Source organism: Aptenodytes patagonicus, chromosome 13 (assembly GCF_965638725.1).
Source record: "Aptenodytes patagonicus chromosome 13, bAptPat1.pri.cur, whole genome shotgun sequence".
NCBI classification, from domain to species: Eukaryota; Metazoa; Chordata; class Aves; order Sphenisciformes; family Spheniscidae; genus Aptenodytes; species Aptenodytes patagonicus.
The window spans coordinates 12,986,397-13,272,122 of record NC_134961.1 but is presented as its reverse complement, the minus strand read 5'-3'; the positions used below and the strand labels follow the sequence as shown (position 1 = coordinate 13,272,122).

General features: G+C 42.3%; 10 protein-coding genes and 1 pseudogene across 24 annotated transcripts; 6 read left to right on the top strand and 5 right to left on the bottom strand.

Annotated features, from left to right (window-relative positions):
- Positions 1-7,488: 7,488 nt before the first annotated feature.
- GPR139 (G protein-coupled receptor 139) lies at positions 7,489-22,182 on the bottom strand. The gene is made up of 2 exons (XM_076351263.1): positions 22,062-22,182; positions 7,489-9,093 (listed from the first exon to the last, which is right to left on the bottom strand). The coding sequence occupies exons 1-2, from the start codon at positions 22,180-22,182 to the stop codon at positions 8,159-8,161; spliced, it is 1,056 nt and encodes a 351-aa protein (XP_076207378.1). The 3' UTR covers positions 7,489-8,158.
- A 94,978-nt stretch (positions 22,183-117,160) lies between these two features.
- Positions 117,161-144,612, bottom strand: PDILT (protein disulfide isomerase like, testis expressed). The gene is given in 15 exon segments (XM_076351286.1): positions 117,161-117,324; positions 119,109-119,198; positions 123,073-123,254; positions 124,622-124,742; positions 126,068-126,221; positions 126,223-126,263; positions 126,929-126,931; positions 127,237-127,362; positions 128,344-128,446; positions 129,162-129,326; positions 131,630-131,759; positions 138,895-138,983; positions 144,051-144,254; positions 144,344-144,398; positions 144,486-144,612. Coding segments are annotated over 15 exon segments (1,662 nt in total). The 3' UTR covers positions 117,161-117,252.
- Positions 144,613-147,255: 2,643 nt separating this feature from the next.
- On the top strand, positions 147,256-159,731 carry LOC143166694 (acyl-coenzyme A synthetase ACSM3, mitochondrial-like; annotated as a pseudogene). The gene is made up of 15 exons (XR_012996431.1): positions 147,256-147,288; positions 148,734-148,901; positions 149,153-149,355; positions 150,652-150,859; positions 151,725-151,868; positions 152,750-152,906; positions 153,184-153,230; positions 153,780-153,858; positions 154,843-154,966; positions 155,718-155,798; positions 155,944-156,053; positions 157,540-157,664; positions 157,773-157,872; positions 158,524-158,635; positions 159,279-159,731. The product of XR_012996431.1 is annotated as an acyl-coenzyme A synthetase ACSM3, mitochondrial-like (transcript).
- Positions 159,732-161,290: 1,559 nt separating this feature from the next.
- On the top strand, positions 161,291-173,791 carry LOC143166796 (acyl-coenzyme A synthetase ACSM3, mitochondrial-like). Of its 3 annotated transcripts, XM_076351571.1 has the most exons (15): positions 161,437-161,476; positions 161,575-161,623; positions 163,618-163,883; positions 164,755-164,965; positions 165,383-165,590; positions 165,968-166,111; positions 166,862-167,018; positions 167,657-167,736; positions 168,530-168,653; positions 169,172-169,252; positions 169,362-169,463; positions 169,840-169,967; positions 170,648-170,747; positions 171,472-171,591; positions 172,435-173,791. In XM_076351571.1, the coding sequence occupies exons 3-15, from the start codon at positions 163,686-163,688 to the stop codon at positions 172,519-172,521; spliced, it is 1,740 nt and encodes a 579-aa protein (XP_076207686.1). In that variant the 5' UTR covers positions 161,437-161,476; positions 161,575-161,623; positions 163,618-163,685; the 3' UTR covers positions 172,522-173,791. The 3 variants fall into 3 exon arrangements, with proteins under 3 accessions (XP_076207688.1, XP_076207685.1, XP_076207686.1); XM_076351570.1 differs by lacking the exon at positions 161,575-161,623 and having other exon boundaries at positions 161,416-161,476; XM_076351573.1 differs by lacking the exons at positions 161,575-161,623; positions 163,618-163,883 and having other exon boundaries at positions 161,291-161,476.
- A 10,696-nt stretch (positions 173,792-184,487) lies between these two features.
- LOC143166797 (acyl-coenzyme A synthetase ACSM4, mitochondrial-like) lies at positions 184,488-197,717 on the top strand. Its single transcript, XM_076351574.1, is given in 18 exon segments — positions 184,488-184,656; positions 186,892-187,116; positions 188,501-188,775; positions 189,230-189,286; positions 189,289-189,445; positions 189,963-190,170; positions 192,074-192,217; positions 192,654-192,810; positions 194,352-194,394; positions 194,397-194,424; positions 194,922-195,045; positions 195,432-195,512; positions 195,721-195,822; positions 196,184-196,311; positions 196,401-196,427; positions 196,429-196,498; positions 197,092-197,211; positions 197,539-197,717. Coding segments are annotated over 16 exon segments (1,734 nt in total). The 5' UTR covers positions 184,488-184,656; positions 186,892-187,116; positions 188,501-188,574; the 3' UTR covers positions 197,626-197,717.
- Positions 197,718-198,507: 790 nt separating this feature from the next.
- THUMPD1 (THUMP domain 1 NAT10 acetyltransferase adaptor) lies at positions 198,508-202,255 on the bottom strand. The gene is made up of 4 exons (XM_076351575.1): positions 202,040-202,255; positions 201,465-201,645; positions 200,845-201,093; positions 198,508-200,248 (listed from the first exon to the last, which is right to left on the bottom strand). Exons 1-4 carry the CDS (start codon positions 202,253-202,255, stop codon positions 199,917-199,919), a joined length of 978 nt encoding a protein of 325 aa, XP_076207690.1. The 3' UTR covers positions 198,508-199,916.
- A 598-nt stretch (positions 202,256-202,853) lies between these two features.
- Positions 202,854-217,815, top strand: LOC143166794 (acyl-coenzyme A synthetase ACSM3, mitochondrial-like). 5 transcript variants are annotated; one of them, XM_076351567.1, is made up of 15 exons: positions 202,854-203,033; positions 206,070-206,150; positions 206,705-206,965; positions 208,958-209,168; positions 210,786-210,993; positions 211,232-211,375; positions 212,219-212,375; positions 213,337-213,416; positions 213,783-213,906; positions 214,430-214,510; positions 215,201-215,302; positions 216,366-216,493; positions 216,612-216,711; positions 217,179-217,298; positions 217,457-217,815. In XM_076351567.1, the coding sequence occupies exons 3-15, from the start codon at positions 206,753-206,755 to the stop codon at positions 217,541-217,543; spliced, it is 1,755 nt and encodes a 584-aa protein (XP_076207682.1). In that variant the 5' UTR covers positions 202,854-203,033; positions 206,070-206,150; positions 206,705-206,752; the 3' UTR covers positions 217,544-217,815. The 5 variants fall into 5 exon arrangements, with proteins under 5 accessions (XP_076207682.1, XP_076207680.1, XP_076207679.1 ...); XM_076351565.1 differs by lacking the exon at positions 206,070-206,150; XM_076351564.1 differs by lacking the exons at positions 202,854-203,033; positions 206,070-206,150 and having other exon boundaries at positions 206,621-206,965.
- Positions 217,816-218,321: 506 nt separating this feature from the next.
- ERI2 (ERI1 exoribonuclease family member 2) lies at positions 218,322-224,727 on the bottom strand. Its single transcript, XM_076351576.1, has 8 exons — positions 224,705-224,727; positions 224,313-224,452; positions 222,777-222,904; positions 222,468-222,624; positions 221,802-221,902; positions 220,595-220,676; positions 219,870-219,958; positions 218,322-219,659 (listed from the first exon to the last, which is right to left on the bottom strand). The coding sequence occupies exons 1-8, from the start codon at positions 224,725-224,727 to the stop codon at positions 218,322-218,324; spliced, it is 2,058 nt and encodes a 685-aa protein (XP_076207691.1).
- A 172-nt stretch (positions 224,728-224,899) lies between these two features.
- On the top strand, positions 224,900-241,029 carry REXO5 (RNA exonuclease 5). Of its 3 annotated transcripts, XM_076350772.1 has the most exons (20): positions 224,900-224,942; positions 225,197-225,319; positions 226,993-227,114; positions 227,992-228,118; positions 228,987-229,071; positions 230,481-230,630; positions 230,778-230,866; positions 231,724-231,839; positions 232,666-232,804; positions 233,371-233,465; positions 234,308-234,410; positions 235,021-235,157; positions 235,475-235,583; positions 235,928-236,038; positions 236,163-236,300; positions 236,807-236,899; positions 237,417-237,636; positions 238,175-238,368; positions 238,551-238,660; positions 240,812-241,029. In XM_076350772.1, the coding sequence occupies exons 2-20, from the start codon at positions 225,200-225,202 to the stop codon at positions 240,879-240,881; spliced, it is 2,328 nt and encodes a 775-aa protein (XP_076206887.1). In that variant the 5' UTR covers positions 224,900-224,942; positions 225,197-225,199; the 3' UTR covers positions 240,882-241,029. The 3 variants fall into 3 exon arrangements, with proteins under 3 accessions (XP_076206887.1, XP_076206886.1, XP_076206888.1); XM_076350771.1 differs by lacking the exon at positions 224,900-224,942 and having other exon boundaries at positions 225,091-225,319; XM_076350773.1 differs by lacking the exons at positions 224,900-224,942; positions 225,197-225,319; positions 226,993-227,114; positions 227,992-228,118; positions 228,987-229,071 and adding an exon at positions 229,581-229,715.
- Positions 241,030-243,042: 2,013 nt separating this feature from the next.
- On the bottom strand, positions 243,043-269,092 carry DCUN1D3 (defective in cullin neddylation 1 domain containing 3). Of its 5 annotated transcripts, XM_076350648.1 has the most exons (5): positions 269,045-269,092; positions 260,602-260,790; positions 258,116-258,191; positions 252,773-253,305; positions 243,043-250,743 (listed from the first exon to the last, which is right to left on the bottom strand). In XM_076350648.1, the coding sequence occupies exons 4-5, from the start codon at positions 253,201-253,203 to the stop codon at positions 250,260-250,262; spliced, it is 915 nt and encodes a 304-aa protein (XP_076206763.1). In that variant the 5' UTR covers positions 253,204-253,305; positions 258,116-258,191; positions 260,602-260,790; positions 269,045-269,092; the 3' UTR covers positions 243,043-250,259. The 5 variants fall into 5 exon arrangements, with proteins under 5 accessions (XP_076206763.1, XP_076206764.1, XP_076206765.1 ...); XM_076350649.1 differs by lacking the exon at positions 260,602-260,790 and having other exon boundaries at positions 269,045-269,081; XM_076350650.1 differs by lacking the exons at positions 260,602-260,790; positions 269,045-269,092 and adding an exon at positions 268,358-268,513.
- LYRM1 (LYR motif containing 1) lies at positions 267,729-279,897 on the top strand. Of its 2 annotated transcripts, none has more exons than XM_076350654.1 (4): positions 267,729-267,815; positions 276,603-276,761; positions 277,808-277,900; positions 279,557-279,897. In XM_076350654.1, exons 1-4 carry the CDS (start codon positions 267,765-267,767, stop codon positions 279,671-279,673), a joined length of 420 nt encoding a protein of 139 aa, XP_076206769.1. In that variant the 5' UTR covers positions 267,729-267,764; the 3' UTR covers positions 279,674-279,897. The 2 variants fall into 2 exon arrangements, with proteins under 2 accessions (XP_076206769.1, XP_076206771.1); XM_076350656.1 differs by lacking the exon at positions 267,729-267,815 and adding an exon at positions 269,189-269,298.
- Positions 279,898-285,726: the final 5,829 nt, after the last annotated feature.

Genomic DNA, 285,726 nt, shown 5'->3' with positions numbered 1-285,726 from the left:
TGGTGTGTACAAGCCCAGCAGCTCTGCACCAACGGAGCAGCCCTGCCTGGCTCTGAGCGGGGCGACGGCGTGAGAAGGGAAAGGGGGTGCAAGTGGGGGTGCTGGGGCTGTGCAGGCGAGGGGAAGAGGAGGAAGACTGGAGAGCAGGCGGCTGTGGATGAGCCCAAGGGCCAGCCCCGGGGCAGGAGCAGGGCTGGTAGCTCAAAGAGCAGGAGCTGCTGGGGGAGCCGGAGCATTTTGCACGTTATAATTCAACATCACCAATGCAGACTTCTTGTCTTAAACACAAGCAAAGCGTTTATCTAACATTGGTTGACCCCTGTTCAATAGGGCCTGTTTAGGATTCATAGCATGACACGGGGGGTTGGGTTGTTTCTGTTTAAATTGAGCCCCCCAGCAATAGAGCTAAAAGATGAGGTAATACGAATGATCCCTCTGCTACTGCTCCTGTGTTATTGGGCTTAATTATCCCTTCCTTGAAACTGCCTGCAGTTTAATTAGGTAGCTTTTTGTGAAACTCCTAAGTAGACAAAAGGAGGAAAAACTCCACAGTGTGTGCTCTTTTTCTTCATTAAAGGATTTGGGGGAGGGGGGGGTCCCCTAAAAACATATAGAAGAAAATCAGGGAAAGGGATCTCTGCTAAAGGCCATTTTCAGCAGTGTTTGCTAAAATGCATGATTTGGTTTAATTGCATCCCTGTGTGATTTTAGTGTCATGTGTGGTCCCAAGTTACGCCAATACCTGAGATGTTTGGTAGTCAGCCAGAGGCTCCGACGGATTTTCTCATGAACACAACATCTCAGATTTGGACTTTTATTTTGCATTTTTATCCCAGAAACATAGCAATGCTGAAGGTCTGTACCTGCAGGACAGAAACCTGTGAGAGCTCAGTCCAGCAGAATCATTTATAAAGATGACTGTGACAAATGAATAGAAGGTGCTGCTGGAAACCACTGCCCATCACCAGGTTCATAGTGATACTTAATTCACAAGGTTGAATGTCTCTAATTCTGTTGCTGGAAAGCCTGGCTGTCCTGAGGCTGGGCTGCAAACTCTGTTATAAAATCTAGCAGGGAGAAGTCTCAACTCATTTAAATTCTGTACCCTTTTTCTAAGCCTTTTTCCAAGTGGGCAGCATGGCTGGCAGAAGCAGGGCTTGTTTGCCCTCGCTCGTGAAACAAAGGCAGTGCCTTGGCGTCATGGCACGTGGCACTCCTCTGCTGCACTTTGGGCACTTCCAGCGGCCGAGATGAATTTCTCTCTGTTGGTCAGGATAAGTGGCTGATGGGGAGCTATCTACACAACAGGCATCTCCATCTTGCGAGGTGAACCCTACCTGCGAGGTAGATCTGCAGGGATGACGAGGAGACTGGGCACTTGTCCCATGGCTGGACTGCCTCGCTGTGCTGTGACACTGTGAGGGTGGGAGCCACTGATGTTTTAAACCACCAGAAGCTGATCCATCCTGTGACACTAACCCTTCGCTGCTTTTTGTTTGGGGACGTGAAGGCCATCGTTCATCTGCAGTGCTATGCCTGTACCTGGTGGTCACTGCCCCATTAGGAGTCTGGCTCTGGTGGCAGGACCCGTCCTGGGGTCTCCCTCCTTGCTATGGCGAGGACAGCATCACAGGGTGCCTCTCTGTCTGTTCCATGTTATTTTATTGTCTTTCCCATGACCCATTTCCAAGGCTAACCTGTACCTGATGGACCTCCTGGAGCACTAGGCTGTCTGCCTGGATGCTTGTAAGTCCCTGCAAAGTCCTCAGGCCGGGGGCTGTTCATTATGCTGCTGTATAGCCCCAGCCAGCGTGAGGTGCTATGCTCAGCTGAAGGTCTTTGGTACTACTGTGTTACAGCAAATTAATCTTCTGACTATAATATTCAATATCATACTTTTGCCTGCAGTTCATCTTTTCCATTTAGTCTGCTAAAAGAAGGTGCCGAGTGAGAAATAGGTGGAGCAGGGTTTCTAGCCTGTTGGTAAAGCAGGAAAGCATGAGCCTTTAATCTTTTTTTGACACAATTTTGTAATTGTAATAAATATTTGTCTTGGGTCCACTGTAGCAAGCTAATAGTAAATTCATTTATGATGCCTATTTAAGGCTGGAGCCTTTCAACCCCCTTGTTGTGTCTGGCAACTCCTGGGAATTAATTGCATGCTGTCAGAAAGGCAGATCTTGCAAATCCAGCCCCAGCCTGCTAATAGTGGGATTATTATTTAACAGTTCAAGGCTGTGTGAGGCTGCTTTTTGTTCTACTCTGCTTGGTGGGTTTAAAGAGGTTTTTAAAGAACTGAACGGCTGAGGCAGAAGTCAGTGCGAGTTCAATGGGGAATGCATTAGCAGTGGTCCCCCTCTGTAGCATCCTCAGTGGTGCTGCTGAGTTAATTGTGGCAGCATGCAGGAATCGCTTTGAACCGCTGGCGGCTCTCATGGCTGTCGTGCTGGCCATCTCCCTCGAAGCAGCCCCAGTGGGGTGAGCGGACTCGGGGGCCACATCTGCTGTCCTTTGAGCTCAGTTAGGGACCTGCCAAGCTGCCTAGGAGGTGCAGGGGGCCGGTGCGGGTTAGGGTTGTGGGACTGCCAGCTGCAAGGATGCACGGTCCCAGTCCATCCTGCTGCCTTGCCTGCTTTGTCTCATAATCCTGTCCGTGAACCCACCGAGCTCCATTTAAAACCAGTGGGGAGATCTGGGCTGCTGGAAAGGCTTTCACAAAGCCTCCCTGCTTTGGTAGTTAGAGACTCTCTTCTAACTTCCAAGGTAAATTTATCCAAGGAAAGTTCATAACCACTTACTCTTGTTCCAGCTCTGTTTCTTTATGAAGTTCTTCTCTCACTACTGCTATTTATCGCTTGATATATATATATATATATATATATATGTGCATATGGCACACGAAGTCTTGCAAAATGCAATTAATACTATGCTGTATCTTTAGAAATGCCTGTGATTGAGATTTTCCTCAGCTGCTTTCTGTTGGTGACTCATCATCATTCAAGCCCAGCTGGCACAACTGGGTTCTCAGTTGTTTCTGACTACTGAGGTTTTATAGCAAATGTGTTGTTACAGGCAGACAAGTGGAAAGCCTTGTGTTTATTACAATTGAATTCATCCCATTTTTATCACTTGAATCTTCAAGGTCATTTGGTTCCTACATGAAATACCTTTCCTTCAGTCCTCTGCCAGCAGTACAATGCCTTTTTTAATAATCTGTACATTTCATCGGTACTTTTCATGCTGCAGCTGTTAATGAAAGTACTGAGACAGGCAGATCCCAGGCTCCCTCTGTAAGGAAAAACTCTGATAAGCTCCATCAAATCTGACACTGCCCCTTTCAGCAGTGCCCCTTTCCCCCTCGTTTCTCTCTCTGATGCCGTCCTTTAAAATCTGTTCCCAAGCCTTTCACACCAGGGAGATCTGAGAAGTGCGGGTCTGGCATTACCTGGGTCGCCCTCTCCTCTTGCGCGTTTAACTCTGCATTTCTTGATGTCTAAGACACTGGACTCTTCTGATCAGTTCCTTCTCTACTCCACACTCTGCTTATGTTTAATATTTTTTTAATATTCTTTTAATGTCCTATTACTTTTCCAGAGAAGATAAGAGCTTGATCCCACAAAGTTTTACATTTGACTGGGGTATGAATTCTGCATAGCGTTAGTATTTTTCATTTGAAGAAACGTTGGGCTTCTTCCACATGCAGTCCCCCGAGGTCCTGAATCCACTTTCTATCTCTAGTATTTTGTATTTTCTCATCATAGTTTTTTTTTTTTGTACTTTCTGTTTCTGGCAACAGGTACAATATATTTATGTTCAGATATTTAACAACATAGAGATCTGTAAGTGCAGTGTTGCATTGAGGGATCCTTATCTCTGCAACAAACTGCAATGCCCTACAGGAATGTATGAAATCCAAAATATTTGGGACCAGCTGATGGAGCAGGGGCTCTGGATGCTCATCTCCAGATGAGCATTCTGTCAGAATTCTGGTCCCATTCTGTCTTTGCGAAATGAGAGGACTTGCAAAGACAGAAGAGGACCAGCCTGTAAAACGTGGACCCTGCGCATCCACAGGGAGAGTGGATTGGGAGGATTTCCTTTTTAATGCCCCATTTTTTTCCTCAAATTGGAATCAAACTGCCATTTGTCCCATTTGCCCCAGCTCCTGTGACTGAGTAGAGCCTATCTGCAGGGAAGCTTATGCCATTGTCATTGATCGGTGGTGGGAATTAGGGTTATGCGTTTTGCTCTCCTGGGCCTGACTGTCTGGGTGTCTCATCACTTGCAATGACCAGGGGCAGCAGCCTGATTTCCTGGCACCACACTCGCTTTGGACAGGTGTAAGTTGTCTCAGGTCCAACTTCCCACTGGTATTAGGTATAGGGATTCATTGACTTTAACAGCTAAACTTAACTTACAACAGCTGGGACTTTGGTTCAAAATGAAGAATTGAGCCAATAATAATTTATACATCTTACAGTTCAGATTTCCTTTTTCAACAAATGAATGAACACCCATAATCCAAGGCCATGTTTTACTGAGTAATGGTTGCCAAGGACTGTATTTGTAGTGTATCATAAGTACCTATAAATCAAAAGTATATCATAAGAATCTATAAATCAAACGGTAGCTCCAAACACAGTAGTAAGTTATGCACCATCTCATAATTTATTATAATACAAACAGGTTTGTCAAACACAATATATTGTCTACTTATGAAAATATCAATATTCACAATTTAAATAGGTGATAGGTCCCATAATTTTATATACCAGCAACTCATCTAAAAAGTATTTTGTTCCTAGCTGTGGTCTTCAAGGACATACACCTATAAGTAATTGTAAAACTGTCCATTCACAGCTTATTTTTTCTAACTGTAGATATTTGAAATATAAATTATTTAAATAGAGTACAAAAGACCACCTCCACAACAAAGATGGTTTTGTCTCCAGGATACTTTTTCCCTAAATAATGACGCTATATGTGCTTGGTTAAGTTTTTACTATTGGAAAATTAGGAGGTACGAATAATACAGCAAGACATTGGCTAGTTAGCAACAGTCATTGCAAGATGCTTCACACAACCAAAAATAAGGCAAGTATTATCAACAGCAGCTCCCATATGGCAGACTAGAAAGTCAAGGCTTTATCCAAACTGGACTCTAAGAAGGCTTCAAATGTCTGTTAACAAGATACGGCTTAATCCAAAGCCCTCCTAAACTGATGGGGGTTGGAAAAACCAACCACAAAACCCACAAGCAACTTTCTCTTTGACTTCAAGGGGCTTTGGAAGTAAGCTCTTAAAGCCCTAAATTATCAGAAATTAAATGACCCATTCACTGTACATGTAAATTGCACCTTGTCATTTCTAAAATGATATGGAAAAGGGTTGCGAGTTTTTCTTCAAATGAAGTTATAACAGTTTAATGGGTTTTTAGTGGGAAATAAAATATTCAGGCAGAAAGATTTTGGTTTTAAATATGGTAATTTACAAAAATACATCATCAGGACAGGAAAAATCAGATGACACTGCTAGTTTGCAGGATAAACATTGTTACAAAAACTAATAAATCACACCATGTGAATGGCAGCATATGCCATGCACTTAATTGAAAATTTTTAATAAATAAAAGCCCTAAACATTCACTATTTTCTGTAAGGTTACTAGTATATTAAGTAGAATAGTGAATTTCTTGTATAAATAATTTTTTCAATAGATACATTCTCAAAAATGAACCACTTATCTATATAGATATTGCACTTCAGACTCATTCACATGTAACTCAGACAAGCATTCCTCATAACAAATTTAGAATAAAAATAAGTTATAAATACAGCGTTTTCCCAAAATGAAACATACAGTACCTTTTTCATAAGGTAACTTTGGTTACTATCAACTGACAAAGACCAGAGAGAGGTTTCTGAGAGGAGGGTAGAAGGCATGGCCACAAAACTTAATTTCTGTAAAACACTGGTAAAGGGAGCAGTAATTTTAACCTTGCTGTGACAAATACAGCAAGGCTGAGCATCCCTTTTACGCTTCATTATTGCAAGTAAGTGTGAAGTTTTGTTGAGATCATAGGGACAAACAGCCTACAGGATGAGGGGGCTCCTCATTCCCTTTGAATCTGGGGAGATTTAGGTGGGTAGCATCCCCTCGGTGGGCTCCCCCCTTCCCCAGACGTGCCCCTCTCCTTGCTCTAACCAGCGTGGTCCATGGGGTGCTCCAGCACCTCGTAGAGAAGTGCCCAGCAGCTCTTGCTGCCGGCTAGATGTCGCAGCCCAACGGCTCTGCTGGTGGGAGAGGACCAGGTGGTGCGTGCTCACTGGGCATCCTGCCCCTGCTGCTCCTGACCTACCTGAGCAGCCTCTATCTCTCCTGAGAAAGCTCCTCCACGCATGAACCAGCCTTTGCCTGCGGTCCTGATCTTCATGGCTTGTGCCTTCTGCTGCTCTTCCCTCCTGGGGAAGGCGTGCTCAGATTTGGCGTGGGTTTTGCTCTTGCAGGACACCAGTACGAGTCGGTGCGCAAATGCAACCTTTGTGGCAGAAGGGAACCAGGCTGTTGTCCTCAGCAGGACTCGTGCAGACTTGGTGTTTCTTAGGGGAAATGCACCAAAGCTGAGCCATCCATGAGTTTGAGATGTTTTCAGCCGTCAGATGCCACCAAAGTGGGATTGACTGGATCCCTTCTCAGGGGACCTTGCTATGTTAAGTCACTACGAGCTCCCCGCTGGCAATAGAGATGGACACAGGCGCAAACGCAGTGCTAGCACCGGGCTGCTCTTTATTTGCAGTTACTGTGAAGCTGCTGTGTCCACTGACCACATTGTGCTTGTGTTCGTGTTCACCATGCAAGGAAGTCTGCTCTCACGTTCAGTAAGGCTGCATTAAGTGCCCAATATAGAAGTAAAAAGGTTGTGGTATGTGGCTCAGAGACCACATGCCAAGGTCTGAAAAGGAGAGAAATTAAAAGAAATGCATTTTCAGCCTTCCTGTAAATCTCTTCTCTCCTCATTTTCTACACTCAGCATTGCTGGGATGCTGGTTTTTGAGTGTGAAGGAAGAGAAGTTAAGCTACTTTAAATAAGGTAAATATTTAAAAGCCTCAGTCCAAGCTGATCTATGTTTTTACTGCTGTTGGGTATTTAATGGATTTAATGGATTTCTTTCACAAATAGTTTTTTAACAATTAAATGGCAAATCTGCAATAGGATGGCATAATCTGTCAGGAGAAAATCTTAGGTTGAGGTTTTATATGTTAATCCTTAAAGGCCTGAACACAGGGGATAACTGAGAATCTTTAACAATTAAGAAGGAATCTGAAGGCTGTAATCACTCCAGACCTCGCAGGAGCAGCTTTGGTGGGAGCTCTGCATCAGGCAGGACTTGGCCTCGCACTTGAAAGTCTTTAGACACCATAACTGAAATAGCTGGGAAAAGATGCTGCTTTTGTTCTTGGCTCTAGAAACCTCCCTCCCTCCCTCCCTCCAGCTCCCCTGTCTCGGTCGCATTCTTAAATAACAACTTAACGTATGACTACTGGCAGCTTGCAGGATTGCTTTCCATGCCGAGGCTGCAACATCGGTCCTCGAGGCTTGTTCAAATGAGCCAAAAAGGGCTTGCCACAGTTCGTGTCTCATGGGCTGCCGCCTGCAACAAGGTCTTGACAGCAAGACTAGGGTGGTGTTTCATGTCAGAAACAACATGTCATTTTTGGCAAGTGCACACACCAGAAATGGCACCTTCCACAGTACATAAAAGCATCCGTTTGCTCTGTCGATAGTGAACTGCATGGTCAAGTAAGGTTTTGTTGTGTTTTAAAAGGTTGTAATTAAACACTGTTGTGGCTTACCCCCTCCAATGACTTTGGAGTGCACTGGTGCTGGGATGCAAAACGTTTTGAGTGTGAACACTAAGACTTGAACTCTGAAGCATATTCAAAATGCTATGTAAGAGATGGAGGCATTTGCCTTCTCACTTTTGCTCCTAAAATCGAGTGCTCCTGTTTCCCTCCTAACAGTCTGATTTGCCCTCGGTCTCCCAAGGAAATGAAATCAAATGACCACTCTTCAAAACAGCAATTTCAGCAAATTACATCTTGAAGATGTAACCACTTGAAAAGAACTTGCACCCAGAAACTCCAACTATTGCCCTTTTCACGGTGATATTTTTATAGGCTTTCCATTCTTATCGTACTGGTAAACTAGCATTTTGATGCAGTGAGAGTTGGCCGGGGAAATCCAAGGGCTGCTTGTTATGGAAAAGTTATGGTTTGTATAGAATTGCACAGGTTGCTTCTGACACTTAAAGAAGGCTTTCAGCGTGGCAGCTGCCATTGTGCGAAATCTTTTGCTAATAAAACAGTAAAGGAAGAAATTAATTGCAGTGTTCAGTAGTGCTAGCATATTGGCAATGTCCGACACAATATGTACCACCCAGCTGTTGTTTATGGGTGATACGTAGAGGTGATACAGTATCATGATTATTCTTGGTGCCCAAAGTATGGCAAAAATAGAAGTTATAGTAAACAAAATGGCTGTTGTTTTCCCTGTGGAGTACCCTCGCAGTCGGAAATTGCTCTTCCGTCGCAGCTTGTACACAATGATGGAATTCAGGATGAAGAAGATGGAGCAGGGCACTAAGTAAACAGTAAAGCAGTGGATCCAGATGAGGACGTGATGCATTGATGTGCTTATGTAGTCTTCAATCCAAATGTTGGGCCACCAGTAGTAGGGGATGCTGGTCAAAAAGCAGGTGATATAGACACTTACAATGACTTTTCGAGTACGAGCAGGGTAGGAGACTGTGTGATACTTCAGCGGATGGCACACAGCTATATACCTATCGATCGTTAGTGGAACCGTAATCCAAATGGAGGTGTGGATGGAAGAAAATTCCAAGACCTCAATTATTTTGTCCAGTACCTGAGGCATCTGTTTATTTAAGATGAAGTCTTCCATGAGGAAGTCAACAAAGACGATGAAGAAGAGAACCAGGATGTCAGCGGCAGCTAGAGCTAGAAGATAGTTATAGGAGGACTTCTGCCTGCGAGCCACGAGCTGAGAAAGGATGATGACTGTCAAGATGTTTGCTGTGGAGACAGAAACACAGTCAGGCTATTAAGATGTAACACTAGCTTTTCTGAGCACTTGCTTAGAGCAGTAGCTCTGTTCAAGCACTTAGCAACATGACCGCCTTTATTAAAGACCAAGAAACCAAAAGGAAAACGCTACAGTTGGGTCCCTCAGAGAGAAGCTGTTGCAACGAGAGGAACGTGTGGCCCTGCTCCCAACTGTGGGATATGCTGTCACTCAGTGTCCTGGTGGACCGGGATGAGGGACAGGGAGAGAGTCCGGACCTTCACTCCAGATACAGGGTTAGGTGGTGTCCAGCAGCCCTTTGCTGACTCCTTGGAGCAGGTGTAGAGGTAGAGTTATGGCCTTGGCTCTGTCATTGTTGCTCTCTGGTTGGCTCTGCTGCCACTGCAGGCACAGCAGGAGCATCCTGGCCGGGGTTGTTGGGACCCCTGCCCACGTGCGGGGAGGCAGGGGTAGCAGGAGGGAGCAGCAGTAGAAAAAACTAGTATCTCACACATGCACTCTTACTTCCCCCCTTGCTTTTTTCACATTTTTTTTTACAAGTGACAAATGAGAAGGGCAAGGTGGGCATTGGAGAGAGACGTTTTGTTCCGTGTCCCAGCTTGTGGTGCCTCCCTGTTTTTAGTTTTGAACTCCAGCTAAAAAGAGCTGAAATCAAAGCCTCCTGGATTAGGTAATTTTCTCTGGCCTGAGTGGGATCCCAATTGAGAGAAGGACTTCCAGGGAAACACGTGTCCTCAGCTCTTCCTGAGAGCTGGAGGTGCTTCACAGCACTTGAAGTTTTCAGCTCTGCCCGGGATGAGTCTCCTGTAATTCAGTCCTGCCTGTCTGACTTGATCACCTACAGATAGGCTCTGGGGAAGTGCCTCTCTTCCCACCACTGAAATGACCTGCTCCACAAAGACCTGCTCGCTTATCCAGAGCTGCTCTTTAGAAGTCCTTCTCCAACTATGAGGCATTTTTCCTCTGGAGTGATACAGTTGAGCCTTTAAGGAAACCCTGCTGGTCACATCAGACATGGATGTTCTGATTCAGCCCAAGTATAAACATGCCCGAGTTTCCTGAAAAAGCATCTGCTTGCAACTCTTTGGCCACAATACAGACCCATCACCTAAACCACGCCTAGATGTATTGCATGACACTTAAATAATACTGTGGTGAAGTGCTTAAGTGTCATCTCTGCTGTTTCACTGTCTGGTTTGCTTCAGTCTTTTAAAGCTGTGATTCAATTTAAAGAATACACTTTAGTAGCTGCTTGAACCAGTGCTATAACAGATGCTCTTAAGGGCTCAGTCCTACAGCCCCTGGCCAGGCAGAGCTCCCCACCATGGATACAAACAGCCCTTGCAGTCCTTGAGAGCTTTCCTGGAGCACTAAGGCATAGCCAAAATTTAACTACTTGCTCGTGTTTACTAGAACTTACTGTGTAGTCTTGAATTGGAAAAAAAAAAAAATCCTATTATTTCTACTAGCGGTATGGCTGGAATGAGACAGGCAAGATTGTTCCCATCAGAAGTTTATATCACTTGGCTAGAATACCTGAAGTAGTACTTAAAAATCCGAGATCTGGTTTACTGTATAAGAGATTGGCAAATGTTTGTATTTGACATTTGCATAAGTGTTCTATAAATCACCTCTTCTGTGCATTCAGTGCTTCAAACATTTCTGCCAGCTTTGATGGATTTCCCAAAACAAATCAACAATAATTGTAAGGATTCCTTTAAATCAGAGAGGAAGGAAGTTGCTGACATTAAGGTAACGATGACCTAGGACATATGTCCTATAACTGAAAATGCTCATTTTTTTTAACTGTTTTACTTGGCGCTGGAGAAGACTTCCTCCTTCATAAATGCCTTAAAAGCCTGCTGTCTGGGAGCAGATTTCTGCCGCTAGGGAAATGAACTGCAGCAGAGTGAATGATCTTGAGTAATAGCCCTCATAAGTGTCACCTATTTTTGTATTAACTTAATATATTAATTTTGTACCTTGGAACAAAACTAAACCGAACATGACAATCAACCGACTCCTTCCTTAAATAAAAAAAAGTATGATCTTTTCAACAGTATTGTCTCAAATCACCTTCAGGGGAATTTTCCCAGTTCTGCCCTCTGTTAACATGGGTGCAACTGCATTGATTTCAGCTCAGAGCAGATGTGGGGGATGGGGGATGATATAGTCAGAACTGCTGTGTCATTTTTCACTTACTTGCTTATGAAATGCCTCCGTGGTGCCTGCTGATGAGCCTTAGAGGTACAGTGAGTGATGTACTGTCAAGGAAATCCTCGAGCTGGAGTGTTTATCATGACTGTGCAGCCACACTGTTGGTTTTGGCCAGCCAGGCCGAGTGGCTCGGCTTTGCAGATATTGGATGTGTGACCCATGGGGTTCATCTTCTCTTTAAATCCTCTGAATTTGACTCACTCCAGCAGCTGGAGCCAGCATGCAGCAAGGGGGGATGCTTGAGGACGTTGGTCCCTGCTGGTAACTGGCCTGTCAGAGGAGCTCCTGCAGGGATGCTGAAGCCATGCCATGTCCGGGCACAGCAGCCCTGCTCCCCACCCCTTCTGCCCATTGTGGGGGTCCTGCTGTTTGGTTCTAACCCCACTCCCATTTTCCTACAGGAGCAGATTTACGAGCAGTGCTTTCCTCTGTACCCTCTCCCCCACCTTTCTCAGGGTTCCCAGCAACGGCGGTAACAGCATGTACTGAAATGCAAGTTATTTGTCTAACGCCAGCGCACTTTGCTTGGTGAGCCGGATTAGAAAATTGATCTGACAAAGTACATGCAAGCTCTATCCAATTTTTCTGCAAGGGTTACAGTATCTTGTATTGGAAATACTTTCCCTGGGATCACATTAGGGCTTTTTCTGGCTGGATGATATGAAATATAGTAATATCATTTATTTGTGAAAACAGATATATACTGGGGTGCAGCAGAAAGTTGCCAGTATGACAGTGTCTTAGCACAGGGTTTGGGAGTATTTTTCCTGCTGCGTGCTGTATAAGGAAAGCGAAGATGAGCTCATCCTTCGCCCATTTCCTAGCCAGTGTTAAGTTGGTCCTTGGTGTGTCCTCAAACAGTACCAAAAGCTCAGTGAAATGGGTAGGAACATTGCTCTGTGTGAACAACCGTGCCCTTGTGCCAGCATCTCAGTGGCTCCTGGGTGCCTACTCAGTGCCCCACAAGCTCTCCTGTGGGCAAAAATTAACCTACTGTGTGTGAAAGGTGATGGAAGAGCATTTGCAACCACATTTTAACCTCGTTTATCCTAATTCTTGCACTAATATTGTAGTCAGTGATGAGGACTATGGCAGACATGATGATGGAGATATAAAAATGTTTCTACTGTAACGTACATGGAGCTACAGCTGCTGGATAGGTCAGTGCCCCTAAATTGTCCTGGATGGTATACTGTCCATTTCTTGCAGTGTTTTTTTTAGATACTAAGTAGTTAAGATCATCTGAACTTGAAAGAGATTGATTACTGTGCTGGGAGTTGATTAGGGGATGACAGATGGGAATTTATGCCAGTGTCGCTTGCTGCAGTGCAGTATTCTGAATTTATAAATATCTGGTTGAGAACCGGGGCTTGATTAGAGACTAGCTGGCTGAAGCCTTGAGATGCTACTAGCAGATGATGAGAAGCAACTGTAAGAAATGGCAGTCTCAATTCTTTCCCTTCAGTCATGAGGATGCCTTTGAGACACAGCATCTGAAGGTCTCTGACACCCAAACACCATTGGTCCACGCTGCTCAAACATACGGCAACCTTCTAACTCAGACAGGCTTCATCATGGGACACTTATTGACATCTCCTCTGACTTTATCAGCTTCTGAGTACAAACTGTAGCACTGAAATTCATGCCATTGGAGGTCCTACGTATCTGAGAGGGATCATCCTTTAGGAGTAACCTTGGTTCTCATGTGGATTTGGGTTTGCTTCCCGTACCAAAGCCATGCTGCCTTGCCTGCAGAGCCTGTGCAGTCTTCTGTGCCTCCTCAAAGCACTGCCTGTGACCTAAAGGCACAGTTTTTTCCCCAGCTTTTTGTTTTGTCGATTATAGTCATAGCTCAAATAGTGTCTAACCACCATCTTTGCGGGGGATTCACAGAGCTCCTTCCACTGGCTGTTATCACCGTGTGTGAGATTAAGCAGGAGCAATTGTATCTGTCTGAAGAAGAAACAGGTATGTTTCTGGGCTTTGGTTTTGTTGGGGGGTTTTTTTGTTTTGTTTGTTTGAGAGCATTTTGCATGTACACAGCAGCCTGTGCAGTGAAATAGCCTTTACAACACAAGTGGTAGCGCTGCGGTGTTGGGAATAAGGCCCGCTGTGTCGTTCAGTAGTTCAGCATCATAAACTACCTAAATGAAGTAGCCATGAGTGTCGCTTACTGAGCGTGATAAACATTAGGTCACTGAATATAATAGACACCTTTTACCGAACACAGTTGTTGCTAGGATCCCTACAAATTATTGTGCAATGTATGAAACTACTCTGCAGGCCTTGCATTAGTAACCTGACGGGCACAGAGAGAGACGGTTTACAAATGGGAAATTTTAAATTGCCTTAAAAAAAAAAAATGTAAGTAACACCTCCTTCTTAGATTTGGCAACTCTGAGACTGTAAGTACAATATGCTAAAAATATATGGTGAAAAAAAGTGGTGTTTTGGCTTAATGGGAATAGATGATTTCCTCTAAGCTAGGAGGCAATATTAAAATGTAAACAGGTACCACGTCCAGCAGCCAGATCTGACCGCAATTACTAACAGGTTTTTGCCAACAGTTACCAGATCGGAGATGAGGATGGCATTCAGCCCTTACTTCGTGTGGGAGCTCTCTGGAGAAGATGGTGACAATGGGTGATTTCTGATGGAGGCTACCTAACAGGAATTATTTAAAAAAAAAAAAAAAAAAGCTGTGGCAAAGTAAACGTGTTTATGACTGATGTTGCCTATAGCTGGTTATGTGGTCTTTTAAAATGACCCCTGGATTTGCCCTTAAAAGAAGATAGGCAGTTCCATGTTTTCCTCTTACAGCCGGTACGGGTCGAACTCAACACTACAGCAGATGGGAACAACCTCTGTGAACAGTGCCTGCTCATGGCTAATGTAATTTGTTCTTCTCTTTTATTATCGTATCCTGAGATCCTTCCTTAAACCGTTGTGAAGCGTAAAATTATATTTATAGAATATAGTTAGTGCAATACAAGTTCTTCCTTCCCCAAGAGTTCCTGTGAGGATTGATTTTTAAAATAAATTCATTTATTTATTGTTCAATTGTCTGAGCACTGCCAAACGGCACGTACCCACTCACCCTCGGGGGGAAGAACTGTCAGCCCCTTCTGCCAGTGCCTGCATCATCTTCCAGGGGATGGAGAGGGATCTAAGCCAAAAAATGAGTCTCACAAAAGCTACGGCAGGCACAGATGCAGGACTGCCACTGGAGGAGGTTTCACACCTTGTAGGAAGACTCTTGTGTGGTTTGTGCGTAGAAATCCCATGTGCAGGGACAGACCACGCTAGCTCTGAGGGCGAAAGTGAACCTGGAGGCAGAGGATGATCAAGCTCCTGCCCAGGACAACCCAAACTCCCCTCCATATGCGGGAGACCGGGTTAGTGACTGCCAGAGAAAACGCGGCATGGCCTTGTGCTTGCAAGTCACAGGTGAATTAATGAGTTGGTGTCAGAGGCCAGATTCTGATGGTGAAATCTGACCTCCAGGGCTGTTTTTTACCCTGACTGCATTTTTACTAGCTGAGGCAGCTCTGGGGAAGGATGCCATGAATGGGGTACTCTGCCCTGCGGCTGGCACTAGCCGTCAGTGGGTCATAGAGGCCAGAGAAGGATTTTAATCCAGCCAAAAGCACTTCCTTGCCATTGGAGGGCACAGACACGGTAATGGCGTGGAGATGCCAATGGCCAGTATTCACTGAGTCTTGCCAACCACTCAGGCTTAAGTGCAGTAACTTGTCTGGCAGACGTGCAATTACATTGCATTGCTTTTGACTTTCCTAGACTGCTGGAGTAGGCTTTTTTCCCTAGTTCCCTAGGGCTATGTCTGCAATATGAGAATGGCTCAGAAGGAACGCTAGGCTAAGATGCGGGGACGCCCGGTATGCACTCACCGGTGACACGTGTGTAAATGCGATAGGGATCTGGTTCTTCTCTTGCTGTCTTCACCCTCCTCGTCCACCTTTCCTGAGCAGTGCAGAAAGCCTCTAATGACTCTTGGACATTTTTCCCCCCGAAGTCTTTCTTAGAGGCATCCACACAAGGGTAAAAATGCCTAAAACTCACATCTCAACACCTAGCCTTGCATCTTGCTACCAGAGCAGTAAAGCTTTCTAATGGAAAATTGGCGCTGGAAGGAGAAAAAGCAATCTGCAAAATAATGCAGAAATCATAAAAGGAATTTGGTTATTCATGCAACGTATCTGGACAGACAGAGGTTTTTCAAGGCAATTCAGGTGTCTCATTTGGCAGGTGTCTGTGGCTTCTAAATGCAGGCTGTCAGTGAAGTTTAAGAGGTCTCAAGCTGAGTAACTTGAGCTTGAGGATGACAAAACCATTCTACCCTTTTGATATCAAATGCCAAAGCACTGAGGCAGGTGCCAAAGGTATTTGATGGGATGACTAGGATGGAGGGAGGACGTGACTTCATAAGGGCACTGGCATGAATTCTTTACTGAACATGAATAATTAAGAGGATTTTACCTTTGATTGTGGTTTTACAAAAAAAACCAAACACAAAGTCTTTATGCCTTCCTAAAGCATTAGCTAATGCAATAGGAGCCTCATGCTTGCAAACCCCATGGCCAAGCTTTCTCAGAGACTATGCCAATTTTATACAATATGCAGGAAATTACGGACTATGCAAAACCATCGCAGTTTGGCTTTATTTCCCCCCTGGAGAATATACTGCATCCACATTAGATATATCACTCTTTGGTGTGCTAGTCTGGACATTGAAGAAAACACACCTGGAATGAACAAATGTTTGTGAAATATCCTAGTCTGATGTAACTGACTGACAGGTAATTTGTCTTGAAACCAAAAACAATCTCTAGTGCACCTATCCGCGCAGTCAATGCACCATATGATTGAAAAGATGGAGAAGTTAAATGACTGTACATTCCAGGGACTCTGTTTCAGGTGGTAGAAGAGAACAATTTCAGTAAAAAAAAAAAAATGTGTTTAGTGTTTCAGTAGGCACGCTTCTCTCCTCTTCCATGGATAAAGGGATAAAACTCCTCGTGGTCATCTTCTGTACTGCTAATTCTGGTCCTACTTGGTTGCCTCTACTTCATTCCCTCTGCACAACCACGCTGGTGTCCTGGGGGGCAACCCAACACCATCTTCTCCCATCAAGTCACTCCCAGAACAGCACCAACAGCATGCCAGGCATTGGGGTTTAGGATCCTTACATACGTATATCTTTATTCTGCAGAATGAAAATGGAATTGTGTGCAGGGTCTCCTGTGCTCAGGGGTTTATTTTTGGCTTTGTTTCCTTTTCTGGTGTCTCAAAATTAATGGTAAAAGAGATTAAAGGCTCAGAAAGACCACCTGAAACAGAAGGTGAAAGCTTTTGCGGCCAGAGATTGCTTTGCACTTGGCACGTGAAAGCAGAGAGTGCACTGGGTCAGGACATCTCCGTGTTGTTTGTTTGCCTACAGCAAATTGTTTTGACGTATGTGGATGAAGGCCTTCTCCTGCTGGCTTGTTTCTGCTGATTCACCCCCATTTTACGGAGGGGAGCAGAAAGAGGAGGAGGAGGAGAGAACTAAGGGGATGGATGAAGAACAGCGGGATATTAGACTGCCTAGTGCTTCTGAATGGCTTGACTTCTTAACAACTGGGGGCTCTGCATTACCCACCTACCGTGAAAACTGGCTGTGCTCTCTCTTTTGTGTCACTGTCATTTCAAGGAAAAATCTCCTTTGGAGTTTTTCCTTCCCAATCCGTTTCAGCAGCCTGCCATGCAAGGTTGTGCACTTCATAGTCTACTGAGCCACCCAAATATTGCACCTCGTTACCATTACAGCCCTGACAGTTTTGTTTCCTACTGATGTCGCAGAAGTTAGCAGTTGTACTCTGTAGTGGCATTCAGAGATGTGCAATCAAGTCCTCTCCTGCATTAGCATGGATTCAGCCACATGCTGCCTTTCAGGCTGCGAGGCTTTAGTGACCACAGTCTCCAGACTTACTGACCGAACTAAATCGCTCCCATCTGCACGCCTTGCTGTCACCGTTTCTGTGCGGGAACACTGTAATGAATCTATTCTTTTTCATGATGATTATTCTTTCCCTAAAGAAAAAGCATTCATTTTACAATAGGAAGTGACTCATTTTAAGCATGTAAGCAGCAGTTTTGTTCCTCTCTGTCCAGTAGTGCTACTGTAATGTGCTGCAGTGCCCTTCGGTTGCTCTGATAGCTGAGCTAAAGTTCTGCCAATTTATTTGTCCTTCTTTAAACAGGATGCAATGTACTGGCTTTACATCCAATTCAGATTTTAAGTCAGAGAAAGTATGGTCTTTGAATAAAAGGGGGGTTGAATCAAGCCTCAGGAGGGTTCAGTTCTTACTCATTGCGTGAACTCTTGTCTAATGAGTGACAGCTGAAGAGTGCTGTTTTTTCAAGGTCATAACTCTGCATGTAACAATTCTCCCACTCGTATTTTCAGATCTTCCTCTAGCACTTCTATTGTTCAGGTGTGCTGTTATGAGAGAGGCTATTTATTCAGGTGCTGGAAATGCTCTCTTTAATCAGAAGCCTGTGCTGTGATTGCAGAAGAATATACTAGGCAGTAGATGGCAGGAATCCAAAACGGGTCAGACACATTTCTGCACTGCTGTGTGCTGTATGTACACCTACCTTCTGCCTGCTTTGGTATTTACTAGATATTACATGCCATGTGAGTCATCAGCAAACATTGCTACCTGTCCCCCTTCCTACTCGTGGTACTAACCAGGTCATGGCTGTAAGCATAGAGATGACAACGCTCTTCAGGTCTCGTTCCCTGTACACGGCCGGAGAGTGAAGGTAGCACAACTAGGCTGTTGCATGGTGGTGATCTCTTAGATCAGGGATGCTCAGCCCACCGGTAATATCTGCCTTCCCAGGACGATGACTCTGGCTTGCACGCCTCCTGAATAGCCTCCTTATTCCAAGATGCATACGGGCAGAAGGCTCCAGGAGGACCAATTCTCCATCATTTCTGTTTGTCTGTGACTGTATTGCAGTTTGCACAGGCGCAGTGCAAATGTTACACACCTGCATGTCAATCCTACACCCTAGGAAGGAGCTGACTTGCTGTGTGAGGACAGCTGGTCTGTCACCTGTTAGGGGAAGGTCCATAATGTGTAGCCCTCCCTTGACAGTGTGTTAAAAAGGCTAGGCATCCCTGCTGAGCTTACACGTTCCTCTAGGTCAGGACTACAGCTTCTCTCCCTCTACATGGAGCCTGCTGAGTGCACTCTGTTCATGGCTGGGCTTTGAATGACCTGGGTTGTCCCCATCTCCCTGATACCTTGTTCAGCAGCAGGTCTGACACGAAAGCTACCTGTTTGTACCCTCCAGCTGAGAGCACCCAAGTGTGTCCAGGCTGCTTTCCCAAGTTTGCAAGGTCCTGAATCTGTGTTTACATCAGCATGATGGGTTTTAAGCAGAAGCCTAAAGCATGAACAGAAGAAACATTTGTAGACTAGGCGCTCAAAGTTTGCAGTGGCACTTCCCTGGTGCATCGGTGTGAGTCTGTTACCTCCTGAGGATGCTGTAAGGGTGCTGGGTATGTGCCTGTACTTTGTGTCACTGGGATGTGATGACCCCTGAAGCCAAGTCATTCCCTAGGTAGGCGACTGACTGGGGAGCAAAGTGGAACCAGCGATCACAAGGTAAGAAAGCCAGATTGTACTCTGCCTCTCCGCACTGTCAGGAGGAGGAGACCCCTGGAAGCATGGATCAGGCCAGGCCCCAGTCTAGGAAGCGCTGCCACTTTGTCCTTTCAGCAGCAGTACGCTATACACCCGACGGAGAAGGGAGTTCGCTTTGCTCTCGTCTCTGCCTTTTTCAGACTTTCTGCTGTCTGGTTGAACAGGGAGGGAGAAAGAGCCGCTGCTGAGAACGGTATCTGCCTGGGTTATACAAGGGAGGGGAAAGGATGCTTTCTCTGCGTGCATGATCAGGCCTGGCATTGCTTGGCCTCAAAGTAGAGTTGTTGAGTTAGTGAAATTTCCTTCAGACGCTAGAGCGGGAAAGGCAGAAACAGTTAACTGGCTTCCCCTCTCATCAGTCTTTCTCCAAGATTTGTGGCAAGGAGTTAACTGTTTCCATTTCAGCAAAACACTGCACTAGTGCTGTATTTGAGGACAGATCCTAGATGATGTTTCTCTTAAATTCTTGGCACCATGCAAAGCTAATTACTCAGATCCCACGGACTTCAGGTTCTTTTTCTAACAGGTAATAAGTGTGCTACCTTTACAACTTTCTAATGTTAGAAAACTGAAGAGCAGCTTCAAATTAAAACATGAAAAGGTCTCTTTAGCACTGCTCTCGCCTCATACCACATCCTCAATGAAGCTTGGTCATGTGAGTCTTCTCCTAAACATACCCAGCTTGTTCTCATCTCTGTGCAGTCTCAGGGTGAGAATCATAAATTTCTCATGCACTCAGCATACTGTACATGTGCAGTGTTTTCAGGTGTTAGTGCCAATGTTATCCTCAGATAACGTGAACAAGCTGACACATTCCTGATGTAAGTCCACTGAACTCAGCAGTGTTGTACTACCAAATGCTTTGGCTAGTTCTGTTAAGCGCTATCACTGGTGCCATTGCTCTAATCAACCGATGTCTGATCCCTTGAGAAATGTCACCATTGCTAATTTGGATCATGCACCAATTTTAACCATGTTCTTAGAATGACAGCGTTAGGTCTGTAATTACAGTGCAGTATCCTTAGGGAGCTGGTGCAAGTATGTGCAGAACACTCATTAAGTGATTTTTCTTGTCTGCGCACGTAAGACTTTCCCCCGTTTCAGAGACATACAAAGTCAAGCTTAGCCACGGACTGCTTCATGACAACTTCTTCACCTGATCTTGAGAGGGTCTTCGTCAGTTCCTAGGGGACAGGTGTTGAAATCAGAGCTTGTCATTACTGTGGAGATCTAAGCAGCCCCCTAAGGGATTAATGAAGAGGAAACTACCTCCTCATCCCTGCTGGCTGGGTCTCTTCAGGTCAGGGCTGAGACTCAGCAATGCTGTGGAGCAGAGACACTTGCCTGTGCCCTGCATCCTCTGTGGGTAAATACAAGGCTTAACTTTCCAGTTCTCTGAACTATTAGTCTGAACTATTAGCCGATCTTCAAATTTTAATTATAAGCTAGGGAGGGGAAAAAAAAAACCAAACCACAAAGAACATCAATTCATATGCAGAGTGGTAATTGCATGTGTGCTGTTCAGAGGCAGGCTTCTCTTCATGTCTGATTAAAAATTTTTCTATGAATTAATTGTTTGAAGAAGGAATTAAGGTGAACAAAATATTTAGAAATTGTAGACTATTAACTATCATTGCTGCTTGCCATTTTACATGGTACTTTAAATGTGTAGCTGTACATAGACACAACCAAACTCTTGTATTGCACCCTTAAAATACCGATTCACCTTGGTGCATCAGATTGCTCTAACTTTTCCCTGACTTGTTCTGCCTGTCCTTGGGGTTGCTGTAAGTTGCTCTGAGGCTGGAGGTGTTAAGCCAGGGAGCAAGCAGTGCTGTTTGCCCACCCAGGCTGTGCTGGGATGGCAGCTCTGCCTGCTGAAGCCCAGTCTGTAACTGCAGACATGGTGCTGCACGAGCAGCTCCCTGCGGTCCTGCGTGCCAAGGCGTCTCGCTGACAGGCTCAGACAGTCCCCTCTGGGAGGAGAAACCTGCTCAGTCCTCTGTCTTGGCTGAGACAGTAATGCCGATGTGATGCTCATGTGGCATCTGTGCGTTTTGAGCTGTGGCTACCGGCGTGCTGGCAATGGTGCCTCACAGGTGTTCACACCCAAGCCTGAAACATCCTTTCCTTCCCCATGGGGTCTCCCTTGCTTTTCTCATCCCCAGCATCTCTATATTGTCTTCATCCCCTTTTTTAAGTAGGAATTTTCACTGAGGGTTATACAGTCTGGAGGCTGGTGCCTGTGAGCTGGGACTTTCTTCCGAGCCCTGTACCTGCACTCAGGGATCTCGGTGTCAGCATTGCCATTGCCTTTGCAGGACGCTGACCCTAAGACTGGGCTTTCTAGATACTATCCTGCTCCATCAGCTGCGGGGACAGGCTCCTGAGTACAACTGTCTGCTAACCTTGTGATAGCATGCTCCTTCCCCAGCCAAGTTCCTTACCAGCGGCACGTTGCTCCTAGAGCCAACCCTGCCCCAGGGAGCCAGGCAGAGATTCGCACCAGAAAAACTCAACAGCTACGCTTCGGATTATTGCCAGCCCAGCATGCGATCGATACGGGACAGACCCGATGCCCTCCCGTCCTCAGCATCGCTTTGTCTTCAAATGGCCAAATTGATTATGGCAGAAACTTCACGACGGGCTGAGACTTTGCATGTCAAGTTCAAAGTCGGAGCGCCCGAGTCCGGGTGGGAAAGCGACCGCAGCAGTGCGAGGGCAAGCAGGGACAAACCCCGGCGAGAGAGGAAACGCAGGGACAGCAACGTGTCAGGCAGTGAAGATGCTGTCCAAGAAACGCCCGTGCTCATCCCCACCAAGCAAGCGAAAGAACACATTCCCGGTGCCTGCCGCAGCGCGCTCACCCCGCACCGCAGGCAGCCGGGCAGGAGACGCTCCGGCGGGCGCTGCCGGCAGCTCTGCGGGAACCCCGCAGCCTCGCCCCGCCGCGGCAGCTCCCGGGGCAGCCCGGGCGCGGCGCCCCGTCCCCGCCGGCTCCCCGCCGGCCGGGGCGCGGCACTCACCCGGCAGCCCGAGGCAGAGCAGCAGGCTGTAGTAGACGACAGGTGCGTATCCCAAGCCGCAGCCATAGCGGTGGTGCGCCAGGAGGGAGCCGTTGTGGAGGTGGAGGTGGTTGTGCTCCATGGACCCGCTCTCCCCGCGGCCGCGCTGCTGGCGCTCGCTCCGCCGCACGGGCCGCCCCGGCCGCGCCGCCCGCCCCTCGCACGCTCAGCGGCGGCGGCGAGCGCGGCGCGGCCCCCGCGGCGAGCAGCGGCACATGGCGCGGCCCCCGGCGGTGCGGGGCCGGGCGGGGCGGGACCAGCCCGGCTCCCGCCGGTGGGGCGGGGCAGCCCCCGCCTCGGGCCGCCCCGGCTGGCGGCACCCGCCGCCCCTCCGCCGCCGTCCGCGCGATGGTGCCTGCCCTGGGACCCCCCTGGTCGGCGGAGGCGGGTCTGGGACCGCGAGGAGGAGGGGAAGCCCGGCGGAGAAGGGCCTGAGGAGACCCTGCCTCGGGGCGGCTCCTCGGCGGCCCTCAGGCCCCTCTTCCCTGCCCCCAGCCCGGCCCCGGGGCAGCACGGCGGTGCCCGACTCCTACCCCCCCGCCGACGCCCCGGCCGCCGAGCTGGGCCGGGTGGCGGTGAGGGCGAGTCCCACGCGTGAAGCCCCGCCCTCCCGGCGGGCAGGGGGCTCTGTCTACAGCGAGGGGCAGGAAAAGGGAATTTTTCTCCAAGTTGGCACCCAAGTCGATAGGGTAACAAAAGAGCACCGGCAGGGTTTATTAGCGGTGTACCTGCCCGTCAGCCCTGGCTTACGCTTTGAAACAGGCCGGGAAGAAAGTAAATCCAGAAATGAGGGGTTACATCTGCAAAACTGAAACGCAAACCCGGTTAATTACACTGTCAGTCTTCTCCCCACAGCGCTGCGGGGCGAGAGACCGGGGTGGCCAGCAGTGAAATACACCGTGCTCCCCCCCACGAATGACAGGTGTGCGTGTAATTCCCACGAGGCAAAGCAGAAGGGAAATCGGGGTTTCAGAAATTTTCTCAACCCGTTCCTTAACGTTTGTGTGTTTCAGTATGTAGTCTCGGGTGTAACTAATAAATGATTTAAGAATTGTGCTTGTTACCTTAAGGTGGTGGAGCCCTGTGCTTTGTGCTACCGATCAGTGGGCTGGACAGATGGCAGCATATTGATATGTTCAGGAGGGGCACGGTTTAGTGATAAAATAGATGATTGATTACCGTGCACTTCCACTGAGCAGAAAACAAGACTTCGTTTCACCAGAAGCGTGTAGGGTTGAGCCCACAGCCCGTCACTGTGCATGGGAAGAGCCCCCTGGATTTCTGTGGCTGCCAGAGCAGGCCGAGGAGGACGTACAGGTGCAATACACGCGAGGTTGGTCAATGAGAAATGTCTGTTGGGATACATACAAGAATATAGCAGGTGGGTTACAAAACTAAATAAAGATGTGGTCCTTGCTCTCCAAAAACACCCGACCGCTTAGTGTGGATAATAATACAGTATAAAAACTGTATTACAGGTGGGAAGGCACCAGTAGGGCAAGTACTGTAACAGACCATCAGGTTACTAAGCAAGGACATCCATATCTTTGGGTTTTCATGATCTTGTTTGAAAAATAGTTTAGCTTCTGTTTGGAAACACAACAAGGAGCAAGCAAGGCTCTGGTCCTGCAAGGGCTTGAGTAGGTTACTTTGCTGGGAGACTCAGTGAGATTATTCACACGCTTAAATGTTTAACGGAAGAGGTCTTTTTGAACTGTACTGAAACTGCTGTCAAGCTTCCCAGGTTAAACATGCTGGAAAAAAACATTTTTCCTTTGCTTTTTCAACTGATGTTTTTGTGAATGTAGCCTTAAAGATGGTTAGAGTCTTTAAGTGGATGTGTTCCTTTAAAAAGAAATCTTTTGAAACCATTCATTCAAATAACCAACAGAATTGCATAAAGCAGTGGGGTGTGTGCGATTATACAGTACAAAGCCCTGTGAATTCAACTCTGCCTGTTTTTTTCCAGCTATTCAACCTATAGGGTTTTCTTCTTGTTATTTTAAAAAGTGTAATTTCTTCTCGTGTTCCTGCAACAGAGCTGATAGGTGCGAAAGAGAGATTTTATTGCCTCCCAAAAGAGAAGTGGTGATTCCTGGAACCTTTTCTTGGGCAGAGTAAATGCATCAGCAGGGCTGAAAGCATGACTCGCTGTTTCTATGCTAAGTGAAGTTTATCAGCAAAGCAACACACAAAAGAAGGAGACGGCAGTGGAGCAGTGGCTTGGCAAGGGATGGTTAAAAAGCCTCACATCCAGTTTGCAGCGCCGTGGGTCTCTCAACTTCCCAATTAACAACAGTGAAATCCCGCAGAAGCTGGAGGCTAAGGAAGTGCCTTTGCCATCCATTTTCTGTTGCGCTGCTGCCACTGTTCTGTCTGGCCTAGTTTTAAGCATCCTGAGCAATAGGACTTCCCTGGAGAGGTTTCCGTAATAGTAGCACTCGTTTCCTCGGAGTTAGAGTTGTCTCCAGGGTGCAGTTCAGGTAGCTGTTCATGTGCTGAGAAGAGCTTTTGGTCGTAAGAGAAAGAGTCTTTTCCCATCTTCCCACCTGGAGCTCTTACTAGAGCCTCACGGCTGCAAGAGGCTCTGCTGCATCTGATGCGTTCCTGTGGTAGGAGGGGAAAAACTGGAAAATTTGGTCACGTTCACTAACGTTTCCTCTGGCCTGCCCTGCAAATGGAGAGGCCAGGGAAAATGAATCTGCTCCTGGTTACCTCTGTTAGCTTGTTTAAAGCTTGTTGAGGAACTTTTCTGCCTCACTGCATGCAACTCTACGCAGAAACAGATGCGTTACGTAGTGAGCCAAGAGCTTCTAATGCAGAATGGACCAGGTTTCCATGTCTGATTTGCTTTTGCTTCACTGAAGTCAAATTAATGAAATACTTGGTTATATATCAGAATTAAAGGCTCAAAGTAAATGTGAAGATTGCTCGTGTTCAGTGTGCAAAAGATGTTTTGAGGGGGTTTTGTCCTTCAAACAACTTCAAACGAGTTTTTGGCCTAAATGAAATTAATTTGGTTATTCTGCTTTCTGAATTGTGCAGTAACAGAACTTTAGACATAAAGAAATTTCAATAAAGCCAATTCAAAACTAACCACAATGTTTGCTTCTACTTAAAGCTGTTTATTTTTAAACTTCTCGCTATTTTCTAGCTACTTTCTAAAGGGATGACATTTACATGTAACATCAGGCCCGCAGCGAGAAGAGCACTGGTCTGCTCCTGAATTAACAGTGAAGGCAGAATGCCTCTGGAGCTTTGAGGAGGATGGTTTCTGAATCTCGTCTCATAAATGGCCACATGCTCAGACAATGAATGACATTTATTCTTTTCCGAAGAGCAGTTTATTCTTTGTGTGACACGCTACATAAGAGGTGGATATACTTTGCTTTTAAAATTCCAGAGCCACTTGAACTTGGTTAGCTTTCTGTTTTGCAGAGGAACCGAGCCTTCCTATAAACTGCTAGGCAGTGATCCTGGGGAAAGAAGATCGAGCGACATGTTAGTCACATACACCCCCCATCCACTCGGGCCGTGGAGCAAAGCAGCAGTGACTTCAAGAGAAAAGAGTCATTGACTCAAGGAGTCTGGAAGAACTAGATGTTGTGTTGTCGCAAGACACTGGCATGAGTAACATGGCTGGAAGATAGCAAAGAAACTGGAAGACTAATGCGTGGAGTGTGTATGAGGGATTAGGAGAGGCAGTGTGAAAGGTGGAGAAGTCTCTCAAAGGAAGAGATATGGTTTGGCCAAAAAAAGAGGGTTAACAGTTACAAGAGGCAAGGGACATTGGCAAGAAAACTGTTTTATGGCCTGATCAAGGTTGTCTTACCTGTGTAGCAGAGCTGGAGGTATTCATCTCAGAGCTGCTGCAGAGAAAATGATACCTGTAAGAATGACAAGTCTTAGATTATACTTTATTAGATGCTTGTATATAATTCTGCTGCAATGAAATCCTTCTCTTCAAAGCACTATTTTTATCTTTCCTTACTGTTAGCCTGCAGAAAAATTGAGTCAAATTCTACTCCTGAGTTAAAGGACTGTCTTTGTCAATACTATTCTGCAGGTTTCTCCAGGCTTGCAAGGGGAGGGAGACCTTTCTGCATTCTCATAAAAGCTGTTAGGAAAAAAATGTGATTATGAACGTTGTTCACTGGAGCCTCCTCAGTGCCTCTGAATAGGCAGGCTCCAGTTTTACAAGAGAACAGTGAAGATTTCTTCATTTTTAAGGTGAGAAGTTTTTCTTGTGCTGGTGGTGGTTGCTGGGGAAGGCTGCAGGGCCAGAATGCCGATGTGTCATGGCTCCTCCAGCTTGTGCTGCAGGTTCATAGCCTGCACCCTCAGGCTCCACACCACTGTAGACTTCTCTTCATCTCTTCTTCCTTTGGCCTCGTATCTCCTTGAAGATCTCATGAAGGTTATGATAGGTCTCAACCGGTGGCCGTAATAGAGCTTTGTCTATTTGAACCATCTGAAAACATCTTCAAAGCTTTTAAACACCTTTTTTTCCTCCTCCTAAAATTAAATGTTTATTCCCTGAACTCCCTTTTAGGTTTCAACTGACAAATCTCATTGTAATTCATTTGAGCACTATTGTGAGTATACTTTCCAAGGGAACAGAAAACAGATGTGATAAATGTCTGAACGTGAGATTTAACCTGGCATCTGTTGTTTTAAAGAAGCGTTACAAAACAAAGGAGGGTAACCGTGTTTTGTTTGCATTTAACTGGTAGGTGATACACTTGATTTTCCATAGTACTCTTTTCAGGTTACGTTGAAAACGTGGCAGAAATGTGCATTGAGATAAACTCATTTGACCTGTCCAGTTTGCAGTGGTTATGACAATTTTGTACTATTGTTGCAAGAGTCAGCATATAGGTGGTGTTTCAGATAAAATTAATCCAATACTCACAACAGAAATTAAACTCTTTCTGCAAGATGAGCAATTGAAGAGAATCCATCAGAGCGTGTATGATGCTTAACTGTAGAGTTAATGGGCTAATTCATATGTTTAGCATAAGCATATGCTTAAGTGCTTTGCTGGATTCAAGCATAAATAAATTAGGATTAAAATGTAACTACTTGACAAATAATTCTAAAGATGGAGGCTAATTTATCTTCTCCCCAAAGTGAAAAGAAAGCACGTGAGATTCATGTCACAGAGATTCTCCGCGTTTCCTCTATTGGGATTTTTAAAAGTTGAATAATAAAGTACTTAAATATTTAAGTTTTCACTTGGGCTGGAAATTCCACGTGGTTTAACTGTAGAAAAGGTAGGGTGTGCATAGACCTCGCGGTGGAATGCTGACAAAGGGAGGTGAAACTTTCTTACCCCATCACTGAGCAGAAATCAAGTCCAGCCTATGAATGCCAAGAAAAAGGGTGAAAACAGATTAGTTTATCTCGTATTTTAAAATCATTGTACCAATTATTTGTACTAATTATTGCAAAAATTATTATTATTACAACATAACAACGGATTCATATTCGTCATGCTAAACCTCGTTAGACCTCATCTGAGGATCAAGTCACAAAGTTGCGTGCTTTGTTCTCTAGTTTAGGGTTTCCCATGCAAATGCCATGTTTAGCTGGTTTGGTTAAATTCTCCCTGCGTATCTCAAGATGAAGCTACATGATTTTCATTTAGATTTGGAGCTTTTCTTCACTTTAAGAAAATATATAATCCTTCCCCATATTTCCTTGTTGATGCCTTTGCGTTACTGGGACGTAACGAGTGCCAGCAAAATCAATGCGCCTCTTCATGAGAGCTGGGAATGGTTTCTGTACGGAGCAGCCGTCACTGGCTGGTAACGAGGCGCCTACAGAGAGCGTCTTGTCAGGAGTCATGGCTCTGCCATTGGCGTGCTTGTCACGGGCATGCACAGTGGCGATCCCTGCAGCTGCGCGAGCCTGAACGCTGAAGGCAGCTTTTCCACCGACTTGTATGCGGCTTACTTCTGACAGCCTGGTAGAACTGAAGGAAGGTCTTGCAGCATCACCTTCATTTTCCGTGGGGAGGGACAGGAGGCATAAAAGAGCGTGGCTCGAAAGACTGGTGCAGACTCTGATCTTGTGGCCAATTAAATAGATTGCAAGGCCCCTTGTTAACTTCTGCCCATCTACCAAATGAGCAGCCAGCCTGAGCAGAAGAAGATTACTTTCTCATTTTACGTAACGCTTTCACATGCTATCCCCCCTATTAATTAACTAGATTAAAGGTTCTGGCTTCCTTGAACTTCTCTTTTCTTGTCTGATACACTTTGAATTAGATGTAACCATTATAAAACGTATCAGAAGCAAAAGACTAATTTTTTCTCACTTAAGTATTGTGAGTATTTTTAGGTACCACACTTAGCAGATACAGCAAAAATACCTTCCTGCAGGTGGATGTTTTAGGTGCCATAAAACCCACTGTCCCTCTGGCTTTATTTCCTTGATGTAAATATTCTTACTTTGAATTTTCAGCAAGAGTAATTTGTCTGTCAGTGGACATGTATTTTCCTGCTTTGGGCTTGTCTTTCTTGTTGTTATTGTTCTAGATAAAAAGAGTTAGTGCTTATTCAAAAAGTAGTGCCATTAAAAATGTTAATGAGCCTTGTACCCAGTCTTACTCTCATGTAGTTCCACTGACCGTGCCACAATTTCTCTTGATTTACCTTGGCGTAAGTGAGGCATAAGCAGGATCCGGCTCAGGTTAGCCACAGCTTTACTGTAATCCATAAGGCCAATGAGAGCACAAGAAAAAGGAAGCTCTACATAATCAGAAATCAAATAATGCAGTCTCCCTACATCTCCACTTAGTCGCTTGCTGGTGATATCAAACATATGTCCAAGCCTACACTAGAGGCACAACAAGCAGTTGCCTAGGGAAAGAGCAACAGGATCAGTCGTGTGTCTGAGCCCCGAGACTAGCAATGGTTTTGATTAAATTCATGTCATTTTACAGGCAGGTGCAGCGCTCTGATACCCTTATGTTTATTCCGCAGCTCACCTAGCTCTCTGTATGGCAAAAGGAAAAGATGTTGGAACACATCACTGAAGAAAGAAAAAAACCCAACAAAAAAGAAAGAAAACAAACTGAAAATTGAACTTGTCAGTATTAGCAGGGAGAGGGATGTAACTGCAAACTGACTGATGCAGTTCAATTCAACAGAGACAATTGAGCAATTCTCGGTGCAGCGGCAGAGCTGCAGTAAGCCTGTCTTCTAGGTGGGGACCAGTTTCATTAACTTCAGTAAGATTGCTTCACTGAGTAGGATGAGCAGGATTTGGCTTTTAGAAGACTGCAGAGAATATTATTGCAGGGTCCTCAGATTTTTTTCCCTGTTTAAATTGGCTCAGCAGGCCTTGCAAAATTCCCTGTGGGTCTGAACAAAAAATGATTTGCAGTTTCCTAGAGGCTGACAACTGTTTCTCCTCTAATCAGATATTGCCCTGAAGGAAGCTTTGGTCCCCCTGTGGATCAGGCAGCGGTAATCTAAAGTTACTTAAATGGGGCCAAATCCTGCTTGCTGGCACGTTTTAAAGAGGGCTAGTAGTTTATTTTACACCTAAGTCTACAAAGGCTCTGGATGATATAGAGAGTGTGCTAAGATTACATGGCAAAAGCGGCTGTCCTTGATGATATTAGTGCTTGGGCATGCTTTTGACAAAGACATACGGCTGTGATTTTCCTACCTTGAACTTGAAAGAGAAGTCAGGATTTAATTTTATGTCAGCACCCGGAGGCTCTTTATTTCTTGCCTTTGCTCTTTATTGCTCCCACACTGCAAAAACATACACCAAACTGAAGTCTCTAATAATACAGTCTATGGAAATCACAAACGCAAGGTCACACAGTGCTTGCTATTGGCCCCTGAAGTCCAACTTGGGCACTGCTATAAAAGCAGAGACTCTGCTGCCATTGACTCTTCTTTTCCACTGCTGTTGGCCTGGGAACACTAGAGCACTTACTAGACTACAGAGCTTTTCTTCCAGATACGTCACGAACGGAACGGTATTTTCCAAAGGGGCCACTGACCTTCACCTGGAGTCAGGGGAAGCTCTCAGTGGTCAACATTTCCAGTATGAGGCCTGAAGTTAATAGTCGAGCGCCTGCTCCTGACGGTTGATATGCAAGGGCTTTGTCAGATCAATGGCAGAATTGAGTTCCAGGGTCAGACTTGACTTTAATTTTTTTCAGTAGATTTGGGTTTATGTGAGAGGGGAAAGGCAAGCCATCAGGAGGACTTCATCGCTTTCCTTTTCCTCTCTTTGTACTGGCCAGTGCTTCCTGGGCCAGATGACGCAGGTGACTCCCCTGTTAATTTTGTTGAGTTCCTGTGGATGCATGCAAGCATTGATGGAGTACTGTGCTAGCAACGAGTTGCCTGCAGCTGTGGATTGGATAATCTCCTTTTAGTCTTTGAATGAACCTGCGTATTTCTGAACTTTACTTCTCTTGCACGATACTGGTGATAGATCTTAAAATACGCCTCGGATCAGACAGCTGAGTGTTTCCTCATTTTCAGGGGTTTGTTCTGTTTTGTGATGGTTGTACAATGACCGATGAAATAAGCATTTGTTTTTCAGTTTGAGGTAGCTAATGGATTTCAAAGCTATTTGCTATTGTAATTTTTTGCCTAATTGTTTTCTCTCTGTAACTGTATGCCTTCACTTCCAGGATTTACTCTTACATTCCCATGTAGTTAGATTGATGCAGATTCTGTGCACTTCCACAAAATGACACTCTTCAATAGCAATCAGGGATGCAGACAGAGGAGACAAAGGCTGAAAGAAGATTATTTTCATCTGCAACTTGAAATGTAATTTCTAACTTGCTTTTGGAAAAAATGACACCCCAATCTCAGAAAGTGGGTAACATATCATTTTACATGGCAATCATTGAAAACTGCTGGGCAGCTGACTAATGAAAGAGACAAACAAGCTGTACATGAGTCAAATTTCTGACTTGGTTTTACAAAGGTGGTTTTTGCACAGGCACCGATTTCTAACCAATGTGCTTTTTGAAATCTTTGATTTGGTATGGCATGTGGGAAGGTTCCTGTAGGTCGGCACCACATCTAACATTAGGGTGGTATCTAGTTTCTGTAAATATTGATTTCTCTTTAAACAGGTTGACTTTTAACTTGTTTTTAATTAGTAATGGTAGATGTTCAGCTGGAAGAACATCTAGGGATCATTATTCTAATAATGTCCTATTAGCTTTTAAACCTTCTTCTTAATGTAAATCTGTAATTAGAGTGCTCTATCTGCTGCCTCCTACTACAAACTCTATCTGTAAGCCAATACACTGGGATGCCAAAAAGCTGCAGGGATTGTAAACTGTGTCTTATGACTCTGTGTTTCGGGTAACTGCACTCTGAGGACAAAGCAGAGTAACACAGCAGAGCTGCAGCAGCAGCCTCTGCCTTCTCCCAGTCCATAGGAAGGATATTCCCTTGGGTGGAGGATGCTTTGACCGCAAGGGAGGACTAGAGAGGTGGAGCAGTGATGGTAGTCATTGTGTCCCATGGGCACAAACAGAATCCAGGTGCAGAACAGCCCTTGGGGTCGATGCCGGTGTGTCCCGCAGCCCTGCCCGCTCCTCCCTTGTGAGGGCAAGCTTGGTGATGGTCTGTCCCAGCAGGGCAGGGCAAAGGAATGCCTCTGGCCCCGGTGGGGAGACCGTTGTCCTCCGAGTTTGGCCAAGGATCTGTGAGAATGAAGACTGCTTCACATGGGTCCCTGGCTACATGACTGAGATAACGTGTGGTGGGTATCTGAGGAGGCTTTCCCTCTGCTGGAAGCTTTTGGCTTTGTGTGTATTTAGATGAAGGTTTCTCCCCAAGGTTATTGCTTGACTGCCTCACACATGTTCAGTTCCTAACACAATGGCACTGACTAGGCACTTCCTTAAAGCGATTTTATATCAGTGCAGCTCCGCTGATTCTCACCAAGCCATTCCAGCACCAAACTGATATAAACCGTCAGTGAATCAGGCCATGAGGTGTGTCTGTAAGCACACGTGTGTAGAATTTAGCTGGTTTAGTTGTTTTATCCTTGTGACTTGTCTCTTACAAACAAAACCCAACCCATTTCATTCACTGCCCTCTGGTGGCATATTCACTTTTCCTCATATTAATCCTTCTCACGTACAAATATATCATCCATTTCACCTGTGGATCCCAAAGGAGAAATTAATGTCATTATTTGCACATGGCACAAACCAGATATGCAGAGACTTTGTTAGTTGCCTACAGTAACGTCGGTAACGTCCAGACCTTTGGTGGCCCCTAGGGGTTCAGGAGTAGATCTGCTGTCCCCTGGCTCCCACCCTGCCTACCGTGAGAGGTGCTCTTCAATGTATTACTCACAAAACACTAATCCCATTCACACTTTCTATTGCAATAGAAAATGCTAGTTCTTGCTATCAGATAGGAGGGCATATGTGACTGTGTCTATATATTTAATGTTTCCCTTGAGAATATAGTGTCATTAAACTCCTTCGGTGTTGAGTCTTAGCCGTGTACCCACATTGAAATAAAATGACATTCTAAAAAAGCACACTCCAACTTTCCAGCCTCCTGGAGTCAAGCCTAGAGTGGCATAAATCTGCTGTGCTGTCTGTGAGAGACTTACTTCTAGTCCTGCAGTGACACCATCTTTTTGACTTATCTGCAAAGATTTCCTTCCTTGCTCTCTTCCCATTCTGCTCACCGTATCTTTCTTTTCTCTTCCTGTGGGCACAGTGCTTAGCTACTGGCTTAATTTAAAATAAATAAATAATGCTCTAAGGTATCCATTAGACTTTCGTCTGGATCACTCTTGAAAGGTCACTCCATGCTCACATGGCATGTTGAAGTTACCACAGGCTGCTGACCTGTTTCTCTTATTTATCCTACAGGCTTCACACCGGCAGTATCTGCCTTTAGTAATTAGATAATCTGCACAAATGGAGTCAACAGGCAGCAGATTTTACTCTGATGTAGGACAAGAACCAGATTCTATATCTTTCTTTGCATTTCTTTTACAAGATGAAGATACCTGATACTCTTGAAAGCCAGAAGGCCTGTTGGTAGTGATAGCTTACAAACTGCCATCCTGATGTACATGCTGATATGTCCGGTTTGTTTCCTTCAAATCCATACCCTGCTCCCTCCCAGTATGCCGTGCAGTCTTACTTGAAGACTATCCTGTATGTTACCTCTTGCTGTTTTAGGGAAGAAACTATTAGGGATCTTTTTTTAATTACCTTGTATTTCTCAGTGTTTAACTTCATTCTTTCATTCAGGCTGTGCTTGAAGCATATCCTGCCTGATGTGACTAAGCTGTTAACTCACTTCTTTTATGGCTGTAATAAAACTAGATCTAATGACCAATGTCTGGATATCAACCACCAACAGCATTTGTAAAAAAAATCCAGATTGTTCCTTCTCAAGGTTGTGTGTCCTGGTATAACATTCACTTAATTTAAAATACCAAGTGAGCACGGCCCAGCTGTAATCACAATGTTGTTTTTTTCTTTTCTAGAGATTATCTGCTTGGCTTTAGCATTATCCCAAACCCTCCAGTTCTGAAAGTTTTAAATAGCGTTCTTTGGATTCTGTCCCTGCAACCATTAGCGCTAGTAATTGCACTCAAAGACTTACTGTAGACGATTAGCCTTGCACTGGGATTTCATAACTTTATGAATTTGCAGCTCGCCTCAATTTTGCCATCCGTCTGGTGTAATTTGAGGGCCTCTCAGCCCCTGCTGTCATCTCAGGTGGGCTGTTGCCTGTGATTCCGTGTCTGTGCCGCACAGGGATGGGGAAGGGCAAGCGTCTAATTTTTGTTTGCAGGTTGACCCCAGCAGGTTTCCGCAATGTAAGGAAGGCTGCGGTGAGCATCTGCATGAGAATGTGGCTCTTGCACTTCTGCTCATGTCTTTGCTGAGTATAAGGTGAATTTCATGCACGGGAACGTGGCATGAGAGAACCCGTTTCTCTCTGCATATCCTTGGTAGTTTCCTTGCCAGTGGCAAAAGAGTGGACTATTAAATGTAGTACCGGGCATGGGTAGGAAGGAGAATCAGGGACCTGGAACTGATTCCCTAGAGCCTCCACCATCTGCTGTTCTGAGGAAAGCCCACAGTAATTCTACACATTCAATCCAGGCTCAGGGAAATGATGGGGTTTAGCCCTAAGACATCTACAATTGCAAGTCTTCCAAATTGAGATTGTATCACAATATTTGATGCTGGAGTCATTCAATTACATAAGATTCTCAGTTTCATTTAAAAGAAAAAATAAGTTTCTGTACTGCAGAGCAGCAAAGATTAGCTTGCACAGATGAGCTGTGGGACTAGGAAAGGCTCACAGTCCAGTGGACTAAAGAGTCCAATGTTTGTTGTTTAACAACTCATGATTTTAGAATCCATCTCATAATAGAGCCAATTTCATAATGGGAAGTTGCTTTCAGTGAATGCTAATTTTTATTATTCAAAAAAAGCCCCAAACCCAACAACAGCAGTTTCAGCAGGACCGAAGCTTTCTGTGAATTCAGATGATAATCAGCAAATACTTTGGGAGGGAAATGGGAGACATTTGCTTTAAAGAAGCTACATTATTTTTCTCAAGCATTCTAGTTTTTGCTTTGACACGGTGTTTACATTCCAGAATTGAGCTGTTATTAAAAAAGTAAATTAAACAAAGAACATAAACAGAACAATAGGGGATGACTAAAAAAATATGGAAAATGCGGACATCTTGATTTGACAAATTATACACCCATTATATGCACAACTCTTAATTTGGAGATCTGCCTGGTAAGCTTTTGGTCTGTTGGGGATGAATGCTGCAGGGAATGCTGTCCTGGGAAGATAAATTGAGGCTGGACCTTAAACATGTTGCACTAGTTTGTGCCCTTAGTAGCAATGGAGAAAAATCCAGCGCTCCTCAGAATCTGGCCTCCTGTTTCCTAAAGGCAGCAGAAGATTTTTTGGCATGTGTACAAGTATTACGGACTTCCTTTCCTTCGGCTTTCTCATCTTGCTACAAATTGAGTTCACCTGAATGCCTCACCTTCCTGGGTGTAATCAGCAGGGCATTAAAACACACATCTAAGCCTTGGTTCAGAAGAAGTTTTGAGGTTATATTGAATCACTTTGTCAAGCCCAGCGACGCTGACTTGGAATCCAGCTCTTCTTCCAACTGCTGCTTCTCATGTGCTTTCCTGTGGGCTGTCAGCCCCTGCTGGCTTTAGCCAGGGTTATATTTAGAGGGGGGGGACTGGAGCAGGGAACAGGACTGTGCCCCCGCTTCCTGCAGCACAGCCGGTGCTCCTCGGTGTGTGGCAGGGAAGAGACCACGGCACTGTGCGGCTCTGCCAGCACCACCATGATGGCATCCACCTTGCCTAATCCAGCCAGCTAGTAGAAGAGGGGACATCTATGGTATTAGTTGTGTGTGAAAAGCTTTTCTTCTCTTTTTTGCCATGATTTTATAGAGTGGAAGGTCTTTGGGGCAGGGATGGTCAGTTTTCTTTTTGTACAGTGCCCAGCACGAGCTGAGGACTTCAGACCTCATAGGCGTCGACTGGTAGCATCATTTGTATTAACGAGATAACGGGTATGCTTCCAGTGCCAATACTGGTACGTGTTGTTTTAACTGTTACCCCAGGCTTTCTGGAAACACCTGACCCCAGAGAAAATGATCCGTATACTAAACCTGTTTGGGGAAGGACACCTATCCTTTATCTGCGTTATTTCATGCAAAGTTCAGCCTCTGAGATTCCCTAAAGGAACAAAATGGCCTCTTGAAAGTTTGGGAGAGGGCATAGCTCCTGCTTTCCTCTGATAAAAGCAAGCAATGATCCCAAGGAGACATCTGAGAATCTGATCCCACTTAGGGAATTCTGCCTGGGAAACCTCAGGGTCTGGGCTGACCGTTGTATTACTGCAGCTCTCACAGGGTCCAGGATTCCTAAAAAAATATGGACTTTTCAGTGGAGCTGAGTGAGAAGGTTTTATGCTCGGCTCTAAGAGCAGCACTGGCTTTTGATAAGTGGTTGAGTGGTTTTAAACAATGAAAAATTAAAACAATCATTCAATTAAATGTGAGCAGGTGCCCTGAAGTGAACTGGCGTGGCTAACTTTACAGTTTTATTGATGATAAGGCTTGGAAGTATTTGATCATTCTTATTTCATGACTCTCTCTAGCTTAATATTATCCTTTTTTATAGCTGAGGTGGTTTTAAAACCTGAGATAAATTTTTGCAGCAGCAGTACATTTTCTAAAAAAAAAATGCAAATCTCCAGGAACAGCTTATTTAGAGTATACTGAGCCAGAGGGGGTCTTACTCAATTTTTAGTTAGAGCAAAATTTTGAAAGATATTTAGGTGTCTATAGAGGAGACTGACAACTGGGATTTTCAGAATCACTTAGGCAATAGCCCCCCATGAATACTTTTTGAAAATGGGCCCTGGAGACATATGGAGACAAAAATCCCTATTAATAAAGCAGCCACGGTCTCTTTGCTCCCCTGAGGGCAGGAGCTGCTCCATCTTGGCACCTGCAGGGACTAGCATTGCGTGAAAGCGGGATCTAAACCACTTTGAAAGAAAAATGCTCCCTTTTTAAAAATAAATATTTTATTTGCCTATTCTTTTGTAAAAACTGAAAACCGCCCCCTTAGCAGACTTCATCGCTAACTCCCTTGAATGTCCTATATCAACTGAAACTCAAATATTTTTTGAAGGTCTGAGTTTATTATTTTATTTTGTTTTTAAACTCTGTAAGCTTTCTGAGTTAAGGGAAAGCAATGGGGAGAAGCCCCAGCCTGGGGATCCTTCATGTTATTGCATTCAGAAGAGGGAAAAGGGAACGTATTGCTGTACTCTGGATCCTAGCATAAAAACAGCTTGGGGGAGAATTCCCAGGTATGAGAAACTGCCTTGTTTCATTCCCTTGCGAAGTGGAAACAACTTCAAAGTCCACATTTTTGTTAATTTAATTTTCACCAGCTCTACTGTAGACCCATTTCACTCTTCCTTCCAGCCCGGCTGCGTTCCTCCCAGGCCAGTAGAGCTGTGGTGTTAAGCAGGTCCTGTCCTCCTGAGTTGTCCCTGGAGTACTGCAGCCTTACACCATAGTGCTAGATGAGCTCTGCCCCAGGAACATCCCCCACCAGCCTCTCTGCATGGTGCAGAGCTCACTATGCCCTGGCTTGTGTCGCACGTGCTGGAAATGGTTATGTCAAGTTCAATATGCAAAGTGCATCAGGGACACAGGAGGCTACGGCTGAAGGATCGGAGGGCAGCTGACTGGCCTTTTCACTGCTAAAGCTGGACACTAATGAGGTGACATGTCTTAAAAGCAGTTTGTCTTGGCACTGGATTTGACCCTTTGCTTACCTCTGGTCCATCGTGTCATTTTCAGGAGCATTTCCTCGTCGTTTCTGTATATACTGCTTCTGCTGCATTTCTGAATAAACCAGGCAGTTGCTGCACCCCCATTGCAAATTGAGAAGGTGGTGCAAGTACTGAAAGGCAGGAAGAGTGCAAATAATGACTTCCTTGGAAAGGTGAAACGTGGTTTGCCTCATTACAGTAAACTAATTAAAGCCGGACTCAAATCTTATCCTTTGGGCTTACGCATTGACACCTGGTGATAATACGGCTAAGTACACATAAGTCAATGGGAAATAAAAGTCCCTATTCGTATTAATATAGCAGAATGAGCTTTATGCCTTCCTTTTGGGTTTCTAAGACTGACTATTAACAATTTGTGGGAAAACGATGCTCTAATGCTTCTACCTGACCTTTCAGAGTAGCACATGGCAGCATTGGGTCAGGAAGGAAATACACAGTTCTGGATGAGAATTTAATTTTCTGGAGGCAAAGCCTGTAAAGATACTGCCTGCTAAAGGCCCGCTCAGGCTTTACTTCTCTCTGAGGCTACCTCACACCCCAAAATGCTCTGCACTGCTTCCTCAAACCAGGTTGTCCTCAAGAGGTTCACATTTTCCTTCACCATCAGATGAGATGATGACTGTAGAGGTCCTGGTTGAGAGCTGTATAGATTTCCCAATCTCTTCCTCGGTTTTGTGCCTTCTTTTCCCAAATCCAATACCACAAATGCTTTACAGGCGCTTCAACAAGTTCCCTGCAGAAGTTGCACCTGTATTCCTGGGCAGCAATTACTCATTATACCTCCTCCTCTCTTGTCTCTTGATTTCAGTGGATTTTGCATTGAACCAGTCTCTAATTACCTGTATGTCCATACTGCAGCATTTGTGGCTTTGGATCCCAAAGGGATTTTCTAATCTGGGATGCAATTGCTCATTATTTACTGGTAATAAGCTAGAAATAACTCACCTGTCTGTGTGAGTGTAGAAAAATAACTGGGATGAAGAATGCCGACGAAGCCAGCCAGCAGGTTGCATTTTTGAGAATTGCAGGGAGTGTGAAACTCAGTTCTATCTGAGCAGAAAGAGCAGCATGAGAAGCTCTTATGTGCCCAGAAGTGTCATTTTAAAGGTACCGCTGATATTACTGGCTTCTTAGCCATGCTACTGCTTAGCAACTGCACATTAAAATGTCCAAAAACTCAGTGTTAAGTTGAAAGAGGAGAAACAAAGATGATAACTTCAAAGTGGGAGGCATGAGTGCCTTAGGCATCAGTTTGAAAACCCAACGAGAAGGCCCATATGCGATACTCCAGTCATCTAGGGCCAGATGATCAACCCAGCAGCCACCTCTCACACCTAAACTGGATTCTTAGCAGGTGGAAGAGACAAATCCACCTTCTCATCAGGCTAGAAAACATTTGCAGGGCTAGTCCACGGCAGCTGTGATGCTGTTGTAGTCCTTGGTGTGGTGTCAGCTGGGGCTCTGAAAAACTGGCTTCAGTGATGGCAGACCCTGACCAGCTCTGATCCATGCCAAGCCAGGAGAAAATTAACCTAGGAAAACGAGGAGCTACAAAGCCAGCGCAAGGGGGCTGGCTGCTGCAGGCTTGCAGGAGGGATTGCTTAGGCTTTGTGCTGCTCCTCTGAGGGCTACTGAGTTATAGGTGAACTGGAAATCCCTTGCTCTGTTCACTAGATGTTCTCCCAAGAGATCTGTTCTGCATAGGTAATTCTTTGGTTACCATTTCTCATAGAAATGTAATAACATCATAGAGGACAGGAATAACGTCATACTGAGTGGCTGTGTTTGGGGAATTATAGGGGAACATTTCTTAACATCACTTGGGATCTGATCCTGTAAGGAACTGAAGCACTCCTCTAAGGCAAAATGAAAAATTCAGCATGAGATGTGGAGTCTGAAATTAACTATTCTGATTTGGTTTTGAACTCTTAAACAAATCCTTTGAAAACATCAATCAGAATTTTGATTTTGACAGACCATTATTCAGTATAAAACTGTTGAACAAATTCAAGTAGGAGTGTTTTGTTTAAAGAATTCCTTTCAGAGATGCCTGAAGCGGAGGAATACCTACAACCTCTGCTAAGCGGTACAGTATGATGTTCATGATAGGACTAAGAGATGATGTATTATATATTTCAAGCTATTTTCTCAAAGGCTTTTAAAATGAAGGACTATATGTTAAAGAAGAAAAGTCCGTGGAACTTGTTCAATGAAAAAAGCAACATCTGTAAAGTGGAAATGTGCCTTCATCACAGCAAAGATTAATTATCAAAAAGGGTGGTAGTTATGAATTACATCATGGTAAATTGGAAATGTCTGAAAATACTGTGTGAGGAGGTTGGGTGGTAAAAAACCTGCCAAATGGCAGACAGGGAAAATTTAAGGTGAAGAGGTGGTGAGCGTCGCAGAGTACACAAAGTGTAAACCAGCACTTTTTCTGATTAGAAATACACCAGCTAAATAAAATTAAGAAACGTCACTTCTCTGAGTCAGAATATGAAAAAGGTTATAAGAAAAATATCTTTTCAAAATGTTTACAAACCACAGGGGAATGTAAATCCCACTGGAGTTTTACAAGCTCAGAGACACTGGTTTGGGCTCATATTTTTGTGAATATCTTTGTACATATTTTCATAGTGTCCCGTGTTTTTTTTCCCCTTCTTTGGAATGGTAGCACTGATTTCTGTGTTCAGCAGAACAGATTTTAAAGAATCTTTCAGTGAATGAGAAGCTATAAACATCTACTTGTTGCCACAAAGTTTTTAGTTACTAAAAATGAATCCACATGAGAAGACATTCTCTGGCTTAAACATATGGGAATTTTGCACAGATCTGGATGAATAGAGGTTTTTTAGTTCAATTTTGACCATGCTGAAGATCAACCTGTGTCCATAAGTGATTGCGGCTATTCTGAAAAAAGTTCTTTATCAATAAAAGACACCTTACTACAGAAGGGAACGCTGTGGTGGCTTGTGAGGAGTCAGAGGACAACTTAAGTCCCAAACCTTTCTCATCTCTGTGATGCATTGCATATAATCAACAGGAATGATGAAGAGACTGGAGGCAGAATCCTCCTGAGCAGAGTGTAAGGTGAAATGGTCTCTGTGTACTTATCGAATCTAATAATTTACATCTCATTGAATCCAATCAAGTTAGCAGTTTATCACATTAAGATTGCATTAAGTTGGCTGTCTCCAGCGAGGCTGAATTATTGCTGGAGGGGACCCTGCAGCTCTGTGCTTGGGGCTTTTATATTCCCCAAGTAAAAGGTCCAACTTCGGCTGGGACGTGCAGCAAGAAGAAAAAAAGCCTTCGCAGAGGTCACCTTGCCTGATGTAGCTCCATGTCTTACTTGCTAGCGATGGAAGCAAGCTGTGGGCCACCAAAAGGAGACGGCTCCACACTCGCATCTTGTTTACGCTCAGTCACTGAAATGTCACTGAAATCAGAAGGTGTGTTTTGAATTTTCTTCCTTGCAGCTGAGGTCTGATCAAGTCCTTTAAATGTGGTTTTATGATAGAAGGCTCTTGTTAGCCAGGTGTGCAGGTGGATGACCGCAATAGTAGTTGTATAATGCCACTTTATCTTCACCTACTGAGAATATGGAGTGATATGTTTGTTACTGGAATATTTTGAAATTCAGAACCTTAAGTTGATCCGGTGTGATGAGAAAGAAAAAACCCCAAAGTGTCCAGTTTCCAGCTGATTCAGAAATGGCCCACTGGCCACAGAAACGTACAGCAAGAGTGAGAGACAGAGTTAATCTTAATGCTGAGAAATGGAAGTTACAAAATGAGATATTTTGTGTAGCACAGTTACAATATCCCAGATTGTACTAAAAATACCAAGTATTTTTGTAACTAACTCTTGCTTATGAGGCAAAACCAAATTACTTTGCTCTTTTTTTTTTTTCTGTAAGTACCCAGCCTGTAAACTGAAATGAGCTTGGAGAGAAGAGGGGTCCGTAGAGATGACTTGGATGCCATAGAGATTTTTAGGGAGAATTTTGTCTCTGTGGTGGAACGCTGCTGGATGGTTTTACAGTTCTGGGGAAAGATTATTGTTATTTCTTCAAGAGCTTCGTATAAACGCCTGGGTCCTGCTGGTGCTGCCTGCCGTGGCGCGTGCATAGGGCAGAGCTAGGAGCCCTGCCTGTGGGAGGCAGCACCCCGAGGGGTAGGTGGAGGCTGGCCACACTGGGTGGGTGCAGCTGAGACTTGGCGCAGTGTCTCTTGACCTTCTGGGGTTTTTTGTCTTGTGCAAGGATTGTCTCCTATGCAATTGATAGTGTCCGACCTTGTGGACCTACTGGTGCTGTCTTGACCTAATCACTGCAGGTATGGTTATTGCCACAAAGGGAGGCTGAGCCGTGCCATTCAGAGTCCACTTCAGGGCCACTTTTCCCACACTGTGTCCTATTTTACTTAGGAAGAACTGGATTGAAGGGAGACGTGTTCCTGCAAAACTGAAACCTGAACATTTCAGCCAGAAAAGAAAAAAACAAAGGAAGAGTATAGCGGGAGAAAGCTAGTTACTGTGTATAGCTTACAGGTGTAAAGACAATGTTTTCATTGGAAGTAGACTTTTAAATAGCTTTTTCTTCTGGATTGCAGCTGCTGATTGCACAATGTCATAAAGCCTGTTGGTCTGATTCTCCATTTTCTTCCTGCTCTGCAGTTTTCCCGCTGCTCTGCAGCCCATTCACATTCTGCTGAGTAGTGTGCAGAGAAGGGTTTTAATATTTTTTTAAACACCTTGTGGGCAATTGATCTAAGATTACCAGTATCCTGCAAATTGGTTGTCATTATTTAAACATCAGATAGAGAATTTTTGCCTTAGGGCCTGGGCCAAATAAATATGGTTTTGCTGGAAAATGGTTTTATAATAATAAGGAGAGGGGAAGGCCTTCATCTCACTGCCCGTATCTCATTACAACTTACCCCAGTGCAGTAATATGGGAATCATCGGGAAAGGCAGCTCAATTTCTATCAAAGACTGGGTGTTATTTTTCTTGGGGCTTACAGTAGCTGTGAACTGATTAGGTTTGTTTCGGAATAAGCTGGATGAAATAGGATTCCAGAGAGGCTAAATAAAAATCCAGGTATTCCTAAATGATAATTCTGGGATTACTGGAAAGGCATTTAAATATGTACTGCATTTTCAGAAAGGGATGCAGGTTTTTAGTAATTCCCTATTTCACTTCTGGAGCTATTAAAAGTCGGTGGAGTTGCCTTTTAATAGTGACCCAGTGCTCATGTCTGTATTTAGCCCTGTGTGAGTAATTATGCACCGTGCTGTATCTGACCTCATTTTCTAGAGCCCTCTGGACAACTGGACTGCCTTTCAGGTCCTACAGTCCGTAAATTAGCTTGCTTTTTTTCTCAACTGCCATCTTACTTGTGATCAAGTAACTCTTTTAGTCCTTGCAAAGACCTTTCAAGTTTTCGGAAGGGTTTACACCTATTTTAATTCAGCCAGATGTTGGCGCAGAACCGGGGCTGCAGGGGCACACGTATACTGAAGCTTGGCTGGTTTAACAAAGGTGACTTTGAACTACCACTGCGCTCCAGTAATTGTGAGATTGGTGAGCTCTGAAGGAAACCTGGAAAGGAAACTAGATTATATCTGGGCATGATATCTTTTCTTTGCCATCATTTACGTGTTTCTCAGACAGGCACCATTAACACTTCCAGCTGATTTTATGTAAAGACTCATCAGGTCACTGCATTAGTCTTGCTATTTTTAAGTCTGACTTTTACCATCACAAAAGAGATTTAATGCACTAACGAATGGAGTCACTATGCTTAAGATTTGGCCAATGAGCAGCTGGGCAGAAAAGACTTTAAGTAAAGTCATCACATAGGTAAAGATGGTTTTACTCTGCTGTTTTTGCTCTTTCACAAGGTTTATACAACAACGAACACAATTTAGTGGCTGTATTCCAAATCATCTACGCGTTACTCTCAGTGAAATAATACAAAATACTCAAAAGCTTTGTTTCAGTGATTTTCAGTGAGGAGTTTAAAATGGCTCTTGCATTTGGACTAGATGGAAAATCCAATTTCCAAGGCCAGGAAAATACTTTATTTTTTAAAATCGGGCATGCTTATTAAACTCATAAAAGTTAATGGAAACAACAAAAAGCCAATAAGATCCAGGGAAGAAATAACAAGGTTTCTTTCCTTAATAAAACTACCTTTGCCTGGGAGGGCATTTTCTGTTCTTCTCTGCAGGGAGCCGGCCAGTCCCTGGCACCGGGGGGAGGATGGCTGAGTCAGCGGCAGGACTCGCGGGTATCCATCAGGACAGAATAACCCTGAAAAACCTCTCAGAAGCCATGAACAGCTGCTTGCCCTCCAAGTCAGGAATTTGCAGAGGAGCTTGGGAAAGCAGCCTCTTCCCAGGAGGGCACGTAGGCCCACCTCTTAGCCAGATAGGTCCTGAACCTGGGCTTTCCGGTGGGATTTTCAGCAGTGATGGAGCTGCCTTGACTCTGGTCCCAGACAAATCTCTGCAGCTTCGAAGGGAACGGAGTGAGGCCGGCGTGTCCCACCCTGGGGACCTGCTTCCCTGGCCAGGCAGCGCGGGAGCGGTGGGAGCAGGGACCCAGACCCCCTCCTTTGAGGCCACCTCTGCAGAGATGCTTCCTAGTGTCACCTTTGCTGGAGTCCCTAGCTAAGGACGGGATTAACCCAATGACAGAGCGCAGACCAAAGTTTTAGCCTGTTTCCAAGACTGAAATTGTATTTTATGCAAGCAGACTCTATGATCCTGCTGAAGCACTGGCCTTCAGGAAAGATTATCCAGTACAATTCCCACTTATTTTTGAACCGCAGTAGAGGGAACAGTTTGCTGGTTATTTACTCTACTCTGCTCGGGTTTAGGGTTTTCTTTCCAGCAGTCAGTATCTACCACAAACTTGGCAAATGACCCAGAAAACAAAACACATGGAGCCGCTCTCTGGTAGTAATGGATATGGCAGAGGGAAGGCTCAAACAACCAGACCGGAGCCAGGTTATGTTACAGAAACAAGGACTCCTGTAAAGCAGGGGAAGGGCTCTCTTATTTCTCTGCAGGGTAAACATTAGTCTGAATTACAAGGAGGAAACCCATCTTCTCTTAGGCTTATAAAGAGGACAACATTAACCATTTGGGTCACAAGAAGCAAGGAAAGGGATGCATTTAATGACTCTGCATTAGAGCTGTAGAAGATTAATAGATTCCTTGGAAATAGCTGGCATTCGGGTTAGAGCATCCTTCAACAAAGAGCCCAGCTGTGACCCCGTTTCTCTGTAGGGCTATTCTCATTGCCAGGTGCCTGCCCCTGACGAGAGAGCAGTGACTGCTGGGCTGTCAGTCGGGCTGGACAGCGAGATGCTGAGCGAGCCCCAGTTGTTAGGAGAATGTACAGCTTTATTCTTTTTCAATTAACGTCATCATGTATAAATCTGCTGAGGGACTCCAGTGATAAAGAAAACTGACGTGCACCACTCCAGCGCAATAAATCTTCGGGCTCTGGCTGTGAGGATGCCAAATCCACTCGTCAGCTTGTTATTCTTGAGCCTGTCAATTGTGTGGCAGTTGTTGCTGCAGTCTGAACACTATTGTTTTGTGCAGAGGCTGAGCTCTGCTTGGGCAACTGAAAAAATCCTTTAAGTGTGAGGCTCAGGTTTTGCTTTTCTACATATTCTCAGTTTTTTATAATAGAACATGTCCCTGTAATCATTTTAAGAGCCTGTAATTCACTTCCCTGCCCCATCTACAGTATCGACAATTTTAGATTTTGGTTTTCAACAGGTGCTTGTGTATCTATGTGCACAGTGCATATATGTGTGGGGGACTTTATGGATGCAATCAGACAACTTCCCAGCCTAAACAATTAATTTCTACTGGGATGGTTTTGCACCAGCTTTTCTGTTTTTGGGGTGAATCCAGGCAGAACGGACTCAGATGTCTCTGCGCTCTGTGTATTTCTGTAGGACCTACTGCACAAAGGATTTGTTCATGGCTGGGGCTCCTGAGTATGCCCAGGCTACACGTAAGAGCAATTTGAATTCATCCGCTCACAGACCAAGGTGTAGATCGTAGTGGTGAAGTCTCTCAGCCTTGGGTTCAAAGAGGTCCTCTGCTCTGAAGCTTTCTGACATTAGAGAAGATGAACATTATCTTTCTTTAAATAAATCACATTATTTTGCCTGAGACCTCAGTATTTTGTCCAGCTGGTGTCAGGTTTAATCCAGCACATCAGGCTGGCTGACTGAAGTATTTGCAAAAGCCATGCAGTTCCTACTGATGGATCATTTGGGGCTTATTCTCATCACAAGCTTTTTTATCATTATTCTTAAAGTAGAAGCCTGCCACAAATAATGTATGTAGTGTCTGGCATGAGCTAACTAATGGCCTGCTGGCAGGGCGGCTATTTTGCTGCCTACAGTACTTTGTACTTGAATATTCTAGTGGGATGGGAACTGTGTAACGCTAACTGTAGTAATGATGGGCTACCTGTACAAGCCTATATATATGTCCCAGAAAACTGCTCCCTTTGGTACTCATTTGTTCTTTAAGCACTGTATAGTACATAGGCCATGGTAACAGCACAATTTAATGTTAGAAAAATTAGGGTGAAATGCAAAAAAAAAAAAATCCGATACATAAAATTGTACATAAATCATATTACTCCATTTTTCAGAACAACCTTTATTTCTTGAAGAGCAGATGAGGGTCTGTGAGAGTTGAAATTTCCTTTCTGAGCAATCCTTATAACTATTTATATCACATCATGATAGCAGTCCCACTAAGGGATGCTGTCTTTACGGTGATTGTATAGCGGCATGAAAGGTGATGTACCACTACAGGAGAGCTGCGACAATGTATTATAGTACCTGGAGAGCCAGGGAAGTGAATTGGGTTTTGGGAAGCTTGTGAAAATGGTGTGGAAGGGAAAAGACCCAGGGAAAAATGATTTTAAAAGTGGATTTTTTGCATTTCTTTACTGGCTATTTAGATTTTTTTTTAAATAAGTTGGTTGCTCAAAATTTCAACCAACTCCATGGCCGAGCAAGCAACTCCAAAATGTTCGGTACAATTTGTCATTACAATGTTGGATCTGCACCTTTTCCTCCCTTACTTCTCCATTAGCTATAAAAATGAAAAAACCCTGTAAATTTGCTCTTAAAACTTGACAAAATTCGAGCAGCTGCAGGGAAAGAGTTTTGCTGAAATCACCCATTGCTATTTCTATATGAGTATCATTAGGTTACAGAAACTATTTCTATATGTAAAAGGGAAAAGTTACGTGATTTTTGAGCGAGGGTGTATGATTGTAACATAATCATATGTTTATGATTATGTTTATGTTCTGACCTGCATTATAATTCACATATTTTCATTTTTTGTGTTCATGAGACAACTGAACAACTGAATAGCAAGTTATCAGTGCTGATTATGTCTTCCTTCTCCCATCTATCAGAGAATAATCTTTCTTTTTCCTTCTATATACTCCAAAGTAAATACGATTGAAGAATTCATATAATATATTTGGACACGGAATTGAATCTGCTCAAGCTCATGATGCACAAGCAATGCAGGATCAGGTTCATAAACTTTCTGAAATTTTCTACTACTTTCTGCATGTATTTAGCCCACTTAACTTGGAATCCACATTAAAAGCTAAATGCTTCAGAAGCTACCACCACTATGTAATGTGTCAGAAGGCTGGGGTTGTTAATGCTCTTGCTGTATTAAGATAAAATTGAGCCAACACAGAATTTTCCAATTTTTGTTTAATTACCCGAGTCACTTTTTAATAAATTAGGAAGTTGTTTCACTTCTTGTAAACATGTCTATTTGCATGAAGCTACTTTTAACTCAAGGAAACCTGTCAAACCATCTTTCTTGCCTGAATTTTGGGTGTCACTTTTTATCACTGTCAAGATGATGGAATTTAAATTGGTGATTAAAAATGACACCGTTAAGGATCTCATTGGCTTTTAAGAACCCTGAAAATACAAGTGGTTCAAGTCAGACCTGCCAGTTAAGACAAAGTCGTTACAGTTTCTGGAAATGCGAGTGACACCACTAATGAGAATAACGTGTTCGCTCTCTGATATCATGGAGGTGGGTTTAGCTCTTTGGAAATGCCCTGAAAACACTCTCTTTTTAAGATAGTTGGCAGGCAGGAGAGGGAGAGAAAGAGCAGACACCATTTCAGACACATTTTGTTTCCAGTCTTATTTTTGCTTCTTTTCAGTTGCTATTTATTCTCAGCTATTATAATAATTCCATACTTAATAAGCACCTAGATAACCAAATACATACATAAACAGAGATAAATAAAATATTGATGTTATCTGGACATGCTGTGCTCCTGCAGCAATAAAGTAAACTATTTATACTGCTCTGAATAACAGTGTAAATTATAGATCAGATAATTATACCATGTGACTGTGGGAAATAATAGGATGAAACTTAACCAAAACAAACCAGATGTGTAAAGGAAGTAGCCTTATGCTCTGCACTAGCTTTACATGGCATGAACTGTGAGCTAAAGGAAAAGGTTCAGGTTTTGTTGATGCCACGCTACGGAAACATGCCTGGGCTGCATCTAATCGTAGCTGGTGATGAGAGCCTGTGGTTTGAAAGCTACATGGACTAACAGATTTAAAGAGGGATTTTGGTGAAGGAATTTTAATTCATCCTCCTCCAGATTTCTAGAAAATTTGAAAAAGGCATGTTAGTTTTACATTTGAGATGTAGAGATTTCACTAACAATTCTGCATCGTTTTTTTTTTTTAAATGGATATGATCTTTTAAAAGAATGAATTGTGTTTGGCAATATTTTAATGAAAACTTTCTTGTATTTGGTTGGACTGTTGGCAGGTTTTAAATGAAGGTGAGCTTCAGAGCCTTGCCAAAGTAGCACATTACTGATTTTTCCTCCTTGTCCTTAAATGACCAACTCTCCAAAATGCCTGAGAGAAAAGACGGGAGTTACAGCGTGCCAAGAAAATCTGGCAGAAAAAGGAGGAAAGCATTCTCCATAGGTGAAGTGTTTTCACTGGTAATTCCTTATCACTGAATATTCTCAGTTACATCAAAGCAACTCCCATATGGATCTCGACTGCAGCGATGTAGGTGTGCTTTGGTGGCTCCTGAAAGCTGAGTCCTTCTACTGACTTCGTTGGGTCACAGCTGAGCTGCTCTGGAGGAAGGGCCATCTCTCCGCTACCCAGGTCCCAAACCATCGTCAGTTCAGAGCGTTGGGGTGGCTGTTACCTGCAGATGGGAAGGATCCAGCACCTCAGCTACTCTGATAGAATGTTTACACTAATTTGTACTTCATGCTCACAACCAGCATTTGGTAACTGATAATAATGATCTTGTCTGCAAGATGCCGAGGGAGCCGAGGAGCCTGAAAGAGTGAAGCTCTTTGAAGTGGTAACCCAGACGCTCATTAAACGCTCTTTTTGGGTTTTCATCCTTCCTCTGGACCTCTGTCTGCAACTGCTCAATTGTTTCCATTTCTTCCAGACACACTATTTCATTACGATGCCTCCTGGATTAGATAGAAGGGCAATAATAAGTTTAATTGTTTAATCATTGATGAGGTTAGGCTAAATTAGACATGAATTCAGTTATGTAATTCTGAATATAATATTTTGAGATTGAACTGAGAACAGAGCTGGTCCAAAGCTCGGGCAAAGGAGGCAGGAGCCGGACCTAGCAGGCTGCAGGGGACACCTTGTCCAGGGCTGCAAGGAATGGGCCGTAGGGAGGGATGGGAAGAGCTCAGCCCTGCTCCCAGATCCCACAGCCCTCTGCCAGGGGAGGAGGGAGGAGTGGGAGGCTCTCACCACTGCTGCCAGTGCTGGCTTCATCTTTTTCCCCATCTTCCCTGGCAGCAGGAACAGAAATCTCTGGTTTTTTGTCCCCTCCTGGCTGTGTCCTTTCCCCCAGCCTCACCACAGAGGGTGCCAGCAGGCAGTGCCTGGCCAGGGGTAGGACTATGACAGCATGAAACGTCCCATGCCTGGGACAATGGGGAAGGAAGAGAGAATCTGGAAACAGGGAAGGGCTATGCCTCACTTGTTTCCAAACCCTCCAGCAGCCCCCCTCAAAAATCCCACTCACCCCTCCCAGCCCTCCTTTCCCAACAGCTTCCTAAACCCCCTGGCATCTCCCCTCCTGCTCTCGCCACCAACATTTGCTTCCCTTGCTCATCCCCGCCGTCACATCCCAACTTCTCTCCAACCAGACTGAAAATCGTGGATCTCCCAGCGAGAAATCTCACCCCACCCACCCCCTGCCATTCTCTTCCTGCCACCAACACAAAGCTGAATTTTGCCTCCATTGCTGGGACGTTTGGAGGTGGCATCGATCATGACGTCCAATGGGTGAGTGCTGTGGTAACGAGAGATTGTTGGGGCAGGAGTTCAAAATGAAGCCTGTGCTCCAGAGTAACTAGATGGGAGCATCACTGCAGCTGCCTGTGTTTAGACTGCAACACTTACCCAAGCAAATCAATAATGCCTGGTGGGGGATGATACCCTAGTGTGGTTGCCAATAAGTAACTTGGTGGCACCGTAAATGAACAAAAGAAATCTGCATACATCAGCATAACAATGTAGGCATAGATTTACATTAATTTATTAATTTGATTCATAAGAGCCTCCTGTATTCTGCTCCCCATTTTTATTGCCTCTTGTATATACTCATATGCTTGAGTTTGCTTTGCTATGAAGGAAAGATAATAAAAGATGAACCCGCAGGTATTATCATTGTTTATAGCTCTCATACATCTTTGCAAAGCAAAACTGGTTATTAGAAAGCCTAGCTACAGAGCAACATTACCTGCAGCATATAAGATGCTTTTCCAAACAGTGTAGTAAATACACAGGGTAGTCACACCCCAGCTGTTCCCTGGCATTAATGAACTAACACAAAGCTAAGAATCTGCTCAGTCTAAAATCCAGTGTAGCTCACCTTGTTGATTTACAGTGCTACTTTTGAAATAATTGAGTAATGTGCTGGGACATTTTTCTCTGGAGCCTTTTATTCAGCAGCTTTACAACCATAAGTAACTGCAGTGAGTTGATGCATCAGCTGGTGCAGCTCAGGACAGCTCCACTGAAATCACTGAAACAATTCCTGTATTAGAGTTGCCCGGTTATTTGTAGGAATTAATTCTCGATTAATTCTATGCAGATCTAAGTGTAAGTTAAGGGTCTTCATGCACCATGAGAATACTCTGTAGTTGGTAGGTTAGCACTGACCTAATAACAGAGATTCTTATAGGCATGTTTATGTGTCTATAAGTTGATATATTTACCTTTTCAGTTAGATGGGTGGTGTTAGCTGGATGCTAAATATTATTTCAGGAGATCAAGAGGTAAATTGTGTTACCAAATCTTCATGAGAATGAGTAAACCAACCTGTAAATATGGATCTATTCTTCTACCACTAGCTAGCAATGGAGTCTAATTTTAATCAGAAAACCTATCTAGACGGAGAACCCCAATGTGCAATGATGTGAACTGTGATGATTTGCTGGATTAAGGTAGCACCAGAGATTAAATTCAATATCACTTTGTGCTATACAACAAAGGTGGCTGTGTTTTTTGGAGTTACCTATATCCGTAGCTCTCAGGTATAGTTGTATATACAGCATTAAGAAAAAATGAGAATCACGTATAAAGAAGAACTCTTAGACTCTTAGACCATTCTTTGGTGGGGCTTACGGGGTTGTAGCCTCCCCCCTGGGCACAGAGCGCTTTGAAGCATACTGCGTGTGGTGTTACGGGGAAGGCTGCACTGTGTGCTGTCCCGACTGGGATCACAGCTCTATCGGAGTTGGTCCTATTCCCATCAGTAACAGTTATGAAGACCTTTGCAAATTTGAATTCACTCGTCCTTGCATCACCCCTGAAGTAATATTATATCCATTTTACAAATGGGAAGCTGAAGCACAGAGAAACTAGATGACTGTCTCTAGCCTCATCCTCAATCAATGTGTATCAAATTAGCTTAATGTTCATCCGAGTGCTCAGATTTGTCTAGAAAAAAGTGTGATCATCACCAGATAATGTCATTCACTTGTCATTATGGTCAAAACGACTAGACAGCATAAAGATATGTTGCTGCTTGTCCTGAGAGCCAAGTCACTCAAGTTGTGTGTTTCGATGATAAAGTTTCACCCTACGAGTGGTCGGGTTGCAGTCAGGTTCAGCTCCCCAGCTTTCAGCTGAGGACATCATCTGCTATCTCTGTTCCCCCCATTAGGTGCTATTAACATTGTTTAATATAAGTATAAGACGACTCTCTTTTGAATGATGAATACTATTTTCTGTAAAACAGCAGGCAGGCTCCACAGTTCTTATATCCTGTACAACAGATAGATAAGTAAATGCGGTCACTCCCAGAAGGTCACCTCTGGTGAATGCATGACTTTGCCTGCTGGGACAAGGAGTAGTGTGTGTCCTAATAAAAGGAACGATGAAATGAGAAGAAAAACTCATTTTCAAATCGGAGATTCTGGCTACAAAGCAATTATTCTACATGCTTATAGAAAAGTAACTCCCTGAAGGCTATGATTTTTTGCAGGACTTTGGACCATAGGGGCACTGCATACTTCCATGGCCCTGTGCTTGTAGAGAAAATATATGTTAGCTAATCTCATTCTAATTAGCTAATTAGTTAATCTCATTCTGTGATTTACATGGGCCCTAGCACCACAGACACACCAAAAAGCACCTGAAGGTACCTACAGCTGCTTTCAACACTGACAAAGTGCTTTTGGAAATGTTTGGATGGGTAGTGATTTCCTTTCACCTCTTCCATGGACTTTCCCAAAGATGACATTTTGAACACTGGACATCAAGAATGGTGGGTCAGGTATGTATTTGTGCTAGACTATAAGCTTTTAGAGACTTAATGAGGTTTGTGGAGCTGCCTGTAATACGGCACATTCTGCCTGTAGATTTGTTACCAGGCTCTTTTTATAATGACAGCCACACTGTTTGCACGTTATGCTGAAGACGGAATAGGCAAATCCCCTGTTCAGCAGTGAAAGGTGTTTGTTCCTCTGCAAGGGTTAGCTCTGACTAAGCCATATTTTGTTGTTGAGCTCGTACTTGCAAATGGGAGAGTTTAGGTGAGGGGGAAAAAAGGGAACAACGAGTATCTAAGAAACTGCCGCAGCAGACAGCGAGACAAAAATTCATCCAGAACCTACTAGGAAGCAGGCTGAAACCTAGTTGCCAGTGTGTAGGGGGTTGGATGGCTGCTGGAAAGACAGGCATTCGCTTAGGCTGGCTACAGCAGTCATGATCGTTTGTTCTATGTTGTTTCCACTATTGCATTTAAACCAGGTTGTTGTTCTTTTTAATTCTGTTTTGAGTCCTCAAAATGTCAAATGTCATGGTTCCAAACAGGAAAATGCTGGGGAGGACAAACCCAACCTGATTTATTTGTGTAGCAAGAGTCACAGGTAAAGGCTAACGAAGAGATCGGAGAGGGGAAGGATATTGCTATCCTCGAAATGTAGACTATGAGTATCTTTTTTTAGAGCGTATTTTAGGACTTGTTCTGGTTGAGGGCTCTGTTCTTTGATATCCGTGTATGTTACCATCTCTTCACGAAGCTGCATGCTCAATGATCCTTTCATCAACATCAAGGCATGCCCTACAGTAGATTTGTGATCCCAGTGAAATGAGTGGAAGGCAACCTAACCTATTCACCTCTCTCTTGATGGATCATTTTAAGTTAAATTCTGATAAGGCCCCTTCTCAATGCTACCTGATGGCTCTGAAATCCAAACTCCTTGGTCAGATTAAATGTAGGTGCAGAAGCCTACATCTTCTTACCGCTTGTGTTATGTTTCTCTGTAATTAGATTCTCCCCAGCATCCATCTAGGGCAGACAGGTCTCAATTTACTTTGTTCAGGAATATTTTATGTTCTCAATTAAGCCCTTGTTGTGGTGAAAAGTTCATATCCTGTTTTGGAGTATAGTGAATAGACTGTGCAGTAGTCTATTGAAGGAAGAGGAATTTGTGTCTTTCATTAACTTCACCACTGGAGTGCTACCTCCACTACTTGATGTCTGAAGCCAGATCCAGTGTAGTTCTCCATCTCCTGAACTCCGTTGCCTTCTTTCTAGCCTGTTGCTGTATGATTTGCTTCTACCCCAGCAAACAGTGTAAACAGTATTCAGTAACAGTTAGTGTGCACAGGCACACTGATAGCTGACTGTGCTAGGTTGGTGTAGGATGGATGAGTGGGCTGTGTTTACGCTGTTGTTCTCGCTGGGTTTCGGATGGCTGTGAAACTCCAGCACGTGGGGAGCATCACTTCAGCGCTGCAAGCTGTCCCCTGGGAGGCTGTGGGATATCACAGCTATCTCCCGGCTCCGCAGGAGGGGACTATGTACTGCTCTGGATCTTTGACCCAAAGGATTGCTTCGATATGTGTTCTGGGAGTATGAACGAGATTCAAATCTACAGCATAAGTCTGAATACATATGGAAGGAGTCCCTCTCTCCTGAGAAAAGCCCTAGTGATTATGTGCAGAAGGAATAAGTAACTTCACCATCAGCCTTCTCCTGGGGAGGAGCATTTTGTACTTCTCAGATGTCAGCCTAATACATATGACAAGCACGAGGAGACTGTGCTGCTGAGATTAGAGAATCTTTTAACTCTGGGATTCCTGATCAAGGACAGAAGAAATAAAGATCAATACCAAGATGAGAAGTACAGGATTTGAATGAATACCACAAACACTCACTAACACGGAAATGAAATCCAACGAAGCAGGGAGCAATATATACCTTCAAATAAATAAAAGTGCATTTCAACAAAGAGTGTCGTTCTGATCTCTGATTGTATTTGTTTTGCCAAATCATGTTTAAAGAACACAAATAAACCCGAGACAGAATAGCTGAAGAATCTTCAAATGGAATAAGGAGTGCTGCAGATGTGTCTTGCAATTGCTGTTGTGTATTCAGCTTGGGTTTCTCTGCATTGAGACATATGTATAAAGATCTGAAAGGGCTGCAATAATATCTAGATGGTGTTTTGGTGGCATAATGTGCTGGAAAATAATGTTATTGAAAGTGAGGAATGATGCTCTGCATATTAGGGGTTTTTTCTGTGGTTTCAGTCCAGCAGTAGCTTTCAAACAGTGTTAAAACGAAGATGCCTGATTAATGATCCATCCAGGCTCTTGTATCAGATTTGCAGTGAGGTTCTCAAGGGTAAAATTCATTAATAACTAATACTGGTTCTATAAAGTTTCCTAAACTAAAGTCTGACTGACCTGGTGGAATCCTAAATCCCGGGCAAGAGTACTGCTACTCTTCAAAGGGATTTTAGAGCCTTGATGATATATTGCTAGCTGTAAGGGAGAATTTCAAAGCTAGAAAAACCAGAGAAGCAAAAAAAAGTGGAGGCATCCACTTTATGTAAAGCTGTCCAGTACTAACAAGGAGACAACAAGATCAGTCATCACTAGCCTGGTGTTTGGAAATATAAGGTGGGGATTCCAATGAGCACCTATCCTGACTTCTATAGCCAGTGCTCCAGTGGTGTAAACCAGTAGTTTCCACTGCAGCCAGTGGAGTTGTACCAGTTTACAGTAGATGAGAGCTGGATCTTGTACTTCAGCATACTGTAAATGTCAGATCTTACTTGCAGAAACAGAAAATATGGAGCACTGCTGTAAGGCACTGCATGATCTTCAGCCCTTAATCTACTTCATCAAGCAGAAATAATAGAAACTGGCTAATTCTGACACATTCACTGTTCCTTTCTTGGGGACAGTGTTGACTTTCTCGGAGATCCCTGTACTAATGAATTTTTAGTAATATGACTAAAGGGGAAAAAGCAAATGACAGTGAGTTTATTATTTGCATCCGTTTTCCTATCACATAACATGAAGCTAATTCCAGCTATTGATATAAAGGTACACTCTTGTCTCCAAATACTTCACTGCATCATTTTATTAGCATTCCGCTGAGACACATTTCCTATGTAATCCAGGATTACTTTATAGTTACTGACAGTGAAAGGGCTTTTTTAAAAAAAAAACAACAAAACCAAAACAAACAAAAAAATTAAAACTAGATACAAGAACAGTACCATAATCTATTTAGAAAGCAGTGAGTTAAATCTAGCCTTGAATAAAATAAAGGAAACTCCACAAGCTCAAGTTAATTTCTTCTGTATGTATTTTCTTCTATTCATTATACCACTGCAAAGCAAAGGCCAGTGTTCCTCTCTCTTATAGAGAAGATAGACCTTAACTCTGATATAATTAGTTTTCTGCACTAGCTCAAACTCCAACCGAGAGCCAAACACCGCAGTTGAGATCCTCCAAATGGAGCTTTGAAGAGATTTTTTTTTTTTCTTAATTTTTATTTACTCTCCTTGAAGACATTGACATTGAGGCAAAGGGAAGAGCAGCTCTTTCAGATACTGCAAAGTGTGGGCACAGCCTGTGCAGTGAACCTGCAAAACTTTTCAGAACATGTCTTTGGTCTATGGAGGGAACTGTGCCTGCAGTATTTGCAGGGAGCTTTGGTTAAGACAAACCTACAAAAATCATCCTAACTGATGATGCTGTCACTGAGCTCTTAAAGGGGAAATGGTCAGAGGAGGGTGGAGAGCTTCCCAGGATGAAGGAACAGACTGCTGCTTCAGCAGGAACATTCTTTTGACCCAGACAGTCCCACGAAAACCTCACATTTTTTAACAAGTTGTATATATCCTATCCTAGAGGTCCTAGCGAAATGTTTCTAAATATGGGTGTTGAGGTTGCATATTCTGATTCGAATGCAGAAGCAGATACAATCAGTGGAAAGTCAGAGTGCACGTCATTAGGGAGCCAATCAGGTAGATTTTATGCAAACACAATTAGGGCTTGCATGACTCAGTTGCTGGTGCTCTTGCTATCTCCTTCCCACGTTTACTCAGAACCCCCTTTTAGTGCAGCTGAGCACATACCAGATACTGAGGCATGCAAACATTGACTTTGTTTGTATAAAGTCACTTTTTGGCAAATTGGCTTTATAAGCCGTGATTATGCATTGATAGTGTTGATGTGTATAGTCAAGCTAATCCTAAAATATAGAGACAATCCATTTTGAATTAAAAGATTGCTGAGAGAGCTGACATCGTTATGGGTAAGCATAGGGACATTTCATTAAGAAGGCTTAGATTTTCTTGAAGCTATAAAATGCTGATGTAGCTGCTCTGAAACTGGTAGTAATGAATGATTTCTAATATCAGTTTCAGGACTACAGCATGTTAGGGAGAGAGAAACTTTTTTGGCATGTACCCTGGCAGCATTTAAGAGTTGAGACTTTCTGGAAAGGCAAATGGCTAAAGGATCAAGAATGGCTCTACTTTGGTAACAAATTGCTGTGCTTAAAGGTTTCTTAAAGTGTATTGTTGATCACGGTACATTTCTGGTCCAATGGCACTGCTGCCACGCCGCAGCTCGGGAGAAACGGTACATTTCTGGTCCAATGGCACTGCTGCCACGCCGCAGCTCGGGAGAAGCAGCAGTGCCGTGTCTGTGTGACTTGGCAATACCCCCTCCCACCTTCATTGCATCTCCAGGCACAAGTGGCATACCCAGCCCTTTCGCAGCAGTAAAAGTTTAGTTTAGGTCTTGCCCCCCTGTATGGATGTCCATGTCCTTCCTGTACCACAGTGGATGCCTTCTGGAGAGCTTGCCTCTCATCTCTGCTCCCCGTTCCTGCGTTTGCTGCCCTGGTGCATGTACAGATGTCAGGAGAAGAGCTGGGAGAGCCTCGGTGCTCCTGGTGCTCCTCGGCTGTGTTACTCAGGAGCTTGTCTGGCTTTGTGGGCTGGGAGGAACTCCTGCTTAGAGCCTGGTATAGCCAGAGTTATCATGTTAATCCTGTGCAAAATGAAGACTTAAGTTCCTTCAGGAAGCATCGATGTAGATGAGCAAGTCTTTATGGTTTCAATATATATAATTCATGATTCTTCCAGACACTTATCTTCCTTGTAGATAAACAGGCTTTGTCTTGTTTGAGCTGTTTTTATTGCCTCATGGGTGTTTGGGTTGCTGTATATTGCCTCTGTTAACCAGGAGACTGGAAAATCCTTGTAATTCTGAAGAGGAGGACAGGACAAGAGAAAACATTGATCTTTGTGATTCTCCTGCTAAAATCCTACTGCCCTGGAAACAGGTTATCAACCTGAACTCAGCAGGAGCATTTTAGTTGTTTGGTACTTCTAGGGGGTCAGAGTTGCACCAGTATTTCATTTTGAAGAGCAAACCAGGTTTGAGAGTGTTTGTACCGTACTAACAGCAACAACAGAGAAAGCAGTGTTAGCAAGGTGTTACGGCAGTGCAGGAGGACTTGGCAGCTCTGGTTTCAGGTGCCAAATATGCTCCTGACTCACTGGGGAATTTTAGGCAAATTATCTACTCTCTGGGGACTTTGGGTCTGTCTTGAGAACAGTGACTAAAATGATGTTTGCTGCCTCACTTGGAGGGATTTTCAGAAAAAGTGATTTTAAAGTTATCTTCAGATAAACATGTCACAGGACTTTGTGTCCATTAAAGTGTTAAAAACCAGCAAGTTCTGGCCTAGGTGAGCTGGCCAGAGGTGCGAGGGTTTGGATGAGCGTGAGAATTTATGAGTGCTTGGAAAAACACCGAATGTACACAGGGGGTGGGGAGAAGCAAGGGGAGCAGTGGCAAGTATGAGACAGTCTATTGGGATTCTCCTGTCTTTGCGACCTTTGGAGAACGTTAAGTGGGGAGCAGGTGTGCAAGCAGACTGGGGCGTGCCAAGCCCAACAGCTTGTGCACTTTCTGTTCCCGGTTTGCCTTTACGTCTGGGCTTAGGAAGAGCTGAGGCTGGGATGTAGCATACACATCTCTGTGCCTGCTCCTAGATTACAAGGGTGAGTGCTTGAGCCTACCAGAGATGATCAGACTGATCCCTCCAGAAAGCTCAGGCTGAGTTTGTGTCTCAGTGCATGCTGGTATGTAAAGTGTGGCTGGTAAGTGACTCTAGGTTTGAGAGCAGGCTTAGGCTTGAGCTAAATGGCAGTGAATTCATCTTATAGATGCTAGCAAAGGATTGGGGTATAGCTAGACATCCATTCCCTCCTTTGGGATGTCTATATAATGTCTATAATGATACTGGACATCCAGGAGCATTTTGGAGCAAGAATCACACCAGACTCAGCAAGGTTTCTTTGGTTTGACACAGCCCTTGTCGAATTATAAAAATGTGCTTAAAACTGAAGATGATACTGGAGGAGGCAATAGATCAGGAAGCAGGATTTGCATATTCTCGTGAAGTATTTTGCAAACTATTTTGCAAGGTGTAGGTGGGACTGCAGAAAGCCTGGCGTATCCTTCCGTCAGGTTGGGCTCCTGGGTAACCAGCGCGCTTTTGCTGTTCTGAGCATTGCAGTCTTAAATCTTCAAGTGGGAACGTTAAGTGAGGGATGATGTAAATAGACTGCACTAGATATAAATTAGGTTTTAAGAATATGAAATATTCTAACTTTATTTAACTAATGTTTTGAAATATGGTATTCCCTGTAAAGGAAGACTCTTAAATTGTATGTACCTAGGGGGCACGCATTGACACTCGGCTAACTTTTGCTTTTTTTTTTCCCCCCAGAGTATCATTAGTATGGTATGATATTATTTATACAAAGTGTGCTTGGGCTTTGTGTTTTTCCATTTCCAAACTCTTGGTTTTATATTCAGTAGCAGGGAAACTGCATCAAATGTATTTACAGCTCGTACAATATGAGTCTTAACATTGTAATGCTTCAAGAAGCGAAGAGATAAGTGGCATAATATGTGACGAATGAATGAATGAATGCAGCTGGAATGGTTAAACAGCTCCATAGCAATAGGTCTTCACAGAGAGACACAGGAACCATGCCTGAGGTAAAGCATTCATTTTTGCTGGCATTTAGATGGCAAGACTGAGACGAGATGATCAGATCATGGAATGGACTTTTTAACAGTCTGTTTCTCTAACCCTAGTTTAAGGTCAAAGAGACTTTACGTGTCTTGGCACTGTCAGTGGCTGGTGATGCCAGCTGAAATATCTTTTAACACTGGCAGAGTTGGTGCTGGCAGTGGTAACTAAGGAATGGAGTAAAGTGAGGGATGAATGGTAAACACTGGGGTCCTTTCCAAAGGAGGCATGAGGATGTGTCCCAGGCGTTAGCACCTGCGTCCCACAAGACGGCCGTAGTGTCAGAGACTACAGGGACTTCTGCTACAAGCTGCAGACTTAGCAGCTGGAGACAGTAAACTTGAGTACATTGGTCAATTGTAAAATAACGATGAGCTGCCAAAGTGTCCAGTCTGAAAACAGCTGACATGATTCTCAATTGCGTCAATTAAAATATTCTTGGTGATGATGGGGAAGTGTTTATATTATAGTATAAAAGATTGGCACCTTCTCACTTAGAATAATCACAAAAACAAGAAAAACTATAAATTAGCTCAAATTTAAAACCATCAATGTTTTAAATAAACTAAGAAAGTGTCAAGTCTGTTAGGCTCTTCAAGGACAAGGTCCGTTCCCAGTCAGTGGGGTTCTGTCCAAAAATCCACAGTTCTCATTTATTACGGGACATTTCTGAGTTCCAGTGAATTAGCCTCTAATTAGAGGTCAAGCTTTTATAAACTAAACATACTTAGGAAAATAAAAAAGGCAACCTACAGTAAGTCATCTTGAAAGACAAACTTGGAGGAAAAAAATAAATGTTTCCCTATGTGCAGAAAATATTACAACAATTTATCTTTTTATGTCATGGTGAACCTCTAGGAAGGATGTAAAGCAATGAAAAATAATGGTGATGCCAGATATTAAGTTTAGAATTGTAGCACTTCATTTATTAGACAGCAGAAATCAAAATGTTCCAAAATGTCTATTTTGTCTGGAGGCAAATGACTTAAAACAATCCCTGTAATGGTTTATTGCACTGGTAAACACTTTGGGAAGCTCTGTATGGAGACTTTTATAAGGAAATTAGTTAAATTTTGTGTAAAAAAAAAAACCAAAAACCTCATCACTTGACTCTTTAGAGAGCCTGCGCACTGTGGAATTTTAATAAATATGAAAAATAGATTTTTTTTAAATTTCCACTTAAAACCTAGGACCTGATTATTACCTCGCTACTAAGGAAAAGCTATGAAAATGGGAGACCTGCCATTTCAGGTAAACAGAATAGGCCATAGAGTCCACTTTTCCTAGGCATGTATTACCAGGGAGAGACACAGGATGACTGAACCCATACAGCATGTCCCCAGATCTCTTACTGTTTACGTTAAACCTTTGCATATATTGTTTGTGCCTGTCAGTTTATGATTGTTTACAACCGTTTGCATGCATCTTTAAAAGTGAGCACAAAGCTGCATTGTCAAACTCTGAATTTGCTCGCATACAGAGATTTGCCTGCATGGGAAATCCCCAGTTTTGCATCTGTGTGTGTGAATGCTCCTGGGTGTGAATGTAGAGTATATTAAGTAAAATATATAGACTCTCCATCTATCAGGTCAAGATGAACCAATAGTCACATGATATCACGTCCAGTATGACACAGGCTGTTAAACCTCATTTACTGGGGAGGGAAATATTTTTCTGTGCCTCTTAAAAGAGCGCAGTTTGCGTGCAACTGAGAACGTATTTTTTGCATTCATATTAGTACAGTTGCATTTATAAAGATCAGCTTGACGGGCTCGACTTGTTGCGTATGTCCAGTCCTTTGAGCACCAGAACCGTTATCAGCCTCAAGTCAAGAAAGTGTACTAGAGAAAGTTTCCTATTCTCAGGCCTAATCATCAACTGGAGCAGATGCAACAAAAATACCATTAAAAAGTCATTTTACATCAAGAGCTGTAAAAGAAATCTGTATACATGCAATTTCATGGATTCTTCTAATAAAAAGATGAGGAGAAAGAAGCAGCCAACCAAAACTATTGTAATGGTATAATATCCTGTTACCACAGTTCATGGAAATGGCATCGTACACAGTATTGAAACAGAGTAAAGGCATGAGCCATTAAGCTGTACTCAGAGCTATAATTGCAACCTCCCAGTTTAAAACATATCGGGTCTTATCTTCTGCAGGTGTAAATCAGTCTTGCTGTACCGTTGTCAATGGAGCTGTACCCGCTTACAGCCGCCAAGGATCCGTCTCATTAGGTTCATCTGACACGCTGTGCTGGAAACCATGTCTTTTGCAAGCTCTACAGTTACTGCTGCCAAAAACTTTTCAACCTTGAGAAAGTGAAAGAAATGTGTGACAAAACAATTGCGCTTTGGGGATAAAGCATCTCCTAAAAAAATCTGGTTTTCTCTGTCCGGTTGCCAAATGCTTCCTCCCACATAAGCAATTGAAAAGTCTCATCTGAGCAACTTCTCATGAATAGTAGAACTATTGCAAAAAATGTATGGTCTGAAAGCCCATCATAAGTATTTAAAACAATCTTTTCTTAGACCCAAGGGGAATAGCTGCCGACCTTCTCTCACAAGCAAGTTCTGGCTGAATGTAAGGTTGCCGGTAAGGCAGGCAGCCACTTGGAATGTGACCTTTTGTCCTTTCTCTTCCTGAAAACACCTGCCACACCTGAGTTCTCAGACCAACCACTGATCACCTGCCCATTTCCTTTCTGTGGTCAGTCACGGGATATTCCCAACAACCCAGAGTGTTTCTCTAGGTCACTAGCACAATTTCATAAATAAAAAAAATACTCGTTTAATTCATATTGATACAAAAAATGCCTGAGAGGTAGCGCTATCCTTGTTTAGTGATCTGAGACAAGGAGACATTTAAAGCTACCAGGCCAAAATCTCCAAAAAACGTGGGGTAAGGTCAGAGTAGCAGCCGTGTCTCCTGCTCCCCGGGAAATCATACTCTCCTATTACCTCTAGCCCAACTCAGCCAGACATCGCAAAGATAAAATAATCGGAGAGAAATGCAGGAGGACAACTTGATCAAGCAAGGAGCTATGCTAGGAACTTGCTGGAATCGCTGAAAAAGAAGAAGGGAAAAACAAGAAGGGAACAGGTGTAATATGGGTCCAGGAGTAGCAAAGATGTTATTGAAGGACAATGTCTCATGCACCCTGGCGGGAAAAAGTAAATAAGGACATATCATCCCACAAGTGGCATCTAATTTAGCAAAAAGACCCAGAACAGAGTTATCCCATCGCTAAACCACAGTGGTGAACAACGCTCGGTGAGAAGCTCCGTCAGGAGGGCTGAGTCCTGGGCGGTGACACCTTCCACCCTCTTCAGAGGTGTCTGTATGTGCAGGATGTGGCTCTGGAGTTTGGGCTAATGGCTTACAGGCAGGTGGAAAGCGTTTGGAGTGGCCACAAAACAGCTTATAAAGTTTGTCAGACCGGTGTTTCTCTGTGCTGCTGGGACAAGAGTGTCTCTCCCAAGAAGGAGCTGCGCGGTCCTATGTCGGTACAGCAGAGGCTGAGTGCAATCGTGTGAGGATGACGAGCATCGGTAGGACTCTTGGTACTCTAGAAGAACAATATCTCTGGAAAAGAATATCGCTGGAAAAATAATATACTCTACTGTTCAAAATTTAGAGCAGCAGGTAATTGATGTTTTACCTAGCCTTTTAAAATTGAAGTAAAAAGTAAATTTAAACTATTTTTGTCATCTGATGTACAGGATATTTATGCATTAAAGGCTCTGTTATTGTAACACTTGCATAGCTGGAGAAGTCCTAATTTATCCCTATTGATTTTAACTTTGACTTACTTTTACACCATGGGCAAGCTTCTTCAAAAATCAGTATTTTTACATTTTGACAGATCTGCTGCAAATGCATTGTTTTGCGTATCAATCCTTGACTTTTGAGTAGGAATAAAATATATGAGGGGGAAAAAAAAAAGAAAAGCTAGTCAGCATAAAACCTTCCCTATCTTACTTAATGTTGCTCACAGTAAGCCTCAATGAGTATATGTGGTATATGCTCTCAGCTAAGTCATCAGGGTTTGAATTTAAGGTCTCACTCGAAATTATGGCATTGTGGGATAACTTATACCTCAAACTGGGTAATTTAATAACAATGCTAGGGAGAAACTTTCCAAGTGTATTAAACTTGAAAAGCACATTAGAAGTACAGATGACCACTAGCATCCTTATTTTGCAGGCAGAGAAAAAAAAGGTCTGTCAAGGTGATAGGAAGGCCGTGTAGCAGATAAGGAATTTTCTCCAAGTGGATGTGGAGCACATCTGACTATATAGGACCAAAATTCCTCCCAGTGTAAGTCCCCAAAACTGCAGTGTTGCACAGGGCACTTGTTGTAGACAGTCTCCAAAAGTTCTGCTTTGTTGCTTCACTGAAAGCTATGGGATTTTGCCGGTGACTTCAACAGCCACAAAGACAGCTCCAAAATATTTTTATACTATATTTTTTTTAAAAAATGGGCTGCTTCCGTTAAAACTTCCCTTAAGCAACATTAACTTTTGTGACCGGCACTTAGCAGGTCATCTTGGGTCCCACTGACATTGGCAGGATTAAGTGGGGTCTTAATTTTAATAATGAGAAGCTGTCAGACAAATAATTTCTACTGCTGTTTATTCACAAATGTAAATTCCTTTAACAGTCATTGAGTGCTCTGAAGGACACCTGTTGTTGTTTAATTTCTTCCAGCAAATGCATTTATTATGATTATGTGGCTTTCAGAGTCAGGAGCACCTCAGCCTTTTACAGGGAGCTGAGGAGGAATGATGATGGGCACCTCAAGTCCAGTTAAATCTGCCCAGGGGGCAAATATCCGAGAGTGCTGCACATATTTCTCCTCAGGACGGGTTCACTGGCCTTTTTAAGGAGAGGTAGAGACCAGGAGCCACTATCGTAGCTCTCACTGATTTCAGCTGAAAAATGGCCTTTAGCTCACAGTGTTCCTCAGACACATGGTTCCTCACAGCCCACTCCTGCATCCCACCTGGGTGAGGACAAGGTTGAGGAAAGCTCCTGCTGCAGTCCCCAAAGGTGCTTTCGACTGGCCCTCTTCCCCTCCGCGCTGCAATACACAGTGGCTGCAGCCCAGGAGCTGCTGCACCCCAGCCAAGCAGGAGTGCCTTCTTATCTTCAAAGCAAGGGAGAGGGTGTCCCCCTCAATGAAACAGCCTTCCTACGTTTAGCAGGAAACTGTTCTCCTAACAAAGTGTTAATGTCAGGTGAAGTCTCCCATGCCTTCCTCCCGTAGCCCTGCTGGCAGGCTTCTTGCAGGAGTGCACATAAGGAGCGCGCAAAGGCAGAAACTGCCTTTCAAACAGAATGAATGCTGATGGCACATAATGCTTATTGCTAAATCCATGCTGCGACTGATAGCATCACACTAGATAGTTACACTTAGTTGTCCATTATTCCTGATCCTTAACCAGCAGGAAGAGCAGTGTTCAAGAACGTCATACAGGGTAGCACAAGGTAAGGTACAGGCTTGTTATAAGGAGAGAGTGAATCAAGAGCACGAAATGAGAGGTCTGGAGCCCTGCAAAATGATGCTCTGAAATACATATTGCTATTATTTAATGATAGTATTAATCCAGCCAGACAGTTTATTGCTTCCTGCTCTTACCCCACCCTGTAAGCCATCATCCATCTACAGCACAGAGTTGGTTGCTTTGGAAAAGTTTCTCTGTCCAACAGAGAAAACGGGAAAAACAGCTAGAGACTGCTCTGCAGTTCCTCAAACACGTTGCAGTGTCAGTCACTCCACTGATCTGTCCCTGGGGATTCAGGGTCTTACTCTGTAACTGCGGAAGATGCAGTCCAGGAGCCCTTCCTCCTGGTACCGCTGGAGATAGTGCTGGCTCTGAAGTCACTGGGCTGCTAAAATACATGTATTTCCCTTTCAGTTTTGAGATGCTCTCAATGGTATAGTGACTTTCTAATAAAGATCCCATTTTTCTTTTGAGATTACAGGCCAGTGGCTTGATTTCTTGCTTGAGAAGGGTGCCCAGGGTGCCCCCAGCCCAGTTTTCAATGCTGTAATCACAGAGGTCTTGTTTTGACAAGTAAGAACGGGGAGAGCTTTCCCAGTTTCTAGAGGCCAAGGACACCCCCAGGCATGAGTTATGCATGAAAATCCTGTTTTGTTGTTCCTTGTTGTCATTTCTCCTAATCAGTTGCCTCCGTGAGCTGGGTATCAACTCCCTCTCCGATTTAGGGGATGGGGATCAATTGTCTAATGGTGTAATATTACCTGTCTGATAGTTGCTAGTGTTAGCTATATATAAAATGATAACAAGACAGCGACTGGACTGCCTTAGTGTGAGTTATTTGTATGTTATTGCTTGTATCCATCTCATTGCTATTTTGTAGGATTTTCTGGACCCTCTTGAAAGCTGTGAACAGTCCTACAGTTTCACATCAAGCTGTGAAGTGCTATACTGCTGAGACTATGTTGAAAAATCAAAAATGCTCAGGGCATGAGCACCTTAGTGCTGAACTATGACATCAGGAGTTAAAATCTGGAGATAGTTAAGAAAGGCATAACCCCACTTTTGGGTTTATTTCCCACTCCAAGGACAGGATGCCATTCGCACTCTTGCCCTTTTTGTTTTTAGATACAAGCCTGAATGAAGCCAAAGAGATCTTGTTTTGCTGCGATGTTAAGCAACTTTTTTTATTTTTAAATAAAAGGATTCAGCTAAGTAATTCTGACCATTTAATTGGAAAATACTCTGTACTGTTCTTGCTGACCCCTCTGAACAAGGCAACATTATCACCAGCATGCAGAAAAGTCCCTGACAGAAAGCACACATTCAGAGTATCTTTAATACGGTACAAATAAGGGGGTGGGACTGAACTTTGGGGTGCTCTTGCAGTCATGCCATCTATTCCTCTGAAAGTGCATGCCCTCTGCCTGCTTCCAAGGAAACACCAAATTGCATTATCAGCTGCTCTGAATGCACAGAACTGGTGCAGAGATTAGAGCATCTGACAGCATCAACTGTTTGTTCTGCATTCAAGAATATCGTTCTCCACAGATGTCCCTTATCTGTAATATTGTATATTGGGTCAGTACATTCAAGTAATGCACAGAAGTGGAATACCTGGGGTGGAATCCAGACTGGGAAGCACTTGGCACAGACTGAATCACAACAGTGCTGTAAAAAGCCCTTTTCAGCAATGTTGGACAGTAAAGCCAGAAAGAATACAATTAGCGTGATCTAAAATTCACCAGTTTCTGCTCAGTGGTTGGAAACTTACTGCATGCTTTCTTTGGGTTTGCTTGCTATCTCTTTCCCCAGGACCAAAAGCTGTTTTCCTCTCCATTTGGGTCAAGTGACTGTTAGTACCTGCAGCCAGCTGAGGAGGGAGAGCGGTGGTGGCACTTCGCTGGTGTCACCTGGACGTGTGGCATGTGGGCACCCCTCTCCCCCAGCCCTCACTGCCCCTACAGTGCTCCAGCCAGGCCAAGACCACATCAGCCGACATCCTCAATGCAAACGTCGCCATTGCTTTAAAAAATGGTGCAGTACTGAAACATATGCATTCCCACGGGAAAAGGTCTTGCCTTTTTTGTCAAAATACTGATTATTGCTTTTAGGTTAACATCTTTCATGAAAAGGGTTTTAATTCCAGAATGTAGAAAACACCTTGAAGGTTGATAGCTTTGCTTTTTGTTATGAATGTCGTACTTGATTGTTAACACTATAGGCTCTTGCTCTTCTGTCCCCACCGGGGTACGAGGCATCACTTTTGTCATAAATAGGAAACACACAGTCATTTTCTATGCATAGGGGAAGCACTTTGTTCTCAGAGAAAGATGAATTATGTAGTCCAAACAGGTGACACATAGTAGATGTTGTTGCTTTCCATAACCTGAGATGTAACCCAGCTGTGCCCTTTGCTTTTGCAGATGTCAGCCGTACCATCTGCTGATGAAAAAAAAAATACATGCATCGCTGTGGAAACACTGAGCAGTTCTGTGGTCTTTTCTGCACTCTGCTCAGGCTGTGCATTTTTAAATAGCATGACCTTTCTCGATTCTTACAAAAATGAACTGTGCAAGATGGAAAACCTGAAAAGTGTACTGTCAGAGTTTCCTTTTAGGACAAAGAATACAATTATATTACAGAAGTGTTAAAACTAAAAGAGATGAAATCAGTTAATTTCCTCTGAAAACGTTTGGAAGAGCTTCAGAAAAATAGAATGGATGACAACAGGAAACAGAGATCTGATCGAAGAGACAGTGGGATGGGAAAAATACTTGCTCCATTGAAGTCAGAGGTAGCTTTGGCATTGCCTTCAGTGGAACGAGGATTATCATCAACTATAATGTTTAATACACCACAATGTTATAGCCTTGTGCCTAAGGAGGACGCTGTGTCCTGAAATCCTTCTCTTTGCCGCAGGTGTTCGCTGGCTCCTGGCAGCTAGCTGCTGTCAGGTGCTGGCTGGGAAGTGGTGCAAACAGCCTGGGAAGGGGAAATCTGTGTAGCAGTGTGAGCCTTACTGCCTTGCATTCCTCCTGTTTTCTGCATCTGGGCCAGCTGTTTTCTTCCTCCTCTGATGAAAGCTACAGAGATGTTTTCTTTCTGTACCTGAGGTCCTCCACTCCATTTTCTCCAAGGATCCCTAGGGCAGCTTCTCTCAGCTGGCTCTCTTGAGGGATAGCTAATTCCTAGACCTGCCAAATCAGCTTTTCTTCCCCTCTTCGCTCCACGTCACTGTCCCCATGCTCTTTTAACAGTGAGAAGATACACCAGAAAACATGAGCCCTTTTGCAGCCTCCATCCTTATTCATACCTGCTCCTTGCCCCAGCTGGATAGCATAAGGTCTTCAGTTGTAGTCTTTATTACTAGGCTCCAGTGAGAGACAACCCTGAGTAAAACACTGAAGGAATTGCTTTGTACTGTAAAGGACTTATCAATGGTTTTGTTTCCTCTTCTTCAATTGATCGAATTCTAGATGGCTCTAGTAGGAACACAAGTGTCGTGGTTTAGCAGATAACCAAATAGTTACAGTGTGCTGGAGAGCACTGCAAGTAGTTTTAACTCCGCAATCTTGTGCTGTTCTTGGCTACTGCCAGCATGAAGAACCAAAAAAAGCATGTAAGTACTCAAATGAAATCACTCAAACGTAACTGGAAAATATAACTGTTATTCCTGGGTTTCAGATTTTCGATGTCTACATTATTCTGGGACTAACAGCAGCAAACTTTGTTTCTGTTCTTGCATAGCTTTTAGGTGCAAACTCCATTTGAATTAAGTACCCAAAAATCTAGTCTTAACAAACCAGCTTTCCTAATTCAAAGGGGATGGAAGACAAATTTAAGAAGTACTGTGCTGCTTTGTGTCACTGCGAAACAGCAGGTATTCTTCAAACAGCCACAAACAATGTCAGGTGGCCCAGACTCCCTGAAGAAAGACAAAAACAGGAAGATCCTACTAAAAACAGGAAAACGGGGACTTGTGCTATTCAATCATTAGTCTGGCTGGTCTGAGAAGGGCTATCTAGCGGAGGGGCTGGCTGCTGTGTTACTCATCAGCACTGCCTGCAGCCTGCACATTCCTTAAGGCTGACAAAGAACCAGGACAATTTCCTACGTCTGGTTAGGTGAAGGCTGTTCATGGAAGTTATGACAAATTTGTGAGGAATATTTCTAAGACTGTTTCTGGGAGATGATTTACCATAATAGCAGGTGAAACTGCAGACTCCTCCAGAAAAGAACATTTGATGTCTAACACAGACAGCTGCTGATGTAAATGTTTATGAAGAGTTTAAGTATGTGACATTGCCTGTATGGTAATGCAGAAATTATACTGCTAGTGAAAGATATGTTATGATATAAAAATCAGTAGATGAGGAATGGATGAGAATGGTGCCAAAACAGGACCACTGCTATGACAAATGTAGTGCCAAGCAAGTGCAGCAAGAAAAATCTATTAACTACATATATTCACTGTTAGTGGCCTATCTTGAATTTGTCATTTTAAGATGCTATTAAAATTAATGCTGTCCTGAGAGGTACTCTTGGAACTATGTATAAAATTGCCTAATTAGTTAAAAAAAAAGAATTCCAATGAGATGCTAGATTTTGGGGGAGAAACAGTGAGCAGTTAAGTACGCCACCGGGCACTCATAAAATGGACTCTCCTTGGAGAAGAACGCTTTGTCTCTGATTTCTGAGAACTGCCTTGCAGCAGGAACTGAAGTAGGAACTGAAGATCACATCCGCAAATCTTTCAATTTTGAAAGGTATTCTTTTACTTATTAAAAGGGCATTTTACTGAATGGATTCATACTGCAAATCAGTGGGTTTAATTAAGTGAAATAAATTACCCTCTTATTGAAACTCTCTTTCATTTACAGATGCAGACCCTGAAATAACTGGTCACTAGTTTCCATGTCCATGATTTAATCTGACAGTGAAACAGAGGGAATCCCTGATATGCACCTCTGGCAAAACAAATGCAAACATTTTTCAGATCTCTTTCTCTTCTTCCCATCCAGTCCACTGTAGGACCCAGAAATATATTTAATGACCTGGCTGTGTGCTGTGGGATCTGTAAAATAATCAGAATAGCTAAACCTTTGGTCCTACTGGGCTAACAGCTGATAGGAGAGACCAACATATTTTAGAAGGCAGAATGGTGTCAGAAATAAAGAAAAAAGCACAGGCAGGCGCGGGAGCTGGCACAGAGCATTCTGTGTGCATAGGGAGGGAAGTGTTAGAAATGCCAGAGGACACCGGCAGAGGGATGCACGGGAGCGAACAGAGACCTCCCCAGGTCCAAGCTGTGATAACCAGGCCTTTTTCAGGTGGGGTCGTTCTCTGAGCTGCACCGGTTAGGAGTGCTGAGCGTGGTTAGTGTGGGGAGGGACTTAGCTGAGCATTTCTGCAACCCAGACAGAGCCTCTGGTGCCCCTGCACCTCAGCGCTCTGCACATGGATTTATCCTCCCCGCCATCGGTGGTTCTGAGTGTTCATATTTTCTGGCTGCAAGCACCACAGCAGGGCCTATAGGTATAATCTTCTCTACCGTGGCAGTACCCAAGTCAGTAAGTGAAATCACAGCCTTGTATTGATTTTATGTTCTGCTGGTAATGAATTTGGGAATCCTCTGGGATTAGGTATATGTGCTGACACAGAGCTATGGGGAGGGCTCCTGTATTCCTGTTTTACAGCAGCTGGCCACTATTGACACATGCATTTTTGTTACAATGATGCATTAAAATTCAATATGTGTGTCTCGTCTTATTTAAAACAAGACGGGGGGAGATGTGGGGAGGAGGGATGGGATTGGCCTGCTAATCCTAATAAAAGAAAACCCATTCAAATGAGTAATTTTATAAACTACCGAGCACTTGTGCTGAATAAGAAGTGAAGCCTACTGCTATTGGCTTTGGCAATAACAGGCTGCTTTGATTATTAAAGCCACCATGAGGGAATACCTAGCAGCAGATGCTGCCAGTGAACCACATAGACTTTGGGCAGGAGATCCTTTCAATATCTAAATGCAGGGAAAAATTTCCTTTAGTAAAAAAGAAAACCAAATTCCCACTACATTCAAAGCAAAACTATTCTGCAAAAAAAATAATGGTACTGTCCATGCTCTAACTATATAAATGATCCTTTTTCTATGCTAGGAGGTATCCATTGCATTGTATGAACACACCATTGCACCATCCACTGCTGTGTAATGCTTAAAACGCATGCAGCAGACAGAGATACAAAAGGAGGGGGACGTGCAGCAGGAAACCTGGAGGCAGCTCCCAGAGTGTCAGACCCTGCCTCAAGCAGACACCATTACAGCCCTCTCCCTGTGAGTACAGGGAGACACAGAACAGGAACCCCACATGAACAGCTGCAGTAAATATTAGAAACCATTTGAGAACTAACTTTAATAGTTAAAATTTAATTTTGGTACTTTGGTGATTTCTGTATTAATATTTCCTGATTCTTGCTTATGGAAGGCAGTGCTTGTAACATTTACAAAGTTCCCACAATCCTCAGAATTTGCTTAGATAGTGATTTTGAAGGCATGTGCTACTAATCAATGTGTTAATGATTTCTTCCATGCTGTAATCCATCATTTTATCACAGCACACAATTTAGCAATTTGCTTATGCTAATTACTACAACAGCCAGAGCAGTTCTGAGCACAGCTCCAGGCTATGGCTAGAGAAATGTTTGCCCTGTTATTTACATTTCCTCCGTTTACCATGGGGAAGGCCCAGAATCCAAAAAACACCAGGAAAAATTTACTTAGATACCAAAGAGATGTTTCTTGCAATCAGCAAGTTTCCCTCAGTGTTCACTGCAAAGGAGGCTTATGGAAAGCTGCTCTCATCTCCAGAACGCACTGCACTCCCGGGTGCAGATGCGCACATGAGACAGCCAGGAATTAGAGGTAAAAGGGGCTTCTTGCACTGCTGCTTGTGCTACAGTATATGTCTTCAGGGGTCTGTTAATCACAAGAGCAAAGCAGTCCGAGAGACAGCAGTTTGGCAGATAGAGCACCAGGCAGGTATCGCATTCAGGCTTTATTTTCTAGCTTTTGTTGTATTGCCTGTTTAGGCTGCTTTGACCTTTCTGAGGGCCCGAAGCATTGCCAGGGTATCCTGCTCAGGTGAATGTGTTCCTAACTGAAGGTATTTTGCCAGTGCAGTCAGCAGAGCATGTGCATGTGCCCCTGATGTAGTCTGTCCACATGTTCACTGGGGTAAACAGAGCTCCTCTCCTTCCTATCTGTGCTGTGGAAATTTTACCCACCTCTTAAGAATAAGGGGGAGATTCACTATATCTAACCACTAGTGCAGCCTCCCCATACAGTCAGCTGATGGCAGCTGCCAGTGAGGAGGAGCCTTCAGGGTGTCCTGATACCGGATCTTAGTCAGCAAGGGTCGATGGTCTGGCGTGTCTGAGGGAGCTGCCAGCTGGGATACGGGCACCGAGACACTCTTCTCCCTTCCATCCTGGGGGAACCCAGCAAATATCCGCGTTGGCTTGGGAAGTGTCAGATGCTCTCCTGGATGGAGCTCTGCATCTTGGGGGGCACAAAAGAGTCAGTCACCCAAGAGAGTGAGCACTGGACGGGTGTTTCAGAGGGCAGATGTGGCTGGAGGGCATTTGAACCTACTGCCATGCCCCTGGCCTTGCTGGGAACCTGAAGACAATATTGAAATTGCAGCCTGTCACAGAACAATGGTTTTCAACCTCTGTCATAATTCCCCTCTTAGAAGTAGCACAGAAGACTTTTCCTGACAAGGCCATTACTGTTGAAAGGACAAAGGGAAAGTAGTTAGTTGGCTGTGTTCAGAACTGGGTTATCAAATTAGCTTCAGCCACTTTCAATTACAGAATCTCATGGTTTTGAAATGAGCTCTAAATGAGGGACTATAATTCTTTGTCGGCAGTGAGCAAAAAGAACATAATCATCATTATTTAACAGGGGCCTACAGTCTAGCTAGCTCCAGGATACGTTCATCCAAGAGAAGAAAAGATTCAATTGGCATGAGCAAGGCAAAAGATTATCAGCTTGCCAGGCTTCAGTGCATTTCTCCGTCCTGCAGCTATGGAAGTGACCTTGGGACTCGTCCAGGAGGGATTTACTCCCAGAGACATTCTGAACCACTAGCTAATGAAACATAAATACCAGAAAAATTAGAGCAGTAGAGGTTGTCCCAGGCATGCATCATTCCACCTTAAGCTGGGGCTTTGTTCTGACTTCCACTCTGCCTGAAGACTGTTCTTGTTATAATGGCGGTGTTAAATCCTACCTGTCTGGTGGCTGTTGGGTGTTACTGCTGCTTTGTATCACAGTAACTAGGAGAGAGAAGAGCTGGGCTCGTGCCAATAGAAAGAAGGTTCCTTTGTAGGATCAGGCAGCCTTCTGGAATGAGCCAGTGCCTGTCCTACTGCATCTCGTTTTCCTGGATGCAGCAGAGACGGAGTAGCCTTTTGCTATGCTGTGCTGCTACAGCCACTCTGCCCCAGTCAGCCAGAGGGTCTGGGTGCAGTAGAGAAGCTTGGCTGGGGACCGCTGGACCACCAGCAGTGGATGCAAAACTTCTAGAAAAGCAAGGGCACGATATAGGGTCTGTGGGAAACTGATGCCATGTGTCGTGGTTTAACCCCAGCCAGCAACAAAGCACCACCCAGCCACTCGCTCATGCCCCCCGGTGGGATGGGGGAGAGAATCAGGAGAGTAAAAATGAGAAAACTCGTGGGTTGAGATAAAGACAGTTTAATAGGTAAAGCAAAAGCCGCACACGCAAGCAAAGCAAAACAAGGAATTCATTCACTGCTTCCCATCGGCAGGCAGGTGTTCAGCCATCCCCAGGAAAGCAGGGCTCCATCACGTGTAATGGTTACCTGGGAAGACAAACGCCATCACTCCGAATGTCCCCCCCTTCCTCCTCCTTCCCCCAGCTTTGTATGCTGAGCATGACGTCGTATGGTATGGAATGTCCCTTTGGCCAGTTGGGGTCAGCTGTCCCGGCTGTGTCCCCTCCCAACTTCTTGTGTGCCCCCAGCACTCGCTGGTGGGGTGGGGTGAGAAGCCGAAGCCAAAACCAGGACACCATGCCATCGCCATCCTCACAGGACACTTCAGGAACCCATACCCAGGTTCAAGAGAATGGCTGTCCCTACACAGCCTCGCAGCCTCCCACCCCAGTCAGTCTGTGGTTAGGTTGCTTGGGGTGGTCAAGTCCTTAGAGTGAAGGCAGTGACTGAGACCTCTGAGGCCATCTTCCAAACACAATTCTTTAACAATACGCACAGGCGACATCAATGAAATTGTCCAGGCTTCTTGGTCTCCGAGGGAGCTGCTGATGACATCCAGATTGTTTTTCAGTGCGTGGCCCAGAGCAGCTACAGTGACAGAAATTGCAAGGACAGCATTGTCATGCAGGCGTTGGTGGGCCACCAAGGGAGATCAACAGATATCTTGGCAGGCTTCATTGCACACTTCATGACATCTATGTTCTCTGTAACTCAGGCTCTGAAACCAGTTTAAATACATTAAAGAAGTTGAGTTGTGGTCCCTCATTTTCTCAGTGCCTCCATCTGGAAATGAGAGATGGTGGTTCTTCTCTATATGTCAGGATGGCAGCTGCAAGGGTAAGTGTGAGAAGATGAGAAACTTCGGGGATGGAGTCGCGGTAACCAGCATAGGCTTGTCTCCACATGGAAGTGGGTAAGCAGTACATGGTGCCACAAAGTATACCACATGAGCTAGTCTGCACTGATCCCACCACTGCACACTCCTAATGCAAAGTAAGTGTGAAGTCATCTGTCACATCTTGAAAGTAAATTCTGATCTGGCCTGTCTCGCATGAAAGTGTGCATTTACCCCACCCAACTCCAGACTGACACATCTACTTAAGGAGCTTACACTACCTCTGAGGTAGTGGAGAAAAAGGGGTCACCAGATTATGATGAGGTGGGGGTAGGGAAGCAAGTTTTGAGCATTGTCTGATACATTTTCAGGAAAATTTTACAGAACAGATGGACAATCCAAAGACCATTTTTCTCCTCCCTTTCACTGGATTTCAAAGGTCAATTTTACTACCTTCTGACTGTTGATAAGTTTGGCCCAAATATCTGGGGCAATATTCTGTCTCTGCTGAAATCAAGGGAGTTTTGCCATTTATTTCAACAGGTCATTGATTCTTTAATTTTTGTTCTGCGTTTCTGAATCAACATTGCCCTGAGGCTTGGGAATGTATTTAGATTTACGCACAGTCATGAATACACACACAAATGAAAGCGACAGAGAAAGAAACCATTTCTTTTCAAGTCCCACAGCTTTTATTAATTTGTTCAGTCTTTGTTCTGTACATTAATTTTATTTTCAACAAGATTTCTATTCTATACAAGTTACAAAAAGGATATCTGGGGAAAACTCATGCCATTTCACACTAGATTTGTTGTTACTGATGCTGTCAGGAATTTAGACACTGACTTTCTTGTTTTCCTTGACAGTTTTGTGGGGTTTATTCCGTTCTTCACCATAAATGGAGTTTTGCTGACAATGCCTAATAGCTGCTGAAATTGTTTTTAAGTTTTCCTTGGGAAACATATATATGTGAGAGTTAAATGATTGTAAACAGTGGAAATATGGAGATCAGTCAGTTGTGTAGTATAAGATTGTATCATGAAAAGGTGCAAAATGTCTCCTTAATGGATGCATTGCTTGACTAAGGGTAATAGCATTTACCCTCAACTTGCTGGTCAGAATGGCAAGGAAGTCTCATTGTAAAAAACTAAAGTTGACAGAAAACCAATGTTCCGATTAGCCCTGGAGTGGAAGGATCTCTTTTCTCATCAGAGAGATGGACATTGAGAAGAACAGCATGTAGTTTGGGCACACTGGGGTAGGACCCTGTGAGGACTATCAGAAAAGGAGTTTCATTCGGGTGTTGAATGGACAAGCAAGGTTCGGGTTCACTCCTGTGTTTGTCGCCAGGGTCACGTGCTGCTTTCATGCCTTGGTTTCACTTCCATGAAATGGAGCTTGATCTTTCGCCTTCCTTGTGTTTTTTTTCTGTGTTGACGCTTAGGTTTTAGACACTTTACAGGAAACAGAGAGAATCTGGGGGCCTTGATTTTGTCAGGTCCACTTAGTCCTGCTACAAATCAAAGTGTTATTAGTTATAGACAGTTCTGGATACATCTGTGATGCTCTTGGAGAACCTGTTGACAACAGTGTTAGTGCAAGGAAGGTAGTTCCAATTTTGAACTCTAAACACACTGGAGACCATTAGCAAGTCAAAACCTTCTCTCAAGGGATCTGTGAAATTCCCTGCAGTTTCTCTTTGGCTTTCAGCAAAGAGAATCCCACTACCTCCTCTTGCCTCCACGACCACGGTACATGCATGCCCTCGTGTATGGAGTGCAGTACATGTGCACTCACAGTCTGTAAGAGGAATTAGCACTTCAGCATGCAAAACAAAGGGGCAGCTGGTGTGGCTGTGTTGTGTTTACACACCTCATTCGCCCAAACCTCTGTTAAATGGTCTAATGAAACAAGGTGCTCTGAGGGAAAAGCCCATTTAACAGAATAACAAATCCCATTAAGCTCAGTGGAGCTGGAAATCTACTGCATAATAAATTAACTCTGAATTCATAGCTTTGAACATAAATTTCCAGGTCTAAACTGATACATTTTTAAGCTTGCATGCAACTTGGCTAATAAGCTCAGCATTGTTTTTCCTTTGGATACATTTTGCTGATAGCTTTTCTCTCTTTCAGTTTCTGTAAGAGTTTTATTGCTCTGCCCTCCTGCTACAGAAGTAAGAGCTGTCATTACTCAAACTGCAGGACCACTTGTGCATTTGTGTTCAAGAGTGAGACCACAAGATGGAAGGCATCACCCAGACCTGTAAGCAAAGGACTGTCCCTGTCCCAAAGGCCTGGCAATCTAAGGCACTCTAATACAGTCCATGTATCCATAGATTAGGGAGAGGAGAAATGCTGTCTCCGAGTGACACAGTCAGCTGCACACAAGCCATTTTAGGCTGGGAAACAGTATGGCTGTATATGACTTGGTACAGGGCCCACAATAATAAGCCAGGAGACAGGTTTTACTGATCTGGATGTAATTCAGCATGAGTGTGGCTATGAAACTTCCAGGCCAGATCTGGCGTGCCCACTGCACTGTGGGAACCTGCTTGGGGCCTGTCCAATATCTCAGCTTTGGGCTCTGTCATGCGGTGTAAGCGTATGTCGTCTCCAGTGCAGCATGCATCAACTCTTGTCTTGAAATGGTCTCGCTGGCATGCTACCCAAGAGATACAGAATAGTCAACACAGTAAAATCCTGGTAGAATTAATTTGAGCAACCTGCCTTTCAGTTATTGCTTCTGACTGATCACAGTGGCTACATGGATTAAACAGTGAAGTCACCAAACTACTTGAATAACAGCTGAATTTCCATCCTGTGAAGCCAGAATGCATCCTGCGACGCTCTTCACTGGCAAGGCAGCTCAGTCAGGTTATATAATTGGCACCCTCACAAGCTTTTCATCTTTGTCTGAGTGGTACTCGAAAGGAGTGAAGTTCTCTCCTACACTTGAAAATATCGATGAAACTCAAAGAGAGTGCCTACTGCTGAATGTCCCACTGATCACAAGAAGCCAAGGGCACACTGCCTTACCGTCAACAAAAAAATAACTTCTGGAAAGTCAATCTCCCTCCTCTTTTAAAAAAAAAAAAAAATCAGTGATTCTCAGGAAGATTTCCACCAAAATTATTTGGATCCTTTGGGTCAGTAATTCCTACTCTATGTGATATAAGAGCTCCAGATCTAATCCAGAGGCTATTTCTTTACAGCTCATATTCAGGAATAGCTGAAATGCACTTTCTGCCTTTCTATGGCAGGCTGGAGGCTTTGCCCAGCCTGTCTGGACATGCCATGGTGGTGTACTGAGCCCCTCAACACAGTATTTACAACCTCCCAAGGCACCAGGTGAACTTGGGCATGTGGGCCTGCTCTGCCTGACTGCGGGAGCACATTTTGGGGCTTGAGTTTGAGCGAGCAATGAATCTGTCCTTGTGGGCTGACTGTGCACACTCTTTTGAAGGGCAACAGGGATGCAGACAGTGAGCTAAAGTCTAACTTACTGGGGTGAATCAATTCTGATGTAACTTCATGCATGTCAGTAAAATTACACTTGGTTCAGGATCTGTACATGCCGAGTACGTCACTGAATTTATTGCTGTCTCCTATAAAGCAACCGAGACGATTCTGTGAGGAGAACCGTCAAGGGCAGAACACCAGCGTCCCCCAGGTATATCGGAAAGGTCAGCTGGATGGTGTCATTAAATCTCCATTAGTATTCGGGGTCAGCAAACCTTCTGCAGAGTGCCAGTCTGTAAGTAGCAGGTAAGTAGGTGAAGGAGACCTCTCTGAGCAGAGCTGTAGTTGCTGGGATTTTCTCATCCTTCCGAGAAAATGACAAGTGCATTGGGGCCTGGAGTTTAGATCAATACATACCTGTTTCTGCTCCCTTTTTGGTCTGGTTTGGGGGCCAGGGCTATTCATTCCATGACAGGTAAGGGTCAGGGCTGCCTGCCGCAGCTGCGTAGCACCTATCAGCAGTGGTGCTTGGGGGACAGTTGAAAGTCAGGAACACAGAAATCAGGAAAGCGGCCAGAACTCTGGGAGTTAAGAGGAAATGGCTATTATCGCTATATTTGGTACCTTGGGAGGGTTTTTTAACCTTCGGGACAGTCTGACCAGGCTCTTTGCTTGCTCTTTTTCTCAATTCCCTGCAGCTTGCTGCTTTTTCTGGGCTGCTTGAAACCAAAAAGGTGTCGACAGGGTGAAGGAAACGTGGTAAGAGGAGGACAACAGAGCCCATTAAGGGCTGAAAGGGGGATGTAAAGAAATCGCTGGGCGGAGGACAGGATCCGCAATCACCGGTCGTCGCCGGCGGCGCCCCCTCCCCGCCGCCTGCCGCGGCCCCACGCTCTGCCTCGGCGGGACGTACAGGCGCGGGGGCCGCAGCCGCTGGTGCGGTGGCACCGCGGGCAGGGCGGTGACAGGGGACCCGGTGCTCGCGGCGGCCCCGCCGAGGCCCGCGCCGGCAGCCGTCGCCGCAGCGGCCGCACCCGCGGCTCGCGGGACGGAGGGGTGGGGCGAGCCGAGGGGCCACGCCGCCAGCGGTGGTGCATGCCGGGAGGGCCCGGCCATAGAGGCGCTGCCCAGGCTGAGGGAGGGCGGCTCGGCGGCGGTGGAGCGGCGGTTCTGGTGTGGCCTTCTGCCGGGCGGGAGGTGCGAGGCCTCGTGTGGAGGGCGGCAGCCTGTTCCGGCTGCTGAACCGAGGGCTCCTCGGCGTGGCGGAGGTAAGGCGGCCTCGCTCGCATCGGTGGGCGTTGGTGGTGTGTCGTGTCGCGGGCAGTGCCTTACGGAAGGCAAGCGCTGTACGTGAGCACAGCCACCCTGAAATCGGCATTCTGCGCAAGTTGTTTTCCCTTTTGGCTGTTTATCTCACGTGAGAGGAAAAGCCAAGTGCAGTTTGCACAGCAAATTAACAAGCTTCCCCTGGCACGTGCTCCCCGGAGGACTTCTGTCAGCGGCGAGATCCTTATCGTGGCATCCGTGGGATGTTTGCTGGGGACAGCCCCGTCGTCGCGGCTCTCCCCCGCGGCAGAGCCCTGCGTGGCGGCTGGGCGGGCGGCCGGGGTGCCAGTGGGGTGAGCCGCACGCAGCTGTTGGGCAGAGCTCGGCTGTGCCTGGTGGCCCGTGTCCGCCCCCCGTCGCCCTGGCGGAGTCCGAAGCTGTTTCTTGTTCTAATGTGCGTTTTCAGTATGTCGATGTTTGAGGGTAATGTCGTTTAGCTCCTGCTTTATTTCCTGGACTTAGCTGGAGCAAACCAAGAAGCTAGAGTTAGAGCAGCTTGTGGGGAAGGGAGGAGTTGCTGGTGGAGCATTTTTGCAGGTCTGTGTGGCAGAAAAAAGGAATTAATTATTAAATACTGGGGGGAAAAAAAAATCCATGAACAATATTTCTGCTGTGATGCAATTCAACTTGGTCAAATAACCTGCTGAAGAGGAGAAACGCCCTGTGATACTTTAGTGTGTCCCTGGACCTGTGCATTTGCTTATGTTGCAGATCCCAATACCGCATTGGGTGAGTTGCCGTCAGAGACGGGAAGCAGAGGGGAGCGGGACTCCAGAAGTCTGTTTTGTGAATTTAAAATGGTCATTAAATAAAGAGAGTTTATCTTCTTCTACTAGCGCTTTAGTTTGGGATGATTCCTGAATATCAGAGCTGAGTATGAGCAACTTCTGTCCTTGAGTCACATGAACAGGGTATGATGAACTGGGGTTAACCTTCTGTATTGTCATCTTTAGCAAGACCTAGTTCATTTTTCTAGCTAGCCTCAAAGTCACAGCAGAGCACTGATGCTTGTGAAATTTAATATTCCTAAAAATGACAATCGCCATCGCCCATAAAGTTCACTGCACCCTGTTGTCTAGTCTCTGCACTTCTGCCACTTGGCAATTTCCACATTGCTGTTTTTAAACAGTAAGTATTATCAATCTCCAAAACAATTAAGGTGCATTTTATTGCTTATTGAAGAGATGGAAGATTCATGGAGACTATTTCTTGTTGTGCATGAGAGATTCACAGACTTCTTTGACCATGGGTATTAAAATTGGAATTGAACTCATCCGTATTTCTGAATGTATAAAGCAAAGATGAGCTCTCATGGGTTGTACTTACAGCTTTACAGTAAGAGACTCAGCAGCTCTTCATAAGTTTCATAGGGGCATCAGTTGATTATTTTGGGTTTTTAAAAGTATGAAAGCATTTAAATGTGTGGGTATGCTTTAAGAGTTGTTGGCGCTCTGACTTTTTTTTATAAATAGCACACAGCATTTTTTCTGTTAAGGCAAAGTTCAAATAGAGAAAACCATCTTGCTTTCTTTTGTGTGCATTTTTGTGTAGTAGCTTCTCAAAGGACAACTCCTAAAATAAAACTGTTTACAATAACATCCTCAGATAAAAACATTTCAATTCTAAGATTGAGCATAAAATTTTTCATGTCTTGCACTTCAGCTCTGATGTGCCTTGCTCTCATACTTTGCCCAGAGGCTTGATTATTGTTCCATTACTAATACAAATGGAGGAGCTTTTGTTTCGATTCAAGCTCTTCAAGTAAACTCTCTTCAAGTCATCAAGGTCTAGCCACTGTACTCTCTCAATCTCTAGCTGTAACTTTGTTGCTTTTTCCACTTACAGTTTAAAATTTTTATAACTTTTATAACTTGAATGTAATGGTATTTTTCCTCTTTTCATCATTGTTCTCCTTGCTTGCCATGCTTCTTGCTTTGCCATACCCTTATGATGGTGTATATTGCCTGAATTCTCTGCAGTCCAACTTGAACCCTGGAGACTACACAGGTGTGTTTGAAGAAAGATGTAAGAGGATAGCATTTCCCAATACCAAAGAGGACAGCATTATTTACAATACTGGTTAGATTTATTGCTAGATACTACAAACTAATGTATGCATTGAATGAGTCCGGTTCCTTGCCTGTCAACTTTGTAATTAATGAAAGCAATTGTTATTGTGATTCGTCTGCTTGTTCATTGTTTCGGTACTGCAAGTTCATTGTTCCACAAGTTGCCTCAGTGGTCTCCTAAATAAAATGAAGAAATGTCTGTTTCCCTGCAGTGGATGCAAATGAAGAAAGTGCTTCTTCTGACAGGAATTTCATAACAGTAGCAAAGATGAAATAGTGTCACATCTTTACTGTAGACTTAGACTTTCTCCTTGGCATTTCTGTACAATTTTACTGTAGCATACACATACAAATTACAGCTCTGATGAACAATCACTGAGGGCATTCACAACTCAGTGCTGTTGCAGTATCTTCTTGTTTTTACTTAGAATATAAGAGTCAGATTAACTACATTGGTATACGTCTGAGTCTACTGAAGTGAAAGTGTAATTTTCCTAATAGAGTTTTGTTCTATGACTGCATTGCTAATGGCCTGTTCACCCTGCTTCCTAGGAACGGCCTAATTAAAGGTTTGACATTGAAAAAGTGATTAAAATTTACATGAAGAGGTATTGAAGGAAGTAAATTTTTTTTTCTGGTGACTTGATAAGTAATAACCTGCATTTTGGTAAATATTAGAGCTCTGATCCAATGGACTTACTGGACAGAAGCATCTATTCAAAGGGTGGCATTTAGTTCTCAATAATTTCTGAGACTTAAGCATGTGTTTAAAGTTAAGTAGATATTACAAATGATATATCCTGAACAGGGAGTGAAACCTGTATGCCAGTATTTGGCAGGATTATACCCATAACTCTGCATATGTATTTACTTTTGAATATACATTTGGTAGTTTAAAGGATGGCCTTTCACAAAATTTAATGGGTTAATAGCTAATATAGGGTTAGGTTCTTGGTAGCCTTACTTGTACTGAGTAGTACACACTTCATGCAATAGCATTGAAGTAATAGACTATCAAAAACATATCAGTAACGCTATTGGAATCTGTCCCATTATTGTTGACTGGCTGAGAATATCAATATTCCTCATGCCTAATCTGAATTCTCCAATATATATATATATATATATGTTTAAAAGGCACTTGTTTTTGCAACAAGCAGGGAATAGGCCTTTGTACAGACACAATGGCATAATCTTTCCTCCCAATGTGACTGTATTGGCCTAAGTGAGGTTATAGTAGTCCAAATTAGTCATTGATGTATGGAATACAAGCTGCAGAACTACTGGAGGGAACTTTCTTCCCGCTGTTATGTTGTCAGAGAACTGTTTCATCTACCTCCCCTGCCATGTTAAACAATGTTTTCAAAAGGATTCAAACCTGCAGGCAACTTCTGCGCTCATCTCTAGTGCTTAAAATGTGACATGTAAATCAACTAAGGGCAATTACAGGTATTGCCAGGAGTGCGGCAAGCACATGACTGAATGCTTGTAGGCAAGAACATACTGTGCATTGAAGGTCCACGGAGTTCAATAGTACAAGTATGTCTTTCCTGCTTTAAAGCTGTGTGTGTACCTGTGCAAATTTCTTTATTAGTTATCTCTCCTCAGTGAGGAAGGAAAGACTCACTGGTCATCACAAGCTCTGTATCAGGGCCCCTCATGAGCAAAATAAAACAGAAAGTATCTCATCGTAGTGGGTCGTACAATTCTGTGTTAACTGGCTTCGTTCTGTTCTTTTGAAGTAATGCCTGCAACACATGGCTGTAAGTATCTGTAACAAGAATATATGCTCTAACATATCAGGCTTAAGTAGAGAAGGCTCTTGTTGCTGCCTCACAAATACATTCCATGTTCTGGGGAGATGGCATATTTTGGAGACTTGAATACCAGATTTCTAGGAATACAAAATTCAAATGTTTGAGGAGCCGCTAGACAGATGAGGCAAGCTGCCAAAAGAAGGGCAAGGGCTCCTTTTATTATAGAATCAGCAAGGGAAAATCTGAGTGTACTGTAATTCTGTTGAGAATCCAAACTTCTGCTGAGTAATTCCCTGTAGAAACATAAAACCTTCTGTGTGAATATCTGACCCACTTCAAGCAGTGAAACCTTATATCAGAGTTTCACAAAAGGCAAGTAACCAGACTGTTAACAAGAATCATTTGGGAATTAGGTAATTTAAATCTTATAAACCCAGCGGGGAGAAAGTCATCTCGAGTGAGCTAGGGGGATCTCTAGCAATTCCCTGCATTTCCTGGAAACGTCTGTCCTGTTACTGGCCACCTCACAGTCTGACCTCCCTGTTGCTCAGTTTTACCCGCAATTATCCTAAATATACTGATCTGAACAAAAGAGAGGGCTCTGCATCAAAGTAGGCACAGGTCTGTACTAATTTATTCCTGTGCCTGTGGCCCAAGAGGTCTTTACTTCAGTTGCAGATAGCCAGAGCCATGAGAATGTTGTGTTGGACCCTGAGCATGGATTTCTGGTGGGTATGTGGCAGAAAAGCCACTAAGTATATTTTTCGCTGTAGCTATGAAGCCACCCTTTTTGTGGGGTCGATTATCCTAAGTTGCTTCTCTGCATCCATCTCTGAAAAGAAATGGCCCCTAGCGGTGTCCTTCCTCCTGCAGCAGGGACCTTGCATGCCAGTGTATCTGAGCAGAAAACTGGACCTATGCGTTCCTACTGGGAAGCTGTTGTACCATATGTTTATAAGCTACTCAAATAGCCTACCCGCCTGCCTTCTACTCCCCCCTTTATGTGCTTTAAAGCAAAAAGCAAATGTTACTTTGTTTGGTGGTGGTTTTTTGTTTTTTTTTTTTTTTTTTTGCACTGGGCTTTCTTTTTCTATGGACTGACATCAGGGTTTTTGATTTGTGCGTGCAAAGTACATGGAGGAAAGTAATTCCTGAACATAATAAGCTTTTTTTCCAAACCAAAGATTAAAAAAACCAGTAAAAACTTCCCTGTGAGATTGGATTATGAGCTCACTGGCTGGAGATGCTCTTCTTGATCTGTTTGGATACAAAGGCATTGCTTAGTCAATGACAGAGCTTTTAGGACTGTTACAATGCAAATGAATGATGCCACAAACTTTTTTCCCTGTGCTCAAATAGAGGTAGGAGTATATCTGCATAGGCAAGGTGCTAGAGTGAATTAATTCAACCCTTGGGGGGAAAAAAAAAAAACAACAAACCAAACAAACCCCTGACTTCATTACTCCCAGATGCAACTGAACAGGAATGCTCATTTTTTTCAGAAGCTTATTAAACTATGAAAAAGCATAGTATACAATAGAAGGAGGATGTGCTGTGCATATGTAATTATTGGCCTTAAATGCTCTCTCTGGGCACAGCTGAGGAAAAGGAAGAAACCTGCACAGCAGAACTACAGTGAGGTGAAACACATAAAACAACAAAGCCTGTCCCAAAGACTCTCACAAAACCAAGTATTGTGGAAAGTGTGGAGCCTTTGCAGATTTTGGGATAAGCAGCGGTTGCAACAATTGAAAACTTGGCAAACAAGCTTTTTAGCCTGGGAATTAAATTTGTTTTAGTGGCATGTAGGCTTATATTCTACTTGGCTGTATTCAGTAGCCATCTTTGCCTGAAAACAATGACAGCTTGAAATTCAGGATGAGCTGCTTGGCTTTGGTACCTCTCTTGCATATCACAGCGCTGTTTCCCCCAGCCTGCTCCTCAGTGCTGCCGTCCACCCAGTCCTCTGTGAGACGCAAGTCAAACACATGCTTTGGATTGATGTTTGCTGGCTTAACACAGTCTCCCCAATGCTCATAGTAAATGAGTAGACATGGGACTTACTGAGCAAAGGCAACTCATCTGAAATGAATAATGGTAAATGTGTAAATAATTCACAGCCTTTATGCAGCTCTCTGCACATACCACACTATACACATGTGAAACCTACCATGTCCAGTAATTTCAAACATGAATATGGGAGCTGACCTTGTTCAGTGTTATTCTAGCAGGCAAATGTTGTACGTATTTTACAAACAAAAAATGGTGGTTTTAATGATGCTGCTGAGAACCCATCACTGCTGGTCAGGGCCCAGTGTGCTAGGCACCGTTCGGGAGAAAACAGCCTTGCCTGGAGGAGCTTCCAATCAAACCATGGATGCCAAATGGATATAGGCAATGAGAAGAAATGCTATGGTGATAGTTACACTGGGTGCCCCAGCAGCCTGCCTGTTAGATAAATCTTGTAGATGTCCCAGGAAAAGAGGGATCTGAAGAAGAGCAAAGCTGATGTTTGCACATGCCAAGTCTCTTTTTGCACAGTTACTGTTAGGCAGAAATGCCTGTGCAGGAGGAGGAAATGGCTCTGCTTCTCACTGACATGATGTTCTCTCTGTAAACCTATATATATATGTGTGTGTGTGTGTATTTTTTTATAAAATATATATATTAGTGGTAGTAATTACACTGCAAAAGAAGAATCATAAATAATGAAGGAAGAATGAGCTTTAGGCGACCTAATTAAAAACCTGTTCTCTTTATTAGTTAGCAAGGTAATCTAAGTCAACCTCTGGCTCTAAAGATTTTCACTGTACCGCAAAGGAAATTAATCATCTGTTAAAGAGTATTTTCTTTAACTCTTCACCTTAGCAAAAGAGTATTGGCTTGAAGTGGGTTTTGGAAGAAAATGAATAGGTGCAGCTGGGTTTGTTTCTTTTATGTTTTTTAATTTGGTGGTACATTCTTTATTGGAACGAAACACCCTGCATGTTGCTTCCTGTATGGGTACCTGCTAGTCTGGAGTGCTTCACACTGAATAACTTGCATCCAGGGCAAACTCTTCACATGTATACTTCCCCTCATGAGTCCAGTGCTTCTGATAAAGCCTTTTCTCAATTTTAATCTTCTCTTAACTGATGAATTGTTTTTCTGTCAGTCTAAGATGCTGTTACAGGTTTTAAATAGTTAATTTATACTTGTGTTTTGATAATAGCCCTGACTGGGAAATGTGGGGAAAAAGAGCAGTAATTTTCTAGAAATATTCATGCTTTTAAACATCCCTCTGCTGAATGAAGTAGATCTTTGTTAAAAGTTACTGCGTGCCAACACACATGAACCAAATAGTACAGATATTGCCATATTTGAAGTCTCTGCTGCAGTGTAGCTGATGACTTGGATTTAGTAAGATCTGTCTAAGGTAGCTTTTTGGGTCCTGTTTCTGTGATGAGAGGACATATAAGAAAATAAATCTCCTGTATGACTAAGCTGACTCCTTGTGAAAACAGGCATTCTCTTTTAAAGTCTGTAGGATTTTAGTCAAGTTTGCATCAGCTGTAAATCTGTTCCAGGGTGTTTTCTGTGTGTTGAAAGGGAGTTGCCGTTGTGATTTTTTTTTTTTCTTAATGTATTTACATTTTATGAAGTTTCCAGAATATTTTTTTTTTGGGGGGGGAGAGATTTGGAAGAGAAGGGGAAAGATAATTAGCATTTATGTAGCAATCAGGCGTGCCAGGTTCTCTTGAATTATTAAACTTAATTAGTTTCATTTATTATTCCTGCAGGCTACAAATATCTGTATTAAATGCCGATCTAAAGTGTGGTATGTTTGATCTGGTGGGAACATGGATTTGGTAATATACTGCAATGCCACTAAACTTCTGAATAAACCCATGATTCTGCTGCGCTCTCATTTTATGAATAGCGCATGTATTTTCATACAATGCTGGTAGAAAATAAGAGCATCTTAAAATGTACTCAGCATTGTGTGACACATCAGTAGTCCAGTGGATGTTTCCATCTGTATTTCTGAAGTTATTTAGGTCCTGATTTCACAAAAGCTTGTATGTATACAGAACATTATTCACTGATTGCAAGTACCTGTATAAGACCTTGCTATAGATGGCACTTCTGGCAAAACCTGGCTTCTGAAAAGTGACGTTTTTCTTTGGCTTATAGTTAGTAACCTCTCAGGGTGTTGGTTATGTCTCGGTAAATAATATAGCTATGGCCGCATGTTGAGAAAATACTTCCTCTCATTTTTATTATGTAGATGATGATTTGATCCCTGCCCCATGTTAACTATGCTCCTGAAACAGACAAAGGAGAAAACACTTTTAGCTATGGTGGGCAAGGAATAGCCTGTACAGAGAGCAAAAGACTGGCTCAGAGCTTGTCAGTTAGTGCAATGAAGAATTTTTATCTGTAAGAAGCTGGTCTTGATAAGTGGGGAGATGTCAGGTAGCAATGGAAATCAAAACCTGGCTACAGTGCCTCCAGTCATTACCATGCTACTGGCTGCCAGCTGCAGATTTCTTGTAGACAGGTGATCATGGACACCAGGTCTAACATACCATCACTAGCTTGTTAGTCTGCAACTCCTATGTAAGTCCAAGAGCATCCTTCCTGCTCTTGAGAGCTAATGACTCTCTGAAATGAAGCTTTCATTTGGGCAAGATAGAAGAGGGTGTGGCAATAATTTGGTGTATAGTAGGAGTAGATTTGTTGCATAGGATGTTTTTTTACATATTCACTTTTTCAGAGAAGACCTTCCAGAATTCTAGGTACTTTTTGCAAGCACTAACTTCCCAGATGGCCATAAAACACTTCCAAAGTGGGAGGAGGAACAGTTAAGTACAGGAGTGCAGACTAGAAAGGCAGAACTGTATTGAAGTAGGCCCAACTTAGTTGCTTAAAAATTCATTGAAGCCTACAGTTATTTAATTTTGCAAAGAACAGAATCTCCCAGTCCAGCTGACATTTCAGTACTTTATCTTCGTTTTGTGGCTCAGGTGAGATTTTTCTAACCTTCACAAAACAGTGATGTGATTCAACTTCTTACTACTGACCAAATCCAGATTAAAATAATGTACCTTTGTAGAGCTCTTGGATCCATTTTACATATTAATCGGTAGTCATGATTGATTAACAAAGGAAGGGTAATAAAAATTACTCTAAATAGTGGGCATGTCCCTGGCCATGTAAACTGATCATCATCTTTACTGTTAACTTCTCTTTTTGGCAAGATGGCATGCACTGTATCTTTGTTGTAGTCTAGTTGCAAATTAATCTGTTGCAAAATAGTTAATTAGTCTTGTATACTATTAAAGGCAGTGAAAAACAAGAAGGCAATTCTCATACCAAAGGGTTAGTGCTAGCTAGAAGAGAATAGTCCATTTACGTGGAAAAGGACATGGATTTTGCCAGAAATTTGATGGAAAATCAAATTGGGAAGAAGGAGAGATGGAAGGGCAAAGAAGATAATGAAATGAATGATGGAGTTTTGCCACTCTCCAGTTTTTCAGCACAATTCATACCTTCAGCCCCACTCACTGAGTGATGATTTACAGTCATATCAACTGGCTTTTAAATTCTTCTCACATTCCAGCGATTTCAGTATTCCCATACAGTACTAATGCAGTACAATCGTAATAATGTTGCAGTTTGCTATTAATTACCCTCTTGTACTATTTCAGTCATGTTATAGATTTAGTTTTAGACTTTAACTGGTCATCCTTTTTAATTATCAATTAGTAATGGTGTATATTTCCCTATTGGTTTTGTTTTCTGATCCCATATTGGAATATGCCAAAAGGTTATCAACAGGCTGCTTAGTGAGAGATTTTGTCTCTTAAACAGAGAGGGTGAAAGGATGAATGGGCAACAGTAGCATCCTAAAGCAGTAAGAGCTGTGTAATTTATTCATGTTTCTCTCTCCTGAGAGATAGGTTCCATATTACAAGCAAAGACTGTCTGTCCAGGACAGAATTTTGAAGACCAGGGCTTTGGAGAAATAATGCTTTTCCAAGATCTGCACACAAACCAAGATCTGCCCTGCCAGTATGTCATAAGTAGACTCAATTATGATACTGAATGTGTTTTAAATAGTTGCTGGCATTTTTAGGTCAACAAGAACCTAGTTAGCAATAATAATGCTTTAAATTGTCAATTAACTTTGGTATTGGCACCATGCAAACAGCACGGTTAGCATAGTGCTTTGATCTGGAGCACCAGCCTGTCTGTACATTCACCTGTGCATTGCAGAGTTGATCATCTTTAAAGATTATCTCTGTTCCTTCCTGCTTTTAAGAACTAATGATCTTCTGAAATTAAAGCTTTCATATTTACACCTTTTTGAATAACTGTCTTGTCCTTGGGAACCTGGTCTTTACAAAGAATGGTTCTTGCATGGACTATTGTAGGTCCCATAGGTATAAAATATATATTGCCATAAAGGTCTATTTAGCAATGGATCATCTGTACTAAAAAAATGTTCCCTTAAATGATCTTCTAAGCCCCATTCATACATGGATTTGTGCTACTATCTTTTATAAGGCATGTCAGGATACTTCTCCTGTGGAGGTAAGAGAGAGGAAGAGAAGAATATGTGCAGTGTCAGAGTCCCCTTAATGACTTAAGTGGCCCAGGTAGGAGGGTGTCCTTAATATACAGCATAAAGCACAAAGATGATTTTGCAAGGGATTTGTTGATACAAACTGTGGAGAGGAGAGATGACAGGAAAGTCTCAAGCAATAGCGAAAATTTCAAAGTCAACATAGAAGGCTTTATGGAAAGTGACTTCTAATGAATCACAGAGCTAAAACACTGAGAATTGTACGAAAAACTTACCTGAGAACTTAATTTGTGTCTTTACAGGGAAGTAAATTCTGTTATGAAAACAGCTGCATTTAATAGTAATTACCATACTTTTTTGATCTATTTATGGTATGGGATACTGTAAAATATCCTGAGTCCTTCATCAAAACTGAGCACGATACAGGTTATTGCTAACAGGCAGCTCCTGCTTTCTCTGAAGTAGTCCCAAACTCCTTAGTGCTAATGCTATACCGGTGTTAAGACTTGTGGAAAAGCTGCTTACAGCAGTTAACTCTGAATGTCTTTAGTATTATCTTTATGTTAAAGTTAAATATAAATGCCTATTCCTGAATGGTTCTGAGTGCCTGTAATACAAATTGATTTAATTTAGGGTTTGATTTTTATTTATTTATTTCCCAGTGGAAACTGGATCTGCGTGCTCAGCAGATGCTCAGCTTCTGTCAGGAACTGAACCCTAATTAATTCATATTCCCTTTTTTGTATGTATTCTCTGAACGTTTTTCCAGTGTGGCTGAAGCTCTTGAATTTAAAAACACTTGTAAGATCAAAACATCTGAAAATGTGCTTTTTAAAATTCAGTTACTATGTGAATCAGCACTAATCTCTGAAAATAAAATTAGAATTTTCAAGAAAAATGGGTCTGCAATCATTTGCCAGATTTATGTTCCTTCACACATCCAGACAGAAAGTCAGACATTGGTAGATTGGGTTTAACACTACCCAAATCTAGTATGGAGTTAGATATGCAGTAAACACATATAAACTGTTGACAGCAAACATGTTAATCTTCTGTTTTGACCTCAGATTTAAAAAAATGTCTCAATTGCTTCAAACCATCAGGCAAACTTACTGGAGAAAATTAATACAGGAAACATCCTGGAATATCTCACTGTATTCTTGGGGCCAAATTCTGTCATCCAGCATAGCTGTGTCCTAGCTGTTATTCCTCTGAGATCAGCTTAGTATAAATGACTGTAAAGAGTTTTGATCCATGGCCCAGATGCCCTTACTTAATTTGAAGTCTAAACAGAACAAAAAGGCTATCCAAGCCCCCAAAGCACTCTGCCGTCAAAGTGCTCAGTGCTACACTAGTGTAGATTTGAGGTCTCCTGTTCCTGTTTTCTTAACAGAGATCATTCAAAAGAGTGAGGTTCTGTTTTGGATTGATCAGTGTGTCCTGGCTAGGTGAAATACAGACTTTACAAAATATTTAGCCATGGAAGGTGTAACACTTGGCACCTCTTCCTAACTTAATGACACATGAAGTCAGGTAAAACGTGGAGGTGGAAGGGGCTTGTACTATACTTGTGAATAAAAGCACAAGCGTAGTGGGAATGAACTGAACTTGTGAAAGCAGACCCTCTTAAAAATAGTCATCCAATAGTGTCAAAACAAAAAAAAATCCAGGGGTTGCTGTTCTTCTGATGGACTTGATTTGCTGTCCTTTACTGGGGGAAAAACAACCAAATGAGGACAGGCTGTGGGGAAAACAGGCTGGCAAATCTTCACACTGTGGTCTAATAATGTTGTTTCTGTCTTATTAAAGGTAATGAGCTTCTATGAGAGATGAACAACTGCCAGAGAAGATTTTTGGCAGTGGATAGAGAGGAGAGTCCCCAGCCTGCCCTCCTGCTGCAGAGCTGGGGGAAATACGGAATACTACCTGCATACTGAATTCAGAAGTCAACACATGCCTCATCTTTTTATTGAAGTGCTAAACAGATCTCCACCATTTCTTATTTGACAAAGCACATTAATACATTGCTTCATTTCAGATGATGCAAATGGAATAATAAAGGGTAGATTCAGTGAGAGAGGAGAGTGGCTGTATTATTCTCCAGTGCTGTGCAGTGATTTTCTGTGTTCCTGTAAAACAGGTCCCCTGTATAATCCCCCACTAGTAATTAATTTGTCTTCTTTCTTCATTTTAAAAGCAGATTGAAATAGCAAGGAAAGTGTGTATTCTGGACCATATAAAATAAGTCAGGCAAGAGCTTTTATAGCCACTGTATTGGCAGTCATATTTTGAAGAGGTGCTACTGTTAGCGGTGGAGCTGTTCTTTTTTTACAGGACTTAGCAGTTAACAAATGAAGCCAGCTTTCAGTGACTGGCAGCAGTGAGGCCTCTAGAAATGAGTCTGACAGGTGGCTACCTACAGCTGGTACTGTTTAGGATGGGGGGGGGAAATGCCATTAGGAAAATGGTAACAAAGAGAGAGCAAAATTCCCACCTAACTTCACTCTGTGTATTCCAGTCTTTGCTAAATATATTAGGTACCAGTCCTGCACTTGTGGAGGGGTTAGGCTTTGCGAACAATGAGCAGATAAGTTCCTTTGACTCACAAATCCAAAGTCAAAATAACCTGTGAACAACACTTGCAGTAGTGGTAAATACTAAATCAGATATGGGAGCATTACAGCATCTGAGCTTCATGTAGACCTTCAAACTGACCTTTTAGCTTGGAAAGCTTACTTACATCACACTTCTTGTACTGAAATAATGAAAGCAGGAAATGTTTAGCATTTCATAGGAAGTCTATCTGTTTACTTACAGAGAAAGTGATTTGCTCTAATGACTTCTTAGAGAAAAGCCTCTTAGAATATTTCAGTAAACTTAGTTTATTCACAACAGGCTAAGGACTTAACTGGTTTTGATACAAAATTAAAAGCCTGAGCTTACCCAGCAAAGAAAGGTTTGATCAGTCAGTTGGAAAGATGTTCTTAAAGTTCACAATTCAATACAGTATAAGCAGGGTTGGGGACAGGGAAGCCACTTCCCGTAATGCCATTGACTGCCCTAAGGATTAAAATCAGAAGAGAGGGTTTAAAGCAGTGCAGACATTAATGGACCATTGAAGAGCAGCAGTGATGCAGAGCACATCCCAACTTGTTGGTGTGGTCTGATCAGTACCAGATGCTGCAGCAGTGCAGGCAATGTCTTCCTCTCCCACTTAGTTGGGTGTTGGCTGACAACCTGCAGGATGGCAGTAAGTATCCAGCTGTTAAGAGCACGGATGGCATTAAACACTGAAAAGAAATGTAGGTGTTAATTTAGGAAAAAAAAAAAAAAACAGTATTTAAACTGGCCCCAATTTCCCTGAAATCGGCAGAAGTGTACCCCTTAAACTAAAAGCTTAGGCTAAATCCATAAAGGTACAAACAAGACAAAGAATGCCCTCCCCCCTCCTTTCAATTTCTCCCAGTGGTGTCTGGAAAGATGCTGTATGTGGCAAACGTGCCTGGAAGAGAGGGCATGCTTTCTGCATCCAGAAAGCATGGAGGTGCTGGCATATGAGGAAGACGGTGCCATGAAGCTTGCAGTGCTGGAGGTGAGGTGAGCCTCCCCTGTGCCCTGGCAGGACCATGTGATGTTTTATCCATTGATAAAGTCTCCACTTCACTACTGTGACTTGTGGCTCATGTATTGTTTTCCTGGAGCTGTTCTGGGTGTGTTAAAAAGCTTTCTGTGGACTTGGCAGTGTGGCAAAACAGCTGTCACCTGCAAGAATCTGTCAGTCCTGAATACTAGAAGTATCTTTTGAAATTGCTTTTGTAATTGCCCTGTTGTTGCATTGAACAGATGTGCAGATTAGAGCTACTGAAAAGTCTCTTAAATAAAGTCAATAAATGCACGACTAAAGAAACAGGTTTAAAACCACTGGGACAATCTTTAAAAACATGACAAAATTAGTTCTGATTCTAATTCTTCACTGGTGTAGAGAGGCAGTGTTCTACTGCTTTCTATGGAGCTGACCCAGTTTTCACTCATGCAAAACCAGAACTTCATGTTTTAATGTAGCTTTGCTCTGAACCTTTCAGTAGCATGTCTGTGTGTGCGTTTGCAGCAAGCGATGCAACGGAGCTGTGCTGGGAGACTGTAGTTGCACTGACAGTCCAGGCTCTGCGCGTTCAGGCAGGATCAGGTCTGTGTGCCTTCATGAGAGAGTTGCTTATTTGAGGATTTGGGGTGGAATTTCCATTGCTCTGAAGAGATCTCTTACTTTTGAAGTAGGGAAGGAGGTGGTTAGTGAAGCACTTCTAGAAGTGAGTAAGGTTGGTTATTAGGACGATGTTCTGCCTCCACCCTGCGTGGAAATAGAGTCCATAGTAGTGGTGATGGGAATGAGTCAGCTGCGTTGCATCAGATCATCCAGCTGCTCAGAGAAAGAAAAAACATGAAAAGGTTTTATATATATGAGTTTCAGTATATGCTTGCAGCATTGCACATTTTATAGCGTTTTCCTTCCTCTAAACATATCCTCTAAAGATATTTATCTTCTACATGGGAAAATTACCACACAATCTGTTATAAGACTATACATCTTTAAAGTGTCATAGTGCAATATCTTGGGGTATAATACTGTCTTTTTTCTTTGGAACACCCTTTGCTATCCAAAAGAGACAAGTTAGCAGCTTGACAAAGAGAAGCTTTGGGATTTTGGTTTTACGAACTCGCTGCCTGACACCTCACATGAAGCTGTTAATTTCTTTGGTCATAAAGCAAAGACTGAGGTGCAAAATGGCTTCTGGGCAGATGTTGTGTATAATGAAATCTTAGTTTAGGGATTCATTCTCAGCTCAATATTCGAGGCTTGAGTCTGATTCCTCAGATGTGGAAAATGTTCAGTGTTTCTCTTAAGACCAGTGAAAGGGAACTTTCACATGACAGAGGATGTGTTGGCTGTCTACTTGCCCCATTCACAGTTTTGTTATTTTGCAAACACATTCTTTTTTCTAATTCCTGTTCCCCCAAAATCTATAGCATGAAATACATGACCTATTGTTTTTGATGCCTACTGTGCTCTGTAAACAGTGGTGGGAGGCAGAGTAGATGTGACCTTTTCAGGCTGCTAAATAACTCTGCATGTTGCAGTATCCTGGAAACTTTAAAATGCTACTTAATGTGAAGATCACAGCTCATTCACATCTCTAATGAGAGTGGGAGGTTTTCTGTCTTATTGTAATCATTTTGGTCCTCAGCCTGCAAGCTGGGTTACAGCATGTAGCTGAAACACAAGGAAACAGCCTGTGAAAATAAGCAGTGATCAGTGGTTCTCCTGGTAGATCTTGGCCTGTTACGACACCGCTGGACCAAAGCTCCTTCAAGTCACGCCGCGCTGTATTTGTGTTTTCTTAGGCTACCCTTAGTTTGAGTGGGCTACAGCACTGCCTTTCCTTGGAGCCTCTAGCATGTTTCTGAGCCCAATGTCAGTCTGTTGTCTTCTCCACGTGGAAGTGGCTCCCAGGATGAATGCCTCTTAGACTGTCTTTGTAGATGCTCCTTCTCCCAGCGCACATTTTCCAATCCCATTGGGTTTACAGTTCACGCTCAAAGAGCAGAAGATGATCAAATCATGCAGGGTTTTTAAGGCATTATCCTAAACTCCTCTATCGGAGCAAACGAGTGGCACCCTTTTGGCACCCTTTGCTATCAGTGCATCAGCTGCAGTCTTGTCTTCTTGTGAGACTTTTATCTTGATGTGGAGACCAAAGGGGACAGCAGATAACCAAACTCCATGTAGTGTCAAAGTGCAAATTCTGTATTCAGAGAGTCCCCACATGTTCACAGGCTACATGGGCAGATCCACAGTTGGAAATCTGCCAAAAGGTACACTCAAGGTGCCCTTTGGATCTTTCGGTGGTCTGGAATTTGCTGTGCATCCAGCACCATATACAGAGGGCTTTGGAAGGAAAAGAGGTAAAATGAAGATGCTTTCAGAGACCCATTGCTAGGATCTGCTGTGGGTCTGGCTCAGGTATCAAACACTACTTTTACTTCTACTAACCAGGAGCCATTTGAGCACAGAAATTGGTGCTGTCCTGAATTCAGAATCAGTTTCCCTTCCCTGCCCAGTCTTCCTTATCACTTTAAATCGTGCATAAATGCAGTGTGCTATCAGTGTTCCAGACCAAGCAAAACCTCTGTGGGGAACTCTGGATCAGCAAGAGTCCCATGTCTATGGAGACATCTGAATTTCTGGTTACCTTCCAGTGCATTTCTGCAAATGGCTGATATTCAGCTTCAGAGCACATAAAAAATTTAAAGAATCACTGAACGCTAAGTAAAAAAAAAAAATACAATGGAGTTCTCTGCACTCAGTGAAATTATTGAAGCAATAAAGAATAATGCTTTTGCAGATGAGGCTCCAGACCAAGCAGTGCAGAGCAAATCAATAATGTCATACTTCTTGCCAGGATCAAAATACTTGTGGAAATAGCTGTGGAGTGAAAGGGGAAAAGGTTTGTTTCGATCAGTTGTTCTTGCTGTATAATGCAGCATCACAGACCAAACTAACTCGCTTGCTAGGGACTTTAAGAGCTTGAAAAGCATTTAATCAAAAATGTTGAGGCATTGTTTATCCTGAAGGCTCATTATAAAGGTAGTTTGTGGTGGATACAGGGGAGGCAGGCTGAACCAGCAAGGTTGCATCAGATCCTGGACATTTTCCTTGCATGTCCTCATGCAAAAAGCAGGTTCCTAAAGCTGCAAGCCTGACTTTTTGTTCAGCGCATCGCACTGCATGTTCAGCCTGTGACTGTCAGTAGACAGTGGGAGAAATGCCAAGTTGGGGTGCACTGGCTGGGAGGAGCTTGCTTAGTATCTTAATGTTTGTAATGCAAACATTGCACTGGAGTCCAGCTGCGACTTGTTCTGCACTCTCTGCCAGCTGTTAACGGTACACAGTGTTAGGTGGTCCTGCTCTTGGGTAATTTACAGTTTAAGCAGTTAGTGTATGCTTAGAGTAGGTGAAAGCTCTAATGAAATTAAATGACCTGCTCAGGAAACTTGTAGTGGAACTGAGAGTTGAAAACAGATCTCGTGAATCCTAGTCCCATACCTTTATAGCCAAGCTGTCCTTTATAGACAGCACCAAGCTAATGCAGGCAAACAAATTTTGGATTAGAATTGCTCCCTGAACCTTGCTGTGGTTGAGAGCAGCTCAAGTTAATGTGTCTAGGGTGAGAAGGCTGTTACAAAGTGATAATTCATGATACAATTAACGCAGAGAAATACCATGACCATCCCAATAGTATAGCCCAGGGTATGGTTCAGGAGAGACCTTGCAGCTGCACAGGAGCTCTTCAGATGTAGAGCATCAGAAAACGCTATGAACTTGGGGCTGGTTTGTTTAAATGATACCTATGTATCATTTGAATGTGCCTATGGAAACTCAATTCACCAGGTGTGAGGTAAAACTATCTTTTGTAGTTTTGCTGTTCTTTTAAAAAATTCTTCATTTTTTTAAAAAAAGAAGAACATAATCTTTGGCTTCTACTGGACAGAATGATGCAACAGAAATTATTTTTTCTGTAGTACACACACTCTGAAGCAACCTGTATTGATCAAGAAGATGTGACAATTTCCCTATTTTTTGATGTCAGTATTTTATTGATGAAAGGACAGTAATTCCAATTTCAGCAGCTTTTCAGGTTTTGAAATGCATGTTAATTCTGCTGTGGAGCAATATGAACCCCTCTTTTTATGTGAATGTGGAGTTGCCATAACTTATATTTTCAGGATGAATGTCCAGTTTTGTGTGGGACACCAAGATGCATGTGCTCTTTAACTCGCACACAGAGGTTCATGAGCTTAGATCATTTTTCATCCCAGATATCCCTGACTTGGTCAGAACAGGGAATTGAACTGATGTTTCCCTTCATCCTATGATACGGCCATCTCACTCTATTTTTTTTTTTAAAAGAAAAGTTAAAACTAATTCATCACCACAAAATATTTGATAAAATAGCACACTTCCACAAGATCCAATTGAACCAGAAAAGTTTTGATGACTATAGTCAGACTGTCTTGCAGTTCTCTTGAAGGTCATCTAAAGGCTTGAAGCACTTTGGGGTTTTGGAATGAAAGCTGTCGTTTTCATTCATTTTGAGTAATAGTGGAAGGAACTAGAATTATAAATTGAGATTCAGTTCTTCATCCTTCAGCTACTGAATCAAAAAAAAGTTGTATAAAATAAGATCCATCTTCTGATTACTCAGAACAGGATTTTCAGCCTCTCATAAGGCAGGTCAAACAATGCCCAGAAAGTTTCCCCTCCTTTCCTTAGGCCATTAGAGAATTAAATTGATTGCATCATTTTCAGCATCATTTCACAACAGTCAATAGTCCATCTTCCAAATTGTATCAGTGCCTCGTACCGTAATACCCATCTGGAAGAAGGAGCAGCTGCCCCTTCCTGATACAGAAGGCATTTAAAATTCTCCTACAGAAAATTATTCAAACAAAACAGTAAAATGGCAGCAATTTACCAGCTCTTTTCTCCTGCAGATAGTTTCTTCTGTAAGAGTAAAATTATTTGCTGTTCTCTTTTCTTCCCCCATCAAATAGCCTAAATTCACCATTATGTAAAGAAGTTTAGATCAAAAGAGAATACACATAGTAACTGTGCTGTAATAGTCAGAGGCACTAACTGAATAAAGCAAAGTCAAGAAGTCAGCCTGAAGGCTGGGAGGAATCAGTTCTGACAGCGTGCTGCTCTGTTGCGCTGTTGTGTCTTCTTACCTGGAGGCTTATTTAATGGGGAAAGGACTGCCAGTCTGGCTGGTGTGTGCCTTGGGAATGAACAGGAAAGGCGGTAGGAACTGGAATATAGTTTCACGCTTCTGGAGGGTTTTTTTTTCCTCCCAAGCTACGGTGCATTTTTCATAACTGCTTCATGAAAAATACTCTGTCCCTGGCTGACTCCTTTACAGATGATCCTCCTCCTTAACTTAGTGGTGTAAAAAAAGAACTACTTGCAGCCTTCCCAAGATTACCCTGTAAATGTATTCTGCATCAGTAATAGGGCTCAGGTGTGGTCCAGAGCAAATATTAATGTTAACCTTCCTGCCCTTGATTTCCAGATATGAACCAAAACAATTTATGTGTATGTCTTTGTTGATGGATCAGCCCGGGAGGAGAAGACATGCCAATAGGCTTGCACCAGTCTTCCTATCAGCTCCCACCCGAGTGTTTTCCCAGTCTCCTGTTGCCAGCCGCTGCCTGTGGCCATAGGAAGCTGCTGCTGATGCCGCTGCCTACATTAAAAGGGAGAGAAAGCATGTTGTTGTGGGCAGCAACAGTTCATCAGTTACTGGCTCAGTACTACTGCCCATGGGCCAGCAAAGATTGGACATCACACTCTTAAATTGAATAATTTCTGTTTTCTTCCTGAGGCCTAGAGTTCCCAGAATATTAGAGTGGGTTGAAGGCCATGAGATGGAAAGCACATCTCTCTGCTGGCCTGCCCTTTGTGTTAACTGAACAAGCTGGAATCTGGACCATAGGGCATTTCAGTTGCTCAGCCCAAACTTCTGTTCTGCAGCCCTGAAAGTGTTGCTGCAGCACTTGGTGCAAACAGCTCAGAGTGAGCCCCTTCTGCTGAGGCTTTTCTGCTTGCTTACGGCTTGAGGGACCCCTGAGCTGGAGATTTTCCTTTCCCAGTAGATCTACAGATCTATGGAATTTTCCAAAGCACTGCAAAAGCAAAACATTTGGTCACCTCTGTTGGCTCAAGATGGAGATGATCGCTATGGTAAGGTGAAGCTGCTAGCAGTGTGTTTGTCTGCTGAGGTGTGATTGATAGTATTTTAAGACAAATTGAAAGAAAATGCTGAAATTCACAATTTGTGATTCTGCTTTCAGTAAGGTATTTGTTCCACATTAAGCCCCAAAAGTTTTGAAGATTGTATGGCAGAGTTTGCCTGTATCTGTTCTGTTTGGTTCCTTTCACTCCGTTGTATTTTTCCCCCAAACAGAAATGCTGGTGTTTGTTTCTTTTTCTGTAGCAAGACAGAGGGTGATAGTTGCATGAAAGAGCTCAGCAACTATAGTTTATATTTTACTTTGATTTGCTGTCATGATATCATTTGGAACAGCTAGTGAGGCATTTAAGAAATGTATTCAACATCACTAGTTTTGCTTGGAAATGTGACTCAGTGGTAGCCTGGATAAGTGAGAAACAGTTCTCCTTTCTTTTTCATCCCAGCTGAAGAGGTATTGAAGCATCTGGGAACCACCTGTTTGTTCAGGTCCGAGGTATTCAGATGTCCAACTCACCTTAGGCAATGGCTTGATCAGGTTGCTGCCTGGAGGATAGTCTCCTGGTGCCTTGTGGTCAGTGTTTGTAATTGCCACGTGGATAGAAGTTAGGAATGGAGTTCAGGTTCAAAACTAGAGCTGATGAACTTTTCCCCGCTTCTATCCATCTGTCCATCCTCTTTGTCCTGCAAACCAGTCTTCAGAAAGTGCTTTCTGGACCTCTTTGCTGCCCCCCGCCCTTACCATAATCCCTCATCTAAAACTTCTGCATTCTGCTTGCATTTTGCCATTGTAACACCTTGTAGTCCCCAAGGGCTCCCTAGGAGTTTGCTTCTTGGACACTTTCCAAACAGTAAAGGGACTGCTTCCCCATCTTGCTGTGCTGAGGACAGTTGTTGTAGGGCTGCTTCTGTAGCATGGACATTACAAGGGCATCTTTGGTCCAGTGATCCTAAATGGGAGGAAAGCCATACCAGCAGTAATACCCAGTGCTGTGTCCTGGAGACATCAGTTCTAAGCTGTAGGGAAAAAGTCTAGCAAGCATTAATCTTCAGCATGGTCTTGCTGCAGGGAAGCCTTCGGCAGGAACAATTCTCGCCTCCTGGGAAGCCTGGTGTCCACTGCAGTGCTGCCAAGCAGTCTAGCTTGAAGTGAGGAACCGATCCATCAGTGCCCCCACCTTGCAAACTAGACTAACTCACAGTGGCTTGAAACATGGGGGAACCAGGGTGGATTGCAGTGCCATGTCCCCTTGCACTGGTTTGGTTAAAATCAGCAGCAATCAGCAGGGCTTAATGATTTCAGGCCCGGCACCATGGTAATGCCATTATTTGGCTTCTGATTTTGGCCCTTGGGTGGTGGCTACTTGTTCAGACATCACTGCAGTGTACTTGGTTTGGGGTGTAGATGTGCCCTAAGTGTAACAGAGCTGGAGAGAAACCGATGCTAATAGTGCTGCTGGCCAACACTAATCTATAGTGTTTTGTTTTGTTTTGTTCTTGATGTCAGCCAATGCATCCTACCCGAAATGCATACATTTAGACAGCACAGTAACATTCCCTCCTGTGATTGCAATGTGTAAGTGAAGTCTTCGCTGCACAGAAACTGCTGGGTATGCTGTTTGAAATCCTCCTGCCAGACCATCTGGCTGCAGTCACCACATTATTTTGATCCAGACCACTGTTAACAGGCTGGTAACAGAAAATCCCCTTTGGGACTGAGATTTGAATAAGGAAAAGTGAAATCTTGATTTAGAAAGGTCTGATAGTGTATTAACCTGCCAGTTTAGGAGGTACCCACCCCACTGTGAATATAAACATGCTCTTAATGAGGGTGCAGGAACTGTCAGGGACCATTTTATAAGTGAAAACAGCTGCTTCTGCAAGTGCTATCATCTGTTAAATTGTAGGATTACCATTTGAGGTGATACAGGAAGGGGAGAGGAGTCCTGCTTGTCTAAGAAAGTCATCATTTCAGGTATGATGGGAGTTATTTCTGATAAGGTTGCTTGTAACAGTTCAATCCATGTAATTTCAGTCTTCCTGGGAGTTAATACAGAGCCAGAAAACAGCTCTCTGGGGTTTAAGTGGGAGATACAAAGCTAGTGATCATATCCGTTTGCCTACAGCTGCTCCACTTGTGCCCTCTCATTTTCTCGGAGGCACATCTAGGCTCACATAGAAGACGTGTCTCCATATCATCTGACTGAGACAAATCTGTCATTCCAGATTTTCCCCCACTTTAGATCAGTGGATGATGTTGTGTCCTCTCAGGAAACATCAGACTTTTTCCTGCATATTTGGCTGAAGCTGACAGTAGCCATTCCCCTGGCTGTATTACATGTTTACCAGCAAGTGGAATATATCAAAGGCCAGATATGGGAAATGAGAGGTTAAACATAAATCTTTTCTCCCAGAGCCTGCAGTAGTCTGATGTATAAGGTGCCTGAGAAGGTACTGTGTGCCTCTGATAACAGAGCTTCTCTGAGTACGTGATGTTAATAGGGCACTTGGATCTATAGAGTTTGCTCCAAAGACCTGCAGGGACTCCCATCATAGGCTTTGCACAGTTGAGAGCAGTTGGGGGGGCAAACAAAACAGGCAGGGGCTGGTGGTGGTGCATTTGCTGTACTTGTTTAAGGGACGGCTTGGAGGGAGCATCCTTTGCTCCTAGCAAACCTGGAGATCACAGCTGTGTTCACTGTCAGTGGGTGAAGGGATCAATTCAGTCCTTTAATGCTCCCCATCCCACAAGTGCAAAGTACTATATGGCTACAGGTTTGGAGGGATTTGTTTTTTCCTGCCCGTGGTGAGTTGTGGGCCAGAGGCAGGCCGTGTTTGGATTGGAATAGCATAGCTGTATCTGTAGGCTTCTGTTTGATGTGACCAGTAGCCTGCATGCCTCACTGAGCACTACTGATGGTGGGTTAGTACTACGAGCCTCCTGATCCTAGGCTGTTTTATATTTAAAAGCAATCTGGACTGTATTCTGAGTGCTGCTGAGGTCTGGTTGCGGAGGGAGTCAGAAACAAATTGGAAAGTGCAAATGACTGCAGCTGTGATGTGATGTTCTGCAAAAACTGCTGTGACCTCAACAAGGGTCTTCATGGCTCACCAGGTGAATTTATCTGCTCCTCCAAAAAACAGTGCGAGATTATCTGTCACGTTCAGCTTCCCTAAGAAGCAGGGGTGGGATTATATCATATATCACTGTCAGCTGTATCATGCCCCTCAGAAGGTGAAAGATTTGCATCTTCTTGCTGTTATTATCAGCCTTTACTTTGACATTAGAACTACCATTATTTCCTCCAAAATGTGTTTGTATTGACCGGCAGAGACATCTACCATCAGCAGACCTACATATTCAAATATAATTTCTTGCATTTTATTCCTTTACTCCAAATGACACTTCCCTCTAATAGCACTCCCACGGTCTCTTTCAGAAATTGTAACTGCTGTAGACTGTATGCCCCAGGAGGTGATCTCTGTAAATTGGCAGCTTTGCCTCTCTGTAAATCTTCTGCCAACTTGCAGAGTTCATGTGGTTCATCCTTTAGGCTAACAACTTCTTCATATTTAAGCACACACATACACTCACCCTCGCAGTGAGTTTTTCATGTTAACTCAGAAAAGCATTGCAGCCTTCTTGCTATTTCATTATAGATTTAGATGAAAATTGGTGCTCCCTTTTACAGTATAGCCACATTAGCTGGTCAGCCATTGTGTTTGATCTTTTGGTAACTTCAGTGGGGAAAATGGGGTTCTAATTTTGGCCTTCTCTGTGCTTATGCTGGGCTCTTCAGGAGCAACAGTTAATGTAAATGGTAGCTGGTGTGAGTAACATATAATCAGTTATGTCTGTTAAAGATAGAGAATATGTGCTACTCAAACTATACTGTGCCATAATAGCATGTGTGTAGCTTGTCTGCGCGTGCCACACCCTATACCGTTCTTCTGAAAAACCTATACCAACCAGAAGGGGCAAAGCTATTACTGTTAGAGGACCATCAATAGGTGTGCTTAATTAGTCCCAGACCTGTTGTATTCCTTGCTTTAATGCAGTTCTTCCATGGCTATAGTCATGTATTGCTCTTGCTTCTTGGAGTCAGTTTTGGCAAGGAAATACACACCGTACAGTGCCTACATGACGTATATGGCAAATATAGCCAGTGCTTGGGATTGTGATATTAAACATTTTGTTTCAGAAAAGAACAGGAATGAGATTTTTATAATTTCTTCTGAACCATAATGGATTTATGGATCCACTGCAAAATTCAGTAGCATGAATTTATGCTGAAGGCGTTGACCTGAACACCAGTTTGGATTTCTTCATTATTTGCTCAGCTGCTCTTTATCCTTTACCCTTTGCCATAATGTAACAGCTTCCTGGGGCCAAATGCTGTTTTAACTCTCGCCCCCCACCCCAAAGTCACAAGGGCTGCTCAGGGTGAAACTGAAGCTGGGCGTTTTGAGCGTGATGAAAAATTTGCTTGCTTTTCCAAACCTGGAAAGCTCTCTGTCCCCCTGTTGCCATGGTAACACCTCCCATCCACATTCCTTCGTCACTGCTCACTATTACCTTGCTCTGCCGCTGTCTTGAAGCAATCATCGTTTTTTCCTATTGCTGTGCTGAAGCAAGGAGAGAAATTACGTAGAAACTGAAGGAATGGCCATAAGCACACAAGGGCAGGTTCATTCTAGATATAAAACCACCAAAGTGATTAGCCCTGAGGACAGGCTAGTCAGAGAATGAAGAACGAATTCTTGATTGGAAAGTACAGCTCTGGTTCTCATCAAGTAATTCACTGCATAACTCTTATGTTGACAGTCGCATGGATCATTCCCTGGCATAGCTGCTTTCACTCGTGCCCCTGAAATCTGGGATTGTTTAGGAAAGTGATTGCCTGGGATTTCTCTGTCTGGGTTATGGTTGGCCACAAAGCCAAGCTAAAGGGCATCTGGTGAAGAGTTTGTCACAGAAGGCAGGCTGGCTGGAGACCGTAGAAACTATTGTGAAGGGGGTTAAGATGAAATGCCTGTACTGCCAGTTCCCAGAGGCTCTATTCCTCAAAGTGATGCCCTATAAATTTCTTGAAATAGGCTTGACCCATGTGGTTGAAGCTTCAATTGTGTAGCTGGTGATCTTTGTAGAGTCTCTACATCTTTCTACTAGAAAATGCTTGATGGCAACCAGCCTGGCAAACTCTCCTTGTAGATGCTACTTATGTCACCCAAATTAACGTTATGTGTGCTAGTTCCCTGAGTGAAATAAGTTTTACAGGGGGTATGATCCTCTTCATATAGATCTGTATCTCTGCTTTTGGTATAGCTGGCTAGAGGTGAAATGTTTTTGGTATGCTCTGAACCTATGTGGCTATGCAACACAAATGAGGAAGTGTGGGCCACGTCTTATTTTGATGCAAAGGTTACCTCACGTAATTACAAAGTCCTATACGGTTACCTATCTTTAATTAGAAACACTGATAATTATTGCAAAGTGGATAATTACAGTACTTCTAACTAAAACTCGGTGTCTTCTAGAATGTGAATGAGGGCTGTTTTCCCGCTCCTGAAATGTACATTTTACCTGTCATGGCTTGAGACAAGGCGAGTGCCGTCATGGGATGTCCTAATCTCTCAGCTGTACTTGGTCTTTTTCCTGACAACATGGTAACTGATGTACTTGCAAAAAAAACCCAGCACAGCCTGGTGTAACATATCCACCATGCATACTGCACAATTTTAGTGGAAACCTCACGATCACAAAAATTTCAGGGAACTGGTTTTATATCATATTGACAGTTTTCACTTGAGGTTTAGCTGGAATGTTCTCCACTCTGGCACTCTTCTGGGGTTCAATAAAACTGCACTAAAACTGTTTCCCCAAAGTAGAGGCTTTGTAAATCAAACCCAAATAATTCCATAGTGGAAACCAAAGGCGCTTCTCAGAAATGGGGCGGGGAGACTTTCACTGGTCTTCTGTGTATGAGGTGTCTTAGGTACGATATGGCTGTGTATTTAGGACTGTATGCAGGAGTAGTCAGCAGCAGAGCTTCTTCCCTCTTATAAAACCAGTTCTTTCTTTTCTTCTTCAGTTCTTCATGCTTATATGTATCTCCTCTCATGACCTTTCCTTGGCCTGTCCTACTTACCATTTTTAGGTTTTCTTCCTTTGGGAGTCTTGTATTTAGTCAGTGGCTTGCTCTCCCACCAGTCCCATGGTATCCCTTCATTTCACAAATCTGCCTCGCCTTTCTTACACTCTGCCCTTCTGTCTGTATTTTTTGTGACACTAGAACAACAGGGGAGGGAAGGAGGGATACAACATGATGAAGGTAGGAGATTGTGTCATTTGTTATCTGCTTGAGTATGGTGTAGTATATGTAGAAAAGTAGTATCTGCAGAAGGAATAGCATGCACAGAACACAAGTCTTTCGTGTTGTCCTCTAAAAGATTCCTGCTGAGAACCCATAAGATTGAAAGGATGGCAGAAATTTTAATCAAATTCATTCTCTTCTTTCTATAAGCAAATGGAGTGATAGCATTTGAGAAATGCCGGATTCTCTTGAAGATATTCATTGTGTCTTGCTCTGAAGCCTTATCCTACTCCTAATGTTATATTCAGTCTGCTAAATATAGATAATTTTTCTGATATTCAGACATGAAGAGAAGGTAATTAGTGGTGTTTGTGTACAGAAAAAGCTGATTTGTGCAGGGAAAACACAAACACTGCCTCCCTCATTTCCATGACAGAGCGAGTGTAAAACTGTAACATACCCTTTTTCCCTCTTGCCTCCTCAGAGAGAGGGGGAAAGAGAAGAAAACTGTCTCTTTGGTTAAAAATGTACTCAGAGAAATTGGAAAAGTTGATCCAATACAGTAACTTGAGCAACTTTTGACTGAGTATGTTTAGCAGCTGGTCACATTCATGAGCGAATGAAAATTAGAATTAGGACATTATCAGTCAAATTAACTTTAAGTAATTATTTGATCCTCAACGTGTATCAGTCAACTTACTCCATTAGTTGAAGAGCACGCATCTGACCCTGTTGCTGTTGTCATCAAAGCTCTTCTACGGTGGGAACATTAAAACCAACAAATCAATAAGATGGAAAAGAACCAGCAGCAGGAACCCCTGTTGCTCCTGAAAGCTGCAAAAAGTCTTATGCAGTAGCGCATCCATATTTGTATAACAGAGGTAGCTCTGAAATGAGTAAACAGATGATCCAGTAATGTATAAAGAGCTCACAAGTCAGTGCCTGAAAGTACATAAAGGTACCATGTGCATATAAAAATGTCTTTCAGTGTGAGCGGAATCCATGTCAGGTCTATTGACTTGTGATAGGAAATAGCCCTCTGTTGACTTTCATCAGGTGTAGGTGTTGCAGGTATGTGTTGAGGACTGGTGGTGTGGTCAGGGGCAGAAATGTAAATGTAGCCATGAAAAGCCAGGCAGTTCAAAGTGATTACCATGCTGTGGGCTGTGCCGCGCTTCACTCTCCGCCAACCTCAGTTTTGGCTTCCAACTTTCTAAGGCAATGAGGAACTCTGGAGGGATTCTTCTTCATGGAAGGTGAGTTGAGATCCACTGGGAAAATATCTGTCTTTTAAAGAAACTCTTTAATTCTTGGAGCTTCCCTAGCAATGTTAGCTACATGCAAAAAGTTGCTCATAAATAACAAAGCTAATATTGGCGGCCTGCCGAGTGCTGATGCATACCCTCCAAATAAGAAGCGTTACTCATTTGAGCTTGATAGAAAGGTACCGCCTCTGCTCAGAGGGTCACTGAAATGGTATGTCATTGAAAATACAGACGTTAGAAGGAATAGATAGCATTTTAAATGCATGGCATTTTCCTTGTACTTTCAGTCATTATTCGTCATAGTTCATATTTTACTGTGTCGTGTCACTTTTCATTTGACTGTATTTTTAGGGGATTTTGAAATTACTGCTTAAAAAACTGTCTCCGTTCCTTTTAGTTACAAAATGTAGATCTCGTAAAATACGAGACTGTGAAGACACTTTTCCATGCTTTAAAATTCTCTTGGAATTGGCTTAGGTCGGGAATTCCCTGCAATTCTACAGCTGTGGTGCAGCAGCTGTGGTGGCCAGAAAGTGAAATGCCTGAGAAACTGTCATAGTGCAAGCTAAGGAAAATACAAACGGTGAACATACAACAGGCTTAGTAGTGTTTACGTAAACTTGTAAAGGGTTGTTTTTTTTTTTAATCAGTTCAAGCAAGTGTTAATTCAAATACTTGTTATGTTGATGGTAGAATGGCTGTGTGTCAGCCTCCTTGACAAATGTATCAATGTGCGTTTGGGTGTGACGTTAAAATGACAGTGGTGGCGACAGGAAGTCCCCAACCTGATACTGAATGCAGATGGTGTTTCAACACTGTCAGTCAATCAGTTAATCAATTGGGAACAAATTCTCACGTTTTTGACCTAGCTTTGAAAAGTGCAGAGAGATCAAAATCAACTGTTACTTTGCTGCCTGGATTTGATTTTTCTCCACCTACAAAGAGTTCATTTTGTACAGCAGTGATCTTTGGTCACCTGTAACGTACTTTACACTTGGGGCAGTATGTCACTGTCTCTGAAGATCACCTTTCTGTGAGCACTAGTGCATAGTCCTTCAGAGACAACAGTTTTAGCCCCAGAAAGAAAGGAGAGGATAAAGCCTTGAGTGATCTGTATGAATAGAGAGAATTGAAGAAACTAGAGCCAGGATGCTAAAGACGTATTAGAGGAAATAATGGTAATGAAGATATGGTAAAGAAGAACTGGGCAGATCTTGGAAGTCATCCAAAACAGGAACATCTTGGAGGAATAAGCCAGTGGGATATTAAAACGAGCGAAAATCAAGACCATGCATAATGGCTGGTTTAGTAGGATGAGGAAGCTATCTTGGGATATTACCCTTGCTGTGAACTTGTTTTGTCGGGACCGTGGTTCAGTATAGATGGCTGAACTCTATCTTTTCTGTAACCATCACTAACCCACTTTGTTGTATTTCCAGGGAGATGTTCTTTAAATTGCAGTCTGGTCTCATGATAGACGTAGCAATGCTGTGTTTGCAGTGTCTCAATGCATATTAATGTGGTAGCTCTGTTGTAGTGGTGTGTTTTCATGTGAGGAGTTCAATTCAACCAATGTTAGAATTAGTTGGCACGTCCCATATAACGTATTTTGATGTGTTCAGTTTCAGTCACTTGTTTCAAATTTGTAGAATTGGGCAAAATATTTTGATACTCTAGAAAAAGACATTGCTGTGATTTTATGCATTGACATACAGTGATAACTTTGACATAGTAAGGCTTTGGACAGAGGTCAAGATATTTTCATTTTAACTTTCTAGGTTGAGCGTTTTTCTTGGTTTCAGAAATTTTGTACTTTTTTTTTTTCCCCTTGATGTTTTGTTTTGCAAAAAAAGTCTGATCTGTCAGGCCAGTTCAACAGGCGAAAGTTACTCCTGTTCTGAGTAGCTTGATGTCAGCATTAATTAACTGGAAGTCCCTGGTTAATTACATTTATTCAAAAATGCACTAGCACTCACTGATCTTTCTAGCAGCCCTAGAGCTTGATGAGTGTGTTACAGGTATGAAGGATCTAGTACATCTTCACTCAACTGTTCTCTTTCATGAGGATATGTGGATAGGTCTGTGATCCTTAGGGTCCCCATAGGCATTGCCCATGAGGTCTTTTCTCTCCCAAATATGATGTTCTTTGGCCTTGTTGGTGCTCCATGTTCTGTCCCTGAGGTCAGTAAGTCCTCCAAGGAGGCAACACTGCGAATAAGATCTTTCGATTTACCAGCAGGTGGCATTAATGGAGCAGACAGAGATGTGCTGTGGGCATTGCTACTGAAGAAATTAGCAGTACTGGCTTCCTGGGCAGCTTGGCTTATTCTTGTTACCTTTTACTTGCCAGCTCATCCCCTTAGACTGCGCCTGGGTAGCTTTTCTGACACTTTCAAATCTTGTGCAGAATGATTGCTTTAAGTTTCTATTGTTTACCACTCAGTGTGATTTTCCTAAGTTATATGGCCTTATTTCTCATCTCTGACCATATGATTGAAATATGTTGTCATACTAGGCTTGGATAAATTACTAGGAACAAGATTGTAGAAGAATGAACGTATTTGGAAAGGTATTTTGCATGCTCCCAATATAAATGAGAATTTGTTCACTTCAAAACCACGGTGGCTGTCGGTTAGAAGAGAAGATTTGGGGTTGCAAAATGATATTAATTTCAAAGTGAAGGCATTCATTTATCCAAATGGGTGTTCTTTTCATGTATCGCAAATTATGGTTCACTTTCACCTATGACTGCTCAATAGACGGCCATCTTCCTTGTCCTGTATGAGGTCCTCTGGTTGCTGAGGGAGCACATCCTTCACATTACCACATCAGTGTGCTCTCTGAGGAAATCGTCCAAGTGGGAAAATACACAGATGAATTTACAGCAAAGGTTGTCAATTAAGTTCACGCTAAAAAGTGTCCAGTCTCTTCTTTCAATGAGTCTTAATAATTTCCCATGTAATCCTTTAGTAAGGACTAGAACAAAAATAGTTTAGACTAGAGGCATGTGTTTAACGCCAGTGGGAAGGTTCTTAAATCCCACACTTAGCTCTTACAGAGGCTGTAACTGCCACCCATAAACCAAGTATTCCTACAGGCACCTGATGCTGTGCAGCCAGTGTAAAACAGGGATACAGATTTTGGCAGTGTGCTCGGAGTCTTCCAAGCAAATGTGATTTCTGGGCAAATGCCTTGGTCTGTTGAAGTTACTAGACTTTGGCAAATTGCGATTTAAGAAAAGGCTCGGGGCATGGTGGAAGAGGGTGGATTTTTTCCTGACTCGGCAAATAGCCGAGGAGGAAAAGAGAGTGAGGCAGGCAGAGACCTGTCAGTGTCAAACTAAGTAAAGGGAAATGATAGTTAACCAATATTTATGAACCGTTTCATCCATTACTGGTCTTAAAGAACTATTTTTTTGACAACCATAGATGACGTGACCTGGGATGTAGAGGCTGGAGGGAATGCTTTCCCAGAGTGCTGGTTTAGCTCGGGAGCAGTGTCTGAGTCTGTTAGCATGTAGTGTGCATGCTAAGAAATAACCAGCACCTGCTCAAAAATGACAAGGCCAGAGAAGGGAAGCTTAGGCAGAATTCCCCAATTATTTCAGTCTATTAAATACATGCTTTGAAAAGCTGAGGCTTCAGCAGTGATGTTTATACATGTATGGTCCTTAGCCTCTGCTGACTAATTATGATTCTACCTATGTTGTACTTGGCAAGCAGACAGCATTTGTTCAAGGGGGCTCTTGCCAGCTGTGCTGGTGAAAGTGCTTTACAGTAAGATTCTAATTAAATGCTTTATTAATATTTATTATTCACTGGTTGCAGTTGTTGGTAACATGCATTTGCCCAGGAGAGCTTGAATGAAATGCAACAAGGTGTTACTTGCTGGGGAGGGGGAGAAAATTATTCTTTCTTTGTGTTCACTGCATGGTGTGTAAGTGCTGATACAGATCCAGTGTGCGAATGGTGAGGGTCCCCATTCAGTAAATTCCCCACCCAGGACCTGGTGTAGCGTGGCTGGCAGGCTCTGGTGAAAAGGCAGTGTCCTGGTTTTGGCAGGGATAGAGTTAATTTTCTTCCTAGTAGCTGGTACAGTGCTGTGTTTTGGATTTAGGATGAGAATAATGTTGGTAACACACCGATGTTTTAGTCATTGCTAAGCAGTGCTTACACTAGTCAAGGACTTTTCAGCTTCCCATGCTCCACTGACTGAGAAGGCTGGAGGTGCACAAGAAGCCGGGAGGGGGCACAGCCAGGACAGCTGACCCAAACTGGCCAGAGGGACGTTCCATACCATGGGACGTCATGCTCAGTACATAAACTGGGGGGAGCTGGCCGGGGGCGGTGACCACTGCTCAGGGACTGGCTGGGCATCGGTCGGCAGGTGGTGAGCAATTGTATTGTGCATCACTTATTCTGTATATTCTTTTATTGTCATCATTATTATTTTCCCTTCCTTTTCTGTCCTATTAAACTGTCTTTATCTCAACCCACGAATTTTACTTTTTATTCCATACCATACGACGTCATGCTCAGTATATAAATATAAACTGGTGGGAGTTGGCTGGGGGGGCCGCTGCCTGGGGACTGACTGGGCATCGGTCAGCGGGTGGTGAGCAATTGCTTCATGCATCACTTGCTTTGTATAATTTTTTTATTATTATTATTATTACTCTTCATTTTATTTCAATTATTAAATTGCTCTTATCTTAACCCACGATTTTTCTCACTTTTGCTCTTCCGATTCTCTCCCCCATCCCACGGGGTGGGGGGGGGAGTGAGCGAGCGGCTGTGTGGTGCTCAGTTGCCGACTGAGGTTAAACCACGACAGGCAGCCACTGCATGTATGTTCAGCAGCGAGAGGGGTGGGCAGCAGGGCTGGCATGGCTTTAGGTCTGTCAATGTTTTACATAAAGCAAATATTTCCAAAGGTGATTCTCAGAAACTGGAAACTGAGGGCACGCTGGGCAACGCGTGTTCCTCTTGGTCCAGTACTGCACCATGAGAAACAGCAGCCTCCTCTGAGACTAATGAAAAAGCTGAATTTGGCTTGGCCTTTCAGTCACGGTAGTTCCCAAATATAGTGAATCGAGTATGAAACATGAGCAGTGAAATCCTCCTGGAAGCCCTCTGAATTGGCAACGAACTTGAGTGAATGACTGTCAGCCTGTGTGGGACTCTTGATGCACAGACGCAATAGCGTGGCCACAAGCCCAGGGGACAGATGAGTTTAAAGCATTTCCCAAATCAAAGTTTTAAATGAACACAACCTCCTTCCTCCATCACAGTTGATTATACCAAGCATAGTTTTCAAACATCTGAGCTGAGTAATTTCCATCAGTCAAAATCCACTTGAGTTAACACAATAGTATGTTTTTATTAAAGTGTGAATTCTTCCTTTTCATTAATATTTCTGTATAAATGGAGCAAACTCCTTTATCTTTGCTATCAGGAGTGACTGAGGGAAAGGTAAGACAGAGTTAAAGGCTTCCTAATGTGAGGTTTGACAATCCAAGTCTTTGAATTAAATGCCTGAAATGCTGGATTTAGATACCTCCCTCTGGCCATCCCCTCAGTCTTCAAGCATGTAGCGCATACATATATATCTACTAAAACCAAACTTCTGACCTGCAAGCGAGACCTTTTGATTTATACCAATTATGCCATTTCCGCACATCAGGGTTTTTTGAACAGTTAATGCATTTGTTGTGCATTTTTATTAATCTCTTTTAATGTATTGTGGTTCTGTTTCTGTTATGCTGATGCCAGCTGAGAGTAATTCCAGGGGAGTTAAGCTAGGATGAAGCTGTTATAAAGACGAAAAGAATTACTGCATTTCTCTTTAGGATTGATTATTTTTCCTGTGCATCTGAGTGTTTATGAATGATTGTCAGTTCTGAACCATGTTTTTCTTCCCCAGAATTTAAGAAAAGAACTTAATGAGATGAATTGCTATCTGCAAGGTTGCTCAAAGCTTTTATTTCAAGGCAGAATAGGCTGCCATTTAGTAAAAAAACAAGTTAGCATTTCTTGGGGATGGTTCAGGTTTACCCCCTTTTTTGTATTAAACTTTGCTATGCTTCACATTTTGTTTGTGAGTTCTTTTATAAATAAGATTCCTAGCTGGGAGTGTTGCTTCCACTGCTCCATATTGATAACCAGACCATCTTGACACTGCAGATTAAACCAGCTCCGCAGTTGGTGCACATTGATAATTCTTTACTTAGTCCTGTCAGTCTTATTGATAGGGCTTATTTATGTGCACGGGGAGATTTTTCATATGATTAAAACCCAGTGATATTGGTGCATTCAAAATATTGGTATTCATTTACAGGAACAAATTTGACTAATAAACATTGGTGGGAGGTTTTTTGCATGGATTTAAGTAATTTTTAGAATGTCTGAGCACAGTTATAATGATATACTCTTTAAAATTAAACAGATTCACTTCGTGTTTAGACTAAAATAAAAGAAGTAGCGTTTGACTTAGCAAAGCTTGAGGAAGTGATTCCATTTCAGACATTTAGGGCTCAATTCTGCTTGTGAGAGTTGAGGAGTCACTACAGAGCGTTACGAGTTTTGTTTTTTAAACTGACAGAAGTTGGCAGTATAGGGGAAGTGAGTTGCTGGTGGGTTTTCTGAATCTGGTTAAAACACTTAAATTTTTGTTCTAGCAAAATATTCTGGAATTAACTTGGGTCAGAGGGAGAATGAGGCAATGTGCAAGGCCACTTGCCTGGCACGGAGTGCATGTCCTGCCATGGTCGAGGGTTGGAGGAACCCAACCCAGCCAGTAATGAGGCAGAATTTCGCCTACAGGAAGACTTGCCTTTCAGGCAGTCTTTTACCAGATGCTTTTTAAAGTAGATTTGCAACTCTGGTCGTGCATCAGGGCATGGCATGTGAGTCTGCACTGGCCCCTTGTCTTGACACAACATCTGAGAGTGGCTGGAATAGAAATGAGAACATCATTTGCCGAGATGGCACATGTTTTCATTAATATGTAATCTTGCACCTTATAATAGGATAGATAGCAGTTTCAGGATTAAGCCTCGTATACAGTGGGTAGGCGCAGTGAAAATTAATTTTTTTTCATTATCTTGAATGGTAAACCCATCTGCCAGATACAGAGTGGTGCTGAACATTGCTTGCTCCATTTTTCTGTGAGGAAACTAATTAAAAGATTATAGCTTCTGTGTTTAATAGTTGTTCAAAATACATTGGTGGCACTGCTTGCCATTCAAATTTCATCATGTTGCAAGCAGCAAAGGGAAAGCATGCTGACACTTCCCTCTCTTTGGGATTCAGTTCATTTCATTCACTTTCTAATCTGATCTCCCAGGATATCAAATGAGGGTTTCTGTTTGTTAATGAATGCCCAATGTTAAATGAAAGTTAAATTAAACCCAATATCTAGCAGTGATCAGGTTTACTTTGTGCAAGGCCCTTCTGGCAGTGTCCCAAAGAACTCGTGTTTGATGTCCAAAGGAGAATTGACTTCTTTTGTTGTGTATAAGAGAAACAGTTTTGGCATACTTCAGTGGTTGAATTGACAAGTCATTGTTTCTGTGTGATATTTGTAAATAAAGTCCTCTTAACAAGGGTGCTGAGAAACACTTACTGTTAGCTGTATCCCACGCTGTCTGGCTGGAGTGGGAGTTTCCACCCACCGCAAACTTAGGTTGATCTCTTTAAAACCAGCACCCTGGTATCTGGGATCCCATGTTTTCCTCTTGCTGCTAAGTGAGACTTTGATTTGCACTGTATTGCAGTTCTATCAAAAATTTGCTTTGTCCTAAAAACATGAGAATTAAACTTTACTTGGCATCTTCAAAGAAGAATTTTGCTTTAAATAATAATAGCTCAGCTGTGGTTCACAATTACAAGTGAAGGAGTGGGCTGCATCTCTCAGATCTACCATCCTGACTTTTAAGCTACAGTTTCCTTATGTAGCTTTAAGCTGCTTTTCCTTTTGTAGGTGATGTTGCTAGGACAGAGGAGGGAGCTGCAGCTGGCAGAAACCTGAATGTGTGGAGCCCGTCTGATCAGTGGTCTTCACCAATTTCAGATAGCCTAAGGAAACCTCTCGAGAAACTAGGTCCAAGACCTACAAAACCCAGGCGGACCTGTGGCAGGTGCACCCGCCCTGATAAAGACTGGGGGCATTAAGACTGCTGCGTCCATACTTTTCGCGCCTTTAAGGTGGTGAGTGCTGACCATCACATACATACTTTGGGCCAGTAATTATGGTCATGTATACACCTCGGGCGAGGAGTAAGAAAGTTAAGGCCCTCAGCCGATTAGAACTGACCAGAGATCAGATTTGACTAGGGTATAAATGGAGCCCCGCCGGAGGGCAAGGGGAGCTGGTCCTCCTCGGAGCAGCAGGTCTGCAGTCGGGGACTCTCCCCTTGGGCTGGGACGCTGCCCAAGGAAACTCCTCGAGGTTGAAAGCCCTCATCGTATAGGTGAGTGATTGTGCACGTTTTGGATCCTCATTTCTAAAGCCGGCTGTGCAGTATTAATCCCTCGCACACCATCCTGAACCTGTGGTTTACTGATGTTGTCGGGGTGTTGACACCTCATTTCTAGTTAGTTTTCTGCTAGACATTTTTGGTTTAAATAAAATTTATTTTTGAATCTGTCACCTGCCTAATTTGATTTCATGAGCCTCCGCAACAGGACCGTATTGGGAATGGTGATCTGGCACTGAACAAGCTTCCACAAGAATCCTCTTCCATTAAGAGAATTTAATTGCAGTCCCAATGAACGTTAGCCCCAGCAGAGATTAAACTGTGCCCATGAAGTACCAACATAAACTGTTTTACTTTCTGTGTCGTCTTGTTTACTCCTCATCAGTGAAGGCCAACTGATGGCCTTGTGAGATTAGTGTGTTGCATGTTGAGTGCTATTTATCTGCAAGAACTGTGAAGTAGAGAAGTTAATATTTCATCTTAAATCTCTAAGTGCAGGTACTTAATTACACATTGCAGCCTGAATAGCAAACAAGCCATCTGTCATGAACTGCACTTTTTAGCAAATAATTGTAAAATGTAAGAGGTCAAATACTTTAAAATTGTCCATCTCTTGTTGACTTGCGTGACAGGTGAGAGCTAGGAGATCTCTACTGTTCTTTCAGTGCTGTATTCTTCACTGCAGTGATTAATCCTCCTTCCATTCAAATGGGTGTTCCTTCATTTTGTAAGTTTTCACCTTTTTTCCGCTGCTTACATAGGAAAGTAACTTATTAACAAGTTGGGAACAAAGACTTCAGAAATCTGCTTTTGAAATGAAATATTAATAAATTATCTTCCTTCTCTAATTCTGTAAGAAAAGGTTTCAAATTTTCAGAATTATTTCTGCTTTATCTGGCCCTTGCAGGAGGAAATTACTATTGTCCCACAGTTTCACAGCACTTTTATAACCTGTGTGGGGTGGTTAGGGGACCTAACGTAACTAAAATGCAATCATACCTGTGATTCTGTGTATTAGGTATGATATTTTTCTTACTGGAATTAAATTAGATCTTGATTTCTGTGTTTTCTACTGCTTGATAATAAAAAAATCACGAACTGCCCCTTGGTGGCCCTTTGGGCATAGCCCCTAGCTTCAATTACTTCTTTTGAAGATCACTATAGAAATGCTCTTTGCAATGTTTTTCCTATCCTTCTGGGAGCAGTTAATCTCCCTTGAAAACATAGGGCTGTCTTAGGGTAAACTGGAGAGCAACTGGTTGCAAACCTGTTGCAGATTTTGTTCAGAAAGAATAGTTTTATATCTTGATCCATTTGCCATGGCACATAAACCTTTCTAAATGAGAGCAGTTTTACTGATAATAAAGGCATTATTTAAGCAAAATTGACAATATTTTAAGAACCCATGACAACTGATCCCAGTAAAACTAGGAGTTAAATTGGATTCAGAAGAGGTGTCACACATAATGAGCTGTGGATGCCGAATTCTTTACTTTTATTTTTTCATCCAGCTCTGTGTTCACTTGAGATGATTCATTCTTCCAGTGAGTTCCTTCCAGGAAGGATTCCCCACAATCCTCAGAATTTTGCTCTTTCTCTGTACTATTACAGTTCTTCTTTCTCTGTTATTACAGTCTCTTTTTGGCTGAGATCCTCCTTGATTCCTCCTGAAGGATCCTTTTTAAAAAAGGAAATGCAAGAGCAAAGCTGATTATTACTGATGTTCACAAAGAGAATTGCTCTAGTAATTCTTTACTTCAAACATTTTTTTTAAGATTATATGAAATGCAGATTTTCGTCTTTTCAACCAAGGAACTTGAGGGCTTGTTAATGAGGTCAGAAGTAGTGCAGCTGTTGCTAAAATGTGTTTTGTTTTCAAACCTTTACACTGGTTTATGGCAAAGCTTAGATGAGGCTTTGTGTGAAGGTTTAACAAGAACTTGGTTTAACAAGAACTGTCATCTTACCAAAACTGCGTTTGGTAAGATGACAGAAGACAGTCTTTCCTAGGCAATCTGAAAAGAAACTATCTTCTTATTTATCTTGTTTGTGTGTTTGTGAATGCCCTGAGGTGAGGATGAAGAGTTACTCCAACAGGGGACTTCACATCAAGCACTGTACTGCAAATGGTCTAATACTACAGTCTTCTGGGAAAATTTGGTGGGTGTCAGGTAAGGATGGAGAATGTGAACAGATGAGCAAATGCCAATTACTTACCCCTTTTGCTACACAGAGCATGTTTTTTGAATGGTGTGTTTCCTAAACTGGCTTTTTTACTTGTTCTTTAATGTGAAATAAAGCATGAAGAAGAGATGACAGAATACACACAGCTCTATCATTGTATGTAAAAGACTGCGTGTAGGACTCAACAGATCTGCTTCAAACACATCACTAAAGAACATGCGACAGAGGCATACACCAAACGTAGGCTTTGGTATTGGAAAACAGAATTGTACAATGCCTGGGCAGAGCTGGGTGTCTGATCCTTCATTGCAGACTTCTGTGTCCCAATATTAGTTCAGTCATCTCTCTCCACCTGTAACCACCTATTTGAGCAGTGAGTGAATTCAGGAGCAAATCAAAACCTCTGGTGGAAGTAAGTCTGAAAACAGTTTCCCTACTAGTTGAAAAGAGCATTAATGACAACTCTTGCTACCCTGTGGATCTACTTCACTTCCAGGTAGAATGGGCCTATGATTCTTATACTGGGTGGACAGTGTCTCCATCTCTCTCATTTTTTTTCTTTTGCTTAGAGCTGTCTGCGTGGAGCTTGATCACATTGTTCACTTACAGTATGTCTTTTTGCAGTGAAGTGTCTGGGATTAAGTAACAGGCTAATCTGGGACAGCTAGTGCTTATCTGGTCTGATTTACAGTGGAGGAAAAAGGGTTGAGGAATCAGACAATAATCAGACCAGGTGGCCAAGAGAGGGGACAATGTCTGATCTCAGTTGTGCTCTTGCTTTATGAAGAAGAGAAGCCACACTGAATGTGGCAGGGATGAGGTGGGCAATGGATATTTGAACCACTCCAGCTATAGCTGAAACTAACTTAGCTGGGGCTTCTTTTTTCCAGCTAAAATCCTGACAAAGTTTTGCTTACGCCTGTCAAGGTGCAGGTTCCTTTCTGCCATGCGGTACTCACTACCAGAGTGTTAATGTAGTGACTTGGTGATAACGTGAGCAGTAGGAGAAGAGTTTTTTGTGTGATGAAAACAAGGATGCGAGTGGGCATGTGCCTGCCAGGCAGTGGTATATGACTGCAGCTAGCGTGGTCATGCCAAGCCTTGTCAGCTTGAAACGAGCTAAGAGCTGATAAGAACCACCCAAGTATTGACAGGAGCAGTGGCTGAAGCCCATGCGTGTGGCTATGCTATAACCAGTTCAGGTATGCTATACAAGCTGTGAACATGCCTTGGATGATTACACAGCAGATCAGTCAGTGTCTGGATCAAATGTCTACCTTCTCTCCTGGTTCTGCTTTTGTCTTGCTTTGTTCTTCTAAGAATTCAGAGAATGCCTCCAAGGTATGCTCCCTGGCATAGGCCACCTCCTGAAAAGAGTTTACGGTTAAGTATTTAATTCTGTACACAAAATGCTGGAAAAAACAGCATAATCAGCTGGAGGATTTCAGTTCTTTACACTGACCAAACTCTAGTCTTTTGTGTGCAGTTTAGAAAGTGAGGGCAGAGGCACAGCAGGTTCTAATGTCACCTGAAACTCAAGTGTAATACAGAAACGGATGTATATCCCTAAGAAGAAAAGGATTTGTGTTTAAAAAAAAAAAAAAAAACAAAAACGAAACCATACACACAAAACAAAACAAAACAAAAAAAACCCATAACCATTATTGTATAATACCAGTCTGGGATCCTGCCAACTAGTGACATCAGTGTCTTTTCTGTGTTTAACAATAAACACTTGCAAGATACTTCGAAGAGCAGAGTCTTTGAAGTGTCCAGCCATGATATTCAAAGCTGTCTAAAGATTTTGATGGAAATTCAAATTCTGAAAAAGTTTTGAAATACACAGTCCAGAAGTACCAGCTGTTGCACAGCTTGAAAGAACATGAGGAAGATGAGCAGTGTCATTAATTTTCTTATACTTCACCTTAAGCTGGGGTTTACTGAGGATTTTCTTCTGAGGAAGTTTAATGGAAGAAGCATTTTCAGTTTAGAGCTTTAAATTCTGAGTAGGTCTAGGCACCATACTGTATATTAAAGATCCTCCCCCCGATACCTTTGCTCTCTGGAAGTATAAAAGGATCTTGCACAAGTCTTAACAAAAAGTTGTAGAAGCTCGTTTGCATGACATTGGGAGTTGTCTGCTGTTACCTGAATGTATTTAGAAATAGGCAGATGCCTATTCTCACTTGGGTTAAGCTCACTTACTCCCACTGAGACCAATAATGCTGTGTTACTAGTTACTCTTATGCCTGATTTGAGTTCAAAGGACTGTAAACAGAACACCTCCATTCTCTGGTGAGTTCACTAAAAGTATACACAGGTTTGATATTTCCGTTCAGTAAGGTATTCTCATGTAATAAAAAATGAGACTTCAGCCTTGAAGTTATTTTTTTATGTTTGCAAGCTTAAGTTTCTTGAGAAAGATTATTTGATTCCTCCAGAGGTAACTAATATTCTCAGATGAGTCTTGATTTTTATTGACTCTGATGATGGCTGGAACAGCAATTTCTCAGAGCCTGAAGACCTATAAAGCCAGAGAAGCAGCTGATCCCTGAACTGGTTACTGAGGATATGTTTCAACACTTCTCATTAGAGTAATCAGGGTGTAAGAGTATGTAAATGTTATTTTTCTCACATAATCCATAGAAACAAATAGAATCATCTTAAGTCCACCTGAAAGACTGCATGTTTTGCTTTTAAATTTGGAGTGGATGACGCAGCGGATGAGTTGTTCATCAGCTTCACAGATGGAGCTCAGATGATGCCTGGTCACTCCGTCCTCCATGTAATTCATCAGATTCACTCTCTTGTTCCTTCAGCTCTGGCTCTGACTGTTCCCCAGCATAGAAACACTCGGTGCTTTGGAAAACTGGGCACATGCTTAAACACCCACCTATAGATCTAGGTCTCTTAGCTTATCCAACTCCGCTTAACTCCAGTTAACCTGAAGTGGCTCCTGATTTAAAAATGTTGTCATGCATCTAGTTTTGCATCCAATGAAAGTAAGAGGGTGACTTGTCGTTAACTTCAGGAAAAGCTGAACCTGTTCTTAAACAGGCTAAAGAGTGACAGTCCACTGTAAAGAAGGCAGTTCATAGCCTTGAGACCTAGCAGGTACTTCTTTTCAGAGGCGGGTAGTATCTAATATGATCTCATCAGGTGAAAGTGCTTGGAAGGGACTGCATAGTAATGTGTTCTGCCCATGGCTTTGCCTTTAAGGAGCTGTAAGAGTGTCTGTGATGGCCAGAGAACATAACCCAGTTCTAGAAAACAGCTTTGGGTCGTGTTATGTTAGCCACATTTCCCTTGGTTTATCAGGAGCAGGTTCAGACTTCTTTATATGCATTTCGATGCATATATATGCATATATATGCATTTATATGCATTCGAGACTTTCTAGAGTCTCCTTTACGTGCATTTTGATGTGCTTTCTAGAGTCTTATGATAGTTATTTCATCTTTAGAGTTCCTTCTGCTTCTGCACTAGTGTTCAATTCACCCTTAGTCCTTAAACAATGCGAAGGATCGGTAGAGGTAATTGGAAAGCTCATGTGTTTGTTTCTAACACTGGCAAAATACTGAAGGCTAGAAAAGATGTCTGTGTGAAATCAAGGTTGCATCAGGTGTTGTTGGACTGTATGTATTTCCTGTTCCTCTTTTTCTTCATTCTGAACATACCAGTTTCTCTTTGGCTCCAAGCCCCTTCTATCGCTCTTTTCATGGCCAGAATAAGGTAGTAGGGATCATAATTTTGGGGCAATGCCTGTACAGTGAAAAACACAGCAGATACTCTGAGCCTTGGCACGTTGTGTTATTACATTTGTATCCTGTGCTCTGACTTTGGTTAACTTCTAGAAAAGGACAAATATACATGGGAGAATTCCTGGTATAACTGCTGGTTGGGTAGGAAATGACTGAGAGCTGTTGCTGTTAATGGCTTGAGTGTCTCTCGGATCATTTATGATTGTCTGTAGTGAGTAAAGATGTCTGTGGCCAGCTGTTCGTATAGTGCTATAAGAAAGAAAGCCAGAACACTTGGGTCTGCAAGACTGCAGATGTCTACAGGACACCTGCACTGTAGTCAAGTACAAGTTAAAATCTCTGAAGTTGAGGGAACTAATATAAAACCATGGTGCACAAGGAAGAACTTGAGATTTCAAATACTCTTTAATTTCAGGGTATTTGTAAGTATGAAACAATCCCTTAATAGTTAATGAAAGTTGTTACTGATATTTTTTGACAAACTGACATTTGTTATGAGCATTTAATGGGTTTCTGCTTTCCTGCATAAAGACTAAACACGGTGTGAGTGTGCAGGACTGCAGTTCAATTCATTAGAAGCTGTGCATGCACATCCAAGAGGAAAATCTCTCCCTCAAAGATTAAATGAGGACATGGGCAAATGCCTTAGAACTTAATTTAAGTTTAGGACTAAGAAGAAAAATGAAAAGCTTAGTAATGTCTTAATTATAACAGTATCTTAGAATTTAATTTTTTTTTGCTTCAGAGATTTTTTTTTTTTAATTAGATTATCTATGTAGATGGAGGAATGTAACTATTTAATATTTTTCTTTGCCTCCTCTTTCAGCAGCATTTTCTGATTATTGTGTAACATAGCTGAAGCATTAGGGAGCATATTGTAAAGATCATTGGTTTTGACAACAAATATTTATTCCCAATTGAGGCTGTGATACTGGAATGAGGTAAAATTACTGGCATAAGTATATAGAAGAAAGTTCTGGAATTTGGGTTTTGTGAAAATGTAGAGGATATAACACAAGTAGTACCAGCATTTTAGAGGCTGTGGTCATACCTGCTCCAGAAACAACTAGCACAGGGTAGTTCTGTGACAGTACATCTCTTGTCATGGTTTGAAGTAAAGAGGCACTGCAATGATGTGGAGGTATCTGTAAGTTCACTCTGAGTTGAGACTGTTGCTAGAACCCAACAGGCAGATTGGAGGTTGTTAAACAGCAGAATGTAAGGCTGTAATGACTTGTAGGTCCAAGACAGTAAATGCGCTCTTGCCACAGCCTCACACATCGGAGAGGAGAAACCCTTCTATCGTCTTCTAATTCAGGTTCTTGACAGCAATGAATGCAATGTTGAGTAGATAAGGACCAAAGCTTTCTTGCTTAAAGGGCTCCTTCTCACCGTGACACATGCATGTGTGCAAACACACACACACATCCCTGCTTGGTGTGCAGCTGTGTCTCCACATTCTTCCCCGACAGTTTCTCACCTGGTAATCTGGTCCAGCAGGAAAGAGTGTGAAGAACGGATAGCAATCTAATCCAACGGACAGGATGTCGTTTGCTGTGACATCTGTCTTCGCAATGATTATGTCTTTGCAACCTTCGTATTGCTCTCCTAGCTTATCCCAGATTGGCAGGAGTTTTCTGCAGTCATAGGACCAAGGGGCATCTGCAAATTTAAAAATAAAAGTAGAAGGATACAGTCTGGCAGAAGAGCATGTGCTGGTGCAATCACTGGGACCCATTTAGCCCTTAAAGTTAATAGGGTTTCAGTTGTGGTCAGTCTCTACTTGAAACCATTCATCCTTCATGAATTTCATGAGTTTTCATGTAGTGATAACTAGCTACTCACTAATGCATTTCTGATAGCAGTGCTGCTTTAGCTCTGTTTAGCCTTTTACGACTATAACAAACACACACCACTTCTCATGTGACTTTGCTGGAGAGGCGTGCCAGATAACCAATGCAACCCAAGTAAGTCTTGCATCATTCCCATGGTGAAATACTTGCCAGAAGCACAAAATGCTTTCTGCATACTAAAATTAACTGTGTTCATAAACTATGCTATGCTTACACTAAAAGGAGGAGTTTGAGGTATGGTGGTGTTTTGACTCTGAGCACTGCACTCATGCAGGTTAACAAAAAGGCAAACTGCTGAGAACCCAGTATCCTCTTAAAGAGTATACAATACGGTTGCAATCCTTCAGTCATGAGAAAAATGCTCATACTCAGTTTAGATGGAATTGAAATTTCTAGGGCACTTTCCTGAATACGCTATATCCCATTTACTATCCTTTCATTTCTAAAGGACTTGGTTCAATTCCTGCTTAGATCAGTTTGTTCATGATACTGAAATGTAAAAATGACTTGCGTGAATGAAATGGCTGCAGCCAACAAGGAGGATTGCAGGAATGTACCTTTAAGAATTTCTGGAATGCAGAAATTAATGCAGTTAATGCTGCATGTTTGCTCTACTGATGTAACTAAGGCACAAACTAATCCCTGCTGGCTGGTGCAGGGATAGGGCAGTGGTTTCTTGCTGGGAAGAGTCAAGCAGGAAAGCCACTTCCCTTGCAGACAGAGGAGGATAAAAGGAGTTACGATTTGCTAACCACAACTCCTCTCTGGGATTTAATCCTGGAGCATTATAACCAGACAACCTCACTTAACTCTCCCTCTGTCCTTGGAAGACAGCCTGACTCATACTGTACAGCACGCTGTAATGTTCCATTGTACAACATGATGTTCTAGTGTCATTTTGTCTTTCAACACAGATTTGATACGGCCTTTACAAATATTAACTTAAGGGATCCAGTGTTACTCAGTGCGACTCTAAGTCAGCAAAGGTATCACAGTGTTTCCATAGATATGACACAAATTTTTCTTCAATGCTTTCATCGGACAACAAAAATTCATTAAGCTCAGCTTCTGTAAAGTGCAAAGACCAGTTTGGTATGTAAGCATAAGCTTTTGTTTTTCACTTCCAATTGATCATGTTAAAGCAACTTAAAATCTGAATACAACAATAACACTTACAAAACATGACAAACACAGTCATGGTCTTATTGAAGACAAACCTGTTGAAATTCTTCCCAACAAGCACGTTGACAGGCATCTTGTTCCTGTCCTCTGGAATTTCTTCACTAGATAGATATAGCTAGGCAGAAACAGAAACACTGCTGTGAAAGTGCAGGGAGCATTGAGAAACTGTACTCCAGCTCAAGTTAGTGTCAGACCGATGGGATGTTTCTCTAGCCAATGTGCACTGTTACTGTATGTTATTTTTTATATCTCTACATCCTAGCCAGCCTTCACGTGCTACCACCTTCTCTCCCTTCAGCAGGGAGCTGGGCTCTCGCACCCCTGCATAGTTGGTAGTTGGAATTACTTGTCCCTCTCTTCAACACAGACTCCATAGTAGATTGTCTGAAAATGACCCTTTGGAACACATTTGCATTCATTGTCCTGAATTCTTGTTGCCCAATGTTCAGAAGCTAGACTACTGAAAAGCTTGCCTGTTGTGGGCTCTCAACAGTGATATAAAACACACAAGTAAGTGTGCATTGCTGCTTAAATCTCTGCCTTCACCACCGATCACAGTCCCCACATGACTTCTACAATTTACAGTATTAGCGGGCAATTTCTTTTCTTTTACACCACAGTGCAGTAGTAGAGAGGCACACATTCCCCATGGAAGCTCTTCGCTGGTGGGAGTGTGCCACTCAAGCAGATATTAGTGGAGAAAAGGAGACATCCCCACCTCTTCTGTCCTTCTGCCCCCCCCTCCAATGTTGATTGAAATCAAGATCTACTACTCAAATCTCTTAAATTCTGCATGCTGTTAGACTGACTACTTCATCTTTTCTCCTCGTGATGGAAACAAAAAAAAATCACCCTGCAGAGCACAGAATAAGCAAAACATTTTAAAGTATTTTTCATGTGAGTGTGGAGGATGATGCCTCATTATGACAATACTGTATTTACCACTGGGAATGATCCCCCCTGTGAAAAGTCACTCTGCTAAACTCTCTTACAACAAATATGAAATCTTACTCCACTCTGAAACTGTTGATTTTCTATTTACTAGACTTCTCTGTAACCTCAAAATCTGTTGCAATCGTTGTTTGCATCTCTTCCAACTAAGGGAGTGAAATATCTCCATTATAGTATTGGAAAGATTGAGACTTAAGGAGTTTTTAAACCACTAAAATACATCAGCTGAAATCAACTAAAATATTGGGCCATAAATGATTTACCCAGTTTCTACATAGGATGACTGGAGAACTTTGTAACAGTCTACCTCAGTTGTTAAATACAGAGGAATGCTCTGTCAACAACTGTAGATGAATGCATCAGAGTGAGAGTAAATTAGTAAACGGGTGATCGGAACAGCACACTGTTCTAATAAAAAAAGGGATGTTTTGCAAATTTGTTAGGTTTAGCTGGTGTAGTAGAGGGGCGTCTCATTAGTAATGGACATACCTTTTGTTTTTTCCATTTAGGGTAGCTCTGGCAAAATTCTTTTAGGTTCTCCACAGTCACCTCGTCTGCAGGCATTTTGTACTTTGCATGGTTTGTCAGATTTACGATTCTCACGGCGGGAACGTCAGCCTCCCTCATGAGAAAATACTCAAACTCGTCCATTCCTTGTTTCATTAGTATCCACCAAGATAAACATCTGATAATAAAGAGAGAGTCATGCGTCTGGTTGAGTCTTCCAGCTTTGGTTTAGTGATTTTAGAGAAACGGACCATGGAGTTTGGCAGTGGGTTAGGATCTAACCTTAAATGCAAGAAATTGCGTGGAACCATTTTTTGGTCTCAGTCCAACAACCAGCAGTGGACTTTATTATACCTCGATCCTAGTTAATAACAAATGCTAAAGCAGCTAAAAGGAATGGAGCTTTTCCCTCTGTCCTTTCACAATAGTTTGCTATCACCTGTTTTAGTAACACTTCTAAATTACCCCTCAAAGCTTTTGTTGCTCTTCCTAATAAATCTTAACAGTACAAAAGAGCTGAAACACCTGTAATCCGTATGTCTTTACCAATACTAACGTGTGATATTTTACTACAAAATGACTTGCCATTCCTCAGTGTCTCACATACTTGGAGCAGGAGTAGCACCACAGTGATTGACAATGGAAAACTGAAATAATTCTGTGTAAGGCTGCCTATACCTGTTTATACACATGCAAACACTTGTGCTGCAAGCAAGGCTATGCAGATGCCTTGCAATATTTCTCAGGTTTTGTAGCTGGTTCCAGCTCTTGGTTCAGGCAATATCCTGTGATCCTCATGGCATTTCCTGGTGGCGGCAGAAATTGCCAGAACCTTGCTAAAACTATCTTTGGTTGGAAGTTGCTCCTAGAAAGTCTATTTGTGAAATCAGAAACAAGTTTATTTGGAGCAGGTGGAATTAATGTTGGTTTGTGTGATCTTTGCATTTTAAAGAATCATTTTCAAGTGAAGTTTATTTTTCAGTTTGTGTCCTTAACAAATTCAAAGAATAGTTACTGAAACTGTTTTTAAATGGTTTGGTAGACTTAAAGATGGACTGACAGCAGTGTACTTTTACCAGTAACATTGGTGCGTGTTTTTCCATTGATCTTTTGGCATTCATATTTGCAAAGCAGGATTCAGCACTACAAACCTTTCCTCTAAATTCCGCAGCAGCAGACTTGTAGTTTTCATAAATTGCACTGAATGTCTCCGAGTTTTTTGGGGTGAACAGCAGGATGTGATTTTCAACAGGGACATCAAAAATCTTCACAGATGTCTGGGAAACAAAAGACTCGACATCTGTTCCACTCTTTGTAAGCAGAACAGTGAATCAGAGGCTCAGAGTATCAGTATCATTCAGTTCTGCTATTGCAAATTTTACTTTTAAGACTGAGTTCCCAATCATTTCCATAACCATTGGCTTTTTTTCATTGTTTTAAAGAAGATAGTGAGAAGAATCAGCAGCTGCTGAGTGTTTTCTCTGTTCCAGGAAAAACCTCATTGTTATTCATAGATTTTTACAGTCAGAAGGGACTGTTATGATCTTCTAGTCTGACCTCCTGGATAACACACACTGAAGAATTAATGCTAAAGATGTGCTGAAAGCAAAAGGCAGCGTTACCCAAGGAGGCCCAACTGCAGCAGCTGTAGGAGCTAGACCTGGTTGGGGTACTTCCTTCATTTCTGGGTGGCATCAGCAGCTTACGTCTCCTTCCTTGCACAAAGCTGCCCTTTTTCTCATGTCACCCCATGATTGAAGGCAATGGGCTGTCCCCCAGGCAAGCAGGTATTTCCATGTCTTTCCCTTCCTACCTGCACTACCAACAGTTATTGCTGGTTTCTTTCTTCCTTGTCTTGGCCCAGAGGACCTGGTTGCTGCATGGGAGTGGAAGGGTTGGAGCCAGGATAGGGACTGACCTTCCAACCTCCCACCCTATCTAGTTTGCTGCAGAAGCAGCCCAGGCCTTTGTGTTGGCTCCACAGGAGGGAGGTGTTTGCAAGTTCAGGCAAGTTCACTGTTTGGCCAGCCATTCCCCGTCTCCTCTAAGAAACAGCATCTTGCCAGAGGGAAGCATCCTTTGGCCTGGATTAGACCAAGAGCTGCCTGTTGGGTTCTGCTGGTGTTTCTAGATGTGTTTAGGGTTGGCCTAGTCAAACGCTAAGGAGCAGAATAGCTCCCTAGGTCTCTTTCTGCATGGATTCCTGTCTTTTCTGTCTTTCTCCTGTGACTTTTGTTAATACAGTGAAATACACGTACCTCAAGATCATACTCAGTGACCAAATCCAAGGTAAAGGTTTTGATTAGCCTCGTTAGATCCAGTTTGTTCTGTCTGCCATCTTCAAGCACTTCATTATTATCCCTTGGACAAATAGTGAACTTTATGAGGTTGTTGGCCTTATCAACTATAGGAGCAAAGAGACTGTCTTTACTCTAAAATGTTGTTCTCAGTTTTGCTATTTTATGATCCTCAGTAACTGAAATTACATAACTTGTAAAATGAATGTCACAGCTAGATTACAGAACAAGATTATAGCTAAAATTCAAGGTAGAGCTGACAGTTTTAATTTGCTCAGTAATCTTAACATACTGAAAGATCTTTTCTATATACACGCTGTCTGTGACATACTCTCACTCAGGACATCCTTGGTCTGACTACTTCATAGCCTAAATGTTGGTGCTACTTCTGTGTAGTTTTGTTCTTGTTGTTGGCCACTTCTTCTGTTGTGGATTGGAAGAAAAGAAGATTCCTGGCCAAAAGCAACACAAAGGAAAAGAACTGAACGTCTGCAAAACTCACTGAACCTGGCAGCACATGTTGATTAGAATGGTGGGTTGGAAACTAAAACCATTTTATCCAGATACTTAACTATAAATTAGGAACCTGAATGTAGGCAGCCAGATTGAAAATATCAGTTGTCCAAAGGTTACTGTTTGCCTCCTGCTTGTCTCTCTTGTCTGTAAATGCAATATTTTTTGTGTTAAGCTGTTTGAATTTCAGCTAGGAAATTATTCAACCTGAAAAATTCCCAAACTGCCTTTCCGTAGCCCAAAGCTGCCACGGCAGCTCACTGCACCTTGCCTGCTAGACTTGCATTCCTACCTTCTTAAACACAAGAGTGTTCTTTTGGATGCCGTAGTTAGCGCAGATGTCCTCGCTGGCTGTCATCTCGAAAGGCATCTCTGGCACTTCTCTTGCCATCTCACAGAAGAGTTCCACACTGTCATTGTGAAGTTCCTAGTCCCAGAAAGAGTATTTAAGACTGTGTCCTGTATCCTGCTAGGATGTGTAGGAGTGAGAGCTACAGGTGAGACAGGCCCCTAAAGGCTTGTGAGGTGGAGAAGAGAGTGTAATTGTAAAGTGGGTATAGCTTGCCATGATTACCTCCAAGGGGAGATCTTCACAATAGGGGAGATCCTAGGAGTGCTGTGACACCACTAGTGTGTTCGCTTTTCCAGCTAGTGTTGGCTGGGCTGGGTCAATATGGATGGTGTATGGTCCCCTGTGTCTTTCCTGCGCTAATGTCATCTGCCCTGCGCTCCCCTGGCATTTCCACACTCTGCAAAGACTTCTGCAGATGGGGAAGGATCATGCCAACAGCTGCTCCCCTGCCGCAGCTCGTCTGCAGAGCCAGCAGGATGTGATGGATTAGAGAGGAGGGCTCTCCGCTTGAAAGAGGACCTGACTGCTGTGTTTGGTGCTTTGACTGAGTGCTCTTCAAGGCAGGGACCTTGACTCCTACATCTGTCAAATAGTCACTGTGCTGTCCACCCTCAAATTAATAGTAAATAAGCGTGATGAAAGGCAACAGCGCTTCTAGATGTGATTTAATCAGACAAGTATTTCATGCTAGATGAATAGTAATTTATATGTTGAGACCTCCCAACACATCCTGGCACTCACATTTGTGAGCAATCTGTGACTAATAGAAGGCCAAATACAGCTCTTGATTTACTTGGACACTATTTTGTTGGCTTCCACCCATTAAATTTCTGACATGCCCTAGCTCATGCTCATCTATTGTCATTTCAGCCCCCGAGTGAAGTCACAGAGTCCAGTCAAACACTTCTGCAGGCAATATCTGCTATCAGCATGGTTCAGGGGACTCTCCAGCATCACTGCGATAGCAAGGGCTTCTCAATCTGGCCCAGCACTGGAAAACTGCCTTCCTTCATAAATGGCTGCAAGCAGATTGCTGCAAAGCAAAATTCTGGGTGCTCTGAGCATTTTCACAGTTTGTCCTATTACGCTGTAGGTGTTCACCAGCTCTGTTACTATGGGGCATTTTGGTAATGAATCCTGTTTTCCACATCCATAAAACTTGGACTATCTGCTGTAGCCAGCACATTTGGGACCTTATCAGTTCACGTATGAGTCCAGACACTGTGCTTTTAACTGAGCAGAGAGATACCAGAATAAAAGTCTCTTTATTTAGAAAGAAATCCTTGATTGAATGTTTCAGATATTAAAGATTTCAAGGACACATTGAAAAAGCAGGAAAAAACTATTCCTAGTTTACTGACTTCTGCATGCCTTGACAGCTGAAATTTATTTTGCACTATTTATTTGACTATTTATATTTACTTGACTATTGTTCTGTATCATTCAGCCCCAAATCCTAAGAACCTCATTCAGCTCGGGAAACTAGTAGGAATTTGCTTGAGAAAAGACTACATGAGTTGAATCATATACAGTGTAATATTTTATGAATTCTTATCCATGCAGATTTCTTAGCTGGCAGGAGCTAAAAAACACAGTTAGCATGATATTCATGGAGCTGTGCTCTTCCCCCCTAAGTTTCACTGAAGATGTTTAAATCATCAGATGGAAAGATGAAGAAAAGGCACTCCAGTATATTAGACAATATTTACTGCTTTTTTTTATGGACTTAAGCAGGAAGGGAACATTCCTTCACCAGAACAGCCTGCAACTATTCATGTCTATGATTTTACACCATGTTTGAATGGAAATGCAGTGATCAGGTAACCCTAGATTTTTAGATCAGTTACAACTCTGGGCAGGGATTACAACTTTTTGTATTTGGAGACTCCAGTAGCAGTATAACCCACACCAGCAATGGGTTAAGTCTCTCCAAAGAAAAGGATGGACTTAAGTGAGGATAGGTAGGTCAATAGTTCTGCCCTCTTCCCACCAGCCACCAAATTTGGGATGGTTTGGCAGAAGCCTTTTCTCTGAGGATACAGGAAAGTCTGCTGTGCCCAGGGCTGTGCAAACAAGCTTGTAGCATCATGCTCTCAGAAGCTGCTCTCGGAGTGGTAGGTCTCTGTGCCTGGGTACCTATTCAGGAAAGGTGCTATGGTGTGAAATGTTCTTATCTCTGCCTGGGCTGCTTATCTAGAAGTATGAAAACGTAGATAGAAACAATTAAATAAAAAAAAAAAAAGCAGAGAAAACTGAGGGCCTGGGTTTTTCAGGCGAGTTCTAGGTCTTTTGGATGTGTGGGATTTGGTGGCGATGGCAAGTGGTATATCCCAAAGTCGGAACAGAAACCAGCCTTTTGAGTTTTCCAGTGAATTACCTTAAAAAAAGCCAATCACTGCCAAATTGTCAGCACGTATGATGGCTTCAGCCTGATCAGTAGAGTTGATTAAAACAGTGCTAGGTCCTGTTCTTCTTTTCACCCATGTAATAAAGGCTGAGGCCTGTCTGACTCCTGTGGAAGGAAAAGAGAGTTAAAATGAGCATCAAAATGAATGACAGAAACTTGTGTGCAATCAAGATAGAGGCAGTGGAGGTGCAGAAGGATGCTGAATACAAATGGACTTGGGCTCCTTAGGACTGAGGTCAAAGCTGATTCAAAGTGGGCTTGGGGCATCCAAATTCAACCTCAGGTTCTAGTCACCATTTAAACTGTTGCTGACTCTAGAAGATCAACGATGGATCGGTACTGTATTTTCTGAGACCTCTGCAAATAGCTGTGTGTCCAATTAACTGCTTAATCACAGGTGGAGAATAGAGATGAGGAAATTCAGACAAGTAGAAAACCTGTTCTGCGAGATTTCATGTGTCCCAAAACTATGGTAAGCTATAAAGAGGTATCGACCTGACGTTTAATCCAAAATGACTTCAAACCAATTGCAGATTTTATTGAACTGTCTGTTCAATTAAATTAGGTGTCAAAATTGTTCCTTTGGTGCTGCAGAAGGGATCTGATAGGCACAGAGACAAGTTAAAATTCCTGTGTGGTGCTGCAGCTTTGCTTTTTAGTTTAGACATGAGAAACAAAGCTGAAGTGTCAAAGTTGTCCTTTAATTCTGGATTGTTCCATCTTTTGAGTTCCAAGCTACTGCTATCAGTTTTACTGAGATTACAGTCAGTCTGTTTATTTGGTAAATTCTTTTCAAGCTTTCAGGAGTTTTAGGAATCTTGAGTCTCTTTAAAAAATACATTTTCTAGCTATCATGTTTTCAGAGGAATTGGAGCCACAAATTGAGGCTCAGGAGATGAAAATCTCAAGCTGTAAAGTAGGCCTTTCATCTCCGAGTATGACATCCTTGTTGGACCAGAGCAAGAGTCCAGCAAAGGGTTAATGAAAATTTTATATGAAAAAGAAAAATCTGTATGTTGTGAAGTGTTAGAGTCAAGATGTACAGTACAAGTGGATTACCAAAGATGCAAGTCCTGGTACTGTGCATTTTAGCAATATGACAAGATCAAAATTGAGTCACACCATTTTACTGCCATCAAGTCATTTTGCAGCAGCCTGCACTGCAACTAGTTTAAAATACTATTTTTTTTTTTAAGGTCAAGCAAGCAGGCATCTGCTCTGGAGTGTATAGGCTGCAGAGCAAAGCACAGAGCAGTATCTAGTGGCCACATAGTGCTTGACTTCTGCTGTCTAAATTAAGAATTGAGCTCTTGCAGCTTATATCAGCAATATAACCCCTCAGCATATTTTTCATGTGGTTAATTCTCTCTATTGGGTTGCTTTAAACAGCCTGTGTAGCTTGTTTCTACTGGCCAAATTCTGGCCTTGGAGTTGTAAATGATGATTTTACAAAGCCTAGGATTTGGCTTTCATGCTATGTCCATTGCCAGGACAACCATTCAAAACTTCCCTCTTCCATAAAATATTTGAGTTAATTTCTTGATTTAAGCGAGGTCTGCAGTTTCTTTTGTGGTATGAAGTATGCCAAGTTCTGTATGAGAAGTCATTGGGTGGTCGCTGCACATTTTCAGTTGCCAATTCTCAATGGTTTAAAAGTCATATGCGATAGGTGAGATTTTACTAGTTGTTGTACATAAGCATTTACCAGTCAACAAAATGTAATTTAAGTCACTATCGGTGGTATATGTGCTCTGAACAGTTGGTGCTCTCTTGTACAAATCACAGAGGAGCAGAAGCCAGTTTCCGAACTTCTTGCATCTTGCTAATAAGTGTGTCAAATAGCAGCTCTCTGCTGAAGGGTGACTGTGCGTGTTGTGTTATGAGACTCTATTCACCGGTTCTCACAAGCATACCTGTCAAATCGGTTTACCAGTTTAAAATAGGTTTTCTTGTCAATGCTATAGATTTAATCAGAGACTGAAGGTAGGTGCTTTCACTCATGTATGAGCACCTCTAATAAAAGTTCGGTATGGCAAATCACGCTTTCAGTGGCATTTGTGCAGAAGCTGCTGTTTGCACAAGTCTAGATGACAGGAACTTGTTAAGAAATTCAATAGCAAGGAAGAGCAAGTTACTAAAAATACTGAAGATCAGCTTTCAGCAGCAGCAGCCACAGGGGGCTCAGCAGTTAAAGAAGTCAGAGCACTCGCTTGTGTACAGACTCAGGAGGCAAACTTTAGGTTCCCTTTTTTGTTGGTTGTATTAAACTTGTGACTCCACTGTATCTGCTTAGAGTACACTAACAGATGCTTTGCCAAGTCATGCAATTTTTGTTAACTCTGTAATAGTTCATCATTTTAGGCAAAAAAATATTTAAATATCTTTCTTGTACATACATTCAGTGAAGGAAAAACTCTAATAAGGCCTGGATTTCTCATGATTGCTCAAGTCAGTCCTGTTCCAATATTGTTGTCTTTGCTTAATGACTTTCCATCAAAGATTTCAAATTATTCCATGTTTTTTGTGAGCCACATAGGAACTCCCTCTGATGGCTAAATTGCAAAATTCTTTTCCTTGGTTTAGGAAGTATACCGTATACTTAGTGTGAACTTAGTGAATTCACAATTCATTGTTAGATGCACAGAGTATTGCTCCGGCCTACTTCTGTGGGCATGCTACCCGCGGGAATTGCAGTGAACTAGAAGTGCAAATGGCGCAGGTTTGGGACCAAATTCTTGTCTGGCGTAACTCATTTATTTATGTTTATTTTAGTAAATGGGAGTAAGTTGTCTTGTTGGGGTGATTCTCTGTACTCGGTGGAATTACACCAGCAATGAATTCGGCTGCGTGAACTAAACATGCAGTTCAGTTATACACTTGGAAGATGAATTCAAATCCAGGTTCTTGTATTGGCACAGAGGTAATTGTATGTTTAAAACCATGGCAAAACCAGTTTGCTACCTTGCATATTCTTTATCTGAGCATCTACATTTTTCTTCTCAGCAGCATAATAGATCGGTACATCCTTTCTTTACATGTTAACCTTGGTTTCACACATTTATGTGTGTTCATGTGTGTGTATATATGTGTGTGTATACATACATTCAGATCTATACTTACACAAGCACACACACATATGCGCCAAAGCACAAATCTAACAAAGTAACTGTCTTTTTTTCTTTCACAAAATTACAAATGTACTTCTCTGCAGCCTACCTGGTGAAGACGTTGCCCAACATAATTACAACCAAAAAGTGAATGAACATTTCTGTATGAGTTGTAATAAATGAAAGATAAAACCACTAATCTAACTCAGTGCTCAGTTACATTTCTTGCATTATTCATCATTATCCTTGCTCTGAATCCCAGCCATCAATCATTTTCTTCCACCTAACTGCTACAGCGAGTGGTGTGAAGGGTAGCATTAAATAGTGTTATTTTCTCAAAATATTAGCCTGATAGGCCTTCCAAATTCTTCCACATATAAACCCATCTTGGCTTAGGCTTACAGAAATCCCGTCACTGGAACAGCTGCTCCAGCTGCTAACATGCCAAAGCGGGTTCTTGTTAGTAGAACAAAACTTAGTGTCTGTTCAGGGGGCCCTCAGATACAATGGTGATGAATAGAAGGTACTTCTCTAAATAAAGTAAATGAGTCTTACAGCATCAGTCCAAAGCAAATTGTGTTCTAATTGCCTATAAAATTACTGTTTCATCAAATAAATTTATTTTGATTTTACAGAGATTTGATCCTAACTTCAATTTCCTTTTTCCTAATTAAAAAATAGTCTTACGAACCTTTTCCCCAACAAATTTGTGATGTGTTATCTCCCAGCACAAGAAAAATCAGAGTAGTATCTCCAATTGTATCTCGATATGCTCTAGACATAACTGCAGAAAACCACGGTATCTATTAGAAGTTCTGACCTGCCAACATAAGAAATAGCATGTCTACCCTATGAAAATACTGCTGCTTCTAGGGACAGTGTGTCTTGAGCCTTTGTGAACATCCTTGCTTAAAATGATTGCAAAGATATGTGGACTTTTAAATAAAACATGGGGTACCTGCTATGCAATTTAAGAGTGCTGATACACAATGACTGCATGTGGCAGGGTTAGCCCAGAACAGTTAGACCGAGTTATAGGGCTTTCCAAGAGGAAGGCTGTATTGCTCTGGACAGAGTGCTGTTGGAATAAGGAGCAGGAAGCCACAAAGTAATTAGGGATCCAGCACCTTCTAGCTAATTCCAAGGCAATGTTTTACACCAGAGGCAATTTCAGCATAATGACTTTTGCCTAATAACCTAAGGTTGCATAGCTTTTTTTTTACCATAACTGGGAATTTGGAAGATCAAATGCTTATTGCACAGTGAAAAGGGACTCTCTCGGGAAAGGGCAGAAGAAATTGTTGAAGTCCAGACACAGAAGCTGAAGCCACTTAGAGGCTTCCCGAATATACAGGGAATAATAAGCTTTATGGACATTAGACATGTATGTAGATTGTCGGGGGGTGGGGGTTAGGATCCATTTTTCTCTGAAATATTTCAATTCCAAACAGATACTTTAAGAATGATCTCTTATCACTGAATGACCTGAATAAGCAGACTTGCAGGTAATTAGTAATGTAACTAGCATGCTTAGATAATGAGAGTTGGTAGAGTTGTTAGCTCCTGGCTGGAGCTGGGAAAAGTGCAAGACTCCATCCTGCAAAAAGTAATCACTGCACTCGGAGACCAGGAGAAATCCGAGTACCGTTAACCTGATAACTGCGAGACAGAAGTTCAGTGAGTGAACAGCCTTAGTCATCAGACAGATAAAAACTGTTTCCTTGACTACCAAGAAAGTATGTGGAAACATCCATCATGCACCTTTCCCCTGGTTTCCTGAGTGATTAGACTCCTCTTCAGCTTTCCATCAATTCCTTTTCATTCCGCTCATTCTCTGTTTGCCTCCCAGGTGCTTTATTTTTTCAAGTCACTTGAGTGTTGCAGGAAATCATCACTACTTTTATTTGGAGCCTTTTCTTGAGTTTTGTTTCGCTTCCTCTGTTTTAGATTTTTATTGACACCGATTGCTTCAGGCATTGGGGTGAGGAAGCAGCTGCTGAGGCTAACACAGCATCACAGGCTCCAGACTTGAGGAGAGCTGAGCGCCAGTGGAGTACGAGGGCAGACACAGATGAGAGGTAACAGAGTTGGTGGCAAGGTCACCAGGGAAGACATGCGTGGGTGATGGGACGCCCTTGTAAACCAGTGTGCTGTGCCACAGCTGCCAGAAGCAAGAGACCCTTCAGAGGCTGTCAGCTCAGGAACAGCATTGTATTAACAATGGGAGAATGTCTTCATTATCAGTAGGTTTAGTGTGTTGTAAATAAAAAGAAAGATAATTTAAGGGTTTGAGATTTTTATGGTTTTTTTCCTAGATAGTGTTTTTGACCTGTCTTTTGGAAGTATCACTGAATTCCCTCCCACCCTGTGTCTTTGCTGTTTTGTGAAGCGTCCTTTTCAAATGATGTGAACCTCCAAAGGAGCATCTTAACAGACTGCCACCATTTGATCATGGGTACAGAAGATCCTGAAAATAAATTATCCAGAATCTGAGAACAACTCAAGCTCTTTGGCTCAGATATGGGAAGAATTAAAAGGGCCACAGAACTATGAGAGTTAAAAGCACCTGTGTGGTATCCTCTTGAATTTCTACTCTTTCTTTTCTTTTTGGTAACAATTGAGCTGCAACCAGTCACGTTTTTAAATCACTTGCAGGTGGCAGACTCTAGCATCATTTCTGCAGCCACTTCTCTCAGACAGTATTGGCATGTTGTCTTTGTGAGGAGAGGGCCCCACACTGAAGAACAGCACTGCATTTATTGGCACCTTCCCTGATGAAAAAGAATGTCTGTAAGAATGCCTCCCTCCAAAGGTCATGTAGAGCAAATCTTATACACACCCTCATTTCCCAAAGGAAGGGTGTTGGCTGTGGGAGGATTGCCACATTTTCCATTTCATGAGCTATAATAAAGTTTATGTATTTGAGGATTTAAATGCATTTTTGTATTTTACCTGTCTCTCATGTCAGCAACTCAAATTTTGTCAGTTTTGTTTTCCATGGACAACCAGCGAACTAGGTTAATGCGAAATCGTGTGTACATTGAAAGCAAAGCCTGACAAACTGAAAGGGAATAAAGATTTTTTAATCAGACTGTCAAAAATGCTGATTTTTACAGCTCAAGCCACTAGCAGTCTTGTTCTAGGCAACGTAAAACATTTTGTGAGAAACCAGTCCTGCCTCTCTGAAGAACTTACAGTGTGACTGCGTAAGGATCAAGAACAAGGTGGGTATCATCACATGTCATCATCTCTGTCTTAGAGAGTCAGAGTATATTTTGCCCAAAGGCACACCAAATGGATATGGCAAAAGTGGGAGGAGAACCAGAATTCTCGTACTTTGAGAGACTCTTTCTCTTGAGCACATCAATAATCTGAGTAAGCTGCTACTTTTTTTTCATAGTGCAGCTTACTGAACTAAAATGTATTGAAATGTGGACAGAGAAAATTTTGGCTAATAGATAATGTATTTAATGACCCTAAAGCATTCTTGAAGTGAGTATATATGAAACCATGATGAGTTCCTCCTTCTTTAGCTAATTGCTGGTGGCCTCCAGTTTCATTCTGCAGTCTATATTGATGGTCTAGTGATTGCTGAAGTCATTGTGAATGTGCCTGTTGTCATGCTAAATACCGATTTCCTTGCTGTTAGTTTCTGGCATGGTCAAAGTCATTTTAGCAGTCCCACTTTTCATCTTCTGCGTAGGCTGCTTTTACAGTTTCACTACAGATACATAATTTTCTCTGTAGAAGACTCTTGAGATGAAGGATGGATTCACGTTTAACATATCAGAGTGGAAGGATGTTAATCTTGCTGCAGTTGCAAACTTTGTTGTGTGACCTTGAATTCTCCCATTCTCTTCTACAGTGAGATACAGCCCATAATCTCCTGTGCTGACCTCTGTACTTTTAAACTGAGCTAATCTAATGTTTGCAGTTCACTTGAGATCTTCTGCTATGCAAACATTGAGGATTATTCTACAGTTTGGATCCTTGAGGATTATTCTACAGTTTGGATCCTTATTCAAAGCATTCAATAAAATAAGCATGTGTAAGAGACGCCTACACAAGGGACCCATGCTAATCAGTAAGTCTCTGCAGCAGGCAACTAGAACATCATCTAGCGACTCCTGTACCTGTCTGGACATGTGTTTCCACTGTCCTGCTCATTTTTATACGCATATTTTGCAAACAGTTTAAGTGACTCTCTTCAGAAGATTTATTCCTAAAAGACAGACACAGATTTCTGATGAAGCCTACAGCAATGAGGCACCCACATTCCACTATCTTTCACCGTGCTCTAGGTTCCTATAGGAAGCTTAGTTGTAAGAAATACCTGTTCTGGGTGGTTTTGAACTGTTTGCATTCACCTCCTGTGGTGAGGAGACTGCTGTATGCTGAAATCAGTTCTTAGCACAGGAGTGAGTATGCTTTGGACGTTCGCTTTATGAGTGAGCTGACCATTTGATCTATATAATCGATTTTAAATCAGTCATGCCTCCCCTGCTTCTTAGAAATCCCCCTTTTTATGAACTATATGTATACATAGGCAGCAATTTCTTGGTTTTTTTTCAATAACATCACCTTCAGCTTTTGTGCCTTAAAAAGGAGATGTTTGTCTTTAAAAGTAATCCCCATCTTGCCTATTAAATGCCATTATCTCAGCATATATTGTCATTCACAGGCTGCAGGAATCCTATGGCTGACCCAGTGCCTCACTGGATATACAAATGTTCTGCTAGAAAAGGTAAACATCACTTTTTCATAAATGAGAGTGCACTTGGCACACAAAGCGGCAGCACAAAGTCTGCACTGCTGTCATGGCTTAACCCCAGCCGGCAACTAAGCACCACACAGCCACTTGCTTATTCCCTCCAGGTGGGATGGGGGAGAGAATCGGAAGGGTAAAAGTGAGAAAACTCACTTTTTGGATTGAGATAAAGACAGTTTACTAGGTAAAGCAAAAGCCACACACACAAGCAAAGCAAAACCAAGGCATTCATTCACTCCTTCCCATGGGCAGGCAGGTGTTCAGCCGTCTCCAGGAAAGCAGGGCTCCATCACGCGTAACAGTGACTTGGAGAGACAAATGCCAGCACTCCAAAAGTCCTCCCTTCCTTCTTCTTCCCCCAGCTTTATATGCTGAGCATGACACCATATGGTGTGGGATATCCCTGTGGTCAGTTGGGGTCAGCTGTCCTGGCTGTGTCCCCTCCCAACTTCTTGTGCACCCCCAGCACTCGCTGGTGGGGTGGGGTGAGAGGCAGAAAAGGCCTTGACTCAGTGTCAGCACTGCTCAGCAACAACTAAAACATCCCTGTGTTATCAACACTGTTTCTAGCACAAATCCAAAACATAGCCCCATACTAGCTACTCTGAAGAAAATTAACTCTATCACAGCCAAAACCAGCACAACTGCTTATGTGCTTGTCCTTTTATCCCAATGTTTATCTAGGAACTGAAAACTTTTCACTGGAAAGGACAGGAGCAAGCATTCTCAGAGATCTGGGGATTCATTAGGGTCTGGGCCTTTTCCTGGATTCTTCTGATAGGTGTGAGAAAGTGGTGTTAGCATGTGCTCTGCACCCATTTTGTGTTTCCCAAAATATGCCACTAGCCAAGTTAAAGGATTACAGAACTAGAGCCGCAAGGGACTTGGAGAGGTCATTGGTCTGGCCTAAGGCAAGTTAAACCATGTCTGAACCAATCCTGACAGCTATTTGACTAATCTGGCTTTAAATATTGCCGTGAATGGAGATACTAGAGCTACCTTAGGCATGTTCATCCAGTGCATCATTAGCCTTCCAACTAAATGGTGGACATTATCCCTAACTGTAATGTGTCTGCTGTGTTTAAACCCATTATATTGCCAGTGAAAATAAAGAACAGTTTAATACCTGCTTCTTTGCAGAAGCAGTGTACTTGGGTACATTTAACATGTCTCAGTCGCAAGATGGTGAGTTGCTGGTGTGGGCTGATGCACTATATTTTACCCCTGGGCTGGAGCATGTTGTGGGCTGTTTCTGCCTCTCTGGCCTGGGAAAGCCTCAAACATGAATGGTCTTCACTGTACCATTTGGGGGATCTGAGGGCTATTCTTGCATGGGGAAATATGGGACAGTTGCAAAGTCCTGTGAAAACCATTCTGGCGACAGAAAGTTGGAAAGGTTTATGAAAGGCTTTTGAAGAGAAATTAAGTAGGAGATGCATTTTACTGTGTTCAGGCAGTTTACTGTGTTGAGACAGTTGCCGTCCTTGGGAAAACTAGAGTAAGCTAATATATGACTTCAGCTGGTTCCAGTCTGCAGTGGTATGCAGCAGTGCTTGTAGTGTTTGTGCTTATAGTGTTTGTGCTTATAAGTGTACAAAGTTTATCCTCCCCGTGGTGAGGATTTTTGTCAGAGTGCTTGGGATTTTTTTTTTTTCCCTAAAGCAACAATATTCTGCAATGAAAGTTAACACAGGGACTTATATTCAGCTGACATACAGTGTAAACAGTAAAACTCTTCCACATAGGCCACACTAGTGTAAGATGTACCTTCTGCTGGTGGAAAGTGCTTTATATACCCTGTGCTCGTAGGCATTTGAGTGATATTTAGATCAGTTTAACGTGGATGGGGAAATGCCACGGACTGCACCAGAAGAGCCCTTTCACATGAGCTTTGAGATCAGGTGCTCCCAGCGCGTACAGAGCACGTAATTCAGCTGGGCAGGCAGCAGGGCTTGCATCCACGGGAGAGTAGGCGCATTGCTGCGTGCTGCTCAACGATGTTTTCAGACACTGTTCTCAGTGCCTTCCCCAAAAACCAGAGAGAGGCGGGAACCTCTGTTCCTGCGTCCTTCCTCACCCTGGTTGTGCTGCCCCTTCAGTTACTTTCTTGTTGCACAACGCAGTTGGAATGAGGGCAGAAGAGTGCCGGATTTCTGGGTCATTACTTTGTTTCCATGCTGGGTACTTGCCCTGTGTACTTTGCTCAGCTCGCAAGGGTAGCCTGATACTGCTTGGCAGAAAGTCAGCGTATGTTTTTATTGTAAGCCTTGCCTGAAAGAAGGCAGACCTGGGACACGGTGAGAGTGGAACTGAAGGGCATTAGGAGGACTTGGGAGTCACTGGGCAGAAGACATCAAAGCAGGCCTCTCCTGATAAATGTTGTGGGACTGGTAAGTAGATAATGGTATGGAACAGGGAAAGCGTTGGGGTTTTCTCATAATAGATAAGCCAAAGGCAGATCCTAGAGTGTTGAATCAAAGTTTGGAGCTCAGCCTTTTTCCCATGTTGGTACAGCAACAGAACAAATCCTACTTTCTGGGGAGCATGGGATTCCTCCCCATTCTCTGACTGTCTCCATGGTTGAGAGTGGGTCAAGAAGAGAAAGGTCTCAGGTCTTGCATTTGTTTTGGATTTCTGAAGCTAATTCCTGGCAGCCCCACAGGTTTCCTGTGTGATCTGGGGAATATTGCTTTGTCTCTCATTATACAAGTTCCCTTAATAGTTCCATGTTCACATAGATTGTTTATTTCGATAGCCTGTTTTAAGGAGTAGGACATAAAATATTAGGGCTTTATGGCCTCTCTGTGCAGGTGCATGTGCATGTCCCATCTTTAGCCTCTTTGTGCTGTGGCAATGCAAATGGTTACGGCAAATGAACCAGCTGGTTCAGCACTGTGGACTCAGGTTTCCTACATCCCGGGGCAGTGCCTTGCTGCAGGGTGGTTTGTCAGTGCCCCAGAGGCTGCTTGGTGGCATGTCTCCAAAGGGAGCTGTCGAGATTGAGGCCAGTGATTTCCAGATAATGTATCTGTGCTTTGAATCAGCTCTTACAAAGCTGAGAATAGAGCTTGACTAAGGTTTTTCTGATAAATTATTTTTTCACCAAAATAATGCATCTTCAGAGAGATTAAAACAGTTCACAACCGTAGACTGAATTTGGCAAATAGCTTTAGACACTCTATCTTGCCAAATTTCAACACTTTCAAAAGTGTTTAAAAGTCTTAAGCATTACGTTTTAAAGAAATTTCTAACAGGATTGTTCTGAAAGTTTTAAAAATATTTAAAGTTTCATAACATTGTTTCAGGATTAATGAAATCTTTGGTATGATCCAAACATATTTTTAGTTTCATTAATCTGTTAGTGTATTGTAGTTTTTGTTGTTGGAAAAATACAAGTGTTTTCATTTCAGATTGACCTACACTACCACTGCTTATTATTATTATATCATCATCATCCAGGTTTGGTAGTGAGGCAAAAGAACAAATAACACGCACTTCTGCAAAGTTAGGATATTGCCTTAATTTCAAATATCCCTTCCAAATATGGAACAGGTTGGGGTTTTCAGCTTGTGCCTGTCTCTAATGCCTGCCTCCAAAGGAGGGCTAGCTTGCAAAGTGTTTGTATAATTTAAGGCTAAATGGATGCGTGCACTGAGGTCAGTGAGTATGGCACAATGAAGCAAGGTCAAGCCCAAGCAACAGAGACAAAGCTTTTGCTGTCTTATGCAGATTGAAGAGTTTCTGCTACCAGCAAGCTGCTAGGAAATACAGCTCCATGTTTGTGGAGTGGGAAGTTACGCAGCGTCTGAACTTTTAGATGGGTAACATCACAAGAATATACTGTTTGGCTTTTGCTTTTGTGATTTACTTTCTGTAAGGCTTAGATGGCCAGTCCTTCTAACAAAGTTAGTTACTCAAAAGGTCCCACTAGTTTCCTCCCCATGAGGAATGAACATGGACCTAATGAAAAACCACAAGCCAGCCTCCACCTAACAAAGTGCTAATTTCAGGGAGAGAGTCTTGCAGTCCTATATAATGCAATTACAGACACCAAAATGTTGTAAAAAGCCATTCCCTGAAGCCCAAATGCTCACAGAGAAGACATGCCATCCGGCAAAAACCTCATACAAAGCGCTGATGAAAATAGAGAAAGATAGAGTAAGATAAAGAAAAGCCCTCTCTGATTCTTTTTTTAATTCCTAGAGTTTCACTCATCGCTGCTGTGAAACACGTATTTGCAAAATCAGGCAGCGGAAGCAGAGGACGCCAACTCAGCACTGTGCATGCGAGGACCCATCTGACTGTCAGTATCCGTCTTATGTAGCAGACTGGTATTTAACCACACCAAAAAGGAATAAATTACTGTAGTCATGGTCAGAAATAGATACATGGAGAAAAACAAAACAAACAAGGACTACTGGAGGACAAAGCAACAGTAAAACAGGCATACCTGAGTGCCCCAGCATCAGTCATGCTCTGCAGAGCCATCAGGGTAAGAGACAGCGGAAATTGATACAGAACTCCACCAGCAGGTACTTAGTTTCCTTCAATGCTCTGTCAAAGTTGCTCTTTTTCAGCAGGAGTACGTTGTTCTCCTTTTTTATTTTGGGGAGTTTGGCTTTCTTTGGCTTTGTTTCATTTGGGCTTATGCTGTCTGCTGCCGGGAAGCCTGTGAGAAACGATAATGGCAGAGAGAAAAACTGATGTGTCTTCATCTTGCCCTGCCTTTATCCAGTTACTGAGAAAGAAAGAAGCAAAGGAGCACTAAGCAGTAGGGTTTGCTGCCTAAATGGCTGCTGTTGTAGCAGCCAAACTTAAGAGGCTGATAAGGTTGATAATGGAGTCTACCACCAGTGGAGCCAACTGCATCTTTCCACAGGAAGATTAACATAGTTAATTACTTCCTCATCTTTAGCAGCATTTAGAAAAAAAGTATCTGTGGGAAGGTGAATTTACTGTTTCTGTAAATAATCAGAACCCTGGGGAGAGGGTGAGAAAGCACAGGAGGAAAACACTTGCCTGCAGAAACACCAGTTGATTCATAGTGCGCTTCTCTAACTACACAACCTCCTCTTGTCACCATTACCCAGCGCAGAGCTGCAGACAAAACAGTAAGTGAGGTGGTGTGGTTTAACCCGGCAGGCAGCTGAACACCACCCAGCCGTTTGCTCACTCCCCTCCCCCGCCGCAGTGGGATGGGGGAGAGAATGGGAAGAAAAAAAGTAAAATTCGTGGGCTGAGAGAAAGACAGTTTAATAGGACAGAAGAGGAAGGGAAAATAATAATAATAATGATGACAGTAAAAGAATATACAAAAATAAGTGATGCACAATACAATTGCTCACCACCTGCCAACCGATGCCCAGCCAGTCCCTGCGCAGCGGTCACCACCCCCCGGCCAACTCCCCCCAGTTTATGTACTGACCATGACGTCCCATGGTATGGAATGTCCCTTTGGCCAGTTGGGGTCAGCTGTCCTGGCTGTGCCCCCTCCCGGCTTCTTGTGCACCTCCAGCCTTCTCAGTCGGTGGAGCATGGGAAGCTGAAAAGTCCTTGACTAGTGTAAGCACTGCGTAGCAACAACTAAAACATCGGTGTGTTATCAACTTTATTCTCATCCTAAACCCAAAACACAGCACTGTACCAGCTACTAGGGAGAAAATTAACTCTATCCCAGCTGAAACCAGGACATGAGGTACCTGGGAAAGTATTTGAGGGCTGCTCCTCTGCTTATATTTGGTTGTCTGTTGCACTTACAGAGCTACTTATTATGGATCTGATTCAGAACATGCTGAAGTCAGGAAAAACTCTCATTGCTTAGCCAATGTATTTTTAATGTCTGTATTTCTTCAGTGCCTTCTCTGTGAGGCTCCCATCTCTGCCTAAGTGCCAAGTTGTAGCTCACGTAAAATACTACTTTGTGGGTTAAACTAGAATATTTTGCCATTGATTTTCAGTGGTAGCACAATTTCATGCAGCTAATATCCGTACAGTAAACTGAAGGTACCAAATGTACTATTTCATCCTTAGGACAGCTATCAACTGTGTCTGTGAACTATCAGGCCTCCCTAGCTAGTCTTTTCAGAACATGTTAAGAAATATCTTACAAAAATATTAAGAAGGCACCATTTACTAAGAAATGGTTATTTCTGTAAATATCTGCCAGTCTGTAATTGTAGCAGAAACATCTTTGACCCTTAAACTGTGCTGAAATTTGTGAACTGTACACCCAAAGCTTTGGCCTCTAGAGGGGACCAGGTGTTCTGGTGGTTGTTTCATTGGCACAGGCAAGGACAGAGCTGACTTGAGGACAGATGGGTCCAGATTAGTAGAACCAAACTGATAGCTAAAGAAATTGCCTCCAATAATGACTCTTCCTTCCTCTTGAGGAGCGGTAAGTGCTGCTTCGCTTCTTCACGCCCTTAGACTAAAGGAAGAAAGATTTGGTATCTTTCTGGGTACTGCTAAAAGGAAGGAGTGTTCGTAAAGGTGGTTGATGTGGTAGCCTCCATTTTCCTGGGGGTGAAGGATCTTGGGTGGCAGATTGCTTCAATTTAGGTTTTTTTCATGCCTGGTGTGAGTGGGGCTGGGTTTCAAGTGAACTCTTTCCTATCAATCGCAAAGGCTTTGGGTTGTAATGCACCTTGAGACGTGTTCTATTAGCACTTGTACAGGGTGCCTAAGGAAAGCAGAGGGAGCTGTGTATTCAGGCTGCTTGCAAGGTAAGATCACACGTAAATACAGATGCAGCAATCAGGTACTAAAGAAGAAAAAAAAAAAGCAGAAAGATAAGTCTCCTGTTTGACTTTATGGTCTTTTTCTCTTTGTAACAGGCTCTTTTCCAAAGATGTCTTTCAACTAACATCCTAGGAGGGTTAAAGAGCACCTTTCAGAAGAACAGGTGTCCTGGTTTCAGCTGGGATAGAGTTAATTTTCTTCCTAGTAGCTGGTACAGTGCTGAGTTTTGGATTTAGGATGAGAATAATGTTGATAACACACTGATGTTTTAGTTGTTGCTGAGCAGTGCTTACACTAGTCAAGGACTTTTCAGCTTCCCATGCCCTGCCAGCGAGAAGCTGGGAGGGGGCACAGCCAGGACAGCTGACCCAAACTGGCCAAAGGGACATTCCATACCATGGGACGTCATGCTCAGTACATAAACTGGGGAAAGCTGGTCGGGGGGGCCGCTGCTCGGGGGCTGGCTGGGCATCGGTCAGCGGGTGGTGAGCAATTGCATTGTGCATCACTTGCTTTGTGTATTGTTGTTGTTGTTGTTTTCCCTTCCTTTTCTGTCCTATTAAGCTGTCTTTATCTCAACCCATGAATTTTACTCTTCTCCCCCCACCCCAATTCTGTCCGCATCCCACTCGGCGGAGGGAGTGAGCGAACGGCTGTGTGGTGTTCAGCTGCCTACCGAGTTAAACCACAACAGGGAAAAACTAACAAGGCCTGTTTGATCTGAACAGGCCATGTTGTAAGCTCAGAACACAGCCTAAAGCTACCAGAGCACAGGTAGGATGACAAAACCATTTGCTTAGAGAGCTGGTTTTCCCCTGTCTGCCACTGAAACAAATAGCAGTCAACTCACAATCCTCCTGGAAACCTCCTGCCAGAGAATAGGCACCATTTTGGAAAGGGCTTCTAACCTCTATGTCCTAGAAGGAAACTGGAGCAAGAGGAGGATCATACAGCAGTCAGTCCCGCCAGGACAGATTTGCAATGAGAAATGGAGTGGGATTTAGCAGAACTGAACAGAAAAGTGAAACTGATGGAGTACAGTGTTTTCTCTTAGACATACAGCAGATTAGGTCACATTTCTGCACATTTCTTCATCAGTGCTAACTAGTTCTGGCTCTTTCATTTTGTGCTTTACAGTTTGAGAGCTACAGAAACTCTGCCTTCCGCAGAAGTCACAGGCCAGTCAGCAGGAAACGTTGGATGCAGGACAAATACAATTCTTGGGTCTTCTGCTTTGTTACCGCTCGCACCCTGGAAATTGTGTGGTCGAGAGCCATTGACACGTGCCTCACATGTGAGCACCTTCTGTTTGCATTTCTCTGTTTTGCCTCACAAATACAGTGATTTTAGAGTGATGTCACTTACTGTTATTTATTGGCATTGAACACTTCAAGCTGTCACTTGCAATACATAATGCAAAGGTGAAAGTTACTGCGTAGTATCCCTGTGAGAGAGGTACGTACTGTTGGCTGTTAAACAAGGAGAAGGTCATGGCACAGAAAGATTTAAAAGCAAAGCTGGCTCCATTGAATTGAGGGAAAAGATTCCTTAGATTTCATGTGGTGGGTAGATTCTTAAAGACTTGATTACGCTCAAAACAAGTTTATCAGAAGATTCTGCATCTATGAGTAAAGATCCAGTTTTCTTGACTTCCAAGGCTGGGCTTTAAATAACTGCAGTATCATCCATTCTGTCTCTTCCACATCTACCTGTATGTTGTGTAGGAAAGACTAGGAGAAACTGAAAGTCCTGGAATTTTCTTTGCAAGTTTGTTTTACAATATGTATCTTTTTCAAAGTTGCACACTTCAGCTGAAGTGCAAAGCAATTGGAATTCTTTGGCATGTCACCTTTGCTTGCCTAGTGTTTATTTTGTGTTTATTCCATGCCCTCAGTGCAAATAGAACTCACAAGGAAATAAATCAGAGATTCATCAGTTTTACTGGTGTGTAAGTTCAGTGTGAATCGCCATCTAGTGTATATTTAAGACATAGCATAATTACAGAGACCGTTTTAAATCAAGGGGATAAACAGTGTCCTAAGTGGCATTTTATTTCTGTAAGCAGGCAAAGTAAAATATAAAATTTACAGGAATCAAGAGATAGATATTTAGAAAAGGACTGGCAAGTGAAAGTTTAGAGAGGAGATATGAGATTCATACATCAGCTGACAAAGTAGAGGACAAAGATTATCATGAAAAAACAGTGCACAATCTCTTTGCCCAAAAAGGAGGAACACCTACTTTAAGAATCACATAAAATAATAAACAACCTATTTATTCAAGCTGGTTTGCATTAATTTATCCAACATCACAAACTAGACAGCATCCAATACCTGGTTGTTTTTAACTGTATTTTCTTTCATTTCAGATGACTGATTCCTGTTGGTGTGCATCTGATTTTTTTCCCCACTGTCTGATAAAACATCATTTATTAGGAGAACATTTATTAAATCATGGATTCCTTAGTGTTTGCGGATTCTCAGGTCACCTTGCAGATTATTCCATGGATGCAACAGGCGGCTTACATCTCGGATTATTTCGTATTATGGCTCTATAAACCAGTGTAAAAAGGAACTGCCAGAATATTTCAACTTTGCAAGTGATGTCTTAGATGAGTGGTTGCAGCTGGAAAAGGTAGTATTTTTCTTTTACTTCATAGACATTGGAACAAATCTTAGATTATACAAATCAATTTTCCTGATGAATACTGGATAATATTAGCTGCAGAGCAGAATGCACTATTTTGTTTTCTTTGTCAGAAATATAGGCATCACTTTAAGAGACTAGTTGCCAGGGATTATTTGCTTAGTCTGGAGTTATTTTGGATTGAAATTAAACCTTTTAAGGATTGTCTTCTTATTTTAATGTCTTCTGTTGCATTCTAGGATGGAAGACAAGCAGCAAATCCAGCTTTTTGGTGGGTAGATGATGAAGGAGAGGAGGTGAAGTGGAGCTTTGAAGAGTTGGGATTTCTGTCTAGGAAAGCAGCTAATACACTTTGTGAGGCATGTGGTTTGCAGAGAGGAGGCAGAGTTATAGCCTTGTGTTCCTGAATGGTGGTTACTGAATGTAGCCTGTATCCAAACAGGTGAGTAACCTTACTGATCTCTTGGATGCAGAAAGAAAATAAATAGAAGATACGAAAAATATGCTAAATTAATTTGAAAAAAATGTAAACAGGAATATGCTGCTGTGCCCTGTACAATTCAGCTTTTGCATAGAAGGAAAATTGGCAGCACTCACACAGGAACCAAAGCAACGTTGTACTAGGTGCTGAACAGACACGGCCCAGTTAAACGGCATCCTCAGCTGAAGCCAGTGAAGGTTGAATGGTTACACTCTAAGGCCAGATTTGACCAGATACATTATCAGTGTGGACAGTTTTAATACAATAAGTTATATGACTAGACTGGTTAATAATTCAATACAATATTTTTTTGCTCTGCTGTTACAGTTTTGTAAACTCTTAGGAAGAATTTGACCCATTGCATTTTTAGACTGCTAAACATCCATGATGGAACAATTCAGCATCAACAGGGACATGATCAAGTATTTTTGTCCCAGTTTTAAGCTCTGTGATTCTTGCAGGCTAAGACTCAGGGAATCCAATTCTATCGTATCCAAGATTTTCTGGACTATGGCATGGGAATATCATTCAGTATCTCAGTGCCTCAGTATCCCAATTGTAAAATTTGGTAGACACCTCTGAAGGTGCAAGAAGACTGAAATCAATCTGTAGGTCAAGTCTATTGAAATCCTTGGGAAAAGGAGGTACAGAAATGCACTAAATTGATCCCCCCCCCAATGTGATTTCAGTCACATTGTACTCAGTATCCAAACTTATGTTTGTTCACATTACAAAATGAATCCAAGCTTGAGGGATATGTTGACTGGGCAAGCAATGTGTGTAAGCTACCTGACCTCAATCTATTTATCCCATATCAGAGGTATTAATTCCTTACTGAAATGAATAACGGCTTTATTCCAGATGTAAACATAATCCAAATGCTGGCCTTATTCATATATTTAAGGGGATGATAATCTCAACATTTCCTTCCTGAGTTACGAATCATGAAGGCAGTGCTCAAAAACACTTTAAATCTAGATTGTACTCATGATCTAGATACCTTGAATATGGATGACACAAAACTCAACATCAGCGTTGCTGGGTTTGGAGGGCTTTCAGAGCCAGGTGATCCCCGGTCATTCCTAGGCTACAAATTCACCCAAGCTCTGCCTTCAAACATGAGTTATACTTGACTGCTGTTTCTCAAAGAATAAGTTTTTGGCAAGTAGCTCAGCTTTTCTATGGCTGGGGTCATGTCCTGTGAACATAATAAAGAGAAATGGTCAATTTTCTAAATTGCTTGTTGCTTTTTTCCAGGAATTGTCTTTATTCCAGGAACATCCCAATTAACAGCCAAAGAAATCTTACACCGATTCCAGGCTTCGAAGGCCAAGTGCATCATTACCAATGATACACTGGCACCTGCAGTGGAATCTGTCATGCCTAACTGCCAGTTTCTGAAAAGTAAACTAATTGTAGCCAAAGGGAGCAGAGATGGGTGGCTGAACCTCAAAGAACTCTTTGTGTGAGTATCCAGCTGTTTTACCATCATCCCTGTGAGGTGAAGGAAGCTGTATCAGTCAGGTGACATTCCTGAGTTTTGGGATTAATTTCCAAAATACAAATGAGTTGCATTTTTGCATCCCTCTGCCGCCAACTCACTATAATCACTGCATTAAGTACAAATCCCTCCAACATGCTTTTTGGGAGCTGTATTCAGGTCTTTCAGCTTCTCCTTACTCAGCAGCTTGACAGCTTCTAAAAGCTCTCAGCTTCTACTGTGATCACAAGACAAGCACACAGACTACTAATCTTGTAGTTGTTTTGTGCTTGTCTTCTAGAGCGCAGCCTAATGCCTCTTGAATTCAATGAGAAGATACCCATTGCCAGCTCTCGGTGCTCAACTAACATGGCATCAGTTATTTCTTCCCTTGACTATCTTGATAGCCCAGACAATCTGAATTGTTCATCAGTCTCTTGAACCTAAATGGTATAATACGTGTCTAAGACCACCTTACCCTGGCATAATAGCCTGAATATGGCCCCCATTGACTTCAGATTGGGAGATGGTACGTGTCAAGGCAGAAGTTGTTTTTGAACCTGCTGTTCCATAACAAGCACCTTGAGTGCCCTTGCCAAATAGTTGTAGACAAAGTCACTGAAATATGCTGTAGGTGCTCACATCTTGAAAGTTATGGCATACAGAGCACACTTCTGACTAGCAAAATGTGCTCGCTAACTCTTACCTGTGGTATGCGATGCATCTGTTTATTTAGTGAGATCGTATAGTTTTGGGCCATTTTCCTGTTTATCTCCTAAACCTTAAAAAAATACTGCTTCCTTTGTGAAAAACTACATGTAGTAACTGTCATATACTATTCCTTCTGAAGGGTGAAATCTGCTGACCATAAAAGTGTCAAGACAAGGAGCCAAGACCCAATGCTGATCTATTTTACTAGTGGAAGTACAGGCTCTCCAAAAATGGTGGTGGAGTCCCACAGCAGTTATGGCATCGGATTTGTAACCAGTGGCAGGTACACCCTGCTGTTGCTCCCAGTGTCCTGATTAAGTGACATGATCACAATTAAATTGAAAATGTGACCGTAAAAACTCCAGTAAATGTAGGCATTTCATGAGTGTAGGATCTTGCTTCTTCCTCACCTTTCCCTTCTCACGGTGAAACCCTCGTTATTAAAAGCTTCTTGAAGACTTAGTTGAGATCATCAAACACAGTGTTCTGTTGCTCAGAGGGCTGACTGCGGAGTAGCAATAAGGATAGCGTCCTTCTAGCAAAACCAGATAAAGTCAAGTGCTTTAGTATTATGTAAACCTTCCTTGAGAACCAAAGCAACCTTGGACCATAGCATTATACCTTAAAAGTTACAGTTCAGTTTGAATCTGTAGCTTGGCACTGATTTGCTTTCATTGAACATCTTTCTTTTATTTATGCTTCCCAAGGAGTGAGAAATCTGAATGAAAATCAAAGGATACATTTCCCAAGGCATTCTGAGTTGGAAGTTGGCGGTATAGAGTCCGTAGAAGTAATTTGGTTAGTTTCCTAGAGAAATAAGCTGTGATTTAGCTGATGTCTCTAATCCACAAGGTGGGGAAAGCCTACTCCAGATGATCTGTTTGGTTTTTGATCTAGATTCAGATTCTACAACTCAAGCCAAGGATGTTTTGCACTGTTCAGGAGAAAAGCAAACGCTGGAAATGTTAAACAGGAGGGAATGAAGGGAAATAAGAGAATGTTTAAGATTCTCTTCAACTCTTAAAAACTTTCTAAAAAGCTGCACTTGTTGACACCACATCTTCTAATGGAAGCCTCCTGCCCTTTCCTTTAATTATGCTGTGACCTGTGCCTGAGTCTCTCGCACTGTATGAAGCATTTTTTTCATCTCTGCTTTATCATCAGGTACTGGATGAACTTGCCTTCTTCAGATGTAATGTGGAATACCTCTGATACTGGCTGGGTAAAGTCAGCTCGGAGCAGTGTTTTTGCACCATGGATCTGTGGATCATGTGTCTTTGTACACAATATGCCACAGTTTAAATCAGCCATTATTGCAGAGGTAAGCGTAACAGTTTATACTGTAAGTTTTATTTCCATTTTGCATAAATGAAGCAAACAAGTTGGGCCCCAGTGCATAGGTACCCACTGCTCTGTAGCAGCAGTACTTCCCACATCCCAAGCAATCATCCCTCCCTTTGGTGCCCAGCAAGCTAGAGGAATAAGTGTTTTCCCTCCTGGTTAGGCCATGTGACCATGGCTACAGTGTTAGAGGAGATGTGGTGAAAGATGCAGGATAAAAAGAACTCAGGATCACTGCTGACTTGTCCCATACTTAGCCTAAAGCTCACTTTGGTTATGGACTTCCAGCTACTTTGGGCTCAGGGTGAGCATGGGCCAGTAATCAGAGTATGGCATAGACCTGAATCAGGGCCCTGTTGTCCTGACTTTTCAGTGAGTTGCCAGAATGCTTATTCCTCCTCTCTGCCATTTCACAAAACCAGTCAGCTGGCCTATTCTCCTCAACATTGGCCTCTTGTGTGGAGAGGAGACCCAGACTTCCCCAAGAATAAAATTGGAAAAGTTTTGGTCTTATCCATTGTCACTTAGCCTTGAGCCTGGGACACAATTGCCTTGGGAAGCAGAAAACAATCTTAATTGGAACTACTACTCTCAGTGGTCATTCATTTACATGAGTGATTTTTGTTGGACAGAAAGTACTGTATTTTCTACAGCAGTGGGACTGACTGGTACAGCCACTCTGCAGTCAGGACTCATAGTCACCAATCCATAGTCATTCTCTGTGTTGAATGTGTTGCATTTTTAGGGTTTTCATTTTGCAGACATTGAGCGCATAAGTTGTGTTAATCACCTGCACATTTACAAGGTCAGACCCACCATTACATCTTCTTTTCAACAAAATAACTTTTTCTAGACTCTCAAGATACCCCATCACTGCCTTTTGCAGTGCTCCCACTGCCTGACTGCATGCTGATCCAACATGATTTGAGCAGGTACTGCACATCTGTCTGTTGCAAGGGTAGCAGAGAGAGGCTGGGATATAACGCTGTGACAGCTCTGGCTGTTTAGTTCCTTATGTTACTTAATTTTTATCAATTAAAGGAAAACTAATTAGCAAAATTTGCTGTCAGAAAAGAAAGCTATGTTCTGAAATATGAGAATATGAGAATAACATCTTAGGCCATTCAGGCTTCAGGAATAAGTCTTTGAAAAGACAGCACAGAGGCAACAAGTGAGATTTTTTTGAGTTGTTACTTCCTCTGAACTTATGGTTCACAGTTAAATTTAAGTCAAGGTTTCAGGCAGCACTGGATCAGGGAATTACTGGAGTACAGTGGAGTTGTTTCCATATACTTGAGAATGAAGTGAGCAGTTAGAAGCCTTTCACATGCTGAAAGTTACTTGGCAGCTGTTCCCGCCAGTTGGTTACACTGTAAAATACTCAGCTTATGACAAGTAGTCAGTGTGATTTGTAAGGAGTTTTCACATCTTCAGTAAGGTACTTACTCTTCCTACACAGGTCTTTCATCCTGACAAAAGCCAACCCTGGTTTAGCAGAGAGCTCAGGCTCTGTGTTCCTATTCAGCCTTCCTTTTGCTCTAGAAAATTCTCAGTGTCTTATTTGATCTCGGATGTCGGCACATAACTCAGCGTTCCACAAACATCTGATGTGCTTGTTCAGATTTCTCCTTTCTTGTCAGCTCTTCCAAGAAAACACCTTTGCTCACTCGTTTTTCCAGCAAAAAAACCCTACTTCCAGTGACACAGAGATAAACCACATTATCCTCAGTGGTAACACGAGCAATCTAGGAGTCCAATCCAGGACTATGTAACAGGATGATTATTGTCATTTCCAAAGTAGCTTGTTAAGCTTTAGGCGTACTTACTTTGAAAGTTGAGGGAGGCTGCCCAGTTAAGACCATTCACTGCTCTTTTCAGAAGTTAAGAAAATTATTTCATTTGCTATTCCTCTCAAGCTACAAGTTCACGAGTCTGAAACACTGTGTATCTGGAGGAGAACTGCTCAATCCTGAAGTGATGGCGAAGTGGAAAATCCAGACAGGGCTGGATATCTATGAAGGTTATGGCCAGACTGAAACAGTATATTTGCATTAATTCTTGCAGTATGCCCTTTCAAAGGTAATATCAGAGGCACAATGTGCTTGATAAATCAATGGAAAAGGTGAGAATCGTTTAAATGAACTTTTTTAAAAAGAGGCTATATATAATTATATAGTTCCAAAATCAACTAGCTGCATATTTTAACATTTATAGGAAATACTATGACTACAGAGTTCAGCCCCCAGCAAAAACCATGCTAGAGATTACCTCAGATCAAATAACTTGTAGTAGATCCCTTCATCATCTTTACTTAAAAGGCAAAACTAAAAAAAAAAAAAAAAATTTGCTCTGGGTATCAATTTGGCCTGTCCAAGGTTTTAATGAAAAATATTAAATCAGTTCACATCTCAGACTTCTCTGTAAGTGAATGTTAACGAACCTATTAAGAGTCAGATTTCAGGCATTCTCTCCTCTTACCCTTGATACGGTCCCAAGTTAATTGTCCCATATTGAAATAAGATCTGTAATAATTTCACATCTGCTGTCTTGCAAATTCAAGTGTTTGCAGAAGAACCCACTGGCTCAGACTGAGCACAAGCAATCTCATTCCTCAGGGCTGACCTGAAATGCCTGTCAACCCCTCTCTGATGTGTTGGAGAACCACAGTGCTTTAGTCCTGATTCAGCCCTTGTCACGACAAAGTCATGAAGAGGTGTTGTGCCTAATGCAAACAATAATGAAGTCTACAAGTTGTTGCAAAAATTAAAAAAAAAAAAAATCTATTATGCAGGTGACAATATATGCCAATATGAAAGGAATGGAAATGAAACCTGGCTCTTTGGGAAAAGCTGTTCCCCCTTAAGATGTGCAGGTATGTTGATATGTCACATGTGAGCTCAGCTGCAGTTGTGGGTACAAGAGTAAGGGAATGCTGTCTGTATCCCTTCTCTGTCCTGCACTGTGCTATAACAGATAATTCACTGAGCAATAGTAATAATGATACGTCCTTTCTGCAGATCATAGATGACTCTGGGGCTCTTCTGCCTGCAGGAGAAGGCAGCAACATTGCTGTCCGAGTTCAACCAACTCGGACAACCAACCATTCTGTCTATTCTCTGACTACTTGGTAAGTCTGAGTTGGTCTGTCTGTGCCTGTTGAGAAGCTCAAGAGAGACCCAGGGCAAAGTTCTGTTGACTTACCCAAGGAGCCGAATTTCATCCAGGATCTTCACAAGGTCTCACTAGGTGGCTTGAGGGCTTTGAGCCTGATCAGTACATTGTTCTGCTATTCCAGGAACAGACTGACTGGCAGAGTATAGCTTCAAGATGCAACGTGAACTAGTGGGTACCTTGTTCCAGACCAATGCCTGGCAGTCGCCATGGGCTTCGTGTTCAGTGCATCACTCCTTTCCCTTCCATTCCACTCCTATCCTTGGTTAAAGATTAATGAAGGAAGCCCATAAAGGCTACTCTAATACATCGGAAGCTCAGGGAGGTTTCCAAAGAGCACAAGTATCTTATTCCCTCATACCACTGTCAGAGGTACCCACAGATTGATCTTTTAAATCTGTAAAAGTTACACATTCTAGCATGCACGTATCTCTGGTGTCAGAGAAACCCTTTGTACAGCTGCCTGTCACGCAGACGATGGTGCACAAGATCAACAGCACAAAGACAAGCTACAGCACAAAACCCTCAAGTGTAGATGATCACATGGTTTTGTGGAAGTGGCATACCTAATCTAGCATTACTATTTGAATGGGAATGCTCTACCCACTGAAAGCAGAACAGGCTTAAAAAAGCATGTCAGAAGAATGGCCGTTTTGGTTCAGGTCAAAGGTCCATCTAAGCTAGTATTCCGTCTGTGGTGGTGCTGAGTTGTAGTACATACTTAAGAAAACACTAGAATAGGGCAAATATAAAGATATTCTCCACTGCATTTGAACTATCATGTTGAATAAGCTTTGGGGAACCTATCTATGTGCTTAATCCTCTTCTGAACCCCCATAATATTTGGATATTTGTAGCATCCTCAAACAACAACTTGCACAAAGTAATTGCTCATTATGTGATAAAAAACTTCTTTTGGTTCAGTACTATTACTTCGATTTTTTGTTATGTCTTCTGTTGTCAAGGTGTTTTTCCTGTGTAATCTAGACCTGATAGATCAATGTAGATAATGAAATTTTTCCTGTAGGTCACCTCATTTGTGTTTTGGTCTTGAAGGTTGGGGTAAAAAGTTTCCATTGACAGGAGGTTGTTGTGGCAACCCCCTGCAATGATAAGTTGTTTCTCTGAAGAGAGTGGGTTATACATTTTAGTAATTTGCTGTGACGGATGGGCATTCTGATAGAGCAGGCCTTTTTTCCCTAGAACATGTATCCATATATACACAAAAGCTCTTTTCTACCTCTCACATATTTCCACCACAAAACTGCTAATTAATACAGCTCTGTTTTTTTTAATTGAAGACATAAAATAGTATTGAACATACTCATTTTGAGAACAACTTAAAAAATTGTCTTGATCATTTTTAGCACGACTGCAAAGTAAATGCATTACATTTCTCTAACAGTCGGATATATTTTTTTTAAATGCTTGATTGTTGTCAGGATAATCCAGAGAAAACTGCCTCTGTGCGTGGAAATTTTTATGTCGCTGGGGACAGAGGGATTATGGATGAAGAAGGATACGTCTGGTTTGTTGGAAGAGCTGACGATATAATTAATTCTTCTGGGTAAGTCAGTTGGTTTTAGATTTGCTCATTTGCCTGTTAAAATTCAATCTGGAAAGACCAACTGAATGGCTAGCTCGCTACGGCTGTCATATCTGCTTTTTCTCCTAGGTATAGCATTGGCCCATTTGAAGTCGAAAGTGCATTAATACAACTCCCTGCAGTCTCAGAGTCAGCTGTTGTCAGCAGTCCTGATCCAATTTGAGGGGAGGTAAAAAGAAAAAAAAAAAAAAGACATAGAAAGAAATGCACTTTATTCTAAGCATCAAGTTCCCTATATGTACTAGGCTTCCTTGGAATTAAATATGTTGCAGATTTTTGAAATTAAAATGGGTTAAAAAATTTTAAAACCATACCTTGACAGATCTTAGAATTTCAGAATTATTTCCTTGTTTGCAGGGTTTGATGTGGAAAAAAAGTTTGGCTCTTCAGACTTATTGTGGCATCTTTTTGTCTAAGAAATAGAATTCAGATTATTTATCTTTTTGTTACTAAGCCCAGGGTGGCAATGATACCCAGAGTGTTTAATTTTTCTTTTTATATTTTTCAACTTTGCAACATTTCTTTGAGCCCTGGGGTGAGATTTCCAGCTGGGTTTTTTTCTGTTCTACAACTTTTTGAAAGTTTAGTAATGTATAAAGTTAAGAAGAAAAAAAAGTGGAAAAACAGCAAAAAATCCTATGCTGCAGAATATGTCCTTCATAACATCGCATTCTGTAATAAACAGCCAATGAAAAGGGAAATTGAAGAAAAAACTCAAATTTTTGCATTTCTGATTTTTGATACTCAGTTTTGGCAACAAATTTATCCCTTTATTCCCACATCTGGAAGTTGATGGAGTGCCTTAACTTTTGTGGCACAGGTAGTCAAAGCCGCCATTGTTTTAGCTCCTGCTTTTGTATCGCATTATCCAGAAAAATTAACTCATGAGCTTCAGCAAGAAGGTGACTGCACCTTACAAGTATCCGAGGAAGGTAAGTACACCACAAAACGAGAGGTCTTCTAGCTGTATCAAAAATTGAACAGTTTTTGTCCTGCCTCGGCTTCTTTTCAACTGCATTCTGACAAACACTCCAACCTTAGTTAAATAAAATAACATAAAAGTAAATTACAGGGTCTGTTGCAGCGGTAGCCTTGGGTTCACTGTATGTGCTGGAAAGGCCCCAAAGGGAGGAACTGGTAATGTAACTTATCTTTATCAGGGTCCAGTCTTCCTTTCATGAAATACTAGGGTTTTCACGGCGACTCAGATGGGCAAGGCGTTCAGCTCTTACCAGTTCCTCCCTTGAGCTCTGTTCAGACTCTCAGCCAAAGCAAAGGGGAAATTCCTGCTGGCATCAGAGGGGTTGGAATCCATCCCTTACAACCAGGAAAGACACCAGTAACTCCCTGTCCTGACAGCTGAAGCACCCATCTCTTCAGGATTGTGGTACTTGTCCCTGCAAGTACTGCCCGTGCAGTCAGCTAAGATGTGTTGTAAGGAATTTCACCATCCCAGCCCCAAGCTGTGCAGCTTCCCATCTTTTTACCCCAGCCATAATAAAAGTGTGTCTTCCCTTGCACCTGGGAGATTAATCAGAATGTATTTGGCTGAAAGTGAGCATTTTTGCCTTTCAGGTGGAGTTTGTTCAGGATCTGCCAAAGACAGCTACTGGGAAAATCCAGAGAAAGGTTCTAAGGAACAAAGAGCAGGGAAGAGTATAATGTGATCTGGAAACTGAGGAGAGAAAATTTCCATCATCCGTACCAGCCTTAGCACATCACACTTGGCATGTGGTCATGACCCATAGGAGAACATATGGAAAAACAAGCTATGGAAAAAAAAGGAGATAACACTCATATGGCTTGAGGACGTGTGGTATTAGAACCACTTTTGCCATCGACCTACAAATTTTCAGAACGGAGAAGGTGCAAGTAATTAAGAATGAGGAATGGGGGAGAGAAGGGACACATCCGGGAGCTTACAAAGGTTTAATTTTTTTACTGGAATTAGTATAAACAGCTTCCTTTAAAATAAAAAAAAAGTGTAACTACAACATTTTGATAATTACAAATAAATGAGAAATTAATAAAAATAATCTTTGTCCTGTAGTGGGTATCAGCAGCGAAGTGATATTCTCTCTTCAAAAACTATCACTGTAATATTCCCACATTCTTTCTGAGTGGAATCATAGAATCATAGAATAGTTTGGGTTGGAAGGGACCTCTAAAGGTCATCTAGTCCAACCCCCCTGCTGTGGGCAGGGACATCTTCCACTACATCAGGTTGCTCAGAGCCCCGTCCCACCTGACCTGGAATGTTTCCAGGGATGGGGCATCCACCACCTCTCTGGGCAACCTGGGCCAGTGTTTCACCACCCTCAGCGTAAAAAATTTCTTCCTTAGATCTAGTCTAAATCTGCCCCCCTTTAGTTTAAAGCCATTCCCCCTTGTCCTGTTGCAACAGGCCCTGCTAAAAAGTCTGCCGCCATCTTTTTTATAAGCCCCCTTGAAGTACTGACAGGCTGCAATAAGGTCTCCCCGAAGCCTTCTCTTCTCCAGGCTGAACAACCCCAACTCTCTCAAACTTTCTTCATAGGAGAGGTGTTCCATCCCCCTGATCATTTTTGTGGCCCTCCTCTGGACCCGCTCCAGCAGGTCCGTGTCTTTCTTATGCTGAGGGCTCCAGAGCTGGACGCAGTACTGCAGGTGGGGTCTCACCAGAGCAGAGTAGAGGGGCAGAATCCCCTCCCTCGACCTGCTGGCCACGCTGCTTTTGATGCAGCCTGGGATACGACTGGCCTTCTGGGCTGCGAGCGCACATTGCTGGCTCATGTCCAGCTTTTCATCCACCAGTACCCCCGAGTCCTTCTCGGCAGGGCTGCTCTCCATCCCTTCATCCCCCAGCCTGTATTGATACTGGGGGTTGCCCCGACCCAGGTGCAGGACCTTCCACTTGGCCTTGTTAAACCTCATGAGGTTCACACGGGCCCACTTCTTGAGCTTGTCCAGGTCCCTCTGGATGGCATCCCGTCCCTCTGGTGTGTCGACCGCACCACTCAGCTTGGTGTCATCTGCAAACTTGCTGAGGGTGCACTCGATCCCACTGTCTGTGTCATTGATGAAGATATTAAACAGTACTGGTCCCAATACGGACCCCTGCGGGACACCACTCATCACCAATCTCCATCTGGACATTGAGCCATTGACCACTGTCCTCTGGATGCGACCATCTGACTAATTCCTCACCCACCGGAGAGTCCACCCATGAAATCCATAGCTCTCCAGTTTAGAGAGAAGGATGTTGTGGGGGACCGTGTCAAAGGCCTTACAGAGGTCCAGATAGACGACATCTGTAGCCCTTCCCATGTCCACTGATGTAGTCACTCCATCGTAGAAGGCCACTAGGTTAGTCAGGCAGGAAGGAGAAAGACATATTCTTTAACTACTTCTCTTCATCTTGATGAATTTGTGATCTACTTAAATCTGTCAATCTACTTCAATGGTTAAAGTGGGGGAAAAGAGAAGATACAAGGTGCTTTAGGTTAAGGTGCAAATTACGTACAATTAACAACGGTGTAAATCATTACAAGAAAAAGGTTACTCCACAGAAAAAATTGTGCTGCCTGGTCTGTTTTGTGCTATGTTCTGTTCTCATTACTTCAAAAGAAGGAAATTATAAAGTAGAAAGGGTTTCACTCCAAATCTTTTTTGACAGAGTGTCCAGGTTAAGGCTAATCTTTACAGTGCCTCGTTTGGGAAACACATGTCGTGAAAGCCGAATGAAGAGGATCTACCCCAGCCAGCTCTCAATCTATACTGTCCACAGCAAACAGGTCAGGAAAACGTTGTTTGTCTGAATTCCAATTTTTCCTGGTCATTGAGAAGAAGCAGATGGTACTAAATCAGGAAAAATAATTTCTGATTCTTGCAGCAGTTCAGAGGACTTCGCCATTACTGGGTCTTTTCCTCAATTGTCTTTTGTAAGTTTGCAGGTGAAAAAGTGCTAAAAGCTGTCGAAGGCTCTCACAGCAAAACTTTGCAGACGTTTCTGTAGACCACTAGGGAATCCTGGATTTAAAATGTTTTTCATCTTGCCAGTCTTGAATACTATTTCCAATCTTGAATACTGTTCCTGAATGTTCTTTCTCTCCTCTTTTCTTTACAGGCTATTCTGTAGATTTTGTCATTGTAATGCTCTGAAATCTGTAGATTATAGCTAAATCATAGAATTAGAGCAGACTAAGAAATGAGAAGTATCTTACTATGTTATTAAAAAGAATAATCAAAATGATTAGGCTTTTCTGTTAAAGGAATGAAGTTTTGATTTCAAATGTAAGTACCATCTAAATAAGTTTCTGCTGTATAATCCTGATTCTGAAGTGGGTGGCACTTAAGGACATAACGGCACTTAATTTTATATCCATGTCCTATGATTCTTTCTCAGGAGCAAATGATATCCTATAGGATTACTTACAGCTGATCAGTATTTCTTTACCACAATCTCCATGTAGCATAGAGAACACTGTGAATTACTGTTGGTCTTGACAAAGTATCTGTTCTGGGGGAAAATCTGCATCCAGATTTTTTATGCTGTCAGATATCGCTGAAAAGACTAAGTTGTGCAAGTTCTAGGTATTTGAGTTCATTTGCCTGATAGGCAGATTAAATATTACTGTAAAAGCTCCTGCTAAGGAATAAGGAAATAATGCCATTGTTAAATAAGTTACTTTTTCTTGGGGAGTAAAATTTGACCAAAACTGAGATCCACGCATCAGAGATGTGAGGATAAGTGGTTACGGTTGAAGACACGGGAAAAGAGGTAAATGAATACAAAATGAACTTAAAAACCTGGGACAAAGGGCAAAACTTTGCAACTTCGCTCAGGCCACAGAAATTCCACGTGGAAAAGAATTTAATCAAGAGTTTACCTATAATTTTGTTCTTAATTTGTGGATAGCTTCATCCTTTGTAAGAACAGAAGAGGAAATTAACCTGTATGTCAACAGTCACTCGCCTAACCTTGTATTGAGTTTAGTAACTTGTGTTTAGTGGTTGAAAAAGGAAAATCAATAGATGGACCCAGGTTTGAGAATCATCATAGGCCTCCAGGACTCCACTGGCTCCTGCTCTGACTGTGGGCTCTTCCAGACACGAGCCAGTATTTTTTTTCTACGTTTGATAATCTTCATGTGCACTTACGAGAAGCCTCTAAATACCATTAAAATTTTTAGAGTTGAGCACAGTTCTGAAGCAATCTTCTAGACTGCTGAAAGTAATAATAATAATAGTAATATAAAAAGAGAGAAAGAAAGAAAAAAGAAGACTAGCAATGGAAAGGAAGAAAGTAATTGGACTTCAGAGCTTTTAGGATCATTATGGTGAGTACAGATGGAAGAGGGCATTTACAGCGAGCAAAGGTAAAGTGTCTAAATCAAATTTGGGGACCTATGTAAGGGATTACTGAAGTGAAGGTTCTTGGAATATATGTGGTGAATGGATATATCGGTCAGCACCTGTTCAAGCTAAAGCAGTGAGAATTTTGATGGAAGTAGTCTGGAAACATCCTTCGGCTCCAGGTGAAGGAAAAGGAATACAGAATCAGCTACTGAATGCTTTGGTGTAAGAACCAGTAACCTTCTTATAATGTAAACAATAACATCTTATGTTGTGTTTGACTAAGGAGGGTTGTGGGCAGTTAGCAGCCCCAAAGAACACATCAAGAATCTATAAGGATCAGCTGAGCTACAGACAAGATGCCAGATCAGTACAGTACATTAAGTCCTTAAAAAGCTGGTGGTAAAAAATATAAGAAAGCAGGATGGGGAACTCCACATTTAATTGAACTGTTAAAAACATCAGTTTGGCTGTGACTAGCCTAAGTGACTTCAATTAATTAACTCATCAATTCATATCTGAATTGTCTTTGGATAATCTCAAGATTATTTTCTTTTTTTTTTTTTTGTTGTTGTTGCAGGATTCATAGCAACAATTCTGCAAATTTTCTTATATAGTCTACAGCATCTACGTACATCATCTTCTGCCATGAAGTTGTTTAAATTACAGACTCTAAAATCCTTGTGGGCTCTGAAGCTTCCTAATAGGACTTTCCGTGGACACCCCAGGCTGCTTGCCTCTGATGTATATTCACAGTACAAGTCAGTCAGGCGGGGCGAACAGGAAATACCAAAGTACTTTAACTTTGCAAGTGATGTACTGGACAAATGGTCTGAGATTGAAAAGGTAGATGATCTTTTGTTGTGCAGATGAGATACTTCAATTTGAAATTTCATTTGAAATAAGTTGGGGTTTTTTCATTATCAAAAAAATCAGTTGCCAAAACCAATTAGCATTAGGAAATTGTACAAAATCTCATTCTTTCTTGCTTTATTTTAAAAGTGTCTCTGACCCTTGGTGCTCCCTATGTAGGTAGAAAAAGCAATGGTAAGTCCTTTTTGCCTTTGATTTAACCTCAGAATGGCTGTGTTTATTCCTTCTGCATATTATAATATTAGATATTCACATCATAAAAATAGAGGTAACATCACAATAACATTTCATGCTAGGGAAAATTCTCCCACAAATGTTTAATTGCCTTGCTCCAAAGTGCATTCTGCATTTGTCCAGATGCCCTGTAGTTAGAGACCACTTAACTCCCTTCTTCCTGAACAATCAGACTAGAAAGAGTCCTGAGATACCGTGTTGTCCTGTTGTTTTATTTTGTCCTCTGCCTGTGCTGCGTCTGTTTAATAGCATTCCACAACTCCATCCAGAATATCAGGAGTATTATGTGAAGTATTTCACGTTATCTGTTACTTTGTAGGAGCATTAATGCTGAGCATAAGACTTAAACTGAAATAGGATCCAGACTAGGACTTGAGTCTGGACACAACTGGGCTGGTAAAAATTTCAGGTTCAGAAAAGGAGAATTTATTGAGAATATCTGAGCTTGATCCATAGCAAATCTTGATCCATTAAGGACAAGGGAAAAATAATAACTTACATGCCAGTTGTGAAATACTCAGATCTTCCATAATTTGCAGATATTTGTACATTATAATTTCATGGTCTTTCAGAAGAAAATGTTTTGGGTTTGAATCCCTGTGTTTTGTAGGCTGGAAAGAGACCATCAAACCCTGCCTTTTGGTGGGTAAATGGAAAAGGAGAAGAAGTGAAGTGGAGCTTTGAGGAGCTGGGGTTCCTGTCTCGAAAAGTGGCCAATGTGCTGACTAAAGTATGTGGACTGCAGAAGGGGGACAGAATTGTTGTGATCCTGCCGCGAGTCCCAGAATGGTGGCTGGTGAATGTGGCTTGCATGCGAGCAGGTCAGTGAGCATATCTGAGACTGATAAAACTGGTTAATGCAAATCAGTTGAGAGGATCAAGAATTTATATGGTTTATAAAGGAAAAGGTTGTAATAATCTAGTGAGTGGCCTAGCTACCAATTTCGCCGGCAGTCCTGAAGGATTTGCACTAGGTGCCGTAGGACAGGTGGCCTGTGCGGTAGGCATGGAGATGACAGAATGCAGGGAAGAGCCATGGAAGTCACCAGACAGGTCCACATTTCATTCCTTACAGGAGAGCACAAGCAGCTGCATTACCCCACTGTAACTGTTTGGCTTGGGAACGCCAAGGCAAATCCATCTCAGAGGTCAGTTTGGGAATAGTTAATAGTTTAGGTTCTTAGAAAAGAATCAGATGTAAAAAATGCCATCCCAAACTAACGTTATTGCTCTTCCAGGAATTGTCTTAATTCCAGGAATATCCCAATTATCAGCCAAAGACATATTGTATCGACTCCAGGCATCAAAGGCCACGTGCATCATTACGGATGACACACTGGCTCCTGCCGTGGACTCAGTGGCATCTGAGTGTCAGTTTCTGAAGACCAAGCTAATCGTGTCCAAAGGCAGGAGGGAGGGATGGCTGAACTTCACTGACCTGTACAAGTGAGTATGAGTTAGTGACACTGCAGTCATGATGCAGAAAGCAGACCTGTTCTCCACAAGTCCTCATTTACAAGTATTCACTGACTACAAATACTCATCAAATGCCAACATTAAGGTGTTAATCACGACTGATTGCTGACCCACATCAGAGTTGTTTACTAACAGTGGTCTTATTCTGGGAAGTTTCTATCCTGTTCATCTTAAGGGGAAGTCTGTCTTTGAGGAAGTGTAATTCCACATTATTTTAGTCTAATTTGGTGAAAACTTTCTGTGAAGCTTATTTGGGGTGGGAGTTCTGCAATATGCAATACTTCATTACATTCTGAAGCCTGTGTAAAGTAACCACTGAGGTCATGATTGCATTCTCTGTTTTAAAGAAACCAATCTGCTGACCATTCCTGTATCAAAACAAGGATTCAAGACACAATGATTATCTTCTTTACCAGTGGAACCACAGGATTTCCAAAGATGACTGAACATTCCCAGGGTAGCCTTGGTTTCAGACCCCTTTTAAGTGAAAGGTATGAAAGGTTTGAGCCTGGTTGAACATGGGATAATTGAAGCTGCATAGTAGAACTGATGAAAAATTACTGAATAAGAAATACCAATGTACGGCCCCAGTCCTTCTGCCTCTGGAATTGGACTAGAAACTCCAGCAGATTTCTAGGGGAGTAGGATCACCATTTTTTTCCATTGTGTTTCCATTTTTCAATGAATATCTCTTACCCTTTCTTTAGAGTGGTTCAAAGGACAGCCATCAGCTGGGAATACTTTACTGCAAAGAACCAAGAGGTACCATGCTGTTTGGGCTGCAGAAAGCTTTGTGACATGTAGATGAGCAGAGGCAGAGTTTACGTTGGTTGCACAGATCACCCTGGTCCCTCAGCAGCCTTAGAAGTGAAATACCTGGTGTCCAACACAGCATCCATGAATGCTGCTGCTTCAGCCCTATCTTCCTACCTAGTGGAAAGTCACTTTATTGAAATTCAGACTCCTCTCTTTCCCTTACTCTGTCCTGTGTTATGACTGACATCATATATGCATGATATACATGTATGTGTGTATATTTATGCAAACATATAGTTAGGTGCCCTTTTATCCTAGAGCTAGCTCATAAAATAAACTTATTCAGAGTACCTAGTGCCCACGTATCTTGTCAGAAATCTTGGGCTTGTTGGTTTTTTCAGTTTTCTTTGTGGTTTGGGGTTTTTTTTTTATTTTAAGCAAAAATTTTTCATTATCTTTTTGTTCATTTTTTTCTGCTCTATCAGGTACTGGTTGGATTTGACTCCCTCAGACGTGATATGGAGCACAGCAGACACAGGATGGATAGTAGCTTCACTGGCATCTGTTTTTGATCCCTGGGTTTTTGGATCATGCATCTTTATACATAAGCTACCACAGATTGAATCAGCAGCCATCCTAAATGTAAGGAAAAACTCATGGAGATGTGTTAATCTGCAGAAAGGGGGCAAAAAGAACATTCTTAACAGCATCCATAGATTTCATGAGGGTTGTGTCCATAGTTGTGTTCGAGATGCTGTATCCGTTGCGTAAAGCTACTATTTGCATTTTTAATGTACACAGAAGGGGCCAAACCTGCAGTTCATTCATACATTTTGCTCATAGCTGGTGAGCACATGAATGAAAATCACCCAAAAGCAGCACTAATTGCTTGCCTTTTGTTCTAGCGACTGTGGAAGTACTATCAGCTGGTATTAATGCAGGCTGAAACGGAAGGATTTCTCTGCCAGCACCGGCCAAGATGAAAGCGAAAACCTCCCTATAACGTAGACAGAGACGGGCTTATTCTGCCCATGCTCCAAGCTGTGTGGTCTGGGTGTCATGTAGACATGTTAGCATGGAATTTTGTCCAACCAAATATGCTGTGAATCTCTGCATATTACACCGACTGGAGGAGGGTTTCTTACCCAACAGAGAGCATATGGTGCTTTTACATAGAAAGGAGAGCTACATTTGCCCCCTATGTCATCTGTTTATTCTACATCCACAAGACAGTTTTTCGTCTGAGCTTCATATGTCCATCTTGTTGTTTAACTCACTAGACTCTCTGCAGATTCCCCATTGACGCGCTGGTTGGTGCTCCAACATTGTTCCGCATGCTGGTGCAAAATGATCTCTCCAAGTACGTCAAGAAATTATTTACTAATGTTTAATTTACCCTAACTAAACTTCAGTGGTCTCCCAGATCTAGCTGCTTCACCCAAAATAGGGTAGTAATTTAGTTTAAAATATCCTTCATGAAAAGACCGTCATACAAAATTTGTGAGTTTTGCTGAGTTTTATGATCAAACATAGAGAAACTTGATGTTTTCCCTCAGAAATTTGAGACTTCCACTACTGAACTTGTGAGCAAGTCCCTGAGGGTATGAAACTGAGCGCCTGTTAAATTCTTTATCATAATTTTCAATTACCACATTAATTGTCCATGCTTTGGGAAGGACTGTCATCCTAGAAAGTCAGTGTCAACATGACTGTGGGGGAGTGATTTGTTGTGGCAGTTGTACATCATCCCCTGCTCCAGTTCTCACTGCCTGCCACCGTTCCTTCCTCCCCTCTTGCACTTTCTCACTTGGGCTGTTGCAGAGGGTCAGCAATCAGGGCCCTGGCTCAGCAAATCATTCTGTGGTTAGTTATAGGCATGTCCTTAAATCTTAGCTGACTTCAGCAAAAATTTTACTTTATTTTTCATGTGTGTTTAACTCTTGACTACTACTACTCATATGCATAGTGTTGAGCACAGACTGAGATCCTTGCTGTATCAGGAGCCAAAGGATCAGGAATCCTCTGATTTCCCCACTTCATGGGACTAACTCTCCCAGTAAACAGCTCTCCAGTATTACTTGTTTACAGTTGCATGCTCCTTGTCTTGCCCAACAGATTTAATTATGCCTCTTGTTTTTTAACTCCATGTGAAGCTACAAATTCATGAACCTGAAGCACTGCATGAGTGGAGGGGAGCCACTCAACCCAGAAGTCATGGAGCAGTGGAAAAGCAAGACTGGGCTGGACATCTATGAAATATATGGCCAGACTGAAACGGTACATCTGTAGGGTCTATATTCTATTAAATCTTTGCAATTCCTTTTTGCTTTACGATGTTTTAATGTTTGTTTTCAAAGAACACAGCCTGTTTCTTCCTTCACGTTTCTGTGAATGTTTCAGTAATCTCCTCCCCTGATAACCTCTGAAAGAGCACCCTTTCATGGCTCTCCTCACAGAACCTGCCAGAAACATGGATTGTTGGGAGATGTGCTCTAATGTTTCCATAAACGTCCTTAAGCAAATTCCAAGTGACAGTGACAGGCAAGAGGGCAGAGTTTGAGTCTAAGGAAGAAGACTGGTTAGCAGAGGGCATGAATTCTTTGCAGATAATGGAACAGGATTCCTTCAGGGAGTTTCTTGATTTTGCTTATCTGTACCATACAGCACTGACATATAGGATCCTATGAATCTTAATTCCTTACTTTGGAATTATTCTAGAAAATGCATTTAATGAATTGAATGTGAATGTAGCAGTTTTCTATTGCAAAACTTTGTTTTGATTTTGATTTTTACAGGGAATAATCTGCTCTGCTTTTAAAGGAATGAAGATAAAACCTGGATCAATGGGGAAGGCAGCTCCCCTTTATGATGTGCAGGTTTGTTGGCTGCTCTTTAGATTCTTTCACAGGGGTTTTTTGTTTGGTTGGTTTTGGCTTTGTTTTTTTTTTCCCATTGGACTAAAATACGTGTTGTTTTTCATTCTAGATCATAGACAAAAATGCTAATGTTCTGCCTCCAGGACAACAGGGGGAAATTGCTATCAGAAGCAAACCTATAAGACCACTTGGTTTATTCTCTGAATATGTAGTAAGGACTTTATTTTATTCCTCACCACCACCAATATCCCCAAAATCTCTCCAGTTGCATAGTGGTTCAAAAGGCTGAGTATTTTTCACCAGTTTATTATTTATTACCAGAGTAATTTGTTTGTTTGGATTGGTGGATGTTAGAAAAGGGAAGAGAAGAATTTGCTCAAGATTGAGTTAAATTTTTTTTAAAAGAATCAAAATGGTTTTGTTTTTTAAACCTATTCTATTGTATTTTATAGCAATGTCAGTAAAATTCCTGAACATCCTTGACTCAAAAATTAAGTTCCAGTGCATTTAACGTTATGTGTGTTATAGCATTATGTATAGCTAATGCATGCTCAAAATCTAAACTACTGTTTGTAAACCGCTTTGAGGATAACCCTAAGAAAACCGCAGAAAGTGAACGTGGGGATTTTTATGTCACTGGAGACAGAGGGACTATGGATGAAGATGGATATTTTCAGTTTGTTGGAAGAGACGATGACATCATCATTTCTTCAGGGTCAGTTTGCATGCTTCCTTTCTAAGTCTGCCATTGTATAATCTTACACGTTGTGTTCCTGGTGAGCTTCTGACATGATAGTCCTCTGATGAATGTATTGACCTCTTGACTTAGGAATACTTGCTTTTATTATTAGCTTTTCATAGATCTGCAGTATCATCTTGGTGATGTCGGTGGCATCTCTGTATCCATTTCCACTGCGACATCTCATCTGTTTCAACAAGGAGCGAAAACTTCCATTGGCAGGATTTTAATCTAGTTTGTTTTTTGACTAAAATTGAAGGACATCTCTATCAGACTCAAAGAGCACTGAAACATTTTATTTTTAACATGTTGAAATGAAACAATTTGATATTGTATGATGTGATACCATAACGTGGCATCAGCTGATACTGCAGACCCCAGCTATCAGGGTGGGATGGAGCTCTAGCTTAGGAGCCACAAGGAAAGGGGAGAGATGGAGAGGTATCCACAGCCCCCAGCAGTCCTCTACCACATGACCACCATTAAATGCTCCTACCTTCTAACACAGCCAACTTTCCCATTCTGCCTAAAGTTTCTATAGTTGGTTGTTGGTTTGTTTTGTTTTTTTTTTTTCTTCAATATGACAACTAAAAAACATTTGGTACTGGTTTTCCAGCTCATAAAACCAAATCCTACATTTTTCTTTCCTTACCTAGATATCGCATCGGGCCATTTGAAGTAGAGAGTGCCCTGATAGAGCACCCAGCAGTAGCAGAGACAGCTGTTGTCAGCAGCCCGGATCCCCTCAGAGGAGAGGTAATAATGCTGAACAGTGGTGGGGGAAGCAATATGTTTGTTCAAATATGTAACTATATAAAGCAGTTCCTACTTTACTGAATAATGTACAGCTCTAAGGCAGTCATGTCATCATGGATAGTCCTACTTGGGGTGACAGGCAAAATCCCTTCCCATTTACATGCCTTTGCTCTTCTTAGTTTCTTTTCATGCCAAGAAGGTCTTCTCTGTGGAGAACATTACAGTGATGTTTACTTTCCCCTTGTTGTAAGCACTTGTCTATACATTGAAATTGTCTTTTCTGGCTGTCTTGGTGTAGCCAAAGTTATACTATAACTGCCTAGCATTAGACTTGGGCTACAGATATGGAGAAAGCACAGTCCTGTGCTGGGATGATATGGGCCTGCTGTCCTCAGTGTGAACTTCGGAGAGAAACAAAATGTCCCTCAGCTTCAGGGAGAACTCTGCAGAGATACCTCTTATTACTCCTCCTTCTTGATCCCTGCTGAGAGGATAGAGCAAATACTCTTGCTTTGTAGTGAGGGCAGGAAAACTCTGCTTTCAACTTTCCCTTCTGCACATACCTGTGCAAAAGCTGGGCACAAACTTTTCTTATATTGTGCTGGTTTCTCTGTTCCTCCCTTTTGCACGTCATGACTCTGAGTAGTACTGCTCCCTGGTAACCTGTATATCAGTGCTTAAAAATGGATGATGTCAGATCACTTTTGTTGACCTTACCTTACAGGTTGTGAAAGCATTTGTGGTCCTGTCCCCAACCTTTTCATGCAGTGACCTGGAGAGCTTAACCTGTGACTTGCAGGAGCATGTCAAGAAAACTACTGCGCCATATAAATACCCTAGAAAGGTAAATGCTTCTGAGGAGAAACTTTAAACCAGGGCACCCTTCCATAAATCTCAGGAGAATTGCTACTTGGATTTTCATGATTCACCAGAAAGAGACAGTGGTAAAGATTCAGCTAGAGCAGTGGCTCCAGAAAATCTTTCCTAAATAACATTAGTTTACATTGCTTTTCATGCATTTGAGTAAAGCGTTTGTTTAAACCTCTCAAAAATTTCTAGGCTTCATACGATACCCTAGTTAGATCTGCATGTTCTAAGTCAGGCTGACAATCATAATTCTCCATTTTGTATTTAATCTTCAACCAAGCACTCTCTGGTGACTTTAGGGTAGTACCTGACTGAATCTGAGTAAGTTTTTATCTAGTGGTCCTCATGGTTAATAAATAAGAGGAAAGCCCAGGAGGATACACTTGGTGTTTCTCAGTAATCCCAGCATGACAGGAAAAGAGCTACTAGCAGTGCCTTAGTTCACTTGTGCAGAACTCTTAGGAACTAAGGGCCACTAAAGACTTCGTGCCATTAACATTCCTTTTTTCTTCTTTTTGTCATTAATCTCTGACCTCTGATACCATTTAGGTATTCATCCTTCTGTTACAGTACTCATGTTACAGTACTCGGTTTGGTTAGCTGGGAGGCAGCTACGCAGATGTTTGGCCATCTAGGCAGCCAAAGAAATTGTGTCACAAGTGGCACAATGTGCTGCCTTGATTTGGCTTGGACTTGATCCTTTAGGCAAGCGGTTCTTACTGATGGGAATCCTCCTAGTTTTCCACATATGCTGAGAGCCAGTCTTGGAAGACCAATTCTGTAGAACATGCTACATTGTTTTCTGTCTTTTTTTATTTAGGTGGAATTTGTCCAAGAGCTGCCAAAGACAGTCACTGGGAAGATCAAGAGGAACGAATTAAGAAACAAAGAGTGGGGACGGATGTAGCATTGTCTGGAATTTAACAGAACTTCTTTCATTCCATTAACACTATATAAATTTCTCTGATACAAGTGCCCTCCTTCTGATCTATTTTTGTTAAATGCCTGAGCATCAAAAACTATAGATAACACCAAGATGTGATGTTTGCGCCTGCTTGCAAAGCTTCTGATGTCAGTACCACGGTTTCAGTTCCTGAAGCTGGGAAAGGGACCAAACCATATAACTTCATTCTAGTCCTGAATATCCACAGGTTCACCAGAATTTGGCTGGTGACCCATCTCTTTTAGATAGTATCCAAAATCAGTGAAGAGATATTGCTGATATCGATTGTCTAGCTCCAAGCTGCAGAAAAGGCAGGCATGGATTTGAGTGGTTCAAATGCTCTGTCCTTAAATGCAGCATGTTTAAACTGAATGCAGCCCTCCTATCGTTTACTGAAGATGGAAAGACTCCTCTTTATTGATACCACCATATGACCTTCATAAACCTTTCTTGTTTAATACATGTATTGATGACAAGCAATGCCAGCTTCTCCTATGCTTTATCCACAAATACTCTCATACAGAAGTAGCTTTGTTGCTTGCCCTCTGTTCTGATCTTCGCACACAATAGACAAAACTCCTGTACCACTTCTGGTGGTCTTTAAAATGAAGTTTGCTGTTGGGCACGTGACCCAATTTGTAGAACAGAGCATGGTTCTTTGCCATACTAGACACTTGCTACAGAACCAGTCTGTTTCTGCAGCCACTTAGACGTGAAACCTGTGAAAAACCTCCCTTGATCTGGTTTGGATGGTCACATCTCTGTTTAACATTTAGCTCTTAACTTTATGAAGAAGCATGTACCGTAGTGTACACATCCTTACTTCTTACAGTTGCACATGCAATAGTGGGCCAAACTTTAAGGCTATATCAGTTCTTAGCTGTTCATCCTCGGGTTTTTTAAATTTTGTGTACTCAGAGAAGATTTCATTTTCTGGCATGAATTTTCATTATTTGACAAAAACATCTCCAGCCTTGCAGTCCTCTTCTGTTCATTAAATAAAAAGAAATTGACAGAGAACAATAGCATCTTTAGGCAGGGAGGAAGGTCTTTTACAGCTGTGTCTCACTGCCTGGAGTTCTGGGTCTACTGTAAAGTGAGATTTGGAGAATTCTAATTTTGAGAAAGTAAAATATTTTATTTCTTGAGAGTAAACACTTTGCTTATGTCAGTGAAACTATTTCTGTACTAGCAACTGCTGAAATGAAAGCAATTGTCAATAAAGACAGTGTTTACTTCATTCTTTTTTGACAGTAGCTTCATTTTTTGTAATGCTCCTTAGTATTTCACAGAGATTTCAGAACACTTTTCACTATTTCACTCGTAAGGTTTCTAGGAGCATTAGGTTACATGATTATAAAACTAATAATTAGTTTCTTGAATGTACTTGTTTGGGCATGTCACTTGTCGCTGCCTCAAGCTCTTTTCTGTACCCAATTCAGTTTCCTTTAAAAGCCATGATGTACTCCTGGGCCTTTCAGGGTCTCTACATCTTCTAGATCTTTCTGCTTGGCTTCAAACAAACAAGTGTTTAAAAACAGCAAAAAGTGGACAACACAACAAAAAGTCCGCAAAAAGTGGAATGATAAACAAGTGTACAAACTGGAATTCAGAGCTCCTGGAAACTATCCTTGTCTCTGCAGTTAGCTGTTTGGGCAGTTAAACTCCGGTAATGTCTGAGGATTGGGAGGCTGATTTCCCCACCACCACCACCAAATTTAAGGACCTAAAATCAAGCAACTAAATTCAGAGTTGAGAAAGTTCAGAGCCTTAAAAAAAAAGGTCTGAATGAAACTACCACACTGAAGACAAGAGTTTTACCACTGATTTCAGTGGGGTCATGACTCTTGACTCTCTAAATTCTGGTGTGGCTCATAGAATAATTTGCTCCAGGCTTCAATGCTAGAACTGATCTAGTGATCCCTTGCTTAGCTGACCTTAGAAACTGGGTTTCCGTTGTGCTCTAGTACCCCGTTTTTTGCATGAAGGGGCTGGGATCAAAGTCAAGCAGACTGCCAGGTTATTCATGCCACGTGCTGTGGCTGTAGTCTGTGAGGTGCTCTGCTCCATGCTGCAGCAACCTCTTATTGATACTCAGTACACTTTTCTGTCTCGTGTTCAAGGTAGATGGTTTGTTTAATTCTCCTCCTCCGCGCATGATCAGAGAATTGCCAATACATTTCCTCTGATCCATGCAGAACGATTTCAGAGACACAGGCTTGCAGCTACAAGCAGTTGAAAGCAAAATACATCTCCCTAGCACATGGCTTTCTTTTGGAGCCACAAAGTTTGAAACTTGTCTGGATTGTATCATTCTGGCTGAAAAATACAATTTTCAATAGACTAGCCTTTCCCTTTGAGACCTCCTCTCCATCCCTCTTACAGCCCAGCTTCAATTTGATGTTACTCTCAGAGACAACAGAAAAGGTAATACCTGCATCAGAAAAGGTATTGTGTATCAAATATATTTTGATGCATTATTTCCTGAGAGTTTAGCCTCTCATCCAAAGCCTATGGAAGGGACACGGTGACTTTGGTACGTATGGTCTCTATAGGGATTACGGAAGCGCAACATTACAATGAGGTTGCAAAACAGCCTCACCCAGGTGTTAATGCTGGGGGTACCTCTGCACGTTCTGCCTAACGTCTGCAAAGACAATGCTGTTCTCCCTTGTATCAGGATGAGAAGGAAACAGAAATGGATCATAAGGAGGAAGTTGTGTTCTTGAGACTCTCTGGTCTTCAGCCTCATGCTTCAGAAGATAATTAGCCCTTTCTTATGATGTTTTATGTGTGTTTAGAATGGGCAACACAGCTGTTCTGAAGACAGCAAACAAGTAAAATAACTGATTATAGTTCTTTCAGAGGACTTGTTTCTTTCTTCTGAAGTTTTATAAAGTAGAGAGAAATCTTCAGTTTCAGCTGGGGACAGGGAATATGTTTCCTCTTCAATGTTTTCCCCTTAGTGGTCATATAAATCTTTTCTGGTTTGGGATAGTGCCAGCGCAAGTCCTGAAAATGCATTGCTACAGATGGGGGACTAGCAGTTTTATTGCAGCAAGATCCAAAATCCACATTTTTGGTGGCAGTATGAGAACCATGTGTAGGTGGCCCCTTCTTTTGATGGCGTGTCTCTTGTCTTCCAACCGCTAGCCGGGAGTGGAATTCTCAATGCAAGGTTGGGAGTATTTGGCATGTTTTTAAACTGTGAGGCATGTTATTATACATAGTATAAGACTACTAAATTGCATAAGCAACATGTATTTATACTGCCAACTATTTTGAAATAGTAAAGACTATGTTGAAATAGGTATGAACACAAGACCCCATCTTTTGCTTTAACAACCCCTCTGAGGTAAATTAAATGAGAATTGAAATTATATTCAGTATGTGAGAAATAATCCTTTCATATACAATGCTATCATATATCATGAGAAACTAATAAGTTGTAGAAATTCATAGTACATGCTTAATGTTGCATGTATACATATATACTCTGTGTGTGTATGTGTATACATATTGTGTGTATGTAATTTGGCACATAAAATTGCTCTACTTGCATTAGTAATAAAGTTAATATTTAGTTTTATGTCTAGAAATCCTTAATACATTTCCAGAATGTGTTTGGAACTTGGTCTTGAAGATTTGCTGAATAGTGATTTTTGTGACTTTGTGTGTGTTATTTTAGCCAGTCCATTGAGCAGGAGCATTTTATAAGTGATCTACAACTTCATCTCCTTTCCCACAATACAAAAAGTTGGAATAAAGCTGTAATGAAAAAGAGAGCAGCCATTAGGTGAGTTTGGTTTTAGTTATTCATAAGGCTTTTCAGATTGTTGATATAAAACCAATTATTATGCGAATACTTGATATGAGCCTTTATAGTCCCCCTGTAAGAATAAAAAAGAACATAATTTATAAATGAAATCGATGTAAGCATATCTGTGTGGGAAGGATTCATTATTGAAAAGATCAATTAGAGGAGGGGTAATTTGCCAAGTTCAGCCATCACATTCAAGTATTAGATTTAAGATGCAGACCAGAACTCACCGTCAGTGTCTGAGCTTCCATCAGCTGTGGCAGAGCAAGAGAGTCCAGCGACTGCTTGTTTCCTAATGGATTCCTTCACAGTCCTAAAATCCAAAATAAAGTTACCTTCAAGCACAATCTCACAGGCTTCTAATGAGTGTAGAAAATGAAATCCCCTATAAGAGCTAGAAGTTTGTTTAATGTGATTCTACTAGAAGAAAAGTGAACAGAATCCAGTTGTGGTCAAATCCGGCTGCAGCAGGGTCTGTCTGCTAAGCAGCCCATGCTCCGCACGGCTCCGCGCTCTCAAGCCAGGTTCCCCTTGAGAGAGGGAGGCTGCGAGCACCACGGTCCTCTGCTTTTGAAGGCCTCTCTGAGTGCCACACATTTTGGATAAAGGGGCTCAATTGCAGAAGGTAACGCACTTTGCTGCTTTAATTTGGATATTTACACTTACGTCCAGTGGGTGATACAGCATATGGATACATTTCCAAAAAATGGTTATCTCAGCCTTTTATGATGCTTTCATAAAAGAAGATCAGTGTTTGTTTTCCTGTGGTACTTCCTAGGCAATCAGGTGCAGAGATACGGTTATTTGCTGGGTAAGGGGCCAGACATGCATAGCTAGATTTTTTAAACCTCATTGTCTATTACTATTATTATTGTGGTGTCCTGGTTTCGGCAGGGATAGAGTTAATTTCCTTCCTAGTAGCTGGTACAGTGCTGTGGTTTGGATTTAGGGTGAGAACAATGTTGATAACACACCGATGTTTTAGTCATTGCTGAGCAGTGCTTACACTAGTCAAGGACTCTTCAGCTTCCCATGCTCCACCGACTGAGCAGGCTGGAGGTGCACAAGAAACCGGGAGGGGGCACAGCCAGGACAGCTGACCCCAACTGGCCAAAGGGACATTCCATACCATGGGACATCATGCTCAGTATATAAAGCTGGGGGAAGAAGAAGGAAGGGGGGGACGTTTGGAGTGATGGCGTTTGTCTTCCCAAGTCACCGTTACGCATGATGGAGCCCTGCTTTCCTGGGGATGGCTGAACACCTGCCTGCCCATGGGAAGCAGTGAATGAATGCCTTGTTTTGCTTTGTTTGCGTGCACCGCTTTTGCTTTACCTATTAAACTGTCTTTATCTCAACCCATGAGTTTTCTCACTTTTACCCTTCCGATTCTCTCCCCCATCCCACCAGGGGGGAGTGAGCGAGCGGCTGCGTGGTGCTCAGTTGCCGACTGAGGTTAAACCACGACATATGGTCAGACTGGCTAGTTCTGGATAGAGGGCGTTATTTTCTTAGTAAATGAAATAACAGAAATTTGAAGGAAGCAGAGAGGACTTTGTGCGCTTCCCTTAATCAGATTAAATACTTCCACAGTCTTTTTTCCCTTACCATGCTTATGATCTGCAGCAAAATGACAGTAAAGCTAAACCCCTTCTACTAGGTGACATGAAGCTACACTCCTGAGAGATTCCTAAAGGAATCAGGCCTGTTAATGAATGGAAAGAGGATTATGTAAATTCACAATGTCTACATCTGCTTAACCCCATTTGTAAATTCTTGGTTCCTATTAAACGCTTCCTCTATAATTTTTTTTCTCATCACTACCAAAGTTTGGATAAATTTGAGTTGCTCTGATATACTATGGGGTCTGTCTGATACAGGCTGGATAAAATTTGACTGTTCTACCTCATTTTCTCCATTGATTCAGGGATCATGCATCTTTTCACATGGCAAGCTACAGTATGATGCAGCAACTGTTTTAAATGTAAGAATAAAAACAGTGTGTCATTGAAAGCAAAAGCTGTTGCATTAGTGGGTTGTTAATGCAAAGCATGAGGGGAGACTGCTCTCAGTACAGTGGAAATTCAAAAACAGAGATTCGATTGTTGTACCACCCACAGACACATGGATTGATCTAGGGCAAGTCACATCTCTTTGTAATACCACACGTTCTTTTTTAGTAAAAATGAGTAATGAAATCTCCTTCTCCACTGTAAACCATCCTCTGTTCCCACCAAATAATGGTGTCACTGTCTCTTTGATTTTGCTTCGTGTTTGCTTGTTGGAGTGCCCATGACAAGAAGTTTCAGCAAATTCGCAGCAAACAGAACTCTTCTTTTTTCTTTTTTTTTTCCAACATCCAGAGTCTGTCTGCGTTTCCTATCACCCACTATTTATCGGATCGTGTTGCAGCATGATCTTACCAGGTATCCATTCCACCAGAGCCACGCTGCAGGCTGCAGCTTTCTGCCTTAGTCCCATCCCACACAGAGTGCATCGGGCACTGTCAGGGTGTAATAATTTCAGAAGCTGGGATCCTCGTAGAGACCTGCAAAATTGCCATTTCTGCTTGTATGCAGCTGGACCCTAGATTCAAACCATATTCTTTCCTTCAGTGATTCTAATGCATTTATTTCTTGGGGTTTTTTCCCCAACATATATGAAGTTACAAATTCAAGAGCCTGCAATACTGCATGAGTAGAGGGGAGTCAAACCACCCTGCCATGATGGCAGAGTAGAAAAATAAGACAGGGTTAGATATGTTATGAATGTTATGGCCAGACCAAATCAGTATGTTTGCAGTCACCCACATACAGTGTATATCGTGTGGAAACATTACAAATGTCTAAGGTAGAAGTTCCCTGGAGAAAATTTTTAACTCGGACCAGACTGTTCCACAGTGCCACTTCAGTGGTTCAGATGAGGAGAAGCTCCAAGTCCCATAAATCCCAGTTTGTGGATTTGCTTGTCCCCCTACAAGAAATATCAGTAGAAAGCTGACACTAATGACAGTGTAGCCAAAAACACTGCTCTGCTGCTTCGCTCACACCAATATAAATCAGAGGACATTTCTGAGAAGTAAATGGAGCCAAATTACTGTAAAGCAAATCCAAATCAGAAGCATTTCAAGCCCAGTTGGTTTAATCTGGAACACCATTTTGAATGAAAACAGGATTTTTCCCACTGAGTAGGATCTTTCACTGATGTAGGTCAATGCTGTTGTATGGATTTCTCTCAGCTGTGCTGATTTACACCATTAGATAAACAAGTAGTGGACTTTAAAATCACAGTGAGAAAACGTGTTTTTAAATTAACATCTTTTATTTCTTCTAGAATTGTAGATCATTTAGTGAGTCAGCTGCAAAATTATCCATTCGTATAGAATAACAAACACATAAACTCAGTTTTCTTTTACAGGATATTGAACGTGCAACTCATGAGGGGATGCAAATTAAGCCTGGTGCATTAGGAAAAGCAGTTCCACCTTACCATGTTCAGGTACTTTGATGACTGTAAAGCATTCTGGTTATTTCAGTCTGAAATAAGATAAGGTCATGGCAGGACTGTTCTCTGTTCAGCAGCATATCACCTAACTCCTCATGAGTGAGCTTTCTTTCATTTTAGGTAATAGATAAAAATGGTAACATTCGGCCTCCAGGAGAAGGCGGCAACCTTGCCATCCAGATAAAACCAGCAAGTCCTTTCTGTCTTTTTGCTAGATATATGGTAAGGAATCAAACACATTTTGAGGAATATTTTCAGTTCACTGGTGAGTTTTGAAGTGCCTCCCTCCAAACATGTATGCTTAGCTTACGAAAACCTGGGGTTTTCACACAGCTCTGAAGGCATCATAACTGATCTCAGAAGCACCGGGTTTGGTTTACTACTGAACCAGAGGTTTCAAAATTATTTGCCCAGCTCTGCTTCTTAATACCAAATTCTTATTTCCTCTCTAGGTATCGCATTGGACTGCTTGAAGTAGAGAGGGGGTGCCCTGATAGAGCATCCAGCAGGAGCTGAAACAGCTGCTGTCAGCAGCTCAGACCCCATCAGAGGAGAGGTAAGGACACTGATATTAGGAGCTACCTAAAACATCTAATGTATGTGTATATTGAGAAATAGCTATGCCTGTGAGGGAAATCTTGGCTTGTAATAACACTATAAAGATGTAGTCCGGTGTTTTCAAATACATTTGAGGAGACGAAGAGGCATCTAACTTCCTTTTGATTTCAGAAAAATTAGGGGCACCTAGGCCAATTTGAAACTCTGGCAATGGCTTCTCTGAATCCCAATGAGATCCTATACCTTGAAGCAACATCCCCTAGCTGTTCTTCTTAGGAAGGTCATTAAGCAAATGTGGCCTACCTAAGTCACCTCTCTTCTTGAACACCGTTGAGGACACGACGTGGCTGCCCAGATACCAGTGAAGAATTCCTGTCTGCTGGGAACTCCACTATGCTCGCTATAAGTAGTTTTTAAGGCCCATCTGTGGAGCTCAATAAGTGATGAAAAAACAAAAAGTTGTCCAGCATCTGGCTCAGAAACTTGTATTTCCACTGGCTTGAAAGAAATTTGATTGTAGAAAATTGCGTTATTCATCTTAGTTTTTCTATTGAACATTATTCATCAAGTTAGTGATTGCTGAGTGTTGCCTTACTCTAGCTCTCTCCTTTAGGTGGTAAAAGCTTTTATTGTTCTGTCTCCTGAACCTACATCTCAAGATCCTGAAAAAATTAATTCTTCAGCTGCAAGAGCATGTGAAAAAAAGTTACTGCACCTTACAAATACCCGAGAAAGGCAAGTATCACTGAGTTCTGAATATACAAGTAGGTCCTGGCAATGTACCCTAAAATTAAACTCCTCTAATCAAACCTAATAATCAGATTAGAAATACAGTCAGGTTATATTTTGGAATAGTAGAGTTTTGCTTTTTTTCTCCTGGAACCTCTTTTTTTAATCAGGTTTTGAAATGTAACATTGAAAATCTGACCCCATCCTAGCTACATAAGTAAACACTGCTTAGCTGAACATCATAGGCCTATCCTGATAGGATCTGATGTTGTCTTCTTACATTGAAACTGCAGATGAACCTATATTAGATTTCACTGTGATTACGTACAGGGAAATGAAATGTTCCCTCACCTAATCAAATTGTGTCTATGAGCATAAATTTGTCCTAATTATTTTAAACAAAAGAATCAGATTTTACAAATTAAATACAGTTATAAAATATTAAATGTATTTCTAGACATTTTGAGTGACTAACTGAACAGAGAAAGATAATGCTTGGATGTTACAATAACAGGGGGTTTGAATACTATAGCATGGGTGAAAGCCTCAGCTGGCAGCAATCAATAGCCTGTTAAGTTCCTCAGCAGAGTTATCACAGTTTGCAGTGGTCGCAGATTATCAGGTGCAAAGGTTATGGCAGGTTTGGGCAAATCTCAGCACAATTTTCACAGCTCGTTACTGGTGGCAGTGGGCTGTGCAGAGGTAAACAGTAGAACAGCCTTTCCAGGTGAGGCAGGAATCAAACTCCCCTAGCATCTAGAATGGTTGAAAAGAACCCCAGGGCATCCACGTTCAGAGTTAAACATGAATAGTTTGTCAGGAGTAGCAGGATAAGCCCCACCTGGCTAAGCAACGGTGTGCCAGCTCCCACCAAAAGTCTTCAAAAAAGACTTCACTGTCTGTCTTTGGCTTCCCTCAGATTCTGCCCAGGGTTCCAACAGCAGTGATGCAGGGTTTTAAATTTCCCTTCTCTTTTCCTGAGTAACAGCTTTGTTCTGGGAGATTAATTTTTCTCTCCTTGATTCAATCGGAACAGAGGGAAAACATGTTGGAGATTTTAAATGCAGTCGCATTTTCGCAGCAGAATAACTAGAAATAGCATTAGATTTTTAAGTGCAGTCATAGAAACATGTTGAAAAATGTAATCTGGTCACAATTTCATAATCTGATTCTTTTTAAGCACGTCGAGATTTCAGATGTAAGTACTTTTTGGTAAAATAATCCACTGTGTCTGAAGTGACGTAATCGGATTGTTCATGTAATCCATTCATTTTATGTAAGTAATAAGTTTTTTAACATAATCTAATTATGCCCTTGGGAAGTAATTGTTTTTAAAGCATTCTTAAAAATATAATCCTGGAGCAGATTCTTGGGGTTTGGTACTGGTCTATGTTGGGCTTTGAACAGATCTGGCTAGATTTTCCCCTGAGCCCTGTTCTAGTGGTGTAAATTGCTCCTTACAGCAGGGAAGGTCTTGCTCAGGAGGTTTCCTCTCTGCTGCCATCACAGACTTCTCAATCTGTACATTGGGTCAGTCAGACTCACCAACATGTTAGTGCAGTTTTGTAATGATACAAACCCTGAACTTGACCAGAAAAAAATGAAGAAACAAACAGGTGAATCACAACATTTCTGTTCAGTGTGTGGGCAGGAGTCCTAGCTCTGCCTCATCGGCCAGGGTTTCATGCAACCAAGTAAAGCCCCTTAGTTGCTCCCTTTGAAGTCCAAGTTTTGCTCAAATTCAGTGGTGTGTGATTGTCCCGCACTACTGATTTGAGGAATTACTGAGTCACCCAACTGATGAGCGCTGTTTCTCTAAAACATAACTGGTTCTTTTTGTTGGGCACTGGGACTGATGTGCTGCCTGCTTCATCCTCAAAAGAGCCCGTAGCTTTTAAAACTGCAGGCTTGCCACAGAAAAGGAACACAGCTTGGAATCAAGCCGTGTCAAAGTGCTAAGTATTGTTGTTATTTCTCTTTACGGGTGAGTTGGAGTTTGTTCAACAACTACCAAAGACGATCTCTGGGAAAATCCAAAGGAAGAAACTAAGGAACAAAGAGTGGGGAAGAGCTTAGCTTTGCTGCTGAGCTCCTGATCAGAACATGCTCATCTTGGACTGTTTTTCTGCATTCTGGCATCCTGTTCCCTATCAGTCTTAAGAGGTGCTGGACAACATTCTGAGTAAGAGTAGAAGATACCAATTTTTGTCCTGGTGCTTTGGGGTGCTTCTAATATTGCTATATATTCCCTATAATTTTAAACGTATGTGGGAGAAACTGTTTTGAAAATAATGATAAAAGAGGGGAAATCAGACTTGCCTTTAGCTTTTGCCTTTATTTTTGTATATGCATTGTTATCACTCAAAGCCACAAAGTATGCAACCATGTGTCAAATATTATTTTGTGAGAATGTTTTTTAATAATTGTTGATGATCAGACTTACAGCTTTAGCCAGTGCTGGGTCACATCTACTTTCAGGATTAAATATAATCAAGGATTTCCTGGACTGAGTAGTCAGTTCAGACTGTGAGATATTTCCATAACAGTCAAGCACAGTTACGTGGGTATGGGTGCAGCAGAGGTTTAGATCATCCCTGTTAGGTCACATCTCACATTTCTTGTTACCCCTCTGTAGCACTTGCACCTCACGCAGTGCTGCTACAGCACAGCCTGTGTGCTCTTTGTTCTTGCTTCAGAAGATGTAAGTAGAAGTTGAACTCTATGACCAAGGCTGTATTTACTGGGAGCACAAAAACACCAGTGAACCAAAAAAACCCCAGGGTTATTTATCTCAGAATTTCCTGGTTCTGCTGTAAACCCACTGTGCAGTACCCATGAGCACATCTGCTGTTGTACCAAGAGCCTGGGAAAATAGCAAACGTGCTGTGTAGTAAAGCTGTTGATGACCTTTCAGGACAACTAATTGAGTTATTAACTGGCAAACAAACAGAAGTCCCAGGAGAGGCTGTGCCAGGGGGGTTCTGCAGGTGGATCTCGCCTCTTTCATACCCTTAAGCTCTGAAACGGATATTGCTTTGCTTTCCAGCTACAAAGCACGTAATTGCCTGAGGTCAAAAACAAAGAGAAAACAAATGCACAAAACGCTTCGTCCGTGTAGATTACATCAATCTAAATGGATCTGAGCTTGCACTACTGAAACCAGGGGATGATTGAAAATTTATTTCTTTAGGAGCAGAATTAGACCTCAAACGAAAAATAAACCCCACTCTCTGGAGTACTTGCATGCTGAGAGCGTTACATTTTTTAAGGAAATTACAAAAGTGACTGAAAGGAAGTGGTTTTGGTTTTTTTATTAATCAGTCCTTTGGAGATTCATTCCACAGAGAAAGTCTTTAGGCTGCCTCCTGTCCAAAGTGGTGTACTTGAAGTAAGCAACAGACATGCCAGAGACGAACTGCATCATCTGCCTTGGGTGGTTCTCTACATTTGCATCACCAGCTGCGCTGAATTCTACTTTCTAGGAGCAGGTAGTTACATTTTGGTGAGCAGATGAGAAACTTCACTGGATTTCATTGCTACTACCATGAAAATCCCTGGCAAACTGTTTTTTTCCATGTGTGCTGGTGGAAGGCTGCTATAGTACGCTCACTGTTTGGGGGTTGTCATACTTCTTATTTGTTTGTTCTAGGACTTTGAGGACAAATTAGGCTCACCCATCTCTGTGTGTATCGCCCATCATTATTGCACTGAATAATAGTTAATGACATTTCCAAACAGTAGCAGCTGTGATGTGTGTCTCAAAACTTATTTACATGGCGCAGGCAGCCAGGGGGATGTCACTAGAGTTGTTGCTGTAAACCCCTGAGTGCTCTTAGGAATTTACCCTGTTTTACCCTGGGAAAAGGGCCAAATCCAGCTGCCTTGCAAACTTGTGAGCAAACTCACTCATTGGTGTCAGTCTCTCCACATTGGGTTGAAGACGGGCTTAATGCCATCTTGTGTACATGCGTTAGAAACAGCATGTGTTCAGAATGGCGCTGTGTGTGTGTGTGTGTGTGTTACACAGCTCAACAGCCACTTAAAGGTCACGGTAAAGTGAGGAATGGGAGAAGTCATCTGCAACATGGGGAGAGCAGATGGAAGATATTGTGCCCTGTTACAGAGGCGTGAAGTTCCTCAAACCCCGACCCAAACGTTCTTGCTCTGAATCTCACTGTATGTGCTCCTGAAGTGTAAATTCAAAGAACTGAGCACTGCACTGTGTTTTTTCTCCAGGTTTCACTGGGAATTTCATGTGGTTGTCATTGCCCTGTCCATTGTAATTTCTCTGACTAAGTACACAGGCTTCCAGGCACCTTAAGACATAGTTATTCTTGCTCCCAATCTTGACTGAAAAATGGTAAGAGGAGAAGCAGAACCAGTTAAATAGCAGTCAGATCAGAAAAATGGGGTAATTGTCTTTTCAGATGACCTTAACATCAGTAAACAGTGTCACTTCAGGCAGTCTGCTGTATGCCTTTTTTAAAAAGTGTTAAAACGAGAGACAGGTAGCCTACAATTACTTTAGCTTTTGAGTATCTGCTTTTTCAGGATATCATATGTGATTTACCAGGCTGGGGAGGGTAATCTCCTAACAGTGAACTCTACAGCAGTAGGTCGGGGGAGCTGGCTCCGAGTCCACAACGAGACACAGAAGACAGGGAGAGAAGGTTGTACATGACTTGGGCGAAGACACTGATGCCAAAGTGGATAGTTTACTTCTGAGTAATTTCAGAGCTTACATTCAGTTTGCAAAAGTGACTTGAAAGCTTTCAAATACCCCTAACACATAGCAATTCAGTGGTTTTCCTGGAAGATTGGCTATGCATTGATACCTGCCGAGATTGTACACGTGGGCTCTAACAGCCTGGTTCTGCCTCTCCATAGTCCGTTACTTCCATGGCTGCTATCTGTGCTCGTTGTTTCTAGCAGCCTCTCTGACTGGTTCCCGACTCTGATCCTTAAATACACCCTTTATTGTCTCTATATAGAATCATAGAATCATTAGGTTGGAAAAGACCTTTAAGATCATCGAGTCCAACCGTAAGCCTAACGCTGCCAAGTCCACCACTAAACCATGTCCCTAAGTGCCACATCTACAGTCTTTTAAATACCTATATTTAGATAGTCTATATATATTATACAGTCTATGTGTATGCTTATGTATAGCCTTTATTTATCTAGGTCTTATTTTAAAAATCTTTTCCCCTTGCAGGCCTTATTGCCTGCGGTAGCACTACTAGCAGACTGTACTGTGACTGTAGTAGATTCACCTAAACGAAGTGTCTCATGATTGAGTACCTGGAGTTCCTGCATCACGTTGCTGCCTTCCAGAGCATGGATTTTGTGTCTCATCCCTTTGTCACCCTGTTTCATAGCAATGACTCTGTAGTTTGAGTTTTCATTGTCCTCCTCAGAGCTGATGGCCTACATCTGAACTGCATGTATTTTCTCCACCAAAGTGTCCATCAGATATTACAGGTGATATTTATTGGCACCAGGCTTATGAAAATCTTCATATCTTTATCATACCAATTCTCATACCATGTTTAACTCCAGAATCTGAAAATAAAGCCCCACTGTTTACATCTCCAAAGTCATTGGTGCCATAGAATAGAGTTATATATTAATGTATGGTGGATTATCCATTCTCCAAAGGCAGTGAACCAGAAACGCAGTCATTCATACTCAGCGCTCTTTCCATCTTCTCTCAACTTTTTCAGTGACTGTGCCTTTCTTCAGAAGGTAATTGGAGAAATGAAATCTGCACTCTCGGGGGGAAAATAATCCCCACCACGGAACGTGATGTGTGATACTAATGAAGGGCCACAACTGCTCAGAGAACTAGAGTGAGCCAGGAGGAGGCAATACTCGCCAATTAAGTACTAGGCAAGATACATGAGGAGGAGTTGAAAGAAGTCTCACCTGATCACAAATAACATCTCCAGGTAAGCACAACCTATTTAAACACCCTGAGAAATTAGTTTTTATTTAGTAGTTGTTCAAATACTTAGTCTTCTCAAAAATGAAAGATGCCATCTGCTAATGTAAAAAAAAAAAATCTATAATGCCATGTTTTATTCCTCTTTTTTCACATGATTCTCACTTTTATGAACGAGGGTGGATTACCAGAGAGCAGTTCTACTTTTCTGTTTCGTATCAAGCAGACTGAAGAAGTAGCTTCTTTCTGCAAGCACATCTTCTAGGTCTGAGTCTGCAATCACTGTCTCAGATCTAAGGGAAAAATAAAACGGCAGCCAATTCTACAAAGATTTCACTGATTAACCGTGAGTACTGGAATCAGGTTTTTTTAATGACCTGTTAAGGACAGAGGTATGAAGCAATATGTTATAAGCAGACTATGTGAAAAAAGAAAAACCCTCCACCTGTATCTGAAGCTGAATGTATCCTGAGCACCATGTTCCCATACACATGGCTCTAATTCACTTCACTCTTTTGCAAAGTGTTTTCAGGGTAATACACAACTATAAGCGGTATTTTGTGAAACCAGATGCAACTCTGTATATTTAAGGAGAAATGCAGATGGGCCAAAGCATTAGTTCAGTAAACAAATCAATAATAGAATGTGGAAAACCACCTCTGAGTTATTCATGATACTTTGCTATCCAACTAATACAAGGCAAATGCCAGGCGGAGGAGGGGGCACAATCTTTTCTTTGGACAAAAGGAAGGCAGAGCAAATAGTGCAATGTGGAACATACTTCTGGTTAACGTTTATTGCTTTAGCAACAAAAGCAACACTGAGGATGTTTATCACATCTCCTTCGTATTGGCTAAATGCACAGACCCCTCACCCCCGCCTGCTAGCGACTACCCTGGTCTTTGAGTAGTTGTGTGTGACGGTTATATCCTGGATTCTGAGGCAAAAACTAGGAACAGAAGATGGCATCCATCCTGCAACCAAATCTGTGTTTGCCATTAGTAGCCTTGTAGGGCTGTAGGGCTGGGGGAGACTGCTGTGGTGCTTAAAACATGGGAATAGTGGGTACGTGTCCTGACCAGTTCTTGTTCTTGTTCTTTTTTTTTTTTTTAAACACCTAGCTGTTCACAGTTTCAAGCCCCTCCTTTGGCTGGACGGAATACGAATTGTCAGCTCCAAGGGGAATTCTCTGAGAAACCTGTGGACAGGTGAAAAAGCAGGAAACTTAAAAAGGTTACCAGAGCTCTAGCTTACCCATAAGGAGAGGTGGGATAAAATGTCATAAAGAGGTGGGCTTGCTGCTCTGTATACGTCTGTTCCGTTTGGAGCCAACAGCTCATCTGGGAATGTGCACATCATAATGCTATTATTGATTTTTCTGTCTCTTGCAGGAGGGAAATAATCATTAAAAAATAGTTCTGATGGTTATCGTCTCCACAAGCCCCCATATATCTGCTTTTGCGCCATGAAGATTTTACTTGAATTTCAAGTGTTGCGGTCTCCATGGAGCATCCAGACACGCCGCAGATTATTCCGCCAGTATCACAAGACTTTTGCACCTTTGAATTTCTCAGATTATGAAGCTATCGGTCGTTGTGAACAGGAAGTGCCTGAGTACTTTAATTTTGTAAGTGATGTGCTGGACAAGTGGTCTCATACGGAAAAAGTAGCATTTCTGACCCTGTAGATTCAGTATTTTTAGTGAAACTGTGCCCCTATCCCCAGAGTCAAGTCTAAAACATCACTGGCTTCAGTGGGACCAGAATTTCCTCCCCGATTTCTATTTTAACATGATCTTACATTGCAGAGAAAGGAGAGGCAATTTGCTTTAGCATCAGAGGGGACATGGTGCTTTGTCTCTGTGACTCTGATTCAGCAGTGCTGGGTTCGTAAAAGCCTCTTGCAATGCTCATAAATTACTTAAATCAGGTAGATATACACACACCAACTTATATGTGCCTTGGAAAAGGGCTCTTTTAAACAAAACATGCTTAATATCCCTGCCCTAGAATATGTAACACTATCAGATTCCACTGCCTGGAGCATCCCAAAAACTCTGCAAGGAACTACAGGAGTCTCAGAAGTAACCAGCATGCTATTTACCCTTGCGTTGTGTATAGGAACGAAAGGGACCATCAAATCCAGCTCTGTGGTGGATGAATGGAAAAGGAGATGAAATGAAATGAAATGGAACTTTGAAGAGCTGGGCTTCCTGTCCCAAAAAGTGGCCAACGTGCTCTCTGGGCCACACAGTCTGCAAAGAGGAGACAGAGTTTTAATGATTCCACCCCGAATCCCAGAGTGGTGGCTGCTGAATGTGCCTTGTATGCAAACAGGTGAATTGTATCATTCCTAATGGTCTGTAGATTGTTTGTTGCCTTCTATGCCAAAAGTTGGTTAACAATTCATTTAACAATTACATTTCTTATTTGACTTCATAGCTTGAACAAAGGGGCTGACAGGGTAGTCTCTTCTGACTGGTGGAATTACCTTCACCATTTTTCTTTCACTTTCTGTGGCTCGTGTTGATTGTGTTAAATCAGTTTGGTTGTGTTAAATCAATTTCATTTAACTTCAACAGACTTAAGTTAAAGCTGCCAGTGTTTACTACCCCAAAGTTATACTTTCTACTTACATTGTGCCTGGAGCAAAGGATCTTGTAGAAACAGAAGTTATTTTGTACTTCAAATCTGCACATCTGTATCCAAGTTCAGGTGTGTGGGACCTGTTTTACCTTCTTCTCATTTCTGGATTGAATGGTGATGGTATTCAACAAATCAGGAGAAGCTATGAAGTGATTAGGACTGAAAGTGAAAAATACCTAATAAATTTCTGATTTTATTGCACTTTGAGGTGTTATCATCATCCCAGGGACAACACAACTGACAGCACAAGACATTTGCTGTAGATTGCTGACTTCCAAGGCTAAGTGCTTTATTACAATTGATGTGCTTGCTCCTGCGCTGGACTCAGTTGCATCCAAGTGCCAGTTTCTGAAAACGAAGCTAATTGTATCTGAAAGCAGCAGGACCGAGTGGCTGAACTTCAGTGATTTGCTCAAGTGCCTTCTACCTTAGCTCCATCATAGTTACCTCTAGTGGAGAATTTCTCATGTTTAAACACGTTTGTGCACTTGTGTCTCATTAATGAACTAGATACCTTTCAGGGGGTGGGAGAGAAGGCAAATTAGTCTCTTTTCTATGAAGAAAGGGAATATTTGGGAATAGCCAAATTGATAATTAAAAAATAAGTACACTCTTATGATGTCTAGGTTTGTTACATATGACTAGGAAATAATATGGAAAAACGGATAGGAAAGCCTCTTTTATTGACAGCTGTGGCCTATTTACCCTCTAAAGCTCAAAGAAAAATATTCTATACAAATTATTCCAATCCATATTCCTAAAACTCGATGATAGTAAGGCTAATGTGAATAGGTTTTCACTATGAAAGGCTGAAAAAGCACACTGCAAAATGAACCTCGTGTTTAGGAATCCACGTGCCTCACTACTGAAAAGCAGCTACTGAAATGGCACCCAGCAGACAGCTCTTCACTGCAGTGCATGGGACTGTAGAAGGGGTGGAGAAGCAGAGTGGGGAACAGAAGCAAAAACCCTGCTGCAATCTGCTCAAGGCCCTAGGTGTGATTTTTACCAGCTGATATTTTAAAAGCATCTACGTAGCTAAAGCCATTCTTTCAAGGTGGGATCCAAGCTCTTCAGTCACTTTAAGAGCTTTGTAAGATGTGCCACGTGTTCTCACAACCACAGGTGTCCGAACTAGCATTACCTGTGCAGCTCCCTGTACAGTCTCACTGTATTTCCGTCTGCTCCTTTGAGCAATTGCCCACTTCAGTGTCACTAAACCAGAAGATGGAGGAGGCAGTAACACTGCATTCTCAAACCTCCTAGAGCTACTAAAACATTGTCAAGTCGATTCGATGAATCCTCTTTCATGCTGGGCTAATATTCCATGGCTCAGTTCCATGGCAGAGGGTAAAATTGATTTGATAAAACCTAAATATTGTCTGGAACTGCGTCGATCCTGCAGAGGCTGTCACTGGCAGTCAGGCAGGTAGGCTGTCTGGTTTCCCAGGATGGCTGCCTTGCAAAGTGCTGGCTGTCTGGCTCCAGGGTTGCTCAGCTGTCAGGTTCCCAGTCTTCCCAGAGTGCTGGGCTGCTGTCCTGCCTGGCTCGTTGTCTCACCATATCACTGGCAGCCTGCCTACCTAGTGGGCTAATTGCCCAGGCTTCCCAGCTCCCCGTGTCCTCGGCTGCCTCAGCTGGCTGCTAGACTGGCAAGGAGTCTGCGGGGCTCGGGAGCGAGGGCTCCCGGGCAGCCTGTCTGCCTACCAGCCAGCACAGGGAGACGGCTCATCCGGGGAGACAGACATCCCACATCCAGCCCTGCAGGCATGGGCAATGTTTGCATGCCAGGCAAAACCTCTGTGAACATCAGCCCTGGCAGAGAAAAAGAAGCAGTTTTGCTTTCTCATCCTAGTATGAGATGAGAAGTATTTTCTTCCCATGTGCCAGATGACCAAGGGTTTGAGCCTCCCCACACTTCCAAAACATGGCAAGGGTAATTAACCAGTGGGACCACCTACCAAAAGAAATGGTGGGTCCTCCCTCGGCTAATCACACTAAGGCTGGAAGATATGCTTTCTGAAGGGCACTTTGGTCAAACCCAAGATGCTGGGCCTTTTGGTGGTTGTTAAGGGAGGCAAATAAAAGACAGCCAGCTGGCGTTTTAATCTAGAGAAGGTGGACATGGAGAATAGTTAAAGAGCAAGATCAGCAACACTAATACAGAACTAGCAGTGCAAGAGTGAGGGGATCTCACTAGTTTCTTAGCCCTCACATCTCGCTATACAAACAATCCTGCATGTACTGGACACAAAGGATCCAAGCTGTGTGCTGAATAACACCAGCCGCTGTTTCATATAACCTTTCATTTTTATTAAGGGCTGCCCCTGCTGTCCATACCTGCACGAAGACAAAAAGCCAGGATCCAATGGCAATCTATTTTACCAGTGGTGCCACAGGCGCCCCCAAAATGGTTGAACATTCCTATGGAAGCTTTGGTCTGGTGTTTTTTCTCTGTGGAAGGTAAAGTATTCAGATTATTATGCCTTTACAGCTCTGAAATGTGAAGCAAACATAAGAGTTTTTGTATGTGATAAAATTATGATAGATGATGAGGCTCCCACACTACTGTACATGTCATTTCTTTTTTGGTCTCCTCAGCTGAATTGTACCCATGAAGCAAGGATCTTGTTCGATATGGTATATGGCTCCATTTTAGAAACTACTTGCCTGTTAATCCAGGCTAAATAACATATTTAAAGAAATTAGTTAGGATACCGTTTGATTTTCTTTATCTTTGCCATCAGTATAAAGGCTAGGCAAAAGGCATTTATTTGAGCTCTTGAGTTTTGGATCAAATTTACCATGCCTTTCTAAGAAAAAAAAACACCAAACCCCTCACATTTTTTTAATTTCCACTTGCAGACTCCCTTATATTGGCCACCTTTGTCTTCAACAGATACTGGATGAATTTGACTCCCTCAGACATCATGTGGAACATGTCAGACACTGCTTGGGTAAAGGCAGCTATTGGGAGTGGTTTTGGTCCATGGTTCCAGGGCACGTGTGTTTTTATACATGCCATGCCACAGTTTGATCCAAGAGCAATCTTAAATGTAAGAACACCATGCTCACAATGAACAGTTACTCATATTTCATGTTGTTTTCCAGGCAGGTCACAAAACTAAGCCTCTTAGGTTTATGGGATTAGCTGTTTTAAGATGGCAGAACCACAAGGTGATTGTTCTTTGAATAGGAATATAATACAGGAAGGATTTTGCAGCATGTCTCTTCTGGGCACAGGATATTACCAGCTGCTTCTGATCAGTAGGAGTTACTGGTATTACTTAAACCTCTCCCCTACTGTATTTCACTATTGAAATTATAAATGAGCTGAATTACATGTAAATCAATATTTTAATTATGCTGCTGTGACCCTTAAGAAAGGCAAGTCAGTACTGGAAAACACTGAAGCCGTGAGATTGACTTGTTCTTAAAAAATTATTTTTCAAGGTTCTCAAGCCAATCTGAGTTTTAATCTAACACAAAGGGAAGAGTGCTGTTCCCAAATGGCTCAAAGCACCTTTGGGGAAAAGTGTACATTCCTAACGTATGGTGGTTATTTGAGGATTTTAATCCCGTTTCATTTCCTTTCTAAAATGGTAGTTGCTAGTTTGGTTTTCTTTTTTGGATAAATTTCTTGGCCTTGCAAGCACCCACTTGCAACATGCATGGGGTTTCACATCTCTGCACAAAATGAAGTTTTCTAGTAGAGGCTGCTTTACCCATGGTGTGGCTGAAGGGAAGGCTGGTGAATGAGAGGTCCTTCCCTTGCTTTTACTTATCACTACCTGTCCCCCTCTCTGAGCAAATTTTCATTGCAGGCAGAAGTGAGGTTAAAAAAAAAAAAGCAAGGCTTAGCTCTATGTGAGTGACTGTGAATCATCTGCTGGTGTTAAGGGTGAGAAATAAAGATGTGTCAGAAGACAGAGGCTCAGCTGAGATCTTTATTTTTCTAGCAAGGCACTCCTGTCCTCTGTTCTGTCCCAGCTAAAGGAAGATATATAAATTTGCTAGTCCAAAACAACCTTTTAATACAGCATTACTCGCAACTCAGCCAGAGCTCATGGCGACTTGGCTCTGGGCATGTCAGGCCCTTTGTCAGGACAGCTAAGGGCATTGCAGCATGTCTATTGCAACAGTCCATTTCAGAAAGTGTGGGGCCAGATAAAAGAGTGACACGGGCAAAATGTTCAAAAGAAACCTCTAATTTTAGGTGCCTCCATTTTGAGGTGCCTTTGTCCTAGAGTGAGATGTGGGCTTTACTGAACTCCCCTGCAAAACTTACGTTGCACCTCCAGGGCCAGGGTTTCATACCAAGGGATGGTCCTTGTGCTTCAAGTGAGCATCAGGACAAATTAGCTACACCAGTGATTTACCACAGTCAATGTATCACCTCTTCAGCTGATGTTTGGGGCACTGTAACATCTTTCCTGAACGCTCACAACGATGGCAACTACTTTGCTTTCCATGTAAGTGGGATTACAATCAGGTCTTGTAATTTGTGCCCTAGTACAGAATAGAAAGGACTAGTTAGCGGCAAGTTTTTTCCCAAAACAATATTGTTTAACCCTTTTTTTTTTTTCTAATTTGTCAGACCTTCTGTAAATATCCAGTGACCACTCTGTGCAGCGCCCCAGCTGCATGGTGGTACAGCATGACCTCACCAGGTACCGTGCATCTGTAACAAGTGACCATGCCACGTCTGTTCAAGCTATTGCCTGGCTCTTTAACAACAATTTCTACGGGCCCTTACAGCCACTTAAACTCTCAGAGTGGCAGAAAGTCTGTGTTGGAGGCAGGGGCTGTGAGGAGGCAGAGCCCTTTCCTTAGCACTGCGGAAGCAGGTGACAAAATCCACCCGTCAGGCACCTCGAACCCAGAGCAAATTTTGCCCTGAGGCGTTACAGACAGTAAATACAGAGCCAGTACTCAGCCCTTGAAGGCACACATGTGGCTGCACTGCCATCAGTCCTGTGCATCTTTGCAGCTCACCGCTTCGGCAGCCCCTTTCCAGCCGCACTCCAGCTGGAGCTCTAGGCTTTCTCTCAACCCTAACCCTAATTCTGTGCCCTGAAGTCATGGGGTTGGACATACAGATGTCAGGTGGAGCAGAATTCGTCCCTTTCTATTCTCTGATACTCAGCAATGTCCTCTGTCTATGAAGGTATGCATTCAGGACGCTGAAGCACTGTTTGACCAAAGGGGAACCACTCAACCCAGAAGTGATGGTACAGTGGAAAAGCCAAGCAGAACTGACTGTCTATGAAGGCTACGGCCAAACTGAAATTGTACATTCAGCTTTTTTGTAAAGCTGTACAACTCAGCTATTACTTAGGGGACTTAGATGTCTCCTTCCTCTTGGTAAATATGGAACTTGGCCATATATATTTGACTAAAAAGAAAGATGGCATTAGAATACATGGCAATTGTCCTCAAGAGGGTTTATCGTTTTGCTTAGAATTACGGCTTGGTTATGATACTGCTTCTAACCTACTTAAGCTGTAAAATATCTTGAACTTTTTGTCCAAGTCTCTCAAAGTTCACAAATGTTTTGGCTTGCACAGATGGAAGATTTAGATCTTATGCTAGCTCAACAGTGGGCATAGTACAAGAACAGGAATGGCCTCAGGAATGACAGTGAATACCTGGGCTGGTTGTTTGTCTTTTCCAACAGGGAATGATATGTGCAAATATGAAAAGAATGAAAATTAAGTCAAGTTCCTTGGGGAGGGCAGCTCCCCCCTGCAATGTTCAGGTATGGTGGTCTCCTTTTCTGTTTGCTATTGATTTCAGAGATAGTAAAACACGAGAGAGTACAACATGCTGTACAAGTTTCGGTACCATACAGTGGTATTCAGGGCTGGCTGAATTTTTTGGTTGAGCTGTTGGCTGCTAGGTAGTTTTAGAACACGGCGCTCTCAAAACGGGAAGTTATAATCACCCATTTGCCTTTCTTATTGCAGATTATAGATGAAAATGGCAGTGTTCTGCCTCCTGGGAAAGAAGGAGACATTGCTATCAAAATGGATGTCAAGTGGCCATTTACTTTTTTAACTCGATACCTGGTAAGCCAAAAGTGAATTTCCAGAGAGCCAGTTCAGGCCTGCAGCATGGTATGTATTTATACCAACAGGAGCAGGTGCAACACCAAAGAGCTGTGGCTCTTCTTGACTTGACAGTGTTCTGACTTAGGAAACTTCCATTCTCTCCCCCATTCTTCTGCAGACATACTGTGTGATCTTCAGTTCTGTATCTGCCCTTGTGATCAGTTTTCCCCTCTGGAAAAAGCAAGCACAGGCTCTTACATTCTTGAAACAGAAAACAAGCAGTGAAAGACACTATGGGTAGTGTCCAAAGAGGCAAAACTCATCTCTTAGCCTAAGGCTTCTAAATATTTAGAATATTTAATTGTTGCTTGTTCAACAGGATGATCCAGTGAAAACTGCTTCTACAATCCATGGGAACTTCTGTATCACTGGAGACAGAGGGAGCGTGGATGAGGATGGATACACATGGTTTATGGGGAGATCTGATGATGTCATCATCTCCGCTGGGTTTGTAGATTTCAATTAAAATGCCAAGAAATGTCTAAAAAGTAACCATATACCTTTCACCTACTAAGCATTTAGTTTCTCTCTCCTAGGTATCGTATCGGACCATTTGAAATAGAGTGCCCTGATACAGCACTCAGCTGTCATTGAGTCAGCTGTTGTCAGCAGCCCAGATCCCATCAGAGGAGAGGTAATTAGTGGTCACGCTCCTATTCATAAAGTGCCTTGTGTGACAGAGCTTCCACTGAATTCATAAGACTCTTAATATAGCTATACAAACTTTTCCATCACTTTACCCAAAGCGAGGGGAGCAGTAGTTTGTGTATCTCGTACTCCATTTATTATTTTTTTTAATGAAAATATAATCCTTAGTTTCCTAAAGAACATGACACTGAATATAAAGGTGACTGGTAAAAATTGATGTACACTTTGACCCACTGCCTGGAGAATTATATTCCTTACTTTAACAACGTATGTTTACAGAAAAGGCCCCAGCATCTAAGAACCTTAGAACAGTGCTTTACAGAACTCTTACAAATTTGGAAGCAGAGTTTGAAACTTCTATCATGTATTACTTAGGACCTTTACTAATGTAAGGTAGAAAGTGTCTTTCATCCTAATTTTAAATTTGCTTACACAAAAGCGAATTTTGCTCTGCAGCGCAGGTGTGATACAGCAAGCCTGTACTGCAGGCAACACTCACTTAGTCTCAATTGCTTGCCTCATTTGTTAGGTTCCTTTAGTTTAATTAATGCTGTATTTGTATTTATTTTCCCTTTGTAGGTGGTAAAAGCTTTTGTGGTCTTGTCTCCGTCCTTTAAGTCACAAGATCCAAAGAAACTGGCCCGTGAATTGCAAGATCATATCAAGAAAGTCACTGCTCCATACGAGTACCCCAGAAAGGCAAGTAAACATGAGTGTATTAAAAAAAATAAAAAAATCCCAAACACCTATTTTAACTGTGGAGAGGCTAGAAACAGAAAGATTAGACTCAGTTCAAACTCAGTAACAAACAAGCCCAAGTATGTACTGTGCAAGAAAAATGACAAATACTATTTTAAAGAAGATTTTGGAAAATAATAGATACAACACAATCTAAAACCAAATTGGAGTTATTTCCCCAGTCACCAAATTCTTATTTAAATTAAGTAGGATGGAAACCTATGCTGTTCTGAAAAAAATTTTCTAAATTAAATCCGCTCATTTTACTTTTTTCCTCTTTTGAATCAGATTGAATTTGTCCAGCAGCTGCCAGAGACAATCGGTGGGAAAATCAGACGGAATGAACTGAGGAACAAGGACTGGGGAGAGATTTAGTTTCAATAAGCAATCTAAAAAAGCCTATCCCTATCAATTTCATTCATAATGGAGCTTTTCTATTACAACTGTAAGCACCAACATAGGATTATATTTCACCTGTTAGGCAGTGATTGTGTAATAATGCACAAGGTTTAAAAACTCCAACTGTACGTTTTTTACATTCTTGTGTTCTTAACAAAAATCAAGCCTACTTAGCAAGGCATATGCAAACCTATCTTCCAGCCACCTAACACTTTTCAGAATTACGGTACAAGCAGAAGTAAGTGATTGCCAGGTGAAGGAGCAGCGTGCTCATTCTTTGAGACCAGATACTTGAACTCACAAGAGGCTTATTCATGAGGAAATCATGATAGCACGTAATGAAGTTCCCAGAAATGGCCATAGATCTTGCATGCATCCAAATTAAGCACCCTGCTTGTATGAATCTTGAAAGCCTCAAGATTTAGGAATTAATGTGTTAACAATGAATGTTCAGTAAGTGCAAATTATGAAAAATCAGAAGTAAAAGAATGTGGACATCTTTAAGACTGCAGCATAGGCAGCATCTAAATGTCAGAGATAGGCTTGACAAATGGATGGTAGCTATGCAGCAGTTTTTTCTGAAGACCTGTGGGTCCTGTAGACACACAGATGAGTGAGAGAGAGAAGGAAAAAAAAACCCAACAAAACCAAACCACAAACTATCCATGAGTCTATCTTTGTCTCTAATAATGTAAGTAAGTAGGCTGTCTTCAATCGCGATCACTGACATCAGCCACCAATATACATTCACTGTTGACCTTCGTGTCTGGTCTCAAATGGTTCTTTCCTATGTGTGACCTAGACATTGCTGGTTTTAATCCACACACAAAAAGCTTTAAAATTTGAAGAAAACACCGATGGCGGTAAGAAAGCAGAGTTTTAATAAATGGGTGGTAAGGGAGACAGATGTAGGGAAAAAAGTCATCTTAATTTTCCAATTTCTAAAACAATTTTGAGAGAAGAGGAAAATATAAATTAAACACTGTTGAGAGATTTGAACACATCCTTTTCACTAAACCAAGACAAGTAACAAGTGGTGTTCTTCAAGATGAGTCTTTTCCCATTAGCAACCCACAGGCTTTTATGCTAGAAATGAAATACTAAACAGTTGTACAGGAAGCATACTCAAAACCCTACTGGAAAGCAGGTTATAGCTGCACTGGTTTTGGTTGTTTTTTAAAAGTCACTGGGATATCAAAAAAGCTGCAGTAACAAATGGACAGAAAGACTCACTAACATTACTTTCAATCTGAAACAAAATTAATACTGTAAAGCTAAAACTGTACCAAAACTTAATTCCCCTTATCCAGTATGGTATAATGGAGGGCTTCTTTCATAAGAAGTTTCCAAGCAGTATTTAAATTCAAATTTTGAGACCTAAGAAAAAAAATTTAAAAAGACTTTATAAACCTCCCACCCCCCCAAGGATGTGGAAAGAGCAGCAAAAGGCTATTTGCAGGAAATTACTCAAAAGGATTCTGTTCCGTGACTACAGCATTTCCTATAAACCAGTAACTGCTGTATACACAGCTAATGTAAACACATATAGTTCTTGCTAAAACCATCTGCAATGCCTGCACTGTACTTCTACTGTTCTAGAACAGTCAAATCTATTACTCTAACTCATCTGATAGTATTCAAGTATTTTGATCATAGCAGTTCTTCCCATTCACTTTCAAGACAGCATATCCTTGTAGAGCGGTGTGTGTGTGTGTGTATATATATATATATATATAAAAAACCCTCCATCATACAGGAAATGATCAGTTCTAGCTCATTCTGTTGTTCACACAGAAAAATGTATCTGTTGTCAGATCACTCCCTTAAAAACCCTCTGCAAGCAACTGTCTTTTTCATATCTCTCACTTCTGTCAATACTTCCTGATAGAGCTGATTCTGCACTGCCTTTTGATTTCTGTAGCCGTCAAATATTACAAAGGAGAGTCGATATGTCAAGATGGCCACATTTACATATGCATGCACACACACAAGTTCTTTTTGTGCTAGGTAAAGGCAGTGCAGAACAAAGCCGTAGAAGAATGACAGCAAGCTTCACCAAAAAGGTGACACACTCTTAAGCACTCTTACATCTGCTGTAATGTGAGCTCCACCTGCAACGAGCATTAAAATTCTTACACGTGTGTCTTGTTTTAAAAACAAGATTTCAAAACAAAACCCACTCTCCTCTTAAAATGCCCTTTCAGAACTCTAGGGCAACTTTTTTAATAGGTTTTGATTGTGTTTATCTTTCCCTTCTACCACATTTTCTACACTGTCAGCACATCATTCCCCTTCGGCTCAGCTTCTATTTCACCTTGATTCTTGTTCTCTTGTTTTACTTCTTTTGAGCTCTTCTCCTCCTCCTCCTCGGTTTCTGGTTTTACTACCTTCAAGTTCTGGTCTTCTGTCAGACTTGATGGGTTTTGTTGTGCATCTTCTTTGCTGCTCTTCACCACCTCCTGTAGATTGTATTTTCTGAACAGAACATAGTCTCTCACCACACTCAAGCAACAGACGTTTTTTATTATTTCCACCACAATTGTATATTGTGGGTTATTAAGATCAACTTTGTTTTCTGGATTGAGGCTGCCCACAATTCCTGTAAAACAAGATGTAGTTTAAAAGATGCTGGAAAAACTCTTTCAGAGCATAAGCACGCCCTATCGAAAGGATAAAAGTTAAGAGAGAGAAGGCAACATCCTCCTTAGCTGTAACCAATTACTCGTTTTTGTAATCGCTTAAAATAGCAGAACACAGCAGGACTCTTAGAATATACCACCAGTAGGACTGAAGTAATTGAAAAACTATCCCACCAAGAAACAAAATACTCGAGTAAGGTGGAGCTATTTTCTGAGTCATATATTCAATGGAAATAGTAACACATTATTTCAATATAGCATCCAGAGAGAAAGCCTGATAGCAGTCATTTCAAAGCACATATAACTGACACTCCAAATCATATTGAACGCTGTACTCTCTTCTGCTTGTTGTCTCTTAAGACATCACCACCAACAAGGAATATTGATGTCAAGCTTTTTTAAGTCTTAGAGAAGCTTTTGTAATTCAACATACAGATTTTAAGCAACAAGTATGTATGCCCATTAAGACCACTTTTAATAATCTGACCTATGTTATGCATGCAGTTGTGGGCTGCTTATATACTTGTTCTTAGTTCTGTGTGAAATCCATACATACCTGCCAGTTCCTTAATTACTTCTTCCCTACTCACATGACTGTTATTACGAGCTTTGTAAACAATCTGAAAAGTACCCTTATTAGGGACTTTAAACCAAGGCTCAAAAAACGTTTCCGTGTATTTTTTCATATCCTCCATAAAAGCCTTGCAAGTTCCAGAAATGGGCAGCATGCGCAGAATGACTCTTGTCTTCTTCTTTTTAGTGGCATGCATATCCTTTAATATATGGTGCACCAGGTTCTCAGGTTCTACAAGAAAAACAGCTAGGTATGAGAAACAAATTGAAGGCATTTTCTCCCTTCTCCCCCCCCCCCCCAAATAATAAGCTGGGGAAATGCATGCTTGGCTGCACTGCTGTCAGCCTCAAATCCTTTTCTGTAAAGAGTTGTTTTACTATACCAAAACTAGATAATCAAAGATTATTTTGTCAAAGCAGATTCCTCTACCTTTAGCAACTCCACTAATGACAAAATTCAGTGGCAACACCAAAGGGAAGGGGAAATCCTGTATTTGTTTGGTACACACAGGTTCCTTGGAAGTCACGCTCTGTGGCCTTTGACTAACACTGCTCAGAGCAGTTTATCCCCACAGCATTACGCAGCGTTGGTTGATGTCCCACCTATGCCCCGGGTTCTGATGAAGACCACGTTGTTGGCGCCGCTCTCCACCGACTGGAACCGCCGCAGCTTCTGCTCTGTCGAGGCGCGGATCTGGCCAACCTCCTTCTTCAGGGCAGCCTCAACATCGTCCTCATCCTCCTCCCTCTCGCTTCCAGATAGCCGCTCCTCGTGATCTGAAAACTTCACACAAGGCACATCTCTTGTTTGGTGAGTACGAAGCAAGCGCCCACAACTTAAAAACTGGCAGCAAGGCACCACCGTGCCCAGGGGCCTGGAGGTGACAGGCAAGGGCCTTTTCTCCAGCCAACCCGCGGGGCTGCGCTGGGGTTTGCTCACAGGAACCGGCATTTTCGTGCGTGTGGTGACCACAGACAGGTTTTTTTACATACAGAAAGGGAGAGGAGGCCTCACGGCGCTACTCTCCCCGCCCCACCGGCATCAGCGCTGCTAGGCTGCGGGGAGCGGGAGGCAGGAGCTGAGGGGGGCGGCCGATACCGCGCAGGGCCGCGCTCCCCGGCCTCAGGGCCGTCTCCCGCCCAGCAGCGAGCGACCGGCCGGGCCCGCCCGCACGCACCTGCTCGGGCCCGTAGAGCAGGTCCCCGTACTCGCCGAGGAGGCTGTAGGCCTCCCCCACGCACTTGCGCTCGTTCATGTTGCAGGTGATGAGGATGCCGCGCATGCCGGCCTCCAGCTGCCGCCCGCCGCCGCGGGGCCGCTTGGCCCGCCCCGCCGCCGCCGCGAAGTGCCCCTTGGGCCGCCGCTTCCGCGCCGCCGGCTCCGCCGCGGCCATCGACCGCCACCCGCCGCCGCCGCGCGCCGCGATGGCGTCAGCGCCGCGCCGCCCCCGGCCCTAGCGCCCGCCCGCCGGGGGACAGCGCCGCCCCGCGGCCCGGCGTCGAGGCGGCCGACCCCTCGCAGCGCAGCCGGGGGGCGCTGAGGGAGCCGGCGGGCACAGGACGCGGACAGCTCCCGCCAGGCCCGGCGTGGCGGCGCGCAGGCCCGTGCGCTGCCGGGCTGCTCCGGGGAGGCCGAGCCCCGGCACCAGGTGGGGTCCCCAGCGAGGCCCTCAGCCGGCTTCCAGGCTCCTGTCATGGCCGGTGTTGTCGTAGGCAGGGCAGCGCCCTCGGAGGTAAAAAAAACCAACCAAAAACCCACCCTTGAAAATTACGATTCACCTCAGACTTTATGCGCCCCAGGGGGGAGGTTGAGCATTTCCCCAGGCACAGCACTCTGGACTCAGTGTACTCAGCTGTGGCCAAACTCAGTCACTCGTAGCCCTCGGTGCTTTCTCTTCCCCCAAACTTCAGTTCCAGGATTAAAGTCTGGGTTTGGGTTAATGATTCCAGAACTGAGAGAAACAGTGGGCGGAGAGGAGAGGAGAGGAGAGGACGCTCACTGAAGTGCAGGGGAGCAAGCAGACCTCAATCCTGCTCTGTACTGGTGCATCAAACACCGACCCGTACACCCCAGCGGAGGGAAGGCTGGGCTTTGGCCGTTTCCCCAGCTTCCTACCTCCTGAAGGTGTCATGGTGTAGAGGGACCAGCTGAAACAGAAACTCTTTATACAGGTAAATTTAGGCTTGAGATACTAGAGACCATGTGTTGACAGAAAAAATGTGGCCCGTAGCATAGTTTCTAAAGGAAGGTGTCTCTATATATCACTGTCCATAAAAGCCTCCTCTCTCTGCAGTAACTCTTGACCTGCTTGGACAATTAAGGGGTGAAAATTTAAGTTCCTTGACATTTTGTGAAAACAGGTAGAGGAAACAGCTAAGGAGACCTCACTAGGGGCAGGACTATCATATTATTTACATCCAGAGAATCCAGCTGGGCTAAAGTAGGAAAAAAGGAAACGTCATGAATTGATGGAAGTATTTATCAGTTACAACTGCAACAGGAGGTGGCATTTACATCTTATTTGAAGCTGTATTACTGCAAAGCCTTTGAGGCAGTTCTACAGCAATTGTAGACATCAGTGGGTTTATTGACCACACATAAACTAAAAGTCACTAAATCTTTGTCTCAAAGTTCTGGTGAATTATAGAGATAGTCTTTGGAGTTGGGCACGTCAGGACATGTTTGAAGCACGAGGATGAATTTCTACAGGCAGCTGTGAGTGGCGCAGAGGAAATGTGATTAACCACTCAGAACGTAACTAGGATACTTCTGTGGTGTAAAGTCCTGGGGGACTTGGAAATACCCATCGGTGCTCTGGAAATTAGTTATATGCCCTACCAAAAGAATAGGTTACAGGTTAGGTCACTGTGGAAGTTATGGTTTTCTTCCTAAACTAGAAACCTTTTTGCCTACATATTCCTGGCACATTCAGTGACTCTTACACAAGCCATTCCTGTCATTTTCTCTTAACGTTCGTGCCTTCTCTGGGGTGATATGATCTTCGGGGTGGGGAATCCCTTTAAGGCTGTTTCTCTGCCTTTCCTCTGGGAGGATTTCGTTGCATGCATTTCAAAGAGCTGTTTAAAATGTCACTACTGCAGACTGACTGTAGGTCTCCCTTTGCTGCTAGGCAGACAGCAGCTTTGTTGTTTGGGGGAATCTGTTTTGAATCAGTTTCTTTCTGCTGCAGTGAATATTTCAGGGAGCTGGTTAACATCTCCTTTGAGTATGCTATTTACAAACAGATGTGGGCAGAACACCAGGAGGAAGTTCTGGCAAAAGTACAGGACCTACGTGCCAGGAAAGACTGCAGCGTCACCCTTGCTGATCAGCACCCAGGGGACTGTTCTGCTCCAAAGATACAGATGGGTGTTAGCAATCTCTCTGCTGACCTTAGAGCCATGGTTTGAGGATAGAGATACAGTATCAGCGATTTAGGGCTCTGGCAGCCAAACTCTTATGAATCTTGATGCCCCAATTTAAGCTACAGCTGTCACTAGCTCCCTAGTGAGTGACATCCTCACAGGAGAGGCTGGAGGTAGAGGCACACACCAATGCCACAGCCGTGCCTACAGTGATGCTGGGCTGTGGCCTGGGTGGCAGAGGGGATGGCACACATTCCCTCCTGCCTCTCCCATGGGAGCGGAGCAGAGGAGGCAGCAATGCTGGAGCACCACATAACTGTGTGCTCTCTGAACATGAGGCAGAGCCCTTACAAAACCTCACAAGTCACCAGGTATTAACAAAGCTGGTCCAGGCACCAGCTGCAGCATCCCAGGAATCAATGCTCACTGTTGTCATGGCTGAACTGCTGTGGTCCTTTGAAGAGCCTCAAGCTACCCGCTGAGCCGTGTAGTCGCAAAGCCAATCGCAACGCTGTTACTCCTGTGTTGCCCCAGCCAGAGCACAACAGATGTGATTTGGCTGTAGCAAGGTCTTACGACTGTGTTCCTCCATGGGCTGGTGGGTGGGAAGAGGGGAGGAAAAGGAAACGGGAGAGATTTGGGACTCCACTCTGAGTTCTGCAGAAACCTATCAGCTCTTCTCGCTGTGCTGGACTTGGCTGCCCCCTGTGTGAGTCTAAAGTATATGTAAGGAACGCAGGAGTCGGTCGCTGGGCACAGTAATGGGGCGAGAGCAGGCACGCGGCCAGGAGTCTGAGATCTGTGTAAGGAGTCAAAGCTGTGACACATCCCAGCACTGAGAGGGCTCCACTTTGGTGCAAGGCAGAGAGGCAGTAAGTTGGGATTGACAGCCTTTTGGCGAGGTAACTGACCTCCACCCACCCCTGTAAGCTGCTGGCCGGGACATTTTCTGGCACTGGAGCAGTACTGATTTGCCTCTTGTCTGTCCATGTTCCCTCTTCTCCCTGTCCCTCTCTCTCTTTCATTTGGCTGGGTTTCTCTCCTGTGTTTGTCATACTCGGACTGAATGTTACAGATCCAAAAAATGTCCCTTTGCTTCACTGAATCACTAAAATGACACGATTTTACAGCTGGATAGTTATTAATTCCGTAAGGAACTAGCAGTGCTTATATTATTTTGTAAATAAAACACAGTTGACAATGCATGAAAATAATGACTTCAGAGTTTTCAGACCTCCTGCTAAGTTGACTATTTTTGAGAAGTAAGGCTTTGCATTTTGGATCCTTTTTCAGGGAGTCTTTTAAAGTTTTCCTGTCTCATGAAGTGATGCTTTTTGCTGACCACACATCAAAATAATGTTTAAAACATCAATACTTAGAATATTCTCAGGGATTTGCTACATTCATTTAATTCCTGGCAACCAATATATCCCCAGTGCTGATAAACTAGAAAACTTGTAAATATCTTTGTACCAAGTGACACTGTAATCAGCCAGTAATTAATGCACGATTGCTGGATTATCTGTGCAACATCTTGGTCCATGCTGTTACTTCTGTATAGTCAGTCAGTAGCCAGAGCTGAAGTCCTTGGGTAGCATTCAGTGCCTCTCTGCTGTATAAGGCAACTGAAATGTGATCTACAAGATTAGCGGGGCTTGTGGGGAGGGAAGGAATGTGAATTATAGGAAAGCTGCCACAGCGACAGGGCTGAGTGCTGCTGGTTGAATGCAGGGTCAAGATCTCAGCTGCATGATGGTCACTGGAGAGCAGGGGCCAGACAATGGCCGAACTGGAACTGTCCTCAGCAGTTACTCCAATTAACGGTTGTAATTGTTGTTCCAGTGTATTCCACCATGTAGTAGTGTTGTCCCGAATGCGGGCTCGTTGCCTGGTGTGCAATGCCAATTTACACATCGAGACAAGGTATTTCCATTTCTTTATTCTAGTTTGCGCAAAGTAGGGAGCTAGGTGGTAGCCCACAAAAGACTAACTCCCCGATTATCAAAACCTTTCACTATTTATAGTCTCTGTCAAATGGTCTTCTCACCTCTAATGCTAATTAGTTCGCATGCTCAGTCTTCCTCTGCTTTTGGGTTGGAGGGTTTCTTGAGTCGGTGGTTGTGATCTCCCCCTGCCGGAATTACCTTTTCTTCACCTTTAGCTTCATGTTTCAACCGCTGCTGCTCAGTTCCTGCTGCTGCCTTGGTAAATTGGTTATTTCAGGCTTTGATCGCCACCATCCCTTCTTTGAGGTTTTGCTTAACAGAGATTTCACTTAGCAAAACAGATTATTGTGTCACAGTTTCCTTAGATCCCACGTTAAATATTCACTTCAAATGACCTTGAATACTTAACAAAAGTATTGGGCAAAATAATTGCGCATTAACCAACGACAGCCTCCTGCAAACTCGCATCAGTAGTACAAGCTGTTCTGAAACCACATGGCTAATATTAAGTTTGTATCTGTGTCACTGTAGCATTTCTTGGAGAGATAATCAGTAAGGAATAACCTTGAAGAGACTATTATGGCTCTTGCTGCTGTGCGTTTTTTACTGAAGATCCCAAGCACTACGTCCCTGCGGGCTCCCCTGAGAAGGTATCTCCAACTTTGCAGCCGGTGCTACCCAGTTCACGCCTCTTTGAGTTATGAAGCCATAAAACAACAGTACAGACCAGAGGTGCCAGAGTACTTCAACTTTGCAAGAGATGTGCTAGACAGATGGACTGAAGTGGAAAAGGTAACAGTTACTTGGCTTCTTTGATGCTGAAGTATTTAATGCTCGTCATTAATGCTGAGTATCTGACAAATCCAATAGCCAAGATGTAGCCTTATGTTTGGGTTAATACCTAGACTGTAGTCTTCATTGTACTAACCTGATTACCTTGTATAAACAATGCATGCCTTACAACAACTATGCCCTTGAAGAAGAACTAAAAGACTGATAAAAGGGGAACATCCTGCTCTAGAAGGTGCAGGAGGCTAGATGATTGCCAAAGAAACAGGAAGTCAGCAAAAAACCTGTGGTAGCTAGGGAAAGGTAAAGGCGGCAGGGGGAGATCGTGACCACCAACTCAATTTAAGACTGGAAAGACTTGCCCCCCCACACCTGCAAGGAGCATGCGTGCTAGTTTACATGGCAAGCGAGGCTAATTTGAACATAACTAACCAATGAGCATGAACTTAGGCGGGTTTTTGCTAATCATGTAACAATATAAATATGCTGTAGTTCTTTTGTGTGGTGTGCTAGCTTTGTGGAATTGCCACCTAGCACCCATCTTTGCACAAACGTGAGATAAATAAATATCTTGGCTCTGTGTGTAAGATTGGTTTATTGCACACCAGGTACCAGACCCCGCTTGTGGGACAACAAAGACACTGGGGTTATGTTCTGATTATAATCTGGTGATCATCTCGTGCAGTTTAAACCTGTAGATCCCTTAGGCCACGTGCTGTCCTGTCCACAAGTCCAAATAATTCTTTCCTTTAATCAGTAACTCCAGTGAGATTGAGTGTGAGTACTTAGGTGCCTCATAAATGAGACTGTGAACTGAACCACTCTAAACCTTGCATCAGTTCCCCCATCAGCCATGATATGCACCCTACCTGGATATGCCAGGGAAATCACTTGACCTCTGTGTGTTTCATTGCCTGCCTGTAAAATGAATAATAAATACAGTGTAATGTCAAACCTCACCCACCCATCCCAAATGTGAAATCTTTTGCATCCGGGGACTTGGAATCTACAAAACTGAACAACTTTGAACCCCAAACCAGATACGAGCTCTATGCAAGGAAAGGGACTATAGAAAAAAACATGAAGTATAGGTCTATCACCTTTCTTACTACATAGGTCTGGTCTCTGTGGATGTAGGACTGCTTTTGCAGGCTCAGGCTGTTCATGGTGAGGGGCTAAACACAGTTAAGTCCAGCCTGGCAGCAAGAACAGAGCAGAGGTATCACCTGTCTGACACAGTTGTTCCTTTTGCAGGAAAAACAGGTTTTGGCAGACTGTAAATGGAGCAAGGAACAGCCTCTGGAGAAGAGGTTTGGCCCTCTGAAGTGCGCAGATAAAATCTGCTCCCCTGAAAATGAACCTTAGTGTTATTGTACCTTCAGATAGATAATAAGGTACCGTATTCTTGCTGCCCCAGTGAATTTTTTGCTCAGGAGGTGTCTTACTACACTGCTACTGCTAAATGCATTGGCCCCCTTTAAAACACATTGTATGCATACATTTCAAATCACACATCAGTTAGGTGAGACATTGATTAAAGGTCACACTGTGTGGGCCTATGCTTTTGAAACTTCGATTTAATTTTCAGAAGTACCAGACAGGCCCAATTCCAGATGAAGTTGAAAATGAGCTCTGAGGACTCAGGAGACTCTGGGGCACAACCCAGAGGTACCCACATTCATCAGCTGCTTTGTTGGCATGACCTGAACCAAAAAGATTCTTTTTCCTCTGTGCTGATTACTGTTCAACCTCTTCAGAGTGTAAGATGAAGAACTCAGGAAAGGAATACAAATTGAATTTCCTAAATGACATTTATAGGCTGTTCTTTCTAAGGGAGAGTTCTCTGCCTCATTTGGAATCAGTGGCAAATTTCTGTTGCATCCCCAGGTTTCTCCAGCACTGAATAAGTGATGAATGTTTTTCTTCCTCAAACTTAAGGCAAAGGCAATGTGTTTCTAAAATGAAGCATTTGTACTGTACCCTGTTGTTCTGTAGGAGGGAAAAAAGTCTAAAAACCCCGCATTATGGTGGGTAGATGGTGCTGGAGAAGAGGTGAGGTGGAGCTTTGAGGAGCTGGGAGTGCTGTCCAGGAAAGTGGCAAATGTACTCTCTGATGCCTGCGGTCTGCAACGGGGAGACAGAGTTATCCTGATTCTGCCCCGGATCCCGGAGTGGTGGCTCATGAATGTGGCTTGCATGAGAACAGGTTAGTAAAAGCATAGAAACGGTATATAGGTACAGAAATTGTGACTTATAGAATCATAGAATCATAGAATCATTGAGGTTGGAAAAGACCTCTAAGATCATCGAGTCCAACCGTTGACCCAACACCACCACCCACTAAGCCATGTCCCTAAGTGCCTCATCTACTCGTCTTTTAAATACCTCCAGGGATGGGGACTCCACCACTTCCCTGGGCAGCCTGTTCCAACGTTTCACCATTCTTTCAGTAAAGAAATTTTTCCTTACATCCAATCTAAACCTCCCCTGGCGCAACTTGAGGCCATTTCCTCTTGTCCTATCGCTTGTTACTTGGGAGAAGAGACCGACACCCCCCTCGCTACAACCTCCTTTCAGGGAGTTGTAGAGAGCGATGAGGTCTCCCCTCAGCCTCCTTTTCTCCAGGCTAAACAACCCCAGCTCCCTCAGCCGCTCCTCATAAGACTTGTTCTCCAGACCCCTCACCAGCCTCGTTGCCCTTCTCTGGACACGCTCCAGCACCTCGACGTCCGTCTTGTAGTGAGGGGCCCAAAACTGAACACAGTATTCAAGGTGCGGCCTCACCAGTGCCGAATACAGGGGCACGATCACTTCCCTACTGCTGCTGGCCACACTATTTCTGATACAGGCCAGGATGCCATTGGCCTTCTTGGCCACCTGGGCACACTGCTGGCTCACGTTCAGCCGGCTGTCGACCAACACCCCCAGGTCCTTTTCCGCCAGGCAGCTTTCCAGCGCCTCTTCCCCAAGCCTGTAGCACTGCATGGGGTTGTTGTGGCCGAAATGCAGGACCCGGCACTTGGCCTTGTTGAACCTCATACAGTTGGCCTGGGCCCATCGATCCAGCCTGTCCAGGTCCCTCTGCAGAGCCTTCCTACCCTCGAGCAGATCAACACTCCCACCCAACTTGGTGTCATCTGCAACTTAAACCAATCCTTGCTATTTAATGCACTCAGAACTACCAACATGCTAATGAGGATGAACTAGTGTCATGCTGGTCAAAAACACTCTTCATGCCAAGTTTTTTCTTCGTGGTACTTTGAGGACTTTTGTGCATGCTCTAGCTGTTAAGGAAATCCTGCGAGTCCATGTGCCTCTGTCATTCTCCTCTTTCCAGCACTTGTGACACGTCACAAATGCACTCTCTTGCTAACTTGCAGTGAAATTAGCCCACACTTAACGAAGTGTTTCACATGTTCCCCGTGGGATCTGTTAAATACTCAGCTTCCCAGTATTTACAACCCAGAATGTCTTGGTGCCTCACAAACACTAGCATATACCTTGTGAGGCAACGGCTGTGTTTACCATTAAAGAAGTCAAATCCAGAGACTTGTTTGAGGGGCAGTGTTTTCAGAACAAGGAAAGTTATTCTGTTTATTTTACTGTCCCATGATCCATATAGTATTTGCTAACTTGTGCTAATCCTCACATAGCATTTAATCCATCAAAGCAATCAGTATATTTACAAATGTAGGGCCAAGTGCTGCTTCTAGTACATCTCTGTCCCACTCAAAAGAACAAAGTAAGCTGAAGTCTGCTTGTAGGTACAGGTGTTATTCTTAAATGTTGAGACTGTTTTTCCATTCCCCTTCCTTCCCTTTAGGAACTGTCCTGATTCCTGGCACACAGCAATTGACAGCGAAGGACATTCTTCATCGACTACAGAAATCCAAGGCAAAGTGCATCATCACTGATGATTCTGTGGCACCAGCTGTAGACTTAGTTGGGGCTGAATGCCAGTCTCTGAAATTCAAGTTGCTTGTGTCAGAGGGCCACAGGGAAGGATGGCTGAACTTTAAAGATCTCCTGAAGTGAGTAAATACTGCTGTGAAAGCACCACAGCAATAATGAAAGAAAAGCACAGTGGTTTGTTTTGAATAGGAAATGTTGGCACATACCAATATATTTTCACCCTTTTAGGACTGCACAGTGGAAAAATATCAGTGTTTATGACACTTTTGATTGCTACGGTTATTTTGGTTAAATATTTTCAAAAATGTGTAAGTCACACTTTCGAATCACTTTGTTCATAATTTTGCTTATTTTAAGAAATGCTCCTTCTGATCACCACTGTGTGACAACAAAGTGTCAAGATCCAATGGCCATCTATTTTACCAGTGGAACTACAGGATCTCCAAAAATGACTGAACATTCCCACAGCAGCTATGGTATTGGCCTCACAGTAAGTGGAAGGTACAGATACCACTTTAATTCAGACATATTTCTGTAGCTGGTCACATAGCAGAAGGAAGAAAAACACAAGATTTTTACCAGAAGGTTTTGTTTCAATAGTTCAAAAAAGAGCAGTTGTTTTATATCCCAAAAAAGTGGGGGTTTTTTTCCGTAAAACAAAGCAGTTTGAGTCCAGCTGCCTTATCTTATAGAGAATGTAGCAGTCATATAGTCACTAACTTCTTTTTCACATTTTCTCTAACTTTTGGTAAATTCTTCATTGTATATAGTTAATAGATTGCCCATGAACTGAACATCAGCACAAGTTTATGAAGTCTGTACCATAAAAGGGAAAAAAACATGGGTCTGTTAGGCTTCTGAAATCATGTGTGTCTGGATTACACACAGCTGCTGCAGGAACAAAATGCTGATAGTTCAGAATCTTTAAATTTATAAAGCAATGTTGTTTATAAAACTGATATGGCAGTGCACTTCACTCTAACAGGCAAATAATAACAAATCAGAAAATACCAAACTAGAAGTAAGTAAACAAAAAAAATCCTCATCCCTAAAAAAGAGTTCAACAAAACCCCAGCAGTCTCATACATATTCATACAACACCATGTTCTGAGGTGGTGTTAGCTTGTCCATCAGTATAATTTTTCCCTTAGAAAAATGCAACATCAGTCTATCGTGATGACATCCTCACTATACTGTGACTTACTCCTGCTCAGAAATTCAGCCTCTTCTAATTGGCATTTACCCAAGACAACCAGTGATGGTTGGCACATCTCTTGTTGATATTTTAATATTTGCCTTATTCCTGCCAAATAGAAACTGTGGACCATTTCCTTGTGTTACCAGGTACTGGCTGGACTTGACTTCCTCAGATATATTTTGGAATACATCGGACACGGGCTGGGCAAAGTCAGCTTGGAGCAGCATTTTTTCACCATGGATTCAAGGGGCATGTGTATTTGTACATAAGATGCCACACTTCGACCCAAGCATTGTCTTTGAGGTAAGTGAGGAGAGCCCAGCAACAAACAGCACTATTCTCTCTGGCTGGTCTTGCCCAGGTTTTCATTTCCCCTGGTGCTGCACAGGGGCAGCACGCAGCACAGTTATAACTTTCACCAGGCGGTAACCAACTGATTAGTTAAGTAGTGAGTGCTGCAGATATGTACCCCAAAACAAAAGCATATTTGACATCCAAAGAGTTTCATCGTATTCTCTGCTCTGGATTCGACTGTACAAACCTGCAAACATCCATTATTAGGCCTAAAAGTGAAGTACACAAAAAATTGTTCTGGGATTTGTGGAGTACTTTGGTGTTATTATCAAAATAAGTGACAATAACAGATGAATGAGAATTTCGGTTGTCTGCACCATGTAATTCAAAGTTAAGGAGTGAAGAAGGCAGCAAGGTTGAATTTCTTTAACAAAAGGCACCAACATTATATTCTCTTACATCCTCCACACACAACTCTTCATCATAAGAAAAAGACTACCATGTTTCATTTTACATGGAACGACTTTCTCATCATATCCGTATTAATTAGATGGCTGGAAATCGCTAGTTAATATTAGGATATGTTGAAGAACACTGTCAGTTGTACACCTACAGAGCATCTAAAAAAGTAGCCTTCTGGTTTCACTTGTTTTCTACTTAAACTGCAATTATGAAGAAATTCTGCAAGAGAAACTGTAAAGCTTTCAAGAGCAAAAAACTTTGGTGTGTTGAACTAATTGTAAAATGATGTAGATTCTGTTTTGGAGAAGAAACTAATTAAATGTAACTGCTGTGTGTTGGTGTTGGCAAGTACAGAGCTAACTGCTTTTAGAACACTTAACGTTCTGTTCGTGTGTTTCGTAAGCTGGATGCAGAGATAGTTACATTATCTCTTACAATGAAGATGGGACCTCACAGGTTTCAGTATATTGGCAAAATTTACTTTTTTTTTGAATTCTAAATTCTCTAGAGTCTGTCAAGATTTCCCATAACCGTCTTCTGTTCTCCTCCAACTGCCTATCGAATGTTTGTGCAACATAAACTGTCCTGGTAAGCAAAAGCAGAGTATGTTGGTATTGTTGGTGTATTTGATCAAAACAGTAGACCAAATGCTCATCTCACCTTGATTTTATTCCAAATTTACAATGGCATAACAGTAACTCAGATCATGTATTTCTCAACATTTTGAATCTTAAGTATTAAGAACAAAGTCAGAATAAAGATTTAGGGGTAGCTTCACCATTTTTTTTTTCAGATTTGTTTTTGTTTAACACTATACAGTTCAAATGGAATGAATAGGACTCGGTAAAAATTCTCTTCTTATGTAGAAAGAACCCCACAATACAGGAATACAGTAGTGAATGGGGCATAGCAGATAGATGACTGCAAATTATTTGTTTTCTCTTTCCCTCTAAGCTATACATTCAAAAGCCTGCGGCACTGTGTGAGTGCTGGGGAGCCAATCAACCCTGACGTGATGGAAGAATGGAAAGCGCAGACTGGGCTGGATATTCATGAAGGCTATGGACAGACAGAAACAGTATGTTCTGCTTTACAAATGTAAAAATGCATGCTTTACAGATACAGCAATAAATTCCATTCAGGTTGATAAGAAAAAGTGATTAAAATTATTATACCCGATTGTGACTTTTAGGGGAAAAGTCAATTGCAATAAGCAACACTGGAAAACTGTAGTTTTTGTAAGTCATAGAACAATCATAACAGCTTCACCCAAAATCCAAGGACTGTTTTTCATTCCCGTGGGCTTTGGATTGGGAACTAACACAAAAGGGGTATATTCCTCATTACTGCATTCCAAATTCTGCTTTAGAATCTATCTTTAGAGCACTCACTCACATTATTTGGAGCTGTGGGCATGATTCTGAGGACATAGTTTATTTCTAGATGTTTAATCATTGGATATATGATTATAATGAAGACAATTAGTATTTCTGATAGAAATACACAATATTAGCTGAGTGTTTTAAACCTAAACTAAATTGAATATACAAGCCACAGTTTAATTTAAAAAAAAAACCCAAACCCAACACCACTTGTTACAGGTGCTGATCTGTGGAAATTTTAAGGGAATGAAAATCAAACCTGGCTCTATGGGAAAGCCGTCTCCAGGGTATGATGTCAAGGTATCGTACCTCTGGTGACTCAGTCTCTCTCTCTCTTGCATAATCACTTTCCATTAAAGAGGTTTGAAAGCTCTAACACGGAGTTGTACCATGTACAGCATTCAGCATTCAGCAGTGAATGAAAGAGTGAAGAAGTGCATGTTACTGCCCTAAACTGAGCATGCAAAATAAGCAATTGGACTTCCCTGTTGCACCATCCTCACCAACATAGATGACAACCCACTGTTAACTGACTGTAAGATATCAAATGTTAAGGCAATGATAGAAATTAAATTGCTGAGTTAAGGAAGAGTGGGAGTGAATGTTGTTTCCTGGTGATAACAAAACTGCTGAAGCAGATTCTAGCACCAGATCAATTTGCAATATGGGTTAAGATTTTTAGTATCTTCCTTTCAGTTCTTAAGTTTTCCCGCCCCATTTCTTATGATCCTCCCTGGGGTCTTACTAACTTCATTACATGATTGCATAGTACTTGGCATTCCTCAGATAAAAGACAAAGTGCAAAGTACAGTGGATTAGTAATAATCCTATACTTCAGTTGTCAGAGCAAGACCCCCTACTGCTTCAAATCATTTCCCAATAAAAAAAATACTTTATGTATTTTACATGCGCACCAAGATTCTATAATCTTAACGTAATGCTCTTTAATTTGGCTCCAAGATGATAAAACTGTGTTTTGTTTATTTTTAGATCATAGATGAACACAGTAATATTCTGCCTCCTGGAAAAGAAGGAGATATTGCCATCAGAGTAAAACCTACGGGATCGCTTTTTCTTTTTACTTGCTATGCTGTAAGAATATTTCTACAGTTAAAGTAGATATCCTGTTAAATCTCTGTCACAAGGAATCTGATGCCCCATTTCATTTACATATACTCTGCTTACCAGTCTGAAAACCTGTGGGGAGGAAAGAGGGATTTCCATTTTTTTCCTGCAGATGCTTGGTCTACTTATACAAACAATTAAGTGTTCGACGAGATTGTTCCGCCTAGCAAGTTAAAATCCACTTTCTTTTGATTGTTACTTCCTTAATAGAAAGGGAAATGTTTGACGGGCTACCTAATCCCAAAATACTCTTTCGCCTCGGGGCTAGAGCCCCCATCTGAGAAGTAGGACACTGTACAAATCCCTTCCCTCCAGATTTGAGCTTCATGGAGTGTTTCATGCACGGCAACATTTTTCAGGTTTTTTTCTCATGTTGGTTAGAATTTTCACTCCAACAACCAGTAGAACAAATGCATAGTGCTTTCAGTTCTGACACCAGGAAACCTTATTAAATTTTATGGATAGTATCAGCCTATAATCAGGTCTTCTGAGCAGTACGGAGCATGTGGAAAAAGACCACCATGCATACTGCCTAGAAAAATTCTTGCAAAAGTCAGTTGCATTTGCTGTAGAAAGAGCACTTATTAATTGCGCTGTGCTGAGCCAAAACTTTTCTGGGAGTGGAAAAAAAATATCTCAGGATAGGAAGATGCTAGAAATAAAAAAGGAAGAAATCATTAAGGGGTAATCACCTAAAAGCAAATTCTCAGTTCCATAAGCCTACATATTTTTGCAACCTTCAGTGGTGGGGCATAATATATAATGATTAAAATTTTAAGTTAATCACAAGTAGTGAAACTTCATTCATTTATTGCAATTTATGAATTTTATGTCTAGCTTTGTAGCTTAGTAATGGTGAATTAATAATTCTCTATTATTAATGTCCCACGACCACAGTATGGACCAGTCTGAAAAGCTGAAATTTTTGAATATTTGACTGTACCATAACTTATATGCTAAATATGTTAGAATGCAATTTCATGCATTTTTCAGGTAGTTTTCATGTAAAATGCAATTTAATATTTCCTAGGATGATCCAGAGAAGACAGAGGCAACAATACGTGGGGATTTTTATGTCACTGGAGACAGGGGGATTATGGATGAGGATGGATACTTCTGGTTTGTTGGAAGAGCTGATGACGTCATTAATTCTGCTGGGTAACTTAAGACTGATTAACAATAAATCATTAAACTCGAATAACACAGATGATTCAGATGTGAAGTTATGTTTACATGTTATCAAATACAACTAAAAACCCTTTCCTCTGTTTTAAAGATACCGTATTGGACCATTTGAAGTAGAAAGTGCCCTAGTAGAGCATCCTGCAGTGGTGGAATCAGCAGTTGTCAGCAGTCCAGACCCCATCAGAGGAGAGGTAAACAAGTTAAACAAGCTTGTATATTTAAATAGCTTTATGCATGCCAGAGCTAACAAAGCCCAACTTCCAAGGCATTTGTCTATGCAGGGATTATTTTTTTTTCTCTTTTAAATTAAAACTGAATAAATTCAAGTTGGCATTTTTACTGTATCAGACACTGGAGAATCCACACGGGAAAAAAACTGACCAAAGCAATTGCCCTAAATCCAATGTAACAAACGCACCATTTGAAGCTTTCCCTGTCATTCATATACTTAAGTTTTTCATCTTTATTAAATGTATATAAACTGCCTGCACAGTCCAGACCAATAGTGAGCACCCACAGACTTTGGCAAAGCTTTCTGTACCTGCCCTGTACATTACTCGACAGTTTGTCAGCAAATGTTTGGTTAAAGTTTCACATCTTACTGTTGTGAAATACTGTTTCATTGGCATTTAAACCACTGCTGCCATAACTTCTTTAGGTAGTGAAAGCCTTTGTTGTTTTAACACCTGACTATGCTTCACATGATCCAGAAAAAATGATGAAAGAGCTACAAGACCATGTTAAGAAAGTTACTGCTCCATACAAGTATCCTAGGAAGGTAAGTGCTCAACTACCCAAACAATTTTCACTAACGTAAGACAGGGGGTATAAGCTGTTACGTGGCTTATAAGCCTATGCCACTGAAGTTAAGAAAAAGTAAAAATTTAGGTAAATTGTATCTCATTTTGTATTGCAATTTCCTCCCTTTTCCAATAGATGGAGTTTGTTCAACAGTTGCCAAAAACTATTAGTGGGAAGATCAGAAGAAATGAACTGCGCCAGAAGGAGTGGAGAAAAGATTAGAAGTACTTGTTGCTTTTTTATAGGATTTTTTTTACAAACTAAGATATTGCAGATTTACACAGTAACATAGAGTAAAAGACATTATACTATAGCCTTCTTAGTTTAGGTTTGAATAAATTCTTACCTGATTCCCAGCATTTGGCTGTCCCAGGTGCTACACTAATAGCTAATAGTACAAAACCAGGCAGACCGATACAAATGAAATGGGAAACTCATGTAGTCAAGAGCGCAATAAGTGATATGTGTTAAATAAAGTATTTAATGAAGTGTCACCAGCATTTTATCTTTATTGTTATTTAATTTAAAGGATAAAAAAACAGTAAGAGTTTAATAGAACACTTGCTTCAAGAATCACTTTTATAAGTGCGACAACTTCTAAGTACATTTTTAGAAGTTAGTTATAATCATTACAAGTATATTTAGAAAAAAGTGTAAATAAAATCTGTATCATTAAAATGTTCTTTAAGGACTGGACTAGTAAAGAATTTAAAAAACATGATAAAGCAGAAATTTAAGATTTGTAGCAACAGCTGCTCGTACTGTAATTTTAGCACTTAATAGTTTTATCTGTTCTCTCACACTTCATTAACGGGATACTTTATGATACATTGATATTTTTGTATGCTTGAGTAATTTCCATTTCTATCTATGTTAACTAAGTAGTGTCATTTTTGTCCCATTCTCAGAACATATATCTGACATCATTTGACTGTCCTGATTATATTAAGCAGGATAAACTTACTGAGTTCAAGATTCAGACAAAAAAAAGTATTAATTTTCAAGTTCTCATAGAGGGTCTAAGACAAATATATTTTTTGTTGGAAGAATTTCCTAAATTTCTGGCGTAAGTTCCAAGAGAGGTCAAAGCATCTGCGTTTAGGGTGAGACCCTTAGATTTCTCTTTTAGAAGCACATATTCCCACTTGAAGTATCCACAGCCTTTCTTACTACCTTCATGCTTGCCAACAGGACAACAAAAAAATGCTTTGCCATGATTTGGACCAGCATTTGACACACACAGTTTTTTAGCTCTTCGACCACAGTTACACAGAGGGGGAGTTGGGTTTCCATTTTTCACAGCCCTTGCAGACTGATTCAAATTGACTGTGGAGTTCAGAACAGCAGGAGACACTTTGGGCATATTTGAACTTCTTAAAGGTAAGGAATGATCAAAAGATGCAGTTTTCTCATGATATATTGCAAAAGACTGTTTTTTTGCTGGTGGGAACGTTTTTGGACTAGATGGCTTTCTTTTAGGAACCTCTGAAGGAGTAGAACAATTTCCAATTAATGCTGATTGTGTAGAAATAGCATTTACCTTTGCAGATGGTAACTTAAAAGCTGAAAAATTTGAAGTCTGCCTTTGTACTGTTCCTACATCATAGACAGTAGTATCAGGACCTTTGTAAACAATAGATTTCAGAGGTTCCACAGGTACTACGGTTTTCTCCAAACTTTGATTATCTGAACTTATCACAGCCGATTGTTTCGAAATTGTTTTCTCTTCAAACACTGTTAAAATATCTGTACTTGAGTCTTCTTTGAATTGAACACAGTCTGAATTTTGTTCATATTGAGATTCTGGTATTAAAGCGACATCTTCCCAGTCAGTCAACAGAGGTAAGCAATCAGAACTAGTACTGATATCCTCATTGGAGATATTAACAGAGGAGATGGTAGTGGAGACGAGCACTAGTCCTGATCCATGTACTGGAAGGCTGTATCTGGCTGTACTCAGAGGTTGCCCATTGCTCAATCCTTGCTGCATGCCTGTCGATACAGTACTGTGAGATTGCTGTGCCTGTTCAAGAGGAACAAGAAATCTGTCAGTAGATGCTGCTAAAGAGCTTTGGGCTTGAGCCTGTAACTTGGTCCTGGTTACAACGTGGACATCTGCAGAGGAATCAATGCAAGTGGTCTGTTGTTGTTCTTCAGTTTGCACATTAGAATTTATCTTAATTCCAGCAATACCGTTGTGGTTTGTCTCAGCCAGAGAGTTTGTTTCACAAGTTCCATCTCTAGATCTAGTTTCAGGTCTGCTGTTACCTCCCAGTGGAGTCTTGTCAGTGAAGTTTATAGTCGGTGTTCTGGAAATTAAATTATTCTTCAGATGTGCCTAGGGAGTCCGTAAACAAAAGGGGATTTTGGAAAGTGAATACCCAGGAGTTTTAGGAATCAATGCATAAAATAAATAAGCGTGTCAGCCTAGGGATGTTCTGTTCAATTCATAGTCAAGATGTTGGGTTTATTATTTGAATAGCTCACTTTTCATCTGTATTCCAGGCTACAAAGCAAGTAGAAGGGAAGATATGGAGTAGTTACCAACCTTATCCAAAGATTTAGTAACCTTCAGCACACATCCATCACAAATCAGCCTCCAAGCAAGACGGGCAGTATTCCGAGAATCATCCAACCCTTCAAAAGTACGGTCATATTAATGTCTTCTTTTTAAACTACTACTGGGGATAGTTCTTATTGGAGGAAAAATGTCATCTAGGGAAGCCTTACATAAATGACAGGGCTTCACAGAACTCTGACATATGGTTATCTAGTTCAAAAAAGGGAAGCAGAAGTAAAAAATTCCTGTGCTGAAACATCTTAAGGACCAATCCATAGAGCTGAATATATATCCACAATTTTTAAAATCCTTGCTCTGTTTTATTGATCATGTAAAATAAATTCATATTGTGCTGGTATTCTTTTACACTAATATGCTGTCCAGAGCTATCAGGTAAAATCAATTTTTCCTCTGCCTCTTTTCTTTTGCGCCCTAGCAATTCAGAGATCGATCTTGTTGAACATGCACTCAATAGCACTAGGAAAGATTTCAGAAATAAAACATGAGGTTAGAAATTACAAACTCTGATCTTTGAAGCATCTAGCCTTTCTTGTTTTGATATTTTTGTAGTAACTATTATGCAATGTTCTGTCCTATTTAATGACTAGCTGTTACTAGCTGCTTTAGTTTAGCTAACTAAAGCTAAATAGTAGCTATTTAGCTTTATAAAAAATAGATATATATTAAAATGAGGATCATCATATCGTACTTACCAGAATGTTCCCGTCCTGCAAAAGCCATCCCCAAATCTTGCAAAGCACCATTTAGCCCTTTAGGCTTCCTATTATAGAAGGCCTAAGGAAAACAACGCAGGTGCTTAACATAAAGCATTTCAAAACCTCTTCATGGTGAAGTGAAAACCATTTCAGAAATATCACCTTATGAATAATAAATTTCACAAGGCAATTGTGCAAATCGGGTATCTTCATTTTACAGTTGGGATAAATAAGCATAAGACAGTAAGTGACTTACCCTGTTACAAATTGGAATGGAAAGAACCATGAATCCCTTCTCTCAAGTCTTAAAACTAATCAATTCTGTCTTAGCTCTGGAGTCATTCATTTGCACTTTATGGCTTACATTGATGAAGGCCTTAACAGAGCAGCATTGAAGAATACAACTATAAATAATATCTTGAGATGTTTAAACTGTTGCATATTGCAAAGGCATGGGCATTAATTGGCATAGGTATAAATTCTTTTTAACTGAGAAAAAGTGAGTATTGCTACTGACTCCCAGCATCTCATCTGATCACAAGAAAGGGGGACTATTCACGCTGTTTATCTTTAGAGACCCAATTCTGCTACCTAGGTTAAGAGGCTAAGCTCCAAGTGTCAGGAAAGGTAGGCTCCTGGGTCACCCTTTGAAGGTTTCCTTGACTACACAGGGGAAGGTACACTTAGGTGCTGTTAGCCCCCAAGTTAGAACTCTATTGCAGTGTAGACTGTGTAATAAAGTATACATTCATTTTTTCAGTATTACTCATGCTGTTCAGCATATACTTTCTGGTCCAAGTACAGTTCACACGCTAGACCTTTAAGTACCTCTAAACAGATGGTGATGACTATTTTCTGCGCAGCAATGTAAAGCAGCAATAAGAGCACACAAAACCAGGGAAGTTCGGAAGCAAGCAGAGCAAAAGATGTCAGGAAAGGAAAGGCAGCTCAAAAAATTCTCTTAGGATTATCATTCGTTTATCAACAGTAACACCAGGTTGTTTTCCTAGCATTAAGATTTCTGTTAAAATTCACACAGTTCTAGGGCATGCAATTTGCTGCTGAGCGATAACGATGTGGAAAGAAAACAAATGGGTTACTTTAGTCACTGGAACATACAATATTGGCTTGTAACCTCAAATACAGTTAGCCTTCGAGATGATAATATGGGTATAAATGTTTCACAGTCTATCAATCTTCTCACCCTGTATGTTGCTTTGAGATCAATCCAGGAATTTAAAATGTCGGGTTTTCGCAGCTGCTTCCTTTTACACTCATACTGCAAACACACACCCAGGTCCCAGTCTGCACAGAAAAAAAACCACAAGTAATCCGTCGCTAAAGAACTGGCCTAAAATCTACATAAACATGACTCAAAATCTACATGAGGGGACATACTATCAACATCCTAGTAGTGTCCTGTACTGCTGGACAGGAAGCATAGGCTAACAGGCTTCATTAGCACAGGCTAATGAAGTCTTTGTACATGAAAAGCACTATGGTTGCTGCAATGGGACATCAGGATAAGTGAATGCCTGTTAGTAAAGAATGACTTCATGATGGGTAAAGATCTCAAAGACCTCATTAAATCATTTAGATTTAGAGCACCATTAAGAATGGTGACGCAGTTCACTCTATGTAAAGCAGAAAAATGTAACGATGTCAGACCCTGGCGACAAAGATGTAGTGAACACATCAGGATTCAATGGATTTCATATTTTCAGTCTTATCCCAATATTGCACGTCTTTAATACCTAATAACAGGATTTTGGCTTCCTAGAAGTGAAGACGCAATCTCACTAGCACCACCAAATGTTCATTTTTTAATGTGTATTATTCCACAGAAAAAGCAAATGAAAATTTTATTTACCTGTCCAAGTAACAAAGGTACAAGGTCTTGCCTCTGAAGTAGAATGACTTGGAATATCTGAACTGAATATAATTTTCTTCTCCTTTTGTATCTTTTGAATCCATTTCAAAAACTGTGATAAACAAATGTTTAGAGGGACCCCTTCATCAACTTGATTCTTTATGAAACAGAACAAGAAGTATGCACGTGTTAGTATGCACTGAAATTCATTTGAGTTTTGTTTCTCTTTAGCTCTTTAAAGGCATGTTTAAAAAAAACCAGTAAATAGCAATTACAACGGTGTAAAGTAATACTAAATAGGAATTTTACCTGTGTTATGCCAGTTAGTTCTGTACAAAATTCAGAGAGAATAGGATGCTCCTGGGGCTGGACATATGTGTGGAATTCAGATTCGATCTCTCCTGTTGAAGTGTTTAACAGGACTGCTGGAAATTCAACTGTGACAAAAACAAAACGAGAAAAACAAACAAACAAAAAACCAAAACACAAAGCCAGAAAGGTTAACGCTCTTCACAGAAATTATTCCATTCGCTTTAAACTGGGGTTGAACTGTCAGGAACGAGAAGGAACATAACATAAAAACTGGCTGGACGGCCGGGCCCAGAGAGTTGTGGTGAATGGAGTTAAATCCAGTTGGCGGCCAGTCACGAGCGGTGTTCCCCAGGGCTCAGTTTTGGGGCCGGTCTTGTTCAATATCTTTATCAGTGATCTGGATGAGGGGATCGAGTGCACCCTCAGTAAGTTTGCAGACGACACCAAGCTGGGCGGGAGTGTTGATCTGCTCGAGGGTAGGAAGGCTCTGCAGAGGGACCTGGGCAGGCTGGATCGATGGGCTGAGGCCAACTGTATGAGGTTCAACAAGGCCAAGTGCCGGGTCCTGCACTTCAGCCACAACAACCCCATGCAGCGCTACAGGCTTGGGGAAGAGGCGCTGGAAAGCTGCCTGTTGGAAAAGGACCTGGGGGTGCTGGTCGACAGCCGGCTGAACATGAGCCGGCAGTGTGCCCAGGCGGCCAAGAAGGCCAATGGCATCCTGGCCTGTATCAGAACTAGTGTGGCCAGCAGCAGTAGGGAAGTGATCGTGCCCCTGTACTCGGCCCTGGTGAGGCCGCACCTCGAATACTGTGTTCAGTTTTGGGCCCCTCACTACAAGACGGACGTCGAGGTGCTGGAGCATGTCCAGAGAAGGGCAACGAGGCTGGTGAGGGGTCTGGAGAACAAGTCTTATGAGGAGCGGCTGAGGGAACTGGGGTTGTTTAGCCTGGAGAAAAGGAGGCTGAGGGGAGACCTCATCGCTCTCTACAACTACCTGCAAGGAGGTTGTAGCGAGGTGGGTGTCGGTCTCTTCTCCCAAGTAACAAGCGATAGGACGAGAGGAAATGGCCTCAAGTTGCGCCAGGGGAGGTTTAGATTGGACGTGAGGAAAAATTTCTTTACTGAAAGAGTGGTTAAACATTGGAACAGGCTGCCCAGGGAAGTGGTGGAGTCCCCATCCCTGGAGGTATTTAAAAGACGAGTAGATGTGGCACTTAGGGACATGGTTTAGTGGACATGGTGGTGTTGGGTTGACAGTTGGACTCGATGATCTTAGAGGTCTTTTCCAACCTCAATGATTCTATGATTCTATAAACACAGCATATAATGAAGACACAACATTCAAAGCCGCCTCCTGTAAACGCCAGACCCCCGGCCACCCCCTCCTCCCCGTACCCCCCCGCAGCCGGGCTGCTGCTCTTCGGTGTCCGGCCACCGAGCGCCTTCCCGCACCGCCGGGGCCGGGGCCGCCCCCCCCGCCCCGCTCCGTCGCGTCTCCGCGCCCGCGCAGCCCCCTCCCGCCGCACTCACTGATCTCGGGGCCGCGCCGCCCCGCGTCCCGCCAGCACGTGGCCTCGAAGTCGACGACGATCAGGTACCCGAAGCGCTGCCCCGCCGCCGCCTGCGCGCTGCTCCGCGCCCGCGCGCTGCTCCGCGCCAGCCCCAGCTGCCTGCGGACAGCAGCGGCGCCGGCACCGCCTCAGCATCCCCCACGCAGGGGGCGCCCTCCCCCTGCCCCTCCGCGCCTGGGACGGGCGGACACCCTCGCCCCGCTGCCGGTCCCCCCGCCAGCACCCCGGCCGCCCTCAGGCCCTCGCCCGCCCGGGCACCACCCCCGCCCCCCCGGTCCCTCCGGGGGCCGCCGCAGCAGCAGGGATCCCCCGATCCCCCGCTCCCCCAGCGCCTGGCCCCGCGGCCCGCACCTGGCCAGGCGCTTGGTGGCCATCTCCGCTCTCAGCCCCGGGCGGGTGGGCACCGACCGTCCCGGAGCGGCCTCGGCGCCGCGGCGGCCATTTCAAACCTCCCGCCGGCGGCAGCGGCCCCGCCCCCATCCGCGCTGTCGGCGGATCGACTGCTCTGGCCTCGCCCGCAGGCAGGCGCAGGTAGCCGCGTGCCGCGACGGCGTGCTCCCCGGCGGCCGGAGAGCCCGGCGCGGCTGAGGTGGGATCCGCGGCCGAGGTCCCTCCTCGGGGGACCGGGGGAGGAGGGGGCGGCCGGGGATCGGGCTCACGGCGTCAGGGCTGCGGGCGATCCCCCCCCTCCCGATGCTGCCCGGGGAGCCCCGGCGGTGGGCAGGCGCTGGGGCCTGGCCCGGCGGGGCCGGGGCTGACTGACGGCCCGGGCTGTCACCCCGCTGTGCGGGGCCGAGGCGGCATCGCCCCGCGCCGCCCTGACCCCGCGGTGCTTTCGTCTAGGCCATGGCAAAGGCTGTCTGCGTAAACGGGTACAAAAGGCCCGCCGGAGCCGGTGAGGACGCGGGGGGACGGCAGGCAGCTCGGAAGAGGAGGAGGGCGGATGGCGGCGGCCGGGGCCCTGAGGTGAGCAGCAGAGCGCGCCCGGCGCCGGGGTGCTGTGAGGGAGACGCTGCAGGCCTGTGGCCGTGTGGTATTTCTCTCCTACAGCCACCTTTTTGGTAGGTTTATTGCATCACGCGTGGGGATGCTGGAAACTCAGCAAAAAAACGTGTTTTACTGGCAGTCTAGCAAGAAGGTTGGCTAAAGATAATAGCTACAGGTAATGGCTTAGTTTCTGCTGCGAGAAATATGGAAATGAACTCGGTTTGAGTGTTAGGCATTTACATTTAAGGAATTTTGTCAAAAAATAAATACACTCTCCAGTATCGTTTTTTCCTAAACAAAGTAGACCTTGAAAGGAGCATTGTGTCTGCTCAGCACATTCACACCTGAAGGATGCAGATCAACCGAAAGTTTCAACCTTGTGGTAACACCTTGCTCACCCAGGTTACGACTTACTTGGTGCCCAGTAGGGGACAAGAGTAAGCGTGTCTGACCTGTGAGGTCAGTCATATTTGTACCTCATTAGAGACTGAAATTCCTGTGGTTGGCAGGTGGCCTTTGCTTGGTGAAATGAAACTTCTGCTGTTTGGTTGGGGTTTTTTTGCAAAGCTCTAATTAGGCTGTATTGAAAACAATGGTGTCATTATTTATTTGTCTAACTTAGCATGAGAGATGAGGGACTAGCAGTTACACCACCCTGTGTTATTATTACCAGATGATTCTTAACCACTTGAACCTCAAAGGTTGTCACCTTTGTTTAGCTTTCTTGCCCAATGACAAATGGCACCAGCTCAAAAAAAGTGCACCAGTGCACCAGCTCAATCCCACGTGGGCAGGCTCTGTCAAAACTAATGAGCACAAGGCTTGTTAGCGTGGTGGGGAAAACACAACTTCTGGTAGTTGTTTATCCTGTGGGGTTTGATATTCTGTAGTGTTCTGTGGTCTTTTTTCTTTTCCCCTGTATGCCTCTTCATCACATTCCGTGATGTCTTTTCATCACATAAAAAAGAGCATCTTTAAAATTTTTACTTCCAATGGAGCTCCATTGGAACAGGCCATATGGTCAGTGGAGTTCTCCAAAATCGTGCATTTACTTGCCGGTTAGCTTTTAGGAGAATTTGTGCGTTTAGGCTTAAAGAACTGTTGTGTTGAACTGTGTGGTACACTCCATCTCATCTGCTCAATGCTTTCTTCCTGCAGTTTCCTTGGATTTTACTGAAACATTTTTTTTCCTGCAGGGGTCAGCAAACCCATCTGCCAAAACAGATCATGTAATGTAAATTAAGTAAATGGGTTTCAGCAAAAGCTTACATGAAGTGGCTACATATAACCGTTGTATAAATGCCCAAAGCTCTACAGCAGCAAGTGGGTGAATGGGTTGAGAGAGCAGAACATTGTGTTTGCAAATTTTAACTTTAAGTCTCCTTACTACATACATCTACTTACATTAATCTTTATTAAATAAATCTTTGAAGTTAGAGTACCTGGGTTACTGAAATATTGATAGTAAATTTAATATTGAATAGTGATCTGAAAGGAAACTTTTGCCTGTAATGAGTGGAAGAGTTATTTTAAATGTAGTTGATTGTATCCAAATAGTAAATAGTTTCCTTTTACCATATAATTCACTTGGTTTTCCATGAACTTGTGTCATTACATAAAACCTTTCTTTACTAGCCTTTTCCTTTTTACAGGAAAAGTCATCTCGCTTGTCAGCAGCTTTATTTGGTGAGGACTGCGAAATCAGCCGTGACCAGCTGTATGAGTTGTTAAAGTATGCAGCTTTGGGAAAATGCCACAATGCAACACAACCCAGGTATAACACATTCGTATTCGGGAATCAACCCTGTCTTGTGTCCTCAGTGTTGTGAACGCGTGCCTAAAGGCATATTGGCCATGCTGGTTTTGGAATCCTTGCAACGCAGTTACCATAATGACAGCCTGTATTATGTAGATACAGTTGTTGTTAGACTTGGCCAGAATTCCTCTTCTGACAAAAATTCTACCATTTCATAGTTTTGTGTCATGGAGGTATCAAAACCTAAACAATTTTGTGGAACAGAAGCAGCTTCGCACAATGAGAAACAAAATACCATGTTAAAAATATTAACACCACAAAAAATATTAACAGGTTTCATGTCAGATATAATTGAAACAGTGTTGTGGAGTGTTTTGGGAAAAATATTTTCATCACTTTGTCCTTTTCCAGGGCAACTTCTCAGCAATGGAAGGGAATGACTGAGGAGGGCATATAGCCTCAGACGGCAAAAATATGGTGAAATGTAATGAATCTTGAAATGAAACTCAAGGCAAAAATGATCCCACTTTAGATTTTTAGTGGTGAACAGAAATGATACGGTGAAACTTTTTTTGATGCAGTAATTCACTAGACTGCATCACTACAGCTGAAGTTACTCATGTGTATTCACATTCTGATGCATATAAATGAGGTATAAATGTCTTGAAACGGTGCTGCAGCAGAATTTTGCTATAACTCATTCTTTCTCTGTCTCGCATATTATGTTGCTTCCAGGAATATGTGGCTGTTTGAGATAAGCTATAAAGCCTCTTCTCATTGAAGTCATTTGGCACTTTGCCATTCACTGACTTAAAAGCTGGGCTGGTTCCAAGTTTGTTTTTAAGAGTACTTGATAGTTGTTTTGCTTTGATTTTTTTTTTTTTTCTAACTGCAGCTGGTGCCGTATTTATCACCAAAGCCACCTGGCTGGGGTTGTGGTTATTGTTCTACACGAAATGAGCCAACTCCATTTCTACAAATTCTATTTGCAGTTCAAACACCTCAGAAGAGCGTTCCGGCATGTAAGTCCCCAAACTGTATTGCTGTCTTCTAAACTTCCAGTCCTGAAACCATGTCCCAAGGATTAATCACTGCAGTGAAATTATTGCCTTTTCCAACAGGAAGTGGCCATCTTTGACTCTCAAAGCAAGCTAATGAGAGGACCTGTTTGTAGCCGTTGTCAGCTCAGAACAAAGGCCAAGGCTTTGATATTAGAAACAGGTTTTCAAGACTTATGTCTCTGAAGCCTTACCAGGTGAAACGTGTATCGATGTTTCAGTCCTCTGACTATTATGCTTCCCGCATCTTCAGGATGCCAATGAGATTAAAAATATCTCGGTTAATTTGGAATTTACTCTGAGTGAGTGAGGAGACTCTCAGTAGAGTTATGCTACTCACACTGGTTGAAAAATCTCACTTTTACTATTTGCACTTTATGTCAAGTTTCTCCCATTTCCCAAAAAGATTATTAAAAGAATGATTTTAATTTTCTGAGTTACAAGCAACATTTTTGAAGGAAGAAAGAAAGAAGCACTTAGATTCAGACTTCTAGAGAATTCTCCCTGAACTGCAGCAAATGCAAATCACAACTTAACTGGAAAGTCTGGAACTTGCTTTAGTTTCTATCAAAGAAAATCTTGAGATTTGCCTTCTTGATCATATCAGGCAAGGCAAATCTGTCCCTTAGTACAAAGAATCCTATATCGGCTGTCATTAAAACAGGTTTGCTTTGTGTTGGGTTTTTTTTTCTTCCTTGAGAAAACACCAAACATATTTCCACTACTTCTTTATCCATCCTCCTCTAAATTTGGCTGTTTTGGGGATCAAACATCTCATTTCCTTGATATTTCTGCTTCTGTTTCAAAGTCTCTAACACATCTCTTTTTCCAGAGGTTCACATTAACACCTTCCGCCAACTTCCTAGCCAGCCTGTATGGAGAAGGAGCAAACCTGAAACCTCAAAACATTGCACAAGGTATCTTGCTTGGTTTTGCATCAGCTCTTTCGACCACAGTGATTCACTTTCAACAGTAATTTATGACTTCGCATCCTGTGCAATCCCAGCGTGCTGCTACGGTAAACTTGTTTGCAAAGGAGAACATACAATGGCTTAAACCATGAGACTAGTTACCCTAACTAGTTCAGTAACTCTCTGTTGGGCTTATTGTCACAAGTAAATGCAAAAAGCAGAGAGAAAGTTTTTAACATGTTTAATCCAAAATTCTGACGCTTCGTTACCCATTTTGTGATTATTTTATTCTAAGATGTATCTAATAAAAGATACAGAGATACAAATTAGATTCAAGCTAAGTAGTTACTTATTTCTTCTTAGTTTTCTTTGTTATACTGAGCAGCAAATCAAGGTAAAGAACGGGTGTGTTGACGACTGATTTCCTATTTTTACACTCTTTATAGAGGTGATTGTAATCCAACAGGCTTGTACAAAACCTGCAAGAGACTACAATGCGAACTTCACTGAAATTGTTAGAAGTGTAACAAAGAATCTTGAATTCAAGTCCTAAATGGGAGAATGAACAGCTGTTACTTTCAATGTATTGACACAGTCCTCTAGCATCCTGACTGTAAATCTACTGCACAGTCACAGATCTGAGATGTCAGGTATATTTTTCTTTTAAGTGCGATCTGCAGAGAATCACCTATGGGATAATTTAACTTTATACAGCTGTGGATTCTGGTGTCAGTTCAGTGCTTGCTTCTTTGTGAGCCACACTTAGAGCACATTTTCTCCTGATAATATTTACGGGAAAGAATTTCACAGAGAAGATGATAGAAAAAAAAGAGAACTTCTTTTACAGCTTACATGAAGTAACAGATGATTGTGTTGTCATGCTTACGAGGCAAGTTTGCTCTCTCTATTTCTGAAAGGAATGTGAGACAGAGACTTGTGATGTGACTTGCTTCTGAATCAGCCAGCAGTGTCAGTAGCTGAACTGGGAAAAGATTCAAGTATCCTGAATATCAAGTTTATTTTTTTTATATATATGTATAGTATATACACTATATGCATTATATATCGTATTGTGTATATATAATTATGTATATATAATATATATAGTGTGTGTATATATATACACACAATAAATGAGATATAAACTGGAGATATAAATATATAAAAAAACTGGAGAGAGAGAGATAAAAATAAACTGGAGATAGATAGATAGATAGAAAGAAAGAAAGACAGACAGACTATCTGTCTGTCTGCCTATCTGTCTGTCTATCTATCTATCTATATCTCCAGTTTATTGTTCCAGGTAGTGTTTTCCTTTGAAATGGTGTAGCCTTTTAGTGTGTATACTAATGCAGAAAACTGACTGCAAGTAGGGAGTGCTATCTGAGCTTGACAGATGCTCCTGTATTTTACAGGTTTGACTTCCACTAGCAGTGAATGTATTCCTAAAAGCTCAGACCTGCAACATGATCCCATCATTCGGAAATACGGAGAAAAAAAACGAGGCCTTACTAGCTATACTCTAACTTTAGAAGAGCAGAAAAAAAATGACTATCCCATAAAAGGTCAGTTTTTGAGGGCTTTTGTTTGGTTGTTTTGTTGTTGTTTCTTTTAATTTTGACAGTTAGTGATATGTTTGGTCATATAAGATATGTGATGAGTTTTAGAAGAGAGAAGTCTGTTTCTTATTCATGGGTATCTTTTCATTGTAGGCTCCCCTGGATGTAAGGGCTATATATATACAGAGTGTGATCAGCAGAGGACGGACAGCAGCCCCCTCTTTGGTCTGGATTGTGAAATGGTAAAAATGAATGTGTGTGGCCTTACAAAATACAGTTAAGCAACCGAACTCCTACCAGCTATTCCAAAGCGAGCCAAGCACCCTGTGTATTTGCTAAACCACTTCTGATATATTAATATCTGCTGCCAGTCCCTTCATGGATGGTACAGTGCTAATGCAGCCATGGGAAGGACTCAGGAAGTGGTTCGGGCAACAAGACAGAAATATTATCTTGAGCAGTGCAGCAGAGAGCTCAGCTCTGTTCTGCGTTGGCTGTCAGAGCAGCAGCAGCTGGATCTGCCAGGCCCATCAGCAATGCTGCAGTAATGCCTGAGACTGCTGTGGAATTCCTCCTCCCAGCCTTCTCCAAGGTTTGGGAAAGGAAAGATACTTTCTTATCAAACATCTTTTCTTTAGCCATCACAGTTCTTCTGGCAGCATGCTGGGGTCAAGATTCCTCCTTTAGCACAGTTTTGACCTTGCAGAGATGCCTGTTTGGCATCAGCATTGAGTAACTAACGATACAACCTGGGCTCTGCTTTTAAGTTGTACAGCTTCTCTGGTGAAGATGCTCTCACTGACAGCTCTGCAGTGCAGAGCACAGACTGATTCTGTGAAATCAGCACTTCTTTATAATGGTTTTCTTTGTGTTGTGCTTGTGTGTGTGTTTGCTGTGCTTATGGTGGGCATAATTATGTTTAATTTAACAATTAAAATGAAGCATGCTACAGTATAAAACTGTAGCTATGAGTGGTACGTCTCTAAGTTGAGTAACTCCTTAGCAGTGATGCTGGCTGCAGCCAAAGCAGATGTTAGCTAAGGTTTTTGAGTGGCAGCATCATGCTGATTCAACAACTGCCTCTGCTGCTTCCTGACAGTGCCTGACTGCAAAAGGGAATGAAGTCACTCGTGTCTCTCTGGTGGATGCAGAGGGTCAATGCCTCTTGAATGAACTAGTCAAACCTGAAAGCACAGTAGTGAACTACCGCACCAGGTGACTTGCACATAAGTTTCTTATCTCTTCATCTTTAAGAGCTGCAACCCTTTCAAATTAAACCTGTTACACAGGAAGGCTTTGGTTTGCACAGATGTCTACTGCATTTTACTCAGTGTTAAGAATAGAGTTCTTGCTGTGTGATTAGAATAACCGACATTATGTATACACTCTCTGCTACATAGTGCCCATATGGCTAGGCAGAAGCATTATCTTTCTGCAGTGTTCTAGGAAAAGTTCTGTTACAGATTAATGATACACAGTACAAGTTACTCTTTACTGCTAGCTATAAAATAGGATACAGGGTAAGAGTACAGGATTGCAGTCTGTGTCTCTGCTCCATAGCTAAGTTTGCTCATCTGTAAAAAGTGAATAGAGCAGCTTATCAGCTTTCACACACCTCTGGGGCTGGGCTCAGGATTATAACAAAAGCAGGCAAAACTCAAGCCTTGTCTTCTCCAAAAGTTTGCCCAGCTTTATCCGGGAGGTGACGTGCCAATCCCTTCAGGTTACTTGAAAGCATCTTCTTCCACCATCAGTCTTGCAGTATTTCCTTACCTGTGCTATCTGATGCTAAGAACTGCATCACTTAAGAATAAGTTATACTTGAGACTCGAGATGATAAACTTTTGAAACAGATGTGGTAGTGCTCATAGCAGTTTAATATACCTGCAGTATATCCTCTTATGGTGGAACAGAAAGCAGTAAATAGCGTTCTGTCATTAGTTCCACTGAGTTCATATCTTACCTGCCCTGCTTGTAATATTCTCCAGTAGGCGCTGTTGCTAATGTGTTGCTTTTACCTCATCCAACTTTTGTTTTGAAGATTCTCAGGAATCACAAAGAAAATGCTTCTTCCAGTGAAAACAAGACTGCCAGACATCCAAACCAGGCTAAAGAAAATGCTTCCCCATGATGCAGTATTGGTGGGTCATTCTCTAAATGCTGATCTTCAGGCTTTGGAAGTGAGTATGTCTTTAAGAGTATTTTTCCCAATCCTGTGATACTCAATTCAGACCTGGAAACTCTATAAACAATTCCTCTTTCTATTAGTGAACACTTGTTAATTGCTTTTTATTATGAATAGCCTTATGTCTGTAAGGATTTAAAAGAGAAAGACTCTCCTTACATCTATAAAACTTGCAAGGGGCTGTTCAGAACCCAAAAGGAAAGGAGGAGTCTGTCCAGACATAGATACGGTTGCAACAGAAGCTTTACCTCTTGCTTCAGCTTTTGATAGCTCTGTCACGGGAAGAACTGAAGTCCTTCCTATGTTTAATTTAACCAACCTAAAATGCTTGAATCATAATTAACCTTTCTAACCCAATCTAGATCTTCCCAATAGAGTGTTAAAAGGAGAGTTAGGCTTGTTTCATTATTCTCGTCTGCTCTCTTGTTGTGGACCAGTTATCTCAGTGGGAAACTGGCAACTGAAATGAGAAGGCAGAGGCACAGATAACAATGGAGTTATTGCCCAATTCTATGAGACTGCTGTTCTTAAATTAAACTGGTGATGTTTTCTCTCCTCCAGATGATCCACCCCAGTGTTATTGATACTTCATTGCTTTTTGCCAGAAATGAAGGTCGAAGATTTAAGCTAAAATTTCTAGCCAAAGCTGTTTTAGGGTAAGATTATTACTATATTGTCCTGGGAAATACTAGAAACTGTCATGGGGGGTCATAGGGTCTTGCTCTTCTACTAGTAGCATCAGAATTATTATTTTTTTCATTAAAATTTAAAAGAAAGGAGCAGGCTGTGCAAATAGACATGGTAAAGAAGAATCTACTGCCTGCTTGAAACATCAGGCAGCATAATAAATTGGCTTGTCTTTGAGCAAGCTGGGACGCTGTGATCCAACCAGATTTGAGTCCTCGCAAAACTAGCTTTTCTGCAGGTCTGTAGCAGTACCAGTCTATTGAATTGTAGGGCAACAAAGACACTCTGGCTCACATAAATGAGATCTGTTGCAGTTAGCAAGAAAGAAAGGCTAATGTATGAAAGTATGATTTACTGACTTAAGTAAGTATACATACATACTCAGTGTACTAGCTACCACTGGATACTATGTCACAGTGATATGGTTCTCACCATTCACATAGTGAATATTAAATTGGCTCTGCAGCGCCAAACCTCACTGAGCTGGAGGTTGCCTCCCTGTCTGTGTGCAAATTGTGAGTTGGGTCATTGGTCAAGGAAGAAGTAAAATTAAAAATAGTCATGCATCGGAGTACCAAGTATCAGCACTGCTTCTGTCAAACCTGGTAAACAGTGTTTTGCTCAACATTGCAAAAACATTTCTTGCAGTAACTTTTGGGAATATTTCACAAGAATGCTGCTGCACACTGAAATCCTTTTTGGAGAGGGGAAAGCTATTTTGCCTGAAAAGGACCCAGTTTAGAAAAGACAGGATGTTGATCAGTGTGGAAAAACAGATAACCTGTCTGTACACCTAATTTTGATGCCCTAGGAAGGAGATTCAGTGTGAACAGAAGCTTGGGCATGATCCTGCAGAAGATGCTAGAGCTGCATTGGAATTAGCTCAATTCTTTATTGAGCAAGGACCAGCAAAGGTAGCTCTATCTAATTAAGATTTCTGTCCTTAATCGCAGAATGTACAAGTTGTGCTTATGAAGGAAAAAAAAAAAAAAATCCTGCCCATCCTCTTGCTGATTTAAAAGAGAAAATGGAGCTGTGATAGAGGCCTCAATTTTGACAGCTTGTTACTTTCAGCATATATCCAGGCATCTTAATAACCTGGAGCATTACCAGTCTTTCAGTACTCAGACACTGATGTGAATCAGCATTGCTGCTGATCCTGAAGAGGGGCATTGGGTAAAGAAGGATTGAGACACTTCTAGCCTACAGGAATGCCTGTCATTCTTCCAGATGAAAGAAGTGAGAGACCTTGCATGTTGTGGTAGTGATTCAGCTGGTTTTATGTGTGTCTTGCTTGTGTCATTGATTTTTGAGAGAACTTTTTTGGAGATGATTGCTGGTTGATGCTGTGAGTGCTGCATGCTTGAAAATGACAACAAAAAATAATAAGGCAAGAAATTAATACCTGTTTTTCTTCACTACTGTGGAGTGTGCCTAGGTGACTCATAGAGAAAGCACATGCTTTTTGGTTAGCTACAATTAGCTGAGATGAAAGCCAACTACTAATCTTTTTCCTTCCCCAAGGTAGCAGAACTAAACTTGGAGATGCTTCTGACAACTGAAAAACTGGCTGAGGTCTCACAGAACAAAGCTGCGTTCCAGCCACAAGAGTGTAGGGTCCAGAAACAGTTGAATGAGCCTCCACATTTATCCAAACCATGGTAATAATATTCTCAAATATGCCTGTTTTTCCTTCAGTTGAATCCTCAGTCAAAGAAGTGCGTTACGTTTTTCAGAAGCCATCAGGATCTTCAGAGAGAGACACAAATAATTGTAGCATAGCACAGAAAAACTTTCAGAACTTGCATCTTAAATTTCACAAAGCATTTTCTAGGCTGTTTTTTATGTTGAGGACAAGAATATTCTTTCAAATTTCTTTAATGAACTGTATCATTTTTCTCTGACAAGCACTTCTTGAAAGCTTTTAATTCACCATATTGATAAGTACTGTGATTCACAGCTTTCTTCTCTCTGCTAGTTTTTTAGACTGCTTGCAGGTGACTGGCCAAAAACCCCTCCTTTTGGGCAGACAGGACCTAGACTTTTCCGGCCTGCGTCAGAGTAACCTAAGCACTTCAAACAAACAGGTGAATGGACTTCGAGTGGGTTGGTCTAAGCAAGCATCAAAGTAGTTCAAAGTTCTTGTTCTGGGGGGGGTGGGTAGATGAGTCCTATTTTAAAAAGCTGACTGACAGTACTGTTAGCAATAGTGTTAATACCAGGTTAGCTAAATCTATTTTAACATTTCGGAAATAAGCTTTGATCCTCTACATCCTCTTATGACTCACTAAAGAAGGATTTCTGCCTGAGGGCTTCCTTGGACAATAATGAAAATTAAAGTTGGGAATTAAGTTCAATGGCTTTGTTCCTGATCCTTTGCAGTACAATTGTCTTCTACCTCTTTGAGCCTTGTACACTCTTTTCCCTCCAGATTCTTCAGAGAGCCTTAGAAGATGTTCCCCTGTCCACATTCAGTATCATTCAGTTCAGCTTGGGTCCAGAGTACATTGCATCTCACCTTCTTGCTGGACTTTGTGAAAAGGTACTATTTTTTTTGAGAATAGTCTTCATTGCTGAGCTTGGAAAGAGACGTTATTTATCTGGAGGAACCAAGTAGTTAGCTCCTTTGCTTTGTGAAGTTCCTTCTCTAATCTGTGTTCCTACAGGTGAGAAGCAAGCTGACTGACATGCTGACAATTTACGCAGGTCCTTTTGAAGAAAGCTTTTGCCTGAAGTCTGTAAAAAAAGAATTTGGGAGGTGTGGACCAATCCAATCTCTGACAGTGGTAACTGAAACATACCAGGTGAGGAGCACTCAAAGCATTAAGCTTGCTGACAGGCACGGATGGCCCGCGTAATCTCCTGGAAAGATGGATTAGAACCTCTGAAATACCAGTTAGTCTGTTTGGGTTTTTTTTCTGGTGGTTTAGTCATCAGCTACAACAATTCAGGGTATCTAAAAGCTGCTCCACTCAATGACAAGAATAAACACAGCTCATGTGGCTTAACTGTGCTGTTCAAGCTAGAGGACTTTGAGCACTGGAGAAGCTGAGATGAGTTTTGTCTCTCTCTTGAGAACTGATATGCTAAGGCCTTTAATGGCAAAAAAAAAAAAAGTTATTAATTGACAAGCTAATTGAAGGTTGTTTTTTACAGCTATGGTATATGGAGTGTTAAATATATTACTCCCAAACCTTTTTGTATTCTATTTTTAAAAGAAAACATAACTTTATTGAGACCTGACTTTTAAAAAGGGAGGGCTAATGTGTCTTATTGATAAGCCTGAAGTATCTTATCGTTCTGTTTCAAGCCCTATGTCTGTATCCAGTACGAAGTGCTGGAAGCTGCCCAGCTTGCTGTGGAAAGCTTAAATGGAGCTGAGGTAGCAGGATCCTGCATTAAGGTAAACATTGCAAATAGCAAAAGCCTAAGTTATGTTGAGCACAGGAACAGCATCCAATATGTCTCTTTTAACATCTACTCACAGCATAGCGTCTGGGCAAATGCTGGCTGGTTGTGCTGTTACCATCTCCCTGTCCCTGGACAATTTAGGGCCGCTGGCAGAAAGGAAATGGTTACAGTCCTCTTTTTTTTTCTTTCTGCCTGTCAGCAGAAGGGGGTTAGAAAGCATTCTGACCTCCAACTGCAGTTTTAAAAGGAAGAGCCAAGTAACAGGGTGTTAAAATGCCATATACAAAGTATGGGGTTCTTAATTTTATAGTGTTTTTGCATTACAAACACGATCTCTCTTCCTTTTTCATGACTAAGTTAGCCTTCATTAGTCATATTTTTTTTTTCCAAGGGAGGGAAAATAGCTTGTCAACTTTTGGTAATGGGAGAAAACAATTTAAAATAGAAGCTCAGAACACAGAGCTGCTTGGGTTGATGTGCTGTGTTTGTTCCTGCTGAATCCACCCCAGGTTCAGAGACCTGTCACTGCAGCAGTGCTGGACTGTGATGTTTTGATAAAGGAACTAGAACTGGATGTAGAAAACGAAGGTGTGATTTATGTGGCGGGTCTAAAGAAGTCATTAACAGAGATGGACTTGCAAGAAGAATTCAGCCAGTTGAAAGACCTGGAAACACTGTTCCTGCCAAAGGATCTCCAGAGTGGAAAGCACAGAAACTGCTGTTTCCTTAGTAAGTAGCTTCACATACAGCCTGCCGATTTCCTTCAAATAAGCACATTCAGCAGCCCTTGGGACTTTGCACACACACAGCAAGAGCTACTGAAACTCATGTATGCTCAAAGTGATGGTATTTAAAATACTCCAGTGAAAGCATGTATTGTTTGGAGGAGCAGTTTACAGCTAAATATTTAAAAGGGAAAAAAAACCAAACCTGCTTAAAAAAAAAGATGATCTTTACTTAGAAAAGTTCCAGGATAGTTCATTGGCTCCAGTACCTCAAGGTGAGGGCTGGCTACTGTGCAGCTTCACACAGACAAGTAATCACCTCTGAAAAGGTGAGGGGAACAACTGGATGAGTGCTGTTGCAATTAATTGGCATTTCTATAGTCTGATGCTTACCCGTAGCAAGATAAGGATCTGCTTGCTGCAGTGATTTCAGTTTCTCATCTCCCTCCTGCTCCACACCTTTAGCCCTGCCCTACAGGTTGCCAAGGAACAGGGCAGCAGCATCACTGCCAAAGCATGTTCCCCTTCTCTTTGTGTTTCAGAATTCCAGAAATCACAAAGTGCTGTGGATGCCCTTGAAGTTATAAAGGGATGGACTGTGAAGGGCAGCAAACTAAGAAGTAGGCACGCTCTTGCTTCAGGTCACCTCTGGAGATGGATTTGGCAAATGAATCACAGCAATGGGAAGCAAGGAGGAAACATCTTATATGAGAAAATGGAGCAACTGTCTGACTCTGTGAGTTTAAGGCTATGCTGATGTTTGTTACAGTTAGTGAGGAGGTAGTGCCCTGGGAACCAGGAGTGATAACTCACCCTGACACTGCCCAAGGGTCAGTCTTACCACACGCACTTTTAAGTGTTATTGCTACAGATCTGCAGATGAATTGGGGATTTTAATACTTATATTCTGTTATGCAGGAGCAGGATCTAAGGAAAAAGGTGAAGAAGTTAGATCAGCATATCAAAAAGCTTTATAGAAGTCTGCAGAATAACACCCTGTGCGTTGTTCTCTTTCCTGGAGTGAACAGGTAACTTGCCACCTATTTTGCAAAGAGCCAAGGAAAATACATAGCCAAATATTTTTATTTTAATCTATTAAAAATTAAAACCCCGCACAAGGAAGTGAAAGCCTGAGAGAAGACCTGAAGAAGCTGTTGTACTTATTCAGTCTGACTTTCATGTTAGGCCAATAAAAACCTGAACAGTAAGTTCTGCCCATAAGCCATGCCTGATCCAGAACAAGCACAAGTGCTGAAACCACTTAGGTAGCTGATGGTCCAGATTAGCAAGGCTGAAGTACACGGTGTTGATTAATTATACAGGTATTCTCAGTTCACCTACCTTCCCCAGTTGGATGTTTCATCCCTATTGACAGCAAGGTAAGTTTTATGTGCCCATGGGAGAATCAAGCCGAGTTTCCACAGCAGCCAGTTTTTTGGGTGGTTTTCGTGGGGTTTTGTTTATTTGTTTTTTAAAACCGCCTAACTGCTGCAGCCAAGGCACCATCTACCAGCTGTCTTGTGGTACGCTGATGTACGTGCTTCAGCCATAGCTGATCAAGGAGGTGGTTCATGCCCTCATTCTTATGTGAGGAACACGACTGGGAAAAAAAGAACACTTTCACCGAGTCCTTAAGCTTTCATAGGAAAGGGCAAGTCCTAGAGTTGAGTTGGGCTTCAGCACTAGTATCAGGGATGCTTCCAGATGGGGTGGGCTTCCTGCATTTCAGACCCTGGGGCCTGAACTGCCACAGTCATTCACTGCTTAATTATTAACCAGAAAGGTTAAATCTTTCGCAGGCAAGGCCCTAGTTGCTGAGTACATACTTATTTCAACAGTCTTCTTTCTGTTCTCTCACTGTGTCACTGTTCAGACAGTCAAATAAAGGTCACATATACCCTTGCTTTTCTCTACTTTCCCTTCAACAGAAGGGGTACCATTCCTTGTGGAGACAGAAGACATGCCCTGAAATAGAAACGGGGAGACAGAGCTGCTCGGCAGCATCTCTCTTCCTGGCAAGGCAGGCAGGCCAGGTTCCCCTCTCTTACTTGCAAAGCTTCCTGAGAAGAGTCACGATGCTGTATTAGCCTCCGCACCAGTGTCCCTAGAAGGGAGATGCATCCCAAGCCAGGAGTATATTTAGGCTTAATGCCAGTGACAAACCGTTTCAGTAAGGCTGCATGCCAAGGGCTGCTCTTGGCATGATCTGCTCTAATTGTTCAGCTTCAAATAACTTTTTTAAAAAAGAATAATTTTTTAGATTTTTTTTTTAAATAATTTGTCTTAAGTAAAGATCATTAAGCTGTTCCTCCACACACACCCCCCAAAGAATAATAACATACAAAATGAGACAGCAGCAATTCCTACCTTATTAGAGAAGTGCTGATTGCATCTAGCCGCATGCAAATGGTTTCTTGCACAAGCTCAGTATCAAATACTGCCACAGTTTAAATCAGCCGTGGGGAGGCCTGAACAGAGGGCTAACCTCTGCGGGCAGTTTCGTAGTGCATGTGGTCCTTTGATCATCTGCTGCCTTCTTCTGGGCTATAACCGAGTCAGTTTTTACATTTCTGAGCAATCGTTTGCCTCTTCTCTACACCACTGTGTCACCTCAGTTACTTTGCGTATTAACCTGTCAGCCCCACTGGAAAGGTTTCAGGAGAGGATGGCTGTGGAGTTACTGTCCACACCATGTGTCTTCTGCAGCAGATTCACTGGTCTCAGCAGGTCCAAATCTACTTTTCAAGGGCCATCTCAAACTAGCCTCGCTTAGCACAAGCTTGCCTGCTGTCTCGCATCACTGAGGGATGTGAATCCCACTAACAGAACGGGTGGATTCAGGAGTTTGCACTCACAAGGAGCCTACAGAAGCTCAGAGAGCCTGGGCTCACATCTCTTGGGCTGCTGAGTGCGTTGGAAGGGAGCTCCATCCCACACTTGGAAGAGGTTTCTTGCCAAGTGAGGTTCCTATATTAGTGTCCCAGAGGACTGACAGTCCAGAGGAGGTTTCTTGATTAAAAAGAAGGCCAAATAATTGTTGGGTGGAGAAAAAAAAAATAAATACAGTTTTTCAATCCGCTGACCCTGAGGGTTGCAGGCTTCTCACTACTAGACCGGCAAGCTCATGTGCATCGAGGCTGCCCTGAGCAGAAATAACACACCTCTTGTTTATGTTCCAGCACGCATGGATCACAGTCTGGCCTTGGTCTGATGGGAATAAAAGATGACGGAGGGAGGAGTGGTTGTTAAACTGCCAAGTTTTTAAGCAAAGTCTTTTGTTAAGGTATTTTTAATTACTTTAAATATTGATGTATTTGTAAAGATCTCTTACCATAAGAACAATAGGCTTTCACTCTGTATCTTTTACAAAGTCTAAAAATAAAAGCTATTCAAAACATCTTAAAGCACAAAACCTTTTCCATTAACCCTTCTTGCTGTGGCAGTTTTTCTTGGCAGTGGGTGAGCTAGGCAAGTGCTTAGGAAGAGCTGGGGACAAACCAGGGGGAGTGTTGCATAAAAGCCGATCGGTATTGGCCTGTAAGATGTAACTCAGCGAGTCGTTCATTGCCGGAGACTGACGTACCAGCTGGGTTGTCTTCACTGAAACATTGCAGGCCGTAAACCAGCAAGCCAAGTTAATGCAGTACCTGCAGCAGCTGCTCAGCGGTTAAAAGCTATTCTCAGGAATTGTGTGGATTTCTGGAAATGTGCTGTGCCAGCTCTGATGCGGAGTCGCTGCCTCCTTTCCGGGAAAGTACTGTACTTAGTCCATGGAAAGGAGGAATTGGTGAGTCATACTTCTTGGACAATCTCCTTTCTCCTCCCTCCCTGACCACCCCCCACACCCCTCACAAACAAAAAAGAAGGAAAAAAGAGAAGTTACAGTGTGGCTGTGGGAGGGGCAAGGGCCATTTTAAGGAAAGCACACGTCTGTGCGAACTTCACACCTCATCGCTTTCAGCAGGGAGCTAGAAGCACAGAGTTGCAGTAAGAGTCAGTGCACTACCAGCAGTAGGACGAGGTGATTTGCAACCTGACAGCTTCAGTCCTGTGCTTTGCAGCCATTGCCACCTAAAATAAAGGCTGCTTGAGCATCTCCTGTTAACATACTGAATTTCCAAGCACGAGGATGCCTAGGAGAGCTTTCGACGCTCAAAAAAAAGAAAAATTAAAAGGAATGTTTGTTACAAGGTTTGAACGTGAGACGAATGATTTCTTGATATGAATTAGAATAGGCTGAGATAAAGTTGAAATAGTTCTTATTCCAGAAATTATTAAATACAGCTGATGGAATATTTACACCCTCCTACTTTCCAACCCCAAGTTCATTTTGCTGGGCTCTTGAGCAAAGAGCAGCTTATGGAGAAGTTGGGAGTTGCTGCGTGGAGGAACAGGCAAAAATAAAGGCAAGGGAGAGAAAGGCAAATGCAGCACTAGCCCAGAGGCAGCACTAGTGAGCGGGTAGTAGATGCTCACGTCAGTGTCATTCGTACCTAAATTTAAAGCCTCCAAAACTCCTGAAATGAAATCTATTATTAAGCAAGATGAATGCAGCCAATTTTTTTCTTTGAAAAAGGTATTTTATCCATTCCGAGTGAGCCTGGCATCCTTTGGCTGTAGCTGTCGCAAACGGGGATAAGCATCAACGTCAGTGCAACTACAAAACGTGAAAGGGAGTCAGTCCCTTCACCCAGCACTGCCAGTCCCCACTGCTGACCCCAGTCCAGCAGAGAGCACGGCCTCAGGCAGCTCAGTGGAAGGGGGTGAATGGCAGACTGACCTCAGCACTCGTCCCTCTGTAAGAATACGCTCCTGTTAAGACTGTTCACATCCAGCATCTCCCTGTTGCAGACACCTGCACTGCAAAGTTGAAAAAAACCAGCTAGTTTTCATTCCATGCACTTAAAAATGATGTGGTCACCTCCCTGCAAGGACTAGGCAGGAGTTAGTAAGCATCCAGGATTCCTGCTTGAGAAACTCTGGAGATGACAAATAAAACTAGCAAGAGTCCTATTTATAGGCATGAAAAAATAATTAATTTGTCCCCTTTTAATTGAAAATGTAAAAAGGACTTCAGCTTTAAATAAGACATTTTGTACAAAGCTTGAGCACAAAAAAGTGAACACCAACGTGTCATTATGTAAACACCACAACTGTTACTCATTTGTTCAGTAACGCACAGAACAGCGTGCAAGTTCCCTTTCCAGTGGATTAGATTTCTGTAGCTGTTCCCCTCCCTCCCCTCAGACCTTACTGGAACACAGGAAACCCAGAAGCTTTGGAACATTTACAAAGCTACAGTAGTCAGGGTACATTGTGACTAAAGGAATTTTTTTTTTTCTTTAAGGGATTGGTCATTTAAATATACAGAAGTACAATAATCTCACAGGTAAATGAATGGCAGCTTGGATTAGAAAAAGCACCAAAATATTTAATATACATCTGGCACAAATTCCACAAGAACTCAGTAATGGACAAACCAATGCTTTGCTTATAAGAAAAGAAAAACCTCAGACTGCACTTAATGCTCTTCTTCCAAAAGGGACACGACAAAAACATTGCACTCAGGATTGCTATCAAGTAAAGACAACCTTCTTATTACAACCTATTTGCGTTGTGCCTTAGATTGCACATTCCATAAGATGCTGTTTCCATTCTGTTCCAGACAACAACAGTGAGCAAAATTTGATACAAGAAAAGTAATTGTAAAACTACAAACCAAATGGGACTCAGTAGATGCATCATCTTGAACTTCTCCCACTTTTCCTCTAGATCACGGTTTCAAATTTGGCCACATCCCTTTAAAAAAGATCCTACATGAAACAGAACTTACTCCAGCCATTTTCAAGCATTACATTTACACAGCACTTCTGATACTGCTGTCTGAAAGAGGAAGCACAGGTCTGCGCCACGACACACAATACATTCATCATTTCCCAGAGCGAGAAAATTGGATCATACGTGGTTACCTCCTGGGTAAGTCTGAAAAGGCAAAAACCAATCCTGACACAAAGAATGGCAGATTTGATCCTATCCACCGTTGCTGGTTTACTGAGGAATTGAGAGATTGATCAGGTAGTTGTATCCACACACGATTCAACGAAAGCCGCAGGAAGGTGTGCTCTCATTATTTCCTTAGTTAGAATTAGTTACTTCTCTGGGAGCAAACACACTACCAAAATGCACTCCTTCCATAACTGGTGACTTGAGGCTAAATCGGGGCCGAGATCCACAAGCAAGTGCTCCAAGAAATCCAGCTGCGCCAACTAGCTCTCCCAGGCTGACCCTTCTCCTCCATGCAGCCTGTCAAGGACTTGCGGTTGCTTCATGCCCTCAAGACCAGCCAGTACAAACCCCAGTAGCGTTGGGTCAGGGCCTAATCCTGCCAGTTGCATCCATGTCTCTTGGAACCCGAGTTACTCAACAACTAACAGCACGAGGCCCTCCAACCACTCCTGCCAGCCCATCTCCTTTTTTAAAGACTTTTAAACTTACAGATAAGAAAGCAAGCATATTTTTAAGATAACTATGTTTAGCGTGACTTAAAAAGTCACAACTTCAAAATATTAAGCGCTATTCTGTGAAGTCCTTTAACATTTAATACATATGGGAGTATAAAAACAGCAGCCAGCCTTCAGCTCCACTGATCCTCTGTGCGGGTTTGCCACCTCTGGTCACACGATCTCCCCTCTCATGGGCCCAGAGAAGAGCAAGAGTCAGCAGTTGTAACTGCATAAAATGGTAACATTCAAGTAAACACACTGATTCAACAGTAGGCAACCTTTAGTCCAAACATAATTTACATGGGAAAAAAACCCGAAATTTTACAGCAAGAACATTGGAGACAGACGCTTTTTTTCTGTCTGCGTGTGAAATGACATGTTATCCAGAAAGGGCTTATCTGAAGAGTGCAATTACGCAAAGATAGAAGCTTTTTAAAAATAAAATAAACTTGTATAACCTCCAGAACCTGTTGGATTTTAAAACCTAACTACAGAAAGACTAGGGATTGCAATAGTAGCGAGGAACTGCTGTAATTTCAGTGATTTAAGGCAAGCTGTTAGCAGGACTCGTACGTTCATACTCCTTTTACTTATCCCCCCTCTTGAAATACGTGCCCAAACAGATAGTGCAGGAGGTCACACCCCAAAAGCAGCCCTCAAGCTGGAAGAAGAATCTTGTAGCGACAGTTGCTACAGCATAGCATCTATTCGGGATTTGCAACGACAGCAATTGTGTTGTAGTTTTCTTTGGGGGAGGAAAGCAAGGGAGACAGATGTGCTGCATGAAAGAGACACCACCTAAACGCGTTAAGGAATACAACTGAGCACTGAAGCCACTCTGACATCTCCAATACGCTCGAGAACTCTCCAGCTTTGCTCAAGCGTAAGGGTTTTATCCTGAGCAAGATTCTGACCTCAGGGAGGAAACGGATGCGTGTAGCCCTTACACTTTTGCAGGTCCCATCTTTGCTAGATGTTACAGGTCCAGCCCAAGGGAACAAAACGCAGTATTTTTCATCAAAAGAAAAATACAGTCATGGCACTGCATCAGGTGGGTTCCTAAAGTTTTTCAAGGCCAAACAAAAAGGCTGATGGCTCCCTCTTGGGGAGCAGCTGCTCCATCCTCAATTTATTGTCAGTACAGGTATCCCGACCAGGGAAGAGCGTGTGTGATGATGATAAAAGGCCCTGAGCCACACGTGACGTAGCTCGAGTTCGTCACTCTATTGCACTCCAAAACTAGCACCCAGGAGGACCGCCACTTTTGTTTGCAGCTTGACTTGACTCCCTTTCAAAGGGTCGATTGCATGCAGATTAAAAGCAGTATACCAAAAAGTATGGCAAATAGATAATACTTAACTTGGGTTAATTAAAAAAAATAGATTACTCATCCAGGCATAACATTCTGGGAGCAAAGGATGGTAACCTTAAACTATTCAAGTCTAAGAACAAGAGGTAGAGATACCTATGTACTTCATGGTGAAGGAGTTACAGCCTTCTGTCTTACAATCTCATGTATTTCACTTCAGTTGGCAATATAAAACCAAAGATTCAATCTTCAATAGTCCAGAGAGAAAATTTTAACACTGGTGGTTTTGTTTGCACACAACAAAATTTAAGCAGACACTTAGCTTTCAAAACTTATTTGAAAAAATATTTATGTTTTGCTGTATATTGAAACACTACCCTGAAGAATTTAGAGTTTCAGGTTAAGCATCTTCCTTTTTAATACGAAAGGCTAAATTCACATGCATACGTTTCAAGCAGAGTGAGCTCAAGGGAAGAACCGGGTGCCCAATTTACCGAGGATCTTCTAAAAAAGGATCGCACTGCAGAACACAAGGCTGCAAGACCCAGAAAATCACAATAACTATCATTTTCCGATGAATGGGAATGATGTAACCTCAGCCAACAAATTACATCACGACTGACATGGCTATTAACTACATGGTGTTTCTTTAACTTTGCTGGGGTTTTTTGGGAAACAAGGCTTAGAACTGTACGGAAGATATTTATGTTGACAGCGTCAGGAAAATACTAAGGTCGCTAGTCAGTGCATGGCCATGTCTGGGAACCACAGGTGACAGGCTAGTACCTGTCCTGGGATCCATGGGTTCTTCAGGCTCAGACGGACATGCAAGGAGTGAAATAAAAGCCACACAGGCAAAGCTGCTGCTGCCCCCAGCACTCTGAACCCCCCACCTGACAGCCACCCTGCCCTCAGGAAGAGGGGCCGCATCTATTTGCGACCAGCCCCGAGTCACTCACTCGTCAGCAGAGCAGGGTGAACTCGTTTCATGCTCTTAAACGTGCTTGGCTGAAGAGCTATAGTGGTTCGGAGGCTGATTCACGAGCAGATCTGCTGTGCCAGCCTGGGGAAGCCAGCGCTCGCCCTGGGGCAGACCGAACTGCCACAGGCTTCAGCTATCGGATTTTATGCCACCTGCCACACCTTCATTTATTATTCCTGTGGTTCTTTCATTACAATTGCACAGTATTAAAAAGCTATAATTCTCCATATAGAATAGCACCAGCAGCAAGTGAACTCACAATTCAGCGTTCAATTTCAATTAATTTCCTCGGTCATGTTTTATGGCCAACTATGGGCGGAACCTTTCAAATCCTTAGTTGAATCAATAAATAGTCTTTGACCTCAGAAACGCACCCACACAAGTAAAAATAAGCACAACTGAGCCTCCAGTTGATCTGGGAGCCAAATTTTAAAGGTGCTGCAAACTATAATATGGTGCAGGTGGTCAGTGTTTTATTACTCAGGAGTAAAGTTTACAGGAGTTATATTTCTTTGTGTATAAGGGAAGGCAATAAAATGCCACAGAGTGTGGATGTCAGACCAGTTTTTCAGTACGTTACTAAAACTATCTATATAGTTATCCATAGTTATTTATCCCAAGTTGCAGCAGATTCACTGCATGCATCAAGTTTTCTAATGCATACTCTAATTAAAAAAAATTAAATAGTTGCAATGGTTTCAAGGATTCCAGCAGCACTGCTGCTCACTACAGTCCTGTGCCCTACACAATAAAGATTTAAATTATATAAAAATGAAGAGTGAATGTATTTGGCCTGTTCCACAGATATTCACAGTTTAACCATTAAACAAGCATATTTTCAGAGGCTCCAATATTGTTAAAGACTTCTCAGAAACACGTACAAAACCCCACTCTCACACAGGTACACCAGCGTTACAGAGTACGGTCTATTCTCGTTTAGGATCACAAAAATCACCAGGCAATCCAAGCGAAGGTCTGATGTCCTCTCTCACTTTCAGCAAAGAGTTGCACCTTCAGCTCCTGGTTCAGGAGTTTAAAACTGATACAGGTCTGGCCTGCATTCTGTAAATGGTAATTAAAAAACTGAAGTTAGGCTAAAAATAAATGGTACTTTGCTGGATAGATCATTTGGCTATTTCTGCAAGTATTCTACCCGACAGGTGGAGTTGCTCCTGCCAGGCTGAAAGCAGCAGAACAAGAGCAAGGCTGTCCTCTCGTACTGAAAGCACAGGACTTAAGCCACGGAGAATTGCATGTCCTTTCCCCAAGAGGAAATAAGATTTTTCCCTTAGTGTATATTCATCACCTCCGTCTTTAAAAAGAAGCTGTAATACATTTGATGCACTGAAATGGGCTAAGCCTTGATGTGCTACAAATTTATTTCCTTACTGCAATCCACATTCAGACCACAAGATAAACACCTTCCTTAAAGAGCTCTATCCCTCACCCTTTGGAGCTGCTGCAGTTTGGTGTATAAATCAGTAGCAGCCACTGCCACGACTTCATGTGCATGTGCATGCACTGGCTATCCACTTGAATGGTTACGTTTTCACACTCTGGACATTTTAAATTCCCTTTAGGAAAAAAGAATGAAGTGAGGAACAAATAGTTTGATAGCTGAACGAATGAGTAGTCTCAAACTCATAAATACAGTCTTCACATTTACTATCAAATCGGGTCTCCGTTTGGAACTTTTGCTAACAAAGTAGCCTCTGTTGGGGAATTTTTTTTCCTCTTTTAAAATAACAGCACCAGCAAAAGTCTCATCATAAATTCAGTTATACCAGCACAAGTGCTTTGGTCACCAAATCAGAGTAAGGTTTTGCTGCCAAACAGTGCTTGTGCCATGGTAACTTGGAAGGTTATAGTAGCAAGGCCAAAGCTTTGGGTATATTTCCCTATAATACAGCAAGTTCAGGGCTCCCCTCCTGCAAAGGGACAGACTCAGCTGCATCTGGAACAACTACATTTGTTTTCCACAGCTTAACACGTCTCCCAGTAAGAGTCTGCAGAAGCAGCATGGACCAAACTCTCCTTTTATTAGATGAAAGAGATGCTATCTGTGGCTTGTGGGTTTGTTTTTAAGCAGTTTTCAATACCCACATTTTGTTAGTGATTTACGATCTCAGACCCAAGCTATTGCATAGGCTGCACACCAGCAAAGCCAGTGACAGAATTCGGGCAGATCCTCCTCCCCTCTCTGCTAACCCCTGTGGGGCACAGCAGATGTGCAAAGCATGCCATCCTGGATCCAGTGACAAGCTCGCCACTTAAAATCTGTTTCCCTTTAGCTTTAAAACCCTTATACCATAAAAGCCATTAGATGCTATGGGTGACTGTCCAGGTTTTTTTTGTTTTGGTTTGTTTTTTTAATTGAAGCCGTTTTACGATCCTGAAATGCAGCTCTGAAAATAAAAGGTGTGTAATGGAAGTGTATCAAATTCATTAAGCCAGTACTGAGCTCTATAGAAAGCCTTGGCAATCATCCCTTTTACCAAAAGGTGTAAAAAAGTTGACATACTAAAATTAAAAAAGGTAGCATCAATAACCAAAAAAGTTTCAACCAGTGTTAATAAAACTCCCTTTAAGTCACAACAGTTTCAACAGGCAAATAGTCCCAATACAGGCATTGTAAAATAATAAATTGACTCCTATCCAAATATTATCAAATCAGTCTAAAAATGACTCATCTACACTGTTGTCATTAAGAACACATTAAGAATTCACTTTGTCATCAGATGCCGATATTGTTGCTCCAGAAAGAGCGGAGTATTAACTGCGATTTAGCAATTAAACACAGGTTTTAAAAAATTGGTTCGTCAATATTAATGCAAAAGATAGTTTCTTACATAGAAGTACTGTGCTTGCCAGACAAGTAAGATAATACTTTAGGTATAAATCAAACAAATTAAAGCAGAATTATACCACAGTTTTCCTTGAAGACTTAGGGTTTGTGTGCTGCTTCTGTCAATGCTTAGCAAACTTAAGAAGCAGAACCTTTGGTTCTTTTAGTCAAGTAAAAATATTCTCATGTAACCACAAAAATACAACTTCCAGAGAAAATGGAAGTCCATCAAGAAGTCCACTTCCAATAAAACTGAGGTAGTACTGCTCTTTTATTACATGATGTGTAAGAGATTTAGATATAAATCGTCATCTACCACTCAGTTGACTGACAGGTACAGTAATTTTATAAAACAATCCCGACATTTAGTTTGAAACTCCAAAAAAAGGAATGATCTGGACTCATTCACTCTTAGTGAGTCAGCTTAAAATGGGAATTAGCCATATTACAAAAAGCTGTTGCTTATGTTGTTTTTTAGAGCCTTATTACTGGGGGATTAATGCATTTATAGTTAACAGTTAACACTGCTGTTCATCTTGGTATAAAACCTTAAAGTTATTACAGCCTAAAATTTCAACAATGTAAACAGCACTACACACAGTACAGACCTGCCCTGACAGATGTAGTATGAAAAACTTAATCTGGCACTGTATAATTTAGCAATGTTAATTTAACCTAACTAAAAAGATCTACATTGTGCAAGAAATATCAGACTTACTTATACTAATCTGAAGTCTTAAAAAAAAAAACAAACCAAAAATGCTTAACTTGTAGCCAGGGTCAAATATTTCAGGGCAAGAGTAAAAGGAATAACCAAAATTAAGAAAGTGCCTAAAACATGATACAGCATTTTAGAGCCCTTTCAAAGACAAGGCAGAAAAAGGTGTAAAGTAGAAAAATCTGGAGCCTCGGTAATTTCCAGAAACATCCAGAGTTTACATTTCATGAAGGGCAACAAGTTGCTTTCGTCACTGCTGCTTCGACGCCGCTAAGTCTGTTCCTCCGCACACAGGCCCTCTGTGTCCGAAGACATAATACATTTGGTTTCCTCTTCCTTTTTCCTTCGCTCCATTTCCCACTCCACAAAGGTATCGAAGAGACTCGGCCAGGCCTCGTCCTCGCTGTAGTTGCTAAGGTCCGGTCCAATCACCTGAGTAAAATTTAGAAACATGTTCCACGTGTCCCGGGAGATTCCCTTGATTCCTGAGGGGTTCTCGATTAGGAAGTGTAACCACTGGTCCAAAATGGGGGGCTTGTTTTGGGTGAAGACTAATTTCCAAAGGGCAATGGCTATTTCCCGATGTAGCGACCTCTGTCCTTCTTCAGAGTCCAGGCCGAACTGGAAGGTGAAACGATAGAGATCCTTGAATTTATCTTCCTGCTTGGCTTCATTTAAGAGGCTGGGGAACCTTGCACAAATGCCGTCAATGCTGTCCGCGTTTATTGCTTTGCAGCCTTCAAAAAACTCCTTCCTATTAAGCAAGAGAAGATAAATTAGTGCGAGCGCTTCCCACCGACCTCACGCGCTGAACGCTTCCCATCTCCGTTCAGCTAGGTCAAATCGGAAGAGGGTCATCTGGACAAGACAAGGCGTGCTCTCAGCCCAGGCAGCACAAAAATCTTGGCAATGGGAGCTATTGGAAAGGGAGACATTTCCAAGAAATTTCTCATGGCTTGGGGAACCACAGACACCACTCAGATCTGCTGGGGCACTGCTAGCATTCGAAAGAGATTTTGCTGTCTGGCTTTCTGACCACTCAATAATACCACATCCAGTGCCTTCCACAATAAAAAGTGAGTAAAATTTACCACAGAAGAAACGCCAAATGTTTTAAAACACCACATTTACGCACTGAAGCGCCATATATAAACCAGCTTGATTCAATATTGCCCATGCCTAAACATCCATGCTCTGGGCGAGCTGTTCTCAAGGGACAGAGCAATTCACTGGTAGCTTTCCTGTGGTTTTTGGTTGCTCTTCCAGCCTGCAAAATAAAAAGGGTGCCAATAGCGACAGTCAGCAAGGCACCTGTCGAGAGAGTGGAAGAGAGCACAGCATCACACAACGCAGGCTACAATGCAACGTATAAACACAGCTCGAAGCACCAGTCCTACACTAATCAGCCCACTAATAATCTGGCCAGGTGGGTAGATGGTTAGCTCTGATTTCTCTCACACTCATGAGCAAGTGTTATAACCACCCAATATTAACCAAAGCCAGCAGACTCTGATGTGGCACAGGCTGGAGGGAAGACAGGAGACGGGGCAGCGCTCAGGAGAACAGAAGACCGCATTGCTTTCCTTGATGGAAAAAGTCAATCAGCACCTGTATCATGGAGCGTGCCGTTAAACAAAGGTAACCTCTCACCACTAGATTTGCCCTCTCTCCAAGAAAATCAAAACAATGTTAATAAAACTCATGGTGGTTGTGCAGAATCACAGACACTACTTGCAATTCCTTTACCATGTTAGCAAATACCTGCGCTGTCAGCCTCTAGTAAATCCACATTTGCATTCCAGAGTAACTCATCCGTTTGACACACATTCACATCCACAAAGACTCTGAAGATGCTGGAAAAGCTATCTGTGTTCAGTGCACAGCAGAGGCTTGGTTCAAGGCTCAGAACACCAAAGTAATTTTGGAAGTTATAAGCTGAGTAAAAATAGGTAGCGTTACTCAAACCAATCTAGATAGACCAAAAAATAAAAAATTCATTCTCTCTCAGCAAGTCCCTGTAGGAAGTTTTTACTTGCTCTTACCTGGACATTGTTAATCAAGTTGGGGGGAGCTGTTGTAGTTTTGGGTTTGGGGTTTGTTTTTGTGGTTTGTTTTTTTTCTGGTCAGTTTTAGCCATTCTGTCATTTCCTGTAGCATCACACATGCTATAAGCCTGCTGACTGACCCCCTTGTCCAGAAGGACAGACAGCACTTTAAATACCAATCACTTGTCAGCCAGCATGAAACAGCTACCAGTGTCAAAAACCTTGTGTTTCCTTCCCTCTCTATGCTTTAACAGGATTACTGTTGGAAAAAGACATTCAGTGTAACACTGGTTGAGCAGGAACAATTCTTAGGAAGCAGTCTGTCATTCTTTCACAGAACGATAACAGAGTTGGTAGCAATTACTAAGGAATCTCACATTACTTTAAAGAGAAAATTAATTTCAGTGTCTAATCTTATCACCAAGATAATGCTGGATACAGTAAAACTGCTTTTGGTAAATCAAGAATAAATGAATGTCTACAGAATCTCACTACACTGTTCATCATTAGCAGCATAATGTCCAAAACCACATTTTCGGTTCTGAAACCCACTGTGAGGGGAAGGGGAAAAGAGGACAATACAAAGCTTACCTTCTGCAGTGGTAGGAATTAATTTGATCAAAATGCAAGTGTTAGAAGAAATAAGTAAGTGAAGCTAATGAGGCTGTCTCTCCAACATACAGATGACAGGATATACTTTAACATATGAAAATAATTACAAGTTCTACAAGAACTAACCTTGTAAATTTGCACATGGTAGCAGCCTGGAATTTCCAAGCCAAAACTAGCACTTTAAATTCAGTGGGATCAACACAGAGGTCATTGCAAAATCGTTCCATTCCTTCTTCCAGTATGGCATCTTCCCGTTCATCCTTATACCTCCTAAATAACTCCCCGATCCTTTGGAGCGAAGATTCTTCTGCGCTCGAAACAGAGTCTTTCTTTGTATCTCCAGAAAATGTTGGAGGCTGACTGGACTCTACAGCAGCATCCGTTTTCTTTGTCCCATTCACAAGTATATCTCCTGAAGACTTCCCGCAAGCTGAACCATGGTCGTCTTTGTGGACTGCACTTCTCTTACTATGCGACTTGCTGCCAGATTCCCTTTCCCCATTTTTGCTGCCAAGTGTAGAAGAAGGATTCTTGCACTTCGTGACACACTGGCCCATGATGCTGCAAGCCCAGCTTCTAGAGCAGTCCCCTTGCCGTCGGACACCCTCGCAGCTGCTCTTCAACACATCTCACCATGCCATTAGCGGCAGCCAACCAACCTGAAAAACAGTTTCAGAGTCAAATTGCTGTTTCTCCACAAAGAATATTGTAAGTATTAAATGTGGGATAACATTTGCCAGTAAGAGACCGACTTCAGGATATTTAAGTTTTGCGTACTGAAAAGGAGTAGTGTACAGAAGGTTGGCATATGCCATAAATTTCAGGCAACTTCAGGCTGTTTTACCTAGAAATCAATGCAGCTCACTCAGTGGCTGCAGTATACTAACGGGTCCTAATAAAGGAAATTCCTAAAATTCTTACTGTAACATAGGTTACAAAGAGGTTGATTCATGTACAGGCTTCATCAAGACAGACTACTCTAACCCAGAAATATTTTAAAGGAAATGGTTTTTAAAAGTATACCCACATTTTATATATAGAATATAAAACACTGAAACAAAGCGGGGGGGGGGGGGGGGGGGGGCGGGGGGACGGACACTGATGGGACAACCTGGCAGAGACTTAAGCAGCAGATTTAGACTCTACCTTCAGCAAATGGGCAAAAGGGGTTTTGGGTTGTTTTTTTTTTTTGGCGTGGGGGGTTGTGGGTTTGGTTTTTTTAAACAGAGTTTGGAATCTAGATTTTTTGTTCTTAAAACATACACAGAGCATGTTTGCAGAAAGGAGGCAACACTCACTTTTCAGGCAAGATGGTGTTTAGGAATTATTCATTGTTTCAAGTGGGCTCCTCCCTTCAGGTAACAAGACAGGGGGAGGGGGCCTTTTATAACGAAACTTTTTCAGACAGACACGCATGCAGATAAGAAGTAGTAATTCCAGTTCGGTTTTTAAAAAAAGTCAAAATTAAAATGCCAAAATGATTTCATCATACTCTGTTTTTATAAATCACAATGTTAAAGCCTTGCATATTTGGAAAAGATATTTTACCCACAGAAAAGGTTTCTTAAAGTTTCCCTATTAAAACCAAACTAACACTCTGACACTATCCTATCAGCATGCAGCCACGCCGTGGACAGTCCATTTCTCAGAAACATCAACTCCAAGAAAGCAATTGCTTATCATATTCCTCCTTTACCCACTTATTTGCATTTCATCTCCGCTGTCAGTTAGGCAAAAGCCTCAAACATAAAAATTGGGTTTGCTTTGTCTTTGTTTACTGCTTCCAGGCTACAGAATTAGAAAAGAGATAAAAATTAAAAATGAAGAAATAAAATAGACGTCATGTCAGTTTTTCTGTATTCTTTCTTGGGTAAAGCTCTTCTGAGACCGAACCCCTGTTTTAAGCTGTAAACCAACTTGGAACAGCAGCACCAAGCGCAGATGAATTCTCCAGATATTAGGATTACAAACGTAAATCTTCTCTCAGCCATTATACCTGTTTTGGCGAAACAGGACGTATGCAGTTTCATGAGCAAAAAAAATATTTTTGCCAGTACAGCTACAACAGGCAAGATACTGGTTTCAGCTACCTGGCCTCCCTTCCCCTCCCCAATCCCTTTTCTTAAGCCCATAACCCACAAACAAAACTAACAAAAACCTATTTTTAAGCAGCAGAAGGAACAAACACCTGGTAGATCCTTTCATCAAACTGCTTTAAAGATGAACTTTGTAGCATCATTTTTATAGGCAAGTAAAATTCAATTTAATGTATTCAAGAATAATTTCTTATTCATTTGTATTTTAAAGGATTCATTAAAATATGCATTTCCACATAAACAACCTAAAAGACAATTTCACTGGTCCTTAGTACTTCACAGCTCTTTATGAATTGCAGAGTACAGCCTGGCACTGGTTCCTGTGCTGCCATGGGTCTGAGCAACATCACCTCCTCTAGTCTACACCACTCATTTTTTCATTACACCAAAACAAACAGGATATTATTAGGCAGTGTAAATTACCGCTTAGTGGTTAACTCCCAGATACCAGTCTTCCTTCCCGCCCCCCTTTAAATTAATCAGAATTCAAATGCTCAATCTACACTAATTCTTGTTCTTCTATCAGTTTCTCAAAGGCAGCTAGCACTACTTTGCCTAAGTTTTTGTTTAGAGAGAAGCATGCAAGTAATGGAACAGAATAAAAAAAATCCTGAGTAAAAACTAGTATTAGAGTTTAGCTCATTTATAAAACTTTCTGCGCAAACACATAACAGCAATTATTAGCTGTTGGGGATTCTGAACAGCTTTTCCCTATGGGCAGGTTAAAGAGCAGCTGCCTATTAGTGAATGGTACTTTCCTCTAAAGTAGCTGGTAGTAGTCAAATCACACGCAGCATAATGGACAGAGATGAATCCAATTCACTTTAGGAGTCCCAATTTAAAGTTTAAAAAAGACAAGACAGTTTGCAATACTAACTTACATACTCTGTCCATACATTTTCCTAACAGAAGTGATTCATGCTGTCATGCTTCCTAAGCAATGGCTTGTATTAATGATTATAACAATCTAATATTCAAGTCTACAAAGTGACATCACCAGTATGATGAAACAGATGGGGTTTATTGTCATTTGCTGTCATGAAAAGACAGCATTACAACAGAGGGAAGGTCAGCCAGCATTATTAAACACCTGTAGGTGAGGAAGTGTCCCAACAACTGTTTCCAAAAACCACGGGAGAGCACAGTAACATTAACCCATGGAGTGCAAGTTAACCACGTCGCCTGCAGCGTACCCCTCTAACACACACGTTTTCTGTACTCCAGCCTACTTGCCTTACAAGGAGCTGGCTGCTGCTCCTCAACAGCCACCGCCTGGGCTCTGCTAGCACTGCTCTTCCCTGCAGTAACGGAGTTCTTCCTTCCTCCTCCCTGCCAAGGAGGTTTTCAGAGCACAATCCTATTCGTTATGAACAAACACTGGAAGCTACTAAAGTACAGTTGCTGCAATTCCTCACTTTTCTACTACATGAAACTTGATGCCATGTGCCAGATACTTTGAAGTATTCTACCCCAAAAATAGCAAAACCAGCTTGGGGGAGGGGGCGGGGGGGAAAGTCAGACTGCATCCGCTGGCAGTTTGTGCATGTATCTGGTTTTGTGAGAGGAAAGTCTTTTGGCGCTCCATCAGTTACCCTTTTATAAAATGCCTTCACTGAGCTGGATCCACTTCACTTACTAGTCACCTCCGCTTCCTACATGACTCAGGTTTCAAGGCATGAAAGGAACAAGAGCTTCGGAAGGAGATAGAAACAAGTGGGAGAACTCACCCTTTTGTTAAGGAAGGCTGGAGAGAGGATCCAATTGCAGCATCAGGAGCTGCACTGAGCTCAGTGTTCAAGGAGTATGAAAAAGCACTCTCAGGAAAGCGAACAGAGCTACTTATTTAACCGTAGAGCAAAGCAAATGCCACGTCTAGGTCATGCCGATTACAGTTAAGTGAGCACAAGGACATCCAGAGATATTTCTCCCAGCTGGATTGGGAACTACAAGTATAAAGTTCTCACTTACCCGAAGGTTATACTGGATTGGTGGCAAAGCACCGATTCCCAAAAGGATCAGCTCCCAAGAGCAAAACTACTGTAACAGGCTTGTACAACATAACAGTGAGACACAAAAGGCAGCGCTGACCACTAGTTTTGCCATTCTACTAAAAAAGATCAAAGTTCAGGGCTAATGTTGGAACATACTCAGCGCTACAGGATGCAGTACTCCCAAAGAAGTTTGATTACTCAGACAAGTATTGAGCAATAACCTACAGCAAATATGAATCACCAAGATGCCCATGAGGCCATCTTCCAAATAACAGGAACTGCAAAACAGAGATCGACAACGATGTTCTCTGCTCCTTTCTAGAAGGGAGTAAGCAACTGGAAACACAGGAAGACTAGTGCTGGTGAATACAGCCCGTTAAAGGAAAGCCGCCCTCTAGGAACAAAGGATGTGTAGAACTGTATTGCCCAATACATTAAATGGAAAACCTAGAGAAGGTTGGAAAGACCTTGCTAATGCTTGGTGGGGCTTTTTGGTTTGTTTTGGGGATTTTTTAGGTTTGTTTGGTGCTTGTTTTTTGTGTGTTTGGTTTTGGGTTTTTTTGGGTTTTTTTAAGTGCTGTAAGGAAATTAGTTTTTCTCCATTTTCAAGTGACCAGATCACACGTAACCCAAGATTTGAAGGGAGCAAAACAACAAATGACTCAGTAATAGTTCTCTGTCATACAAGCACACCATAGCACAATTGACAATGGCAGCACTGAAGTGGGGGAGAGCTGGCAGGAGGAGAGAAGATGCAAAGGAGGTATTTAAGTAACCCTGTATTTTTCTTTAATGACCAATGTTATAGTAGTAATAGAAATTATTGGATACGTCCAGAGAAGAACAAAACACAGCCAAGCATTATGCCGTTTAATAAAGTGTTGCATCAGAAGGCATTTACAATGTTTCAAAACACAGAAAGTATCAAGAGAGAAGAGGAAAAAACCCTCCGTACATTCAAGAACACCTCAAAGACACTTAGGAAATCTCATAACAAAAGGGGACACAGCTCAGTCAACCATTAAATCCCTTCCCAAGTAGCAGTTCAGTAGCTAAGGCAAAGACAACATCGCTAGAGCTTAACTAAGCCTCAACCCAGCCTCAACTTTTTGCAAACACTTGAGCTTAGTCTGTAAGAATTTTACAGAATTTCACTATGCATTATCTACCTCTTAGCGGACAGGGATACATGACTTGTAAAATAGCTGAGAGTAAGGAACAGTATCATGGGTGCCCCATCTTTTTCCAGCTCTGAACAGATAAACACAGCTTTCCCTTGGGGAGGCACGAGAGGATCATTGCGACTGCTGAACCAGAAGCAATCGCTGCTCTAACAGTTGATGCTGGGCAAGTGATCTTGTAAGCAAACATCTAATACTTACATAGTTTCAGCTACACAGGGAATCATTCCACTAGCTTCACAGTCTCCTTCAGGCTCCCTGGGTTCCACATGGAACGCTGTAAGATAAAAGACCACACAAATCTTTACATTTAGAGGAGGCTACGAAAACTATAAAATGCACCAAATCGCTCAGAAGTAACTATGCATTTAATAAAACCCTTCATAGCCAAAATCCATTTGTTGAGAGAGTAATTTTATAAAACTACTTCACTTTTTTACTTATAAAGTAGCATTAAGACCATTAACTCCGCATTGCCATATAAAGCATAGATCAGGTACTGAATCCAACAGACAAGTTCAAATGTTTGTTAGGAGCAAACACACGCTTCCGGATACTTTTATGGCTTTCTGCATGGGAGAGTTAATTCCTCATTTCATGCACTCAAAGCAAAACAGAGGACATGCTATCATTGTCAATGCATGTTAGCTAAGCGGCTGTTTAATCTGTGAATGCCAGACAGCTGCTACCTAGCAAAGCATAATTTGGGTCTAGAAAGTAATTCTCTTTTTTCATTCTCTAGCACATTCTTTTCCATGTTTGTTTTCCCATGTTCAGTTGAGCTGGCTCAACTTCACTTCTCTTAAATTCCCAGCTCTGCTATATAACCACGAAGCTCTGAAGAGATGACAGACAAAGGTATGTCTGGTTTGTATAGCAAAGAGTTACAACCGCAGCACCTACTCAACACCTCTGTTTCTATCTGATCTAGAAGAAAAAAAAAAACCAAAAACAAGAAAGCTCTGGCAAAGCTCTCTGCTCTACCATATAACAGAAACACTAAAACGTCTTGTTTTTACAGCTCTTAGTACATCTAGGGAGCAGACAGGTGATCAAAAGCTGCCTTTCTGCATACTTACTTTTTACATGAGACCTACTTAGGAAACAAGTGGGAACATTAGCTTGTTCACTCCTTTCTTCAGTAGAAAGTAGGGAATGGATATAGAAGGACAACCATGAAACAAGTTCTTATCACACATGCCAATCTCCATGTAAGTTGAGTTTTCCCCAAACTCGAGTCCTATACATGGATTAGGACAAATTTGACCAACAAATAAAACCTAGTTCAGATCAAAGCTTTTAAAAGAGCTTTTAAAAGCCCAGGGAAACAGGCATCCAAAGTGCTTCAAAAACCCTAGAAACTGTGGAGTGGTACTTCCCCCTGTAATACATTTTTGCTCTGTGTGTGTGTGTGTGTATCCCCGCTGAACCATTTTTAGGAATTTACTTTTGAGATGGACAGTCCAAAAAGCCTACTTCACTCTGGACTTATATCCTCCACTTCCAAACCTCATCTTCCACACAAACACCACCACTTTTGCCCCCTCCCTGACGGCCTCACAGCCCTTTTAGCATACACTCCCTGCTGAAAGGGCCGCCCTGTGCAGGTGCACAGCCACCAGCCAGCTTAAACGTGTACGGGAACAGAGGAGTTCCTGCCTCTCTCACGGTGGAAGTACTAGCTTAGATTTCTTTCTATTTGACCATAGCATCCCATGAATTTCAAGAATTTAAGAAAATGTAACATCTGGCACTTCTATGTTAATCTCTTTTGGCCCCCTGCAACTAAATAATTCCTTTTATAAATCATCGGGGGAGGAAAGAAGAGACAGGAGGGACACAGGGCGCTGTGCAGCCTCATTCCCCCAGGAGCCTGCTTAAATAGAGGAGAGGCAACATCTTACACATCACATTTTAAAAACCATTGTCATGGCAACTTTATGCGACAAACTAACTGCTTTTCAAACAGATTTGTATTTCTTCGGAAGAAATCTATGATCCACCAAATCTACATTTCCAGATGACTACAGCACATACTGGAAGCAAACACTTATTTCAAGTTCAAAGGAAGCTGAATCTGATGGAGTTCAGCCTACCCAGCAAAAGCCAAACTTTTTCAGGTTGTTTGAAGTAGTTTCCACATTGGCTGACCTGTACACACACACTATCTGGAGCCAGAAGCCAGAAATTTTAACATCTGGTTAGAACCACCAGCTACAATTCTTCCCTCATTCTTACTACTTTTATTCTACCAAGTTGACCATTTCACCTTTTTTTAATTTTTAATGTAGTAGCAAGTGTAAACGTCTGTGACAACACAATTATGGGATGTGGAACAAAAAGTTAGTATGAGTTCGCAGTTAAAAAAACAAGCTCTTCAAGTCTGTATTTAAAGGCTATCATAGCACAGGAATGCGTTGTGGCTGACTTCATCCTAAATCACGCAAGGTGACTGCACTTTCGTGGCACAAGTTTTAATTCAGTCCTTGGGTCAGGGTTGCAAGGTATAGCTGTATGCTACGATCGCCAAGCATCCCCCCTTGCTGGCGCGGGAGGAATGTCATGCTACAGGAACTCAGAAAACAGCCTGCATCATTCGTTAGCAATCCCACTCAGCAGTCCACTGGGAAAATAAATAAGTAAATGGCGTGCACCCTCAGGATTATGGAGACCTTTGTTTTGCTCACCTGCCTCTTTTTGCACCTGTGCCTGACTCCCCCTGTGACTTTGGCTCTCCTGAGAACTCGTACACAGAGGATCACACTGCAGAATGCTGCAGCACCAAAGCTGCTATCGCCCTCGACACTTGTCCTCAGCAGCTTTTCCAGCGGTAAGAGCTGATAGCGTTCTCACACAAGGCAGCTTTCTTTGTTTTTCTGTGGGGAATCAGTGAAGAATTAGTGACATCGTTTCCCTCTTCAGGAGGCAGAAATTGAGAGGATCAATTCTGCATGTGGAGGATTTTACTGTGTGGTTAAGAGTTTTATACTACAGCACCAAAGCACTTGGTGCGTAAGTGTTAAAGCATAAATGAAGCTTCGGTCAGCAAAGCCATCACGTTATGGAAACTGCTTATTTCAAGTCATAACCTGCAATGAAACTTTCTCAGCAAAAGCACTCTGACTCCAGCACAATGGGCACATTACGGGCTTTCATTAGCCCAGAAGACACCTCACCGCATCTCTAACCAAGCGCTGTGCTAGCACCAGTCACACAGATCTGTCCTGCACCTCTGCTGCAGAAACACATTTATGCAAAGTTTCTTAAGAGGAAGTCTAAAAGCAGGAAAGTCCTGCTGCAATTAGTGAAAATGAATTATTAGTTTGTCAGGCTTCCTGCAGTTCAAGCACCTTTCAATAAACTACAGCCAGGTTATGATTTTGGGGGCATACAGATGGGCACTTCGTCAATCTGTTTCCAAATCAGGATAACAAACTATTTCCGATTAACCTTGCTTTGAGCTTTGGAAACAAACCGGATTTAGAAATCTGATCAAACTAGGTAAAGTTTGTCTCCACAGAACACACCTGTATCAGAGTAGAAGCTAGTTATACAGAGGCATGAAAAGGGACCATGCAGCGTTTTGGCTGCCACTCGGCAGAAGGCTAAGTGGCAGTCAATGGGAAAACCAAGCCAGACAATGCATACGTTGGAAGCCTGAATACTTTCTCAAATGAGATGTGGACTTATTTGAGAAAGACCATACTGGAAAGGCTCAACTAGTTTGGAAGGGAAGAGAGGGGCAGGTACAAAAATATCTAAAAAAATTCAAGTAACAATAGATTCAGAAACTGCTTCACAATGTCTACAGTCCATAATGCTGGGCCGGCTCTCAGTGCCAAGAACCAGAGCTATCACCAAACCTCTTCCTAGAATCAGCCCCACAGTCGCCAGGAAGCAGGCAAAAATCTCTTGAACAACCGCACCTCAACGTGGTGTGCTGTCACTTCAAGTCCAGGGCTGGGACGTCGAAGGAGATTTTTCCGTTCAAGACTCTGGGCAGAAGAAACCTGCTTTCTCTTGAAAGAGCACCCTACTAAGACACAGGGCATGACACCACATTTCATGTTCAAACTCCAACAAGTAGTCTTAAGAAAAAATGGAATAGATGTTTCGGATCTGTAGTTCATTGTGTGCAGCTAATTATACAAGGCTAGCTTAAGAAAAAACAAACAATAAGGTGAAAAATGATAGGGAAAGAGAGAGTAAAGGCAGCCTTACTACTTCTTCTCATGGAAGACACATTCCTTAAGCAGCTTTTTCAGCAGACACACATGCATCATCCTCGAATCCCTCCCTTTCTTTTAAACTCTCTAACCACACAATACCTTACTTACCGATTACTTCTCGTTGTTTTTCCACTTGGCCCCATTAAAAAGTTTTAAATCCTTTCCTATTATGTGCTTCATCCTAATTTATTAGGTGGATGGAATGATTTATTAGGACTATTGTATTTTCACAGAGCAAACCCAAGTCCAGTTAGCTAAATAGCATATAATCTTAGAAGGGTGCCTTCAGGTGCTTCTGTAATGTAAATAAATTAATGAACTAATTCACACAGCAGCAGTACTTGTTTTGAGAAGTCTATTTAGGCTATGAGCAAGACAACGGGCAGAGGGGAAATCAAGACAGCCAAACGACATGGCTGTTCAAGATCACGCCGTCAGTTTTCAGTAAGCTGAAACCAGAACACCAACCAGATTCCATTCAATTCCCTACCTCGTACATACTTAGACATGAACAAACTTGTTTATTTCACTGCATGTAACTCAAACCCTGGATGAGTTTGAATCTAACACCTTCAAAAAATCAAAGATTCGGTCACTGAGCAATTCATCTCCATCCATTTAAAAACCATCAATCTTCTCCCCCTCCCCTGAGATCCTTGTCAAAGGCCATACAACTCTCAAGGTCCAGCACTTACAAGAAAGCAAATCATCATCTAATGATGGTTTGTGGGGTTTTTCCCTTTAATGTGCAAAGGGTTGTAAAAGAATAATCCTTCAGTATTTTTCCAGGGTACACTAACTTTTGCACAGCATGACAGACCTTTAGCACCTCAGTATGTATTATGAATAATTAAAGCAGCACATGCCAGGGGAAGAGCTACTCTGTGCTCAGACACAACCAGTTCACATCTCTACAGCAAAACTGCAGATTATGGGACCAACAGAAACCATGACCCTCAGATGCATCCCACTGTAAGCATCTGAAAGTAGCTGTGCTATAAATATTTACCTTACTCTGTCTCAGTCAATTCCGTAAATTAATCTATGGAAAACTGCAACTATCCTGTAGCCAAACCAGAATAACTTTGAAAAACCACCTCGGTCTACAATCCGCTCTGCAATGGAAAAAACATTTAAACTGAGCTAAGTGTGCACAGATTTTCTTTTGCACCAAGTTCAGCTAGCAGACTTCACCTTGAAGCAGCCGAGGCACCTTCATCCATTACATTCAGCTGAATATAATTCAAGTAGATATCAAGTGATTCCTGTAATAATAAGATATGCTTTAAACTAATTGTAATAAGTGAATAACTTTACATTTCTTACTGCTCTCAACAATGAAGAAAACACACCAATCACACCAAAAAAGGAAGTCCTTCCAGCAGCTCTGGTTAACAGCGTCCCATCTCCAGCACAAAGCAGCTGTGAGAACCATGACCCATACAGCCACCTAACAGGGCAGCGAAGGGACAAGTCTAAAGACAAGAGCCAGACCACCTCATAAGATCACTTCTGGCAGCAGATGCTCATAAGGAGTTTACAGAAGGCCCGCTCACCATCTCGGTAAGTGTAACATAGTTTACAGGCTGACAGCCAAAAGAATTGCTTATTTCATGCAGTTGTGTAGGAACTTCATTACCAGCTGACCATGTAAATACTGGAATCATATTTATGTACAAAGAATTGTTCTAAGTGAAAGGACTGACATCTGAAAGTGCTTTAAGAGCGTATGCTTGGATTTTTAAACTGACTGCAGTTTTTAAAGCAGAAAATACACAAAGCCACCTGCAGAGACCCTAGTTCTCTCTACTGATTTGAGTCCTGACTTCCCTATTACTGTGAATGACACTAACACTTCACACTGTACAAGGGACGCTGCAGTATTTAACTCTATCAACAGCTTCAAAGGAGCTCCTTTGAGTACTTGAGCATAGGTCATCAGTTATAACAAAGACACAGCTCTCCTTGAGAAATTTGGTGGCAGCTTCAACCAACACACATTTTGCCAGTAAGTTTTCACATATCCTTGATTTCACTTGATGTCCTGTGTCTCACAAGAGACGTAAGGTGTGTAGGTATCTATCCTGTGCTTCATGAGACGTAATCACTAACTCCAAGCACAGGTAACTGTGCTTGAAGCTGGTATACATCAGACCTTTGGCACTTCCAGACCGCCCATTTATGTGCTGATCCAGAGTACTAGAGGCTTACTGCACAGATTCATTTGCAATGAAAATATTGAACAGTCAGCATATGACCAAAACCAAGTTCTAGGACATTTGTGTTTGCGAGTCTATTACTAAGCTACACACGCCTCCCATAATCATAGGCGTTAAGATGATTTTTCTCCCTCCCTTTCAATTTTAAAACAAAAGGATAAGACTGACTGCATTAGATGTTCCAAAGTTGCAGAAGGAAAAGTTGTATTACACTAAAAAATTTCAGAGTAAGAACTAAAACCCGTCACTTTCTGCTACTACGTGGATGCAAAAATAAGACTGCTATTTTTCAGGAGCACTTAATCCTTTTGGCTTAAAAAAACACTTATGTTCACCAAATAGGAAAAGTGAGACAACAAATAACTATGACTGTCATACTGTCTTTGGCAGTCTGACTTTCTGGGAATAACAAACTATGACAGGAGGTCAGTAACAGCATTCTCACATTTTGCTAAGTAAGTTTTGTCTTTCACAAAACAGATGTCACAGACAGAACAGCATTTATAACTATTCTTTCTGAGACACCAGAAGATTATACTAGCTCATTCTCTTTACTGGAATCCTGTCTCACCACCTATGCTTTTGTTGGTTTGGTTTCTCTACAGTATTCCTACTTCTGTGAAAGAGTTCTTTAATACTTACAGCTAAGTAGTCCCCTAACCATCACTCTTCTAGTAGCAAAACACTGCAATTAAATAACCTTTACCTAAAATCCAGATTTTCTGCTTCCCTCAACATGCAGTCATTGGACTGGAGCACTGCTCCCCAAGACACGCAGATAAAACAGAGACATAACGAGTCTAAATGGGTTAGTTCTCAGATTATCTTTTAGGCAAGAAGCTTTGATTCACTTTTTCTTCCGCTATTTGCTCTGTTCTGGTTAACACTGAGATGAGAATGTACAAACATCACCAAACTGTCACACCAAAGCCACATGTGACAAGGAGAATCTCCTTATGTCACCATAAAGAATACTGGCATTTGTGCAAGGGAAAGCAGAGCTCCCCTTCAGTTTGCCAACCACCATTGCCCCTGGGGCTCTCGGACTTGCTCACCGACAGCCAGTTACCGATAGCTGAGCAGTTCCACAAAACCTTCTCATGAAAGGGTGAAGTCAAGGTAGCAGTGAACGATGGGAGCACGTCTACAAGTCTTGGCTTTTCTGATCGCTCCCTGGGAAGGCTTCAACCCAGATCTGTAATTACCTGACTCAAACTAGAGTCGAAAGTAAGGGGGAGGGGGGAGAAAAGAGATAGCTGACTGTTTCAAAAGACACACTTGAGACAACTTACTGTATAGAAGACACTGAGAAAACAGGCACAGACAGTTTACTTGTGTCATATGTTTACAGGGGGTAAATTGCAGGTGGCTCTTTACCAGAACGCAACATTTGCCATGCAATTACCACCGTTTCGAGTCAAGTTACTATGTCATTACTGCTGAATAACTTAGAGTCAAGTATACAATTAATCCATGTCACCAACACAGATAATCTGCAAAACTTTACAGCCATTTAATCTAGTATTTTTAAAAGGAGGAAGGAGGAAGAGACAAAAGAAATTATTAGACTTCCAGTAACCAGAAGACAAAGCCCGTTAGTCAGAGGCAAATAGAGGAAAGGAAGCCAGTGAGATAAGATGCAGACCCCTAGGGAGAAGCAGCCAGAAAGAAGGAGCCCAGTCGGGGAATTCTGATGAAGGCTGTTAAGGGGGTTCCCTCTTATCTTCTTGTGACTACCAAATCCCTCAAGTGTTTACAGATTGTTCTTTCAGTCTCCAAGAATTCTGGCTACCAATCTTCAGCTCCTTCTTTATTTTTAGGAATGAGGATGAAAGAAAGGACTGTTTTTCTAACATCCCATGCCTTTATTTTTACAGTCCCTTCTTACTCAGAGCAGAGTGTTCCTGTTACATTCACTACTACAGACCCATGCGCCTAATGGAACAATAACATTGTTTCTGCACTTTGCAAGTTCCTACAAACTGCCAAAACCCCACCACGATGGAATTTATAGTGCTCCAAGGCTCTAAATTAAATTTACCAACACTTCCCCAGCACCAATAAAGAAAACCGAGTGCTACAGCGTGGGACAGTTCTGAGCAGTACTGGGGGACTCGCACTCCTGCCGACTTGCAGCTGTGCATCTCTGTATACCCAAACCACCTTTACATCCTTTTCTGCCATGAGGAAATGCAAGTTTAGAAGTCATGTCTATCCCCCATTCTTCCACCCCCTTTCCATCTGCTTTCTATTCTCCTGCCCCAATACACGTACACACAGCATACACCATTTTCCTGTTCCTTAAGCTGAACCAAAGAAAGCAGCAGAACCAAGCCTCTTCCTTGTCCACACACAAATTTGTCAGAACAAGTCCCTTTGCCTTAGAAGTCTGTCAAACTGTCTGGCAGCCCCTCTTGCTCAATATATACTTTGTTAACTAATTTCAGTGACAGTCTTCCAAAACAGCTGTTCTCAGTTTTCTCTCAAAGCCACCCCTTCAGTTCATCTGATCACCTTTTTTAAATACAATTCATGCTAAATGGAAGCAAGATGTAATTATGAATGGATTTCCAAGATCAACAAATTATAACTACTGACGCAAATCAGAATTTGCTACGAACGCGACAATGTTCAACTCCAAAATAAAGCAAGAAACTGTGCAGAGAAGGCACCTACCACAGCCTCAAAGATCCAGGAACTGATTACAGATCATATTGGCAGGCTATCAGTCTTAAGATGAAAGCAATTTCAAAAGCATCACATAGAGCTTTGATACTACTTGGCTGCTCAAAGTTCCCCCACTAATACTTTTGTGAAATTTTTTAAGGATTATAATCATTCGTGCCTGCATACAACTTGCTGTTATGAAATAATCAGAATTTCAGAAGTCATTACAAGAGTTGATATTTGCAGTAAGTTTGTAAAGCCAGTTGTACTTTGCAAAGCTGAACTAATGCAACACAGATCACAAGCTCTCCTTTTTCTGCTGATGTGCAGAAAAATCTTCGCTTTAGACTGCATGCTGCCTTTCACGTAAAGGGCTGTGAAGGTTTTCCACAGACCACTAACACACACCTGTGTGGGGAAGATTTTAAAGACAAACTACAGAACTGACAAGAACACGAAGTGAGATCTCTTTACTTTCACATGTAATCTTAACAAAGGGACCACGTTTCCTTTTCTGAGGATTATCTTTTACCAGGGAAACATGCAGCAGTGTTCAGACGTGCTGGAGAAACACCAGTACTCAGGACATTCTCTCTCCCCATTGCTGGCCCAAATAAAACACTAATACCGTAGTTACACATTAACTGTTTCACAAAGAGGCTCTTAAACAGATAATAAGAACGCGTTTAGAAGAGACGTCTTTTGATCAACTGTTCTCCCAAAAAAAGACAGACCATGCAGCACAACTGCGACTGCCAGCGAGGCCTGTCTGTAGTGTTCAGAAAGGTAAGGCAGTTCTGTGCTTTTTGTTTGTACTGCTGTACCCTTTTTTTCAGAGCACTTAACCTATTACCCTTTAAATTATGCGGCAAACGTTACCATTTTAAAAAAAGTTACCAGCTGTGGATCAATGCTGTATTCCGATACTTGGCATCAGACCGTTCGGTTATCAATGTAACATTTTGAAGGACAGGATATCAGCAGCGTTAACTACTTAAAAGATAACGATTCTTTCCCGCAACCACAGCGTTAATAGGGAAGGCATATTCTTTCAACGAATATTTGCTTGAAACACTGATTATGCAAGTTACAGTTTAAGTCGTTACGAGTGGCTTATTAGTACCACCATAGCCCCAAAGAGCGAGAGCGATTAACGCAGACCGCAGCTTTCACAGAAGGGTAAACACACTCGGGAGAGGGAGCGAAACCTGATGGAAGAAGAAAAGTGGCTGCGCAAAGGTGGCACGTTCAGACCGCGAGAACTGTCTCGGAAATAGACTGCTCTACGTTTTATCTGTCTTTTTCCTGAAAACACTATGCATATGCACCTTCTAGCGTTACGCGTGTAAAGGCTGGGCACGAAGAGCACTGGGACAAAGCGGCCGATCTCCTCAGCCCCGGAGGGGACGCGGTGCTGCACGCGGAGAGGCGGCTTGTCAAGAACCGCGCTGGGATCCTGCAGATGGCACACACCGCAATGAAAAAACAAGGGGAAAAAAAGCCCCGAAGGGAGCCAGCACCAGTACTCGGGGCACCCGAGTTCGCGACGGGCAGGCTCGGCTCGGCTCGGCGGCACCCAGCGCTACGCGTCCGCCGAGCCGCGGCACCGGCCTGCGCGGAGCGGGACCCGACGAACGCCGACCGGAGGAGCGCCCCGGACGGGACCGCCCCGCGCCGCGGCACCGGGCGAGGCTCCCGGCCGGGCACGCCGGTACCGGCGGGCCGTCCCGGCGGCTGCCAGCCCCGGGGGCCGGGCGGACTGCGGCTCCGGGGGGCCCCGCCGTGAGGGGGCGGCGGCGGCGCGGGGCCCCCAGCGCCCAACCGGCCCTGGCGGGGCTGAGGGGCAGAGCGGCGGCCCCCGCCACCGCCGAGGCTGCCGGCCGAGCCCCGCCGGCCGAGCCGAGCCGAGCCGAGCCGAGCCCCGCGCCGCTCCCGCCGCCGCCGCCGTCGTCCCCCCCGCCCGCAGCGCCCGCAGCCCGGCACGGACGGGAAGAGACATGGTCCAATTCACTCACCTCCGCGGCTCCCTGCGAGACTGCCTCCCCCTCCCTGCATCACTTCCGGGGGTGAGCAGTCAGCTGGCGGCGACGCCGCGCGCCGCGCCGTGACGTAAGGCGGCGTGCCCGACGCCGCGCGCACGGTGAGGGCAGGGAGGGCAACGGGTCGCCGCCACCCTCCCTCGCCCACCGAAGCGGGGGGACGGGGCCTAGCGGCGCGGAACCGCCGCGCGAAGGCGGGGAGCGGGGCCTCGGCGCGCCTCTTCGCGAAGGTAAAGCGAGGCGGCGGAGGGCGGGCAAGCCAACACGCGGGGAAGAGGGAGGGGAGGGGAGAGGCTGGAGGTTTGGGGGGTTGGCCAACCCCCTCCGCTTCACGCGTTGGTTCCGCCCGGCTGCGGGGGCAGTGCCGTCCCGGCCGCCAGGGGGCAGAAGGGCGCCCGCGCCTGCAGCGCCCCCCGGCGGCCGGGCGGCTCCGGGCAACGGCGGGGGGGCGGCCAGCGCCATTTTAGCGCTGGCACCATCCCTGCGCGGCGCACAGGGTGCGGAGGACTGCCGAGCCCCACAGCCACCCTGCTCTCACCCAGGGCCACTGCCTGCCCTGTGCTGCGTGGCCGTGGCTTTTGCCGGGGTAGGCCTGACCCCCAGGGCGAGGAACGTGGCAGCCTTGCTGCCCAGCCAGTCCCTGTGCCTGCCCGATTACACCAGTGGCTGCAGGAGTGGCTGTGGGGTGGCCCAGCTGGTGGTGTGGAGGAGGCCCTGAACCTCTCACCTGGGCCTGCAGTTGCTGCTGTCCTGGAGCTCCTGTCAGGGGGGTGTCCTCCCACCCCGTCGCCACCAGGCCTGAGGGTCCTCTCCCCACAGAGACCGGGAGAAGACTCTGGGACAGATAGAGCGGCACTTCCCCTGAGGCTGTGTTCCTCTCCCCTTGTGCTGTCTGTGAGGCAGGAGGCCCCAAAGGCTGATCCACACACCATTCAGGAGAGTCTAGTGCAAATACTGCCTGAGGCTTTGTTCTGAAACTCCTAAATTTGAATGGGATTCACACACTTGATTTCCAAAAAACAAATCTTTTTTCGATATATGCCCTGCTATAGTTCTCAAATAGTGACTAAAAATCATATCTATCGATGTCCTGGGACCAAAGTGTTTGGAAACTGAAGCAGAGGGCTCATGAAATGAGTTTTATTAAATGACCCACGGAATGAAGAAAGAAAGGGGTTAGGGAGGATTGTTTCTCTGCTAGCATTAATATTTATACCTGTTCTCGAGTTTGGGAGCGGTTCCAATGCTGAGAAATATTTCTCTTCACGCATTCAGTTGGATTTGGCTTGAAGCCAAGGTATGAATAAGGTGCATAAATCCATACTGGGTTTTGTGTCCATGTTGTTATATTTCTGTATGCTTCTATATTATATAAGTAAGGCCATCCAAGGATAGCCGAGACTTCATTTTCTCTGCTAGATTTGTTGCACTGCATTAAACCCTCTTCCTCTGCTTGTAACTAATGGAGAACTAAACACAAAGGAGGAGAAAATGGTATGAAAGCATGAGTGACAGGGTTGCACAAGACCAGAGACAAGTTCATATTGCTTTAGAGTTTACCTGGACACCGCGTGCTTTTCAGGAGAAAGCTAAGAAATATGTAAAGCAGTATTTTGCTTCCCCTTGCCCTCTCCACAGTCTAAGTCAGCATTTCTGTTCTTCCTGAGGCTACTACGGCACAGGAGGCACTCCCAGGGCAAGAGTCTGTATGTCCTACTAAAACCAGATAATGCCTCGACCACCTCAGACTAAGAAATGAAAACTCTGTGATCAAAAGGGACTAGTTAAGGGTTTCCACTTTCATTTATTCAAATGAAGAGAACGTTGTAGAATCCTAAAATTTTCTGCAATTTCATTTATTTGAAACTACATAGGAAAACCAGTGATAAAATCCAAGTCCTTGCTTTTACTATTTAATTATATCCTCTTTGCATGCAGTTTCCTTTTTCTGATCAAAAGACCGCTCCATATGTAAGAGAAAGCTTAAAAGAGATCCAAGTTCAGTCAGAAATCCGAGGCACAAATAGAATGACAGAGTTCTCATCCCAGCTGATGAACAGTGTAAGTACAAAGACTTAGGCTGGTTCAGAGGTGTCGATTGGTGTTTCAGATCAGGGTTTCAGATCCCTTCAGTTTGCCAGCAGAAAGATACTAGCATGACAAAATCTAAACCCATGTGAAAATCACCTTGCTTTCAGATATCGTTACTGAATAACTTCATTCAGTAACTTGGTTCTTTTTCACCAAATCTGCATAGATTTATGATTGCAGCTTGTTTATGGAAACAATGAGAAGAACTTGGAGTAAAATTAATCCTTGATGGAAATGTCTTACAGGCCTGTAATTTACAGGCCTGCGTCACTGGTAGAAATGAGGATGTAACACCATCATGGAAGAATACAATCTTTCATTTTAGTTTATTTTTCACCATGTGGAGATGGAATATTTTAGCTGTGATTGAAGTTTTGCTGTGATTTGGGTTTGGCTGAATCTTTAAAAAAATGTATGAATGTTCAATCAAGAATGAAAATCAAATGAAGTTTTCACTTTGCTAGGTACATACTGCAGCCTCACATGGTCGATGTTTGCAGGGTACTAGCTGTCACAGGCCACGAAGTCGTTGATTTAAGTCAAAGAAGATAAAATTACTTTTGTGGAAACTGGATTTTGAAATTTAATATCACTGGAAGGCATGTGAGCTGCCCAGCTATCACAGGAATCTGTGACCCCCCTCTCTTCTCCTGTGCCACAGGAACACATTGTTTCAGTTGTTGTCCCTCAAGGAAATGATAGACCAAATGAATTGCTGCCTTAAGAACTGCAGACTCATTTTGGCAGACTTGCACGAAAGATGAATATGGATTACTGACCTCTAGTTGCTGTGGATAGCTGTGAAAGGAATGATTGATTATCTGTTGCATTAGCAGCAGGAGGCAGACTGCAGGTCACTCTTTAGCTAAGTGGTATAATTTAGCTCTTTAAAAAACAAAAGCCAGATATGTGCAATTTTTTGCATCTCTTTAAATGTTAGCCAAAGTGTGCATTTGAAAATATATAGATTGTCATACAGGCTGTAGCTGATGATGTTCCGTACTATAATGTTGATACACTACACTTCTGAATTATGTCATTTATTTCCATAACAGAAATGTGATCATAGCTTGATTCAGAAGGCAATGAGCCCAGCAGTTTGTCATTGTGTTTTTAGGACTCCTTGCCAGTAGCAAACCAGCTGTCAAATAGAAGTTGTGTTGCTCCTAAATAAAACATTTTACATCTGAGAAGCTGAAAGCCGCTTTTTCAAATTATTTCATGCGGAGTTCTGTTCCCCACGATCTCCTCCTCCCCTGAGCAAATACGGTTTCAGCATCAGCACTAAGTGTGTGTTACTGATGCGTGCCCTAGTTAGCTGGGATGTAAGAGAAGAGATCTACTGTTGTAAAATATCCTTTTTTCCCCATGGGCTATTACTTTCACCCTTTGTTTCCTAAAATCCTCTATGTACTCGCTGCTGGCAGATTTTATGTTTAAAGTGAGTAGCTAATGCTTGACTTGAAAAGAAAGGATGAAATAAAATAGACTTACAACTTCAGCAAAGGAGCTGTGCAGATAGGGGAGTGCTGCACACGCGTTCTTAGCCAAGCATCCCTCGCTGGGAAGCAGCTGTAATTTAGCTATACAGTAGTCAGTCTCCAAGCAGCTTGCCTTCTGTCCTAACTTTGCTTTGACAGTGCACTATTGGGGTCACTTTACAGTGCAGCTGACAGATTCCTTTCCTTATTTTTTTATAAACTTGCAATTTGAATTCTAAACAAACCTGCAAATAGCAAAAGAAGATTCATGTTTCACTGATTATTCAGATTATTGAACTTTTGGGTCAACCATCTAAAAATCCAAAGGAATGTGTATTTGTTTCCTGAAAGAAAAACGCGTTATTACATTTTATAGTCTAGAGGATTATTTGTTTTAATTAATGAAAAAAGTTTGTGTCTTCATCATGCAGTAACTCCTTAACTGCTCAAGCCCCCTCTGCAAGCTTGGATACAATGGGATATTTCGTGTGCTTGATCTGCATGTTGATAACGGGTTTGCATGTAGATCAAAAGAACAATACAACCCTGCATTGTCAGAACTCTGCCACAGCATCCAGCAAATGCTTATTTGGAAGGCGACGCTTGGCTTCCCTCCAAAGGCTCAATTCTAACAATCAGCTCAAAACCAGCCTGCAACCTACCACTTTTCCCATTGATACGTTTGTGCGTACAGACCTACCTTTGACCTCTCCCGGTTTGTTTTGTTGCAGTAAACACCTGAAATTTGCTCAGCTAATACAATAGCCCTGTACTTTTTGACAAAAACGCCTGTGGTTAACCTCTGTGGGCTGCATTCTGCAATGAATTGAAGGGTGGTAGAAGCTAAACAATGGGTGTGACTACCACAAGATGAGTGTTAGTGGGAAAGTGGTGTAACATCCACTTAGCATTCCAGAGATGTGAAATATAATTATGATTTAAATGCCAAAGATGTAAGTTGCAAGATGAGTAACTACAAGGACGTGAAAGCCTCCCTTATCTTTCTTTCTGTCCCACTCAGAATCATTTTGCACACCCACAAAACTAATACAAGTAGTGTCACTTGACGAAATTACACCTGATACATGACTTGTACCGTCACTTACATTTCTGTCAGTGTGGGCTCTGTTTATACCAAAGAAAAAAATTCCTATCTCATTTACAACATTTTAAGTTAGAAGTAATTTTGCTCTCGGTGAAATTATTCCCTATTTACACTCCCACTCAGATCAGAACCTGATCCGGGCTTTGAATTTTGTCGCATTTGCTCTCATCCTTTCCTGTGATAGATGGGGGTCCTCTGTCTGTGAAGGGCTCCTCACACCTTCATTTATGTATCTTTGCAGAAAAGGTTTATAAGCAGGTCTGTAATGTTACAAATTGTTGACTAAATGAGCCATGGGAGCAGCTGGTTGCTGAGTATATATGAAAAGCTGCTTAATGTCTTTTACAGCACCTAGCATATATGGGAAGCAGAGCAATAATGCAAAAGTGCAGCCCGTGCCTAGATGAGGGGCTACACAGTTCTGTATCGATTCCAACACCGAGAAATTAAAGGGAAAAAAAAAAAATTCTAGGTGGGGGAGCAGAAGCAACTAGTGGGGAAAAAAATAAACTGTTGGTTCTAAGCTTTTAAACAAAATCTTTACTAACAGATTCTTGGTATGTTTAAAATCCAAAAGCGACAGGTGTAATTACAGCGCTGAGCGAAGGGCATGCACTGTCCCAAGTTGTGGCCTTAGAAATTGTCTGATGTGCAGATCAGAATTTAAACCTGTATTTTAAACATTTTTCCCCTGACATTATTCCTTTTATTTTCTTTATGGATTACACGAAAACCTAAGCTGAAAGCTTCTAGTGCAGTACTACCTTTTATTAGCTGTCAGCAGGGAACAAAGAGTATTACCAGCTCCACCAGAGGTGACACCTTCAAATAAAAGCAGAGGGGTGAGGCCAGGAGGGGCTCTAGGTGCGGACATGATCTGGGACTCAGCTTGTGCTAGGTCAGCCCTTGTAATTGAACTGTTTATTTTCTGTACAAAATATGCACTCAACAGAGGGAAGCGATGATTTTTCAGATACACGTACATGCGTAGCTTCATGTATGACTAATTTTATTGCCTGAAATGGAGCTGTAATTTTATTGCCTGAATGGAGCTGTAGAGTGGATAAAGTGAAGAATCTATTCCAAAGTGTTTGATGAGCTGGGACTACCTAGCTATTTTATTGTGGATATTTGTTTCCTAGAAATACCATAAACATTTACTAGAAATACTTTCTCCTGGGTAGGAAGAATCATTTTTATATCTGGGGGAAAAACATATGATTGGTTAAACATTTTAAAATACAAATAGCAAAATAAAAATGTTCTCTCAAGAATCATAGAAAAATGGGTTTATGTCTGTACTTCTCAAGATCCCTAATAGAATTCATGAAACAACAAAAGGTCTTCAGCTCATAGCAACAGTTAAGACAAAAAAGGCTAGGATTTAATAGTTTGGGATTTTTTAGCAAAAAGAACTATGGGCCAAATCCTGTCTACAGGTTAACATCTGTAATTCGACTTGGTGAGGGAAAGACGGTGTGACTGTCTGAAGCCCCAGGAGAACCATACTGAAGTATCAGTGGAGGCCAGCTGCTGTGGTGGAGGCAGCCACTTGAGAACTGTATGGTGTGAGAAGACTTTGGTTCAAAACCCTCTTCTACTACTCAGGCATGACAGGAATTGCCACAGGCTGCAAGGACATGAGCGATAGCCACATCGCCAATCTTTCCGCAGTAGTTTGGGTGCATGCTTCAGGAAGCAGCTTTTCCTCTATCGTTGAGGGAGAGAGTGCTCCCTCCAGAGGGCAGGTCAGGCTGTCTGAATTACCCTGCTCCAAATTGTCCTCCGGAGGAGCTATTCCCACCGCACAGGTCTGATCTCAGGGTAGATTCAGCCACACTAACTAGAGCTCCAGGTTGGCAAATGGATCCTGAGACAGTCAGATAACGTCCTGTCCCTGACACTTGTTCCTCATTGCATCTGTGTACTTACTTTGCAGTGCTGCTGCATCTTCCTTTTGGACAGTAAGGGATCTTCGACAGTTACAGTGTCCCTAAAGTGCAAGTCTTGTTTCTGCGAATCTAATCCATGTCTGAAGTGCTGTTATTCCAGCAGTGCATTTGTCTCAGGGATAGCTGTGGTCTGGGATGAAATAGTGGCACCACTTACACAATAAAATACTCATGTACATAGAGGAAGAATAGGATTTCATTCTTGATTTCTGACAAAGATTCTTACTGCACCTGGAGGCTGATTCAGTGGACACAGCTCTCTGAAAATCAAGACATTCAGGACTTTCCTAAATCCAAAGTTAGTCTGCCTCTCCTGCAGTGCTTAGATAAAATAGCTTTCATCACCTTTTCATCACATCAAACTCCAGCTGAATCATTACTACATACTGTCATGGTATCGCAAATAAGCTGCTCAGCCTCTGAAACCTATACTGGTTTTTAGCGATATCATGGTGGTTTTATCATGTATTTTATTCACAGATTTCAAGATGCTTTGCAAAGATAGGGTCAGCATTGGTATGACAATTTCACAGGAAGGGGGGCACTCAGAGTTTCGGTGACTTGCCCAATGTCTGTTGCAAAATAGCAGTGAAACACAACCCAAGCATTCTTGTACCAGGCTTGTTATTCAGCAAAGCACTAAAGCAAGTGCTTAACTTTGAGCAAGTTTGAATGGAGACAGATTTAAGTATCAGTTTAAACACTTTGCTGGACTGGGTCTTCAGCTTTCAACAGCTAATTATTGTTTACAGCTATTTCAGTTCTTTTTGTATAGCTCAGCATATCTTTAGATGGTGGAAATATTTTTAAACCTATTCAATTGTGTGAAAAACTGTACTGCTTGCTGGCCTTTTAGCAACTCAAATGTTCACGCGTATGTTTGGGGTTTTGTGTTGTTTTTTTAGATGACACCAGTTACTCGACAAGAAGTTCTTGGCCTTTACCGCAAGATATTCCAAATAGCCAAAAAATGGCAGTCGGCATCAGGACAGATAGAAGAAACTATTAAAGAGAAAGAGTACATTAAAAATGAAGCCAAAACATTATTCCGAAAAAACAAAAATGTAAGTGGGTGTCCTTACAGTTTTGAATTTCTGAATGATTCTCCTCTTGCTCTTTGCACTGTCTCAGTGATTGCATGCTAAAATATGAATATAAGAGTTGATCTCCCAAAATTTCATTCACCTTAAATGCTGGTGTATTCAGGTTACAGTTTAAATTTCACCCCTGAAATAGTGGTAAGAAAACTCAAACCATTTCAGCTCTTCATTAACTACTGTAGAAGTCTAAAAGGTCTAGAGCTTTCACTAAAAAAATGCCAAGAAAAAATTAAATTCCAAAGATACTGCCTGTGTAATTGAAGCAGCTTTTTATCTTTTAGAAAGCTAGCTAAGTGTATCATTACCCATGCAATGACAAAGAGCTCAGTAGCTTCTTATACTTCTTTTTTTCTTTTCAAAGCAACAATTATTGGCACTTCTTTTAAAAGAAGCATTTTAATTTTTTTCTTAAGGAAGAAATTTCAAACCCCTTTTGAAAGGGGCGGTACAGACTCCATGGTAATCAAAGGTCCTTCTTGTAATTCAAGATCACAATACTTATTTATATCCCATTTTGGTCTGGGACTAAATTGAGGTAATGTAAAATCAAAAAATGAATCTAAGTCACAATTTACACCACGTTTCTGACTTCAAAGGAAGTTTCTGGATAGGATGATAACAGAATGTAGACCAAGGAGTCTCTTCCCTTTCTCCTCTAGCTACCTTGCAGAGTAACAAATGGGTGAGTGTGGCTTTTTCATGGATGTATTAGCAGTTTACATGTGTGTTGTCTTTTTACAGAGAAAATACCATGTTTGGGTAAAAACCTCCTTCTTTAGCCTCAGTTGTGACAGCCTCTGGGCCTTAATATCCAGCGCCATCAAGCCCAGAACTGTTGAGTCAAGGCAAATACTAATGTTACCTTTTATGGATGTGAAAAATACAATAATTGTATCCTTGGGATTGCCAAAAAAAGCTAAAGAAAGTCATGTGGCTGTGCATCATTTATGCTTGAGCTTCCAATTACTAATTGCTGTACTTGTACAAAACATTTGTTTGTATGATCTTAGGTAACAGATCCAAAGTTGATTAAGCAGTGTATAGAAGAATGTGAGGCAAGAATAGAAATTGGACTTCACTATAACATCCCCTACCCGAGACCTGTGAGTATAAGTCGTCACAAAGTCTTCAGCTATACCCGCTTAGCTCTCACTGGACAATAGAACCATAAGTTCACATCACTGTCACCACACTGCATTTTTAGATAATCCAGTATTTAAATGCTATGCTAAATCAGAGCCAAATAAGCCAAATGTATACTGAAATGTTCTCCCATCTTATTTCATTGTAAATCGTCTAATTTCTTCTCAAAATAAGGAGTCAAAGCCTAAATGGAGTTGCATGAGCTAAACTCCCAAGGCCTGTGAATATTTAGGCAGTCTTGACCGACCAATGAATCATACTACGTAGAAAAAGACGGTAATGGAATCAAATCTGTTAATCTTTCCACATAATAAAAGAGACTAAAAATACTTAATTACATCTGCCACAGATACAATAGTTTTCATAGCCTACATTACTGGTAACTCTTCTTCTGGTCATAAATCAGGTCTTATGAAACACCTGCCTATGCTGCTGATTCTTTTCCCCTGTTCCTAGAGAAAAACATCTCCAAGATTACTGAAATGCTGGAAGTTGCAGCAATGTCTTCTGTTGCGCTGTTCAATATAGTTTCCTCACTGCTCAGTCACTTCTGTCTGTAGTACTTTATGCTGCCTCCCATAGAGACTTCCTCTCTACTCCTGTTGATTAGTTTACATTTTCACATCTACAGTTTCCTTATCAAGGCGGTCATGGTCAAAATTAAATTGTATCTTCATCAGATGCTTGCCTAGAATATGGTCACTGTTACATTTCTTTCACATATAGCTTTTTCTTTTTCTCCAGTATACAGAATAACAATGCACATCGGGCAAGCAATGCTCCTAGAAATGGGCTTAAAATCTATGCTGTGCAGTGGCTTCAAAATCCCAGAGGATCAGTCCTAGATCAGTGCTCTCACACAAACTGGATGATCGTTATTTTTCAGATTCTAGAAATCTCTATTGATGCTTTAGTCAGTGCTTTTACTACTATTTGCACCTAAGCAGCTATCTTACAGGATAACAGCCTCAGCAACAATAACATCTAACTGCTAACAGCTACATTTTTCAATCACTTAGAGGGGGATATAGCTGCATGACTCCCACTAGCAGTCTTATTAAATATAAAGACTTTGTCAATCAAAGGAAGAGCCTGTCACCTATTGCTCCTTCTGCTTGTGGAGTCAATGACATTGTGCATTTTAATATGGTATACATAATTGTGACAATAAGAAGGCAGTCTTTCAATACATATAGTTTGGGGTTATTTTGTGACTAGTTAGCTAGGTATGAATAAAGCACACTGCTTTAAGACATCTATTCAGGAATTTTTAGAGTTTTCTAGGTCTTACTGTTCTGGAACATTGTCAGCAGTCCTATTTCAACAAGTATTTTATCATTACAGTCTGATATCAAGCTACAAAACAAGGTTACTGAAGCCTAAAATATATAGGACTTTATTAAACACAACGTTTAGGGCCTGAAAGTTACACCACTAATCACTTCTCAGAGAGCGCTCCTCCTAGAAATCTAATAACCTGGTTTGAGACAGTACAGTTGCCCTCTCCAAAGTGTAAAGAAATTATTTAAAACTCAGTGAAACCTAGTCTGTATATATGCCTTCTTTTTCTTGTAGCTTCTCAATTTGCACCTAACTGGTGGGATTTTCTTTTCCAGATCCATCTGCCTCCTATGGGTCTTGCCCATAAACAAGGCCGTATGTTGCGACACCAGGAAAAGTTAAGGAAGATTTCTAAGCCAATATACCTGAAATCCCACGATGAAGTTTCATAACCCATCATTTAAGCTGTGATGTTGCAATCACATCATTTAAGCTGAGGACTGTAATCCAGGTGATTTGTGTGCACAACTGTGAATGAAGCTGTTTTGGTCACTTGCTCACACATTTCCTGAGGCCAAAAAGCTAACTGATACATTGCATATGATGGATAAGGTTGGTCTAGTATTTATTACACTTCAACCACTGACTCATCAATAAAAGTAACACTTTTCAAGGAGTGAGGTGTGATACAAAGATTACTTTGACGTCAGGACAAATTACAGCAGGTTTTCAAACTCTGTTAATCTATAGTAGGGTTCTCTGGTGTTTTGAGGATTATACATGCTCAATTGTGATTCAAGGCAGTGCCTTGTCTAAGGGTCAGCAAAAATCAAGAAAGTCCAGGAGAACCAAGCAGACACAGTGCCTCCACAGCTTCCGAATGCAAGTGGGAGTACGGTGACTGCATCATGCAGCTGCACTCCTTCCTCTCCTGTCCCTGGAGAAACGTTCCAGTTTCATAGTATCCTTATGGTGAAGTATTGTTTCTAAACGGACAGTAGCAGAGACAGCAGAAATGCCACCAGTCCTTCTTTTTCCTGTTTGCAAACTGCAGAGGAGTGGCCTAGAGCCTCTATGTCAGCTTTTTTTTTTCCCCTTCCTTTGGAGCGGGTGTGGATGTGAAATGCGAAGTTTGGAATGCCATTACACAACTCAGAGTAAAACATTCCAGTGTTGGGTTCCTCAGTTTCCCATGTATGGACTGACTGAAAACTCTCCCTTCAGGGTATCGCTATGGGAGCAAGCTTAAGATGCTTTGGGTGTCTTCGCTGTGCATTTTTACATGGTTAGCTTTTCAACATAATCAGCACACTGGCTTTCTCAACAATTATTTTAGTGTTAGGTTTTAACTCTTACGTTATGGACAAAACCCCAACTTTGTTAAAAGAAAGTATCTACAACTATCTCTTCAGTCTCTTAAGTTCAAGCGGTATTTCTGTTTCACAGGTGCCTCATGAATGGAAGTGAAAAGAAATTAATTTCCCCCTCACTGGCCACCAATTGTTTTGGCTCCTTTTGAGTCTTCTGGCTTTACCAGGCAGTTTACAAATTCTCTTCAGGAAAGTTAGTGGAGCCTTCTGTCCTTCAGGCTAGAAGTACCAATGGGACCAAGCTGTGGACAAGAGCCACACTGTACTGGGAGACTACATAAGCACAGCCCACAGCTGCTTTAAGGACAGAGGGTATAAGTAGTGACCTATTCCAGCCAGAAGTTAATGGTGGCAAAAGAACAAATTTGAAAAATGCAGTGTATATTATTTCCTATTAAAGTGGGCAAAACCAATGAAATCTCATTTTCTGAGCTCTGCAACTCATCCTAAACTCCCCAAGCCCTAATAGACAACAGCAAAGAAATATTCGTGTCTGCCTTAAAAATAAGTTAAAACTGGTCGTGTGCAGAACAGAATGACAGAATGTACTTGTAAGAGTGAAAAAAAAATACAAGCGGATGAGAAAGTACAAGGAAACAATGAGAAGAGCGAGTCAGCGTGACAGGTACTGGCTAGCCCAATTTCTCACTACCCTTTATGGCTCCAGTCCACAAAGGTATCTATTCCTATATAATTATTTCCTGGGAATACCTCATGTGGGAAGTAACATGTAAAATGCCATTGTTCCGTCTGTCAGTGGGAGCTTTGCAAATTTACTGCTGCCAGGAAGACACAAACCAAAACTTCTTTAGCCTAGGAAAAGGGGGATGGAATAAAGACAGTAAAAGATAACGTGATTATACACACTGCTTAATCCTTCATTGAAAGAAGTCCAAATACAGTCTTTTCCTATCCTCATTCTGATATACCAGAGTAGAGATGTGTCAACTGAGCCAAACCAAAATGTGCAGAGACAAGGGTTTTGAATGGAAGCTTAGGCTCATTCTTTGTCATTAAACTACCATTTGAATCTTTTTAATTGTTAAAATTCATGTGACTAATGAAGGTACTGATGCTGTGACTCATCAGGTGAATAAACAGCTATGTAAATGAGCAGTCTAAATTTACTGTCTGTATTATAGTCACAACTCTTTCCTGAGCACATACCGTAAGACATACATTATTTCAAAAGAACATCCCTAAAATTCCAGAAGATTTACACCAAACTGAAATAACAATATGAGTTTGAGTTTATTCTGAAGGGAAATATAAATACGCAATTTTAAAAAGGCTCACGTAGCCTTAAGTAACTCAAATGAGTATCCACTTGCTTAACTGAAAAGCCAGTAAGTTGAACTGCGGTAACAGCATCACATTATTTGAGAGGCTTTAAATGCCCATTAATTTTTCAAAATAAGTGTTTGAGAAATTCTTAACTAGTGCCTGATCCTCATTACTTTCCAGTACCATAAGGCAAAGACTGAAATTTGTTAAAACCAAACCTCAGGCTGTTCAGCTAAAGGAAGGATTAGATCAGCTCTTTTGTCAGGTCTGGAGAGCAAAACCCTTCTTTTACAGCTTAAGTTAAACTCTGTATGGAAAAGAGAATCTGCTTTAAATAGAGTCTTTTGGTTTTGGAGGTCAAACTACCATTTTGAGGGAGTTTCATAAAAAAATTTCATCTGCAACTCAGTCCAGCAGATAGGCAGATGTTTCAACTGGTACTCATTGTATCAAATTCCAAGGACCGTTAACTTCTGTCAAGAAGTATCCCAACGATGGCGCAATACGTCATTCTGACACATTAATTTTACTTGCAAAAAGATGTCCAAAAATGCCCCCAAGTTCTCAAGAGTTTGTAATGCACTGGATTCAATCAGTCAGTCTACACTCCGTCCTGTACTTCCTTAACTTTCTCTACTCCCCTTCCAGTAAATACTGTCTCCAATTTATCACACTAGTCAGGAGGTGCTTTAGAATAATTTAGAATAAAAAGATGACAATTTTATATTCTTTAGAAATAAAAATCCTGAGTCAGTTGCACGAACTCCTGCAAGCTAACCGGTAGGCAATGCAGTAGTGATTTGTTGACATGATATCTGGCCTTGAATATCTAAATAACGCCTCCTCTCTGGAAGTTCTGTCCCTAACTCCATCATTAGTAAGGTTGTAATTTATGAAGCCATGTGCTTATGAAACCAAATTTAACACTAACATTAGCAAGCACACCATCATTTAAGAAGATGGACTTGGCACCTGCTTACTGAATGTACCCCCTCAGTATTGTCTAGGGGTGAGGAAATGCTCATTAAGTTGCAGCAGTGCCCCAATCTATTCCAAGGGAAGTATCACAGAACTGAAACAGGTTAAGACAGATTAGGTTATCTGATCTATCTTCCTACTAATACAACTTTGTTCTTTTAATACCTTTTAGATCTGGAAAAAATAAGGCAACGTGGACCTCACTCTCTTGGGGCCCTACTATGTATCCATCAGAAATGATATCAGTAACATCCATCTTTTATCCACAGACAGAAAGGTCACTCATTCAATCATAACTATAAATTCATTTTCAAGAATGCTAATTGCAGGAGAGACCTGCATCTTTCACTAATTTTTCTAATCCTATCAGGCAAAATGTTCTAGCTTATAGGAACTCATAAGTAGAAGAATCTGGGGCCTTTGTATTGTCTTTTTTTGCTTTTTCACTGTGTAGTTTGCCCTTTAACAGCCCAACAGTGTTAAAATCAACAGAGATAATACTTTCTGTTTTTGAAATGGATTTTTGTACAGATGAGATAAGAGAAAGGTTTCCATCTCCTAAGAAAATGTACTAACCCTGTCTGTCTTACAGCATCACTAGCTGAAAATCTGTCTCTGCTATTTCTAAGGAAAAAAAGTATCTCTTGCTCCGTAATGTCTGTATACTGCATTTTTTTCCATCTGCTTTGAGTTATTAGCAAGGCTGTGAATCTGTGATTTGCAGTAATTACAGGCGTTTTCTGTAGTTTGTTTCATGAGAGTTTCTAATTAAGAAATGGAAATACTAAACCTGTAAAGCCACGAATTCTAATCCTACTATTAGAAGGTACTTCATTTGTCCAAAAATTTTTCACATTTTTATCATGTCCAACTAACAGCTGAGTTGCCTTTTTCTTTTTTTAATGCATCTCAGCCAAGAAAGGTTGTGAATTCTAATGCTCAGCCAGCTTATCGTTCTTCAGGAAGGTCTAGACAATGCTCAGGAAATAAGGTTGGGAAGCTCATTTCAAAGAACCACAGAAAAACATCTCTAAGACAGATATTCCTTAACAGTAAATTCCATTACTTTTTCTCTAACAGTAAGGGCAGCTCAAGAAATCACGTACTTCAGTAATCATCAACTAAAGCAACTCAGCCATGCCCGATCCATGGCAAAGGGGGCATAGCAACCGGCAGATGCATGAACCTCTCCTTTATAGACTTCTCTCTTATCTATATATTTTGGTCACATCTACAAAAGCTTAAAATACATCTTTAATTACATTCTAAGAGATGCCTTCATCTCAAATCTAAACATTAACACAGAAGAAACATTTAGAAAATCAACACAGTAACAAGGACACTGCACACAATGTAGTAGCAAAGCCACTACATATTTACAAGAACCCCAACTGTCGTTTAATAAACTATCTATTAGTGTTCACAAAAAGGCGTTAACAAGAAACCCACGTGGCAAGCTATTCCACAGTATTTTCCAACAGTTCAAAAGTAATTTATCTCCATAAAATGTAATTTAGCTAGCATATACTAGTGAATCTGGCTTTTAATTTAAAATGGCTTAATTTAGAGGACTGTGTTTGCAAGACTAGCATTATCTGAAGAAGGATGGAGAAACTCAATCCTCAAATTTCAACTTCTCTTCATTTTAGTGTTTTAAGAATGATTACTCTATTGTTGCCCCAGCTTCCCTTTCAGCAGCGCCTCAGCAGCGACAGGTAAGCTGTCACCAGTGACTTGCATGCATAAGCTCAAATCTAAATAGAAAGATCCTTTTGAGAGCAGCGACTGAACTATAGGGAATCTAATCCCTAATCTATAGGGAAGGATCTAACAGCCAGGTCCAGCTTCTTTGGTCTGCATGCAGAGCACCTATAAGAGGAGGCTCGTGACTGGTTTGTTATCTCTGATGCCACAGTGACCTAATTAGTGATCTGAATTGTTGATGTGATAACAACAATTAGATGCAGCCACTCAAAAATATGGTAATTACCACAATGGTTTTTAAAATATGTAGTAAATTTCAGTTAATTTCAATTATATGAAAAGCACAAGATATCTGTGTTACTCTTATGAAGCCTAAGAAAAGAAAATTTTTTTAAAGGACCAATTTTAATTAATCTTGATTTATTTATAGATCTTCTGAAATATGATTCTCTTCTCAAAAATTGTTGTCAATTTGGATGACTGTGCTGTAACATTCATAAACAAGTTTTATTTTTGCTATAGGTGCCAAATATCGTTTAGTCTAAATTGTTAAGAGTAGTTTCTTCCTATCGGTAAGTTGAAACACCTGCACATCTCTGTCCCCTTTATTAAAAGAAATATCCATTAAGTGTCCTGGCCTGACATCTTTGCCCTAGTCACCACGCAACAATAATGATGCACCAAATGCCTGCATACTGTGCTGTTAATGAGGCATCGAATATGGTACATATGGTACATCAAGATACTGTACTAATTACCTATGTATATCTTTGTGCAGAGCAGCACTGTACAACATACCTGTAACACTTCTTGCTTACCTGTATGTTATCGTTCTTAAAAGTTACTATTTTATGAATATCTATATAAAACAAACCAGTGGTTAATAAAACAATAATGAACACTGTTTTCACCTATACCAGCTAAGCACAACACAACAGATAAATTCCATGACAAGAACCATATAATTTAATGAGTTGTAGCAGCATCACTTAATGATTGTAGCAGGATACTGGGAATTGCTGAATTATAGCTGCATCTCTGACTTTGTGAGGCCTCGAGCAAGTCATTAAAATGCTGCAATTTGGGCAATGAAAAAAAAATACAAGACCCCAAATTAGTGGATGTTTATGCAGTGGGGTTTTTTTTTAAGTATTTGCCTTGATCTCTGC

Coding starts and splice junctions, on each gene's coding strand:
- THUMPD1 (XM_076351575.1), bottom strand. CDS start 202,255: ATGGCCGCGGCGGAGCCGGCGGCGCGGAAGCGGCGGCCCAAGGGGCAC. Junction 201,094..201,464: donor CATCAGAACCCGGGGCATAG/GTGGGACATCAA, acceptor TTTTTCTTGTAG/AACCTGAGAACCTGGTGCAC. Junction 200,249..200,844: donor AGTAATTAAGGAACTGGCAG/GTATGTATGGAT, acceptor CTTGTTTTACAG/GAATTGTGGGCAGCCTCAAT.
- REXO5 (XM_076350772.1), top strand. CDS start 225,200: ATGGCAAAGGCTGTCTGCGTAAACGGGTACAAAAGGCCCGCCGGAGCC. Junction 233,466..234,307: donor CTAGCCAAAGCTGTTTTAGG/GTAAGATTATTA, acceptor TTGATGCCCTAG/GAAGGAGATTCAGTGTGAAC. Junction 236,301..236,806: donor TGGTAACTGAAACATACCAG/GTGAGGAGCACT, acceptor TTCTGTTTCAAG/CCCTATGTCTGTATCCAGTA.
- LOC143166794 (XM_076351565.1), top strand. CDS start 206,753: ATGGCTCTTGCTGCTGTGCGTTTTTTACTGAAGATCCCAAGCACTACG. Junction 213,417..213,782: donor GTGCAACATAAACTGTCCTG/GTAAGCAAAAGC, acceptor TTTCCCTCTAAG/CTATACATTCAAAAGCCTGC. Junction 216,712..217,178: donor CAGACCCCATCAGAGGAGAG/GTAAACAAGTTA, acceptor TAACTTCTTTAG/GTAGTGAAAGCCTTTGTTGT.
- LOC143166796 (XM_076351570.1), top strand. CDS start 163,686: ATGAAGTTGTTTAAATTACAGACTCTAAAATCCTTGTGGGCTCTGAAG. Junction 168,654..169,171: donor TATATGGCCAGACTGAAACG/GTACATCTGTAG, acceptor TGATTTTTACAG/GGAATAATCTGCTCTGCTTT. Junction 169,968..170,647: donor GACATCATCATTTCTTCAGG/GTCAGTTTGCAT, acceptor TTCCTTACCTAG/ATATCGCATCGGGCCATTTG.
- DCUN1D3 (XM_076350648.1), bottom strand. CDS start 253,203: ATGGGCCAGTGTGTCACGAAGTGCAAGAATCCTTCTTCTACACTTGGC. Junction 250,744..252,772: donor ACCATGTGCAAATTTACAAG/GTTAGTTCTTGT, acceptor CTTGCTTAATAG/GAAGGAGTTTTTTGAAGGCT.
- GPR139 (XM_076351263.1), bottom strand. CDS start 22,182: ATGGAGCACAACCACCTCCACCTCCACAACGGCTCCCTCCTGGCGCAC. Junction 9,094..22,061: donor GCTCTGCCTCGGGCTGCCGG/GTGAGTGCCGCG, acceptor CTGTCTCCACAG/CAAACATCTTGACAGTCATC.
- LYRM1 (XM_076350654.1), top strand. CDS start 267,765: ATGCAGCACAACTGCGACTGCCAGCGAGGCCTGTCTGTAGTGTTCAGA. Junction 276,762..277,807: donor TATTCCGAAAAAACAAAAAT/GTAAGTGGGTGT, acceptor GTATGATCTTAG/GTAACAGATCCAAAGTTGAT. Junction 277,901..279,556: donor ACATCCCCTACCCGAGACCT/GTGAGTATAAGT, acceptor TTTCTTTTCCAG/ATCCATCTGCCTCCTATGGG.
- ERI2 (XM_076351576.1), bottom strand. CDS start 224,727: ATGGCCACCAAGCGCCTGGCCAG. Junction 222,625..222,776: donor AACTAACTGGCATAACACAG/GTAAAATTCCTA, acceptor TGTTTCATAAAG/AATCAAGTTGATGAAGGGGT. Junction 219,959..220,594: donor TGCAGGACGGGAACATTCTG/GTAAGTACGATA, acceptor GTACTTTTGAAG/GGTTGGATGATTCTCGGAAT.